The 288,358-nt window shown below is 43.6% G+C and overlaps 2 protein-coding genes, 1 long non-coding RNA gene and 3 other non-coding genes across 9 annotated transcripts in view; 1 reads left to right on the top strand and 5 right to left on the bottom strand.

The window, feature by feature from the left end:
* LOC121002211 (testicular acid phosphatase homolog) overlaps positions 1-51,828 on the top strand; it is a 114,444-nt gene extending 62,616 nt beyond the window's left edge. For 3 of the 4 annotated variants that reach the window (XM_040433572.1, XM_040433585.1, XM_040433594.1), the window contains 10 exons: positions 9,270-9,365; positions 10,226-10,312; positions 28,029-28,181; positions 30,348-30,446; positions 31,033-31,119; positions 33,473-33,605; positions 36,315-36,397; positions 38,318-38,424; positions 40,727-40,899; positions 51,574-51,828. In XM_040433572.1, coding sequence (XP_040289506.1) covers positions 9,270-9,365; positions 10,226-10,312; positions 28,029-28,181; positions 30,348-30,446; positions 31,033-31,119; positions 33,473-33,605; positions 36,315-36,397; positions 38,318-38,424; positions 40,727-40,899; positions 51,574-51,668 — 1,113 coding nt within the window. In that variant the 3' untranslated portion in view covers positions 51,669-51,828. The remainder of the gene's footprint in view (positions 1-9,269; positions 9,366-10,225; positions 10,313-28,028; positions 28,182-30,347; positions 30,447-31,032; positions 31,120-33,472; positions 33,606-36,314; positions 36,398-38,317; positions 38,425-40,726; positions 40,900-51,573) is intronic. The other variant, XM_040433578.1, reaches the window with a different exon arrangement.
* Positions 51,829-52,164: 336 nt separating this feature from the next.
* LOC121002235 lies at positions 52,165-58,486 on the bottom strand. The gene is made up of 5 exons (XR_005779258.1): positions 58,310-58,486; positions 54,600-54,679; positions 54,187-54,242; positions 52,897-52,936; positions 52,165-52,237 (listed from the first exon to the last, which is right to left on the bottom strand). It is a non-coding gene; the product is annotated as an uncharacterized LOC121002235 (long non-coding RNA).
* LOC120987512 lies at positions 52,771-52,860 on the bottom strand. The gene has a single exon (XR_005776108.1). It is a non-coding gene; the product is annotated as a small nucleolar RNA SNORD88 (small nucleolar RNA).
* Positions 53,380-53,469, bottom strand: LOC120987511. Its single transcript, XR_005776107.1, has one exon. It is a non-coding gene; the product is annotated as a small nucleolar RNA SNORD88 (small nucleolar RNA).
* Positions 54,414-54,501, bottom strand: LOC120987510. The gene has a single exon (XR_005776106.1). It is a non-coding gene; the product is annotated as a small nucleolar RNA SNORD88 (small nucleolar RNA).
* Positions 58,487-136,029: 77,543 nt separating the features above from the next.
* LOC120986903 (neurotrophin-4-like) lies at positions 136,030-251,763 on the bottom strand. Its single transcript, XM_040415589.1, has 2 exons — positions 251,552-251,763; positions 136,030-137,296 (listed from the first exon to the last, which is right to left on the bottom strand). The coding sequence occupies exon 2, from the start codon at positions 137,273-137,275 to the stop codon at positions 136,568-136,570; it is 708 nt and encodes a 235-aa protein (XP_040271523.1). The 5' UTR covers positions 137,276-137,296; positions 251,552-251,763; the 3' UTR covers positions 136,030-136,567.
* Between the last annotated feature and the right edge of the window lie 36,595 nt (positions 251,764-288,358).

Below are 288,358 nucleotides of genomic sequence, written 5' to 3'. Positions count from 1 at the left end.
GGAAAAACAGGTTCTCAGCTTCTTGATGTCTCTGGTTAGAAGGTCCCCTCACAAACGGTGCCAAAGCGTCTGATTGCTTTGGGCCTGAACAAAAGGGGACTAGATGCTAATCAGCTGTTATCCTACAGGCTATAACAACTCTGTTGATAACAGTTGGAATTGCATATATGCATATATATATCCACAGATGCTTGAACCGGGGGTATGAATGGGCAGCAATAAGCCCACATACATACTGTCATGCTGACATAAGTGTATATACATAGACACGTGTGCAAATACATACACACATATCTATATATACACACACCCTCGCATATATCTGGGGCATCACATACAGGGGACATATATAAGGGGGCACATATATATACTAATATAAGGGGGATTATAAGGGGGCACAGCTTCCAGGGACCACATATTTCCCACAGGGGCCACCATGAGCCCCTGGGGATCACCATGGGCATCACCCCATGATGCGGTGGTTAATGTATGCATATATATACCATACATGCCCGCACGTGTTTGCAGGCATGCATGGATATATATGCACACGTCTCAACCGTTCCTCAACAAAAACTAAAGTGCTTAAATCAGTATCTGGTGTACTAGAGGTTTTGTATGGAGTCCATCAGGTCAGCTGTAAGCAATCTTTTCCTGAACTGCTTTATGGCCACTGTGGACCTTAGGGATGCATATTACCATGTCCCTATCTGTCAGTATTGGGTCTGTGTACCCACCGCAGGTTGGCAGACCCCCGTCCGCACATCACAGCGACATGGGTCCCAGTGCTGGCTTACCTGGCAGGAGATGCAGGCGCCCATCAGCATACTGCCAGGTGCCATCTGATGCGCTATAGCACGCGCACCTCTCCCTGTCTTATGGGAGTAGGCAGCTGGGTCCTGATTGCCGTTCCCACCCGAAGGCGGTGCCTTGTATATTTAAGGCAGCTTCACTTGGCAGGAAGCGCCTAAGCATGGTTGTATTACCTGTTTACTCCTGCTGAAGCATCCTGCTGTGTTCTGGACTGTTTGTTGGATTTTGACCTCGAATATGTTTATCGCCTGCTTGTTGGATTACCTGGACTATTGACCTCTGCTCTGTTTTGACTACGAATCTGCCTGCCGTCTGCCTGTTGGATCATCTGGATTATCAACCTCTGCACCACCTGACTACGCATCTGCCCATTGCCTCCTGTAAGTCTGCCTGGATTCCTGACCCTGCACTGCCTGACAATGAGACCACCTGATTCTACACTCTGCATTTATCTGAACTGTGTTTACCTTTATTGCAAGTGACTGTTGGTTTCCGTTTATCAGTAAAGCTCTTCTGTTCCGTTAATCTGCCTGTATTGGACTCTGTTCACACTGCTGCGGTTAGCAGCCTTCTGGGTGACTGGTGCAAACACCAGTATCCTGACTCTGAGAGTCAGCAGTCAACAATATAGGGCTAAAATCAGTCCTCTATACGCTGACCCAGAGGATCCACATCCTCTGGTCGTAAAACTATCCATCTCAGCCATCAAAAGTTTCTGAGGGTAGCAGTCCAATCGGAGCAGGAAGTTCTTCATCTTCAATTTCAGGCCTTACCCTTTGGGCTTTCGCAGGCTCCAAGGGTGTTCACGAAAATCGTTTCAGAAATGATGGCCCATGTGAGGGAGAAAGACATAGTCATCATACCTTACCTGGACGACTTTCTTCTCGTGTCCCAATCGTATCGGGCCCTTCAGAGGCAATTTGCCTGGTTGAAGGAAGTTCTAGAAAAGCTAGGATGGGAGATAAATCTAGAAAAGAAGTTTATGTTCAAGCCAGAGGTGCAACTTCCTAGGGAACATTCTAGACTACAGATGCCATGCCGGGGAGTGGGGGAAACCCCCCACCGTGCGATGTCAAAGGGAAAAGGGGATCAGCCTGGCCAAAAAGGAGTAATAAGGGAGCAGGTCACCTCCTACAGCATCCCTAATCCTCTCCCTGACTCCTCACCATATGAGCGGACCCCGATGGTAGGACGACTCATACTCTGGATTCCTATAGACCCTAAGTCGCCCTGGTAATCCCTCACCAAGGAGCAGGGAAGAGACGACCTGTTCATCCCAGTCATGGAGGAACAGGAGTCTCTATCTGAGGCCAGACTGCAAGGAGAGGGGAACACATACAGCATATGGAGATGGCAGGTAAGCAAAACCAATAACACACTTACCTGCCACAAACACACTGGACCCGTGCACAAGTGCTGATGTCCACACCAACATTAAAGGACACAGCACACACCACAAACCACACAGGGACCCAGGACACCAATAGCTGCAATAAATGTGAGACAGGGGAATGTCTTACAAACATGCTGGACATCAAACACCACCAGACATGTAACACCAAAACTAGACATATCAACACCCTGAACATAACCAACTCCATACACATAGGGACAGGAAGGGAAGGAGACACCGGGATAACATTGATGACCACAAGGGTGGCCCTCACTGGACAGATGGTAACAACCAGACAAGGAGCTTAACTCCAGAACACACCAAGGCTGGAGTACCACTGACTCCTGACCTAAAGCCACAGGAATAAGAACCCCAAGTGACCACACCCAGTCAGGGAGTTAACCCTTACAGCACCAGACAGAGGGAGGCTACAACTTAAAGGGGAAGTGCACACACAACTAAACCACGTAACCACCGGCAACAGCATGCGTGGCAACCATGTCACGGCAATCACCCAGAAGGCTGAAACATTGCCACCGCATGCTCTCACAGCAACACGTTGCCGCGGGCAAGTATGGCAACAGTGTCACAGCGCAAACCAAAGGCCGTGACACCAGAGCCCAGAAGTGTCTGTTGCCCCTTCAGAAGGCCTTACAAATCAAGTCCAGGGTCCAACACATTCACTCGCACCCGTCTGTCACCCTAAGAGAGACCATGTTTGTGTTGGGCCTCATTACGGCTGCGATTCCAGGAGTAGAATGGGCCCCAGGGGCGTCGTTAGGTCAAAACATTTGGGGCTGGAGCCCTGGATGTTTTGTCCAGTGCACCGAATGCAGGGCCGGCGGCGCCGCTCTAGCTAATTTATTCACTTCACTTGCCTCTGTGTAATCTCGCACAGTCGCGAGAGGGGATCTGTGGATGACACTTAGGGGGATCTGTGGATGACATTTATGGGGATCTGTGGTGGATGACACTTATGGAGGAACTGTGGTGGATGACACTTATGGGGGATCTGTGGATGACACTGATGGGGATCTGTGGATGACACTTATGAGGGATCTGTGGATGACACTTATGAGGGATCTGTGGATTACACTTATGGGGGATCTGTGGATTACACTTATGGGGGATCTGTGGATGACACTGTTATGGATGATTTGTGGGGTTGCCCAGACGGCTAGGCCCTTCACTGTAGTTATTAACCCCATTCAGCAGTCCCCCATTCACTGAAGGGGGGACTGCTAAAAGGGGTTAATAAACTACTGTGAAGGGCCCCCCCGGTGGTGATGAGGGCGTGGCTTCATGGGGTGGGGGCTTCACGTGGGCTCGTGCCTCGGATCTCTTCAGACTCTAGCATTGCCCCTGATGGGCCCAATATCATTCAAGAATTCTACAACTTCAGATTCTACAGCAATAGGACAGATGTATACTCTCGCCGGACTCAGAGGTATCTCTATCTCCTTGGACTCGAGCTCCTTGAGGTGGTGGATGAATTTAGAGAATCTTCAAAAAGGGGTTCCATGGATCAGAGAATCGGTTCTTCCTTTGACTACAGATGAAAGTCCATCCGGTTGGGGAGCCCATGTGGAATCCCTTCTGTTGCAGGGGAGCTGAGACAGCAGAGCCTTATCCCAGTCTCACAATTTCAGGGAATTAAATGCGATCAAGTTAGCCCTGGAACAGAGTCTTCCAGTTATCAGGGGCAGAAATGTAAAGATCTACTCTGACAACACAACAGCCATAGCCTATATCAATCGGCAGGGAGGTACAAGAGCTTTGGGCCTCATGTCCCTTACCCATCAGATATTCAGTCTTGCAGAGGCTTCTCTATCTTCTCTTTCTGCGGTGCATCTCAATGGCTCTGACAATGTGAAAGCGGACTCCGTCAGTCGTCACCAACTAAACTAAACCAGGGGGAGTGGTCCCTAGATCAGAGGGTTTTCAACCAGGTTACAGCATTATGGGGGATTCCGGAGATAGATCTTTTTGCCACCAGATCAAACAGAAAGGTAGAAGTTTTTCTATTCCCTATCTCCGGGGGAACATCCGAAAGCTGTGGACGCAGTGTCTCAATCTTGGAGACAGGGCTTTCTCTATGCCATTCCCCCCCTAAAAATGTTACCGAGGGTTCTCAAAAAAATCTGAGAGGAGGAGGCCACTGTAATAGTTATAGCCCCCTTCTGGCCGAGAAGAGTTTGGTTCTCCTGGCTCCGCAGGATGTCAATAGCAACCCAGTGGGTGCTTCCGGAGCCTCAGGAGATTCTGTCTCAAGGTCCAGTCTTTCACCCAGAAGTAAAAAAATCTACATCTGACTGCTTGGCTCTTGAGAGGGAGATTTTAAAAAGAAGAGGTCTTTCTGAAGAGGTAGTTAACACTCTGTTGGCCAGTCGGAAGAGGGTTACTTCTGAGATCTACCTTAGAGTTTGGAGGGCGTTTTTTAGATTCACCAATAGACCAGTGGATATGCTAGAGGTTCCTGACATTTCGCTAGTGCTAGAATTCTTGCAGGAAGGTTGGAAGAAAAAACTCAGGCCTAGAGGCCTAGTATTTTAAAAGTCCAGATATCGGCATTTAGTGCCTGGTTTGAGTTTAGACTAGCAGTTCATCCCTGGATCAAGAGGTTTGTTACAGCTCTGTCCAAGTTATCACCAGTCTCTAAGGTCAAAACCCCTCCTTGGGATTTAAACTTGGTCCTTTCTGCGCTCTCTTCTGAACCCTTTGAGCCGATTGATAGTATCTCCCCTAAGATGCTCTCCCTAAAGCTGGCTTTCCTGCTTGCCATTACCTTGGCTAAAAGGGTTAGTGAGATCAGTGCACTCTCTGCTGATCCCCCCTATTTGGTTATCTTGGAGGATCGGGTAGTGATTTCTCCTGATCCTTCTTTTTTTACCAAAACTCTCTTCTCATTTTCACCACTCTCAGGAGATAGTGCTACCTTCCCTTCTGTGACTCCCCTAAGAAAGAAAGAATCAGAGTTCCATTGCCTAGATGTTAGGAGGTGTATTTTACAATATCTGAAGGTTACTCAGCCTTGGAGAGCCTCCTCTCGTCTGCTGCTTTTGTTTCAGGGAGCTAAGAAGGGTTCTGCTGCCTCCTTTCAGACCATTGCTAGGTGAATCAGACAGGCCATTGCCTTAGCTTACTCTTCTAAGGGACTAGTTCCGCCCTCGGGGTTTGGGGCTAACTCTACAAGATCTGCCTCCACATCATGAGAGAGCTTCAGCTTCAATTGAGCAGATTTGTAGAACAGCTACCTGGAGTTCTCATGATTTTTTTAGGCATTATAGGCTACAGCTACCCTAGGCTCAAAGAAAAACGATTTACGGTAAGTGTAATCCAATATTTTTCCCCACAAAGTGAGGAAAAAGTAGCAGTGCATCTTATAGTCCGAATGCTTATTACCGTTTCAATTATGGAAGCGGTCATCAGCAGGCGGGAGCCACAGGGATCAGTGAGGGAAGCGCTGAGTTGGCTGCACTCATCCTCCCTGGTCTTCTTCCGGGCTCCGCTATGCACTAGGTCCTGACGCCGTACAGCGGCAGGATGTTGCGCATGTAGGTGCGCACTATGACTTGATGCTATGCGACATCAGGTCACAGTGCAGTGCGACCCGGAAAAAGACCAGGGAGCAGTGAGTGAGTGGCAGCGCCGTCCTGAGGGGTCTGATCTGAGGGTCTGATTTGGGGGTCTATCTGAGGTCTGATGAAGAATGGGGATCTGATTTGTGGGTCTGATCAGAGGTCTGATGAAAAAAAAAAATCTAAATCCTAGGTGCATGTTATAGTCTGCTCTTATAGTCCGGAAAATACAGTAGTTAAAAACTGCTAGACAAAATTCATGCATGTAAGGACTTTAACTCTTTAAAGATCAAGCCTATTTTGGCAATTTTTTTTTCTATCGATGTAGCCATATGTGGGCTTAATTTGTTTAATATTACAAGTTTAGGGTGTCTATAAATTATTGATTAACTTTTATGATGATTTTAGAAAAGAGGGAGAATGGAAAAAACAACAGCAATTCAAGCTTCATAGGCCTGTTTCACACTGCTGGCTGGAATTCTGGCAGAACAGCCTGCCAGTGCTCTCCGGATCTGGCATTGCCAAATGTTACCGGAATGCCCAACAGCTCACATTTACTATAATGGGGTCTGGCAGAGATCCAGCCGCTACCCAGTGTCTTGGCTGGCATACTGCAGCAGTATTTGAATCCCAGCATATTTTCTGGGTGGTGGCTGGATTTCCGCCAGACCCCATTATAGTCAATAGGGCCGGCAGGCAGTATGGATCCAGAGAACTCCTACTGGCAGTGTGAAAAGCCTTTTCTATAATGTAAGGCTACTTTCACACTTACGGCAAAGTGATCCGGTAAGCAGTTCCGTCGCCGGAACTGCCTGCCAGATCCGTCAATCTGCATGCAAACGGACAGCATTTGTAGACGGATCCGGATGCGGATCCGTCTCACAAATCCAATGCAAGAACATATCTGTCTCTCTGTTTGTCACACGGACAAACGGATCAGTTTAAATTCTTTTCCACATTTTTAAAGGTCTGCGCATGCAGTGTTCTTAATGCCGGATCTGGCACTAATACATTTCAATATAAATTTATGCCAGATCCAGCATTCTGGCAACTGATCCGGAATTTTGGACGGAGATGATACCCAGCATGCTGCGGTATTTCCTCCGTCCAAAATGCTGTTCAGTGACTGAACTGAAGACATCCTTATGCATCCTGAACGGATTTCTCTCCATTCAGAAAGCATTAGGAAAAAACTGATCAGTTCTTTTCCGATATTGAGCCCCTAGGATGGAACTCAGTGCCGGAAAAGAAAAACGCTAGTGTGAAAGTACCCTTAGTTTGTTATATGGGTTGTTCTGGCGATAACATACAGTGTATGTGTATTTTATTTTTTTTCTAAATAAAACCACTTTTTATGATATTATCATATTAAATATTTTTCTTTATTGTGAATACTTTAAAAAAATATATAAACATACCGGTAATTTTTGTACTTCCACTAGGGAATCCACAATAGGATCTTCTGATCACAGATAATAGGCAATCTATCAGGCCATGTCTTTGTGTCCATCACATTCCAAAAATAACTTTTGTTTAATGAAAATTGGCCTGATTTGATTTGAAAAAGGAAAATACTTGACTGTCGTTCAACTTAAAGGGAACCTGTCACCTCCAAAAGTGATATAAAACTGCCAGCATTACTTTATAGCAGCCCCCAGTCTGTAACTGATGATGTGTGTGAGCCAGAAATTCGTTAATCCATACTTCAGAAAAACGCTTTTTTAATCTCACTGAGCGCTCTGTTTGCAGTCAGGCTTGAAGTCAAGGGGGCAGCGGCCTCCTTGCTTCACGTCAAGCAATGTCCGCCTTTTCCCCGTCCCCTCCTGACTATGATTTACATATTAACCATTCCTTGGGATCGTGCCAGTCTGGCGCCTGCACTGTGTGCCGCTTGTGACTGCACGATCCCATCTCGGGCTCCCGCAGTCAGCCGGGCATAATGTTGTAACTGCGCATGCGCCGGCCGGCTCGATTTGGCGTGCACGCTCGCGCCGGCGAGTTATATTCACAGACAAGCCAGTGATCACTCTCGCACTATGAATATAACTCACCGGTGATGCCCAGGGATCAGGGTGGGGCAGTGGCAGCGGCAGCTGGGGAGTGAAAGAGATAGAACAGAGTTGCAGGGAGCAGATAAGCATGCTTCCCTCCATAGTTCTATCAATGTGGAGGTCTGCCCAAAAGACTCCCGAAAGTGAACGACCCCTTAAAGACCCTAGAAAGAATACGGCTTTTATGCTTCTCCAGTAACTTGTGATTGAAAAGAAATTACACTTACATAATCCTTTTCTGAAGCAGAGAGATGTGCCCATGTGTGCTGGATGCTAAGTATTCCATTGCCCTCTCATAAGCTACAAAATGGCAGAGAGAATAGTTGGCATCCCACACACATGGGTGGCACATTGCTGTGAAATAATCATGTCACCTGTGCTGGACCACCAATGTCGGCCTGTTCAGGATCGCCACCATTGCCCAGTGTAAATATGCCATCCATCACACGACAAATGGGAAAACATCTGACAGGTGATTGCAACTTTCATGCATCTCTAAACTCATGTTTGTCGGAAGCACATCGCCTCATGTGAACAGAGATGTGCTGGCGACACATGAAAAATTGTATGGAGAAGAATAATCATATTACCACTCATCCGTACAAAGATAACTGGTAACGGCGGTTGCTGACGGCCGATGTTTCCTTACTCACCACCTCGATCTCCGGCTCTGTGGTAGGGTGAGCATTGTCCTCCTTGGTCGCTTCCATCATTGTCCGTGTGGCAGCATTGCTGGGGGGGGTTGGGTAGCGGCAGTGATCAGCTGCTGGTGTCTTCCCACTCACTGCTGTGGTCCTTCCTAGAATACGCTCCACGGTTTCCTTCTAGCCCTGGACACAGCATGCCTTTCAGCCTGTTCCCTGTAGCACCTCGTTAAGGGCCAGTACCTGTCACGTCCTGTGATTCATGTAACCTGTGTGACCAATTCCAGCCACCCTGCACCTATATAAGTGGTCCAGCCCCCTTCCTAGGTGCCTGAGCATCAACGGTCCTTGTGTCCTGCAAAGTTAGCATTTGTCTGTGCTTGAGTTCCTGTATTCCTGACCCGTTCTTGTCTTCTGGATTCTGCTTCCTGTCTGATCCTTGCCTGCTACGTTTCGATTCTCCTGCTGCTGACCCAGATTGCCTGACCTGTAACTGGGCCGCCTGCCCTGACCCATTGCTTGTACAACTACCCCACTGCCTCATCCTTGGTCCTGCACTGTCAACCCTGGTTACGAGTTGGCCTGTTGACTACATCTGTACCTCTAGTTCCTTACTCTGGTACTCCCTGCTCCACCCGGACCAGCTGTTTTGGTGTCCATGATCGGTCAATGACTTACTGTTTCTGCCAGCAGCTTTGTCTGGGACCAGTACACTGCATTATTTTTTTTACATGGGGCGTGTGCATATTTTCCTGGGTTCTAGTTAATGTTTTTTTTTTTTCCATTGTAGGTCTATCGACATGGGGACCGTTCCCCAATTTATACATACCCCACTGACCCCTACAAAGTTACAGTCTGGGAAAATGGACTGCAACAGCTGACACAGGTACTGTACATTCCAGTAACTACAGCAATTAATTTACAATTTAAATGGGTTATACCATCAGGACAACCAATTTCCCTATGCCAGTTAAGGCCATATAAACATCATAGAAGGAGATTCCCACTTGAGATCCCCCTTATTATTCACAGTAGCCATGTATTATGTGATCACCTATGCATTTGAACGCGTGCTATACAATAAGGCTCCATTCACACGTCCGTAAATGGGTCCGCATCCGTTCCGCAATTTTGAGGAACGGGTGCGGACCCATTCATTTTCTATGGAGACGGAATGGATGCGGACAGCACACTGTGTGCTGTCCGCATCCGCATTTGCGGAGCGCGGCCCCGATCTTCGGGTCCGCAGCTCCGCAAAAGATAGCACATGTCCTATACTTGTCCGCAGCTGCGGACAAGAATAGGCATTTGTATAGGGGTGCCGGGCGGGTGTGTTGCGGATCCGCAATTTGCGGGTCTGCAACACACCACGGACGTGTGAATGGAGCCTAATATATATTCTCGGTGAAGTCACTGGCCACAGGCATTTTCCCTTCCGGTTCCCCAGAAATCCACTGATTGCTGTGGTGGGTTTATTTGGGAGAACTCCTTTGTGTCTTCACTTCCACTCAGCGTACTTTGTATAACTAAGCAGTTGCAGTTTTTACATCCATCCAACTATTGACTGGGCAAGCTGGATAAAGGTTCTTTGGTTTACTAACTCATTACTTTTTCTTCCTCTTTTTTTTCTGAAAAAAAAGAGAAAATGTTGTTGTAAAATTGTACTTTTTGCAGTTACCTGATATGACCTCAGAATAGTGCATATATTACTATGATTCATTAATAGAATAATATTTTCTACTGCAGGTGGGCATCAGACAGCAGTATGAGCTGGGGCAATATCTGAGGATGAGATATAAACATTTTCTCAGCCCATCATATAGAAAAGAAGAGGTAAGTGATACTTTTTGTCTGTTTTAAATAATATGTTATTTTTACAGGGGTTGTCAGTTTTATCTGCTGTATGTATACAGTGATGTTTGAAAGTTTGCAAATTTTTCAAAATAGCTTGTCCTGAACAAGTGGTCCAAAAAGTATGGCTTAATGGGGCACAAGCTTGCCATGTTTATACACACAAACAGAAGTATCGAAAGAAACAGTGACTTGGTCAAAAAATGATGCATTAACGGGGGCAGATGCCTGCCTGCATTTAAAAACACACAGTAATATCGGAAAAAGCAGTAGCTTGTCCAAACAAGCATCTAAATATTTGCCCTTTTATGGGAGCAGCAGTACAGTGCGGATGTGGAAACTCATGGACAAGGCAGGAGATGTGAGGCGGTGCAGGGGTAATAATAGCAGCATAGCATGGTATCTAACACACAAGGCAGTATTAGAGCAAACACCAAGCCATCATGGTGAAAGAACTGCATGTAGAGCCCAGAGACAGGATTGTTTGGAGGCACAGATCTGAAGAAGGGTACAAAAAATTCTGTTGCACTGAAAGTTCCCAAGGGCACATTGGCCCCCATAATTATTAAATGGAAGAAGCTTGGAACAAGCAGGACTCTTACTAGAGCTGACCACCCCACCAAACTGTAATGGGGGGAAAAGGCCCTTGGTAAGAGCGGTGACCAGAAACCCAATGGTCAACCTGGCTGAGCTGCAAAGATCCTGTGTGGAGATGGGAGAAACTTCCAGAAGATGTAACATCATTACAGCACTCTACAAATCTGGGCATTATGGCAAATTGGCCAGAAAGAAGCCTCTCCTTAGAAAAAAAACTACATGAAAGTTTGCACACAAAAAAAGCAAGGACTTTCAGACTGTGAGAAACAATATTCTCTGATGGAACCAAGATTGACCTTTTTGGTCTCATTTCTAAGAGTCATGTCTGGAGGAAACCAGACACTGCTCATTACCTACCCAATACTATCCCTACAGTGAAGCATGGTGGTGGCAGGATCATGCTGTGGGAGTGTTTTTCAGTGGCTGGGACAGGGAGACTGGTCAGAGTTGAGGGAAAGCTGAATGGAGCAGGGATTTTCTCGATGAAAACCTGATCCAGTGTGCTCTGGACCACTGACTGGGCTGAAGGTTCACCTTCTAACAAAACAATGACCCTAAGCACACAGGCAAGACAACACAGGAGTGGCTTACGGACAACTCTGTGAATGTCCTTCAGTGGCACAGCCAGAGCTCTGATTTGAACCCAATCGAACATCTCTGGAGAGATCTGAAAATGGCTATCCACTGATGGTTCCCATCGAGCCCGAAAGAGCTTGAGAGCATCTGCTGAGAAGAATGGGAGAGAATGCCCAAATCCAGGTTTGCAAACCTTGTGACAGCATACCCAAGAAGTCTGGAGGCTGTAATCTCTGCCAAAAGTGCTTCAACTAAGTCCTGAGTAAAAGGTCTGAATACTTATATCAATGCAAGATGTTAGTTTTCCCTTTTCAATAAATTAGCAAAGATTTCAAACATTCTGTTTTCACTTTCTCATTATGGGGTATTGAGTGCAAAATGATGGGGAACATTTTTAACTTATTTTTGCTCCCATGAACTGCTCTATTCTATTAATATATTGGATTAAGGTCAGGACTTTGACTTGGCCTTTCTAAGACTTTACCTTTATTCTTCTTTAGACATTCTTTGGTCGAATGTCTTGTGTGCTTAGGATCGCTGTCTTGCTGCATGACCCACGTTCTGTTGAGATTCAGCTCATAGATGTCCTAACACTTCATTTATTACACAATTCATTGTTCCAAACTGTCCTGGCCCAGATGCAGCAAAACAGGCCCAAACCATGATACTGCCACCACAGTGTTTCATAGGAGATGAGGTTTTTATGCTGGAATGCAGTGTTTTCCTTTCAGACATAACGCTTCTCATGTAACCCTTTAATTACCAAATTTCAATTTTTTTATTTTTTTACTCCCCACCTTCCCAAAGCCATAACTTTTATATTTTTCCACTTAGATAGACATATGAGGGCTTTTTTTACAGGACAAGTTGTGCTAGTGGCACAATATATACAGTTGCATACAATGTAGTGGAAAGTGGGGAAAAAATTTGAAATGGGGTGGAATTATAAAAAAAAACACAATTCCGCCACAGTTTTATGGGTTTTGTTTGTACAGCATTTCCTGTGCAGTAAAACTACGTGTTACTTTCATTCTCCAGGTCACTACGAATACAACAATACTACATATTCATAGTTTTTCTTGTGTTTTAAATTTTTTTTTCTTTGCATCACCAAATTATTACACCCATAACGTTTTTATTTTTATGTTTATAGAGCAGTGTGAGGGCTTATTTTTTGTGGGGCGATCTGTACTGTTCATTGATACCATTTTGGTGTATGACTTTTTGATAATTTGTTATTAAATTTTTTGTGGGATGTGAAGCAACCAAACAACAGCGAATCGCCCAATTAGACATTTTTTTCCCGTTTCGACGTTTGCCGTATATGATTGCCACAGGCAGGTTCTCAACAGGAACTAATGTGTGACAGCCCTGTACCACTCCTGAGTACAGGGGCTGCCGCACACTACATCCGAGTGATGCAGTTGTAGGTCAAATTTCTGCATAAAAATAAATAGTTTTTATATATATATATATATATATATATATATATTATATACACACACACAGGGGAGCACCCAGGAATTTTGTTGATGGGGGGTCCGAAAGACAAAAAATGTGGCACGTGTAGAGCGCTGTGCCAATTCTTTTGCCCGCCCATTTTTCAAAGCCCCCTTCATATTTAAAAATGCGGGGGCTCATAGCATGTTGCGCTGATTCTTTTGCCTGGCCATTTCTAAAAGCTCTGCAGGAGTGGAAAAATGATAAAAATTTAGCGCCACCCTTTATTAAAAGCCCCTCCTATATTTAATAGGCCACTCCCAACAAACACTGTACCGCTGACATCCTATAGTTGAGGCCTGTCTCTACACATCATACAGAGCGGGGGGGCAGGGTGTCCTGGCTGCACTGCCTGCTTCACATTATACAATAAACAGCAGGCTACAGCCAGGAAGCTCCTCCGCTCTCCTCCCTCCCCAGATCCTGCTCAAAGCTTATGGTTCCCCCCACCATCTGCCACCCACCCGTGGCCTGCTGCCCCCTTTGGCCGTCCTCACCCAGGTCTGAATCCTCCTTCTGCAAATAGCAGGGGGGAGGGGGAGCCGGAGCATCTCCTCTCCTACATAGCGCCACATTCCTCTTACATCCAATGATGTCACCTTTGTTGTAGACGTTTTCTTTCCTCATCTTCTCCATTCAGACCAGACCGCCATGATGATTTTTCAACCATCTCCCGTCTCTGCAGAGATTCACAAACAGACATTAGTTTCCCACATTTCCATCATCTTCACATCTTCTGAACACCCTTTCATGCCACCCCCAATACTATACTGCAGAAACAGTCCCCCTGGAAACAATACTACCACACAGATAGTGATCCTTCAACAATTATTGGCACACAGTGCTCAAAAAAATAACTGCGCCCAGACACTAATAGTATAAAGATAATGTCCCCCAAAACTAATTGTGCTAAGCTGATATTATGCCAGGGTGCCCCCAAAGTAACAGTGCTCCCCAAAATCCCACCAATAGAAATAATTCTCTGCCAGAGCACACTTAGTAGTAATAATGCCCCTATAGTGCCCATACTAGTAATCATGTTCCTCATAGCCCCCCAGTAGTAGTAAAGCTCCCCATAATACCCCCTAGTAGTAATAATTCTCCTTATAATATGACAGTACATGAAATACCCCCGCTTAGTGCCCGCAGTTGAGCTAATGTCCCCATAATGTATGCCAGTATAAAATACCCCTATATAGTGCCCCAGTAAATGCCCTCATAGTGCTCCTCTCCCCCTTCCCCATAGTGTCCCCCATAATATGCCAGTAAAAAAATTCCCCTTCTCAGTGCCCCCAGCAGATGCACCTAAAGTGCTCCTCACCCCCATAATGTGCCAGTAAAAAATGCCCCTTCTTAGTGCCACCAGATGCCCCAATAGTGCTCCACTCCCCCATAGTGCCCACAAATAATGCCCCATAGTGCCGCTCTCCCCTATAGTGCCTCCCATAATGTGCCAGTAAAAAATGCCCCCTTAGTGCCACCAGATGCCATAATGCCCCCCATAATGTGCCAATAAGAAAAAAGGCCCCTTTAGAGCCCCCACTTCCCCATAGTGCCCCCAAATAATGCCCCTATAGTGCCACCAGATGCCCTATAGTGCCGCTCTCCCCTATAGTGTCCCCCATAATGTGTCAATAAAAAAAAAGCCCCTTTAGAGCCCCCATAGTGCTATCTATTCAAAGAACAATTGTCTCTTACATGTCTCAGCGATCTCCACCGAGAATCATCTGTTCCGAATACGGAAATTAACATACAAAAGTTTAAAACTTATAATCCTGGGTTTTACCCAATCATGTCTCGAACAGGCAATATAGATATTTTTCAGGATATTATGGAAAGGGAACTGAAAGAAATACATAGTCACTGCCATGACGGCAGCGGACACAACAACTTGTCCATTGGCCATAGAAAAGCATTGCAGGAATTATCTGATAATAAACGTATTGTAATTAAAATGGCTGACAAGGGAGGGTCCGTTGTCATCCTGGACAGTGACATGTATTGCCAACAAATGAGTAACCTCCTTTCGGATTCTACGACATATCGCAGGTTGGATACAGATCCAGTAATGCGGTATAGGATAGAATTCTTAGAAGTCTTACGTATGGGCTTTGAACAAGGTCATATTAACCAAAAACAATTTAACTACTTAAATGTAGAGTCTGTAGTTACTCCTATAATGCACGCCCTCCCTAAAGTCCCCAAGGGTCAATTTCCACCTCCCTTACGTCCTATAGTCAGTGGAATTGGATCTTTAACAGAAAGATTAGGTAACTGGCTAGACTGTATTTTGCAGCCCTTTGTCAAGCGAATCCCGGGTTATGTCAAGGATACCTCGTCAATTCTGAGATCCTTCTTTAATATGACCTGGGTTAATGATTACAGATAGTTGACAGTGGATGTAATTTATTCATATCCTTCGATTCCACATAATGTGGCAATGCTTACACTCAAATTTTACTTGCATAGGTACAGCAGTTTTTCTCATGAGTTCATTTATTATGTTCTTGTTGTGACTCAGTTCCTGATGTCTTACAATTATTTCACCTTCAATTCTATATTATGTCCAAACCTCAGGCGTATCAATGGGTGAGAAATACTCACCCTCATTGGCCAACCTCACAATGTCCTATTGGGAGAAGACATATGTGTAGAGCACTAATAATCCATTCTCGGAGTATATTGTGTATACCACACAACATACTCCGAGAATGTATTATTAGTGCTCTACACATATGTCTTCTCCCAATAGGACATCGTGAGGTTGGCCAATGAGGAATATTTCGTACCCATTGATACGCCTGAGGTTTGGACATAATATAGAATTGAAGGTGAAATAATTGAAAGACATCAGGAAGTGAGTCACAACAAGAACATAATCAGTGAACTCATGAGAAAAACTGCTGTACCTATGCAAGTGAAATTCGAGTGCAAGCATTGCCATCGGTACATCGATGATATGCTCCTTATTTGGAGCGGCGATGTACCTGCCATACAGGATTTCATGCAGTATCTCGAGAATAATCCTTACAACTTACATTTTACCTACACTGAGAATCAATACTGTGTTAACTTTCTGGATCTTAAACTCTCGGGAATACCGGGACACATAATACAGACAGAAACATTTCACAAAGAAGTCATGGGAAATACAATTTTACGTGCGGACAGTCACCACCCAGTCCACACAATTAAATCGATCCCTGTGGGCGAGTTCACATGTGCCCATAGAAATTGCAGCACACTTGCGGCTTTTGAAAGGGAAATCCAGATTGTTAAAATGCGGCTAACATAAACAGCTTACCCTGGGTGGATGATATCTAGAGGTTTGGCAATTGCCAGAATTAAAACTAGAAGGGAACTGCTGTTCCCCTCACAAAGTCTTTCTTCTAAAGACAGGATTACAAATAAAAATAAATATAGATGGGTGAATGATTCTGATGACATCAGCAATAGGAACATAAATAGCTTTAACAAAGATACCGAGTTGATCAATGTGAAACTAAGGAGGATATGCCTACACTTGTCTTAACGTACAGCAAGCAGTATGAAATAATTCAGCAAACAGTTAAAAAATATTTGCCAATATTGTATGATGACGATGCACTTTGCTGTATGTTCAGACAAGGATGTAGGATCGTTTCTAGAAGACCTCGAACTATAGGGAACAACCTATCCCCTTCTTTGTATACACAACAGGTTAAACAGAAGGACGATACATGGCTTACTTACAAAGGTTTGACCAGGTGTGGCAGTTTTCGCTGCCGCACATGCAATTATGTAGTGAATACAAAAACTTTCCACAATGTGAACACTTCTCATATACAGTATATCCAATTAAATCGTATATATTAATTGTAACTCTATTGGGGTTGTATATGTTATTCACTGCACAGCTTGTGAGATGATGTATGTGGGTTGCACTACCAGAAAATTCAAAGTTAGAATTTTGGAGCACCTCAACTACATCAGCAATCCTGCCAGTGTGAACATATCCAATGCGGCTAAAGATTTTATACAGAAACATGAACGTAATGTGAAACACTTTAAAGCTTTTGCGATCGAACAAGTGAAACTACCGAAAAGAGCATGTGATTTAAAGCGCTTAGTTAGATTGAGGGAGGCTTTTTGGATTTTTAAATTAGATACTAGACATCCTAATGGTGTTAATGTGAAAAATGAACTTATGCATTTCTATAGACCATTTTTTCGATAGGTAACAGAAGAATAAGATTTGCCTACAATATATTTGTATATGTATATGCTTATATATTCATGTGTGACAGTTTGTATTATGTTGTATATGTAATTTTTATATGCTGGTTATGGGAATTGTCACTTTATATATAGAGGCATCACATTTAGATGGATGCTATATGCAATTTCATTGCTTGACAATGTGAATAGTGCCTTATACAGGGAATAGAGGGCTCCACCTTTTCCTTCTTTTCCCTTCCCCATCTCTCCAGGTGGGGGTGGAACCACTTATTTCCTTTCCAGTATTTAATCCCTGGAAAACACACTGCTCACAGTTAAGAATAAGAACTCGTCAATGTTGCTACACTAGTGGGTGCATGTCCTGTACATTGTTTCTAAAGTCTGAATAAAGACAAGGATTTTAGCTACCAAAGAAAACGTGAGTGCTGGAACTTTGTTTTATGATTTATGCTACAGAGGCTCACCTGCCTGTTCCGTGCACGCGGGTGATCCAGGTTGATTGAGCGAGCTGGACTTTTTTCTACGTATCTGTAAAGCTGTGTTGTGTTCTGTGCTACCGCATTCTGTGCATGTCACACTGATCTTACAGTTCCTGGCGAAGTGCGATGTTGTAGTGCAGCACCTGAAGCAGATGTTTTTTCCTTTGAGGAATTCTTTGTGGTCCTCTAAAGACTTCTCCCTAAAGGCTATGCATTTTATTAGAGGATGTGGTTTCTTGCGCAGGGGGCATTGTTTGGTAAGATCTTTGAGTTTGTTCTCTTCTTGAGAAGACTTAAACGGCCTGTAAGGAGAACCTGTGGAGGCAACGTTTGTGGACTGCCACTGGTGTTTTATGAGGTTTGACACCAGGGGTAGTGGAAGATGACAATGTAAAGTCAAAACTGGGATCGTTTCTGGTTTTTGCCTGTTGAGTAACAAAGTCTACAAACACCACAAAGAGGGGAAATGGTACATTATAAAAATGTTTATGATCCACTTCTCTTGTAGATTATAAGGGAGTTTTTGGACAATCGGATTGACACATCTGGCGGTGTCCAGGAATACTAGCCCCGGCAGATCTCCTTCTGCCTGAGCAACCTGTACCTCTATCATCAAGTCACTGAGTTCCCTGAGCTTCTGGTAACCCCTACCCACTATTCTGGGAAAATTATAAATTCTCTTATATAAAGCATTTTCTATAGCTTCTATTGACCCATAACACTCATCAAGTCTTTCCCACACCATCTTTAAGCCTTTGCCCGGATAGTTTATGTTAATGTCTTTGATTCTTTTGGCGTGTTCAGCAGACTCGCTTCCGAGCCCCTTTATGTCCCTTATGTCTTTAAGTCCCTTATGGCTTTCTGGAAGGAGGCTCGCCATGCCCTGTAGTTCTCGAGGCGATCAGTGAACTTTATAAGACTTTTGTTAACCAGCTCCAGTTTAGCAAAGAACTTAGCACAGTTCATGGCAGCCTGGTTAGCGCTGATACTAGCGGGTGTGCTGTTGTTATTTTGTGTGTGTGTGGTGTATCACCATACCTTTTAGGGGTTTCTGGCTTAGGAAAGTGTGTATAATATCATTCTAACGCGAAGGTTGTCCCTTTAAATCGAAGCGAAGGTTGTCCCTTTAAATCGAAGCAAACGTTGCAGCTTTCGTTCTGTAGGGCGGTAGTTGTTGCTGGCATCGATTTGTCGCATACCGTCCTGCTTGAGGTATTGCGATTCAAGGTAGGATCTTTGGCACTCTGTATAAGCTGGCTGATATACTGGCTCGTAGTTGTCATCTGTCTTGGGATGCTGATGGACATATTCTGAGATGCGCTGTGCTGGATCTTGTTGATGTAGGTCTGGCCCAAGAACTTTGCTGTGTTTCTCGGATCCGGGGAACTCCATGGCTTCTTGGAACTCTGCTTTGGCTAATGCGACTGCCGCTTCTTTCTCTGTGGTGAGTTTTTCCAGTGACGCTTGCAGGCATGCTGTCTCTTTCTTTAGTTGTATCTCTTGTGCAGCAAAGGAAGACCTTACTTTTGCTGCTTCAGCTTCTGCACAGGCGAGAGCAGTGATTTATTTTATTGAGGACTTGCTAGAACAGCTTGCTCGTGACCTGGTCCTGTATGATAATGCCTGGCTAGCGGACATTGCGTGCCTTTTGCAGGCTGCTTAATGTCTCTGTGCAGACTCAGTCTCGCAGTCTAGGCCAACTACTGTGTGCCCATATTGGCTACAGCGGGCTCTAATCAGGAACACATTGTTTAGTCAGTCTACATTGTTGATGACTGTGCAGCACCAATGGCCATTACCATTGAAGACCAACTAAACAATGTGGTCCTAATTAGTTAATTTAAGCCCAATGCAGCTTGTATGGCCGTCTGGTACTCAGTCTCAACATTACCGCGTTGCAACCTTGGCTAGGCTGCGGTGTGTGGCCGCACCCGTAAGATCCAACATGCCATTCTTCTCAAACAGACACTGGCTGTCGTCATACACATTAAATTGTCATTGACCTCAACTTAAGTCCAGGGGTCTCCACAAACCTTGATACGGCCCTGCAGTTAAATCATGTTATATTCATCTTATGGTGCATAGGTAGATCTTGGGTAACATAGTAACATAGTAACATAGTACATAAGGCCGAAAAAAGACATTTGTCCATCCAGTTCGGCCTGTTATCCTGCAAGTTGATCCAGAGGAAGGCAAAAAACCCTGTGAGGTAGAAGCCAATTTTCTCCACTTTAGGGGAATAAAAAATTTCTTCCCGACTCCAATCAGAATAATTCCCTGGATCAACGACCCCTCTCTAGTAGCTATAGCCTGTAATATTATTACGCTCTAGAAACACATCCAGGCCCCTCTTGAATTCCTTTATTGTACTCACCATCACCACCTCCTCAGGCAGAGAGTTCCATAGTCTCACTGCTCTTACCGTAAAGAATCCTCTTCTATGTTTGTGTACAAACCTTCTTTCCTCCAGACGCAGAGGATGTCCCCTCGTCACAGTCACAGTCCTGGGGATAAATAGCTGATGGGATAGATCTCTGTACTGACCCCTGATATATTTATACATATTAATTAGATCTCCCCTCAGTCGTCTTTTTTCTAAAGTGAATAACCCTAATTTTGATAATCTTTCAGGGTACTGTAGTTGCCCCATTCCAGTTATTACTTTAGTTGCCCTCCTCTGAACCCTCTCTAGCTCTGCTATGTGTGCCTTGTTTACAGGAGCCCAGAACTGTACACAGTACTCCATGTGTGGTCTGACTAGCGATTTGTAAAGTGGTAGGACTATGTTCATATCACGGGAATCTATGCCCCTTTTGATGCAACCCATTATCTTGTTGGCCTTGGCAGCAGCTGCCTGACACTGGTTTTTGCTGTTTAGTTTGCTGTTTATTAAAATTCCTAGATCCTTTTCCATGTCAGTGTTACCGAGTGTTTTACCATTTAGTATGTACGGGTGACTTGCATTTTTCCTTCCCATGTGCATAACCTTACATTTATCAGTGTTAAACCTCATCTGCCACTTATCTGCCCAAGCCTCCAATCTATCCAGATCCCTCTGTAGTAGTATACTGTCCTCTTCAGTGTAAATTACTTTACACAGTTTAGTGTCATCTGTGAAAATTGATACTTTACTATGCAAGCCTTCTACAAGATCATTAATAAATATATTGAAGAGAATAGGGCCCAATACTGACCCCTGAGGTACCCCACTAGTGACAGTGACCCAATCTGAATGTGTACCGTTAATAACCACCCTCTGTTTTCTATCACTCAGCCAGTTACTTACCCACATACAGATGTTTTCTCCCAGTCCGAGCATTCTCATTTTATATACTAACCTTTTATGCGGTACAGTGTCAAATGCTTTGGAGAAGTCATAAACATATACGGTAAGTGGTTTTCGAGGATATGGAATGTTTACTAGTAGTATGAATACAGACAGAGAATTATACTGGGCTGAGAAATGTACCCTGGGGGTTCTCACAGAGAATGTTGTCGCCAACAATCCCCATTGAAGGAGAACATGAGCAGCTTTTCGGACTTCTTTCTAAACCACAGACAGTAAAATAGGAGGCAGACAGAAAGAAGTAGGGCTCTGTACACATCATGCTAGAACTATGATATGTCAGAAGGACACCTTGTGTGTACCTGTGATGTATTTCTACCAAATATTCAACTGAGCTTTCCTATATCGTTAATAGAGGTATGCCTCCGCATACTACCTCAATGGAAGCCAATGGGGACCTATGGCTATGTTCAGCACATGTACTGGGAGCTTTCCTGGCTCATATAGCAAATATGTACACCTAATGCAATGTGAACAAAGAGGGCAGAATCAGATTACAGACATATAGTTGTAGTCTGTAACATTGGAGACACATACATCTGCATAGGAGCTGGATACAGAAAATAGTAAGAGACCAAGAATATTTTCAAAGTTACTTCATTTTCTATTAGGTGCTTTGAGTAATAAAATACAGTCATGGCCTTGGGGTACAATATTTTAAACATACAATGGCCTTTTCTGGGCCTTCGTAAGTTGAAAACAGACTAATCATCAGGCGTGGATTGGCCATAGATCCTACAGGTAAATTTTCTGGTGAGCCGATGCCCACAGGGGACCACCCAAGTCAGGGTACCAGGTACATAATAACCTCTCCACAGTAATTAACGCTGTGAGAATCACCCAGCCAGGAACCACACATGCCCTCCTGAATTCAACTGCTGTGGTCTGCACCTCACCTCCTAAGCCCGCTGCTCCATAGACAACTGGAGGAGGCGGACAGAAGATGGTAGCTATGTATGGCCACCACAGAGGGACAGCCTTTGAGGCAGTAGATTGTGTTACACTGTATTATTTGGTTCTGCTGGGAAGGTATTTTGCACTATGGTATTGTTGATGTTGCCTACTTGTGTTACCCCACCTTCTGTTAATTTGGACCTGCCTACAAAATGGGGCCACTTTAAGTTACTAGTTTGCCCCTGCTCATCATACAATGCCTCAGACTCGAGATCCAACCAATAAACATGGCCATTGCATTGGTAAAACACCTTTACTCGTTGTCTAGTAGCTCCTCTGCACGTCCTACTAAACGTTGTGTACTGCCCCCTGTCTGTTCCGGCTACACGTGTATACTTTGTAAGATTCTGAAGAAGCGCCTGCCCTCACTATAGAAAGAAATTTACAGCTTCCAGGATCTATTCCTGTCTTTTTTTTCATAAGGACTTGCTTTATGTCTTGGTTATCTGCTTTTTTTCCCTCACTTTCTCTTATTCTTGGATAGCATTTTTAAGCTTTGGAACCAATTACTAGTTTTCCATAGATTGATGGACTTGAAGTTTCAATGGTTTCAACCTACAGTGGTCATCCCAGAACCAATTAATATTGTAACTTGAGGGACCACTGCACTGTTTCAAAAGTGATGATATTCTTTTGTAGACAAGATGTCCCATTAGTTTCCATAGGTAGATGGGGCCAGTGGGTGCAGAGTAGGGAAAGGTTAAGATAAACATGACTGCATGCTTGGGGCTGCTGCTTTTAGGAGGCATGGCTTCATTCGATCGCCAGTTGCGCAACAGATAAATGTATAGTGAAGGAGGACATTTTTGATGATTCATTAGTGTCACTGAGCCTCATCTGGGACTGTGTCACAGTGCACTCGCTGACCTGTCGAATACTCAGAAACAGACGTCAGAGAACTCGCTCACCTGACAACCGTCGACAAGTGGAAGAAATGGTTCTGAAAATCTGAAACCACACTTACATTTAGCTTCAGTAAACTGGTTTGGTCAGGTTCAGTCTACAGATGAATAATGTATAATTTCACAAAAGACATTTTCTGAATAGGAAATCTGAGGAATCACATGATTATTTTGGGTAACATGCAACAGGAAATGTGCAGGAGCAGATGCCAAAAAACTAGGACTGGTGAAAGCACTTAGAAAGCATCGTAAGGACTTACTCAAAGGTCAATAAATATGATAATAAGCAGCACCCACGGGCCAAATGACCTATCCGGAATGCAACAGCCAGGCCACGACCCCAGATCCACAGCAGTCCACAGATTAACAATGAAGCAGCAGGCAATGGCAGCATCTCCAGAAGATTCCTTTATTCTTCGTACTCACAGAATAGTGTACAAAAAGAGTAGCAAATGCAACGTTTCGGCCATGAAATAGCCTTTATCAAGCATATCAACAAGTGATAAATCACAAACATATATAGTGCATGTGGCACCTCCCAATGCTTCTAGGAGGCCAATCAGACAAATTACACAACGTCCCAACATTAAAAACCACCAATCCTACAGTGATCCTAATCAAAGACTCATTATTTGCAGTAGTGTTAATTAAAAGGACGTATATTACCTCATGGAGGACGGATGGGTGAGACAACTATGGAAATCAGAGAGAGAATAAACATACACAAAAATACAATCAGGAAGAAAATTTGGACAAACCGGTGGCTAAACACTTTGTGCAATGTGGTCACTCTGTGCATCAATTGAGATTCTGTGTGATTGACTCTGGGTATTTTGAGAAGAGGTGGTGACAGAGAAAATACTGAGGAAGAAAGAACTTAAATGGATCTTTACCATGAGGGCACTACATCCATATGGACTCAATATTGAGTTCAATGTGAGCGGTGTAGACTAGGAACTGTAAGTGAATTTACGATATCTGATTTTTATTGTCCTCAACAGTATTGAGCATCGATTTATCATGTTTTTAATCAATTTTATGTACAGTATTTCTATTTTTCACAGTTGGAGAGCGAGGCAGATCGGTCCGGATTCCTGTTTTCACAATTGACATACCATCGGGGTAGCTTTTATTCTTAAAATTTTTTTTTTTTATCATTGCCCTTCATAGATATAGTATACTGACATGTTAAATAGTGAGTAGCAATATCTGTGAAGGCATGAATATATTATTTTTACATCTATTATGATAGGGCGGAGTCTCCATGGTGATGTAGACGTGCTTCTTTGTTGATGTGTTTTAAGAGGCTGGATTTGGATAACGTGATAGTCAGGGGATGGTCACGTGATTGTAATGAGTGACGAGCGGTTGGGCGCTTGGAGATATATGTGGCACCCTGTGATGACACCTCCGACATGCGCAATAGCATCAGAGGCACGCCGATGGTGAATTGAGGTATTTGGTGGATGCGCTCCCTTGGCTTCCGTCCTTTTAATTAAACACTACTGCAAATAATGAGTCTTTGATTAGGATCACTGTAGGATTGGTGGTTTTTAATGTTGGGACGTTGTGTAATTTGTCTGATTGGCCTCCTAGAAGCATTGGGAGGTGCCACATGCACTATATATGTTTGTGATTTATCACTTGTTGATATGCTTGATAAAGGCTATTTCATGGCCGAAACGTTGCATTTGTTGCTCTTTTTGTACACTATTCTGTGAGTACGAAGAATAAAGGAATCATCTGGAGATGCTGCCATTGCCTGCTGTTTCATTGTTACTCACAGGTCACTGACTCACAGACGTGTGCTGTGTTCTTCACACGCATCCACCAATCTTAATGTGTTTATCCACACATCCTTGTTTTTCCACTGACCGTGGGTGAGCAGAAAAACAGAGACATGCACTGCTTACATCCATGACCCATTCATCTATGGGTCCCTAAAAAACACTGAAAGAACACGGATGACATCTTTGTTGTGTCAGTGGTTTTCACTGACCATTGGTTGGATATGCTCTGGAACAGTTGTCACGTGGAGGGCAAAAAACAGACACCCGGACAAACAATGGAACTTTCAATGGACAAAACACTGACCATTTTTTTTTGACATGTGAACAAGGCCTTAGAAACCTGCTTGTGTGATAGCCACAGAAAGGGTTATAACTGTACAACACATTTCATCTGTAGGACCCCCTATTACCATGACTTCATTCAGAGCTCATTCACACAACCGTATGGCCAAGGAGCCTGCAATACACAGGCACCTGCCGTGTGCACTCTGTGCTGCGGTGTGGACCCATTGACTTGAATTTGTCTGCGATCTGCAACACAGGGCAAAAGATGGGACATGTCCTATCTTTTGCGGTGTGGAGGCACGGATTGGAAGCAAATAGAAACAACTAGGAAGCCCTTCCGTGGGCTTTCGGGTCTGTGCCTCTGCACTGCAAAAGATAGGACATGTCCTATCTTTTGCATATGTTGCAGATCGCAGACACATTCAAGTCCACCGCAGCACGGAGTTCACACGGATCGGATGTAGCCCCATTCATTTCTGTGTGTCCGTTCGGCGTGGACGAGGGCGGCAGCATCTAAATCGCCAGTCTTAATAAAGGTGCCCCTAAATGTTTTTCCTATGAAATGCAGCCCTCTCCACTAAAGTCTAAAGGAGCTACAGCCAGACTGGAACCACAGAACATGGCTCATTCCATGACTTCCATGGACTTTATTGTCTCATTCACATTTCCAGATCTGTTTGACGTCTGTGGAAAATCCGCCTGTGTTTCATCTGTGTAGAAGTCCATAAAGGATCTGTGTTTGGTCCATGTGTCCATTTTCTGCCCTCCTTGTGTCACCCTTATTCCACAGATACTACTCATCTCCTACCAGTGACAGAACATGGATGCCATCTGTGTTGTGTCTGTGATTTTTCACAGACCCTCAAAAATCACTGGACGTATTTGGACCATATCATGGACCAAAGTAGTGTATGTCTCTATGATTTTTCCACTGATCTACGGTCAGTGGAAAATTACTGTGTAATAAAACACATTCAAATCAATGGGTATATGTGCTATCCATGGAGAAAACACAGCACACATTTGTGATTCATAGAAGCGTGAACGAGGCCTATCAGAGAAGCCAATAGATTATTCATTCAGAAAGGATCTTTATTTCCCCCCCAAACAATACTATATATGTTGATGAGTTGTGTCAGGTATTGCATTTTAGACCCATTCACTTGCATGACGAACCTCTGCAATATCAGACACAGCCCATGAACAATGGTGGCGCTTTTCCTAATCCTGGACAACCCCTTTAATAAACCAAATGTCCAATTGTATTTTTAAAAATATATATAAAGCAGATGTTTGCCTGTGAGGTGCTTCCTTTCTCTGCATTTTGCTCATATGTTTTAGCTTTGATCCATAAGGGCACAGCTATGATCGGTGGCTATATATACGTTTCCTGGGATTTTGATTCTGATGACCTATACTCAGGATAGGTCAACTGTATCTGATCAGTGGGGGTCTGACACCCGGGACCCCTGCCGATTGAGAAGGCACCGATGCTCCTGTGAATGTCGAAGCCTTCTCCATGCTTACCAAACACAGCGCCGTACTTGGTATCGCGTTCAACTCCTTTGAAGTGAATGGGGCTGAGCGCGATACCAAGCACAGCCACAATACAATGTACGGCGCTGTGCTTTGTAAGCATGGAGAAGGCTGCGACATTCACAGGAGCACCGATGCCTTCTCAAAAGAGCTGATCAGCGGGAGTCTCGGATCTCATACTGATGACCTATAAGAATCCTGGAATACCCCTTTAACAGACCAATATAAGGGGCGACTTACTTCACTTTAGGGGGCGGTAGATGATACATTGACTTACCCCCTCCTTGGATCATTTATCACCCTCAGGGTATTCTAGTCTTGTAATACAAGTTGAAGACTGTGTTCCAATGGATAGAACCTCAGTGGTCCCTAAACAGTCCTCCAAATGCATTATCGTTCTAAGGTATATTTATTGGATATAACACTTAGTAGGATAAAAAGTCCTTGTAATTCGTTTTGGGGTGTAAAGGACTCCCCCTTTATCAGACATAGACCATCAGTGGCTGTGACTTATCTGTACTGTCTGCTGCAGTTAAAATCCACCTTTTATCCTATCAGTGACGAGTTGCTGCTGTACCATACCCCTTATGTTTTGCACTGCAGATCTGCTAGTTCAGATTGCCTGCTGTACATAACATTGTTAAGGGGTTGTCTCACTTCAGCAAATGGCATTCATCATGTACAGAACGTTAATACAAGGCACTTACGAATGCATTGTATTATCTATATTGCCTCCTTTGCTGGCTACATTCATTTTATCATCACATTATACACTGCACATTTCCAGGGATTATGACCACACTGTAATCCCGCAGGTGTGGCCATGCTTGCGCATTATAGGAAAACGTTCCGGCCTATGCGCACTCCCACGGTCCTGGCCACCAGAGAAGTCAGTGCTTTTGCCTATAATGTGCAAGCACAGCCACTGCTGCTGGATTACAGGGTGGTTATAATCCCTAGAAGCGGGCAGTGCATAATGTGATGATAAAATGGATCAAGCCAACAACGAAGCAATATGGACAATCACAATGCATTAGTAAGTGCCTTGTATTAACTTTGTCTTCATGATAAACACTATTTGCTGAAGTGAGGCAACCCCTTTAAGCCCACCACCACAAGTTTACCTGGAAATCATAAAAAAAAGAGACGTGTAACTATAAGGCCTCATGCATACGACCGTTCAGTTTTTTTTTGCAAAACACGGAAGCCGTCCCCATGTGCCTTCCGAAATTTGCGGAACGGAACAGGTGGCCCATTGTAGAAATGCCTATTTTTGTCCGTGGCGGGACTACGTAACGGAGCAACGGATACGGACAGAACACGGAGTGCTGTCCGCATTTTTGTGGCCCTATTGAAGTAAATGGGTCTGCACCTGAGCCGCAAAAACTGCGGCTCGGATGCGGACCAGAACAACGGTCGTGTGCATGGGGCCTAAATGTAAGACATTCATTGTGGGGTGAATAGTAGAAATCAATGCTGTGAATAATTCGGTTAACCTGTGCTTTTCACATTCAGATCTACGTGCGCAGTACAGACTATGACAGGACCTTGATGAGTGCTCAGGCCATCCTGGCAGGATTGTATCCTCCAGACAGAACCCAGCGGTGGCACCCAGATATTCCATGGCAGCCAATACCAGTGCATACAGTGCCGCTATCCCAGGAAAGAGTAAGAATAGTACATGTGTGCATGAATATGTTTTTATTTCATCATTGATACCTGAAGGACTTTCTGTTTCACTTCTGAAGCCATTATGGAATGACATGCTGAGCAATCACTTGGCACATCCTGGTAGCTGATACTAGGGATAAGCAAATCGACTTCGGATGAAACATAAAACTTTGTACCACTTGGAACCGAACCCGAGTTCGGGAAATGTTTTTTTACAGTACAAATTAATTTATGAAGTTATTGCGCAAAGTCTCGCGTGACTTCGCAAAGCAATAACTTTGGCTCATCGGAGCCAATACATTCTAATACTCTACGGAGCTCCTGCTCCGTACAGTATAAGAACAAAGTTTTATGCGAATCGATTTTGGATATTTACCGCATTTTCTCCTTCCGCAGGTCCCTAACTGTGTAACACATGCATTATATTGTCTGCAAAACGGACAAGGTGTGCTGTCCGCATCTTTTTTGGCCCAATAGAAATGAATGGCTCTGTATCCAATCCTCAAAAAATGCAGATCGGATGCAGATCAAAAATATGGTCATGTGAATGGACCCTTAGGACAGGAGACAAGACTTCCATTCTTGTTATCGGTAGCGGTTAGACCCCAACCAATCAATAGTGGAATGCTGATTTAATTAATATATAAACTTTATAAGATTTTGAGTCTCTTTTTTTTTATTACACTTGGGGTCATTTATCAAACTGGTGTAAAGGAACACTGTCTTACTTGCCCATAGCAACCAATCAGGTTCCTCCTCTCATTTTTCACAGCTCCATTGGAAAATGAAAGGTGGAATCTGATTGGTTGCTATGGGCAAATAAGCCAGTTCTACTTTACACCAGTTTGATAAATGACCCCAATTGTATTAGTTATTTATTCTTACTTACACTTGTCCACAGCTGCTTTCACAAGTCTTACAAGGGCTCCCTACTTCTTTCTATCAACACATTGTAATGAGTGTTTCCAGGCCTGCAGTAAATGTTCAAATATCCAATATACTGTATAAAAAAAATGATTCCTTAAATCCTGTTTGTGCCACGTAGTACCGAACAGTGTACCTGCTCCATTGATGTATCATAAAAAAATACACACCCATGATAAACTGATAAGTGTGGCTCTTGACATTACTAGCTGTATGGATTGCTGAAAATACTATGAGATATGATCTTGTACTGTCAATAACCCCTGCAAACATGGGTGACCTTGCGTTCCTCAGATAAGCACATTTTTTGTTTCAGTGCCTGTAGGCCAGGCCTCGAGCAGAACTTACTTTAATGACAAATCAGTTACTGTACCTTAATGACCTATCCTGAGGATAGGCTATCAATATCCAATTCCCTGATAACCCCTTTAAGGAAACGACTTAACAAAAAACTAAAAAAAGTAAGTGACCCTTCATTTGAATCAGAGGCTCAGTCATCAGTTCGTACTGTCCTCAGAATGGGCACCATAAACCTGCTGACAGATACCCTTTAATGGTGGAAACTACTGTTTGGTACCACCAATATCCTGTGCTAGAGTATGGGAACGTTTAGACACATATCTATATATGGATAAATCCGTCTAGCAGTGATGCAGGGATATTTGCTTGGTGTTAGACAATGAGGACCCACAGCAGAGCCGACCTTCCATTGAGCTGCTAAGGATGTCACATACCAGACTATCAGGTATATTCCTGCTAATCTGACATGTGTCACATGCAGGATTTCCAGATCATTACATGCTGAATAATTGGAGTCAGTGTTTGATCAGTGATTTTGAGTCAAATTCACATATTCCCTAATAAATAATAATTCCTTTTGCATTATGCTTTTCCTCTGTTATTCCTCATGGAAACGTATGAATAAATTAACAACTGGTCATTACTATTCCCCTTGTCAATAGGGTGTGCCCAAACACAGTCTGATGTTGTCAGCACTGATAGGACAGTGTAAGAACATGTCTCATTTACAAGAGAAGTGGTAGCGCCCAGTTTTAAAATGTATGCAGACAATTCCAGGAGGAACAACACAACAGAAAGTTCAAAGAAAAGATACCTTATTACTAATATTACATGGGGAATGCAAGAATTTACTAGACCAGACACATCTAGTCTGTAGAGTTGTAATGTAGAAAATCTTGTGATATATAACAAGTCATGATTGTATCCTTTGCTCCATAGCTACTAAAATTTCCTTTCAAAGATTGTCCCCGATTCTATGAACTATTAAAGGAGACCATTCAGCTGCCAGATTATAAGAACAGGATGAATGCATGGAAGGTAAGATTTACTAAAACCTAGTGCTAGTAGTGCGTCGTGTGGGTGCAGTACTAGAGTGCCAAAAACACAGAATGGCGTACATGTGTTCCCTTATCATAGTCGTTCCTCTTACCATAGCTTAGCTGTATTTTCTAACGGGGGCTAAAACATACCTCACCTCTCATCACAGGTCAATCTCTTGTTCTTTTCCCACTCCATACTTTAAACTGTAGCTCAACATCTTTAAGTTAACTCCAAGCACAAGCCTAACATAAGCTCTCAGGAAATCAGCTCAGTAGTATTTGTATACATCTGTATGCACTGAGCTCCCTCTAGTGGTGTTTGCAGGAAGACAAGATTTTATCATTTAATGTGTGAAGGAAAGCAGAGTATTAAGAGCTGTAACCTATCTCATGTTTTGTACCAAAATGATGGCAGGCGTTAACACAGATAAAAGTACATTTGCCGCAGCTCTCAGTGGTGGGTGGGCCCATTCTAAGTTTTGCTATGGGGCCCTATGATTTCTGTGTATGTCCCTGGAACTTACTAATGAGGTGGGACACCTGTATGGTTTTTCTAGTGATATCCCATAATGTTCTTTATTTAGGATTTCATTGCAAGCATTGCAAGCTACACTGGTTATAGTGTGGATGAAGCAGTCCCTCATCGAATATATGACACGCTCTTCTGTCAGGTATGAAGTTTTAAGGATTTTCTATACACGTTCTACACAGCACTGTCATGTGCCCCCGGTATTGACTGTTGGGGGGTACCAACAAGACAGGATATCTATCTTTGCCCTTAGTGAAAGGAAGAGTAACTACAACTAATCCAAGACTAGTCCATAACTAGTTCCCCCCAATAACGACTTGCCGTGAGTCAGGAGCCTCAAATATACGGAGTTGCAAGTTTCTCAGATGCGAGCCTAACCCTATTAACCCAGCCAAACCTTCAAAACCCATGCCCGCTTATAATCTCATGACAATACTGGCCCAGATTTAAAAAATTGTCTGCACCTAGAATTTGTCGCAGATAAGATTTATACACTTTTTTCCTACTTGCTCGAAAAGGGGGGGGGGGGGGTCACTTCACTAGAAAGGGGCATGGACTAAAATGTGCCAAAATTCTGGCATGAAATTAAGTCTTAAGTAAGCTAACCAATAGTTTGCACAGATTTACACAAATTGTGTCCGGATCTTTTTAGGAGAAACTGATCTGATGGTTTTGCAAGCAAGTGCAATCAGTTTTAATGTGTTTTTCACACGTGTTGAAAAAAAACCCCTGTAGAATTACAAACAACATCTCCTAGCAACCATCAGTAAAGAAACGCTTTGCATCTGGAATGAATCCAGATGCAATGCGTTTTTCACGGAAGCCCCATTCACTTCTATGGGACCAGGGCTGCTTGAAAAACGCAGAATATAGAACGTGCTGCGATTTTCAAATAATGCAGAACTGATGTGGGAAAAACAACGCTCATGTACACAGACCTATAGAAATGAATGGGTCAGGATTTAATGAGGTTGCAATGCGTTTAATTAACGCATTGTACCCTTATGGAAAACTCGCTTGTGTAAAAGGGGCCTAATACTACTGACACTGGCAAATTATATTTGGGACAAGATGCTCTTTCTCAAAATCCAAGCGTCTGAACATGCTGATTTTGACAGGTTTAAGTGACTATATCATGTACGGAGTGTGTCTAACATGACAGATTCTTTATTCCCAGAGTAGGTATGGGGTGTGGTGGGGCTCATACCCCTCTTGGCCAAGTGTATACGTGTATGGGAGGAACAGCTTTCATGATACTTTCACACTAGCGTTTTTACTGAATCCGGCAGGGCTCAACAAAAACGCAAAAACGCTTCCGTTACTGATAATACAACCACCTGCATACGGTATGAATGAATCCGGTTGTATTATCTGTAACATTGCCAAGACGGATCGGTCATGAACTCCATTGAAAGTCAATGGGGGACGGATACGTTTTCTATTCTGTCAGAGAAAACGGCTCCGCCCCTATTGACTTGCATTGGGGGTCATGACGGATCAGTCTTGCTCCGCATCCCAGGACAGAACGCAAATCGCAGCATGCTGCAGTTTGCTCTCCGGTATGGGAACGGAATGCATTTTGGAGCACTCCGTTCTATGCAGTTACGTTTTGTTCGCATTGACAATGAATGGGGACAAAACTGAAGCATTTTTTTTCTGGTATTGAGAACCTATGACGGATCTCAATACCGGAAAATATTAACGCTAGTGTGAAAGTAGCCTCAGCTGTACAATCATATAGATGATGTATGACCACCACAATGAAGGATCCTAACGCTACCTGTAATACCATTGTGTATATGATACTATCTTACCGTGAGATATTTCTAAAGTCTTAAATGCTGCAGTCTCCTCCGTTAGCGATCAGCAGATTGTCAGGAAGGAACGCTTCCCGACCATTAGTTAGGGTGCATTTACACCAACAGATTACAACTATTAAGAAAAAAATGTGGGGGGTTCAGCCAGCACAACCCTGTATGCAGGTGCACATTGCTATGGCGAAATACAGATACAAACGCAAAAACACAAATGCAATCGCACTCTGCAACCTGCCTCTATGCTGGATGTTGAATGAGGCATTGGTGTACATTTTGGCCAAAGCGTAATAAGCCACTCACCACGTCAAGGTCGCCTCTATGGAGTGGTCCCTAACACTAGTTCCTACCTGTTATGGGCCATGACAGCCACACAAAGTCCAGGGAGCGCAGGTACAAATATTGGTCTGATTGGACAGAAATTTGGTCAGATAATCTGTTGGGGTAAATGCACCCTTAGGGGGTCATTTATCAAACTGGTGTAAAGTAGAACTGGCTTAGTTGGCCATAGCAACCAATCAGATTCCACCTTTCATTTTTCCAAAGGAGCTGTCGAAAATGAAAGGAGGAATCTGATTGGTTTCTATGGGCAACTAAGCCAGTTCTACTTTACACCAGGTTATTAAATGACCCCCTTAGTCTCTTGCTATAAAAGGTTATATATAAAGTTCTGGGTTGCAGAAGTCTCACAACTTCAGTCTACCAGCCTGGGCCACACCAGATGTGTTGAAAACATTGGAAGAGATCACCGCTTTTGAAATTAAAGCACACACAACACTCCACAAATCTAAAGAGAAGTCTCGCCTCACTGGAGGTAGGTGCCCTTTAATATCTTATTGACACCTAGTGGTTATCTAGTATATTCATCTTACGAGTAGTGCCTATAATCATGTCTCATACACAGGCAAATCTATAGCTGACCTCTTAATTATACACTTTTTGGGCCTCATTCCCATCTCCGTTAGGGTATCTCACAGGATTTGACTTTGCTGGATCCTCTACTTCACCACCAGACCCCCATTGCATGCAAAGGTTTTTTGTCCGGCTGACATGTGCCGGATCAGGGAACTGGATCTCCTAAACGGACATGTGAACGTAGCCTTAGGCCTCATGCACACAACCGTTGTGTGTTTTGCGGTCCGCAAAACACGGATGGCGTCCGTGTGCGTTACGCAATTTGCGGAACGGCATGGACAGCCATTAATATAACTGCCTATTCTTGTCTGCAAAATGGACAAGAATAGAACAGGTTATATTTTTTTTAGCGGACCACAGAACGGAGCAACAGATCCGGACAGCACACCGGCCCCATTGAAGTGAATGGGTTTGCATGCGAGCCGCAAAAACTGCGGCTCGGATGCGAACCAAAACAACGTTCGTGTGCATGAGGCCTTACTCAGTTTGTTACATCTCAAGGATCAAAAAGCAGCAGAGTAGAAGGCAGAGCAGTGTTCTGCAACCCACAGCTCTTAGGACTAGGGGTGAGCGATTCGAGCTTCAGAAAGATCCATTCATTCCCCAACTTTGATTTAATGCTGTACGGTGACCTGTATGTATGTGCTTCTTCTTCTTCGAGAGAAAATTTAAGTCCGAAGTCATGAGAGACTTCGGTGAATAACTTCGGCCTTCGATTCTACAACTTGAAAAACATTTAAAAACTGGGATCCGAAGTCGGCTTCGGTACCAAGGTACCAGCCGGTACCAAAGCAGACTTCAGATTCCGGTTTTAAACTGAATTTTGCCTTTGCGAAGCACATACATTTAAAGGGTCCATTCACACGTCCGTGGTGTATTGCGGATCCGCAATACACCCGGCCGGCACCCCCCATAGAACTGCCTATTCTTTTTTTTTTCCGGAGCCGCGGCTTGGAAGTTCGGGGCCGCGCTCCGGAAATGGGGATGTGGAGAGCACATAGTGTGCTCTCTGCATCGATTCCTGCCCCATTGAGAATTAATGGGTCCGCACCTATTCCCGATATTGCGGAACGGATGCGGACCCATTTGCAGACGTGTGAATGGACCCTAATGCTGTACGGAGACAGGTTTGATCCGAAACTTGTTTCGCTAACCCCTAGTTATCACACTACAACTCCCAGTATTCTTGACAGTTATCCTCTCCAATGCTGGCTGTTTAACTACTATTTAACTTTAGTCCACTAGAGAACTTGTCTGTAACTGCAGTTTCATAGCTGCTCCGCACTACCATCTCCTGTTTTATTAGGCTGCTGAGCTTTTCATTCTCCGTAATTAACAAAGCTGCTCTGAGGCTAGGCTAGGGCTATATGGCGACATGCGTCGCAGAAAAGTCGCACAACATTTTTTATGATAGTCAATGGTGTTACACTGCAGCATGCTACGACTGCAACGGGACAGTTACACAAAATCCATCCAAGATGGATTTTTGTGCAACTGTCGAGTAGCAGTTGCAGTATATCACAGTGCGACATGACACCATTAACTATCATTATAAAAAATGTTGTGCGACTTTTCTGCAACATAAATGTCGTACAACACGTCACAATGTAGTTGTGCGCGACACATGTCGCCGCGTAGCCCTAGCCTGATTGTTCACAGTGGCTGCTACATAATCAACTAAATTACAAGGGATGAACAAAAGATTACTGTAATACTTATATTAAGCTTGGTTATTGCTTGAAGTGATTATAAGTCCTGCTAGGAAATATTTGGATATTTATCTGGCCCGGCATGATGGGAGGTTTAAAGGGGTTGCCAGGCCTATATTTCTTTTTAAAGGATCAAAATGGCATAATAAAATAATAGAAGTGATACTCTCCTCACCACTCTGACGCATTCTACTCCCTAGAGTCCCTCTCAACACACAGAACAATGGGGGAGTTTTTTTTTATCAAACTGGTATAAAGTAGAACTGCCCATAGCAACCAATCAGATTCCAACTTTAATTTTCCAAAGGAGCTGTAAAAAATGAAAGGTGGAATCTGATTGATTGCTATGGGCAACTAGGCCAGTTCTACTTTACACCAGTTTGATAAATCTTCCCCAATGACTGCTCAGCCAATCTTAGGGTCCATTCACACGTCCGGATCCGCAATACACCTGGCCGGGACTCCCATACAACTGCCTATTCTTGTCCGCAATTGCAGACAAGGATAGGACATGTTCTATTTTTTTCTGGAGCCGCGGACCGGAAGTTCAGGGCCATGGAGAATAAAGTTCCTGCCCCATAGAGAATGAATGGGTCCGCACCCGTTACGGATAATTGCGGAACGGGTGCGGACACATTCTACGGACGTGCTAATGGACCCTTAGGTTATGGCGGGTGATCGCTGTGGTCATGTCCTGTGTCAGGAGGACCAGGAAGTAGAAACCAGGGGGGAGGCAGGAAGCACTGGAATGGGAGCTGTACGGTGGGATATATCAGGAAAGTATGAGATTTTTATGCCATTCTGATCCTTTAAAATAAACACAGACAGACAACCCCTTTAATCCTTATTACAGAAATTGCCCTTTGATTTCATAAATTGTCATTATTCATTTTCTTAAGGGATTCTTGTGGATGCTGTGCTTCAGAATTTCACAGAAGCCATTAAGACATCTCCACCACAAAAAATGGTGATGTACTCAGCGGTAAGTCATAGCAGAACGTACACTACAGATGTCACTAAATAACATCATACTTATAATGTCCCTGCATCGGACATACAGCCAGTGGCATGCCTAAGGTGTTTGGCACCCGGGGCGGGTCCTTTTCACTGACGTTTGTTGTATGGACAGCACATGCACCCATAGATTTTAATGTGTCTGTTCACATAGTATTTTTTTTACTGACCGTAGGTCGGCAAAAAAAATAAAAAAATCACAGTGAAATACACTACTTTGGTCCCTGAAATAGACCAAACAATCCCTTTATAGTCTATGGGTTCGTGAAAAAACACGGACACAAAACACATGGCATCCGTGCTTGGTCCGTATTTCACTGACCACTGATAGGAGATGCTTTGGAAATTAACTTTTAGCTGAGCAGTCTGTCTGTGGAATGTGGATGACATACGGAGGGCAAAAAAAACAATGAAACGCAGATGTAAAAATGTGAACGAGGCCTCATGCAGAAGAAAAGGATCTGATTTCCAGTCATGGAAATTTTCTGCAACACAATCTGCAGATTCACTAATCATTGTCAGGGCATGCTATAGAAAGAAACCGCTACATATGGTCTCATCTAGTGGACACCTAGGACATTTAGTGCTTGCCGATATCATACTATTGGCTGCTGTAAATGTTTGAATGAGTATTCATTGGCCATAACCCCAAGGAATCCTTGGTATGGCATCACTTGTAGCATGCGATATTACAGCAGGGACAGGTCAACATCAGAACATCCCAGCAACATGGAGCGCTTTTAACCTGTAGCGTACTTGGAAAGGATGGGCACCTCCTAGCAAAGATGAGCTGGGTTTACCACCCAGGATTCAAGGGAGTATTTTCTGTTCCTCCCTTTGCACCTTTTTCCTGACCCTTGAGCCAATTTCCCTAGCCCTTGTTTGCCATCAATGCAGTCCTGTACCAGTTCTCATCACCATTGGCAGGAGGGATTGAACCAACCATGTATTGGCCCCTCTCTAAGGCTGTGATGGCTAACCTCCGGCACTCCAGCTGCGATAAAACTATGACTCCCAAGATGCAAGCAGTTCTCATTACTCCATAGAAATGAATGCAGCATGCTGGGAGTCGTAGTTTCACCACAGCTGGTGGTGGAGGTTAACTAAGGGCCCTAGAGCAGCCATGTGGTCTTTCTCTTTAGGTTTTTAGGGGGTTTCCTGCAATTTTTTAAAGGCTCCCTCTTCATGTGATTCAGATTGAAAATATTCCTACTGGGCCAATGCTCAGCTCCCTGGTCTAATTACGTTGTGGGAACTTGCTGGATCACGTGCCGTACATGATCCTAGGCCGGTTACAACCTGCGCCTGGCAGCTTCAGGTGCTGTGAGCAGTCAGTGCCCAATCCTAACTGCGCAGGTGCAACCCGCATAGATCGTGGGGGGTTGTAACCAGGCTAGGATCATGTGCCGATTGTACAGCATGTGATCCAAGAAGTGCCCGCAATCTAATTACAGTGGGGAGCGCAGGGAAGCTGAGCGTTGGTCCGGTAATATTTTCAACCTTAATCAGATGAAGGGAGGGGACATTAACTTTCTTTAGATAAAAAATAAAATATGATATTAAAGGGGTTTTCCGTATTATAAGCTTGGGTATAGACCCAATACTAAAACAAATACAAGTTTTCAGTTTGGATGGGTGCATGATGAAAAGTCATTTATTTGACCACAGTCACCTTTTTAATTGTTGCCTTCTGCAGTCATGTTTCATCCATTAGAAGATAGCAATCGGCCAACGTAGTCAATTAATGCATCACGGATGGCGCTTTATCAAACACCCTTCCAAGCAAGGCATTTAACACACGTTGTGCTAAACCCCTGAAAGAAAAAAAACTGTTGACTGTTGATACTGCTTAGTTCTGGAATACTAATACAAGGACTTTTATTTTAAGCATGACACCACCATCATAGCTCTACAAGTGGCACTGGGCGTTTATACTGGAATTCATCCACCATATGCTTCTTGTCACATATTTGAATTCTACAAGGAAAGTGATGGGTAAGTCGCAAAATGCATCTTATTTTGAAGAAAATGGCAATTAGTACATTTCAACTCGGCCAACATGCAGGGTATGGTCATCTGGGTAAAGACGCAACTGCAGCAATAGAAACATCTACAATACAGGTGCTGTCTCCTACCATTTGCTTTTCATAGTGGCCCTGGTACTACATGAAGTACAAGCATGGGGGGAAATTTATCAAACTGGTGTAAAGTACAACTGGCTTAGTTGCCCATAGCAACCAATCAGATTCCACCTATCATTTTTCACAGCTCCTTAGGAAAATGAAAGGTGGAATCTGATTGGTTGCTATGGGCACCTAAGCCAGTTCTACTTTACACCAGTTTAATAAATCTTTCCCATAAACTTCTTGGGAAAAGGATCACTCTCTGCCCCCCCAAAAAAATCAAAACATCAAACCCTTGTTTACTAGTCTAGTCCTTGACAATCTTGGCTATGAAGCACTTTCTTCTTTTGTTCTACAAGAGATACTTCACAAAATTATGTCACAGTACAAAGATAATCCTCACAATGATGTCACTATACAGGATTATTACACACTGTGATGTCACTGTAGAAGCTTAAAGGGGTTGTCTCACTTCAGCAAATATGATTTATCATGTAGAGAAAGTTAATACAAGGCACTTACTAATGCATTGCGACTATCAATATTGCTTCCTTTGCTGGCTGGATTGATTTTTATATCACATTATACACTGTTCGTTTCCATGGTTGTGACCAGCCTGAAATCCATCAGCGGTGGTCGTGCTTGCACACTGTAGGAAAAAGAGTCGGCCTCTCTGGTGGCCGGGGCTGTGGGAGCACACAGGCTTTAATCTATAGTGTGCAAGCACGGCTTCCGCTGATGGATTGCAGGGTGGTCGTAACAATGGAAACGAGCAATGTGTAATGTGATGGAAAAATGAATCCAGCCAGCAAAGGAGGCAATATTGAGAATCACAATACATTAGTAAGTGGCTTATATTAACTCCCTCTACATAATAAATGCCATTTGCTGAAGTGACACAACCCCTTTAATGAACACCTTGACGACACAGTAGTGGGATAATGTAAACTGTCATGTCACAGTACAGGGATAACAGTCATTTCAGAGCTATAATAATGATCACAATGTCACAATATAGGAATAATGTACACAGTGATGCTGTAGAACAAAGACAAAGTAACATCAATGTCCAATTTTAAAAACAATACACTCATTTCTGTAACAGCATAGAAATAATACACATTGTGATGTCAGAATAGAAAGATAATGCAGAAAGTAATATTATAGTAAAGGCAGAGAGCACACAGTGATGTCACAGTACTTTCATAATGCACATAATGATATCGCTGTAAATGTCTACAACACAAAGTAGTTTAAAGGGGACATTTAACTAATTTGGGCGCCAAGGGAATAATTGCAAAATGTACTCTTCCTTCCCCACACATACCCACCTTTCTTCAGGTCAGCTTTTGTTGTTGTGCTACACAACCCTTAACCCCTTGAGTCCCAGAGGATTTTTCATTTTTACAGGTTTTTTTTTCCTCCCTGCCTTCCTATTTTTCTTGTGTTTTTAATACATATTCTGACCCGCCCCCCCCCCCATAATTTTTTTTTAATAGTTATGTCTACAGATCTGTTTGGGGACACATTTATTGCAGAATGATCTGTAGTTTTTATTGATTTTGGAGCGTGTGCCTTTTTTTTTTTTTTAGATAGATAGGTCATGAAGAAATGGCAAATCTTCTTTTTCTTTTTTTTCCGTTACACTATTCACCATATGTAGTAAATATTTTACTAGTTGAGACATTTTGGTACACAGCAATGCCTATATTTGTTTTTTATTTATTTTAATTCTGGGGAAAGGGAGAGTGATTTAAATTTTTAGATATTTTTTAAACTTGATGCCCTCCTATGGAGCCAGAGTATGCTATTGTCAGCTCGCTTTTAGCTTACATTATAGTTCAATAGAACAACAATGAAAGCTCCATTTGCCATTATCCTATGGAACCTCACAGGTCTCCATAGGAACTACAGCTCTGATACGCTGGGTCTCTTCAGAGAGACCCAGCACATCAGAGCGAAGGAACAGCTTCCCCGATTGCATGCTTCCAGGTTTTCAACATTTAGACATCTAAAGGGTTAACCATAAACGCCAGGTTCCTTTTATCACAAAGGCTGTACACTTATGGCTGGCTTTAGCATGGTCTACTGATAAAGGGTGGGTATGAGTTGAATGTATTCACTGTGATGTGAATTAAGAAAAAAAAAAAGTAACGTACTGTATTTTCTCCTAGCACTTACAGTGTTGGAATGTACTATCGGAACGAGTCAAATACAGATCCATACCAGTTAGTGTTGCCAGGATGTACTTCTCCGTGCCCATTGCAGAACTTCTCTCAGCTTATGGCACCAGTTATCCCACAGGACTGGAGGAAGGAATGCCAAATCCAGAAGGAACAAAAATCAGGTAATTGAATCAAGCTGAACAGATACTTATAAATTTCCAGGAGGAATAACAGAGGACGACACAAAATATCGCCTTCAAACTATTTCAGAATTGCTAGATCTGTTTTAGTATAGCTGAAAGGGCCCCATGAAGTAATCAGTAATAATGTCCCCAACGCTGTCACCACTGATTAGACAACATAAGGGGTCATGCACACGGCCGTTGCATGGGCGTATTGTGACCCCAGCAAACAGCAGGTCCGCAATACACGGGCACCGGCCGTGTGCACTGCGCATCATGGATGCTGACCCATTCACTTGAAAGGGTCAGCAATCCGGGAGATGCAGTGCAGAATGGAGGCACGGATCAGTAGCCCACGGAAGCACTGCGGAGTGCTTCCGTGGGTCTTCTGTCTGTGCCTTCGCACCGCAAAAAAGTAATGCATGCACTACTTTTTTGCAGCGCGGACCCCTTTTAAGTGTATTGGTTCGTGATCCGCATGCGGCAGCCCCGCGGTCAGTGCCTGTGCCGCCACACGGTCATGTGCACGAGCCCTAAGATTGTCAACACACATGCCTTGGTGACAGGAAAATAGTGACACCTGCTGCAAATCCACAAATTTCCAGAAGGAATAAAGTTTAGTATTTAATTCTAGATATAAGTTGCAGACCCCACAGTGAAACCTCACAAAGCACAGTACAATATAAGTGAACAGGGTTTTAAGAAAAATCCCCTACAGATTTTCACAGCATGCCCCATCTGTTCCAGAAATATGATGGATTATCACCCCACATAGTTTTCACTGAAATATAAAAGCTCTACCTCAAGGGTCTTCACACAGATGAATTTTGTCTGAATAACCACTAGCATTTTCTTGTAGTTTTTCCCCTATAGAGATGTGAAAAACACCAAGAGCATGCCGAGTTTTTGAGAAGACAAAAAAAGTGTCCTGAGTTTCATATTTCCCATAGACCTTCAGCTACATCTGGCATATTGAACTCAAAATCACAGAAAACCACCAGCAAAAATGTTTATGCAGAAGCAGCCTAAGGCTAGTGATACTTTTTCTGGCATTTTAGGGGTGTGCGGTTCTTGGGAGCTGGCTTTTGCTGAAGCATTTAGGCAAAAACACCAGCCTCAAATGCTGCATGGAAGGCTGTGGGAAATTAACCCTGGATAAAAGTCTTTTTTAGTAGCATTTTTCAACCTTGAGGTGCATTTTTGGGTCAATGCAGTTTCTTTTGAAATCACAGTATGCGCTAGCATTTTTTTCTGCTGATTTTGCCACATTGACCTCTTTATAGATAAAAATACAAATAAATTGTGCAGCTAAAAAAATAAATAAACATTTTGTAATGAACACCAGAATTAAGCCTCATTCACACACCTATTTTAAATGTGTGTATTCACACATCAGTTTACAACAGTCCATGGGTCTGGTTTTTTTTAGCATGGATGTATGCTCTATTTTGTCCATGTTCATGGATCCATCACACCCATTATAGACCATATACCATCCATGTTTCATGGAACATTAGGGAGAGACACTTTAAAGGGTTAATTACTCTTACGGGCAATTGGTTTTTCCAATAGCCTCCACAACGGCACTTACAGGAGGGTGTCCCCGCGCCCAGGACAGGAAACAACGCAGGAGCACATGATTTAAAAGGCCTCCTCCCCTTACCTATTCAGTCAATAAGAGAGGACACGGAAGTGATGCAAGAATAAATAAATGTATTAAACATCAAATTACATCATTTGACAAAAAACGGAAATAGAAAAAAAGGGAGGGAAAAACCCAGTGCTGTTGTGGAGGCTATTGGAAAAACCAATTACCGGTCAGAGTAATTAACCCTTTTCCCCGGCGCCTCCACAACGGCACTTACAGGAAGATTAACAGAGTAATCAACTCTAGGGAGGGACAACAGCAGAAAGGATTCTACGACTAAAAGACAAGTCCTGGTTCTTAAGAATATCTAGTTTGTAATGATTGAAAAAAGTCATAGGGCTTGCCCACGTAGCTGCTCTACAGATCTGGTCTACAGAAACTGAAGCAGACTCTGCCCAGGAGGATGACACAGCCCTAGTTGAGTAAGCTCTTATTCCGGCAGGGGGATGGAGATTCTTCTGGACACAGGCTAAGGAAATAACATTCCTGATCCATCTTGCTATAGATGACTTGCTGGCCACCATTCCCTTGTTAGGACCTTGGTATTGGAGGAAGAGCTGATCCGCTTGTCTGAAACGGTTTGTGGCATCCAGGTAAAATAACACGCTTCTTCTAACATCCAGGTTGTGGAATTTTATATCTCTTTCAGTAGTTGGAAATGGACAAAAGGAAGGTTCACAATAAAACCTGGAGACAACCTTGGGAAAGAAGGACAATGCCTGAGAATTATACGATCATCCAGGACCGTAAGATATGGAGGCTTGCAGGAAAACGCCTGGATTTCTCCAATCCTTCTTGCAGTTGTTATTGCTACTAGAAAAACAGTTTTGTAGGCGAATAGTTTCAAAGGAATCCGATCCACTGGTTTAAATAAAGGTTCCATCAAGGCTGAGAGGACCAAGTTTGGGTCCCAGGGTGGAATGAATAAACGGATAGTAGGCAACCTTCTCGTAGCCCCCTTTAAAAAACGTTAAATAAGGAGTCTGCCAACTTTCTATCTAGAAAAGCACTTAAAACCGATATCTGTACTTTGAATGTAGCGGGCCTAAGACCTTTATCCAATCCTGCCTGTAAGAAACCAAGAATCTGAGGGATGTCTGGATAAAGGCTATTATTTGAGAAGGATGAAAAAGCGTTCCAAGTTCTTAAAAAGATTTTGGATGTAATAGGCTTGTGACTCAACATTAAAGTGACAATGACATCATCCGACAACCCTTTCTTCTTCAAGGCGAGGCGTTCAGTCGCCAGGCCGTCAGGTTGAGCTGGCTTATCTTTGGATGAAATACCAGACCTTGATGGAGAAGATCCGGGATCGAAGGCCAGGTCCAAAATATTCCCGCAGACAGCTGGAGCAGCAGGGGGAACCAAGACCCTCTTGGCCAAAATGGAGCAATGAAAACTACTTGATCCCCATCCTCCTCTACCTTCATCAGAGCTCTTGGAATCAAACTGAAGGGAGGGAACGCATAAAGGAGCATCTTCGGCCATGGCTGGGATAGAGCATCTACCCATAAAGGCTGATCCTGACGGGAGAGGGAGCAAAATCTCCTGGTCTGTCTGTTGACCCTTGTGGCGAATAGATCTAGGTCTGGTATTCCCCATTTTTCGCAGATCACCTGGAATATTTGAATTTAGGGACCATTCTCCTTCCTTCAAAGTTCTGCGGCTGAGGAAGTCGGCTACTATATTGTCTTCTCCCTTGACATGGACTGCAGTTAAAGATATTAGATTTTTTTCTGCCCAAAGAAAAATGTTGCGAGACACTGACCCCAGAGATTGCCTTCCTGTCCCTCCTGCCTGTTTAGATAAGCAACCGCTGTGGTGTTGTCTGATAACACCTTTATGTGTTTTGGAGATGAGGGCGTGTGAAGGTAAGTAATGACCTTGTAGATGGAAGTGAGTTCTTTTAAATTGGAAGAAGCCTATAACATGTCTGCTCCCCATCTACCTTGGACTATCTTTCCCTTGGCATGACCCCCCCATCCTGAACTGCTGGCGCCTGTGGTTATTATAATTGGTCTCCCCTGTCGCCAATGAACCCCCACTGCAAGTTTTCCCCCATTCTCCACCACATCAGGGACTTCTTTACGGCATTGGGAATGTAAATACGCTTTTCTAGAGCTGAATTTTTTCCGTCCCAGGAGGATAAGAGGAAAGCCTGAAGAACCCTTCTATGACTTTGAGCCCATCTGACCGACGGGATTGCAGCTGTCAGAAGGCCTAAGACAGTCATGATATTCCATCGCTGCTGAGGTGGGACGCAGTAAGACAGTCATTTGGAATTTCTTAAATGATCCTGAGGGTTATGGAACAAAAAAGTCAAGTGGAAGACCCAAAAAGATTTCACCAGCACTGAGCCAGAGGATCCAATTGGCTGTCCGTCAAGACACTGGACGATCCTCGACCCAAATTAAGGCCCTTACTGGTGCTGATTGCAGCCCCATAACGATCAGACGGCATCTGAGACTGTAGGGCTTCAAAAACAAAAAAACGTTGTCTCCTTGAACGCCACAGAACTGCTCATTTGGACTTTGCAAGAGAGCACCAAACATGGGACATTCAAAGGTGGAAGAAAGTTTTATTCTCTGATGAGAAAAAATTTAACCTTGATGGTCCTGATGGTTTACAACGTTACTGGCATGACAAGCAGATCCCACCTGAGATGTTTTCTACATGCCACAGTGGAGGGGGCGCCATAATGGTCTGCGGTGCTTTTTCCTTCAGTGGAACAATGGAGCTTCAGGAAGTGCAGGGGCGTCAAACGGCCGCTGGCTATGTCCCGATGTTGCAGAGAGCATTCCTCATGACTGAGGGCCCTCGTCTGTGTGGTAACGACTGGGTTTTTCAACAGGACAATGCTACAGTACACAATGGCCGCAGGACAAGGGACTTCTTCCAGGAGAATAACATCACTCTTTTGGCCCATCCTGCGTGTTCCCCTGATCTAAATCCAATTGAGAACCTTTGGGGATGGATGGCAAGGGAAGTTTACAAAAATGGACAACAGTTCCAGACAGTAGATGGCTTTCGTGCGGCCGTCTTCACCACTTGGAGAAATGTTCCCACTCACCTCATGGAAATGCTTGCATCAAGCATGCCGAAACGAATTTTAGAAGTGATCAACAATAACGGCGGAGCTACTCATTACTGAGTTCATGTTTAGAAGTTGGATTTCTCTTTTGGGGGGGGTTTCGTTTTTTTTGGAGGTGTGGTCCTAAATTTTCAGTTCATTTGTTGTTTTCATTAAATTTAATGCTCAAAAAATGTTTTGTCTCACTCCCATTTCTTCTTGTTGCATGTTGAAGCTCTACTTGGAACCTTGTTAAGATCCAGCCATGCTAAATATGAATTTTTGCCATTTTTCAAGTGGTCTTAAACTTTTGATCAGGACTGTATTTCTGATTCTAAACATGACTGTCTTTGTTTTTGAGACAGTTTTTTTGTTTATTATAAATTGATCTGGAGGAGGAGATAAAAACTTCCAGTCTTAAACCTTCTTTTAGGGTAGTTAATACCCATGGGGAGGCTCCTATTGGTTCCCAGGCTGAGGTGAAGCCTGTTAACCTGCCTCCTACCTGACCTGTGGAGTCATTGGGTGGGACGGGAGGATCTCTCGGGATTAAATAAGAATCCTCTTCCTCTGCCCCTAGAAGGCGTCCACTTCCTTGATCCTTCTTTCTTCTTTTGACCCAGTCTTGTTCTTTTCTGGTTCTGAAAGGATCGCCTTTGATGAAAATAACGGTTTTCCAAAGGGAATCTTTTTTTCTTATCAGAGGCCTTCTCTAGGATATCATCTAACCCTGAGCCAACAATCTATTTCCCTCACAGAGGATTGAGCACAGATGGCTTTTTGAACTCGCGTCACCCAACCATGACCGAAGCCAGATTGCTCTACGAGCCGCATTAGACAGAGCGGCTGACCTGGCGGAAAATTTTACTAAGTCAGCAGACGCGTCGGCTAAAAAATTTTAAGCTTTTTTTTAACATAGACAAGGAGGCTAAGATTTCTTCCCTTGGGGTACCCCCAGCTATGTGGTCCTCTAACTGATTAAGCCAGACAGACAGTGTTCTGGCTGTACAGGTAGAAGCAATACTAGGGCACAGCATAGCCGTATTTGTCTCCCAGGCTTTTTTTTTATTTTTATAAACTATCTGATTTCTTGTCCATTGGATCTTGTAAGAGCACATAAATCACTGAAAAAAGGTGCACCACAATAATATGCGACTGACCATACTGGCTAGACCAGGCATCCTCAAACTGCGCCCCTCCAGCTGTTGTAAAAATACAACTCCCACAATGCCCTGCTGTAGGCTGATACCTGTAGGCTGTTCGGGCATGCTGGGAGTTGTAGTTGTAGTACAGCTGGAGGGCTGCAGTTTGAGGATGCCTGGGCTGGACCCTCACGCTGATGTTAAAAGCTGAGACTTTAGCCAATATATTCCAGTCATATTGGAGCCCTGCGCACCCAGTCAAGGTAACTCAGTGTGGCATGGGTCCTAGCCCTAAACTACCTATGGTGTGTGAACACAGTCTAATAGGTGCTAAGGACCAACTCACAGCCAAGCTCCTATATGCCTCCATAGTAAGATAACTAATACAATGGGATGGAGGAGGAGGCTGCGAGCCCCACCTATAACAAGCCATGTGACCCAGGCTACCAGATGCACCAGAATGTTACCAATGATGAGCATTAGCACATTCAATACATGTAAAGATGATTGCCATTAGCAAGAGGATATTTTCTTTTAAAGGAGTTTGTTACATCTGTTTTCCTTTAAGGATCTCTCCACTCTTTGGATATCAGAGACTATGTTATTATGGATGGGGAAGACCCTTCTCTCAGACCCTGGAACATCTGATCCTGAATGGAGTGGGCTTCCTTTACATCTTCAATATTCATGGTGGCTCCAATGGTCTATAGAAGACCATCTGTTTCTTGCAGGTGAAACAAAGGTCTACCTGAGCCGTCATCTGAGGAGTCTGGATCAGATAATTCCCCCTCATCCAGATACAATTGTACCTCAGATGTATGGCATCTCAGACGTAGATGGACGTGGGGATTGTGGTGCAATTCTTAAATCCACTGCCACATTAACTTTCTCCTTAACCTCCCTGGCGGTATTCCATTGCGTGACTCGGGGTTAATTTTCGCTGCCAGGAGCGGCAACCCTGAGTCACGCTCGGGGTAACATTGCAGAGTCCCTTCACCTTATGCCCGCGATGTCCTCCGCTGAGAGCGCCGGCCGGCATTTGACTTCTTGGTTCCGTTCCCTGTGAGCAACAGCTGCGCATGGGAGCGGAACTGGGTGGGAAATTCAAATAAATAAACATAAAAAGTGACACACACACATAAAAGAGGTTATACATTGTAATCTAAGAGGATTACACTGTATAACCTCAGATCTGACATTTGATGACTGTACAGAGCCCCTTGCCTGCCATTTTACTGTCATTTGTGCCCATAAAATATTTATAACATGGCATCAAAAAAGCGCAACTTTACTACAAAAGCGCTTTTGGACCAGTTGAGTGACAGCGAGTGACACGGAGGTGCTCGCAGAACTGAGCGATAGGGAGTTGTGGGGAGATTTGTCGTCTGACACTGACACTGATCTGGCAAGTGACCTCAGCCATGTGCGCACTTGGTGCCCTATTGACTGCAATACGGACTAGGTAGCGCCCCCCAAGATTCCTGTTCACTGGATCACCTGGGATGAAGGTAGATGTTGAGCGGGACAACCCTCTGGCATACCTGCAATTATTCCTCACTGAGGAGGTAATTGAAAAAATTGTCACAGAGACAAATCGCTACCAAGATCAGCAATCCGCTACGCTGCCACGTTTTCCAGAAGCAGAAAGTGGGAACTGGTGACCAAAGAGGACATGTGGCAGTTTCTGGGACTCATCATTCATCAGGGGGTGATGGGGAAACTGCTCCAGAAATGGTACTGGCCCACCAATAAGTTACTGGCCACTCCATTTTTTGGCACCGTGATGTCAGAATACCGGTTTTCCCTCGTTATGAAGTATTTCCACTTCACAAACAATGAAGTATTTGATGAGGCCACGCATCCTGCACCCAAACAAAAAAAAAAAATCTGGGAGGTATGGCAAATTGTGACCAATTTCCAGCGGACCTACGTGCCAGAAAGACGTCAGCGTAGATGAGTTTGATGGCCTACAAGGGACACCTAAGCTGTATACAGTACATTGCATCCAAAAGAGCGCGGTTTGGCATCAAATCCTACATGCTCTGAGAGTCATCCACTGGGTACATCTGGAATTCAGTCAGTTACACCGGTAAAGGCACGAAGTTCAACCCCAGGTACAGCGGCTATGGGATGGCCACATCATCTGTCCTTACACTGCGGGAGCAATTGCTGAACCAGGGATATTGTGTGACCACGGACAATTTCTACATGTCTCCGGAACTGTATAAGGTTTTGCTACAAAACAAGACTGATGCATATGGTACCGTTAGGCCTAACCGACGTGACATGCCATCTATGTTTGCCAAGAAAAAACTCAAAACTGGAGAAATGGTTGCCTGGCAGAAGGGTAAGATTGTGGCAATGCGATAGCGAGACAAGGACGTGTCTCTCATGAGTACTGTGCACAATACCTCTACTGCCATGGTCCACACAAAAGGTGGGAAAGATGTGCTGAAGCCACAGTCATGATGGACTATAATACTACCATGGGAGGTGTCAGAGACGATCAGGCAATGACATTTTATCAGGCTATGCGCAAACAGCAAAAAAAAAAAAAATATCATAAGATCTTCAGGAACAATGTCTTTGGAATGCATATATCCTGCAAAGAGTGTCCCGATTGTGACATCGGACTTTGTGTAGTCCCATGTTTCAAAATGTATCCCTCAGGAGGTTTATTGAATTCTGTGTTTGACAAATTATTTTTATTACATTATTAAATAAATTATATTAGCATTCATGATTTTGTGTTTGAAACTTTCACATCTGGGATGTCCACTAAAGTCTTGTTTGGTCAGGTTTAACTAGGTAATTACTAAGAATTGCAGGCCTACAATACAGAACACCAAATTTCATGCAAAAAAAAAAATCATACTGCCAGGGAGGTTAATCATAGCTCTCATGGAATCAAGAAAGGCAACTCCTCTTTAACTACTTTTTCGGTGCACTTCTGACAAGGCTTTTTTAGATTTAGCGGAAAAGGACTTCCTGCTTCCTGAATCTCCACTGGCTGATTCAGGTGCCATGGTCTCATTGCCCTAAGATCTAAAAAAAAAAAAGAAAGTATAGGGCCATGAATATTTTAAAGGGCACCACCTTCACCGGGGTGGAATTTCACTGCCTCCAATACTACCCAGGGAGCTGTGCAGACTAACAGAGAGAACGGAAAGAAATAAGTCTCCCAGGGGAGGAGGCTTACTGGGCTGAGGGATCTCCTGGCTTTCTTGCAGCATCAGTAACCACAGGGGCAAGCATGTCTGCATGAGCACAGGCTTACCACATTTGAATGATTCTGCAGTCGTGCTCTTAACATCCCCGGGAGCTGCCGCATTAACGCAAGATTCTCTTGCCCAAGGAGAATCTCACCTGGTGACTGTCATGGGTCGGGATCCTGCACGATTTCCTCTTACCTGGGAATATTGCGAGCATGGAGATGGATGCACGCAGGGCTTACTCCAAGGAACGGGTAAGGCTACTTTTACACTTGCAGAACTGCTTGCCGGATCCGGCAAAACATGCCAACTGATGGCATTTATAAGACTGATCAGGATCCTGATAGTCTTACAAATGCATTGAAATGCTGAATCAGTCTTTCTGGTGTCACCAGGAAAAACAGTCCAGCATTTATTTATTTTTGGTCAGCGCATGCGCAGATCGTAAGGACGGATCCGGTATTTTGAATGCCGGATCCAGCACTACTACATTCCAATGGAAAAATGCTGGATCCAGCTTTCAGGCAAGTGTTCTTTTTGGCCGGAGATAAAACCATAGAATGCTGCAGTTTTATCTCTGTCCTGATCAGTCAAAAAACTGAACTGAAGACATCCTGATGCATGCTAAATGGATTGCTCTCCATTCAGAATGCATGGGGATATACATATACCTGATCAGTTATTTTCCGGTAAAGAGCCCCTAGGACGGAACTCCGTGCCGGAAAAGAAAAATGCAGGTGTGAAAGTACCCTAAGGGAGGCAGCACATGCCCAGGGTACCCATTCCCTGCACCAGCCTTCCCACCTAGTGTGGGGGAAGAAGCAAGGCTGGGCAAAATGAACATACATTCCTGGCACTGCAGGAGAGGCTGCCACGCATCTCAACAGGAAACGACTGGATAGGTAAGGGGATGAGGCCTTTTAAATAATGCACTCCTGCGTTGTTTCCAGTCCTGTGGACTGGGACACCCTCCGATAAGTGCCATTGTGGATAACCGGGGAAAAAAATAATTATTCAGCGGTGCAGTGTCAGTGAAACACAGGCAGCAAAAACCAGACACACGGACCCAACACTGACAACCTTTTCATGGATTAAAGCAGACAGATGTGTGAATGAGGCTTACCAGTTTTGTTTTACAAGCCAAAAACAGAATTTGGCACATCTAGCTGGTGGGGCTTCTTTTTGGACCCATTGTGCACCAAAATTACATCTCTAAATAAGCCAACCAATATCCAGCATATGGTCAAAGAAAAGTGCATCACTGCACCACATCCATCCTCCAGCCTGACCCACTGAAATCTAGTGCAGGTCTAGACGGCCAGTCTACACATATGTCAGCTACAAGATTGGTAAATCTGGGCCACTGTGGCAGCAACATAGCAGAGGTACAACATGGGTTCTAAGAAAAGCTGCTCCACAAGACAGAAGTGTCCCTCTTCAAAGTCACTGTAGTGGGGTTTCATGATTGGACAATCCCTAGAGGGCCCATTATCTGGGAACAGACATGCCTTGTACTTTAACCTGCAGTGTAATCTTCAATAACCATATTACACCTCATTGCTGTGGCATTTTAATCTTAACACAAGACACTTTTCTTTGCAGACAGAACCATTTTAGCGTTATCCATTGTAGTGGGAATACTCTCCGTTTCACTTCTGTTCATCCTGTTTTGGGCTTTGAAGTCACGACCAGAATAATCCTCATGGCCCCTCATTACATCTGAGCGACGCCAGCCCATGACCACCATCGCCGCCCCTTCTATACGTTTCGGTGGGCTCTTGCTTAGTGGTAATCCGACTACACACCATACAGCCACAACTTGGATGTTTTCCTACACAACGGACAAGTTTGTCGCCTAATGGATGTGGCTGGCCTATCAGCCATAGTCATCCAACTCATGCACATGCTTTCTTGGCACTCTGCAGAAATTTGCTGCCCAACTCCTCTGGCAGCATTGTATCCATCGAAGAACAAAGATAATTGTTATGCATTTTTTTTATTAAAGGGCATCTGTTACAGATTTCTAGAGACCTAGCACTGCTGTTAAATCACTGCACCCCACGTACGGTCTACCTGACCAAGGAATCTCATGTGAAGGCTCATACTTGCCACTTACACCAATCTTACAGATCTGGTGTGATACAGATTTTACATCAGTGCAGTGAATCCAAACTTCATACCAAGAAACAAGCCTTTCAATTCAAATATTTTATTTAAAGACATTCAGATTTACAGTAGCCAAGCTTTACTCACTTCAAAGACGAACCTGCAACAGAAAAATCAAGAAAATCAGATCAGGTAGTGCGGACAAGTGGCAGCAGTATACTACTACATAAAGTCTGTCTAATTTAGTGCAGAGGCAATCAGAAATGGTCAGTTTACTTGCAGCTACAAATTCTCCTTTATGCACTGGATAGAAGATAACTTAGGCCTTTGTATAGTGGGACCCCAATAGTGGGACATACCAATCAGGAGAAAGTGGGTCCCATGCCCTGTTGAACTGCGTGGCAGTCCACTATGCTCTGTTGCTCCACTTCCATTATGTCACTGCCAAAGTTAGAACGTTAGTCCGCTGTCTCTAGCAGTCCCATAGATCTGAGAGAAGTGGCAACACTTGCTTGACCACCACTATGAGAAAGTGGGGTGCAGAACCCCCATTAGTGATTGGAGAGTCAGAAGTCAGACTACCCACAGATCAGATACCCCCCATCCTGTAGATAGAATGACTGGGATGCCCATTTATGTGCCATCTGCACCATTCCTTTAATGCTGCAGGTTATACCACATGAACCAGTATCTGTGTCCCTCAGACCCACTGCATGTCAAGTCACAGCGGGGCACAGTTTCTTTCACCAGTTTCAGAGCCCAGTGCTGCCATCATCGGGACAGGTTACACTTATTCCTAAGAGTAGAGGGCTTGTATACCTGATATGGAGACATTCACAAGATCCTCCACGCCAGTCACCTGAAAAGAGAAAATCCCATTAGAAGGAGTTCTAAAACATTTTGTAATATTCAGTTAGGTCACAATTTTCCTGACACTTCTATGGTACATGTAATTTACATAATGAAGGCATTGGTACATTGCAAACTTGTGATTATGTGATAAAGTTATTGCCATTCAGAGGCATTGTCTCAAAGGGGTATTCCATTAGGTAACGAAACAAAACTCCCCGATGATACTCCCATCGCTCCCTGCTTCTGAGGCAGACAGAGGGGCATGAATAGATGTACCAGACCAGCGCCAACTGTAGCAGGCCCCTGCCGAGGTGCTCACATGCCCCTGTCTGATCACTGGACCAGGAAGCCCATGTACGCGAGCAGTGAGGAGTACTGCTTTTTGTATACACCATTTTCAGAATACCCCTACACAGTAACCACGTTATACCAACTGTCCAATACCACTGCCTGTCCCTCAGACCCACTGCATGTCAAGTCACAGCGGGGCACAGTTTCTTTCACCAGTTTCAGAGCCCAGTGCTGCCATCATTGGGACATGTATTAACGGGGTCTGCCAGGAATTATTAACAGTTTGCTTACAGCCCTAAGTGTGAATCACCTAACAAAAGATTCATACTCCAGGAGCCCGACATTCCCCAGCTTCTTTACTACAGGCCGTGCATGGACATTGCCACGTTCATCTGTGACGTGTCCCCAGGCAGCAGTCACTGCTGGGAGTAAACAAGCTCGGGAACAGGACCAGGCAAGTCGGTACATTAGGTGATCCACGCTAGGGGCCAGAAGTAAACCGTTAAAGGGGTTGTCTCACTTCCGCAAATGGCATTTATCATGCAAGCCACTTACTAATGTATTGTGATTCTCCATATTGCTTTCTTAGTTGGCTTGATTCATTTTATCACATTATACACTGCTCATATCAGGGGTTATGGCCACTGCTGCAGCGCAGATACAAGGTGGCCAGGACAGCAGCTGCGCATGTGTACCTATTGGTGATCACACAACCAGAGAGCAGGGGACTTTTTCCTATTGTGTGCATGCACGACCACCGCCACTGATAGATAGCAGGGTGGTCGTAAACCCCTGTGTGAGTAATGTAAAAATGAATCCAGACAGCAAAGGAGACAATATGGACAATCACAATACATTAGTAAGTGGCTTGTTTTAACTTTCTCTACATGATAAATGTAATTTGCTGAAGTGAGACAACCCCTTTAATTCCTGGAAAGGCCCTTTAAGAATAGGATGATTGTATACCTGAAATATAGACTTCGACAAGTATATGTTCATCTTCTGACCCATTCACTAGTCACCTGGGAAGAGAAAATATAATAACTCAAAAAACCTGTATATTTGGCTGCCAATATATTTCATGGATGGACATGCACGAAGTGTCAGAACAACAACTCCCAGCATTCAGCTTGTTTTATAGACGAGTCATTGAGACTGCACAGCAGCTATGAGGTCTTTGTTTTCAGGCAGTTCTGTCCCTCAGGCCCTCTGCATGTCAGGACAGAGGGGCACCGTATCGTCACATTGATTCAGAGCCCAGTGCTAGCATCACAGGGACAGACTGCACCTCCTCCCACTTAGCAAGTTCTGCACCTGAATTAGGGAAGCTGGCACACAGATTCTGACAAGCTGGCACACCAGGCTAAACGGAAACTTACATTGTACATTAAAGGCGCTGCTTTACACCTCCACAGGAGATCCAAGGTCCATTGGCTGCCCTGGCGTAGTCAAAATGGTCCTAGAGCAGACAACATTAGTTACACGAGAACATTTGTAACAGTGGCACTGGAGAAAAGCAGGATTCAACATTTTTTTAGCTTCCAGGAAAATTGGCGTTTGGCAGTAACCCATCTAAGGGTCCATTCACACATCTGTAGTGCATTGTGGATGCACAACACACCCGGCTGGCACCCCTATAGAAATGCTTATTCTTGTCCGCAATTGCAGACAAGAATAGAACTTGTTCTATTTTTTTCAAGAGCCACGGACGAGAAGATCAGGGGGCGCTCAGGAAACGCGGATTCAGAGAGCACATACTGTGCTCTCCACATCCATTCCGTCCCCATAGAGAACGAATGGGTCCGCACCCGTTTTGCAATTTGCGGCACGGATGCGGACCCATTTTTACAGATGTGTGAATGGAGCCTAAGGGTCCATTCACACGCCCATATGCGTTTTGCGCAAAACACAGACACCAGCAATGTGCTTTCTGCATTTTTCGGACCACACATGGCCAGCAGTCTCCTAGAAAATGCCTTTTCTTGTCCGCAATAGGACATGTTTTCTTTTTTTGCGGAACGGAAGTGCAGATCCGCGGATGCTGACAGCATATTCCAGCCCTATTGAAAATGAATTGGTCCGCACCTGTTCCGCAAAATTGCGGAATAGATGCAGACGTGTGAATGGACCCCCAAGAAATAAGCATGCACACCTGGCTGATCCAAGTTTACTCTGCCTTTACATCACTTACAGATTAAGGCCTCATGCACACAACTAGGGATGAGCGAATAAATTCATAAATTTGTACTGTAAAAAAACATTTCCCGAACTCTGGTTCAGTTCCAAGTGGTACCTTGGAACAGAACCCAAGTTCAGGAAATTTGTTTGTTTTTCACAGTACAAATTTATGAAGTTATTGCGAGAAGTCTCACGAGACTTTGTGAAGCAATAACTTCGCTCATCAGAGCCAATACATTCTAATACTGTACAGAGCTCCTGCACCGTACAGTATTAGAACATTTTTTGTGAATTTACTTCAGATGTTTCATCCGAAGTTGATTCGTTCATCCCCACAGACTGTATTTGGATCACAGTCCCATTGATTTCTATGGAGGCCTTCATAGCACTCCCACAGTTAAGCACCCCTCGAGGGGATCGGTATAATGGTAGGCAACATCTGCTCGATCCATGAGAGTTTAGCCACAAACACCACAGGTCAGAAGAATCTTCTCCTTCAAAAGGTGTTTTCTGAGTGTTTAAAGGGGGTTTCCAAGATTTTACATATTTATGACCTATCTTTTGGATAGGTCATCAGTATGATAGGTAGGAGTCCAACTCAGGCCCCCTGCTGATCAGCTGTTTGAGACATAGCCAGTGCTCCTGGGCTTTTCTAAGCTAACCAAGCACAGTGCTGTACCTTGTATAACAGCTGTGCTTGGTATAGCGCACAGCCCCATGAACGTGTCATCACTGGCCTAGGAAAAGCTGGAGAAAGCTTTGGAACTACTACAAGTCAAATAGCTGACTGTAAGGCCTCTTTCACACAGGCGTTACGGATTGGGGCCGGATACGATGTGGGTGCGTGGTGGGGAAATTGTGCGAGTGAGCACACAATTTCAAAAAACTGAATGTGGTACCCAGACCCAAACTTCAATGAAGTAGTGTAGATTTTATTATTTTCCCTTATAACATGGTTATAAGGGAAAATAGCACTCTAATACAGAATGCTTAGTAGAAGGTCAATTGAGGGTTAAAAAAAAAATAAAAATCCTCCTCCATAGCTGACGATCTCTGCTCTTACTTCAGGACCTGTGGTGACGTCACTGAGCTCATCACATGGTCCATCACCGTGTGTCGTCACTACAGGTCCTTTAGCCGGCAGCTCATGATTAAAGAGATCGACAACTACGTGATCAAGAGGAGGAGTGTTAAAGGGAATCTGTCACTAGCAATTTACCCAAAAAATTTTCTCACGAATCCATGTTTAACAGAGTACCTTTTTTCCATCTGTCTTGTTCTTTTGATTGTGAGTCTTGTCATTTCTTCAAAAAATCGATTCTTATGATTTGTAAATGACGCTGTAAGGAGCCCAGAGGGGCGTTATTCTTTCTCCACGGTGCCCAGGAGCGCCCCTCTGAAGTGCCGTGCCCGGCTAAATTTTAAAACTAATAACGCCTCCAAGTTCATCTAAATTGCCTCCCAGAGGCGCGGCTAAGTGCTCAACACCCCCCCTCCTCAGCGCCACGCTCTGCGGCAAACACCCCGATCCTCCTCTCACAGGCATTCCAAATCCCGCACAGGCGCAGTGCCGTCAGTCATCTTATCATAGCGCGGGCAATCGCCGGCACTGCGCCTGCGCGGGATTTGGGATGCCGGCGAGAGGAGGATCGGGGTGTTTGCCGCAGGGCGCGGCGCTGAGGAGGGGGGGCGGGTGTTGAGAAATGACAAGACTCACAATCAAAAGAACAAGACAGATGGGAAAAAAGTACTGTTAAACATGGATTCACGAAAAAAAAAAAAAAAATTGGTAAATTGCTAGTGACAGATTCCCTTTAATTATTTTTTTTTAATCCCTCAAGCCACATTTTACTTACATTATAATCCACATTTTACTAACATTGTTATAAGGGAAAATAATAATGATCGGGTCCCCATCCCGATCGTCACCTAGCAACCGTGGGGAAAAAATAAATAAAATAAAAACGCACTGCATCCGCACTTGCTTGCGATTTTCACACAGCCCCATTCACTTCTATGGGGCCTGCGTTGCGTGAAAAACACACAAAATAGAGCATGCTGCGATTTATCACCGCTCATGTGCACAGCCCCTTAGAAATGAATGGGTCCGGATTCAGTGCGGGTGCAATGTTCACCTCACGCATTGCACCCGCGTGAAAGAGGCCTAAGGGTCCATGTCATCAATATCTGATCAGTGGAGTCTGACTTCCAGGACCCCTACCGATCAGCTGATTGAGGAGAGCCATAGATGACAACCACAGTTTACCCTTGGCCACTGACATCACTTTCACAGCCTAGGCGCAGCTCAATCCTATTCAAGTGAATGGGTTTGCGCTGCCATACCAAGCACATCCTCTATACAATGGCAGTGCTGTTCTTACCAAGCTGCCAGGAGGCAGTGGCCTCCTCAAACCAGCTGATCAGCAGGGGTCCCAGGTGTCAGACCACCACTAATCAGATACAGATGACTCTGAAAACCCCTTGAAATGGAGTGGCAAGCCATCAAACATGCAATTACTCCAGAGTCTATGGGACTTACAGGACAGCACCGAGCTATGTGCATGTACTATAGACTGGTCGGAGTAACAGTGAACCACAACCGCTGATCTATTCAAAGAGGGCACAAGACCCCCATTCTGATCAGCAGGGGACAGATGAGTAATTTATCAAAACCATACCATCCTCATGTCATAAGACAGAGCGCTCCTGACCTGCTGGTCTGGGAGACAGCCTAGCCTGCAGCCACCTACCCATGTAAGGCTGAGCCTAGTGGAAGTGCAGCCGCCACAGGGGACGTGCAGTCACACAAGGACATGGCTTCATACACCTGCACAGGGAAGCTACAAGCGACGTCTCTGCGGTGCAAATTAATTCCTCAGCAGCACAACAGCTAATAAGAAACAGCCTTTACCTGCGCGCTCTGCAGCGCCCCCGCACGCCTCGTCCTCTACATAGCAAGTCTATTAACAAACAGGCTTCACCCGAGCTCCATATTAATACAACACGGAGAGGCCCGCGCCCCCATCACAGCCCGCAGCCTCCACAGCACCTCATCGTTCCCGACCTGATACAAAAAGGAACTCACATGGCTTCTCAGGCTTTTATATATGAAGGCATCAGGCCCCCGCAGGCTGTCCTCATTGCTGCCAGAAGCAAAGGTATGTAACAGTCTTATGAAGGCGTCAGGCCCCCGCAGGCTGTCCTCATTGCTGCCAGAAGCAAAGGTATGTTACAGTCTTATATATGAAGGCGTCAGGCCCCCGCAGGCTGTCCTCATTGCTGCCAGAAGCAAAGGTATGTAACAGTCTTATGAAGGCGTTAGGCCCCCGCAGGCTGTCCTTATTGCTGCCAGTAGCAGCAAAATGGTAAAGGCTAAATACTATACTCCGTAAGGACCTCCTGACGTCACAATATCACGTGACATCCTTAGGTCACGTCGGCTCGGTACTAGCTGACTGTTTGCAGAGTAGGACGGTTAGGGATGGTTGCTCAGCAGCGTCTGTAGCACTGAGAGGGGAGAGAGTCTGACAGTACTAGAGAGGTGGATATGAATACTGGGGAGAGGCTGAGAATTCTGTGCAGCGGGGGGATTCTGTGTGGGATTATATACTGGGGCAGGGGGCTGATGTGCGAGATAATATACAAGGGGGAGGGGGCTAATGTGCGAGATAATATACCAGGGGGAGGGGGCTGCTGTGCGAGATAATATACAAGGGGGAGGGGGCTGATGTGCGAGATAATATACAGGGGGAGGGGGCTGCTGTGCGAGATTATATACTGGGGGGGTGGATGTGTGGGATTATATGCTGGGATGGGGGGGGTTCTTTGTGAATGTACCCTTACCCATAGTAAATCACACAGCAGCAGCCTCCCCCTCCATACAATCTCACACAGCAGCAGCCTCCCCCTCCATACAATCCCACACAGCAGCAGCCTCCCCTCCATACAATCCCACACGGCAGCCCCCCCTCTATACAATCCCACACGACAGCCCCCCTCCATACAATCCCACATAGCAGCAGCTGCTCTCCATACAATCGCACAGCAGCCCCCCCCCTCCATGCAATCCCACACAGCAGCCCCCGTCTATTCAATCCCACACAGCAGCAGCCTCCCTCCATACAATCCCACACAGCAGCCCCTCCTCCATACAATCCCACACAGCAGCCCCCCCTCTATGCACTTCCACACAGCAGTCCCCCTCCATACAATCCCACACAGCAGCCCCCTCCATACAATCCCACACAGCAGCCCCCACTTCTATACAATCTCACACAGCAGCCCCCCCTCCATACAATCCCACACAGCAGCCCCCCTCTATACAATCCCACACAGCAGCAGCCCCCCCTCCATACAATCCCACACAGCAGCAGCCTCCCCCTCCATACAATCCCACACAGCAGTCCCCTCCATACAATCCCACACAGCAGCCCCCTCCATACAATCCCACACAGCAGCCCCCCCCCCTATACAATCTCACACAGCAGCCCCCCCTCCATACAATCCCACACAGCAGCAGCCTCCCCCTCCATACAATCCCACACGGCAGCCCCCTCCCACCCCCTAAGCATATAATCTTACACAACAGCTCCCCTCCATACAATCTCTCGCAGCCGCCCTCCACCCTCAGAATACAATCCCGATCCCATACAATCCTAGCTATCATGTCTCCCTGTCTGATATCTTCTACTGTACATGTAGAGGAGAAATCTGCCGGTGTAATTGTCCTCAAAAAAACTATTTGATTTATCCAATTTTTTTAAATTAACTTTAACTGAGATTATATACTAGGGGGGTGGATGTGTGGGATTATATGCTGGGATGGGGGGTTCTTTGTGAATGTACCCTTACCCATAGTAAATCCCACACAGCAGCAGCCTCCCCTCCATACAATCTCATACGGCAGCCCCCCCCTCTATACAATCCCACACAGCAGCAGGCCCCCCCTCCATACAATCCCACACGGCAGCCCCCCCTCTATACAATCCCACACGACAGCCCCCCCTTCATACAATCCCACACGGCAGCACCCCTCCATACAATCCCACATAGCAGCAGCTGCTCTCCATACAATCGCACAGCAGCCCCCCCCTCCATGCAATCCCACACAGCAGCCCCCGTCTATTTAATCCCACACAGCAGCAGCCCCCCTCCATACAATCCCACACAGGAGCCCCCTCCATACAATCCCACACAGCAGCCCCCCCCTTCTATACAATCTCACACAGCAGCCCCCCCTCCATACAATCCCACACAGCAGCCCCCCCTCATGCACTCCCACACAGCAGCCCCCCTCCATACAATCCCACACAGCAGCCCCCCCCCTCTATACAATCTCACACAGCAGCCCCCCCTCCATACAATCCCACACAGCATCAGCCTCCCCCTCCATACAATCCCACACAGCAGCCCCCCCCTCTATACAATCTCACACAGCAGCCCCCCTCCATGCACTCCCACACAGCAGCCCCCCCTCCATGCACTCCCACACAGCAGCCCCCTTCCATACAATCCCACACAGCAGCCCCCTCCATACAATCCCACACAGCAGCCCCCCCTCTATACAATCTCACACAGCAGCCCCCCCTCCATACAATCCCACACAGCAGCAGCCTCCCCCCTCCATACAATCCCACACGGCAGCCCCTTCCCACCCCCTAAGCATATAATCTTACACAACAGCTCCCCTCCATACAATCTCTCGCAGCCGCCCTCCACCTTCAGAATCCAATCCCGATCCCCTACAATCCTAGCTATCATGTCTCCTTGTCTGATATCTTCTACTGTACATGTAGAGGAGAAATCTGCCGGTGTAATTGTCCTAAAAAAAAAAAATAGATTAGATTTATCTAATTTTTTTAAAAATTAACTTGTTGTTTTTCCCACTATCCACTGGTGTTCTTCTGTCTGCTCGGAGCTTGTAGCTGTGGATACAGATCGGCACAGACTTCTACAATGACCCCACAGACCTCCACACTAAACCGCCTGCTGACCAGCATTTGCATTGTACAGTGCTTTAACCCCTTCCCGGCCACCCAACGTAAATATACAGTATGTCGGCAGTTTGGTATTTAGAGATGGCGCCTGCTTGTGAGCACCATATCCCCGGGTGCCTGATGTTTTAAACGACAGGCACCCAGACTAATGTATGCAATTGACAATAACATCGATTGCACACATTTAACCCCTCAGATGCTGTGGTCAAATGTGACCATTGCATCTGGGAGCACGTGCTCCCCGCCAAGAGCATTGGCTCCCCCTAGCAAGGATCAGGGGAGCCGGATTGTGTGTGCAGCAACCTCAATCCTCCTGAATAATCTAAGGCTGCCACAGCTATGTTCCTATGAAGACCCTGCCTATGGAGTCTGAGAGACACAGTCTAATGATTGCGGGTTCAGGTTACATGGGGGAACTATTAAAAAGTGTAACAAAAAAAAGTATGTAAATGTCTTTTATATATGGCGGCGTCAGGCCCCCACAGGCTGTCCTTATTGCTGCCGGTAACAAAGGTATGTAAAAGTCTTTTCTATATGGCAGTCTAAGGCCCCCGCGGGCGTTCCTTATGCTGCCCATAACACAAGTATGTCAAGGACCCCCCATAGCAGATAGCTGGGGGGGACACATGGTGGCCTAGTCACTGTCATTGTTAATTGAAAGTGTAATGATTCGTTCAATATGGCTGGTGTTGTGTGTCCCCCCCCCCCTCTTGTGTTTCAATGGTACTTACCGGCCTGGTCATCTTGAGGTCAACTGTGCTTGGCACGAGTGGTCATTTCATGGTCCTGTCTAGTTCTGAGGCAGGAAGATTCTCTGATCTTGATTGGTCCAGGAGGTAAACGGCGGTAAAATTCTCTTTTTATATTGGAGTGCTCCGCTCGGGTTTGTGCCTGTAAGAAGAAAGAAGACCTGGATCAGCGATGGAGAGCTTTACTATGGAAGACCTACTGAGGGAGCTGATTCTAAGAGCTGAAGCTGAGGGCGGTGAGCAGTGGCTGTGGTCGTGTCTGGAGCGCCCTGGTATAGCAGTGGAGGAAAAAGGGGAAGGGGATCAAGCGCAGAAGTCTTGTCCTGTCAGTGGCAGCTGAGGAGGAACGCAGCACGATGCTGGCAAAACTCCCCAGGAGGGCTAGAGAAGTTTATTCTCCTCCTTCAGATGTGGGCAGCAGGAGGAAGAGCAGCGGAGGACGTACGTCGATGTCTGGTGCCAGAGGCCATTCACGTGAGGTGCTTCCCCCCTCCTCCTCCTCCTTCAGCTGCCCATAGGACTGGGTGAAGATTTACCTACCTCTTACAGCCAGAAGTCCTCTTCATCTGCGATCCCCATTCTTGCTAGTATGGTGGGTGAAGAGCCTGCACACTGTTCCTCTGGAAGAAGCCAGGAGGCGACCCCTAGTGGTGAGAACATGAATGTACAGTCTGTTTCTAATTCAGTTTTTGATTTTATAAAAATGTTTTCTGAGTTTGTTAAAATCTGTTAACCCTTCGTCTGCTAGGGTTTGGGCTGGTCCTGGTGGTAGTAACGCTTCAAAGTCCTCCGCTGAGACTAGTTCTGGACAACAGTCAGTTGATGGGTTACCTAGATTTGATAAAGGTGTAGTTGAGACATGTGTTAGGGAAGCAGTTCCTTGTGAGGTTTCTCCGTTAGGTCATCATTTGCCTTCCTGAATTAAAGAGCGCATTTGGAATTTATCGACATTTTGTCGTTATTACCACCCGCCAAAGATTGTTTAAAGATTGATAAGAAGGACGATAATGTTGTAAATAGGAAGCGCAGTGTTCCTAGGTCTATTAATAATTGGTTACAGGGTTATTGCATTTATGCGTCAGTTTTAGGTTAGAGGTTGTAGTAGTAGTTTATTTCAATACCTAGATATTGTGCTGGAGGCATACCGCAACTTTGGCAGGATGGCGTGGTACAACTATGATAAAATATTTCGCCAAAAGTTGGCGGTTCATCCATCATTAAGTTTTGGAGTTAAGGACGTTCGTCTTTGGATACATTTAATGATCCCGCAGAGGAGCACTCATACTAAACCAGCTAATTCTCAAGGTCAGTTAAGAAAATGAGTTTGCTTCGCTTTTAATGAATCTGTCTGCAAATGGCATAGGTATAGGTATGAGTGCTCCTTTTGTGGTGGATCACATTCAATGTCCTGATGTTTCAAAAGGAATAGCCAAAACCCACAGCAGCAGCTCGGTGTGCCGGAGCAGCTTTCAAAAAGCCTTGAGTCCAGTGAAGCTGGAAAGAATGCTCCCATGGTTAGATCTACGGTACCTGTATATCCAAACAGGGTGATGGCTGAGTTCATTTTTTTTAGGGATTTAAATTTGGTTTTGATGTGCCAGCTTTTAAAGGGACGGGCTGTCAGTGGGTGGAGAATCTGAAGTCGGTTCAGCAGTTTAAGGATGTAGTTGTGCAAAAAATCTAAAAGGAGTTAGATGCTGGTAGGATTGCTGGCCCTTTTGATTGCCCTCCTTTTGTTAATTTTTCGTTTATCTTCATTGGGCATTGTTCCCAAAAAGGATTCCGGAGATTTCAGGTTGATCCATCATCTATCATACCCAGATAAGAGTTCCCTTAATGACGAGGTGGACAAATCTGAAGCTTCGATTGAATACGCTTCGTTTAATCAGGCATCGGTTTTATTACGTCAGTTCGGACAGGGTGCTTTATTGGCCAAGGCGGATATTAAATCAGCTTTCAGATTGTTGCCAGTGAATCTTAATGGTTTTAACTCTTTAGGTTTTCAATTTGAAGGTAAGTTTTATTTTGACTGCTGTTTGCCTATGGGTGTCTCAAAATCTTGCAGTTATTTTGAATCATTTACTAGTTTCTTGCATTGGGTTATTGATTTTGAGTCGTCAGAAGGAGGGATTTTATATTATTTGGATGATTTTTTGTTTGTAGGTAGTTCAGGGTCAGATATGTGTTTTAAATTGTTAGTTAAGTTTGAAGAGTTTTCCAGTTTGTTTGGTATTCTAATAGCTTTAGAAAAGACTGCGATTGTTTGGAATTTTTGGGTATAATGATTGATTCTGATAAGATGGAGTTTAGACTGCCTGAAGATAAATTGAATAAGTTACGTACATTGTTAGCGGTTATGTTGGCGAGGAAGAAATCAACTTTGAGAGAGATGCAGTCACTGCTTGGGCAGTTGAATTTCGCTTGGAGGGTGATTCCGAGTCTTTTCTAAAAGACAATTTTCCAACAAGTAGTTTAAAATCACCTTTTTATCACATCAGTTTGACAAAGGAATTGAAAGAAGATTTAGGTGTTTCGCTTGAATTTTTTAGTATGTACAATGGTCATACGTGTTGGCAGTATGTATTTTGTGATAGCCTATTATTATTTGCGGGCGCTGCAGGTGGTTTTGGAGCATTTTATAATAATAAATGGTCAGCAGAGAAGTGGCCTGCAGCTTGGGTGCAAATGGCGTAAAAACATTGTGCTATTAGAATTATTTCCGTTATTAGTTGCTTTGGTTATCTGGGGATCTTTGCTTTATGAACAGGAGAATTCTATTACTGTCAGATAATAAGGGCAAGGTATTTGCGGTCAACTCCCTCTCTTCAAAAAGTGATTAAGTTGTAAAATGACTTAGGCATATAGTTTTGTGCTGTCTGAAATTGAAATGTATGGGTTAAGGCGAGATATATACACTGCGTGCAGAATTATTAGGCAAATGAGTATTTTGACCACATCATCCTCTTTATGCATGTTGTCTTACTCCAAGCTGTATAGGCTCGAAAGCCTACTACCAATTAAGCATATTAGGTGATGTGCATCTCTGTAATGAGAAGGGGTGTGGTCTAATGACATCAACACCCTATATTAGGTGTGCATAATTATTAGGCAACTTCCTTTCCTTTGGCAAATGGGTCAAAAGAAGGACTTGACAGGCTCAGAAAAGTCAAAAATAGTGAGATATCTTGCAGAGGGATGCAGCACTCTTAAAATTGCAAAGCTTCTGAAGCGTGATCATCGAACAATCACGAGTTTCATTCAAAATAGTCAACAGGGTCGCAAGAGCGTGTGGAAAAACCAAGGCGCAAATAACTGCCCATGAACTGAGAAAAGTCAAGCGTGCAGCTGCCAAGATGCCACTTGCACCAGTTTGGCCATATTTCAGAGCTGCAACATCACTGGAGTGCCCAAAAGCACAAGGTGTGCAATATTCAGAGGACATGGCCAAGGTAAGAAAGGCTGAAAGACGACCACCACTGAACAAGACACACAAGCTGAAACGTCAAGACTGGCCAAGAAATATCTCAAGACTGATTTTTCTAAGGTTTTATGGACTGATGAAATGAGAGTGAGTCTTGATGGGCAGATGGATGGGCCCGTGGCTGGATTGGTAAAGGGCAGAGAGCTCCAGTCCGACTCAGACGCCAGCAAGGTGGAGGTGGAGTACTGGTTTGGGCTGGTATCATCAAAGATGAGCTTGTGGGCCTTTTCAGGTTGAGGATGGAGTCAAGCTCAACTCCCAGTCCTACTGCCAGTTTCTGGAAGACACCTTCTTCAAGCAGTGGTACAGGAAGAAGTCTGCATCCTCAAGAAAAACATGATTTTCATGCAGGACAATGCTCCATCACACGCGTCCAAGTACTCCACAGCGTGGCTGGCAAGAAAGGGTATAAAAGAAGAAAATCTAATGACATGGCCTCCTTGTTCACCTGATCTGAACCCCATTGAGAACCCTTGGTCCATCATCAAATGTGAGATTTACAAGGAGGGAAAACAGTACACCTCTCTGAACAGTGTCTGGGAGGCTGTGGTTGCTGCTGCACGCAATGTTGATGGTGAACAGATCAAAACACTGACAGAATCCATGGATGGCAGGCTTTTGAGTGTCCTTGCAAAGAAAGGTGGCTATATTGGTCACTGATTTGTTTTTGTTTTGTTTTTGAATGTCAGAAATGTATATTTGTGAATGTTGAGATGTTATATTGGTTTCACTGGTAAAAATAAATAATTGAAATGGGTATATATTTGTTTTTTGTTAAGTTGCCTAATAATTATGCACAGTAATAGTCACCTGCACACACAGATATCCCGTTAAAATAGCTAAAACTAAAAACTGCTTCCAAAAATATTCAGCTTTGATATTAATGAGTAGGGATGTCCCGATACCGATACCAGTATCGGTATCGGGACCGATACCGGGCATTTGCACGAGTACATGTACTCGTGCAAATGTCCCCGATACCACTGCCGATACCTGTGCGCCGCTTCTATGTGTCTGTGTCCGTCCGCGGCCCCTGCACCTCGCACAGCTAACAGCTTCAGAGGGCAGCCGGAGGCACTGTGTAATAGGAGCCGATAGTGGAAGCTAGCTCCGCCCCGCCCCTCCCCGCCCTCCAACCAATCAGAGACTCACAGCACAGGGAGCGTAGTGCAGGGACTCAGAGAATCGTCTGACAGTTTATTAGTTAAAAGAATCTAATGAGTCACAGACCGTGTCACCGAGTCCCTGCCAGACTTCCTGCTCTGCGGCTCCCTGTAAGTCCGTCCGGGGGAAGGGGGGGGCATTATTAGCATAGCATGTAGTGGAGCTGTGTGTGTACAGGGTGCATGTAGCAGAGCAGGAGGCCTGGCAGGGACTCGGTGACACAGTCTCTGACTCATTAGATTCTTTTAACTAATAAACTCTCAGACGATTCTCTGAGTCCCTGCAATAACTATACATTGTAATTACATCAGTCTGCTCCACTGCATTCACTGCAGCAGAGCTGTGTTTGCCAGGAGCGAGTCCCTCCAAAGGTGATAGTGTCTGTCTTCTATGGCCCTGGTCCCTCCCTTCCTGCCTGCAAGCTGCACATTGATCTCTAAAAGCAGGCATTAGGGCAAGAAGAAATATACATACTGTATGATGGCCACAAGACTATTATACGGAGGAGGGGGGCTTCAAAAATTGTTGTCCTGACTCCTTACAGTAGCGTCTCCTTGTGGCCGTCCCATACAGTATAACGTCTCCTTGTGGCCGCCCCATACAGTGTAACGTCTCCTTGTGGCCGTCCCATACAGTGTAACGTCTCCTTGTGGCCGTCCCATACAGTGTAACGTCTCCTTGTGGCTGCCCCCCATACAGTATAACGTCTCCTTGTGGCCGCCCCCATACAGTATAACGTCTCCTTGTGGCCGCCCCATTCAGTATAACGTCTCCTTGTGGCCGCCCACATACAGTGTAACGTCTCCTTGTGGCCCCCATACAGTATAATAGTGGCTGCCCCCCATACAGTGTAACGTCTCCTTGTGGCTGCCCCCATACAGTATAACGTCTCCTTGTGGCTGCCCCATACAGTATAACATCTCCTTGTGGCTGCCCCATACAGTATAACGTCTCCTTGTGGCTGCCCCATACAGTATAACATCTCTCTTGTGGCCGCCCCATACAGTATAAACGTCTCCTTGTAGCTGCCCCACATACAGTATAACGTCTCCTTGTGGCTGCCCCCCATACAGTATAACCTCTCCTTGTAGCTGCCCCCATACAGTATAACCTCTCCTTGTAGCTGCCCCCATACAGTATAACATCCCCTTGTGGCTGCCCCCCATACAGTATAACCTCTCCTTGTGGCTGCCCCCATACAGTATAACATCCCCTTGTGGCTGCCCCATACAGTATAATGTCTCCTTGTGGCCGCCCCCATACAGTATAACATCTCCTTGTGGCTGCCCCATACAGTATAACGTCTCCTTGTAGCTGCCCCCATACAGTATAACGTCTCCTTGTGGCTGCCCCCATACAGTATAACCTCTCCTTGTGGCTGCCCCCATACAGTATAACATCTCCTTGTGGCTGCCCCATACAGTATAACGTCTCCTTGTAGCTGCCCCATACAGTATAACGTCTCCTTGTGGCTGCCCCCATACAGTGTAACGTCTCCTTGTAGCTGCCCCCCATACAGTATAACATCTCCTTGTGGCTGCCCCCATACAGTATAACCTCTCCTTGTAGCTGCCCCCATACAGTATAACCTCTCCTTGTGGCTGCCCCCATACAGTATAACATCTCCTTGTGGCTGCCCCATACAGTATAACGTCTCTTTGTGGCTGCCCCCATACAGTATAATGTCTCCTTGGAATGTTATAGTTCTGTTTTTGGGCCTTTTGGTTGGTCAGTGGTCAGAAAATACATGTGTGTGTATTTATTGTTAAAATTAGTATCGGTAATTGGTATCGGTGAGTACTTAAATAAAAGTATCGGTACTCGTACTCAGTCTTAAAAAAATGGTATCGGGACATCCCTATTAATGAGTTTTTTGGGTTCATTGAGAACATGGTTGTTGTTCAATAATAAAATTAATCCTCAAAAATACAACTTGCCTAATAATTCTGCACTCCCTGTATATACCTGGAAAATGTAATGACATGGCTGATTCTTTATCACGTTTGCAGTAAGAGAGATTTTGGCACCCAACGCAGAGTCGGAAGGGACGCCATGTCCGGGACATTTTTGGAATGTCATTTGGGACTAATAATTAATAATATTAGGAATTCAGTTGCTGTAAGAACATGGACTAGTTACACGGCCGCATGGAGAGATTGGCAGATTTTCTGAGGTTCAGTCAGTGCGGGTCTGCAAGATGATGACTTTAGTTTAATCCTTCTTTTTGTCTGTGATTTGATTGGAAAAGGTTTAGCAGTCTCCTGTATACACCAGAAATTAGCTGGTATCTCTTTCTTTTTTAATGGGGCCGGTGCCCATGCCCCATGGCACTGTTCAAAATCAAACCCTCCCCTTTCACCTCTCTGGCCCACCCTAGATTCCATCCTCCCGTCATTGACAAATCCGGCGCCTGCGCCGTTCAACATAATCCTCGCGCCTGCGCACTCCATTACCCACTAGGGCAGAGGGAGCAGAGCATTTAATGCGCATGCGCCTGCCCGTGCCTCTCGATCTAGCCGGCGGAAGTAAACTGCCGCAAGATCGGGATGTACGGGCCGGCGCATGCGCATTAAACGCTCTGCTGCCTCTGCCCATAGTGGGTATCGGAGTGCACAGGTGCGAGGATTATGTTGAACGTCGCAGGCGCCGGATTTGTCAATGACGGGAGGATGGAATCTGAAGAACCAAGGGCGGGCCAGAGGGGTGAAAGGGGAGGGGTTTGATTTTAACAGCTACGTGGGGTATGGGCACCGGCCGCATAAACGCCGCCCCTGGGCACCTTTAGAACCTAATTAGCATATGGAATAAAAGCGTTTCTAAGAGAAAATAGGCGATGGACAGCAATATGAAAGGTAAGATTATAATATGGGGAATGTAATGGATATCATGAAGTTTGTGGTGTATAATGGTCATTTTAGGTGAAAGACTCCCTTTAAACTTTTGGGAAAGCAACCAGTGACTAATCAATTTGTTGTCAAGCAAATGTTGAAAGACTATGGTAAGAATTTTGTTAGTGGAGATTTGAGAAGACCTATTTCCATTGACATATTGCAACGTTTGTGGGTTGTGCTCCGCTGTAAGAAGAAAGAAGACCTGGATCAGCGCCCCACCTGCCCTCCCTTAATCTTGTCTGTCGCCATGTTTATAAGTGGGAGTTTGTCGCCCAGCTAATGCTGGGTGGACTGGTGGTTATGGTTTTCTGGAATTGAATTGATGATTTTATTTGGGATGAATTTTAATTAATTTATGCTAATTATTATTTATCATGCTAATTTATTTATTTATTATAAGGTTATCCTTAATAAACATCACGGCCATATATTTCCACTTAGAAAGTGTCTGTGTATTTATTTATTAAGGTTGGTTAATGACAATGTAACTTGGGCCACCATGTAAAAAGTCTTTCATATATGGCAGCGTCAGGCCCCCGCAGGCTGTCCTTATTGCTGCCCGTAAAAAAAAAAAGTATGTGTGAATTGATATCAAGACTGAGTGGTAAATAACATATCATACAGGATTGACAGTCAACTATGGAAAATACATTGGTAATATTGGTCTGCTTGCTGACATGTAAGGACAGTCACTGAAGTGAAAGGCTGAGTAGCCAGAAAAAAGGGAACCGCCTATAACGGGATCAAGCGATGATCTAATTGGCTGTTAAGGATAGCAGTAATACTTGTGGTTGGATGCTGTGGAACTACAATTTACAGCATGCCCATAGGACCTCCTGTGTACAGCTTTTTTAATTGTCTTATGTAAAATCAATACTCCTCAAGGACTCCGTTCTGCGGCGAAATAGCCCACTCCACAGCAGCTATTTCTCATCACTGGGAAGTACCCAAAACGCATGACTTCCGTGTTAAAACCGTTTTTTTTGCAGATCCATTGTAACAATGCCTGCCCTTGTTCGCAAAAATGACCAGAATAGGACATTTCTATTTTCTTTGCGGAACGTCCATGCGGACATACGGAAACGGACTGCCCACTGAGTCATTTCCGCTTTTTTTGCGGACCCATTGAAGGGAATAGTTCCACATACGGGCCACCAAAAAAAACACAGACAACGCGGCACTGCCCTAGTAGGCGGCAGGACCCAGGAGTCAACAGCACCGCTGCTGTCTGACAATGCCACACATGGCACTGGGTCCTACTGACCCACCAGCACAGCACCACAAAAACATAGGCCACCACGCGGTACTGCACCATCTGAACAGTTGTCTAACACAACATGTCCTTTGCTATCAGAGACTGCGGGTCAATTACCACCTTATATGCAAAAATTAAAACCACCTGTGCTGAATGGGAGGAGTGCTGATACCAGTAAGGCTGCTTTCACACTGGCGTTTTGGTTTCCATTTGTGAGAACCATTCAGGGCTCTCACAAGCGGTCCAAAACGGATCAGTTTTGCCCTAATGCATTCTGTATGGATAAGGATCCGATCAGAATGCATCAGTTTGCCTCCGATCCGTCTCCATTCCGCTTTGGTGTCTGTCTAACGAAGCTGAGCCAAACGGATCCGTCTTGGCAATGTACAGATAATACAAACGGATCCGTTCTGAACGGATGCATGGGGTTGTATTATCTGAACGGAAGCGTTTGTGCAGATCCATGACGGATCCGCACCAAACGGGAGTGTGAAAGTAGCCTAATAAAGAAGAAAAGTTAAACATGCATATATCAAGGGGAGAAAAACAGAACTGGATCGCACATCCACAATGCTATGCTTAGATCTAAATAAGCGCAATATTAAGTGCACAACCCCCTATACTGCATGCTGTACAAGAGGCATTATTGTACATTTTGATCAAAAGGCATAAGCCCACTCACCACGTCAAGGTTGCCTCTTAGAGTTGGACCTACTCTTACAAATAGGCGCAGCACAGTGCGGTGATAACGCGGCACTGCCCTAGTAGGCGGCAGGACCCAGGAGTCAAACAGCTACCCTGCTATTGTCAGATCCGCGAAAAATACAGATGATGTCCGCAAAACGGACAAGAATAGGACATGTTCTATCTTTTTTGTGGGGCTACAGAGCAGACTTACGGATGCGGACAGTGTGCTGCCTGCATTTTTTGCGGACCCATTGAAATGAATGGGTCCACATCCTATCCGCAAAAACAGAACATACACAAAATACAATTTTGCGGAACGGGTGATGACCCATTAATTTCAATGGGGCTGCAAAAGATGCGGACAGAACACCGTGCGCTGTGGGCATCCGTAGTTCTGTTCCACTGCTCCACAAATAATATAGAGTATGTTCTCTTCTTGTCCGCAATCGTGGACAAGAATAGGCATTTCTCTATAGCGCTCGCCCTGTGCGTCTCGCAAAATACGGAACGCATGCGACCGTTATCTGCTTTTCGTGGACCGCAAAACATGCCCATCTGAATGATCCCTAGGGGTGCATTCACATGACCCTATGTATTTTGCAGTCCACAAAAAACACGGATGATGTCCATGTTGCAGAGTTTATTTTTTTTATTTTTTGCGGACCTATTGTAACAATTCCTGTTCTTGTCCACAAAACAGACAAGAATAGGACATGTTTTGTTTCTTTTGTGGATATGTCGAATGGACTACAGATGCGGACTGCACACCGTGTGCTGTCTGTATTTTTTGCAGGCCCATTGAAATGAATGGGTCCACATCCTATCCACAAAAAATGCCGATCGGATGCAGACCAAAAATACGGTCGTGTGAATGAGTCCTTAACTCCATACTAGAGATGAGCCAAACAATGAATGTTCCTTTTGTGGGGTCACCCATCCTTTTTCAAGATGTTTCAAGCGGAGCGGACAGGCAAATTTTCAAGCAGTCCTCAATTAAAGAACAGCTTGCAAAAAGCTTGGACTCCAGTGAGATTAAGGCCTCCTGCACACGAACGTATTTTTTTGCGGTCCGCAAAAACGGGTCCCGTTTTTCCGTGATCCGTGACCGTTTTTTCGTCCGTGGGTCTTCCTTGATTTTTGGAGGATCCACGGACATGAAAAAAAAGTCGTTTTGGTGTCCGCCTGGCCATGCGGAGCCAAACGGATCAGTCCTGAATTACAATGCAAGTCAATGGGGACGGATCCGTTTGACGTTGACACAATATGGTGCCATTTCAAACGGATCCGTCCCTATTGACTTTCAATGTAAAGTCAGGAGTCCCTTTTATACCATCGGATCGGAGTTTTCTCCAATCCGATGGTATATTTTAACTTGAAGCGTCCCCATCACCATGGGAACGCCCCTATGTTAGAATATACTGTCGGATATGAGTTAGATCGTGAAACCTCATTTCCGACAGTATATTCTAACACAGAGGCGTTCCCATGGTGATGGGGACGCTTCTAGTTAGAATATACTACAAACTGTGTACATGATTGCCCCCTGCTGCCTAGCAGCATCCGATCTCTTACAGGGGGCCGTGATCAGCACAATTAACCCCTCAAGTGCCGCACCTGAAGGGGTTAATTGTACTATCATATCCCCCTGTAAGAGATCAGGGCTGCCAGGCAGCAGGGGGCAGACCCCCCCCCCCCCCTCCCCAGTTTGAATATCATTGGTGGCCAGTGCGCCCCCCCCCCCCCCCTTCCTCCTCTATTGTAATAATCTTGGTGCACAGTGTGCGCCCCCCCCCTTCCTCCCTCTATTGTAATAAATCGTTGGTGGCACAGTGTGCGCCCCCCCCCCTTCCTCCCTCTATTGTAATAAATCGTTTGTCACTTACCAGTAGGTGGAGCTCCCGGCCGGACACGAACATCGCAGCAGCTGGTAAGTATGAATCTTCAACTATTGTACTATTGCTATGTAACCACGGCAACCAGGACTGTAGTAGCGACCTGGTTGCCATGGCTACCGATCGGAGCCCCAGCGATTAAACTGGGACTCCGATCGGAACTCCGCTGCCACCAATGATGATGGGGGGGGGGAGATGGGAGGCCGCACACTGGCCACCAATGTTGTTAATGCTATAGAGGGAGGGGGGGCCGATGGGGGGCGCACACTGTGCCACCAACGAATAATTACAATAGAGGGGGGGGGGGGCCGCACTGGCCATCAATGATATTCAAACTGGGGAGGGGGGGGTGGTCTGCCCCCTGCTGCCTGGCAGCCCTGATCTCTTACAGGGGGATATGATAGTACAATTAACCCCTTCAGGTGCCGCACCTGAAGGGGTTAATTGTGCTGATCACGGCCCCCTGTAAGAGATCGGGTGCTGCCAGGCAGCAGGGGGCAGTCTTGTACACAGTTTGTAGTGTATTCTAACTAGAAGCGTCCCCATAACCATGGGAACGCTTCTGTGTTAGAATATACTGTCGGTTCTGAGTTTTCACGAAGTGAAAACTCAGCTTTGAAAAAGCTTTATGCAGACGGATCTTCGGATCCGTCTGTATAAAAACTAACCTACGGCCACGGATCACGGACACGGATGCCAATCTTGTGTGCATCCGTGTTCTTTCACGGACCCATTGACTTGAATGGGTCCGTGAACCGTTGGCCGTGAAAAAAATAGGACAGGTCATATTTTTTTCACGGCCATGAAACACGGATCACGGATGCGGCTGCAAAACGGTGCATTTTCCGTTTTTTCCACGGACCCATTGAAAGTCAATGGGTCCGCGAAAAAAACGGAAAACGGCACAACGGCCACGGGTGCACACAACGGTCGTGTGCAGGAGGCCTAACAGAAATGTTGCCATGGCTAAAGCAATATCAAGACCAAGTGAATTATTGATGGTTTTTTGGTACCTGAAATTTGGGGTATTGGTTGGTCAATGGTGGATAATTTAAAAATTGGAATGTTAGATATGCGAATGTATTGTGTACTAAAATTAAGAAAGAATTAGAGGTTGGTAGGATTGTGGGCCCCTTTGATTATCCGCCTTTTGAGAATTTCCGCTTATCTGCTTTAGGCATAGTTCCAAAGAAGGAACCTGGCGAGCTTAGATTATTAAAGGGTTTCTGTCACCCCGCAAAACTCATTTATTTTTTTTTTGGATAGTTAGATTGCTCATAGTGCGATATAGCAGAATATAATGCTCTTACTTACTTTCATGCGGCCGATTCTTTATAAAACAAACTTTTATAATATGTAAATGAGGGCTCTACCAGCAAGTAGGGCGTCTACTTGCTGGTAGCTGCTGCAGAAATCCGCCCCTCGCCGTGTTGATTGACAGGGCCAGCCGGGATCTCCTCCTCCGGCCGGCCCTGTCAGTAATTCAAAAATCGCGCACCTCGCGTCATTCAGCGCAGGCGCTCTGAGATGAGGAGGCTCGTATCCTCAGCACTCCCTCAGTGCGCCTGCGCCGATGACATCACCGAAAGAGAAGACGTCATTGGCGCAGGCGCATGAGGGAAGTGCTGTGGATACGAGCCTCCTCATCTCAGAGCGCCTGCGCCGAATGACGCGAGGCGCGTGATTTTGAATTACTGACAGGGCCGGCCGGAGGAGGAAGATCCCGGCTGGCCCTGTCAATCAACACGGCGAGGGGCGGATTTCTGCAGCAGCTACCAGCAAGTAGACGCCCTACTTGCGGTAGAGTCCTCATTTACATATTATAAAGTTCGTTTTATAAAGAATCAGCCGCATGAAAGTAAGTAAGAGCATTATATTCTCCTATATCGCCCTATAAGGAATCTAACTATCCCAAAAAAAAAAAAATGTGTTTTGCGGGGTGACAGAAACCCTTTAATCACTTGTCTTTTCCAGTTGATCACTCGCTTAACGGTGAAGTTACTATGTCTGATGCTGCAGTGTCTTATGCGTCATTTGATCAAGCAGTGGATTTAGTAAAAAGTTTTGGCCAAGGGGCTTTACTCGTAAAGGCTGACATTGAATTTGGATTTAGGCCAGTTAGACCACAAGGTTTTAATTCTTCAGGTTTTAGGTTTGAGGATAAGTTTTATTTTGATAAGTGTCTCCCCGTGGGTTTTTCTATGTCTTGTTTCTGTTTTGAGTAATTTTCTACATTTTTGCTTTGGGTAGGTCAGGTTAGTATTCCAGAAGGTGGCGTTTTACATTACTTAGATGATTTCCTGTTTGTAGGTTTTTCTGGTTCTCAGTTGTTACAATATTTTATTGATATGTCTAAGCATTTTGGTATCCCTATTGCACAAGATAAAACAGTTTATACTTGCGTTTGTTTAGAATTTTTAGGTATTGTTATTGATAGTGTTAATATGGAGTTTTGTTTATCTAAGGTTTAGTTAAATTCGATTAGATCATTACTAGTGAAGTTATTAGCCAAGAATATATATAATGTTAGTTCATAACCTATTACCCCTTATTCCCTATTCACTTTCATTCCCTCAATGATTCCATATTCCTAGTTACTGCTTGGTGTCAGTAAGGCTGGTTTCACACGGGCGTTGCGGGAAAATGTGCGGGTGCGTTGCGGGAACACCCGCGATTTTTCCGCGCGAGTGCAAAACATTGTAATGCGTTTTGCACGCGCGTGAGAAAAATCGCGCATGTTTGGTACCCAAACCCGAACTTCTTCACAGAAGTTCAGGCTTAGGATCAATGTTCTGTAGATTGTATTATTTTCCCTTATAACATGGTTATAAGGGAAAATAATAGCATTCTGAATACAGAATGCAAAGTAAATAGCGCTGGAGGGGTTAAAAATAAATAAATAATAATTTAACTCACCTTAATCCACTTGCTGGCGCTGCCGGCATCTCGTCTGTCTCCTTCTGTGCTGAACAGGACCTGTGGTGAGCATTCATTCCAGGACCTTTGATGACGTCACTCCGGTCATCACATGATCCATCACCATGGTAAAAGATCATGTGACGTACCATGTGATGACCGGAGTGACGTCATCAAAGGTCCTGTAACTGTACTTAATGCTCACCACAGGTCCTATTCAACGAAGGAGATGCCGGACTACGCGATCAAGTGGACTAAGGTGAGTTAAATATATTTTTTTTAACCCCTCCAGCGCTGTTTTACTATGCATTCTGTATTCAGAATGCTATTATTTTCCCTTATAACCATGTTATAAGGGAAAATAATAATGATCGGGTCTCCATCCCGATTGTCTCCTAGCAACCGTGCGTGAAAATAGCACCGCATCCGCACTTGCTTGGCGGATGCTTGCGATTTTCACGCAAACCCCATTCACTTCTATGGGGCCTGCGTGCGTGAAAATGCAGAATATAGAGCATGCTGCGATTTTCACACAACGCATAAGTGATGCGTGAAAATCACCGCTCATCTGAACAGCCCCATAGAAATGAATGGGTCGGTATTCAGTGCGGGTGCAATGCGTTCACCTCACGCATCTCATCCGCGCGGAATACTCGCCCATGTGAAAGGGGCCTAACTGTCCTGTTTTTTCCATCTCAGTCACAGCTTGCCCTGTGTCTCTGTTTTTCCCCCCCACCCTCAGCTGGTGCTCAGCTGTTCCCACACTTTCACCTCAGCCCTGTCTCTGCATCGCATCATTCTGCTCCTGTCAGCAGACATTTTCCTCAGCTGTGACTCAGCTAACTATCCGGCATCAGATTTTTCTGTGGTGCGCTGGCGCCACCTTTAGCTAGTAATACTAAGGCTACTTTCACACTAGCGTCGGGGCTCCGCTTGTGAGCTCCGTTTGAAGGGTCTCACAAGCGGCCCCGAACGCATCCGTCCAGCTACCAATGCATTCTGAGTGGACGCGGATCCGCTCAGAATGCATCAGTCTGGCAGCGTTCAGCCTCCGCTCAGCAGACGGACCCCCTTAACGCTGCTTGCAGCGTTCGGGTGTCCGCCTGGCCGTGCGGAGGAAAACGGATCCGTCCAGACTTACAATGTAAGTCAATGGGGACAGATCCGTTTGAAGTTGACACAATATGGCTCAATTTTCAAACGGATCCGTCCCCCATTGACTTTCAATGTAAAGTCTGGACGGATCTGTCTGAACAACTTTCAGATTTAGAATTTTTTCTAAACTATAATGCAGACGGATCCATTCTGAACGGATCCAAACGTCTGCATTATAGGAGCGGATCCGTCTGTGCAGACACCAGACGGACCCGCTCTGAACGCAAGTGTGAAAGTAGCCTTACTGTCCTGCTACAGTATCCTATATTAATCTTCCATTGGTTATCCTCTGTCCTTGCCTCCATATCAATTTCATTAATCCCTATGGTAATAACAATTAATTGGTAAATATTATTAGATAAATTAATAATAAATAAATATTTTCATATACATATCTTTATTTTCCTATATATACATTTTTATATATACTTCTCTCATACATGGAGAACAAAGAAGTTACTATAATGTCTGAAACTAAACAAAATTTTTAACTTATTGATAAAAATCTACTGCAATACATGGTAGACCAAACTGTCTTTAAATCTGTGCAGACTGCGGTTCGCTCAGCAATGTCTTCCATTCATGAAGTAATTGAAAAATCAGTTACATCAGCAATAAACCGCTCTACCTCCATTGAATCAACTTTGGGTCCATCCACACCCTCATATTTATTTTGGTCTGCAGAAGACTCAACCTCGCATATGGCGGGAGGTTTAAAACAAGGCAAAGCTAGCCAAAAAAGACGGCATTTAATTACTGGTCCTCCTGTAACCAAACACTAAAAAGAATGGAGTCACAATCAGATAATCAGGTTCATTTGGAAGCTTTATCAAAAAGCACTGGTCAAGAGGTCTCTATGTTACCTCAGAAACCCCTGGCCCCTGAGGAAGCATACTAAAATTGGGCGATTAAGGCCTCTTCTAACAGAAAATCAAACTCCCTCCCTATATCACCAAGTCAATCCTCCTCTATTAAGGGTGATATTTCAGATCCTGATGACAAATCCGAATATGAGGATATATCTGAAGAAGGCGATGATATGTTATGTGATAAACCCTCTGAACATATTATTCTGGATAGCGCGGGGAATCCATACTTTGATCTAGGCCAGATCAAACATCTGCGATCAGGGGCGTGGATTCCTCATCCCCAAGTTTCTAAATTTGTTAGCCCATGGGTGAAAAAATCCCTAGACAAAAATGCAAGAAGTAAATTAAAATCCGAGTGCCCCAGGCCTACCCTTCCCTATAAGTTAGCCACTACTCCGGATTTGGACCCAACATTGGTCAAATATCTGGCCGAGTCTTGTAAGAACCCCAAAAAGGGCGTGGACCGTTCATTCAGATCGGTCAAAGACAAATTCCTAGACCTAATAGGACCCTTAACCAGATTCTGGATTTGACGAAGGAGGCAACCATGTCTGGAGATCCCATAGACTTGCCTACTCTGAGGATGGCATCCGTTAGTCTTTGCCAATTCAGACCGCAATCTCATTCATCTAGAAATCAAGGAACTATGTTCCAAAGGCGCAATTGTTCAAGTCCCTATCAATGCACCAGGTTTCCTGAGCAATCTATTTTTAGTAAAAAAAGAAAGACGATTGGTTGGTCAAGATAGACCTCAAAGACGCCAATCTTACGGTGCCTTTGCACCCTATATCTCAACCATACCTCCAATTTTTATGGGAAGGTCAAAAATGGCAATTTACCAGTTTGCTCAGCTTCCACCCGGCTCTGACGACCAGGAAGTAGGAGGGTCCCTACACTCCAGCTGAAAGACACGTGCAAACTAGAAGGCTATAAATACCCCACCAAAATAACCCATCCCAAGGACTCCAGACTGGTCTTATCATTTGTTTAACCTCTTCACGACTGCAATCTGTATATATACGTGATAGCTGCACATACCCCGTGCAGCTACCACGTGTATAGACGTCAAGCCAGCTCTTTAATCCAAGCGCTGCAAAGCGCTTGGATTAAAGCTTCTGCCCCTGCCCTGGTGCTGTCACGGACAGCATACAGTCTAGTAATGCCAGCAAAGGGCCAATCAGAGTGGCCCCTTGCCGGCAATCGATCCGATTGGTTAGTCTGTGCAGACTAACCATTCGGATCGAGGCAGTGTTAAAATGCCGGTTTCAGGCTCTGATCTGCGCTCTGCAGATCAGAGCCTGAAATCGGTAATGTGTCCTGAAGCCCCCGATCTGTGCCCCCTTCTTGTTCTTGTCCTTCTTACCCTGCCCCCGATGCGGTCCGCCCCCTCCTGCCCCGATCTGTGCCCCCTTCTTGTCCTTCTTCTTATCCTGCCCCCTATGCGGTCCGCCCCCTCCTGCCCCGATCTGTAATAAGTAAAATGCTGTCCCCCCTCCCCCGTTTCCAGCGCTGCCCCCTGCCCCCGATGCGGTCCCCCTTCCTGAGCCGCCGCCGCCATCAGCAGCGTGTGTCAGCTCTATGCTGACACTGCTGTAACCCCATAGATGCCGCAGTAGCGGCATCCATGGGGTTAATAGAGGGAGGGTCTCCCTCTCTCAACCATCAGGGCTGCTGCGATCGCAGCGCCCGATGGTTGCCATGGCAACCGGACGCTTTGCAAAGGCGTCCGGTTGCCATGGCATAGGCGTCCGGTGCTGCCACCTACAGGCATCTGATTGTATTATACTTTGCAATGCAAAAGCATTGCAAAGTATAGTACAACCATCAGCCCCACTGGATCTTCAAGATCCAAGAGGGAACTGATAAAAAAAATTTTTTTGAAAATAATAAAAGTAAAAATAAATAAATAAAAATGTAAAAAAAAAAATCCTTTTCCTATAAAAAAAACAAAAAAAACAAACAAAAACCACACATATTAGGTGTCACCGCGTCCGTAGCAACCATCTCTATAAATATATCACATCATCAACCCCGTCCAATAAACACCATAAAAAATAAAAACGGTGTAAAAAAATAAGCCATTTTTGTCACCTTACATCACAAAAAGTGCAACACCAAGCGATCAAAAAAGGCGTATATACCCCAAAATAGTACCAATCAAACCGTTACCTCATCCCGCAAAAAAAGCCCATATTTAAGACAATCGCCCAAAAAATAAAAAAGCTATGGCTCTCAGACTATGGAGACACTAAAACATAATTTTTTTGGTTTCAGAAATGCTATTATTGTGTAAAACTTAAATAAATAAGAAAAAGTATACATATTGGGTATTGCCACGTCCGTAACGATCTGCTCTATAAAACTGTCACATGACCTAACCCCTCAGATGAACGCTGTAAAAAAAAAAAAAAAACTGTTCCAAAACAGCCAATTTTTTGGCCACCTTGTCCCATAAAGTGTAATAATGAATGATCAAAAAATCCTATGTACCCAAAAATGGTACCAATAAAAACCTCAACTCTTTCTGCAAAAAATGAGCCCCTGCAAAAAAACATATGGCGTTCAGAAAACCAATCCAGCAAAATCTGCCTTCCAAAAACCATACGGTGTTCCTTTCCTTCTGCGCCCTGCCGTGCGCCCTTACATCAGTTTACGACCACATGTGGGGTGTTTCTGTAAACCGCAGAATCAGAGTAATAAATATTGAGTTTTGTTTAGGTGTTAACCCTTAATGTGTTAAAGAAAAAAATGTAATAAAATAGAAAATCTGCTAAAAAAGTGAAATTTAGAAATTTCCTCTCCATTTTCCTTTAATTCTTGTGGAACACCTAAAGGGTTAATAACGTTTGTAAAATTGGTTTTAAGTAACTTGAGGGGTCTAGTTTCTACAATGGGGTCATTCATGGGGGTATCTACTATATAGGCCCCACAAAGTGACTTCAGACCTAAACTAGTCCTTAAAAACTGGGTTTTGGAAATTTTCTTAAAAATTTTAAGAATTGCTTCTAAACTTCTAAGCCTTGTAGCGTCCTAAAAAAATAAAATAACATTTCCAAAATGATGCCAACATAAAGTAGACATATGAGGAATGTTATGTAATAAATATTTTATGAGGTATCACTTTCTGTTTTAGAAGCAGAGAAATTGAAATTTAGAAAATTGCAAATTTTTATTTATTTTTGGTAAATTTGGGATTTTTTCATAAATAAAGGTAATATATATTGACTCAAATTTATGACTGTCATGAAGTACAATGTGTCACGAGAAAACAATCTCAGAATGGCGTGGATAAGTAAAAGTGTTCCAAAGCTATTACCACTTAAAGTGACGCATGTCAGATTTGTAAATTTTGACCTGGACACTGGGGCATCAATGACCTTTGGTCATGAAAGGGTTAAGCACTCCTGAAGAAGAGGGCTTCAGACCCTCGAAACGCGTTGAGCCACGTATTATTAAAATGATTGACCAGAAGCCACTCGTGTAGGCGGCGTTCAATTATTTATATTTCTACATGCGATCCTGGCCGGGGGGGGGGGGGAAATAGTCCCAGGTGTCTTAAATTTATCCTGGTGACTACCCCCCCTGTAAAGTTAGTGCATTTGATTTTATAATCTTAATTTTATAATCTTCATTTGTCAACATCACCATTATAGGGCTTTGTTGCTAGTCCTAAACTCTTAGCTCTTCTACTAGACCCAGGTGAAGGTCTTTTTATTTCCTACACACAAAAAAGAACCAAATATAATCCTCATCACGATCAGTGACTAAGGGATTTGGCGCCTAATACGTGTTTTCTCTTTCTTTTTAACGTGTGCGAAGGGCTCCTCTTTCTTCTTCCTCTCCGCACCGCCTCTATTAATTTACCAGTTTGCCATTCGGACTATCTTCATCCCCTTGATGCTTCACAAAATTACTGAAACCAATAATAGCTATTCTGAGGGCTTGAGGAGTTTGTCTTATAATTTACCTGGACGATATCCTCATCATGTCTGATTCGTTAGCTCTCATTCACCTTCACACTCATTCGACCCTAACATTACTCTCTAATCTCGGATTTTTAATCAACTCCGAGAAGTCAATTCTCACCCCTTCAAAGGAAGTATAATTTTTAGTCTTCCTAGTCAACACTCAATCAGCCATATTGAGTCTTCCTGCCAGGAAACTGAAAATAATTCGGAGGGAAATTTGCTCCTTCTTGAACAAACAATTAGTATCCATACGAGCCATCGCTCGTATTGTGGGATTACTTTCTGCTTCCATTCAAGCAATATTTCCCACACCTCTAAAGGGCACTTCAACGCCTCAAAGCCCAACACTTGAGAGATGGCTTGGGTTACTCAAATGACATATCCCTTACCTCGGACACCAAAGAAGAACTTCTATGGTGGCTTCATCATATTTAATCATGGAATGGAAAAACTAGTTTCAGTTCCTTTCCAGATCTGATCAAAGAATCGGATGCCAGTCGTCTCTGTTGTGGTGCTCGGTGCTTTCCCCTTTCCACAGGAGGGAAATGGTCAGAAGAAGAAACGCTTCTTCATATCAATTGCTTGGAACTTTTGGCGGCTTCTTTTGCTCTCAAGAGTTTTGCCAAAGACAAGTCTCATTGCTGTATTCTATTGCTGATGGACAACATCCCAGCAGTACAATATGTCAATCGACTAGGACAGTGATGGCTAACCTTGGCACTCCAGCTGTAGTGAAACTACGACTCCCAGCATGCTCCATTTATTTCTATAGAGTTTTGAGAGCAACCAAGCAAGGGGGGCATCTTGGGAGTTGTAGTTTTACCACAGCTGGAGTGCCAAGGTTAGCCATCACTGGACTAGGAGGTACCAAATCAAAAATGTTAGCCAATATCGCAAAAGATTTCTGGCATTTTTGCCTAAATCAAGATATCATATTGAAGGTAGAATATCTCCCAGATTGTCCAATTCCATAGCGGACTGGAATTCTCGTTTCCTGATCGACAACAGCGATCGGAATTTAGATCCTCTGGTTTTCAATCAGATTGGCTCTCTCTGGGGCCCTCTCCATCTGGACTTTTTCGCATCCCATCTGAACCATCAACTTCCTCGGTTATTCAGTTGGCCTCACAATCCGAAATCTCTGGGCACGGATGCATTACTTCAAATTTGGCCAATGAAAACCCTTTATGCATTTCCACCGTTTGCCTCAATTCCAAGAATTCTTCTCTTGACCAGATCACAGAAATCGACAATGGTCCTGATAACACCACTCTGGCCGACTCAGTCTTGGTTCCCTCAAATTCTAGGGATGTCTATAGATTTTCCACGCATCCTTCCAACTCATCATTTGATTCTAGTGGATCCATCAGGGAATCATCATCCCCTTGTCTTATCAGGCCTACTATCTCTAGTAGCTTGGTTCATCTCAGGTCAACAGAACCTAATAGTGAACTTTCACAATCAGCTCGAGATATCCTCTCAGATGCATGGGCTCCAGGTGCCAGATCAGCTTACGGATCAGCCTGGAAAATTTGGTCTGATTGGTGCATACAACGGGATTTGGATCCCGCACATGCATCTATAACCCAAGTCATTAATTTCCTCTCCGATTCCTTCGACACAGGTAAGGCTTATCGTACCATTAATGTGTATCCTTCAGCCATATCTTTTTACCATGCACCGGTTCATGCTTTACCATTAAGGAAACATCCTTTAGTTTGTATTTGTAAACTTATGAAAGGTATTAAATATAGGAGACCCCCTTTACCTAAATTCCAATCTACTTGGGATGTCATGGCAATTTTAGATTTAATTAACTCATGGGAAGACAACGATCTTCTCCCATTCAAATTATTATCCTACAAGCTTACAATGCTTTTAAAAGAGATGTTTGAGCTTTAGATATTTCTCAAAGGCATTTTTTTCCTCAGGGAGTTACCTTTTCTATAGTTAAACTATGGACTGGCCCGCCCGTTCCCCAGACCTGAATCCAATTGAGCACATCTGGGACATCATGTCTCGCTCTATCCACCAACGTCACGTTGCACCACAGACTGTCCAGGAGTTGGCAGATGCTTTAGTCCAGGTCTGGGAGGAGATCCCTCAGGAGACCGTCCGCCACCTCATCAGGAGCATGCACAGGCGTTGTAGGGAGGTCATACAGGCACGTGGAGGCCACACACACTACTGAGCCTCATTTTGACTTGTTTTAAGGACATTACATCAAAGTTGGATCAGCCTGTAGTGTGTTTTTCCTATTTAATTTTGAGTGTTACTCCAAATCCAGACCTCCATGGGTTGAAAAATTTCATTGTCAGCACATTCAACTATGTAAAGAACAAAGTATTTCAGAAGAATATTTAATTAATTCGGATCTAGGATGTGTTATTTTTGTGTTCCCTTTATTTTTTTGAGCAGTGTATATAAGCTTTAAACAAGTATAATGTGAGTCTCAGTCTTGTAATAAAATTCGGGATTTTTCTACCCTTGGTGATGGAAAATATGGATTTTATTAAAGACAGGAGATGGACATTATCCCACCCTCATTACCCAACCCTATCTGTTTATACACTGCTCAAAAAAATAAAGGGAACACAAAAATAACACATCCTAGATCTGAATTAATTAAATATTCTTCTGAAATACTTTGTTCTTTACATAGTTAAATGTGCTGACGACAAAATCACACAAAAAAAAAAAATGGAAATCAAATTTTTCAACCCATGGAGGTCTGGATTTGGAGTCACACTCAAAATTAAAGTGGAAAAACACACTACAGGCTGATCCAACTTTGATGTAATGTCCTTAAAACAAGTCAAAATGAGGCTCAGTAGTGTGTGTGGCCTCCACGTGCCTGTATGACCTCCCTACAACGCCTGTGCATGCTCCTGATGAGGTGGCGGACGGTCTCCTGAGGGATCTCCTCCCAGACCTGGACTAAAGCATCTGCCAACTCCTGGACAGTCTGTGGTGCAACGTGACGTTGGTGGATAGAGCAAGACATGATGTCCCAGATGTGCTCAATTGGATTCAGGTCTGGGGAACGGGCGGGCCAGTCCATAGCATCAATGCCTTCATCTTGCAGGAACTGCTGACACACTCCAGCCACATGAGGTCTAGTATTGTCTTGCATTAGGAGGAACCCAGGGCCAACCGCACCAGCATATGGTCTCACAAGGGGTCTGAGGATCTCATCTCGGTACCTAATGGCAGTCAGGCTACCTCTGGCGAGCACATGGAGGGCTGTGCGGCCCTCCAAAGAAATGCCACCCCACACCATTACTGACCCAATGCCAAACCGGTCATGCTGGAGGATGTTGCAGGCAGCAGAACGTTCTCCACGGCTTCTCAAGACTCTGTCACGTCTGTCTCATGTGCTCAGTGTGAACCTGCTTTCATCTGTGAAGAGCACAGGGCGCCAGTGGCGAATTTGCCAATCTTGGTGTTCTCTGGCAAATGCCAAACGTCCTGCACGGTGTTGGGCTGTAAGCACAACCCCCACCTGTGGACGTCGGGCCCTCATATACCCTCATGGAGTCTGTTTCTGACAGTTTGAGCAGACACATGCACATTTGTGGCCTACTGGAGGTCATTTTGCAAGGCTCTGGCAGTGCTCCTCCTGTTCCTCCTTGCACAAAGGCGGAGGTAGCGGTCCTGCTTCTGGGTTGTTGCCCTCCTACAGCCTCCTCCACGTCTCCTGATGTACTGGCCTGTCTCCTGGTAGCGCCTCCATGCTCTGGACACTACGCTGACAGACACAGCAAACCTTCTTGCCACAGCTCGCATTGATGTGCCATCCTGGATAAGCTGCACTACCTGAGCCACTTGTGTGGGTTGTAGACTCCGTCTCATGCTACCACTAGAGTGAAAGCACCGCCAGCATTCAAAAGTGACCAAAACATCAGCCAGGAAGCACAGGAACTGAGAAGTGGTCTGTGGTCCCCACCTGCAGAACCACTCCTTTATTGGGGGTGTCTTGCTAATTGCCTATAATTTCCACCTGTTGTCTATCCCATTTGCACAACATCATGTGAAATTGATTGTCACTCAGTGTTGCTTCCTAAGTAGACAGTTTGATTTCACAGAAGTGTGATTGACTTGGAGTTACATTGTGTTGTTTAAGTGTTCCCTTTATTTTTTTGAGCAGTGTATTTTGTTTTCTTTTACAGTCTAACCAAGTCACGACTCTAGTTTTTCAGTTATTCCTAATCTTGAAATGGATCATCCATCCTTAACCCCTTAAGGACTCAGCCCTATTTCACCTTAAGGACCAGGCCATTTTTTGCAAATCTGACCAGTGTCACTTTAAGTGCTGATAACTTTAAAATGCTTTGACTTATCCAGGCCATTCTGAGATTGTTTTTTCGTCACATATTGTACTTCATGACACTGGTAAAATGAAGTAAAAAAAATTTCTTTTTTATTTATAAAAAAAATACCAAATTTACCAAAAATTTGTAAAAAATTGCAAATTTCCAAGTTTCAATTTCTCTACTTCTATAATACATAGTAATACCTCCAAAAATATTTATTACTTTACATTCCCCATATGTCTACTTCATGTTTGGATCATTTTGGGAATGATATTTTATTTTTTGGGGATGTTACAAGGCTTAGAAGTTTAGAAGCCAATTTTTAGGGACCAGTTCAGGTCTGAAGTCACTTTGCGAGGCTTACATAATAGAAACCACCCAAAAATTACCCCATTCTATAAACTACACCCCTCAAGGTATTCAAAACTGATTTTACAAACTTTGTTAACCCTTTTAGGTGTTCCACAAGAATTAATGGAAAATAGAGATACAATTTCAAAATTTCTCTTTTTTGGCAGATTTTCCATTTTAATAATTTTTTTCCAGTTACAAAGCAAGGGTTAACAGCCAAACCAAACGCAATATTTATGGCCCTGATTCTGTAGTTTACAGAAACACCCCATATGTGGTCGTAAACCGCTGTACGGGCACACGGCAGGTCACAGAAGGAAAGGAATGCCATAAGGTTTTTGGAAGGCAGGTTTTGCTGGACTGTTTTTTTTGACACCATGTCCCATTTGAAGCCCCCCTGATGCAACCCTAGAGTAGAAACTCCATAAAAGTGACCCCATCTAAGAAACTACACCCCTCAAGGTATTCAAAACTGATTTTACAAACGTCGTTAACCCTTTAGGTGTTCCACAAGAGTTATTGGCAAATGGAGATGAAATTTCAGAATTTAAATTTTTTGGCAAATTTTCCATTTTAATCCATTTTTCCCAGTAACAAAGCAAGGGTTAACAGCCAAACCAAACGCAATATTTATGGCCCTGATTCTGTAGTTTACAGAAACACCCCATATGTGGTCGTAAACCGCTGTACGGGCACACGGCAGGTCACAGAAGGAAAGGAATGCCATAAGGTTTTTGGAAGGCAGGTTTTGCTGGACTGTTTTTTTTTACACCATGTCCCATTTGAAGCCCCCCTGATGCACCCCTAGAGTAGAAACTACAAAAAAGTGGCCCCATTTTAGAAACTACGGGATAGGGTGGCAGTATTGTTGGTACTAGTTTAGGGTACATATGATTTTTGGTTGCGCTATATTACACTTTTTGTGAGCCAAGGTAACAAGAAATAGCTGTTTTGACACCGTTTTTATTTTTTGTTATTTACAACATTCATCTGACAGGTTAGATCATGTGATATTTTTATAGACCAGGTTGTCACGGATGCGGCGATACCTAATATGTATACTTTTTTTTTATTTATGTAAGTTTTACACAATGATTTCATTTTTGAAGCCAAAAAAATCATGTTTTAGTGTTTCCATAGTCTGAGAGCCATAATATTTTCAGTTTTTGGGCGATTACCTTGGCTAGGGTATGATTTTTGCGGGATGAGATGACGGTTTTATTGGCACTATTTTGGGTTGCATACGACTTTTTGATCGCTTGCTATTACACTTTTTGTGATGAAAGGTGACAAAAAATGGTTTATTTAGCACAGTTTTTTTTTTTTACGGTGTTCATCTGAGAGGTTAGGTCATGAGATATTTTTATAGAGCCGGTCGATACGAACGCGGCGATACCAAATATGTATACTTTTTTTTTTATTTATGTAAGTTTTACACAATAACAGCTTTTTTTTTTTTTTATGATGTTTTAGTGTCTCCATATTCTGAGCCATAGTTTTTTAATTTTTTGGGCGATTGTCTCAGGTAGGGGCTCATTTTTTGCGGGATGAGGTGACGGTTAGATTGGTACTATTTTGGTGGGCAAACGCCCTTTTGATCGCTTGCTTGTTTATTTAGCACAGTTTTTATTTTTTACGGTGTTCATCTGAGGGGTTAGGTCATGTGATATGTTTATAGAGCCGGTCGATACGGACGCGACGATGCCTTCCATGCCATCGGGTCCCCCCCACAGCCCCATGGGGACCCGATGGCACCGCCGCCGCACAAGGTAAAAGCCGCAAACCGCAGGTCTGAATTGACACGGACCCCCCCCGTGCATTTAGCCAGGTGCCTGCTCAATGATTTGAGCAGGCACCTTGTTCCGATCACCGTCCGCTGGGCGGCGGTGATCGGAACAACACATGACGTACCGGTACGTCATGTCTCCTTAAGGACTCTGGAAACATGCCGTACCAGTACGTCATGTGTCCCTAAGAGGTTAAAGTTGATCTCCACTCAGTTTTCCATACTCAACTGTTTCCAGTTTAGTTGATCCCGATTTCACACGTGTTTCATTAATTTCCTGTGTCTTCATCCTCTACTACTCCACCAAAGAAAGAGGAGGTGTTTTACCTGAGGGGTCATTATATTCACCTGGACTATACCATTATTGTCCAATTACTGAACCATACATGACAAAAATATTTTTTTTTCTTATTAACTGTTGATTAACCTTTTGTTTGCTGCTATCAAATCAGTAAAGAAAGAATAGCATAATGTTCATCTCCTGTCTTTAATAAAATCCATATTTAATATGGGAAATGAAAAAAGACATGGCCCTGTTGAAATGCTAATTTCCGGATGCCACCCAGTTTTTTTTCTGAGATCGTCCCGAGATTAACATGGGCTTCTAAAGATGGTTTGGTTTTCCCAGCCCATATCCTCAAGTTTTTATCTTTTCTATAATCCAATCTCGCGCCGCCTCAACTGTGTCAAAAAAACTGTTTTTATTCTCCCATTCCACTCTCAACTTAGCTGGAAACATCATTGAGTACTTTACATTTTTTGAACGCAGAGGATTTTTTATGTCAATGAATTGACTTCTTTTTCTTTCCGTTTCTTGTGCATAATCAGAGAATAACATTATTACTGTACCCGCGTATTCTAATTTTCCCTTAATTATTGACCTGCGTATTACCTCCTCCTTGTCTCTAACCGATAAAAAGTTAATTATAATTGGACGTGGTCTTGTACCCGGGGGGGGGGGGGGGGGGGGAGCCTTGTCGACAATCTATGGACTCGCTCTATAAAGTTTTTATATTCTGAAATATTCTGACCCAGTTGCTCCCTTAGCCAGGTTTGTACAAAACCACAAGGGTCTCGTCCTTCCACGCCCACCGCAAACCTCAGGCATCTCAGTTTGGACCTCCTAGATCTATTTTCCAAATCCACAAATTTATTTTTAAGTTCTCCATTTTCTTCCTTTAATACACTTTTTTCTTTAACTATTGTCTGTAGCAGGTGCTCAACATCAGATGTTCTCTTTTCTACTTCTACCAGCCTGTCTTTATGTTTTTGTAAGTCTGACCTAAGGAGTCCCACCGTTTCCTTGATATTTCCAGTCTGGAGAGAGAGGTCCTGTATCGCCAAGTTAAATTTTTTTATTTCTTGAACTATATCCTGCAAACTTGGCCCCTGCTCATCCTGGGCAGGGGTAATTCTCTCCACCTCTTTTAACTGTGTGTTACCACTCCCTCCAGACTGGAATTCATCAACCAGTGGGCTCACATTAGATTTCTCTGTAGAGCAAGTAGGTCCCTCCACGGGAATCTGGAGTGTGTCGTCCTTCTTTCTCCTAGGGGGGCTGATCTGTCCACTTGTATTTATCAGTGATTGCTGTTTCATTCTTTCTGCTCTCTTGAACATGGGATAAATTGAAGTATTTAATTCTAGTTGGGTTCTCCCCTTCTTTCCTGTCCCCTGTCTAGACATCTCAAATTTTTTTTTCCTTTTCCCTCTTTTCCCTTCCTTTTTTCTCTTTCCTTCCCTTTCCTTTCCCTTCCCATTCCCCTTTTTTCCTCCCCCCTCTTCTAGTACAATCAACCAATTAGTGCATTTAGTAAAGGACGAGAGAGAACAATTCAGTGTACATAAATAATTAATAATACATACTTGAGGATATGGGCTGGGGCCTAGATGGGAGGGAGTAATAAAAGAGAGAGAGGGCCAGGTTCGGATGATATCCTGGGCCATTCAGGGAGGGTGGGTTAGGGAGGGGTTGGTAACCTGTTGCGGCGTCCACTCCTGGGTAGGAGGTAAAAGGGGAAAGGGATTTTTTTTTTAATCGTGTTTTGGTTGTTCTTGGGCATCTCCACCCTCCTTCCTCTGCTTCCCCTTGTCCCCCCCCCCCCCCCCCCGGGTTCATATTGATAGATGGAATAGACAAATGAGATTGGATGAGACTAATCTCATGGAATATTAGGGTATTAGGCAACTCAGCAGGGGAATCAAGAGAGCTGCGGTTTTTGACTCAATACATAGTACTCTTCCCGCTATAGTTTATTTACAAGAAACACACTTGACAGGTGAGACATTAACGGCGCTGGATAGGCCATTGATACAATGTGCTTTTCACTCGGTTTTTTCATCATATGCGAGAGGAGTGAGTATATTGATCCATCGAAATATAGACATTAAAATAGTAAATACAGCTGTAGATGAGGAAGGTCGATATGTTTTTATAGACTGTATATTGGAAGGCAGAGCATGGATAATAGCTAATGTATATATACCCCCCCTTTTAGATCAGATGTTATATTAAAAATAAATGAGTTTGTGCTTAAAGTGGGTTATAAGCCACTCCTCGTTATGAGAGACTTTAATAATGTAATGGATGGTCAAATGGACAGATGTAGATTAAATTATCCTCAATTAATTAATACCGGGTCAAAACTAAGAGATATTGTAACAGAACTGGGTTGGATCGATATTTGGAGGGCAATGTACCCAAAGTAAAAAAAATACTCTTGTTTTTCCAAAACACATAGGAGTCTATCACGGATTGATTTAGTTTTTACCGACAATAAAGGTGCACAGGATATTGAACAGGTTAAGTATGGTAAACGTGGGATTTTGGATCACAATTCAATTATTATAAATATAAAAACACAAAAAAAAATAGAAGGATTAATATAAGTATAGGATGGATTAATATAATGGGGATTCACAATAAGATAATAAAAGAGATTAGGGAATATTTCAAGATAAACGAGGGGGTCAACTGAAAATAATATGGTATGGGATGCCACAAAGGCCTTTATAAGAGGGATTATCACTAAATACACTATAATATATAGGAAGAATATAAGAAAAAAAATTATTGACTTAGAAAGTGAGGTGGAAAAATCTGAAAAAAAGTATATCGATGACCCTATAGATCAAAATTATAAAGAGTGGACAGACAAAGTGGCCAAATTGGAAATGGATTTGTTCCTAATGGCGGAACAACAGAAAGAGAACTATGTAAGGGATAATTTTATATATGCACATATACCCGGTAAAAAGTTGGCCGCTTTGGTGGCAACGTATGGAAAAAATAATAATAAATACATTAATTGTCTGATAGATAAAGCGGGCCATAAAATTACGGAACAATCGGCCAAAATAGCTCTCCTTAAGGAATACTTCGAAGACATGTATAGCGGTAAGATAAATAAGAGCGGGTGGAATTACAACATTTTTTAGGTAAAATTACTGTTACCATGTTAACTGCTGACCAAAGAGAAAGCTTAGCGGCACCTATAGATTCGGCGGAAGTAGAGGCAATACTGTCAAGGATAACGAAGAATAAGATCACAGGAATAGACGGGATCTCATTTGAAATCTATGCACAATATAAAGAGCTATTAATTCCGAAACTCCTGACAATGTGGACCGCATCGCGGGAATTAGGAAAACTTCCAGACTCGGTAAGAGAAGCCCTGATAACACTCATTCTAAAACCAGGGAAAGACTCAGTACTACCTGATTCATACCACCCTATTTCATTAATAAACACGGATAATAAAATATTAGCAAGGGTCTTAGCAAATAGACTCAGGAGCGTAGTTCCCAGGATTATTCATGAGGATCAGTCGGGTTTTATGTCAGGTAAAACTACAACTGATAATATAATGAGATACTTCATGGGCACCCAGCTGAGACCCACAAACTGCGGAGAACGCATGATTGTAACTATAGACGCATCCAAAGCTTTTGATACGATAGAATGGCCATTTCTATTTGCTACACTGAGGAGAATGGGGTTTGGAGACAACTTTATAGATTGGGTCAAGTTACACTGAAGCCACGGCAAGGGTAATATTGAATGGTGAGTACTCGGATAAAATACATATTGGTAGGGGGGTTAGGCAGGGTTGCCCCCTATCCCCTCTGCTGTTCACCATAGCTATGGAACCCTTAGCTGATTTGATTAGACAAGACAAATAAATTGTGGGTTTCAGGTTTGGGGCCCATGAGGAAAAAAATTCCCTATATGCAGATGACATTATGTTGTTTGTAGGATCGCACGGTTCACTTAGGAAGATTTTTTAAGTATTTGAAGACTATAGTAAATATGCTGGACTTAAAATAAACTGGACTAAATCAGCCTGTATCCCGATTGATCCCTTAAATGTTTTTTTACCGGGACTACTTGAAATTAAAGAGAGCCAGGAACCGGTTAAGTATTTAGGTATACAGATTAGAGTTGTTGCGATACCAATTTTTTTATTCGGTTTCGATACCATGAAAAAGTATTGCGATACTCGATACCATTCGATACCACGTGAAATGGCGGTTCTGGCGTTCACCGCATAGATTTTTTTAATATTTTAATAGTTTGGACTTTTCTGACGTGGCAATATGTAATATGTTTATTATTTATACATTTTATATGTGAAATTGGGAAAAGGGGGTGATTCATACTTCATATGTTGGTGGGGTATTTTTTTCCTTTTTTTTTTACACTTTTTATTTAATAACGATTCCCCCCCCCTAGGGGCCAGAACCTGGGATCTTTTCATCCCTTGTCCTATTCACCCTGATAGAGCTCTATCAGGGTAATTAGGACTTCACACTGTCCCTGCTGCTCTGTGCTCTGTGCACACAGCATCACGGATGTTACCATGGCAGCCAGGGCTTCAGTAGCGTCCTGGCTGCCATGGCAACTGATCGGAGCCCCAGGCTTACACAGCTGGGGCTCCGATCAGAAGCTGCCACTGCACCACCAATGAGGGGGAGGGGAGAGGACCTTGTGGCCACTGCCACCAATGATTTTAATACTGGGGTGGTAGAGAGGGGCCGGCACCAATGATTTTAATGGGATGCGGGGTTGAGGGGGGGGGGGGAGAAGGGGCACACTGCACCACCAATGATAATTACCCCTTAATACAGGAGGCGGGTGTCAGGGGCAGGATGCCGGCAATGCGATTCTGCTACCGGCACCCGCCTCCTGTATTATGGGTTAAAGTCTACTTTTCCTGGGTCCAGACTTTCAGTATTAGGCTACACAGAGCGGCGCCCAGCGATGTCCCAGCACTTACTATTATTCCTGGGCGCCGCTCCGTTCGCCCGCTGTGCCCCATTACTGTCTCCTCTCCTGCTCCACATGCTGATTACTGTCGGAGGGATGGGGAGGAGACATCAGCTTCACTAGTGGGCGTTCCTTCTCCCTGGCTGTAGCGCTGTCCAATCGCAGCGCAGGAAGGAACGCCCACTAGAGAAGCTGATGTCTCCTCCCCATCCCTCCGATAGTAATCAGCATGTGGAGCAGGAGAGGAGACAGTAATGGGGCACAGCGGGCAAACGGAGCGGCGCCCAGGACTAATGGTGAGTGCTGGGACATCGCTGGGCGCGGCTCTGTGTGGGAAAAGTACTATCATTGATGGCGCAGTGCGCCCGCCCCTCCTCCACCCCTCTCTTCTCAATGGTGGCAGCGGCGGCAGCAGCACAGGGGGAGGGAGAGACTGCTTCCTTCTCCCCGTGCTGCTGAGAGAACATGAGCGCGCTGAGAGCAGCGCTCTCATGTTCAGAGATACTAGACTGCGCAGAAGCGCAGCCCAGTATCGAAAAAATGGAAATCCCGGTATCGTATCGATACCGGGACAGAAGTATCGATTGGGTATCGAAATTTCGATACCCGCAACAACCCTAATACAGATAACATCTAACCCTAGGGATTATGTACAGCTGAATGTACTCCCCAAAATACACGAGTTGCGTAAAAGGATAGAGGTCTGGAAAAAGATACATATCTCGATGGCGGGTCGTATTATTTCGCTCGTGAAAATGTGTATATTGCCCTCATTGAATTACATGCTTTGGAACACACCGATAATAATCCCTAAGAGAATTTTTAAAATACTAGCCACTTTAATCACTGATTTGACATGGCGAGGGAAAAAAACGAGAATAAGAGGACAGATACTGTATATTCACGAGAAAGAGGGGAGACCATCAGTCCCCGATCTGGATCTTTATTTCATTGCTGGACAAATTAAAAATATCATAATGTGAAGTAAGTCATATAGCTACAAGAGCATGATAGCAGGGATTGATAAAAACCTGGAAAACTGTAGCATTTTCCAACTATTAGAAGCGGACACTCTGCAACAACAACAAGTTAATAAATTACCCTTAATTAAGTTATGGACTAAATCTTGGAACAGGGTAAAGGAACTGTGGTCACAGAAGGGACTACATTCAGATACGCTGCTATACTAAAATATTCATCTAGGAGAATTAAAATCAATAGAACAAAAAGTCTGGTGGAAATATGGAATCTTAAGACTGGGCCAGATATGGAAAGATGGAGATATAATTACTTACCAAGACCTCAAGAATCTATATTTATTCGGAAATAAGGATTTGAGTTTTTTTTACTTTCAATTAAAACAAGCTGTACGAGCAGAGATAAAAAAAAGGAACGCATATTGTCCCCCTTCTAATACCCTTGGCTAATATCACGAAGCTAGTTGCAGGGAGGAAAGTGGTTTCCAAGATATATGGAGGTTTACTTCATCAGAAGACAAAAAAAAAGAGCTATTACTACTTTAAACTACAGATGGCAAGAAGTACTTAATCTACAACGGGAAGAATTCTGGGAAAAGGCCATACGGTCCAAGAACAGCATCTCAAATAATTTCTCTTATAGAATTACACAATTTAACATACTACAGTCAGGTCCATAAATATTGGGACATCGACACAATTCTAACATTTTTGGCTGTATACACCACCACAATGGATTTGAAATGAAACAAACAAACAAGATGTGCTTTAACTGCAGACTGTCAGCTTTAATTTGAGGGTATTTACATCCAAATCAGGTGAACAGTGTAGGAATTAAAACAGTTTGCATATGTGCCTCCCATTTGTTAAGGAACCAAAAGTAATGGGACAGAATAATAATTATATATCAAACTTTCACTTTTTAATACTTGGTTGCAAATCCTTTGCAGTCAATTACAGTCTGAAGTCTGGAACGTATAGACATCACCAGACTCTGGGTTTCATCCCTGGTGATGCTCTGCCAGGCCTCTACTGCAACTGTCTTCAGTTCCTGCTTGTTCTTGGGGCATTTTCCCTTCAGTTTTGTCTTCAGCAAGTGAAATGCATGCTCAATCAGATTCAGGTCAGGTGATTGACTTGGCCATTGCATAACATTCCAAATCTTTCCCTTAAAAAACTCTTTGGTTGCTTTTTCAGTATGCTTTGGGTCATTGTCCATCTGCACTGTGAAGCACCGTCCAATGAGTTCTGAAGCATTTGGCTGAATATGAGCAGAAAATATTGCCCAAAACACTTCAACACTTTTGTCAGCAGTCACATCATCAATAAATACAAGAGAACCAGTTCCATTGGCAGCCATACATGCCCACGCTGTAACGGTCACATCCACACACACAGAGGGGGAAGGGTAGTGACCACTGCGCTCCACCCTCACCCCTGGCCCTGCCTTCTTGCCTCACGAGTCCTGATGACAGGGGACAACTGGACGGCAGTCCCTAACTTAGGATATGTGCAGGGAAGACAGACAAGACAAAATACGGAACATGAACGGACCGGGTCAGAACCAAGAGAGCTACGCAGTACAACGGATTAAACAAAGAATGGTCAGGAGAAGCCGGGGTCAAATACCAGGCGAAGTACAAGAGGAGTCCTAAGAGAGTAGTCAGGTGAGAGCCGAGGTCACAATACCAGGATGGATGCGCAGTACAGGAGGAGCAGGCAAAGGATCGTCAGGGAACAGGATCAGGTAAGTATTCAGAAGTCCAACAAATAGCCAGGAACCTAGAAATTAACAGGCAACCTGTAGCCAGCTGCCTGTATTTATAGTGGGGAGTGAGGGTCATGTGACGTGGCCAGCGTCACATGACCGACAGACCAACCAGTCGAGCACCGAGTAATCAGCTCGGCGCTCAAGGCAGACTAGGAGCAGGGAACCACCCAGCTAGCAAAGCCGCCCTGGGAATGAGGTCAAGCACAAATCCTCATTCCCAAAGCTAAGCAACAGGTCTGCGGGAAATGGGGGACCGAGTGCACCTTCGGAACCCCGTGACACACGCCATGACACTACCACCACCATGCTTCACTGATGAGGTGGTATGCTTAGGATCATGAGCAGTTCCTTTCCTTCTCCATACTCTTCTCTTCCCATCACTCTGGTACAAGTTGATCTTGGTCTCATCTGTCCATAGGATGTTGTTCCAGAACTGTGAAGGCTTTTTTAGATGTTGTTTGGCAAACTCTAACCTGGCCTTCCTGTTTTTGAGGCTCACCAATGGTTTACATCTTGTGGTGAACCCTCTGTATTCACTCTGGTGAAGTCTTCTCTTGATTGTTGACTTTGACACACATACACCTACCTCTGTTCTTGATCTGGCCAACTGTTGTGAAGGGTGTTTTCTTCACCAGGGAAAGAATTCTTCGGTCTTCCACCACAGTTGTTTTCCGTCGTCTTCTGGGTCTTTTGGTGTTGCTGAGCTCACCGGTGCGTTCCTTCTTTTTAAGAATGTTCCAAACAGTTGTTTTGGCCACGTCTAATGTTTTTGCTATCTCTCTGATGGGTTTGTTTTGTTTTTTCAGCTTAACGCTGGCTTGCTTCACTGATAGTGACAGCTCTTTGGATCTCATCTTGAGAGTTAACAGCAACAGATTCCAAATGCAAATAGCACACTTGAAATGAACTCTGGACCTTTTATCTGCTCATTGTAATTGGGATAATGAGGGAATAACACACACCTGGCCATGGAACAGGTGAGAAGCCAATTGTCCCATTACTTTTGATTCCTTAACAAGTGGGAGGCACACATGCAAACTGTTGTAATTCCTACACCGTTCACCTGATTTGAATGTAAATACCCTCAAATAAAGCTGACAGTCTGCAGTTAAAGCACATCTTGTTCATTTCATTTCAAATCCATTGTGGTGGTGTATAGAGCCAAAAATGTTAGAATTGCATCGATGTCCCAATATTTATGGACCTGACTGTATATCGTCTATACTACTCCCCCAAGATATTAATGAAATGCTATAAAACCAAACAGATTAGCTGTAATAAACGTGGGGAAGAGGGAGTAGATGATGTCCATATACTGTGAACATGTATTAAAACTCAGCAATTCTGGAGGATGGTGAACGAAAAAATAAAGAGGTATCATTTGGTTAAAGTTCCGACCCGCCTTGAGGTTTGTATTTTGGGAGTGATGGATAAAACAGATATTGTTCAAGATCGAGAAGTAGTATCTAAACTTCTATTTTTTGCAAGGAAATGTATTGTAGCACATTGGGGGGTCAGAACAATACCAACAGTTAATGAATGGGAGAATTTGACTAGACTCTCGTTGGCCAGAGAGGAATACCTCTTGATATCAAGTAAAAAAAAAAATACATATTTGCTAAAAAGTGGCAGAAATGGCTGAAATAGCGGGTTCGGCTGATGTGGACTCTGGGAGTGGGGGGATTAGATGCGTGCTGGGGGCAGATGGGGTGAGGACGGGAGAAGCAGGGATGAAATTTTTAAATACAATTTTTTTTTTCTCCTTTTTTTTTTTTTTATTCCCCCGCCTTCACCCCCTTCAGGAGAGGACCAACCAACAGGGAAGGACAATGGGTTATGCAGGAATGTAATTGTGTATGTATGTTGATTGTTAATACTGTACCAAAGAAATAATGACTAATAAAGACTATTTAAAAAAAATAAAGATGGTTTGGTTTTCAGTAAGATTAGAAAGCGCATCAACAGGGCCATGTCAAACTTTTTAGCAGTTTTAGGAGGTTTTAGTTATAGACACATTGATTTGGAAGGCTTTGTTCCAGGGCTATACAGACCTGACAATGTGCACTTGCCAGAGGTGGGTCTGGATATTTTTAACTTGGGTCTTCAGAATGCGATTTAGAAGTGGCAGCATGGTCTTTTAGAAGCCTGGCTTGTGGGATTTTGTCGCCCAGCTAATTCTTTGGTTATTGATGAGATTAATATTATCTATTTATGGTTATTTATTCTTCATCGATTATTTATAAAATATTTATTGGTGCAATTTTATGGGTAACCCCAAAATAAAGCAACACGGCCTTGTTTATCCAATATATAAGTGTCGGTGTTCTCTTATTTATTTAGAGTATTATGTGACTTGTGTCACCATGTATGGGGCCCCCCAGAGCGTTTAGCTTGGGAGACTCATGGGGACACAGTCACTAGGTTTTCTGTGGGGTGCCAAGAGACCCTCTGCCATTGTGACACAGGACCACTATATGCAGGGGCGTAGCTAAAAGCTCATGGGCCCTGGTGCAAGAGTTCAGCTTGGGCCCCCGTCCCTCAGTGCTTGTTGGCAAGGGGCAGGGGAGCACTTAGCCTTCCTGCTGCCTGAGGCAAACATTGAAAGGGCACCCCCTCATGCCAAATTCTTAACCTAACCCCTTCCCTCCAGCCAGAGGTGTAAATTGACCAGCATGCACTTTCTATAATTCCACTGTCTTATGTGGCACAAGGGTCTTTGGGCCCCCTCTGGCTCCTGGGCCCGGTAGCGACTGCTACCTCTGCACCCCCTATAGCTACGCCTCTGACTATATGCAGTGCCTCATCCACTTAAAGGGAACTATGTCACACATCTATGATTGTGGATTTTTACACTGGGCTCATGCAGCAAAGCGTTATCTGTGCTTTGCTGCTTTGCAAGTTAACTCCACCAGCTCTCCCGTATACCAATGTATACAGCGCCTAATTCATGTATAGGTGACTGTGATTTTCGTCTACTTCTGTCCACCTCGTGATTGATATATTATGGGGCATGGCACCTGTACAACAGTATCATCTGATCTTTACCTAGTGGACACGTAAGTAGCCGATTGGTTTATTTTCATTTTGAATAGTTCCCTGTCATTGGGAGAATATACCATATTAGTGAGCTGTATTGACATCTGCTATATTTACTCTTTTTCTATAAACTGGAAATATCCTACTGGTTTACTTTGTGTTTTCAGGTCTAAGTCTTGACCTGATCCTGGTCAGGTATCTACCCAACGGGTCCCCTGATGAGCCTAACTATGTATGGGTGAAACGCGTCGGGAAGATGACGTGATAAACCAACACGGCATGTTTTTGCTATAATATCAATTTTACTGCTATCTATAATCAGGGTCAGTTTACGGTTCGATATACAAACTTTGACTCTATTTATTTCATCAATGCATTATTTTCTGTGTACCGTATATATATACGGTATGTTTTTTATTTTATTTTAATGATATATAATAAAGGCTATGTTTTAGGGGTGGTAGTCTGTGAATGCTGATAATTATATATACCACCAGTCCTGTTTCTCAGATGATTGGTTGGATCCTCTGGCGGCGGGAAACCTGGAATTTAAAAGAAGGGACATCGCCATTAGTTCCTGGCAGTTCAAGAAGACCCAGCACCCCACCCTCCCTCCCCTGTTTTAGTCGTGTTCAGGGCCGTCTTTAATATTGATTGGACCCTGGGCAAAAATTTACTTGGGCCTCCTGGATCCCGCCTTCCCACACCTTAGCAGGCAATCACGCCCTCCACCACAACACACACACAAAAAATCCACACATCTAGAGTACAGTGTATGACTGTAAATACTTCCAGTTCTGAAGACTCCAGCGGCTCAGGATCAGTGCTCTGGGCAGCTGGGCTCAGGCTGGAAGTGGGCACCGCTCTGCAGGAAGGAGACCGGGGCTCGCTCTCACCCTAGTGTTACAGTGCACCCCAGCACCCCACAGTATGCAGTATAGCACCCTATAGTATACAGCAACCCACAGTATGCAGTATAGCACCCTATAGTATACAGCACCCCACAGTATATAGTAGAGCAGTATAGCAGCCCACAGTATACAGCACCCCACAGTATACAACACCTCACAGTATACAGTAGAGCAGTATAGCACCTCACCGTATACAGCACCCCAAACTATACACGATACAGCACCCCACACTATACAGCCCCCCACACTATACAGTACAGCAGTATAGCACTCCACAATATACAGCACCCACAGTATACAGCCCCCACAGTATACAGCCCCCCACAGTATACAGTACAGCAGTATAGCACTCCACAATATACAGCACCCACAGTATGCAGTATACAGCCCCCCACAGTATACAGTACAGCAGTATAGCACTCCACAATATACAGCACCCACAGTATACAGTATACACCCCCCACAGTATATAGCCCCCACACTATACAGTACAGCAGTATAGCACTCCACAATATACAGCACCCACAGTATATGGTATACAGCCCCCCACAGTATACAGCCGTCCACAGTATACAGGCCCCCACACTATACAGCACCCCACTATACAGTAGTTTACAGTATATTAGCATAACAGCCCCTTTCACCTTTTTCTGATGTAATCTTCACAAAAAAAGCTCCACAGTTAAGGCAAACTTCTACAGCAACACTCCTGGTAGAAAGGACCTTGATGACCTCATAGCCATGTGACCAGTAATATTGCTAGGTTACTGGTCACATGGTGATGATTTCATCTATGGTCCTAGAGAATCACAGCTCACAGTACGCTGCCTGGAGTGACGGCAGGCATGGCATGGCAGTACCCCCTGTGTAGCTGACAGCCTGACACCCGGGGCAGTGTCTAGCAGGGCTCAAGAGGCAGCTGCCTTGGGCCCCCCAGGAACAACTGGGCCCGGGGCAGCTGCCCCTTTTGCCCTGGTCATGTTGCCTAATGCTGGGTGGACTTTTGGTCAAGATTTATTGGTTTTTGATGAGATCAATATTATCTATTTATGGATATTTATTCTTTATGGATTATTTAGTAAATATTTATTAGTGCAATTTTATGGGTAACCCCAGAATAAAGCAACACGGCCTTGTTTATCCAAAATATAAGTGTCAGAGTTCTCTTATTTATTTAGAGGATTATGTGACTTGTGTCACCATGGTGGGCAGTTCACACAGAACACACATTAAGGCCCCTTGCAGACGAGCGTGTCCGGATTAAGTCCGGATGCGTCCCGGTGCATTGCGCAAACCCGCACGAGTAGGTACGCAATTGCAGTCAGTTTTGACTGCGATTGCGTTCCGTTGTTCAGTTTTTATCGCGCGGGTGCAATGCGTTTTGCACGCGCTTGATAAAAAACTGAATGTGGTACCCAGACCCGAACTTCTTCACAGAAGTTCAGGTTTGGGTTCAAGGTTGTGTAGATTGTATTATTTTCCCTTATAACATGGTTATAAGGGAAAATAATAGCATTCTGAATACATCCCGATCGTCACCTAGCAACCGTGCGTGAAAATCGCACTGCATCCGCACTTGCTTGCGGATGCTTGCGCTTTTCACGCAACCCCATTCATTTCTATGGGGCCTGCGTTACGTGAAAAACGCACAAAGAGGAGCATGCTGCGATTTTCACGCAACGCACAAGTAATGCGTGAAAATCACCGCTCATGTGCACAGCCCCATAGAAATGAATGGGTCCGGATTCAATGCGGGTGCAATGCGTTCACCTCACGCATTGCATCCGCGCGGAAATCTCGCCCGTGTGAAAGGGGCCTAAAGGGGTTGTGTCATGAATCATATTATTCAGTTTTCAAACCAGCACTTAAATCTGAATACTTTTGTAATTTCATGTAATTAAAAATGTATTATAGCCAGTGAGCTATTCAATAAAATGTATCTATATAGCGCCACCTGCTGTTTATTCCATTTCTTATTTTTTGTCTGTCTCACTGAACTGATCAAACATGCTCAGTTTAAGGGTCCATTCACACGTCCGCAAAATGGGTCCGCATCCGTTCTGCAATTATGCGTAACAGGTGCGGACCCATTAATTTTCAATGGGGCCGGAATGTGCTGTCCGTATTCCGCATTTGCGGATCCGCACTTCCGTTCCGCAAAAAAATAGAACATGTCCTATTCTTCTCTGCAATTGCGGACAAGAAGGCATTTTCTATGAGAGTGCCGGCGATGTGGGGTCCGCAATATGCGGAACGCACATTGCCGGTGTCCGTGTTTTGCGGATCCGCAAAACACATACGGACGTGTGAATGGACCCTGAATCTTGAAACTGCCACCAGCCATATGTTCTGTTAGAAGCTGTGGCAGTTACAGGGAGAGAGCTGCAGCAGAAAGGACACGTCCCCTGAGCTTTCAGGCTGAAGATAATTTAGCAGAGCAGTGGATGTGGATATCTCTGGATCCATGTGCAGTATGGGAAGAGATTGTCATGTGCTATATGATGTCTGATTTTCATTTTTTTTACATCAATCATGATCATCATCATGGCATAACCGATTTAAAAAAAAAAAAGCTGTTACTTACCCTGCCCACTCGCCTCACTGTCTGTGGCCCAGAAGGCCATGTATCAAGTCCCCCAATCACAGAGCCAAGGTCCCACCCGTTCCTCTTTTCACAAGTGCAAACCTCGGCAATACTTGGTGCATCATCACTTCACTGACTGCAGCTCTCTAGCTGTTGCAAAACTACAACTCCCAGCATGCCCATCCTGCCTACAGCTATCAGCCTACAGCAGGGCATGGTGGGAGTTGAAGTTTTTACAAAAGCTGGAGAGCTGCAGGTTGGCCATCCCTGGGACACTAGAGCCATTTTACCCACCAATTTGGAGGAGCTCCATCGTCCTCTGTAAGTAATTAATAAAGAAAGTAGAAAGCAGTAATCCCAGTGAGGGAGGCTGTGTGAGCAGAGGGCGGCCATTTTTACTGACAAGTTGACAAGAGTCTTTACTGTAGGCAGCTGACTGAGGTCTTCAGACAAGATTCATATATCATTCATCTGCCTCAGCCAGCCTGTGTGAAGATGCTGGGTCTCGTAGTCCACTAAGCTTTTAGATGTTGTCTGGGTGGAGGTAATTGTACTATAAAATCCACCCTGTTTTTTCTGCTGGTGTTTCTTTGAAGTCCGAGTTATATAGCCTATATAATAAGATGCGTTACAGAAAGTAGATGATGGGGGTTGTATGAAAATATTACTCAGTTCTGGACGCTGCACGGCAGGGAACACTTTACAGATATCTCTGCGACAGGAATCTATATAGTGTATGTAATTAGTGCCTGAATTGTATAGGGTACAATTAGAGCATGGACTGTACTGACCATTTGCCTCCTTAGGAGAGTCTATTAGTGGAGCCCTTTTCTGGAAGGACCTCTATCTGATTGCTGAAGACACTGGATTTAGTCCACGGCCCGTCTAGTTACCTCCAGTTATATTGCAGGGAATAATAAAGAACTGGAAGACATTGTTGGTAAGTTTTCACCTTGTATCTCTCTTCTCTTTAGTAAATCAAGACTTATAGTATTAGGAAACTATAGTTGTTTTTTTCCCCTTAAAAAACGGTACCACGCCGGTCCATAGGTTGTGTGTGGCATTGCAGTTTAGCCCCATTCACTTAAAGGGAACCTGTCACTGGGATTTTGTGTATAGAGCTGAGGACATGGGTTGCTAGATGGCCGCTAGCACATCCGCAATACCCAGTCCCCATAGCTCTGTGTGCTTTTATTGTGTAAAATAAACGATTTGATACATATGCGAATTAACCTGAGACGAGTCCTGTTCTGGAGATGTCAGGGACAGGACTCATCTCAGGTTAATTTGCATATGTATCAATAATAAAAGCACACAGAGCTATGGGGACTGGGTATTGCGGATGTGCTAGCGGCCATCTAGCAACCCATGTCCTCAGCTCTTCCACAAAGAAAAATCAAATCCAGCTTCCCGTAAAAAAGCTTTATTTCCTTGTAATAAAATCTCCAGACATCAAATACAAAAACTTTGTCTACGCTTTTCAGACCTTAGACATAGCGGTCCTTCATCATGACATGACTCAGCTCTATACACAAAATCCCGGTGACAGGTTCCCTTTAAGGGCTCATGCACACGACCGTATGCCCCCCGAGACATACGGTCCGTGAGCAGGTTATATGTCCCGGAGCGGCATACATTGTGCGCACGGGAGCGCACAGCATCATAGATTACAATGATACTGTGCGCATCAGGCCGCCCACGGGACTATAGTCCTGCACTCATATGATCATATGAGTGCAGGACAGTAGTCCCGCAGGTGGCCTGATGCGCACAGTATCATAGTAACCTATGATGCTGTGCGCTCCCGTGCGCACTACATAGGGTCCCGCTAATAGACTGTATGTCTCGGAGGGCATACGGTCGTGTGCATGAGCCCTAAAAGGGTTTTCCAGGACTTTAATACTGATGACCTATCCTAAAATAAAAAAAAACACTTACCTCTCCTGCTCCTGAACACCGCTGCTCCTCACCTACATCGCGATCCTCTTCATTCTGCTGTCGGCAGACATTTTCTTTTCTTTTTTTTGTTTCGCCATTTGCGGTATGGGATATCTTAATATTTTAATAGTATGGGCATTTTCATACACGGTGATGCCTATGATGTTTATTTTCTAAAATAGTTTTTCTATGTTGATCTTTAATTTTGGGGGAAGGTGGGTAATTTGAATTTTTATATTTTTAAAAACTTTTTTTTTTTTTACACTTTTTAAAAGATTCTATAGGAAACTTGAACAAGCAATCATTTGATTGCTTCTCTCATAGTCCCCATTGCATTAGCATTGGAGTCTATGAGAATTACACTATGGATAGGTCTTCCTAGGAACCTTTCTGCAGCATCCTCTGATCATTCAGAAAGATCGAGGTTGCCGCAGACACCCTATCCAGCTTCCCCAATCTCCGCTAGGGGGAGCCTTGCAGGCCTAGGAGTGCACACTCCCGGGTTTTTTAGCTTCCAGATGCCGTAATCACATTTTAAGTGTGCATATGGTTAATTTTATGTAGTACTATAAGCATTAACCCCTGTGCAGCGGGCGCCATAGCAGACACTCATGGCTAAAGTCCACGACCGGCGGTAATGCCGATCGCAGACTTTTAACGCTTCAGATGCCGTAGTCAAATGTGACCACGCTATCTCAATGCTCTAAACCCGGAAACTCGCACTTCCGTGTTTGCTTTGGTTTCCCTGTTGCAGATCGGGGGAACCAGATGCATTGTGTGGCAGCTTCAGTACTCCGGAATGAACTGAAGCTGCCGCACATTAGTTCCTATGGAGCCCCTGCCTGTGCTAATGCATTGAAGTGTATGAGAGAAGCAATCTAAATATATTGCTTGTTATTAGAGTTGAGCGGACACCTGGATGTTCGGGTTCGGCCGAACTTCACAAAAAAGTTAGAGTTCGGTACCCGAACTTGACCCCGAACCCCATTGAAGTCAATGGGGACCCGAACTTTGGAGCACTAAAATGGCTGTAAAAAAGTAATGGAAAGGGCTAGAGGGCTGCAAATGGCAGCAAAATGTGGTTAAGAGCATGGCAAGTGGATATGGAAATGACTTAAAATAACATCAAATATGTAAAAATAAAAAATAATAATCTTGATCTAAGAGGAGGAGGTCCATATGGTGTAGGAGGTTGAGGAGGCGGTGGATGTGGCGGTCAAGGTGGAAGCGGCGGTGGAGGAGGAGGAGGTAGCCAACACTGGTTTTTGGTTATGTTTTTTATTTTATTTATTTATTTTTGTTTAAATTTGGGTAGACCCCAAAACATTGGGAACTATAACCTGTGATAACCCCCTCCAGCTGTGCTAAACAAACGTTCAGACAATACACTGGCGGCAGGGCAGGCCAGCACCTCCAAGGCGTAAAGGGTAAGCTCAGGCCATGTGCCCAATTTGGAGACCAAGAAGTTGAAGGGGGCAGACCCATCAGTCAGTATGCTCAACCATGTCGCACGTCCCCGTGACGTCCACGATCCAATTGGATATCTTCTCTATCAACTTTCGATGTTCTTTTCTGCGCCTACCATAGTGATCACGGGTAGCAGGGAATCAGGGTTCCAGGCCGGAGAGGTAGCCTGAGAAAGGGATACAACATCCAAGGGAGGTCAATGGATGAAATTAAATGTGATTGAGCGGAAATGTGGGACAAATTATTGAAGCAGAAGCTTCAAAGTAAAGGAGGGGTTGCGCGGCAATTACCCACTCCCGACTCGGGGAGGTAGTGACGATAAATAACAATATAGGACTTTTAAGATGCCCTGTTATTTGAATGATTAATAAAAAATTACAGGGAATGTCACTCGGGGTATTTTGGATTTGGAAACGTTAGACAGGATAGGTCCTGCTGCCGCTTTGTTGACTCTAGATAACTTCTGCCTGATCGCACGTCCCCGTGACGTCCACGATCCAATTGGATATCTTCTCGATCAACTTTCGATGTTCTTTTCTGCGCCTACCATGTTGATCACGGTTAGCGGCGAATCAAGGTTCCACGCCGGAGAGGGAGCGTGAGAAAGGGATACCCCATCCAAGGGAGGTCAATGGCTGCAATGTGTTTGAGCTGAAATGTGGGACAAGTTATTAAAGCGGAAGGATCGAATGAAAGAAGGGGGCGCGCGTCAATTAAAGATGAATTTTAGAAATTTAAGTCCCTGTCAACTATGCAGAGCAGGGGTTTTTCATCTGCAAAAATGGGTTAATGTCACCGACCAATGGAATAGACGATTTTACAAAAATTAGGTCCCTGTCACCTATGCAGAGCAGGGGTTTGCATATGGCAAAATTGGTAAAGTGTCACCTGACAATGTAACAGACGATTTTTTTGAAATTTATGTCCCTGTCACCTATGCAGAGCAGGGGTTTATTCACGGTAAAACTGTGTTCATGTCACCCATCAATTGAACAGACGATTTTACAAAAATTAGGTCCCTGTCACCTATGCAGCGCAGAGGTTTGTATACGGCAAAATTGGTAAAATGTCACCTGACAATGTAACAGACGATTTTTTGAAATTTAGGTCCCTGTCACCTATGCAGAGCAGGGGTTTATTCACGGCAAAAATGGTAAAATGTCACCCAAATGTCACACGTTTTTTCAAGAAGACATAGAAGTTGGATAGTAACGCTGAGAACGGCGTCATCGGCACTGGCCATGTTGGTGGAGTACTGAAAACAGCGCAACAAGGCACACAGGTCTCGCATGGAGGTCCAGCTATTGGTGGTGAAGTGGTGCTGTTCTGCAGAGAGACTCACCCGTGCGTGCTGCAGCTGAAACTCCACTATCGCCTGCTGCTGCTCGCACGGTCTGGCCAGCATGTGCAAGGTGGAGTTCCACCTTTTGGGCACGTCGAATATGAGGCGGTGAGCGGGAAGGCCGAAGTTACACTGCAGCGCTGACAGGCGAGCAGCTGCAGGGTGATAATGCTGAAAGCGCACACAGACGGCCCGCACTTTATGCAGCAGCTCTAAAATATCGGGGTAATTTTTAAGGAATTTCTGCACCACCAAATTCAGCACATGCGCCAGGCAAGGGATGTGCGTCAAACCGGCTAGGCCCAGAGCTGCTACAAGATTTCACCCATTATTGCACACCACCAGGCCGGGCTTGAGGCTCACTGGCACCAACCACTCATCGGTCTGTTGTTCCATGCCTGTCCACAGCTCCTGCGCGGTGTGGGGTTTGTCCCCCAAACAGATACGTTTTAAAACTGCCTGCTGTCATTTAACCCAGGCTGTGCTGAAGTTGGTGGTGAAGGTGTTACGCTGATCGGATGAGGAGGCGGTAGAGGATGAGGAAGCGGAGTAGGAGGAGGAAGCAACAGGAGGCAAAGAGAAGCGCCCTGCAATCCTCGTGGTGGAAGGACATGTGCCAAACTGCTATCCGCCTCAGGCTCAGCCGCCACTGCATTTACCCAGTGTGCTGTTATGGAGATATAACGTCCCTGACCGTGCTTACTAGTCGACGTATCCGTAGTGAGGTGCACCTTGCCACAGATGGCGTTGCGCAGTGCACACCTGATTTTGTCCACCACTTGGTTGTGCAGGGAAGGAATGGCTCGCCTGGAAAAGTAGTGGCGGCTGGGCACGACATACTGTGGGACAGCCACCGCTATAAGGCCTTTAAAACTATCCGTCTCCACCAGACGGAATGACAGCATTTCAAAGGCCAGTAATTTTGAAATGCTGGTATTCAGGGCCAGGGATCGCGGGTGGGTAGGGGGGTACTTCCTCTTTCGCTCCAGTGTTTGGGAGATAGAGAGTTGAATGCTTCCATGGGACATTGTGGAGATGCTTGGGGACCCAGGTGGTGGCGTTGCTGGCAGATCCTCTGTTTGCGGGGTGGCAGGTGCCACTGTCACTCCAGAGGTGGATGAAGAGGCCGAGACTGCAGCAGAAGAGGAAGCAGGAGGAGCCAGAGACCTTTCTTTGTTTTTGAGGTGTCTGAGCTCGTGCTTTGCACTTAGATGCCTGGTCATGCAGGTTGTGCTCAGGTTGAGAACGTTTATGTCTCGCTTCAGGCTCTGATTGAACAGCGTTCAAACCACTCTTGTTTTGTCGTCAGCACATTGTCTGAAGAACTGCCACGCCAGGGAACTCCTTGGAGCTGGCTTTGGTGTGGTCGGGCCCTTGCTGCGGTGGGCAGTAGCAGGCGTACTGTCTAGGGGATGGCCGCTCCGCTTTTGCACCCTACTCCCTCTTCTGCTTCTGCATTTGCATGACCTTGATTCCATGTGGGGTCGAGGACCTCATCGTCCTCCACATCATCTTCCACCCAGTCTTCACCCCTGCCCTCCTTGTTGGTCTGCACACTGCAGAAAGCCACAGCAGTTGGCACCTGTGTTTCGTCATCATCTGAGACGTGCTGCGGTTGTCCTCCCATGTACTCATCCTGAAACATAAGTGGTTGGGGACTTCCTCTTCCACTTCTGGTGCAGGTCTATGTGGATGGCCCTGGGAAACCCTGCTAGCAGAGTCATCAAAAAGCAGAAGAGACTGCTCCATGACTTAGGGCTCAGACTGCTTGGCAGATTTGCAAGGGGGTGAGGTGAAGGACTGATGGACATGGGCTGCAGGTGCCAACTCTGATCTTTCAGCAGGAGACTGGGTGGGAGACAATGTGAAGGAACTGGAGGCACTGTCAGCCATCCAATCTACTATCACCTGTACTTGTTCTGGCCTCACCATTTGTAGAGCCGCATTCGGCCCTACCAAATAACGCTGAAGGTTCTGTCGCCTACTCGCACCTGAGGAAGGTGTTTCACTTGTGCGTGTAGCTGGCACAGATCGACCACGTCCTCTCCCTGCAACAGGCGCTCCACCAGCAGCACCACGACCGGGGCCATGTCCCTTATTTGACGCTCTCCTCATTCTTTGCGTTCACCCACCAAACTAACAGATGGTTTATGTTAAGCGACAATGTAACCGCCAATAGTCAACAATTAAGTTCACTGAGGGTAAGGCAGTGGCAGTGTCATAAAAATGAAAAAATGTTGAGGTCACACAACACTGTGACAGGCAAATTTTATACAATTAATTCACGGTCACAAATTTTTTTAATTTGTCAACCAACAATGTAACTGCAGTATTTAAAGCTTGTATTTCACTGTGACAAATGCAGCAAAGGCCCCAGATGTAGGGTCTTGCAAAAAATGGGTGTTTTTTTAAAACCAGAATATAACAGCAGTATCTAACGCTTGTATTGGACAGTTAGAAATGCAGCAAAGGCCACAAATATATTAACTTGCAAAAAATTGGTGTTTTTTTTTAACCCAGTATATAATTGCAGTATTTAAAGCTTGTATTTCACTGTGACAAATGCAGCAAAGGCCCCAGATGTAGGGTCTTGCAAAAAATTTGTGTTTTTTTAAACATTGAATATAACTGCAGTATTTAAACCTTGTATTTGACTGAACTTGCACAAAATGGCCGCCGACGCCCAACTAAGTAACAGACGGATAGAAGTTATTTTTCTGTGTCACTGGGCTCAGGGCAGGGTAAAAAAAATGGTGCACTGCACCCACAAAACAAAATCGCTGTAGATCGCTGAGTTAACAAGCACTTCTGATAACAGATTTTTTCCTATTCTCTCCCTCACAACAGCAGCATCCTATCCCTACACTAGTAAGAGCAGAGTGACGTGCAGCGCTATGTGACTCCAGCTTATATAGAGGCTGGGTCACATGCTACACTGGCCAATCACAGCCATGCCATTAGTAGGCATGGCTGTGATGGCTTCTAAGGGCACACGAGTTAAACGCTTGTTGATTGGCTGCTCTGCAGCCTTTCAAAAAGCGCCATTAACTCGTCGAACACCGAACTCGAACCCAAACTTTTTCTGAAAAGTTCGGGTCCGGGGTCCAAAAATCCTAAAGTTCGGTACGAACTCGAACTTTACAGTTCGGGTTCGCTCAACCCTACTTGTTATAGTTCCCTATTGGAACTATAAAATAGTGTAAAAAATGTTTTTAAAAATTAAAAAATATTAAAATTCAAATGACCTCCCCTTTCCTCAAAATGTAAATAAAATAAAATTTTAACTATAGAAATACACATCATGGGTATCTCCGCATGTAAGAACACCCATACTATTAAAAAATATAAATATTTTTCCCATACGGCAAACTGGAAAACGTAATAAGTCAAAGTGGCTGATTTGCCTTTTTTGGTCGTTTCACCTCCCACAATTTTTTTTATAAAAAGTCATTAGAAAGTCTTACACACCCCAGAATGGTATCAATGAAAAGTACAGATCGCCCTGCAAAAAAATTAGTCCTCATACAGCTCCGTACACATAACTACAAAAAAGTTATAGGGGTCAGAATATGGTGATGAAAAGAACATTTAAAAAAAAAAGTTTTTTATTTTTCAGTATTAAAATGTAAGAAAAACTATACATATGTGGTATCACTGTAATCGTACTGATCTGGAGATTGAAAGTAACAGTTTTACCATATAGGGAACACTGTAAAAATAAAACCCATAAAACTGTGGCTGAATTATAATAATAAAATGTATTTATGTAGTGCCACCATATTCTGCAGCGCCTTACAAATTCATAGGGTTCATGCACGAAACAAAACTAACTGGCTAATATGCAACTGAAACACTAAGGCCTCTTTCACACGGGCGAGTTTTCCGCGCGGGTGCAATGCGTGAGTTGAACACATTGCACCCGCGCTGAATCAGGACCCATTCATTTCTATGGGGCTGTTCACATGAGCGGTGATTTTCACGCATCACTTGTGCGTTGAGTGAAAATCGCAGCAAGCTCTATTTTGTGTGTTTTTCACGCAACGCAGGCCCCATAGAAGTGAATGGGGCTGCGTGAAAATCGCAAGCAAGTGCGGATGTGGTACGATTTTCACGCACGGTTGCTAGGTGACGATCGGGATGGGGACCCGATCTTTATTATTTTCCCTTATAACATGGTTATAAGGGAAAATAATAGCATTCTGAATACAGAATGCATAGTACAATAGCGCTGGAGGGGTTAAAAAAATAAAAAAAAAATTTAACTCACCTTAATCCACTTGCTCGCGCAGCCCGGCTTCTCTTCTCTTCTGTCTTCTTCTTTGCTGTGTACATGAAAAGGACCTGTGGTGACATCACTCCGGTTATCACATGGTCAATCACATGATCCATCACCATGGTAAAAGATCATGTGATGGACCATGTGATGACCGGAGTGACGTCACCACAGGTCCTTTTCCTGTACACAGCAAAGAAGAGAAGCCGGGCTGCGCGAGCAAGTGGATTAAGGTGAGTTAAATTTTTATTTAATTTTTTTTAACCCCTCCAGCGCTATTGTACTATGCATTCTGTATTCAGAATGCTATTATTTTCCCTTATAACCATGTTATAAGGGAAAATAATACAATCTACAGAACACAGATTCCAAGCCCGAACTTCTGTGAAGAAGTTTGGGTACCAAACATGCCGATTTTTCTCACGCGCATGCAAAACTCATTACAATGTTTTGCACTCGCGTGGAAAAATCGCGCATGTTCCCGCAACGCACCCGCACCTTTTCCCGCAACGCCCGTGTGAAAGAGGCCTAAGAGTCAGTGCCCTGCTCGCAAGAGCTTACAATCTATGAGGAATTGGGGGTGACACATAAGGTAGGTAGGATTGAGCCATTATTGAACTGACAGGAGTGGAATTGTGTTTTTTCCCAATTTCACCCAATTTGGATTTTATTTTCCAGCTCCCTACTACATCATATGCATTGTTAACTGGTGGAATTAGAAAGTGCAACTTGTCCTGCAAAAAGCAACACTTCATATGGCTATGTAAATGGAAAAATAAAAAAAGGTTATCGCCCCAGAAAGGCAAGGAGTGAAAATGAAAAGCAAAAAACCCTTCGGGGTTGAAATTGGTTGAAACAAAAATGTCTTCTAAAAAAATTAGATAACACAAGTTGTAGTTATCATTTCTCATTTATTTCTAAAGCCTATAATTGGGATCGGTTTTACCCTACAAATCTAGTTGAAGAACTAGATGAAAAAAACACACATCCACATAATATACATTTATTTACTGCTGCTAAGCTAAACTTACCGTACTAACATAAACAACAGGTTCTCAGTATACATTTTCATCCAAATGTATAAACCCACTTGCCTCTTCACAGCGACCTCTTTCAAGTGGGTCCCTACACCAACATAATTATCATACTATTAAAATGAGGAAAGTGAGGTAGCTAGCTGGGTAAAAGTTAGAAAGCGGGGTAGAGGGAAGAGTGCCAGGGAGGCTAGCCCTGATCTGACACACCCCAACAAGTTTGCACGTTTGGCAGATGAGGGGGATGTCAGTCCGGGGACGGCACTGCTGCAGCCAGACACTTCCTCTGCCAGTCAGGGGAATGTCAGCTCCAGTAAGCAGGGAACCAGGAGAGCAGGGCAGGCCAGACAGGTGCTGGTAGTGGGAGACTCCATTATTAGGGGAACAGATAGGGAAATCTGTCACAAAGACCGTGATCGCCGAACAGTGTGCTGTCTTCCTGGCGCTAGAGTTCGACACATCGCGGATCGGGTTGACAGATTACTGGGAGGGGCTGGTGACGATCCAGCGGTCATGGTCCATATCGGAACCAATGACAAAGTTAGAGGTAGGTGGAGAGTCCTTAAAAATGATTTCAGGGATTTAGGTCAAAAGCTGAGGGCAAGGACCTCTAAGGTAGTATTTTCCGAAATACTGCCTGTACCACGAGCCACACAAGAAAGGCAATGGGAGATTAGGGAGATTAACAAGTGGCTCAAGAACTGGTGTAGGATGGAGGGGTTTGGGTTCCTGGAGAACTGGGCCGATTTTTCTATCGGCAACAGGCTCTATCGTAGGGACGGGCTGCACCTCAATGGGGAAGGGGCAGCTGTGCTGGGGAGAAAGATGGCTAGAAGGTTGGAGGAGTGTTTAAACTAGGGACTGGGGGGGGAGGGTAATTACGTTATAGGAGGGGAAGATAGTGCAGATAGAGACCGGGGGCAAGGTAATAAGAATGGGGGAGGAATGGAAGGAGGGACTAGAACAATTCAGAAGGAAAGGTGTAGGGTAAAAAATATACATAAACCTCTCAAATGTATGTATACTAATGCCAGAAGCCTGACTAATAAAACTGGTGAACTGGAATTAGTGATGTGTGAGGAGGACTATGACATAGTGGGAATAACTGAGACATGGCTGGATGATAGCTATGACTGGGCAGTTAATGTACAAGGTTACAGTCTGTTTAGAAAGGATCGTCAAAACCGGAGAGGGGGAGGGGTCTGCCTTTATATAAAGTCCTGTCTAAAGCCCACAGTCCGAGAAGATATAAGTGAGGGACATGAACATGTGGAGTCACTATGGGTAGAGATACATGGAGCTAAAAACAACAATAAATTACTAATAGGAGTTTACTATAAACCACCTAATATACCAGAGTCCACAGAAAATCTACTACTAAACGAGATAGACGAGGCGGCAAATCATAATGAGGTGGTTATTATGGGGGACTTCAACTACCCAGATATAGACTGGGAAACTGAAACTTGTATATCTCATAAGGGAAACAGGTTCGTGGCTATAACCAAAGACAATTACCTCTCCCAACTCGTTCAGGACCCGACTAGAGGGACGGCCATACTGGACTTAGTATTAACCAATAGACCTGACAGAACAACAGACGTGCAGGTCGGGGGACACCTGGGAAATAGTGACCATAAAGTAATAACCTTCCAATTATCATTCAAAAGAGCGTTTCTACAGGGAGGAACAAAAATACCAAACTTCAAAAAAGCTAAATTTAGCCAACTAAGAGAGGCCATAGGCCAAACTAACTGGGACAAAGTCCTCACAAATACAGACACAAAATGGGATATCTTTAAAAACATCCTAAAAACTCATTGTCAGAGGTACATACCGTATGGTAATAAAAGGTTAAGGAGCAAAAAGAAAACAATGTGGATAAATAGAACTGTAAAGAAAGCAATAAATGACAAAAAGAAAGCATATAAAACACTAAAACAGGAGGGTTGCACGGAAGCACTGAAAAACTATAAGGAAAAAAATAGAACATGTAAAAAACAAATAAAAGCGGCCAAACTAGAGACCGAGAGATTAATTGCCAAAGAGAGTAAAACCAACCCTAAAATGTTCTTCAATTATATAAATGTTAAAAAGTATAAAGCTGAAGGTGTTGGCCCTTTAAAGAGTAATGAGGGGGGAGTCGCAGAGAGCGACGAGGAGAAAGCAAAGCTGTTAAATATTTTTTTCTCCAATGTATTCACTGAGGAAAATAAATTGTCAGATGACATGCAGAATGCAAAAATAAATTCCCCATTAAAAGTGTCCTGTCTGACCCAGGAAGAAGTACATCAGCGGCTTAAAAAGATTAAAATAGACAAATCGCCAGGACCGGATGGCATACACCCCCGTATCCTAAAGGAATTAAGTAATGTCATAGCCAGACCCTTATTTCTGATATTTGCAGACTCTATACTGACAGGGAATGTCCCACAGGATTGGCGCGTGGCATATGTGGTGCCAATATTCAAAAAGGGGCCAAAAACAGAGCCTGGAAACTATAGGCCGGTAAGTTTAACATCTGTTGTGGGTAAACTGTTTGAAGGTTTTCTGAGAGATGCTATATTAGAGCATCTCAACGGAAATAAGCAAATAACGCCATATCAGCATGGCTTCGTGAGGGATCGGTCATGTCAAACTAATTTAATCAGTTTCTATGAGGAGGTAAGTTCTAGACTTGACAGCGGCGAATCAATGGATGTCGTATATCTGGACTTCTCCAAAGCATTTGACACTGTACCGCATAAAAGGTTAGTATATAAAATGAGAATGCTCGGACTGGGAGAAAACATCTGTATGTGGGTAAGTAACTGGCTGAGTGATAGAAAACAGAGGGTGGTTATTAACGGTACACATTCAGATTGGGTCACTGTCACTAGTGGGGTACCTCAGGGGTCAGTATTGGGCCCTATTCTCTTCAATATATTTATTAATGATCTTGTAGAAGGCTTGCATAGTAAAGTATCAATTTTCGCAGATGACACTAAACTGTGTAAAGTAATTTACACTGAAGAGGACAGTATACTACTACAGAGGGATCTGGATAGATTGGAGGCTTGGGCAGATAAGTGGCAGATGAGGTTTAACACTGATAAATGTAAGGTTATGCACATGGGAAGGAAAAATGCAAGTCACCCGTACATACTAAATGGTAAAACACTCGGTAACACTGACATGGAAAAGGATCTAGGAATTTTAATAAACAGCAAACTAAACAGCAAAAACCAGTGTCAGGCAGCTGCTGCCAAGGCCAACAAGATAATGGGTTGCATCAAAAGGGGCATAGATTCCCGTGATATGAACATAGTCCTACCACTTTACAAATCGCTAGTCAGACCACACATGGAGTACTGTGTACAGTTCTGGGCTCCTGTAAACAAGGCAGACATAGCAGAGCTGGAGAGGGTTCAGAGGAGGGCAACTAAAGTAATAACTGGAATGGGGCAACTACAGTACCCTGAAAGATTATCAAAATTAGGGTTATTCACTTTAGAAAAAAGACGACTGAGGGGAGATCTAATTAATATGTATAAATATATCAGGGGTCAGTACAGAGATCTATCCCATCAGCTATTTATCCCCAGGACTGTGACTGTGACGAGGGGACATCCTCTGCGTCTGGAGGAAAGAAGGTTTCTACACAAACATAGAAGAGGATTCTTTACGGTAAGAGCAGTGAGACTATGGAACTCTCTGCCTGAGGAGGTGGTGATGGTGAGTACAATAAAGGAATTCAAGAGGGGCCTGGATGTGTTTCTAGAGCGTAATAATATTACAGGCTATAGCTACTAGAGAGGGGTCGTTGATCCAGGGAGTTATTCTGATTGGAGTCGGGAAGAAATTTTTTATTCCCCTAAAGTGGAGAAAATTGGCTTCTACCTCACAGGGTTTTTTGCCTTCCTCTGGATCAACTTGCAGGATAACAGGCCGAACTGGATGGACAAATGTCTTTTTTCGGCCTTATGTACTATGTTACTATGTTACTATGTTACCAATTATACTATTGCTTTCTGAATATATTATCAGTATCTATTTTTAATATTATATTATTAGTACTATTTCTAATTATATTTTACTAATATTATATATTCTGTCTCTATTCTTTAAACCTGTTTATCCAGAAGAAGGCAAAAAAAACTGGACACCTTCAGATAATTTGTGCTACAGGGGAAATATTCCTTCTTGACTACGGATAATAGTCATAGAACCCTGGATTAAACCTACCTCCTAATATTATTCTTATTATTCTTATTTTTCCTATGAATATTATTATTACTCCAATAACAATATACAGTATTATTCTAACATTATTCTTGCAAGTCCACTGCATTGAAATAACATTTGATTACTCCCTGTCCTTCAAGCCACACATCTAAGCCCTTACCACCTCCTGCTGCCTCTAACTCAAAAACATTTCTCATATCCGCTCCTTGTTTCAAATTAGTCAACTAAAATGCTAGTGCATACCATCATCATCTTCTGCCTGGAGTACTACGACATCTTCCTTTGTGGCCTCCCTTCTAGCACTCTCACACCCCTCTTATCCATCCTCAACTCTGCTACTGGTTAATCCATCTCTCCCCTCTGTTTTCCTCTGCCAGTCCTCTCACTGGCTCCTCATTGCCCAGGAAAATACAGTTTAAAATACTAACAATACTAACAATAACATATAAGGCTTTCAACAATCTGTCCCTCCTTATATTACTGTCCTACTCTCCTGACACATTCCTACATGTAATCTCTGATCCTCACAAGATCTTCTTTGTTTTCTGTCTAGTTTCACACAATCATCTACAAAATTTCTCCCATGCATCCCCCATACCCTGGAACCCACCATCACAGCACATCAGACTCAAAAATTCAAACGCAAAAGCAACCTAAAAACTCACCTCGTCTGGAAAGCCTACAACCTACAGTAACCCTGCTACCACTACAGAGCAAGATGAGTAGCTTCTACCCTCACCCACTGTCTCCTTCCCTTTTCCTTTGTAGATTGGATATAGTATAAGATATAGTTTTATATTATGTATGTGAACCCCTTTTGATATGTAAAGTCTTTAGAATTAATGATGCTTAAAAATATATAATAATAATAATAAAGCTCTCTGGTGGCCCAACAAGTATTAGAAGCTGTTCCAGTGTTCATTTTGAAGTATCCTTGACCCTTCCCGGATCTTCTTACTATCATCTCCTGGACTGAGCAGTTTCTTCCGAACCTTGATTTTTGTTCGAGCCACAGTGATTGTGACATCATATAGTGAGGCTACAATGGCCTCCTGTATTTTTGAGTGAACGGATGGACAGGGAGCCGTTGGCTCTTTTGCTCTGCCACAGTATTCAATATTCAAGTGTAACGCCATTTTGAGAAAACAGTAGAATGTGCTTCCGCGGTCATGATGGGGCACTAGGCAAAAGATCCAGTATTAGTATTTCAATAGACAAAGAAATAGGTAGCCAATGCCCCAAATGCCTCTTTTTTCCCCAAATCTTGGATCCATCGCATCTACCTAAAAAGTTCCACTTAACACAAGTACAGTATATACAGGGTTGCATGATGCATGCAAAATGTGCACTAGATGTCACTGTTACACAGTTTCCACCAGTGTCCTGCTTATTCATCATGTGCAGAAAGCTCCTACAACTGGAACACAATATATCATCTCCATACCACTCTACTTTCTGGGGGCGAAAATAGAAAATTTATGCATCTCTGTATACATACTGTTTATCACCATTCATTCTGTTCAAATTGAATGCAGTAGGCTCAATAATTCCCCATTCATTCCACATAAAAGAATATTTCTGCAGCTTATTCTGTCAAGCAGTTCAAGATTTTACTCTGGGTAAATGAAAAACAACCTTTGTGGAAGCATCCGGCCAATTCTCTGCATGTTTTCCAGGGTGTAGGATCTCCGCCAGTCGAGTCCCCATTATAGTTAATGGGGCTGGTGGGCATGCAGGCAGCTTCCAGCAATGCTAGATTCAGAGAGCTCCAGCAGGATGTTCCCTGCCAGCCTGACGGATCTCTGGAGACGCTGGTGTGAAACTAGCCTAACATGGGCCTTGCCGGTATAGTGAGTGAAAGATTGTTGTGAGTGGGTTCTGGAGAGTACTGTGAAGTTAACACTATCTCCGGGTAGATAACACTGATCTGCAAAGAGTGAGAGTTCTATTCTGTTCTAGCTATATTCTAGTATACTAGTTTTAGTATATTAGTATTCTAGTATAGTCTAGTAACATTCAATTGGATAGAATTGCTCAATTGGGGCACAGTCTGACGGTGGTGTGGTAGATACTTGGGTCAGTATGCTAGGTTGTATGCCAACTATATGATATTGATGTATGGCAATGTGCGTTGTAATGTCCGTGAGATCCAGGGTCGGAAGTGACTCTGTGACCTCCATACTTTGTGGACAGAACAGCACTTTCTGTATGCACTGCTCCTACTATCCCATATGTATTATTGCACTTGCACTTTTATATGTATGAATTGTAACTACCATACACCCAAAGTCTGAGAAGGATTTTAAATGTTCTTAATTTATGTGAGGCCAGATTTTTGTAACTCCAGTAGTACCTAATAAAATTGATGATTATTTAAATACATTTGTTGATGGAGTTATGATTTGTGATTAGTTTTAATCTATATTGGTTCCATTCAATTGGATAGCACCACCTAGTGTGAACTGCATCCAATGGAATTTCAGGCACTAGTGTGAACTGCATCCGTATTTCAGGCACAGATAGCGCCGCAATCAGTGGCGTAGGGATCGCCATAGCAACCATAGCAGTGGCTATGGGGCCCTACGCCACTAGGGGGCCCGTCCGACCGCATTCAAATTTTTTTTTTTTTTTTTTATTAACACACACAGACACTACACACAGGCAGCCAGGAGGTGGCGTAACTACCGGGGAAGCAGCTGCTTCGGGGCCCGACAGTTTATTTTCAAGTTAGTTAAATATCGATGTCTTACTGTTCAGGGCCCCTTCACAGCAGCGGTCTTAATGTTCCCTCGCTAATGTGCTCTAATCTTACTGTATATACTAAAGTCTCCTGATGTGTCTGGGATTCAAACCCACAACCTCCAATGTATCAGTGTATCAGAGGCAAAGCATTAACCCTCACAGCCATAAAGAAGGCATTGCAACTGACTGAAAAAATTTGACACTTCTACTGTTATAGCTGGCTAAGTGTACATCTATACACATGACAGCTGCCCCAACACACCCAGCACTGCTATATCTCTATATGACAGCTATCCCAGCACACTCAGCTCTGCTATATCTCTATATATGAGCAGCTATGTGTATAGATGTACACTTAGCCAGCTATAACAGTAGAAGTCTCATAATTTTTCAGTCAGCAGCAAGGCAGCTGTTATGGTCTTGAGGTTAGGTGCTCTGCCTCTGATACAGAAGGTCGTGGGTTCGAATCCCAGCAGAAACCTTTTCTGAAATACAAGCAGTGACCCCATATATGGACATACAGGGCGGGACACAATACAGGAAGAGGCTGCATCGCATCGCTGACATGGAGGTAAGTAGAAGTGTTTATTTTATTTTTTTTAATACCCGACTGTTACTGCCATGGGGGGAGCGGGGGGGGGGGCACTTGATACTGGCACATGGGGGGAGGCACTATTTATGGATGTGGATGGCACCATTTAGGGGAGAGGGATCTGTGGATGGCACTATTTAGGGGAGAGGGATCTGTGTATGGCACTGTTTAGGGGAGGGGGATCTGTGGATGGCACTATTTAGGGGAGGGGTGATCTGTTGATGGCACTATTTAGGGGAGGGGGATCTGTGTATGGCACTATTTAGGGGAGGGGGAACTGTGGATGGCACTATTTAGGGGAGGGGGGATCTGTGGATGGCACTATTTAGGGGAGGGGGATCTGTGGATGGCACTATTTAGGGGAGGGGGGATCTGTGGATGGCACTATTTAGGGGAGGGGGGATCTGTGGATGGCACTATTTAGGGGAGGGGGATCTGTGGATGGCACTATTTAGGGGAGGGGGGATCTGTGTATGGCACTATTTAGGGGAGGGGGATCTGTTGATGGCACTATTTAGGGGAGGGGGATCTGTGGATGGCACTATTTAGGGGAGGGGGATCTGTGGATGGCACAGAGGGGGGGGGCCCATAATTTTTTTTTGCTATGGGGCCCATGCATTTCTAGCTACGCCCCTGGCCGCAATGGCTATTTGTGACTTTTCAACCCTCACGCCAGTTCTAAAATTGTAAGCGTGGCCTGTTTTAGGTGTAGGAAAAGGTCTAAATGTAAGACATCTCAGAAGCTGTATTACATTTAGAGCTGGCGCTGGATGCTCCGAAGTTATATAGAGGCCGGCGCTTCTTCATAACTTCTGCGGAACCACCGCCAGCTTAGGGATTTATTAAGACTGGTGTCTAAACCGCCAGTCTTATTAAATGTGCCCAGCTGTGACTTATTAAAAAGACTGTAACTGTCAAGAGTTGTTACATCACTGTTGCATGATAAAGTAAGAACTTATGTTCAATTATTAGGGTCTGTGATAATTTCTTTAAAGGGGAACTCATAATTACCCACCTCTTACACACCTCTTTTAGCCTGAAAGGTCCTTTGAGTGGGGGATGTCCAGCTGGATTGTGTTCTTTAGGGCAATTTCAATAGTGTCTTTTTAACATCCCAATTAGGGATGAGTGAATCTACTTCGGATGGAACATCCGAAGTCGATTCGCATAAAACTTCGTTCTAATACTGTACGGAGCAGTACCACTTGGAACCGAACCCGAGTTCACGAAGCAATAACTCATCGGAGCCAATACATTCTAATACTGTACAGAGCTCCTGCTCCGTACAGTATTAAAACAAAGTGTTATGCGAATCGACTTCGGATATTTCATCTGAAGTCGATTAGCTCATCCCTAATCCCAATAGTGACAAATATCAGAACTATGGTTGAATCAAGTGAAAATGGTACAGTGTATAGCCAGTTGTAGCTAGTAAAGGTATGCTGATCCTTATATCATATGATAATGTAAAAAATGAAAATGATACAATACATGACAACCTCATTCTAACGCAGCCAGAACCAGCCCTGTACCTCAAATGGATCCAGAGAGCTCCACATTCATTGCTCCAATTGCTCTGCTAGATTTATTTCAAGCTGTCATCTTAAGGGGGCATGCACTTTTTGTGTGTGTGTGGGGGGGGGGGGGGGGGGGATTCTGCTGTAGCTGTTGAAGGATGGAACTGAGCATGTGCATCCACCTCAGTCAGGTGGACACAGAAATTAGAAAAATAACAAACAGCAGGTGGCACTATACAGATAGATTTCCTTGAATAACTCAGTGGCTATACTAAATTTTTTAATTACCTGCTGGGTGAAAAACTGTAGAATATTTTTTGTGGGACAACCTGTTTAAAGAGGTTGCCTGATTTGCATTTTTTTTACAAACTGCAAGGAGTCAGTTAAAATAATAAAAAAAAATTAAATGGGTTGTGCCATCTCAGACTTTGATGGTATATTACTTACAGAGACCCGCACACGTCTCCAGAATGGACCCTGAAAGTAATTTCTATTTGAGTTCTCAAAATAGCCGAGTGAGCTCGTTCTGCAATTTTCGGCATATAAATTAATGCGTGGCGGCTATTCACTCACTTCGGGAGTCCCGTTCTAGAAATAGGTGTGGGTCCCATAGGTGGGACCCGCACCTTTCTGACATTGGTGATATATTCTAGCGATATGTTTTCAATGTCTAAGTTGAGACACCCCCTTTAATTCACCTTCTGGAGACCCCTCTGATCTAACGCTGCCACTTCGTTGTCTCATCCGGGCTGCAGCTGTGATGTAATGTTTTTGCTGCAGAGGTGATATTCTGTATACTGCTGGAGCAAACACTGGCATCAGTGGTGTCCAGCACAAGACCACTCAAGTGATTGGCTGCAGTGGACAACTAGACATGACCCATGCTGCCAAAACTTTAAATCAAGTCCTTGATAGGAGGGCATCCAGAAGGCGAGTTTAAGATTTTAAAAAATTGCAACTCTGACAACCCCTTTAAGTCTTTTTGTAGGGCAGTCAAATACAATCTTTTGCTCCCTGTTATCCATAATTTTAGGGGTTTAAGGGGATGAGTATCAGGAAGTCCAGATTTTTGCAGACATTTACAGTACATACAACTGCACTTTTATAAATGTTTTATTCCTTGGTTTGTTACCATTAGCAGTAGTATTGCTATAATATACATTTTGTATTGTCTGAAGCATATGCAGTAGCAGGCACTGCAGCGACAGAATGTGATTTGTGGTTGTAAAATCCACCAGCCAATTTCCAAAGAATTAGTGAAAATACCAGAAATTTTAAAGACTCCAGGTTCCCTCCTCGCTAGGCAGATGGCCACCCACGCTGGCATTGTAAACAGCAAGTGACCAAATCCAGGGTCAAAGAAATAGTAAATAGTAGCAGAGCCATAGGAAATCTGTATCTTAATACGATGACTTAGAGCCGCGCAAAATATGTAGATATCAGACTGTTCCAAGACCAGAATAATTCCTGTGATCCTGGTAATCTTTGCCCCATAAGTCATGCCGTATAACGCCTGGAATGTGAGCAGCGAGTACGGTGGAGCGCACAGCATTGTGCACCTTTGGAAAACCTTGTTCACCAGTATACTTTACACTTACAGAACGCCCGGCTTTGCTTTGCACGAACTATTAAATTGTTAATGACGAAACAACCTGTAAAGTTAGAGAAAGGTGTTGTTTGCCCCGGAGGGTTTCAGTTTTATTGCCACCAGAATATTTGTTGGCACTTGAAACTGAAGCTTTAATCCCAGAGTAAATTATATGGAAATGTGTTCTAACTTCAATGGTTCAGTATGTTTGGTATTTTTTGTAACCTCTTCTTGTAAAAAAACAATTTGCATTATGCTATTAACGTTTTGAAAAATAATGGGTCGTAAAAACGCAGAAATTCTTGGTTCCCGTTCAAGTGGGATATTTGATGACACATGACGGTGAGTTATTTAGTCATTTTTCAACCATAGCTTTGAATATTGACATCTTTAAAAATGCCCAGAGTTAAAACAGAGGGTGCGCTGATTGGAGGAACAGCCCCTGGGCCTGAATGCAAAATCTGTAACAAGGACCTCAATTACCTTGTGTTGTTTATTAGTGTCTTATGTGGCAGAGGGCTGTGGACTCCTTCAGACACCGGGGCCTGGATACAACTGCTGTGTATGCATGGATTAATATATGCACCAAGTTTGTGAACATTTCTATATGGTAAATAGCTGACTGGGGTTTCCAGTAATAAATATTTTTTATTGCCTCTGCTAGGGACCCATACTAATCTGCTTCCCACCCCTCCAGTCCTGCGCAGTGGCTTCCACTTGTCCAACCTCCAGTGTCCATCTTCCTCTCCGGCATGGGTATAATCACCTGCTCTGCTGCAGCATGATGTGTCCACAAGAGAATCGTCACTGTTGAAGCCAGTGGTTAGCTGCAGTGCAGCACTATGGGAAATAAACAAGCAGCGGACCAGAAAATAAACACTCTGGGGCCAGCAGATAGGGTCAGAGAGACGTAGAGCAGATAATTATTCCTGTTTCCCTAGGGGAGGCAGGCTGCAGGCATTAGGGAAAAGTTATTTATTCCTGGGAAAAACCCTTTAAAGTCTCACTGAACTTATCATAGAGACATATCAAAGGTGTTGATCATGGGGGTCTGACTGTTGAGACTCCCACCGATTTCTATAAGAGGAGAAAGAGAAGCAGTCACATAAATGATTCACTAAATAAGTACATCAAATAAATAAATAAATAAATAAATAATGGTGTGTGTAGTACCCCAAAGCGGGCACTACCATTCCTACAACCTGCTACTGTCATAAATGCCTAACCAATGTGTGACACCAGCATGCCTTCTGTTTTTAGGTCTGTTCATTAGGTGCTATGTATTGTATTTCATGCACTGTGCCTGGTTGTCCAGCAGGTGGCAGTGTACGTGGCAGAGATCTTTAGTTAAAATGGAACTTACCATTCCATCCCCCCCCCCCCTTCCCTTTGGGCAGTAGTGGGCTAATTCCACCTCCTACCAAAGGAGAGGTTGCAGGAAGCTGTAGAGAAGGAAGTTGAAAGTTGGAGCAAGAGAGTGAAGCAGCATGGTGTGGTGAGGGAGCATTTTTCCCTCACTGCTGCAGGAGCTTTGGGAAAGTAGCTCAGAGAGCAGCAAACTCCTGATATATAAAAGGACTTATGGGGTCATTTATCAAACTGGTGTAAAGTAGAACTGGCTTAGTTGCCCATGGAATCTGATTGGATGCTAACTTTCTGATCTGATTGGTTGCTGTGGGCAACTAAGCCAGTTCTACTTTACACCAGTTTGATAAACTACCCCCATTAGAAACTCTGAGAGGGAAAACAGTGCCGAAGACGACCTACTTAGCAAAACTGGTCACAGGATACCTCACTCGCTGATAGTAACCAGACTGAAGCCAGAGATTAGCACAGCAGCAGAGAGATCAAGGAAAGTATTCAGGTTTACCTGCCAGTTTACCCTTAGCCTGCTGGAGCCAAGAGAAAGATCAAATATTGTTTGGATGACACAAGTTTATTGCAAGTCTGGACTTTAGTTACTTCACCAACTACAACTCCTTTGTTGCTAGGGAGCCTAAAGGAGCTACAATACCAGGTTGGAGTGTAAGCCGTGTACCTGGGTGGGCTCCCCAGGATACAGTGAAGTCATAAACGAGGAAAGCAACCCCAACACCAGCTTTTGCCAAAATAGAATTCTACTTAAAACGTGGCAATAAACACAACCACAAATGCCGAAAACATACAATAAATTTACATACACCCAGCCCGAAGGCTGAGACCCTTGTACTGCACAGCACAGCGCCCTCCGATGGATGCAGGAGGAAAGTGCGGGAATTTATGTACTGATGGGCACAACTAAACTGCCACACCTTACCTGTGATTACCCTAAAAAACAAGAACAATTGTTTGGGTGTGTGGTGCAGGCTAGCCTGCGGTGAAGCACAACAGCTTACAATCTTGCAATGCTTTACAGGATTCCCACTCCCATAACTGGTCTTGTAGCACTTGTCTGAGTATTCCTCCTGAGCAAAACGCCAGCCTGGCTTGAGTTTGTGGGGAGTTTATCAGCTCTCCAATATGAAATGTCCCTTTAAGTTATGGAGTGCGTGCAATGAACAGTAGCAACACTTGTGGCCTGATGCAAACAGAGACCCTAACTAACTAACTAACTACAGGCCTGGTCTCAGTCTCTAGACGCCAACACTGTAATAAGGTGTGTGCATCCGCTGATGACTCTGAACAGAACAAATGCCTCTCCAACAAGCATGCGGTCCCGCAGAGTATGTTGCTTTGCTCCTCAGCTCTCATTAGCGTTCCTGGAAGCAGTCCTCATTCCTCTGGACAGTATAAGGGTCTTCACTTAGCTGCAGCTCTGGTCACTGAGGTATGCTCCCACACCTAGATGCCGTCGAATCCTCTGCTCACATAGTTCCTCAGTCTCAGCTTCCTCTAAAATTGATGCTCTCTTTCTTCTCCAGGCTCTGAAACTCCACCTCTCATGAATATGGAAAAGGATGCAGTCTGTTAGCTGTGTTTAGGAAACAGCAGCATCTTGTGGCCAAACAGCAGAATGTCAGTCCAGATCATTTAATTTAATCTATACAGTGTTCAGACAATGAGAGCTGATTCCTCATCTCACAGGAGCACCATAACACAAACTATTAAGGCCGCATCACCACTCGGCATTCCTAAACACTGGAACCCGATTGCCCCCGGGGCTTCCCGTTGCATGTGCTTTCTCCTTTCAGCAAATACTCTGCAGCAAGGAGAGAGAGTGCATTATGTAAGAGCTTCATTCTCCTCATTCCAGTAATTAGTGGGGGTCTCAGCAAGCAGATTCACGCCGACACTTCAGTGACACTTTGAAGGGGTTTTCCGAGACTTTTATACTGATGAGCTATCCACGGGATATGTCATCAGTATCTGATCGGTGGGAGTCCGACACCCCGGACCCCCGCCGATCAGCTGGTTCAGAAGGCAGCGGCGATCGTAGTAGCGCCACGGCCTTCTCTCAGCTTTTCCTGGGCCAGTGATGACTGGTACAGCGTTTCTTTAAAAGGACCGCGCTGCACCCGGACAGAGCTGATCACCTATGTGAGCGTCTGTGAGTGCCACAGCCTTCTTCTTTCTCACTTAGCACAGCGCTGTACCAGTCATTGCAAATAAAATATATATGAAATATATAAAATAGCCTTAGGTACGTTGCCTTTCTTTTGGTGCGTCGCGAGTTCCAAAGTGAAGTGGGCAATGTTCACATCTATAGACACGTTTTCTTTAAAAGGACCGCGCTGCACCCGGACAGAGCTGAAAAATCCTCCCTTCCAGATCTTGCAGGAATTTCCTGAATGTGGGTAAGCGATCAGCTCACTTAAGTTCACCTCTCCTCCAGGTAACCTTATGAGAAATCAAGGTGCCACCAATAGTGAAGTACATTCACACGAGGTTCCAACTGCAAGGTTTTTATTATACTTACAAGATGTATAAAATCACATGCGGTGTATACAAATCAATTCACCCGACCCGGGTTTCGCTTTGTGAAGCTTCGTCAGGGGTATCTACTACGCCTACCAAGAGGCGGTCTTTATATACCTGTCACTGATAGGCTACACCTCTTTAAAATCATCATAGCCCAAGGGGCTCAATACAAAAATTAAAACATCCAAAAAATACATCAAATACATTCATTATACAAATATCACATATAGACCTCCTTTGGGTCACCGGATTATTGGTTATAATGTGAATTATAGATTACCAACATATCTGAACTGCTCACATAGCTGATCAGTGGGAGTTCCAGGTATCCTGTGGTGTTTAACCCGTAGGATACCAGCGCCGTACATATACACCGCTGGAAACAGGGTCACAAATCCCAGAGGCGTACAGCTACGGCGCTCTGATGGGACGCCCGCCCGATCAGCTGCAGGGGTCCGGCAGTCACTGATAGCCAGATCCCTGCTGTATGTGTATGGCGGCGCATTAACCCTTGCACTGCCACGGTCAGAACAGACCGCGGCACGTGCAGTTTCCTGCTGGGTGTCCATCGGGTCTCCGCGCTACTGTGACGGGGACTCGATGGCTTGGACGGCAGCCCAATGCCTTCCTTAGGCATCGTGGCTGCCATCCATGTGAACCTGTGAGATCCAGCCCTCTGGATCTCACAGGAAGCAGGCTGAAGCATATTACATTGAGTAATACACTTACAGCCAATGCATTACAACACAGAAGTGGATCAAACCCCCAAAAGTTTAAGTCCCAGAGTGGGACAAAAAATAAAGTTAAAAAAGAAGTAATAAAAATAAAGTTTTACAAAAAATTTAAAGTTTAAAGTAAAAAAAAAATGCGTCCTTTTCCTAAAATAAAGTAAAAAAATTGAGAAAAAAGAGAAAAGTAGACATATTAGGTATAGCCACATCCGTATCGACTGTCTCTCACGTGATCCACCCAGTCAGGTGAATGCCGTAAAAAAATTGAATAAAAAGTGTAATACCAAGTGATCAAATAGGCATATTTAGCCCAAAATGGTACCAATCAAACCATCATCTCATCCCACAAAAAATGAGACCCCACCTAAGACAATCGCCCAAAAAAATAAATAAAAATTTGGCTATCAGAAAATGGCAACACAAAAACAAGATTTTATTCTGTTCAAAAAGGCTTTCACTGTGTAAAACTTAACAAAAATAAAAATGATAAACGTATTAGGCATCTCCGCGTCTATAACAACCTGCTCTATAAAAATATCACATTATATACCCCCTCAGGTGAATGCTGTAAAAAAAAAAAAAAAAACTATGCCAAAACAGCAATTTTTTTTACCTTGCCTCACAAAAAGTGTAGTACCAAGCGATCAAAAGTCTTATGTACCCCAAAATGGTACCAATGGAAACATCACCTCATCCCACCAAAAATGAGCCCCCACATAAGACAATCACTTAAAAAATAAAATCCAATGGTACCCTTAAACCAATACATCAAAATCTGTGCTGCAAAAGCCATATGGCTCTCCTTCCCTTCTGGGTCCTGCCATGTGCCCCCACAGCAGTTTACCACCACATATGGGGTGTTGCTGTATTCAGGAGAAAATGGGTTGCAAATTATGGAGTGCTTTTTCTCCTGGTACCCCTTGTGAAAATGAAAAATTTGGGGCTAAAGCAACATTTTCTTGGAAGAAATAAAACTTTTCATTTTCACAGCCAAGTGTTTCCAAATTCTGTAAAACGCTTAGGGGTCAAAGTGCTCAGTACCCCCCTTAATATAGTCTTTAAGGGTTGTAGTTTCCAAAATGGGGTAACTTTTTGAGGGTTTCCACTGTAGGGGTATATCAGGGTCTTTTCATTTTAGCAAAATATACCTCCAAAATCCTTATGGTGCTCCTTTCCTTCTGACCACTGCCACAAGCCCATAAGGCAGTTTACCGCCACATATGGGATATTTCTGTAAACTGCAGAATCACAGTAATATATATTGAGGTTTTGCTGTTAACCCTTGCTGTGTTGCAAGAAAAAATTGATTAACATATAAAATCTACCAAAAAAGTGAAATTTTGAAATATAACCTCCATTTTCTTTTAATTCTTGTGGAACACCTCAAGGGTAAACAAAGTTTGTAACATCAGTTTTGAATCATTTGAGTGGTGTAGTTTCTAAAATGGGGTCATTTATGGTTGGTTTCCATTTTGTAAGCCCCTCAAAATCACTTTATAACTGAATTGGTGCTTAAAAAAATGGTTTTAGAAATTTTGTTGAAAATTTTTAAAAAATTGCTTCTAAACTTCTAAGCCTTCTAAAGTCCTAAAAAAATGTAATGACATTTACGAAGTGATGCCAACATAAAGAAGACATATGGGGAATGTTAATTGATAACTATTTTATGAGGAATTACGGTACTATCTGTTTTAAAAGTAGAAAAATTTTAATTTAGAAAATTGAGAATTTTTCCACATTTTTGGTACATTTTGGATTATTTTATAAATAAAGGTGAAATATATTGACTCAAGTTTACCACTGTCATGAAGTACAATGTGTCATGAGAAATGGCTTGGATATGTAAAAGTGTTCCAAAGTTATTACCACATAAATTGACACGTCAGATTTGCAAATATCGGCCTGGGATTTAAGGTGAAAAATGGTTTGGTACTGAAGGAGTTAAAGAAATATAAAATTTTCTGAATGTTGAGAGCCTTAAAAGGGCAATGCCCTGGGGACGTAGATATAGGAAGTGCAAAGGTAGCAGCCACACCCATGCCTTGGTATCTGAAGAGGCCTCTGCAAAATAAGAAGGCACCAGTATTATGTGGCACACAGTAGGTGGGGCTCTGTTAGGGTAAGTCCACATATAACATTTTAAAATCACGACAACGTGCAGTCTTGCTGCATGTTGGTGCAGATTTTAAATGTTAATAAGTGCACAGGTTTGTGGCTAAAACTACTGTTTACCTATAAAACCACGCAATTAATTTGTAAACTTTTTGAATTTGCTGTACGACCAGGCTAAATTATAGGGAGGGCACCAGAGCTCGTGTCCCTGGGTCTCCACTACCAGGGGGAAAGAAGAGGCCTCCATCAAATGGGCTCAGCATCTTGATCAGGGATATTATTATTGTGCCAGGATGACACCTTGACAGTGCACTAAAAAGGTCCCCTGCACCCTGCCACTGTCAATTATATCAGCACTCTCATAGGCAATTTCAAGCCTACAGCCAGGGCCGGATTGGAACTGAAATTCATCGGTGGCAATTTAAAACAGGCCCACGCTGTGTGGTAAATATGTGTGAAATATGTTTGTGCGTCCTACCCCCCAATCAACCTTCCCTCCCCAACTTATTGCTAATGGAATCTTTGGATGGACACTACATTTAGCCCTGCCAAAAATACAGTAGTATACAGCACCACATACCTGTTGTATCCTATAACATCTCCTAATGTACACATTCTCTTCTCATCTTCTCCATTAGGAGCAGACCACCATGATGACGTCTTTCAGCCATGTCTCGTCTCTGTAGAGTTTGCCAAACAGACATCTCCCTCACTTTTGCACCCCCCAACAGTGTTATTCTGCTGCTACCCCCAATACTGTGCCAGCTGTGTTTCCCAATGCCCCCAAAGACTATACAGAAGAAATAAGAGTACCATACTGAATGCTAACACATATAACTGGTTTCATTATAATCATATATGGTGCCTGTGAATAAAGCAGTAATATGTATGAGCATAGAAACCCACTCTTCTCAATGTAGTAATGCTATAGAAAGTAGTGTATATGATATGTACATGCTAAGATACAACTCTGCCCTCAGCATGCTGATGTCTAGCCCTGTCCATCAAGGGGAGGGGGAAGTGTGCAGACCACAGGGTTGCTAAAAGTCAGTGCTCCAAGGATTCAGCCCTACTGCCCTGGTGCTCCAACTTTTGCACATGAATAAAAATGAAGATATCTTTGCAGCTGTTTAGCATACAGACAAAGAAAGGTATTTTTTTCAATCAGCATGATGAACCCTACCAAGCAGTATGCCTGGTTTAATAGGGTTGATCATGCTGACAAAGCCTCTTTAAAAGAGTTATTCACCCTTATCTACAGACCCCCACACCCCAGAATGGCCGGACTCGTGGTGGGAATCATACTTGGTGTTCCGCCTCATCGCTCCACCTCAGGTGGAGCAGGCCACTCGTCTTCCTGTGCCAACATCTAGTTTGATGTGGGTCACATTTCTACTGCAACCAATGAGTGCCTGCAGAGGTGATGCGTCACCAATGCATCCCGTGACCCAGTGACATGAGGCATTGGGGAAATATTGACACAGGGAGTCCTGAGACCTGTGGCATTGAGGGGGAGTGATAGAGCCAGAACTCTGCAGTAGGGATCAGGTAAGTATGATTTCCACCGCAGAAAAGGTCTCCACAGGTGAACAACCTCTTTAAGCACCAGACCTGTGTGTGTCTCTGTCACAGCGGTTGTAGGTTTAACAATTAAAGTCAATGGGGAAAAAGGTACAAGCAGAATAACTGAATAAATACTCTAAATTAAAGAACAAACTAAGATCTGATAATACATAAAGGTAAAAAATAAAATACAACTATAGGAAATAAAGTTTTTATTTGGTTTCCATTTCAAAGGAATTTCATAAACAAAAAAACTTATCAGACTATTTGTCATAGAAAATAGTAACACAAATAAGTTATGTATGAAATGTTGAAGAAGTTGAAGGTCAAAAATTCATGTACATATGAAAAAAGAGTAGCAAAAATACCACAAGAGGCTGCATGGTTCATTGAAAGAACAGACTGATCCTGGAGACACAGAGGGAATTCTTTCAGACAGAACATCCTGCATCTATTCGAAATTGAATTGTGTTTGGAAATCCCAACTAATGTCCAATGCCAGCAAGTTATTGGGGGGTTAAAGAGGTATTCTGCTTATAACATATCAGGTTAATGAGGTATTCGCAGCTCAGACATTTATAGTATAGCCAAGAGGATGGCCCCCTGACCCCATCCCACTGTTTGCCTCATCCAGACTGTGAGAGGTGGCAGGGTTTACGGAAAAAGCCAAGCTCACTATTCTATGGTGCTTCCAAAACTCCAACTCACTTCTAGGGGAGTTAATAAAATAGTGTACTTTCTGTAAATACAACCACCTCCCACAGCTGGGATGCGGAGGCCACCAGGACGGATTGAGGTGGGATAGAGTCAGGGGACTAGAGGTGGGATCCACAACCTGCCAGACATTTATGGCATATGCTGTAGACATGGCCATAGTAGAAATAGTCTGCAATTGGAATACCTCTTTAAATAGAACAAGCATGCAAACTGTAAGGGAAAATCATTTAATATCAGGCCTCTGTGATTTCAGGAGTACAAGAAAAAGTGGGTATGCCCTGCTTTGTTTACATGCCCATGTCTGTATAGGCTGTTATAGGGAGATTGTATGTGTATAGGGATCTATACAAGTATCACATACTTATAGCAAATGCCAAAGGGCAAATGCAAACATAAGATCTTCCCCACTACTTGTCATAAGTCATGAAATCACATCTTGGGTAACACATTTTTATCACATTTAGGGTCCATTCACACGTCCGCAATTTTGTTCCGCATTTTGTGTTTACGGAATTGCGGACCCATTCATTTCTATAGGGCCGCACTTCCGGGTCCGCAATTCCGATCCCGAAAAAAATAGAACATGTCCTATTCTTGTCCGCAATAGTAATCTAATAACTGGAGACAGATTTCTGTGCAAATCCTATAGGGGGTGGCTGGTACCCGTTTTTCACAAGTGCCCAGGACTCAGCATCTAGATCAGGGATGGCCACCCTGCGGCTCTCCAGCTGTTGTAAAACTACAACTCCCACCATGCCCTGCTGTAGGCAGTCTGGGAGTTGTAGTTTTGCAACAGCAGGAGAGCCTTGGGTTGGCCATCCCTGATCTAGATACACAGGATGAACCCATAGGGACTCTGTGTGATGCCATACAGTTCCTCCACATGACATTGTACTATGCAGGCATTCTTCCCTAAACTATGTTCCTAGGGTAAGCTCTGTAATATTTTAGTCTGTATAATGTGGCTACTTATAGGGATTTTCCAGGAGTAAAATATTGGTGACCTATCCTGAGGACAGGCCATCAATGTCAGACTCCCTGCACCCCCACTGATCAGCTGTTTGAAGAGGTGCAATACTTCACCGAGGGCCACCGCCTCTTCTAGGTCAGTGAGGTCACGTTCATCGGTTACATGGTCTAATTGCAATTCAGTCCCATTCAAGTGAATGGGCCTGGGCTGCAATACCAAGGACAGCCACTATACAATGTACGGCACTGTGCTTGGTAAGCCGTGAGGAGACCGCAGTGTTCTTCCGCTGATCGGTGGGGGTCCTGGGAGTCGGACCTATACCAATCAGACTTCAGCAGATATTGATAGGTCATCAATATTGTACGCCTGGAAAACACCATTAATATCCAGTTTAGGGAATCACTTTTTAAAAGAAGGACTACAATACATAAAAGATAAGAAAATATGGTTTGTGCTGTAATAAAGGCATGTGCAAAGTAAAAGTGGAGCAGTTGTCAGTAGCAACCAATCAGATACCAACTTTCTTATGTCACATGCCCATTAGCAAATGATTTTGAAATATATCCCCCCAATATTGCATTTGTTTTGTTTTTGCCTATTATTAAGAAGAATTACATAATTGTGACAAATACTGATAAGTGAAACTCCAGTTTGGAATCACGTTAAATAATATATCTGACCATTGCATAAACATCAATTCCATATTGTAATATTGTAATCAAGTATCAATGTTGTCATTGTTAGTATCAAAATTATTCTGATAAACTTTAGGACTGTGGAAATCCACGTTTCACCCCAGGGACCCTTCAGAAGTATACACAGCCCCACAGGTTCGAAGGTACAACTACAATAATAAATGCATTTTATGGAATTGTCAGGTATGCAGTTCCGTAATATATTATGTAATGCTCTTCAAAACCAGTATGTCACGTTTGGTTATACTTTAAACCTTTACCTTGTAATATATTATTGTACTACAGGGTGAATTTACAAATGTATATTTTAGTCCACAAGGGGGCGACAATTCTTTGGTTTTCAGTTTATATAAAGTATAGAGGACATTTAGCCCTGAACAGTTTCATCCATCTGCAACCTGTGACACCCCATGATGAGAGTTGTAACCTCACAAGAGCTGGAGATCCACAAGTTAAATATGGCATACTGGAAGACTTCAGAGGCTGTGACCTGAAAATCCATATATTGTGCCGACCTGTTGTAAAAAATTAATACATTTCTGCAAACATTATAATTGTTCAGCGCTTATAAATGGTGAGTTCTGATTTTACTGTTAGTCCTTTATTGTTCTGTTTACTTTGGCCAAATAAAGCAGATTTAAAGTGTAAGGTTTCCACTAAACTAGCCCCTTGAAAGTGTGACATGAGTGGGTGAGGGTGTGGAATATTGGGGTTATCTGTCCCTATATGTGAATTTTCAAGTTTGGGTGGTGTTAGGCTTTAACCCCATATTTTTGGGATAAAACCCTGAAGTTATGCTCATTAGTAAGCAGTAGTGTAATACCTTCTGCAGCCCATAGGTGTCTCTTTTGTTGCTTACTTCTACTTATGTGACTTTTTATCAAAACAGGGGGTGAAATACAGAAAATTTTGTAATACATCAAATTATTGATACACTCCCAGCATTTGGTAATGGAAACAATGATGACAAAAAGATGAAAGCAAGTAGTCTAATGTCAAGGGGTTGGGAATTATATGATAGGAAAGGGTAATAAATATTGGGTAGAAAAAAAACATGATGTGAAAGAAGCAGAAATAGGAAGTTGTAACATGCAGTCCATAAAAAGGAAATGACAATAAGTTATATTTCTCAATATATATATATACACATATATATATTTATAGATATATAAAATTTACAAATAGAATAACCAATTTATAATAGCTTACAATGTCACCTGCCGGGTACCTGTCGGCAGGACAAAAATAAACACACATTCTCCATTTCTACAAAATTATCATCAAATCCAAATACATTTTTAATTTAAAAACTTCTGCAACTTCAGCATCATCTATGTAATGTCTCCATCATGTAGTCATAGAGGGACACATAGTCCACAGGTCATCTTGCGATAGAATTCAGGATAATTGCTCACTAGACTGTTCAAATTCAGGACAAAAAGGCACTAAATTTAGAAAGCACTGAGAGGTGACATTTTTTGTCCCATCCTATTAGATCCGTATGGTGTCTTTTTGCATCCAGTTTTGTGCTCTTTCTCAACATGGTAAAGTTAAACCACTGCTGATGACAGCTGTAGGTTCGAGACTCCTCCATCCCCCAAATATAGTGTGTTTGTGGCATGACTCCAGGAATGTGTGATGTCGGCCATTATGCCATATTGTAAACAGCTTAAGGAAAACAGGAGCTCTATTTGCTTTCCCTATCCACAGTAAACCACAGAGAGGGATAACCCTCTGCCCTCTCTGATTTTACGTCCTTCCTCTTCTGCTTAGCAGGGTGCAAACACATGCTGTATCGATCCGGATCCAGCGCCAACCCACAAGCTTATCATCCATGGTCAACGCTCTTACATAGGATTGCTTTTGTTTGCATTCTGACAACCATTGTCTTTTATCCACCCCACGACAACCATTAGTAGTACCTCCTTCAGGGTTGCACTTGGTCTCAAAAAAGTATTGCTTGAGTGGTCCTGTAAGAGTCTGAATCTCAGATAGGATAGTGACAGTCTTACCATAAATATCAACAGCTGACCTCTTGTCAGTCACCCAAACATGCATAGTATCACACACAGAAAGCTCTCCTCTTCGAGAAGGGCTGATAGCATCAGATCCCCTTGCCCGTTTTACCCGAGAAGTTCTGTTGGCCTGTTCTGAATGTGAAATAGACTCTTCTGCCAAAAATAAAAGAGGAGGTCCTGAGGGCTCCTGACTAGTGAGGGCCACTCTTGGGGAATATAGGTTCCATTCTTTACCAGCCATATCAGGATATGTGGTTGCTAAATCCGGGAAGAAGCCATCATGTAGTCCCTCAGTGAATTCAAAGAAGTTCTGTGGTTGGTCTGTGGAGTTGGACGAGTTCTCAGGGCCATAATCCAAATCAGTGGTCTGGTTTTGGAAGGGGGCAGCTTTGATGGCACAAAGGTATGAGATCACCATGACATAAAGGCGGAGGAGCATTACTTAATCCACCTCAAACAACTGTGAAGAGAAGAGAGAATACAGTTACATCATGAACTTTATATACCTAGATACAGAAAAAATTAGGGCGGGTTCTACTATGATCACATCTCAATGCGCATGTATGATTAAACATATATGGGGTCATTTATCAAACTGGTGTAAAGTAGAACTGGCTTAGCTGCCCATAGCAACCAATCAGAGTCCACCTTTCACTTTGGAGAGCTCCTTTGGAAAATGAAAGTTGCCATGGGCAACTAAGCCAGTTCTACTTTACACCCGTTAAATAAACGACCCCAATATTGTCATATTCAAAATCATCCAAAACATATCTATAGTTAATGGAAGAAATGCCAAAAATATATGGACAATTTCCTTATTTTGACCATTTGGTTTATCTAGAATTAGGGTCTATTCATCCTGTGTTTGCATTGTACATCGAAGTTATATGTTGGGAGGATTTCCCAGCGTATACTTCCAATAGATGGCTCCAACCTATGTATAGATGTACTGTACATATGCTTCTAGGTTAAGAAAATGTATACCATGTGGCATACATCTTTATGCTGGATCCCTCTTTATGGAACAGTGTAGTTGGCTGAATTTTTCCATACAGATGAAAAAAGTTTACCAATGTACACCACTCTAATGGATATGAACAGGACACTCTTCTGACATCCATCAGGTGAATGGGACCCTATGGATACAGATGGATTATGCCAAATAGTGGCTGCAAGGACAGTGTAAGTGCACAAGAGAAATGCGTCTTATTAAAACTTTCCATAGTGGAAGAAAATAACCTAAACGCAATCAAGACATTATGGATATTCTTCTTTTGTTGAGCTTCATCTGCCTAGCTACATAAAGGTATAAACGACTATAGGTAGTGACGGTGTAGTTCTAGGATATGCCATTAATTCCTCATCTGTGGGGGACCCTCTTGTCAATGTAATAGTATATCCTACATGGTAATACCCCTTCAAGGTAGTCATAAACTAACTAATAATTAGGCCAACTGGTTAAGAGCCTCTTTAATAAAATGGGGTTTTGCCAAGTTTAACAATCAATACTTATTGATTGCTGGGGGCCTGACTGCTGGGACCCCCACCAATCCCAAGAATGGAGCCTTGTTCCCCCAATCTGATGAAGTGGCAGGTCTGGGCCCTGCTCCTCCATTCATTCTCTATGAGACCACCGGAAATAGTCGAGCGCTGTACTCGGCTACACCTAGTGATCCCCTAGAGAATGAATGATGCGGCATGACTAGTGCCCAATCTGCCACTCTGAGGAACAGGAAGACCCTATTCTCTGGTTGTGTGGGGGTCCCAGAGATTGAACCCCCAGCAACCAGTTAGTTATCCCTTATCCTGTAGCTAGGGAGTAACTTCTAAACTTGGTACAACCCTTGCAGTTAGTACAATGAAGCCTGAACCAGAAAATCTAATTGACAGATGATTTATTCATGTGGTGTAAAAAAAAGTGTCCATTACCAGCATATCTTTTGGTCATGGCTAAATTTAAAGAGCTAATAAAATATCATAATAAATACCCAAAAAAGCCCTACTAGTGCATGGGATAATAAAATTACTCTAAAAACGGCTAGATCAAACCCCAAACACCTTCATATCTGTTTGACCATTCATGAGTAAAGCAGGATTTATGTGAAGTTCAACTTTTATTGTGGGCTCTTGGGAGACAGACTCATCTGGTGCCTTGACAAGCAGAGTGTTTTTATCCAGATTGGCATGGGCACACCTAAGTCCAGTGGGCCCTAGTATCTGCCCAGGGTTTTCCCTGGTGCTTAATACTGTTATGATTGTTGGGCAGCATGGTGGCTCAGTGGTTAGCACTGGTGCCTGGCAGCGCTGGAGTCCTAGGTTTGAATCTGACCAAGGACAACATCTGCGTGGAGTTTGTATGTTCTCCCTGTGTTTGTGTGGGTTTCCTCCGGGTACTCCGGTTTCCTCCCACACTCCAAAGACATACTGATAGGGACCTTAGATTGTGAGCCCCATTGGGGACAGCTTGATGCTAATGTGTGTAAAGCGCTGCAGAATATTTCAGAGATATATAAGTGCGTAAAATAATAATAGTTATTTAAAGTGGTTGTCTCACTTCAGCGAATAGCATTTATTATGTAGAGGAAGTTAATACAAGGCATTTACTAATGTATTGTGATTGTCCATATTGCTTCCTTTGCTGTCTGGATTTATTTTCCCATCACATTAAACACTGCTCGTTTCCATAGTTACGACCAGGGATGAAAGATCCAAAGTCGATTCGCATAATACTTTGTTTGAATGTATTGGCTCCTATGAGCCGAAAATATTACTTTATGAACTTTATGAAGTCTCGCGAGACTTTGCAAAGTAATAACTTCGGCTCATAGGAGCCAATACATTCTAATACTGCACGGAGCGCTTGCTCTGTACAGTATTCAAACAAAGTATTATGTGAATCGACTTCGGATGTTTCATCAAGTCGATTCGCTCATCCCTAGTTACGACCACCTTGTAATCCATCAGTGGTGGTCGTGCATTCACATTATTGGAAAAACCACTAGCCTATCTGTGATCCCATGGTTAGGACCACCAAATAAGACTGGTGCTTTTTCCTACAGTGTGCAAACACGACCACCACTGATGGATTGCAGGGCGGTCGTAACCATGGAAATGAACAGAGTATACTGTGATAGAAAAATGAATCCAGACAGCAAAGGAAAGCAATATGGATAATCACAATACATTAGTAAGTGCCTTGTATTAACTTCCTCTACATAATAAATGTTCTTTGCTGATATGAGACAATCCCTTTAAGGGCTCATGCACACGACCGTATATATTTTGTGGTCTGCAAAAAACGGATCCGCAAAAAATACAGATGATGTCCGTATTTTGCGGAACAGAAAAACTGGCCCCTAATCGAACAGTACTATCCTTGTCCGGAATACGGACAATAATAGGACATGTTCTATTTTTTTGCGGAACGGAAACACGGACATATGGAAACGGAATGCACACGGAGTAAATTCGGAACGGAAAATAAGGCCTGATTGCCATTTACCCCTACAGTTCAAATGGAAACTGCAGAAAACCAGAGCCAGTGAAATACCTGTATAATCACATGAATCACAGCAATGCCACAAGTGTTTTCTTAAAATTTCATGAAGTTCCCTTGCAAAACATCTCAAGAATGTGGCAAAGTAATGCAATGTCAATGCCTGTATGATTAAGTTCTACAGCTTCATTTAAAGGGTTGTTCAGATTTGGGACAACATGACTGCTTTCTCCCAAAAACAACTTGGTCCCATTAATTTCAATAAAGCTAAGCTGCAATATCATATGTAACCCGGGACAGGTCTAGAAGTCCACCATCTAGCAGTGTGATGGAGTCTAAAGGAGAAAACCTTCTGCTTGGAAGTTCATCCTACATTGCGCCAAGCAGAGCTGTAGTGGTCTGGGAGTGATTATCTTGTTTTGGGCCTTTTAGATCTAGTAATAGGAACCAATGCCAACTGAGATTTTATAGCAACCATTCTAGGAATGCCCTTTTCAGCATGACTATGCCCTTATGTACAGAGCAAGGTGCATAAATAACATGTATGGCCTGCAGGGATTTGTGACCTTATAGAACAGAGGTACTCAACTACTTTTTGTAAAGGTCTACATAATTAAATCTGCTGTGAGGTGGAGGTCCAGACCAAACATTAAGAGGTGCGGGTACCGCACACTCATTGGGGGCCACTAAATTAATAGTCCTATTTACCTCACATTTCTAGTACCCCACATTTCTAGCATACCACTAGGAGGGCCACTTACCACTCACTAACAGTGGGGGCACTCTGCTGTTATTGATGCCGCCATACAGAGGGAACTCTGACCTCTCACTGACTATGGGGGCACTCTGACTACTCACTGACTATGGGGGCACTCTGGCTAATTTTATGGGGGGCTTTAGTGCTTGTGTTTTAGGGGCATGTGCATCACAGCTCAGACAGGCTCATACAGGTCATACACACAGGGAGATCGTCCACAGTCCTCAGTTCTGCCCACAGATAACACAGTGGAGATGATTGCTGGCAGCACATGTCCAAATGTATTACAAAGGAGGGAAGCCTCCTCCTCCCAGTGCTGGACAGCCGTCCTCTCCCCTGCAGCCCTGACCTGGTGAACACACTGACCTCTCCCCCCAGTGCTGGACAGCCATCCTCTCCCGTACAGCTCTGACCTGGTGAACACACTGACCTCTCCCCCCAGTGCTGGACAGCCATCCTCTCCCGTACAGCTCTGACCTGGTGAACACACTGACCTCTCCCCCCAGTGCTGGACAGCCATCCTCTCCTGTACAGCCCTGACCTGGTGAACACACGGACCTCTCCCCCCAGTGCTGGACAGCCATCCTCTCCCGTACAGCTCTGACCTGGTGAACACACGGACCTCTCCCCCCAGTGCTGGACAGCCATCCTCTCCCGTACAGCCCTGACCTGGTGGACACACTGACCTCTCCTCCCAGTGCTGGACAGCCATCCTCTCCCGTACAGCTCTGACCTGGTGGAGACCTCTCCTCCCAGTGCTGGACAGCCATCCTCTCCCGTACAGCTCTGACCTGGTGAACACACTGACCTCTCCTCCCAGTGCTGGACAGCCATCCTCTCCCGTACAGCCCTGACCTGGTGGACACACTGACCTCTCCTCCCAGTGCTGGACAGCCATCCTCTCCCGTACAGCTCTGACCTGGTGGAGACCTCTCCTCCCAGTGCTGGACAGCCATCCTCTCCCGTACAGCTCTGACCTGGTGAACACACTGACCTCTCCTCCCAGTGCTGGACAGCCATCCTCTCCCGTACAGCTCTGACCTGGTGAACACACTGACCTCTAGGTCATTAATATCAGATTGGCCGGGGTATGACACCCAGCACACCCGCTGATCAGCTGTATGAGGAGACGGCGCTCTCTTCCTGTCTGCTGCTGCTGTCTATGCTCTTTGCCATAGACAGCAGGGTGAACAGGAAGAGAGGAGGGAGATGACACCTGCGCATTGCAGCCGATCAGCGGGGGTGCTGGGTGTCGGACCACCGCTGATCTGATATTAATGACTTATCCTGAGGATAGGTCATCAATATTATAAAGCCCGAACAATCTCTGTAAATTACAGAAGGTCTTGTAACAAATAGTTTTCTGTAATAGGAAGAACTTGAAGGAAGGATTTTGCAAGTTTTACGTTATGAAACATCCACCCCAAATACCTATTGTAGTTTTCTGTGTAGTCTTTACAATGTAATATAGGCAGGATGAAACATAAATCTTCTGTAATGCGCTGCAGCACATAACATCAGGTTGAGTCTGTCAACAAATGGACGACTGGCTCCAATGTTGGACTGGGGTGTTTAGGGCCCACCAGTAAAATACCTCCTGCTCACACAGCGACAGGCAGCAGCAAGATGCTCAAGATGATTGACTAGAGTCCCTGCAGTGTCTTCGAGAAGGCAGGTCCCTAATGAAAGAGGATACTGGCTGACCTGCCCCTGTGCCTAATAGCCTTCTCTGCCACCCGATACATCTATAATATAATGTAATCTATATATCATAATATAATCTATAATATAATAATGGGTAGTCTCTTAAATAATCTACCCAGCTTTTTTTATATGGGCACAAAGGCTGTAAATTGCCTTTTTGTATGTAGTGCAGTCAATCTACTGTGCCATGTACCACTTGTGCAAGGTGTGGAGGACTAGGGGGCCCACCCATGCTCAGGGGCGCACTGGGGGATTCACCTTTTGAAACAAGCCTGGAACACATGATAAGTAATACAATATATTTATAAAGTTACTAAATTTTTAAGAAACATAGAGCAGACATTTTTCTGGACTTTTTGATATCCCATTGAGTAACATTTGAGTCAGCCTCTCCCCAGGATATAAATGGCCGTCAACAGGGAAGAATAGATTGAATTAAACTGCTCCTCAAATGCAAATGAGACACATATTAGCTTTGGGGTTCCTATAAGATTATTCAATACAATGCACCAAAAAAGTCACATCCGAAGATCATAGCCATTTGTGACCAGACACATGACTGCAATCCTTCCTGGGATGTAGAGTCCACCTTCGTAAAACCGATATTTTCTCGGAAGCAGTAAATTGTAAAACCTTAATACTTACAATTTTCTAGTGCTTGGGATATAAAAGCTGACGTTTAGCAAGTTCCATTGTCACCACTCACAGGATCTGAACATGAGAGAAGGGGGAGAAATGCTCCTCAGATTTCTTCTTGACATAGTTGGTTAATTTACACAACAATTAAGTCAAATCCATACTTGACTGGAATTGCTGGGTCTTGACCTGCTATGCAGCTCTATAGTATATATCCCTAAGCTGGTTAATCCTGAGACACAGATGGGGAAAGGCTACGGAGTAAAAAGGGAGGATTTCTGAAATACTCCCTTTATGGCCATAAGCCAAGTAGTAATAGTAATATTTTGCTCCCACATTTTCCTATGTAAGAGGTGCTGCTCCTTAAACAGCTTTTCCCCAAGTCCTTGATACATCTTCTGTTCTCATGATTTAAAACAGAATAATTCTAATTGAATAATTATGTAAATATATTTGATTCTGATGGCCATTCTTACAGTTGTCACCCATCTTACCCAGGCTCCTAGTTATATAATGATACATCCTAGTTCTCATAATGCAGTGTAGGTAACTGGTTGCATTAGAGAATTTTACAAATAAAACTGCAGTAAATGTTATAAAATAAAAAATACCCCAAAGGTTAGTCACCTTTTAAATCCCCCACTGCACCATCACTGATGTTCTGGTGGTCCCACCAGTTTTTGTTACCTTTTCCTGCAACAATGATGCGACATACATCTATGTGGTTGCTGCAGCCAATCACTTCATTCAGCAGTTGCGTGCCATACATGCTAGTGTAGTACCCCAGATCTGGGGGTATCTGCAATTTTGATATATAATTTTATGTCTTATATTGTTATGTATTATTGTATTTTTCATGTTTGGCCATTACTTCCAGTAAGGAATGGATGGCAAGGAAGAGGACTAACCATCCTGTTCCTCACCTCTTGGTAGTCCTTCTTCCTGCCAGGATGGGGAGTTCCAGAGCAGCCTTAAGAAGGAGAGGAGGCACATGTCTGAGCTCTTGCTCCTAAGAAGGATCTTTTAGAGAGAATAACCAAAGACATTCTCAATCAAATACTTTTGAAGAATCAGACAGAAGAGTGACCAGCTGAGATCATCATTAAAAGATAGTACTGTGAGGTGAGGGACTACAGCTAAGACACCCATCAGCCAGAATGCTACAAGGTTACTGGTAACATCCAGATGAACTTTCATTGCAAACTGCTAGCAATTCCTTCATAAAATTCTAGTAAAACTGAAGAGTGGTATAACATGGAGTCATAAGAACAGATGCTTCAGAATTATTACACAGGGAATGCTAGTAGTTACTAAAACAGATATGTTAAGTGAGCCTACAGGTGATCTTTAAGTTTATCAGGCTGTCAGGGCTTGATGGAATTTAGAAAGCAGAGTTGTGTATGTTGTATCACGAGTTCCACTTTAACTGTAAGTTTGTTAAACACAGACATAGCTTGATCTCCTGGGCACCAATGTATAATGTGTAACAGGGCCCTAAAGTATCATGTACCATTTATAATACTGGTGTCTTCTTATGTCACTGAGGGCCTGCTGCAACGGCTACGTCTGCCTCCTCTTTAGCTACTTATTTGTTCTGAAGTATTAATTACAAACTGTAACTCTCCTCTATGTCAGGCAGCTCCTTCTTCATCTCCGCTATGTGCCAGATCACTCTTCACCTAACTTACCTATATGCCAGACCACTTGTTACCTAACTTACCTATATGAAAGACCACTTGTTACCTAACTTACCCATATGCCAGACTACTTGTTACCTAACTTACCTATATGCCAGACCACTTGTTACCTAACTTACCTATATGCCAGACCACTTGTTACCTAACTTACCTATATGCCAGGCCACTTGTTACCTAACTTACCTATATGCCAGCCCACTTGTTACCTAACTTACCTATATGCCAGACCACTTGTTACCTAACTTACCTATATTCCAGACCACTTGTTACCTAACTTACCTATATGCCAGACCACTTGTTACCTAAATTACCTATATGCCAGACCACTTGTTACCTAACTTGCCTATATGCCAGACTACTTGTTACCTAACTTACCTATATGCCAGACCACTTGTTACCTAACTTACCTATATGCCAGACCACTTGTTACCTAACTTACCTGTATGTCATTCTCTATCATCTTGATTACTTTAACTTACTACTAATGGATCTCCCCCACCAAACTCTCCCCCTCTTCAACCTATTCTGAATGCACCCACAAAACTCTCAACAATGCTGAACCCCCCCTACTTCTACGCCCTCCTCTCTGTTTACCACCCTACCTGTGCTCTCCATTCTGTCAGTGCTTTTAAGTGGCCATGTACTTTGGGAAAACTTTTGATAAATCATAGTGACATATCAGAAGTATTGATCATTGGGGGTCCGAGCGCTGAGACCTATGCTGTTCGCTAGAACGAGGTGTGAGAAGCACTCACAATGAGCATTAACTCTCTCCTCACTGCAGGAAATGGAAGTGAGAAGGATTCAATAGAAAGTCTATAGGCTCATCTCGATTCTGTCTCTTGCATCAAAGAGAGAGAGTGTGCTATGTGAGTGCTTCTCTCTCCTTGTTCTAGCGTTCAACAGGGGTCTCAGTGCTTAGACCCCCACCGATCAAAACATTTGATATGTCACTGTCACATATCAAAAGTTTTCCTAACATACAGGGACACTTGAAGACTGAAATGCTCACAATATGCCCCCTCTAAGCAGTACAGTACAGTATATTATAAAAGCAATCAGAAGATCGCCTATCAAAGATCCCCTTCTGCGACTAATAAATAGTTAAAAAAGTAAAATAACGTTTTAGTAATACATATTTGGTATCGCCGCATCAGTAACGGCAATTATTGTGTAATTTATTCTGCATGGTAAACGGAATTGCTTATTCACCATCTAAAAAAACAGAATAAAAAGCGATCAGAAATGATGCCGATGAAAAGTACAAAAAAATCAAGCCCCAAACAGCTCCATAGATAGAAAAATGAAAATGTTTCGGGACTAGGGATATGGTGTTGCAAAAACATTTTATAGGGGTTTTATTGTGCAACAGTAGCAAAACTTATAAAATTCATATAGTTTTTTTTTATCATGGTCTTACATTACAAGAGGAATTGGAATAATTATTACATTAAAACGTAGCTTTTATTACCCTTAGACATGTTTTGAGATGAAACATGTCATGTTGGGACAGTAGTGAGGGACATGCTTAGGGATACGGCCCCCTCTAGGGACAGGTTCCTGACGGGGCCACCCTATCGGGCGGGTGCTCCGTATTTGACAGGCAGGGACTAATAAGGACAATGATGCAGTAGGTACATGCCATCTCTTACATGTCTGATCTGGTAAGAATGTTTTGATTGGCCATCCAGATGTCTGTATCTTCCAATCCTGGTGTATTAATATATTTTTTCTTATTTTTTCTTGTTTAGTTTGGTTTATTTTTCTCAATAATTCTTTAAGCATATTAAACCATAATTTACCTCTACTTATTTTAGTCAAAGGGTAATAAAAGCTATGTTTAATGTAATAACTATTCCAATTCCTCTTGTGATGTAAGATCATTTATGGTAAGAGGCTTATTTGCTGGAACACCATTACTTTTGTGTTCTGGCCTGGATTTATAATCACTGTAATGGTACCAAACCAGAGAATAAAGTTATCATGTTATTTATGCTAAAAAAAAATGAACGCCACTAAATTGAAACATAAAAACTCAGTGGCAGTATTGCTATTTTTTCCCATTCCCCCCCAGAAAGAGTTAATAAAAGTTAATCAGTAAGTTATATGTACCCCAAAATGATGCCATTATAAAAACTACAACTTGTCTCGACCATGAAATAATGAAAAAATTGCTTGGTCACGAAAGCCCAAAACAGGCTGGTCACAAATGGGTTAAAATCCCACATTTATAATATGTTGTCAATAAATATCATGAATGAACTGAACATACATGATGCAATTTAACACCGCCTTGGAAGAATTTCTGAAAAAGTTATTGCAATTGGAAAGGAAATGATGGAAGGAAAAGCAACAAATGTGTTTAAGATAAATGTATTAGTTATTTTCGGGTTTGCTCCTTGCTAACAACAGATATTCAACATAACTATGACCGCAACCCACATGACTCGCACGCAACTGTGTCGTCTTTAGACCTGCTATACTCATCACTTTACAGTCTACTTGATATCTGTGGTAGTAAAGACGGTGGCTGGGTGGTCGCTTCATGCAGCTTTCCTTCCCTCTTTGTATATACAGTACAAGTGGACAAAATTAGCACTTTGCCCCTTTGGTGTTATCCAGAGGTGTAACTTGAAGCTCCTGTCCCAAATGCAAAATCTGTAAAAACATTACACCCTAAATTATTGCATATATGTTGCAGAGAGATTTTTTTGAACCCTCTTACTGTCCCTGTATTTCCTATAATTACACCCCTGGTGTCACCCTAATCATCTCTTTTAGGCCTGATTCACAAGTCCATGTCCATGACATCGTCTGTGACAAGATGGTCAGTGTTTCATCCCTGACAATGTCCATGTTTGGTCTGTGTATCAGTTTTTGCTTCTGTATGTCATCTGCATTCCACTTACATTGCTAGGCTGAAAAAGGTTTTCCAGAGCATCTCCTTCTAAAGGTCATTGAAAACCAATGAAAGAACAGTCGTTTTCATGGACCCATAGACTTCAGTGACCGTGTTTGGTCCCTATAACGGTCAAGGATGTGTGAATTAACACATTAAAATCAATAATTACTTGTGCTGTCCTTAGAGAACATGGACAGCACATGCCCATGATTCACTGACATGTGAATGAGCTCTTGCAAGCTCCTCTTTTTTTCTTACTTTATCAACAGTTGCTTTGTATTTGCTGATGATGTCTAAGTGGGTAAGAGTCATCTTCAAAGTCATGAAGTTGACCATGAACTTCAGGGCAAGGGTCGACAACAAGCTCTGGACATCTAAAGAGTCTCAACACTACATTATCGACACTACATGGTTAGCCATAAAATGTACCTGCTGAAGCACGATCCATGGAGCATTGCAGAAAAGCACTGAAATATTTATAGTACATGAAAAACAAGCACGTGTGGAGATGTATGAACGTTTCGGATGTGCTTTTGATCTGGACATCTCTTGAGTCTAGTGCGTATGTTTCAAATTATCTTCCCTCCTGTGATATGAAGAAACCGATACACACTTGCACATAGACACAGACTCGGAAGAGATCACATTGCTTTCATCCACACCAGCTTGGTCCCTGGCCAAGAACCTGAGCACGCTCCTCCGGCACAGATCAAATAGACTTCTGTAATTCCACCCCAGGCTCAGGTTAATCCTCACATGGGGACTGAAGAACAGATCGGAACCCGCCCGTCTCTATTCTAACGCTGATATTACTGATAAGAACTATGCCACCCAGCTGCTGCCTGGATGGCGTGCTGACTTGGAGTTGCTGCCCCTGGGGACAGGTTCTTCTTGTAGCTGGGCCTCCAGCTGTTTTTACTGGCATGGTTAACCTAGTGTAAGTGAGCTGTCATACCCATCATAGATTAGTTCGTCTAACTATGGCACTATGTCGTTCATATGGCTTGTCTTCTGAATGTTAACTATTTGCTCACTCCATACATTTTTACCCTACAGCAAGCAGCTTCCTGTCTCCTGTAGATATATTGGGTGTTCCTGTATTGCTACAAAAGACTCAGAGATGTTCATAAGCTGGCTTAATACGATGTGAGAATTTGCAAAGTAAAATGGTAAAATATTAAAGGGTACCTGTCACCAGACTCCTGGGGTGGGGTTACTCACATAGAACGCAAACGCCGGTATATGAGCCCTCTTGGGGCTTGTCACTGGTCGAGGGGGTTGACATGAGGGTTCCACAGACTCACCTAGGTTTGAAGAAACAGATTCCCTTCTTGTTTGCAGGAATTTTAGGGCAGGCCCTTTTTTCCCCCCAGAATTTGCAACTTTTTCTTTTTTCGCCAAAGTAGAAAACTGGTGTAAATTACAGCTGGAATCTACACCAGCTCATAGCTGGCAAAGAATTCAGTTTCTGTGTACTGTATGGACGGGTCAAGGATGTTACAAATGTATTAAGAGGTCTGTGCTCTTAGTGAATTTGTTGCATCTTAGTCCAATGAACAATAAGGCCAGCATATGAAACACTAGTCTTAAAGGGGTTGTATGACTCCCCCCCCCAAGAAATCAGTGGGAACTAGGAAACTCCATTCCAGGGCTGAGGCTCTCGTGCTCTCTGCCTCTGGTCCCCAGCAGTCTGGAAGTGGTAATGTCCCGTCAGTGGTCACGTGCAGCACAGAAGCCATTCGCTAGACTCATCGGTGACATGTTTTACAGTTTCCCAGCACTCACTTGCTTTTTGACGGGGCCAAACAACCCCTTTAATAAATTCCTCTTAACAGTTTCAGATGTTCTTGAAATGGAGACCATGACACCAACTGTCAGTCCCTTTTCTTTAATGATTGACAAACACTTTATCTGCATATGCTTCTGATTGGGGAAATAACTTGACCATGTAAGTATACCCTCATGTTCCTAGTAGTTGATCTGAACCTGGACATATCCCCTTCTTCCCCCACTCAGCCCCTCTGACATGAGCATCTGAGCATTTCATGCTCTGATGCTCTCCCTTGCCCTGCGCTGTATTGCACAGAGTAAGGGCTTTTTTGTTTATATTTTTACACTGCTAGGCGGAGACTGACTTCCACCTAGCAGTGTTCCCGGTGACGTCACCTGCACCAATGGGTGGGTGACTCAGCATTTTACTGGATCTGCAGAAAAAGCAGAAGATTCATTAGTTCAATCCCTTACATGTACTCAGATAGTAGGAAGCTGCTTACAGTAGGCTCCCTTACCTTCTGGGCCACTGTGCAGCTGCATTGGTTGCAAAAATGGTATGTCCACCGCTTGCCGCACACTGAGGGGGACAATTAATAAAAAGTAACTAAACTTTTGTATATACTTTATTAAAACCTAGTCTAAATACTATAAAATTTATATTTCTAAAATAGTGCAAAAATAAAAATAAATAAAAATAAAATAAAAATCAAGTTTTCCCCCATCAATCTGCACTCGATACCCCATAATGAGAAAGTAAAAACAGAATTTTAGAAATCTCTGCTAATTTATTAAAAAGGAAAAACGTAAATCTTGCATGGAATTAAGTACGGTAGTCAGACCTTTTGATATGACACTTGAAATTTAGTTCTGGGGGCCTCCCATTTCTCTTCACCATCTTTGAGATCTTTCTACACCATGACTGGAGTCCACATATGGTAAATTCAGTGGATTGAACATGATTTGGAAAGACACAGCCCTGTCTATATAATGTCTCACAGCTGAAAATACATATCAGAGCAAAAAACCAAGCTATGAGGAGGAAACAACTGACTGTAGAGCTCAAAGACAGGATTATATGGAGGCTCAGATCTGGAGAAGGATACAAAAAAAAAAAAATCTGCTACACTGAAAGTTCCCAAGAGAACAGTGGCCTCTATAATATTTAAATAGAAAAAGTTTGGTACAACCAAGACTTTTCCTAAAAGCTGGCTGCTCCACCAAACTAAGTAATTGAGGGCAAACAGACTTGGTAACAGAAGTGACCAAGAACCCAATGGTCACTCTGGCTGATCTCCAAAGATCCTGTGCAGATAGGAGAAACTTCCAGAAGGTCAACCATCTCTGCAGCATTCCACCAATCTGTGCTTTATGGCAAAGTGGCCAGAAAGAAGCCTTTCCTCAGCAAACAGACACATGGAAATTTGCCCAAAAAAAAAAAACACCCAAAGAACTCTCAGACTGTGAGAAACAAAATTATCTGCTCTGATGAAACAAATATTGACCTTTTTAGCCTCGGCCACGTTTAGGATACTAGGAGAAGGAGTTAGGTCTGCCCCTAGTTCCGTGAGTTTTGAGTCTTGCTGAGAAAGAGAAAGGAGCTGCATGTGCTCACTCCTCGGAAGACTAGTCCTGTGCAGTGGCGTGCCTTCAATGGAGAAAGACCACGCAACTCTTATGGGGCCAGGAGGGGAAGGGGGCCCCGATGCTGAACTTCATCCTCTTCACAATGTAAAAACACTGCAGCCGCCACTAGGTGGAGCTGAATGCAAAGATATTATTTCGGATTCCAGTAGATTGTAGCTTCATAAATCCCTGTGCACGGAGCTCCCCCTATTGGTGGCTTTATAATAGAAGGAAAGCAGGAGATTTATCAATGTATTTTGACAGTTGTCTGGTGTAAATACATTGTAAAATATGGTGTTCAGAATGAATTCCATATTTATTAAACAATCGTTCCACTTTTTCCGACATAGTCTAATAAAGTGGGTGAGGTGGAAGGAGACTTTTTTAATTAAAATATCTTCCACTTAATGAATAACCCCTTAAACATACATTTGTGTCAAACCTGAAGCCTAGTACTTTGCATTGGCTGGGGGTGATTGTTGCATGCCTATTGGGAAACTAAGCGGGACAGGGGGATCCATGCTAAGTTTTGCTATGGGGTCATATTAGATCTGAGTCTGACTCTGGGCCTGAGTCACAGAGACTCACCGAGACATTTATATCAAGAAAGCCGTTGCTACATCAAAATACTCAGGAACGAGAGAAGAGAGGATTAGAGGTCCAGAATCTACAAGGCCGTGCACTGGAGTCAGCCAGTAAGGTACTGCGCTCGTTTAGTCTATCAGAGACTTTACTGCTGTGAATGGGGACACTGCTAATGCACACTTCCACATTTTGACATGGCCTGGCATCCATCTCTTAATCTTGTGCCCTTCAGCCTGGGAATTACAGATGTTTTGCAAGGACCTTGATTCTGCAGGGATAAACTTTGGAGAGAGAGAAAGAAAGATAGAACCACCACCGAAGAAGTACCACAACCCCCATCATTGTTGCTATCCATATATTGTTGTTGGGGAAGATTTTTTACTGTTTTTACTGATGTACTATTACGACTACTATCTTGCAGTGGTCTGGTTACTGACTCCAGCACCTACATCTCCTGCCTTGCACCCTTACAAAACTCTTAACACCAAGTGCACCCCAACTACCACCAGGCAGGAGCCCCAACATTAGAGTATGCCCCAAGGGAAGAAAAGGTGCACCAACCTGTCACTGCCCGACCCTAGGGAGCATCGTGTGAGGATTGCTATTGTGATTTGTGTGAGCAATTGTCGTTGCCAGAGACACCACCACTCCAATCCTGCTCTCCGCTCCTCCTGGGCTTGCCGGACATAGCTCCATAGTACAGAACAGCAGGGACTCTATGTGCCCCTGTACAGTCTGTATGCATAACACTGTGCATGAGGCCTAAATTGTAATCATTTATAGTATGAAAGATATGAAAATAGGGGAGGTGAACACATGCCCATCCATCCATCGGTCCACGCAAATCTCTTCAAAGCAAAATGATTGCAATAAATGACTGCACCTAACAAACAAGCCAGGAGGATATGTGAGGATACAGCGTGAACAGCACCATAGCAACCCATATTTAGACCTACTGATAGAGTGCGGCTCTACGGTGCCATACTTCGGGGAATATATCTAAACAAGGCCTGTATTTTGAAGAGTTGCCATTTTGAGACCCCAACGCTTGGCACTGAATACAAATTATAGCTGCAGCAAGTTTTTATGTGCGGCAGAAATCATCCGGAGGGACTCTGTGAATTAAAAAACTACATGATATTACTGCCTTGATCTCTTATAAACAGCCTAAGCCCTGTAAAGCCCGAGTTGGCAGAAAACAGGTTAACTCGTGATGGTTCTGAGATCCTACTATGACTAGAGAGAGCACGTCCAGCAGGAAGCCGGGATCTTGATATAATTACATTGTCTTAAGGCTGCAGCGCTGGCCGGCCTGTGTTTAATGTAAGACATTATTAACGTGAACCATGTGTGCTGCTGAAATCCTAAGGGTTTATATGGCCGAGACCGTTTACCTTTCTCGGTGCATGGAAACATGGGATCACCAAAGAAAGGAAGGAAAGGAGGCATTAGAAATTCATTGACCAAACCCCACTGGGTCTACTGGCGGGAAGGACCATAGAGGGATGCCGCGGCTGCTTAGATCAATAGGTGGAGGACATGCATACTAGGTGATTGGACCCCCCATTAGACCCGTCCTACTGAGAGGTCATAAAACACTGACCCTTTGGATCACATGCTAACGCTGCATATTACACATAGATTTTCATGCTGGAAATCTGCAGCATAATACACTACCAGCTAAGTAGATGAGATTTTCAAAATCTCATGTACACGGTGTGGAAATTTTCCTGGCAGAAATAAACCTGTGATGTGATCCGCAGCATTGTCAAATGTTTGTGTGGATTTTAACTGCAGATTTCAACCTTTTGCAATGTAAAGATCTGGGGAAAATCTGCATCAAAATCCGCAAGTAGCACATGCAGATTTTGGTGCGGAATCGCAGAGAAATCCATATGAAAATCTGCATACACTACATTGCCAGGTGAATGATCCCTAAGGTACCTGCACAGGGTGCCCATTTGTGTGCAGAAAATCCGCATGAAAACTGCGCAAAAAACAAACTTAAATCTGCACTATTTATTGAATTTTTTAATGCGGTTTTGCTGCAGATCTCAACCTTCCATTGAAAAGGGTGAAATCCGCACAAATAAAGGAACATTTGCTGCTGCAGATTTCAAAATTTGCACAGCGGGTCAATTTCCGCACCTAAGGCTACTTTCACATCTGCCTTTTTGCTTGATCCGCCGTTTTGCTTGGATCAGCAAAAACGCTTCATTTATGATAATACAACCGTCTGCATCCGTTATTAACGGATCAGGTTGAATTATCTCTAAAATAGTCATGACGGATCCGTCATGAACACCATTGAAAGTCAATGGGGGACGGATCCGTTTTCTATTGTGTCAGAGGAAACGTCTCCATTGATTTACATTGTGAGTCATGACGGATCGGTCTTGCTCCGCATCCCAGGACGCACTCAAAAACGCTACTTGTTTGCGTCATGGGAACGCAATGAAACAGAACGGAATGTATTCTTGTGCACTCCGTTTCCTTCAGTTCAGTTTTGAAGCTTTTTCCTCCGCTATTGAGATCCGTCATAGGTCTCAATAGTGGAGGTAAACGCTGTTGTGAAAGTAGCTTAAGAAAAAAAGCCAAGTGTACATGAGATTTGTCTAATCTCATACACTTTGCTGGGACTGTATTACACTTCGGTTTTTCCACATGAGATCCGCACTGAAAAACTGGGCGTAATCTGTATTGTGTGCAGACACCCTTAAAGAGGACCTTTCACCGATTCTTACCCTATGAACTAAGTATACAGACATGTGGAGCGGCGCCCGGGGATCTCACTGCACTTACTATTATCCCCGGGCGCCGCTCCGTTCTCCTGCTATGCCCTCCGGTATCTCCGTTCCCTAAGTTATGGTAGGCGGAGTCTGCCCTAGCGCTGGCCAATCGCATTGCAGAGCTCACAGCCTGGGAGAAAATAACCTCCCAGGCTGTGAGCTCTGCGCTGCGATTGGCCAGCGCTAGGGCAGACTCCGCCTACCATAACTTAGGGACTGGTATCTCCGCCTACTATAACTTAGTGAGCGGAGATACCGGAGGGCATAGCAGGAGAACGGAGCGGCGCCCGGGGATAATAGTAAGTGCAGAGAGATCCCCGGGCGCCGCTCCACATGTCTGTATAGTTAGTTCATAGGGTAAGAATCGGTGAAAGGTCCTCTTTAAGCCTCATGGACGTGTTGCGTATTCCGTCCAGATTTGCATGCATTTGCAGTGTTTTATAATTGCCGATTTTGATTGTGGATTTACTCTTTGCAATGCATAAGGTGCAAAGATGTATTTCCCGAGGAAAGAGAACTATCTTGCTAGCGCCACCTTGTGGCAGTGGCTCCCTATGAGTTACAATCTGACTTTATAACAAGCTTTGGGATATGACAAGGAAAAATAGTCAAGCCAAATTTTCATCCTCTTGTCCCTTATCAGTATGGAGTAGGATTCTGGCTGCAATGCCTTGGATGTAGTTTAAGGGTCAATTCAGACGTCCGTAGTGCACACCCCCATAGAACTGCCTATTCTTGTCCGCAATTGGGGACAAGAATAGGACATGTTTTATTTTTTTTCCGAAGCCGCGTACCGGAAGTTCGGGGGCGCGCTCCGGAAATGCAGATGCAGAGAGCAGATAGTGTGCTTTCCACATCCATTCCGTCCCCATAGAGAATGCATTATACGGACGTGTGAATAGAGCCTAAGATGGGAACTGGCTCTCCCTAAAGAGACTAACCCTGTATGGAGACTTACTGGAAGTGCTTCATGGTAGGGAGACTTATTGGCAACGCTCCATGGAAAAACAATATGCAAAGAGGTATCTACCAAGGAAACAGAACCATCTCGCGAGCGCCACCTTGTGGAAGGGGCTTCCTATAAGTCAAAACCCAACTTTTTAACAAGCCTTGGGACACTAATAATGACAATCACTATATATACACGATACAAGAACACATGTGCAAATAGGAGGAGTAAATAAAGGGCCAGTACCTAAAGATGGGAGAATAAAGTACTAAATACGACCTGAACACATGCTGGATGAAGTACAGGCTCCCTTGCATTGCTGCAGGGATCATATCCCACGCGTTTCGCCGCTTGTAGTCTCGTGCGGCTTCTTCAGGGCAGGTGATGTATATATAGTGATTGTCATCTGAAGTAATGATGTGATTTCCCGGCTCACAGCACTTTTTGTCTAGGTTTGATCATACAGGGATTATTTTGGCAGCCTTCAACAACTTTTTTTTGTATTTCTATCTGTATTCTTATATCAGGCATTTATAGTGTTTTTGTTTTTTTATTTTGACTTAATCGTGATTTTTTGCACTTAGCACTTTATTGCTCAGGCCAGACAATTTGTGGGCATTCACCATATTCATTTGACTATTCCGTCCACTACACTTGTTATTATTTTACTGTATACTGCATACTGGATAGATTTTTGAGGTGCCCATTTACAGATGCAATATACTTTGCCTGGTGTGCTGTACCTTTCATATTGTATAGTTATAAATATACTCATGTCACTTTGGGTTGTTCCCTTGCATGGAATTGTTAATTGCTGTATATTTTTTTTTTGGGGGGTAATCCCTTATTGGGATCCCCTGGTTTTTCCTCCCTCATGAGAAGTTTTTAAGTGTTTTTAATCTATTGACCCAATAAAGCTTATTATTTTGGTGTACTTCCTGGAATTTGCATGTCTTTTCTTTCTTTTTCAGTTGACGTGCCTTGTTTAGACATGCTGGAGTGCATCCATAGAACTTATGTGCCCACCCCACCCCCAATTGCTGTAGCGGTATTATTTAGGTACTGTACTTTAGATTTCTATTTACCCCTTTTTTAACTCATTCATTCATCGTTCCACTTGCATAAATTTTTATATCACCAAAACAAAGTTGCGCACAGGATGCCATATATACCCTAAGGCCTGCTCTGTATACACACATTGAACAGAGTTCATTTAGGGCCACACGGCGACACTTATCACGCGACAGCTGTCGTGGCCAGGATCACGAAGTAGAGTTGATCTCATAGAAAGGAATGGGATTGTGGCACGAGTCACAGAAAATCTAACGCTGCTGGATTTCTTGCGACTCGTGCAGTGATCCCATTTAAATTTATGGCATCACCGCTACTCTGCGATCCTGGCCGTGACACATGTCGTGTGGTCAGTGTCACTGTGTAGCCGTACCCTTATTGAAGAGCCCAGCACCACTTCTCCTTAATGTCATGCAGAGAAAAAAAAAACATCACACCAGAATTTGCCACTCCATTTATGAGGTCGATATACCTGGACCCTTTAAACCCCATCCCAACACAACCCACAGGATTATAACAAGTGCTGTACCACCAAACTATAGGAAGATTTGGAAGGATCTTTTTGGTTGAGATGTAAAGATCCCAAAAATAGAACCCGTTCTCCGTGACATAACAGAAGTAAGTGAAGTGCTGAGGAGTGCTGTGACTTTCATCATTTTCATCGTCATGCTCATTCCTGCAATGACTATTAGACCATGACTTTTACAAGAGGTTACAATTCTGTGCACACAGCTTTCCCCTGTTTTGGATTAGCTATCAGGGGGAGGTAATTGCCCGTGTCCAATTGTTTCATTCATTCACCTAGCTCTGCTCACTGAACAGTCAGCTGCAGGACAAGGAAGCCTAGACCTTTGTAACCAATTTACCTCATCACAGGACTCAAATTCTCCAAATTATTATTTTTTGTTTTTTCAGAAAACATTTTCTAGGTACAAATGATTACCTTTTTAAGGAAGCATCATTTCTGCTCATGAAATATTTTGTCATGTCACAGACTGTCTTCGCTTCTATCACAAATCCCAAAACAAGGCGTTTATGAAAAATATTCTACAGTTTTCAACCCAGCACCTGGATCTGAATACATTTGTAATTACAAGTAGTTAAAAATGTTGTGTAGCCAGTGAGTTATTCAATAAAATGTATCTGTATAGCGCCACCTGCTGTTTGTTCTGTTTCTTATTTCTTTGTCCGGCTCACTGAGAAGGCCGCACATGCTCAGTTTCATCCTTCAGCAGCCTCCTGAACTATGATTGGGAGAGCATGGACACGCCCCCTTAGCTGCAGCAGAAAAGACACGCCTTTTGAGCTGTCAGCTTGATATAAATCTAGCAGAGTAAATGGAGCAGTGAATGTGGAGATCCCTGGATCCATCCCTGGATCCATGTACTATATGATGGCTTATTTTTCATTTTTTACATCATGGGATGTCCTGTTACCACAAAATGCTGTGTATTCTCAAGGCAGCATGTTATAGAGCAGGAGGAGCTGAGCAGATATATATAGTGGGAGATTTATCAAAGAAAGTTGGCTAAGTTGCCCATACCAACCAATCAAAGCCCACCTTTTATTTTCCAAATGTACTTTGAAAAATGGAAGGGGGAATCTGATTTGTTGCTAGGGTGTATGGTGTTTTCTGTTACACCAGTTTCAATAAATCTCCCCCATAGTGTTGTGGGGAAAAATTCAGTAAAACTTGTAATGTATACATTTCTATGCATAGTAGTCCAGTGGGCGGTATTATCAGTGATTGACAGTCATGCTGAGATAGCTTTCAGTCATTAAATAGGAACATCCACTGGACTCCTACACATAGAAACAGCACAGATATACAGTTGCAAGAAAATGTATGTGAACCCTTTGGAATGATATGGATTTCTGCACAAATTGGTCAAAAATGTGATCTGATCTTCATCTTAGGCTACTTTCACACTTGCGGCAGGACGGATCCGACAGGCTGTTCACCCTGTCGGATCCGTCCTTCCGCTATTTTGCCGTGCCGCCGGACCGCCGCTCCGTCCCCATTGACTATAATGGGGACAGGGGCGGAGCTCTGGCGCAGCACGGCGGTGCACGGCGAGATCCGCCGGACTAAAAAGTCGAACATGCAGGACTTTTAGTCCGGCGGCCTTTCGCCGTGCACCTCCGTGCTGCGCCGGAGCTCCGCCCCCGTCCCCATTATAGTCAATGGGGACGGAGCGGCGGTCCGGCGGCACGATGAAATAGTGGAAGGACGGATCCGACATGGTGAACAGCCTGTCGGATCCGTCCTGCCGCAAGTGTGAAAGTACCCTAAGTCACAACAATAGACAATCACAGTCTGCTTAAACTAATAACACACAAAGAATTAAATGTTACCATGTTTTTATTGAACACACCATGTTAACATTCACAGTGCAGGTGGAAAAAGTATGTGAACCCCTAGACTAATGACATCTCCAAGAGCTAATTGGAGTGAGGTGTCAGCCAACTGGAGTCCAATCAATGAGATGAGATTGGAGGTGTTGGTTACAGCTGCCCTGCCCTATTAAAAAACACACCAGTTCTGGGTTTGCTTTTCACAAGAAGCATTGCCGGATGTGAATGATGCCTCGCACAAAAGAGCTCTCAGAAGACCTACGATTAAGAACTGTTGACTTGCATAAAGCTGGAAAGGGTTATAAAAGTATCTCCAAAAGCCTTGCTGTTCATCAGTCCACGGTAAGACAAATTGTCTATAAATGGAGAAAGTTCAGCACTGCTGCTACTCTCCCTAGGTAAAGAAGACTGCAAATGAAGGTGAAATCTAATTGGTCACTATGGGCAACTAAGGCAATTTTCCTTTACACAAGTTTTGATAAATCTCCCCCCGTACAATCCAAGTGGTGGTCGAACTATGCATACATTACATTGTAACCCAAAGCATTTTAATTAAAAGATGAAGCAATTTTGCAAAGAACTTGGATTTTAAATATTCCACTGTTTTGTGTATACAGCTACTATGAAAATCGGTGTGTTTCCATGGTTACATATGACCCACACACCCTGCATGCAAGCTGATCTTCCAGTAATATGTTGCTTCACTCTCTCTGTCCCCTGACCATAAGAAAGAAGAAAGGAGGCAGATGGAAGAGAATAAGGACGTACCTAAAAGGCAGACCATGTGGCCCCTATGGAGCCGTTGGAGAGGATGAGCCCTGCCCTGGTTGGTCTCATCTCTTTTGCAGTTGGAGGTATTGTATTAGGGTCCATTCACACGTCCCTTGTTTCTTTCCTGATCTGTTCCGTTTTTTGCTGAACAGATCTGGACCAGATCTGGACCCATTCATTTTCAATGGGTCCTGAAAAAAAATCTGACATTGAGCTGTCCATTTTTTTTCAGGACCCATTGAAAATGAATGGGTCCAGATCTGGTCCAGATCTTTTCAGCAAAAAACGGAACAGATCAGGAAAGAAACAACGGACGTGTGAATGGACCCTTAGAAGGTCAGGGAATATTTTAGAATTACTGCAAAGGTGAATCACATGGGTGCAGGGGCTTAGCTATAGGGGGTGCAGAGGTAGCAGTCGCTACCAGGCCCAGGAGCCTGAAGGGGCCCAAAGACCCTTGTGCTGCATAAGAAGAGACTGGTATTATAGAAAGTACCGGACTGCTGTGTGAAAGACGTGATGGAGAAAGGGGAAGGTTTCCTTCCCTGAATGATCCTTCGCTCTATTGACTCTCCTCTCATTCACTTGTTATCAGGGGCAGCAAATCCCTCTAATAGTAAACTGAGCAAACAGAACTTTGCTTTCATCTCCGCTGCATTAAAAGTTCCTTACAATCTTGAAACAAAATCTGCTGAAAGATCATAGCCAGGCGTGAGACAATAGGAGATTTCTTTATTCTTTTCACTCATTCAGCGGCAGATGCTGTTTAACCCATTCACATAGACAAGAGTTACCTTGCAGGTGCATAGGTCACATGACCTACAGTACATACAGTTGGCCTCCTGACAGCGCGGGGAGGGTCACATGGCTTTACGTCGCACAAAAAGCATGATAAACCATGAGATTGAATGTGCACCTAGTAACGCAAGGAATAAAAGGTAAAAGCAAACGTCTGCCCGATTGAGGCCGCAGGCTGCAGACACACAATTATGGCCCCCTGTATTTTAGAGGCGCCCTCTTCGTGGTTCACCAATGCACCATATGTAAATGACATGAGGTCATATGAGGCCTCTTGGTTCCTTTTAGTGGCTAAGGGAGCTCACATGAAGTCCTCCTTCCAGGAGGTGAGCTCATTCAAGGCTCCTCAGCTAGAACATATCAGGATAGCTGAAGGTTCCATGCCCTGGAGAAGGCATGTGACCCTCCCCTGCTGCCAGGAGGCCAGTTTTTCTGTTGGCATAGTTTGAGCTAAAACTTGCTTTTTTATTTTTCCATTGACAGACCCATGTCAGGGTTTGTTTTTTGCAGGATGAGTTGACTGTTAATTGGTACCATATATACGGTTATTTTTATCGCTGTCTGTTCTTTTTTAGGAGGCAGAATGAACAAACAAAAAAAAAACTACAATTTTAGTATTGTTTTATTAATTTAGATTTGATGGTATTCATTGTATAAATAACATTATAATTTTATAGTTTGGGCCGTTATGAATGTGGCGATTCCAACTATGTTTTTTTTTTTTTTACATTTAGCATTTTTAATGGGGAATGTTTGTTTTTTTTCCCCTTGGCAGCGGCTCCAGAATGCGGTCCCCGGCATCCCCAGAAAACAACTGGTTTTCCCTGCTGCTACAAAGGAAATGTACTGTACTACTACATGGTGGCCATTCAGATGGTTGACTATTCTTGTAATACAAGAACAGATCGAGTCCACCAGAACAAGAGCTGCTCAGATAGTTGGACCCCATCTATGATGTCGATAAAGCCTAATATGATATGTGGACAGCACCTTTAAGAATCCCTGTTATACGATCCATCATATAGCGCCCATAAAAGCAAAGGTGCCGCTATGTGCCTTTAATTCAGAGTGATACTGAGTTTTATTTTTCATAGAACTATACTGCAGAAGATACCTCATGGCAGGACATGAAGTTCCCATGGCTGTGCAGTCGGCGTGAAGCCTTTAGCTGTATTGTTACTTTTTGCAATGGACCATAGCATCATGATGCAACCTACTGTCAACGAAGGTCTATTCAACACCTTGAGGTTTTTAACACTTTTAATCTAAAATTGGGAGCACTTTTAGGAAAATTGTGACAAAAACATTGAATGTCTACAATGTGTGGATAAACCCTTAACCCTTTCCTGCAATAAGACATAACTGTATCTTGAGATTGTAAATGATTGGTCGCATCTTGATGTATAGTTATGTCATGTGCATGCCATCCACAGTGGGTGTCAGCTGCTGCACAAAACTTGTGGTCAGTTGAAATGGTGGGGATCAGAGATAGCTCTGATTCTGGCCATTTAACCCCTTAAAGGGTAACTAAAATTTATTGGAAAAAAATGAAGCTGCCCAGAGCCCTCTGCCCTTCAGCTTTCACTGCCTCTTTGCAGCCTTTCAATCATGAGAAATATGGACCATAGAAAGTAAATGGGATCCATATTCCACGAATGGCGAAGGCGATGAAAGCTGAAGGTGCAGAGAGATCTGGACAGTGTTTCTGCCCCTTTGTTTTTCATCAATGATTTAGTTACCCTTTCAATATCATGATCAATAGTAATCTATGTGGTTAGGTTACTTTCACACTTGCGTTTTTTTTTCCGGCACTGAGTTCCGTCAAAGGGGCTCAATGCCAGAAAAGAACTGATCATTTCATCCCCATGCATTCTGAATGGAGAGAAATCTGTTCAGGATGCATCAGGATGTCTTCAGTTCAGTCACTGTCAGGGGTTTTGGACGGAGGAAATACCGCAGCATGCTGCGGTATTATCTCCGTCCAAAATGCCTGATCAGTTGCCGGAATGCCGGATCCGGCATTAATTTACATTGACATGTATTAGTGCCGGATCAGGCATTAAGAAACACCTGAAGGACCGTGAAAAAAAATACAAGACGGATTCGTCTATCCGCATGACAAGCGGAGAGACGGATCCGTTCTTGCAATGCATTTGTGAGACGAATCCGCATCCAGATCCGTCTCACAAATGCTTTCAGTCACATCCAGATCGGCTGATCCGGCAGGCAGTTCCGACGACGGAACTGCCCGCCGGATCACACTGCCGCAAGTGTGAAAGTAGCTATAATAGGGAGGGGGGCCTTATTTCTCCACACATTAAAATGCTTTATGTAAAAAATGAAATAAAAGGAAACAAAATGCACAAAACTGGTATTGGTAACAAATGAACTATAAAATTATCTCATGATTTATGCTGCAAAAGAAAAAAATTAACAATGCCAGAATTGTTGTATTTGTTAATCCTGTCTCCCAAAAAATAAAGCGATCAAAAAGTCATAGGTACCCCAAAATGGTACCAAGTGAAATGTCAAAGAATAAAGTTAACATGTCAATGATACTGCATGGTGAACGCTACATCACATAAGGCTACATCACAGAAAAAGTAAAAAAAAATAAAATAGCTACTTCATCCTGACAAGACCAAAAATGGCTGAGGCTGAAGGTAAATATATTTATCTTAGGTCCATATGAAAATGATCCAGATCTGAATTTGCAGCCACGCTCGGCTCGGCTCTGGTCATAAACTAACGTTGCACTTGTTTGGCGTTCATTACCGGTCTGGCAAAAAAAAACCTCTTAATGTTTAATCATAAAAAGCGCAGGTGACAGATTTATGTCGGCGCTCACTTCACACTCTGCAGCCGGGTAGAAACACACGCTATGGGAACAGACAAGGCTAAGACAAGTACACTGCTCCTGTCAAGGAAACATGTTTATACTGCAGGTAAGAAAACAAACCAATGACAGATATGATTTAAAGACAATTAAGTGATTTCTACACCCTGGAAGTAATTTAACTTGAGGCTTAAACAGGAAGACTGAATAATGTATGATCGAAACGATACACAGAGATGACGAGCCCCGGTTTCAGGGAACCTCGGGGCAAAACACATAGGGGGAAATTGATCAAAACTGGTCCAAAGGAAAACCCATAGCAACCAATTCGATTGATCCTTTTTATTTTCCAAAGAACCTCTGAAAAATAAAAGGTGGTGATTGGTTGCTATGGACAAGCCAGTTTTGCACCAGTTTTGATTAATCTCCCCCAAAAGTTTCAGAGACAGAGCATTCACCTATGTGCCACCAACAGTAACATTAAATGGGGTTATGTAATGAGGATATCTGAGGGTACCCGCTGACAATTTCCTCCAGTCTTAGCACTTGCTCAAACGGTTTGGATCATGAAGCCACCAAAGCCAATTCAGAGGAAGTCTAATTTCCAAGATACCACCTGTGAGGTGAAAATGTGGCTATAATCTGGGCCAAAACTGAGACAGGTCTACTTTTCACCCCACCGCAAGTTGATTACATTGGTCCCATATATGTCTTGAAGAAAGATTTAAGATATATATAGTGGACACCTTTGAGTGCTGCTCCTTGGAAGAATGTAGCAGAAAAATGTGTATATAAAAGTAGAAGTGTAATAAATAGTATGGAAACAACGTGTTTCGAAAGCAGAACTGGTTGAGTATCTAAGTCTATTGGTTTTGATTGTCTAATATAATACGTGCCCTATGAAGCTCCTTCTGTTTAGTTCATAGATACCTTGGAGGTATTCCATGTCTATTTCCGGCACTGGTTTGATTTTGTATTAGTAATTTGTCCAGTCCAAGCGAGGAGCAGATATATAACCCTTTTAAAGAGTACATTTTTATTTGATATGCTTCCAGCTGAACCTACATAGGATCTATTGCATTCAGCCAGTACAATTTAATAATTTCTAGCAGAACTACTTTTTGATAAACTAAATGGTCTGGACCACCCATCCCTCATGATCTTAGCAGTCAGTTATTGTACTAGCCACTCTAGGACGTTTCTTCCCCTATAAATAAAAATTAATGGGACTTGGGAAATACCTCTAAAAAAGATAATTAGTAGAATATTCATTTTTACAGAGCTAATTCTTGCTATCAATAAAAAGAGGCACCCTTGATGTAATCTGTTCCTTAAACCGATTCAAGAACTGCAGAGAATTTTTCCTAAGCATAGAATCAACGGAGCCTGTTAAGAAGATACCTAGATAAGGAAAACCATCCCCAACTAACATATACGGGAGATTCTTGTTTAGTGTTAGTGATCAAGCACCCGAGCATTAAACCAGGCACCCCCTGCTCTGAAGAGGGGAGGGTGTCTGGTTAACAGGAAAAGGTCAGAAATTGATGGAAACACCACTGAAATGGTTCAGGAACAGCATGGGGAGGATGTCTGGATGCATCTTGGACTCCCAGGTCGCTGATGGGAAGGATGTTGTCCGAGTAGTACGCCACTTTTACAGACAGACAATAATACGCACCAAACCGAAGATAAAATCGATTTTAGAGGAAAAATTGTTAGGAAACATTCTTTCCTGTATATTTACTTGTATATAAAGTGCAAGTGCTGCCAAAAATTACAAGGAAGAGGCACTCCGATACAACCTGTATATCACATAAAGGAGGGCCTCATTCACATTGTGGTACAATTGTTCAGGTAGTGGGACTCCTACACTCATAAAGCCTATGCACTAAGGGAAAGGGCTGCCAAAAATTACAAGGAACCGCAACTCCAATACACCCTTTATTAAACATAAAGGAGGGCATCATACACACCCTTGAAAAATTAATATTGATGGCCTGCTGGTGACCCTCAAAAACATTAGGGGCAAGGGCCTACTGGTGACCCTCTAAAACTTTAGGGGTGAGGGTCTGCTACTGATCTGACCTTCTAAAACATTAGTGGTGAGGGTCTGCTGCTGAGCTGACCATCTAAAACATAAGGAACGAGAGCCTGCTGCTGATATGACCATCTAAAAAATTAGGGGTGAGGGTCTGCTGCTGATCTGACCATCTAAAACATTAGGGGCAAGGGTCTGATGCTGATCTGAACATCTAAAACATTAGGGTTGAGGGTCTGCTGCTGAGCTGAATATCTAAAACATTAGGGGCGAGGGCCTGCTGCTGATCTGACCCTCTAAAACATATGGGGTGAGGGCCTGCTGCTGATCTGACCATCTAAAACATTATGGGTGAGGGCCTGCTGGTGACCCTTTAAAACATTAGGAGCGAGGGCAGCCTAATAAGCATGTTGATATGATGGAGGAGGACGAGAAAAGGAAGATTGAACCATATACCCTTTTTTTGTGGTGGAAGGGGTGCATGGGAATACAGTGTATTCAATACACCATAAAAGCCACATTTAAAGTGCCTTTATGTTCAGCCGCTTTCCTCTGGTGGAGTAGAGAAGTCAGGGGCAAGCCAGGCCTTGTTCATTTTGATAAGAGTCAACCTGTCAGCATTTTCAGCTGACAGGCAGATGCGCTTATCAGTTATTATGCCCTCAGCAGCACTAAATACACGCTCTGACAAAACGCTGGCAGCAGGGCAGGCAAGCACCTCCAAGGCGTAGAGCGCCAGTTCGTGCCATGTGTCCAGCTTGGACACCCAATAGTTGTAAGGCACAGAGGGATCACTGAGGATGCTGACACGGTCTGCTACGTACTCTTTCACCATCTTCCAAAACTTTTTCATCCTTGTGACAGTAGGCTGTGCATCAGGGTGAGGGTGCTGGCAGGGTGTCATGAAACTGTCCCAGGCCATGGAGAGTGTTGCCCTGCCACTGTTGGAACTGCTGTGTGTTCCCCTCGTCTCCCCTGCTCGTTTGCCCAAGGAACTACGTACTCTGCCGCCAGTGTCGTCAGCTGGAAATTTTTGGAGCAATTTTTCCACAAGGACCTTCTGGTATTGCACCATTTTGCTAGTCCTCTCCACCACAGGAATGAGAGATGAGAAGTTCTCTTTGTAGCAGGGATCGAGAAGGGTGAACAACCAGTAATCGGTGTTGGCCAAAATGCGTATAACGCGAGAGTCACGGAAAAGGCAGCATAACATAAAGTCAGACATGTGTGCCAGAGTCCCAACAGACAAGACTTCGCTGTCCTCATCAGGAGGATGACTCTCAATCTCCTCATCCTCTTCCTCCTCTTCGGCCCATCCACACTGAACAGATGGAATAAACCTGCTATGGATACTACCCTCTGTAGCGGAGGCAACCGTTTCCTGCTCCTCATCCCTCCTCCTCAACATCCAATTCGTGGTGAGAAGACGAACGGCGGGTGGTCTGGCTATCAGCCTGTGTACTGTCTTCCCCCATTTCCACCTCTTCCACATACAAAGTGCCCGCCTTCATTGTGAGCAGCGAGCGTTTCAGTAGACACAGAAGTGGGATTGTTACGCTGATAATAGTGGCATCACCGCTCCCCATCTGTGTTGATTCCTCAAAGTTGCATAAAACCTCACAGACCGGCGGCAGCTGTAGATGACTTTTGGAAATAGGCACCTTCACCAGTAACTCAGGCAAATTGGGGTAGGTTTTGAGAAACCGCTGAACCACTAAGTTTAAGACTTGGGCTAGGCATGGTATGTGTGTGAGCTTGCCGAGCTCCAAAGCCGCCACCAAGTTACGGCCATTATCAGACACAACCATGTCTGATTGTAGGTTGAGTGGCAAGAGCCACAGCTCAGTCTGGTCCCTTATACCCTGCGACAGCTCGGCGGTGGTGTGCTGTTTTTTACCGAAGCAAATTTGTTTTAGCGTGGCCTGTTGCCGATTCCCCACTGCAGTGCTACACTGCTTCCAGCTACTGACTGATGGCTGACTGGTGCTGCAAGATGAAAATTCAGAGGTGGAAGTGGAGGAGGAGGTGGAGGAGGAGAAGGGGGGTTGCAGCCACTAATGTAGGTGGTGGCAGAAATCCTGATAGGGCCCGCACTCCTTGGCGTCGGTAGCACCTGTGCCATCCCAGGGTACGACTCGCTCCCGGCCTCCACCCAAGTTCACCCAGTGTGCCGTCAGGGAAACGTAGCGTCCCTGGCCAAAAGCACTTGTCCATGTGTTAGTTATTAAGTAGACCTTCTCAAAAACGGCGTTGGTCAGGGCACGGGTTATGTTACGGGACACATGCTGGTGTAAGGCGGGGACGGCACACCGGGAAAAATAGTGGTGGCTGGGGACTGAGTAACGAGGGACCGCTGCCGCCATCAGGCTGCGGAAAGCCTCAGTGTCCACAAGCCTAAATGGCAACATTTCCAGGGCCAGCAATTTGGAAAGGTGCGCATTTAGTGCTATGGCCTGTGGATGGGTGGCTGGGTATTTGCACTTTCGTTCAAAGGCCTGGGGTATGGACATCTGTACGCTGCGCTGGGACACAAAAATGGATGTGCTAGGTGATGATGCTTGCGAAGGTCCAGGTGCAGGGCAGGAGGCATCCAGGCCTGCGTCTTCGACAGGGGATTGGCCAGCATGTAACACAGGAGAAGAGGAGGCAGTGGTGTGACCCGCAGACACTGATTGTGGACCCAGGCGTTCGGCCCACCTATTAGGGTGCTTTGATGCCATATGGCGGATCATGCTGGTGGTGGTGAGGTCGCTAGTGTTCACGCCCCTGCTCATTTTGGTACGGCACAGGTTGCAAATGACAATTCTTTTATCGTCTGCAAAAAAGCGCCAGACTACAGAACACCTACCCCTTGGCAAGGGAGATTGTCGCAAGGGGGTGCTCCGGGGAACAGTTGTGGGAGTGTTTGGTGTAGTCCGCTTTCTCCCTTTTGCCACCCCACTGCCTTTTCCAGCCTATTGCGGTGCTGTGGATCCCTTCCCCTCTGTACCGCTGTCCTTGTTCGGCTTGCCACCTCCCCAGGTTGGGTCTGTGATTTCATCGTCCACCACCTCCTGTTCCACTTCCTCACTCTGGTCATCCACCTGACTTGTTGACCTAACAAGAACCTCACTTATTGACAACTGTGTATCATCCTCATCATGAACCTTTTGAGATACTAATTGCAGTTGACTTATTGGCAACTGTGTCTCATCATCATCATCCACCTCGTGAAACACTAATTGCCGTTCCCCACCGTCATCTTTTTATGACTGTGGATGCTCAAGAGTTTGGGAATCAGTGCACAAGATCTCCTCATGTCCCTCTTCAAGCGGGCTTGGCGAGAGGGCCAAATCAAGGAATGGCGATGAAAAGAGCCCCTCGGAATATCATGTGTGGGATCACTTGTTTACCAAGACTCTCCATGGTGGGAGGAAGGAGGATCAGGGTGAGCAGTCTGTTGACCAGACTCTTGGCTACTGAGACTGGACTTTGTGGAAGACAGGGTGGTGTCTAACCGACTGGAAGCATAATCTGCTGCAATCCAACCGACCTCCTGGTCACACTGGTGTGACTTTGAGAGCGGTGTCCTGCGCCACACTGCAAACTGTGACATGAATCTAGGTATAATGGATGAGTGTGTTTCTTGTGCTCTGGCAGCAGGCACAGTTTCACCGCGCCCAGGGCCACGGCCTCTGCATGCACCATTAGCAGCACGTCCACTTCCTCATCCCTTACTGCTCGCCTTGAGCATTTTAAATGGTATATATGCTTGCAAGTATGTCACACATACATTAGTGCAGGTTTTGTAAGTGTATGCGCAAATAAATTAAACTGAATGTCACGGATATTTAGGATGTGCAAATGTTATACAGGAGATGTAGCGCAGGTAATGTCGCTGTCACCAGCGGCCAAACAATTGCGCTGAATTTCACAGCGTAAATGTAACACGACAGATGTAGCAGAGGTTGTGTCACTGTCAGCAGCAGCCAAACAATTGCACGCAATTTAGCTCAGGTTGCGCTAATAATATATCTGGCAGCCAGATAAAACAATAGTCCTTAAAAGGACTCTTGGGTCTCTAACACCTTTCACCAATAAACCCTGCCGTAAAAAAAATAAAATTCCTGTCCCTACACTATCTGTCCCTTCTGCTGCAGCTCTCCCTGACTAAGACTGAGCCGAACCACGTGTCATTGGGTGCCATGTAGCACCTGATGACACGTATCGGCCAGCCAATCACTGTAATGCCAGTAACCAACATGGCTATGACATTAGAGTGAGTGTCAGTACCTCTGCTCACGTTTATTGACTGCGTAGGCAGCAGACAACAAACATGCGGCAAAAGACTCGAGCATTGCGCGAGTAAAAAAGTGTTCAGCCGAGCATGCTCGCCAACACTATTTAGTGCATAAGCTAATTCTACATTCAAGTTTATGACCAGCATTTTGCACTTAGCCTCATTCAATTTATAGTAGAATACCATTAAAAATGTATGTATCATTTCTTTTAAGTATTTCAAAGAGAGCAGCGGGTTTTTACAAGTAACATAAATAACATCTGCATACATACCTATCTTACTAATATACCTACCATATTCTATGCCTTGTATCCCTCTATTGGATATTATTGCTTGGCCTGATGGTTCCAGGGCCAGGTTAAAAAACAAGGGGGACAAGGGACAGCCCTGACAGGTTCCATTAGACAACCTAAGCTATCTAAAGCAATAACCCATATTCCATGTGCTTTAGAGCATGTATACAGAACAAGAATCAAGCGTGGCCCTCAGGAACTCCCACTGCACTCGGTCAAAGACATTTTCAGCTTCCAAAGACACTAGCGCAGTGGGGGCACCTGAGGCCTCAGCCACTTGCAGCAGATCAATAAACCTACTAGTAGTTCTAAAACTTTTTTGGGGGTCATTTGGGGTCGTTTTAGACACCGGTCTTAATAACCCTGTGCTTATGTAGAGGCGCCGCCCCCTACATAACTTAGGAGCTGGCTATGCAACCTGCTTAAATCTATGCCAGCTCCCTTGCTGGCATAGATTTAAGTCATTTTCGATGCCATTAACAGGCGTGTTAAATAAGACGATCCCACCACCTTTCCCGCCCACGCCACCTTTGTCCACCAACTCGGAAAACTGGTGTGAGCGGGGAAAAGTTGCAGATTGGGTTGCTAAGGGGATTTCTGCGACAAAAGTGCACTAAAAAGTGGTGTACTTTGCTTAATAAATGACCCCATTTAAATCCCTGCTCTTTCTAGGCTTAGAAGTCATGTGGGTGGTCCTACTCTCTGACAGCCCCCTGTATATCCATACAGAGAAAGCTGACAGTCCCTCATAGGACCGTCTACATGACTCCTAAGTCTAGAAACAGCAGGCATTTAAATGTATAAAATACAACTTTTACTAAATCTTTTCCCATTAAATTATATATCAGGCATCCTCAAACTGCGGCCCTCCAGTTGTTGCAAAACTACAACTCCCAGCATGCCCGAACAGCCTACAGGTATCAGCCTACAGCAGGGCATTGTGGGAGTTGTAGTTTTACAACAGCTGGAGGGCTGCAGTTTGAGGATGCCTGCTATATATCAATCTGCTCATTTCCTCCTATTCTATATTATGGTGCTTGCAGAATGCATTGTATTTTCATGGTTCCTTTAAAGGGGTTTTCTGGGCTACAGATATTGATGACTTAGGGCTCATGCACACGACCGTGCTGGAACGGAACAGGAATGGATGCCGCCTGTGTGCGGAACGGAACAGGAGGCCCATTATAGAGATGCCTATTCCCCCTTTCCCATGAACCTGATTGGAGGTGGGGTCCCATATGTGTGTCCAGACCCATACAGCTTACAGATCATGACTAAGAGCCGGCTGGCTCGAACCATGTCGGTCTGACCAGGGACATGGAGGAACCGTGTGTATGTTCTGAATATCCAATAAAGAACATGCAAGATTTTATCTCCTTCGTGCTGGAAATCTGCTTATCTGAATGATGCCTATTCTTGTCCGCAAAACGGACAAGAATAGGACATGTCTCATAATTTTTGCGGGGTCACGGAACGGAGCAACGGATGCGGACAGCACATAGAGTGCTGTCTGCTTCTTTTGCGGACCCATTGAAATGAATGGTTCAGTATACGGACCGTATATGGAATAAAAAAACGGTCTGTATACGAAAAGCAAAAAACGCTTGTGTGCATGAGCCCTTATACTCAGGATAGCTCATCAATATCAGATAAGTGGGGGTCTGACAACGGGCAACCCCACAGATCAGCTATTGCATGCAGCCGCAGAGCCGGAAACCATACAGTATATGGAGCGGAAGCAGAAGGATTCATACACTGTGTAGTTTCCGGCATCAGCATACTGCAGTGCAGCTTCCATTCACCGTGTATGGCGCTGTGCTTCATACGCATAGTTTCTGGCAAATGGGGATACCGGGTGTCAGACCACCACCGATCTGATAGCGATGAACTATCCTGAGGATAGGTTGTCGATATCTGTAGCCAGGACAAACCCTTGTCCGCCCTCAAAAGAGTGAGAGTGGTGAGAGTGACGTAAAATTCCAAAAAGTTGTAACATATTGCTCATAATTGGCAGGTGTGCAAATTTGCAGCTTGTTTTGTGTCAGAAAACCTCGATAAATCAAATGATAAATTACTTCCATGCTATTTAATCAGCAATGAAAATTCAATATATGTTATAGCTGATGGACCAAATGGATCAGAAGCAAAGACTTCTGTAACAAATAATAAACCTGTAATTTCCTATAGTAAATTATCATTTTTCTCTGCACAAAATTCACGAGGAACAGAAAGCACAATTCTCATCTTCTCGTTTAATCAGCACTTCTTAGGGTCTTGACATCTCCAAAATATGTAGATGGTTCACTAATTCAGTATGTATGTAGCTCACATACACAACCAGGGTGTCATGAAGTCTGGAAATAGGAGGCTCTGATTATTTGTCTAAGGGTAAAGGCCTTTGATCTTTAATACTTCACATGTACTTGGTCACTTTGAGGTCTATACCCTAAAGATGTAAGGCAGACTCCTTGAAGAGAAGTGTCTGAAGTAATCTGTGACTGATCTGTCGCCCCAGCTGCAAACGTTTTCTGCGGTTAATTTCATAATCTTGTTCAATTTCCCTTTTATATACAATCAAAGAGATGTTACAGGCGGGGGGATCAATAATCCCTCCGCATGTGATCATAATGCAAACTTGAAACGCGTTTCACGCATGGAAAAGGCTGGCTCTGGACTTGATTATACGTCCGGAGGTCAATTAAGGGGGCACTGCAAGGTTGCAGGATCGTGTGCTGCTGACCCGCTGCCTGGCTTACATGTTAATTCACATTGAGCTGCATTACCCACTGAATGACCTATGTAGAAGTACCAAGCGCTGGCGCAGGATGACATCACCGTGCCGAAAATATAATCATATTTGTCATAGTTCTTAACTCTGTTATGGAATATTAGTACCAGCGGAAAGGCAGATGTTTGCCACGGATGCCCGATGACAGGAATATGATTGATTAGCTTTTTACGTTTCAAATCTGCTTAGCTGAATATCAAAAATGAAAAAAAAAATTGCCTTTATTCTTTTTTTTATATAATAACCTTTGAAGCTGATGCTGAGAATTTACTGTAAGCCATTAATGGCTTCTCGCCAAGTCCTCTTAACTGCCAGGCTCTCCGTGCTGCCTCCAGTCGTACACAGCTAGTCCCTATGCAGCTGTTGGATATCTCAGCCTGGAGTATGATTGGACTTGTAGTTCTCTTCCATACATATAGGGAACAATTCCTATAGAACAACGTAAGGCAGCATGCAAGGACTCTAAGGTGACTTATGTTACCAGCACCTGTAATCAGGGGTGGATTGGCCATAGACCCTATAGGGAAATTTCCAGGTGGACCAATACTTCAGGGGGCTGCCAACACCCTCCTCTCTGCCGCTGGCCAGGTACATAATGAGCTCTCAGTGGTAATTAATGAATCATAATGACTAAGAACAGAAGTGTTTGAAACGCGTAAATCGGGGAAGAGTGGCAACAAGTGCCACTGTATTTGTATATTTCAAAAATTTGGTGAATAAAGACCGGGAACGAAAAACTTTTTAAACTGGTGCTGGATCCTTTTCTTTTTTTACGTGGATGTTCATCAGGACTTGCTTGGGTCTGTGCCATGCACCTGTCTACAGGATTGATGTGGGTGAGCTGGTTTTTACAATTTCTTTACCTTCAATTTAAACAATGTCATTTTCTGATGACACATTTGTATATTTTGTAAATTTGGTGAATAAAGACCGGGAACGAAAAACTTTTAAAACTGGTGCTGGATCCTTTTCTTTTTTTACGTGATTGTTTAAATTGCATTTTTATGTTTAACAGATTTTTAAAGAATTTTTGATGATCTTATCATTTTACCATGTCAATATCTATATTTAAGCAAAAACCATAAAATGCTGCAGTTTTCGTACTGTGCACTAAGGGCTCATTCAGATGACCGTATCTGGATACCAGTCGTGTGCATTCTGCATTTTGCAGGACGGAACGGCCAGCCCTATGATAGAAAAGCCTATTCTTGTCTGCAATTGCATGTTCTATCTTTTTTGCGGGGCCATGGAACGGAAGTATGGATGTGGACAACACACGGTGTACTGTCTGCATGTTTTGCGGCCCTATTGAAATGAATGTGTCCGCTTCAGTTCTGCAAAATTGCGGAAGACATGCGGACCTAGAAATATGGTGGTGTGAATGTACCCTTAGAACAGGGGTGGGGAACCTCCGGCCCGAGGGCCGTATGCGGCCCACGGTATCATTTCATGTGGCCCCCGGCCCCCTGCCAGAACATAATGTGAAAATGCTTATGACCCCTTCCATTATGGAAGCGGTCATTAGCATACGGGAGGCACAGGAAGGTGAGAACAGCACTGCACTGGCTGTCCTCACCTTCCCTGGTCTTCTTTCAGCCCCACACTGTGTCCTGACACATCCAGCGTCAGGACGCAGTGCACGTAGACGTGCACTATGACCTGACGCTGTGCGGTGTGAGGTGACAATATAGTGCGGCAGGAAGAAGAACAGGGAGGGTAAGTGAATCTGCCAAGAGGCAGCGCCGTACGGAGCTGGAGAGGTAAGTTTATTTGTTTATCTTAAATACAGTATCTGATCTGATGTCTGATTGGGGCTGATCTGAGGCTAAAGGAGGGTGGGGAGGGTCTGATGGGGGTCTGATCTGAGGCTTGGGAGGGTCTGATCTGAGGCTGGGGGTGTCTGATCTGAGGCTGGGGTTTGATAGGGGTCTGATCTGAGACTAGGGGGGCTGATGGGGGCTGATCTGAGGCCTGGGGAGGGTCTGATGGGGGCTGATCTGAGGCTAGGGAGGGTATTATGAAGGTCTGATCTGAGGCTGGGGGGTCTTATAGGGGCTGATCTGACCCTGGGGGGTCTGATGGGGGCTGATCTGAGGCTGGGCGTCTGATCCGGGTCTGGTCTGAGGCTGGGGGTCTGATGGGAGTCTGATCTGAAGCTAGGAAGGGTCTGATTGGGGTCTAATCTGAGGCTTAGAGGTCTGATGGGAGTCTGATCTGAGGCTGATGTAGGCCTGGGGGGTCTGATAGGAGGCTGATTTCAGGCTGATGGAGGTGGGGGCAGATATTTTGCTGAGAAAGGGACAAAGGCAAGGACAGTTGCGAAGAAAGAGGCAGGGAGAGTGAAAGCTGGGTGAACCCCTCTCTGGACCCCCTGGGTTTAGCTTCCTGCCATTAATGTCAAATAAGTAACATTCTGAACTTAAAAATTAGACTGCTATGTGTGGTCAATATGGCGCCTGTATTGTATGTAATATACTGTATATATATAGTGCAGGCGCTATTTTGTGCTGCAAAAATACAGCCCTCTAGATTATTTTAATTGAAGTGCAATTTCTGTAACTTATCCCTAAGTCAATTATATGTTTGACCAAATACAGCAGTAAAAAAATTTTATTGAGAATTTTGTATGGCCCCCGAATGATGTTACAAATATCCAAATGGCCCTTGGCAGCAAAATGGTTCCCCACCGCTGCCTTAGAATAATAATAGGTGCCACTTCTTGGTCTGTACAGATCGCTTTATTGCAGTTACCTGCTTATCTATACACAGAGGTGATATCATTACAGGCAGGATGAGAAAGCCAGATAAGACAGGATCCACCATTCACAATAGGTGATTGTCAAATCTTATCTATTCTTTCCTTGTACAATGACCTCTGCACAGGTCACAGAACATGCCTAGAAATCTCTCCCATAGAAGTCAGTGAGGTCCCCTCCTGAACATTGTGTCTATGGCTCATGGGGCTGCCGTAAAGCAATTTTTAATGATGTGTAAATGCTGTTTAGAACAGCTCGGGTAAGATGGCCGCCCCCCATATTCATGTTCAGAAAATATTTTGTACAAATTTACAAATACAAATTGGCTTTAAAAATACTGTTAGGAATAGGTCAGACAAGATGGCTGCCCCAATAATCAGATTCATGTTCAGGAATAAAAAAAAATCTGTAATAAAAAGAGATTAGAAAAAAGTTACTAACTGGTTTTAACTGGCAGATAATTTAGGTGACACATTTCCTTTAAAGACTTTCTTTTCTATAAAAAAAAAATGTATTAAACATTTTATTGCCAATTTTTTAAATATACGGTAATACAGTCATCGAACATCATCAAACAAAAGGAGGACGCAGCTTCCCGTTGTGGTTAGAGCAATACAAATTAGCAGGTAAGGTCAAGTCCATGTTCAATTTAATAAGTGCAGTTGCAACCTGCAGACCTTTTTCACTTCTGTTCATTAAAGAAAAAAATAAAAGAAAAATAATAATAATATTATATATATATTTTGCATAAATGAAAAATAAACAAGACATTTAAGAAGCAAACAAGGAACTTTCTAACATTCAAGGTCTATCAGGTTACGGTTATAGAGATCGTATAGATAAATCTGACCGAATAAGGGTACTTTCACACTAGCGTTATTCTTTTCCGGCATAGAGTTCCGTCCTAGGGGCTCAATACCGGAAAAGAACTGATCAGTTTCATCCCCATGCATTCTGAATGGAGAGCAATCCGTTCAGGATGCATCAGGATGTCTTCAGTTCCATCTCTTTGACTTTTCAGAACGGAGATAATACCGCAGCATGCTGCAGTTTTATCTCATTCCAAAATTCCGGAACACTTACCTAAATGCTGGATCCGGCTGACAAATGCCATCAGTTTGCATGAGTTTTGACGGATCCGGCAGGCAGTTCCTGACGGTATCCTCTGCCGCGAGTGTGAAAGTACCCTAAGTAACAGGGTATTAGCCCATATTGGAATGCAAATTAAGAATAAGTGTACTGTATTTGTTTTATATAGATCACACTTTTCCCCCTAGTCTATATCATATGAATGACTAGTCCTATTAAGCCAGGCGATAAAGGGGTGTGGGGATAATAAACATGTCTGCTCTGTTGGAGATAGTAGCATGCTTATGACCTGATCCCACTTACGTTTAAAGAGATTGGTTCTCTTTCCTCCCTGCCTTTTTAATTCATCCTTATCCATCAATAGGTAATATTTAATTTGTTCCACAACTTCTTCCACCACAGGAATGTGTTAATATACATCGTTTTGCCACCAATAGGGTAATATGAGCAATGGCGGGCTGGGCCATGGTCTTCTATCTTTAACCGAATGGAAGAGTACAGGGATATTTATGGACCATTTTTACTTAATCATTGTCACTGCAGTTGCCCAGAATTTTTGTATGAGTGGACAATTCCACATCCCATGGGCTAAGGCCTCATGCACACAACCGTTTTTTCCGGCTCGGGTGCGGACCCATTCACTTCAATGGGGCCGCAAAGGATGCGGACAGCACTCCGTGTGATGTCCGCATCCGTTGCTCCGTTCCGTGGCCCCGCAAAAGAAATATAACATGTCCTATTCTTGTCTGTTTTGCGGAAAAGAATAGGCATTCCTACAATGGGCCGCCTGTTCCGTTTCAAATTACGGAAGGCACACGGGCGGCTTCCGTGTTTTGCGGACTGCAAAAAACGGAACGGTTATGTGCATGAGGCCTAAGTTTGCTTTTGGTAGAAAGCATTTAGGGCATGCCACTTAAGCTACTTTCACACTAGCTTTTCTATTTTCCGATATTGAGATCCGTCATAGGGTCTCAATACCGGAAAAAAAGACTTCCGTTTTGTGCCCATTCATTGTCAATGGGGACAAAACGTAACTGAACAGAACAGAATGCTCCAAAATGCATTCCGTTCCATTTGGTTGTGTTCCCATACTGGAGAGCATCCGTTATGGGATGTGGAGCAATGCAAGTCAATGGGGACGGATCCATTTTCTCTGACAATGTTAAAGATAATACATTCATAACGGATGCAGATGGTTGTATTATCAGTAACGGAAGCAATTTTGCTGCCGGATCAAGCTAGTGTGAAAGTAGCATTAGAGGTCCAGGTAATCTGGATGTGGCGGTAAGTTAAACCCTAGTATAGCAGCGTGCATGAGTTTATAATATGTCTCCCTCCGCCATTTATTTATAATAACTCTTTTTATAGTGGACCAACCCATGAGGAGTTTCTCAGGGATATCAGGGTCATCCAACTCCCTTGCCCAAAAATTATGTTTCAGAAGTGCTTTTGGCAGGGGAATATGTGTCCTCAATATGGCATAGACCTGAGATAAAGACAGTCGTTTGCTGGTGTCTTGGATGAGAGAATCCAAAACATTTGTTGAACATTCACTAGATAAATCCTATAATCATGGTGTGAGAAAATGCATCGGTTGATTGTATGGTAGAAAATGGTGAGCACTCAATTGGAATTTCTCTTGAATTCAAGCCATGTAATATCGCTACTTCGAGAATTTGCGAAGATTTCGAATATAGTGCTATATATTCGTATTCGCAAATATTCATCAGTAACCTCCCTTCTTGCTTGTGGGCCAATGAGAAGGCTGCAATATCTTTGTCTGAGCTTAGCAACAGTGATGGCCAGTTCGCATTGTTCGCCCGCGAACACATGCGGGCTGCATTCTTTTCTCACAAGTCCGGCGAGGCACAGGTAAGCCCTTACCTGTGCCTGTGCGCAAGCCGGTCTGAAATCAAATGCGGTCACGGGGAGCAGGCAGTTCCGAGAACAGCCGCCGGGGGCCTTCATTGGGCTGTTCTCGGAGCTGCCTGCTCCCGCTGACCGCATTTGTTTCAGACCGGCTCGCGGCACAGGTAAGGGCTTACCTGTGCCTCGCCGGACTTGTGAGAAAAGATTACAGCCCGCATGTGTTCACGGGCGAACAATGCGAACTGGCCATCACTGCTTAGCAACATCCCTAGCAACCAATAGGAAAGTTGCCTACCCCTTACTATATATACTACCCCTTACTCCCCAGCAGCCATTTTCTGTAGTTTTTTGCAGTTCTGAGAGAGACAGCAGTGTCATTGCTGTGCTCTGTGCTTTGCTGTGTAATTACATTAGATAGTTAGCTTATATACAGTACAGACCAAAAGTTTGGACACACCTTCTCATTCAAAGAGTTTTCTTTATTTTCATGTCTATGAAAATTGTAGATTCACACTGAAGGCATCAAAACTATGAATTAACACATGTGGCATTATATACATTAAAAACAAGTGTGAAACAACTGAAAATATGTCATATTCTAGGTTCTTCAAAGTAGCCACCTTTTGCTTTGCACACTCTTGGCATTCTCTTGATGAGCTTCAAGAGGTAGTCCCCTGAAATGGTTTTCACTTCACAGGTATGCCCTGTCAGGTTTAATAAGTGGGATTTCTTGCCTTATAAATGGGGTTGGGACCATCAGTGGCGTTGAGGAGAAGTCAGGTGGATACACAGCTGATAGTCCTACTGAATAGACTGTTAGAATATGTATTATGGCAAGAAAAAAGCAGCTAAGTAAAGAAAAACGAGTGGCCATTATCACTTTAAGAAATTAAGGTCAGTCAGTCAGCCGAAAAATTGGGAAAACTTTGAAAGGAAGGGCTATTTGACCATGAAGGAGAGTGATGGGGTGCTGCGCCAGATGACCTGGCCTCACAGTCACCGGACCTGAACCCAATCGAGATGGTTTGGGGTGAGCTGGACTGCAGAGTGAAGGCAAAAGGGCCAACAAGTGCAAAGCATCTCTGGGAACTCCTTCAAGACTGTTGGAAGACCATTTCAGGGGACTACCTCTTGAAGCTCATCAAGAGAATGCCAAGAGTGTGCAAAGCAGTAATCAAAGCAAAAGGTGGCTACTTTGAAGAACCTAGAATATGACATATTTTCTGTTGTTTCACACTTGTTTGTTATGTATATAATTCCACATGTGTTAATTCATAGTTTTGATGCCTTCATAGTCAAGAAAATAAAGAAAACTCTTTGAATGAGAAGGTGTGTCCAAACTTTTGGTCTGTACTGTATATAAAAGATAGTGGGAGATAGTCAGTGTAGGTTATATCCTAATATAGTGTAGCTGGTAGGTTCCAGTGCAGTAACATGTAGTCAGACCTGCTAAAATGTGAAGTTGCACGTATTGCGCCAAAATATGCGCATCATTAATTGCCGATTTGCGCAATTGCGAATATATTGGAGCACTCTATATGCATATAAAGCTATTGTAATGTTCTGCCGTGCCAACCATTTTCTCCAGTCTCAGGAAACTTCTAGCACCTTGAACAATGTAGCAAAAGTGACCCACGCCTGTATTGCGCGCGCAATACACTCATATTACATTGCCGTTTTTCGCAATCAAGAAAATAATGGCGAATTCTCAAATTCGCAAATTTATTTCAAATATTCGCCCAAATATTCGCAAAATATCGCGAATTCGAATATTGCCACTGCTGCTCATCACTAGGGTATATGCAGTGTGTAGTAGCGCTACTGGCGACCATGGAGAAGCTAGTTGCGTCTCTAAGTCATAGTTCGAGTAGAAATCTGAGCACTGAATCCAGTGAGTACAGTGACGCATTAAACTGGCTAGAATATACACTGCGTGCAGAATTATTAGGCAAATGAGTATTTTGACCACATCATCCTCTTTATGCATGTTGTCTTACTCCAAGCTGTATAGGCTCGAAAGCCTACTACCAATTAAGCATATTAGGTGATGTGCATCTCTGTAATGACAAGGGGTGTGGTCTAATGACATCAACACCCTATATTAGGTGTGCATAATTATTAGGAAACTTCCTTTCCTTTGGCAAAATGGGTCAAAAGAAGGACTTGACAGGCTCAGAAAAGTCAAAAATAGTGAGATATCTTGCAGAGGGATGCAGCACTCTTAAAATTGCAAAGCTTCTGAAGCGTGATCATCGAACAATCAAGCGTTTCATTCAAAATAGTCAACAGGGTCGCAAGAAGCGTGTGGAAAAACCAAGGCGCAAAATAACTGCCCATGAACTGAGAAAAGTCAAGCGTGCAGCTGCCAAGATGCCACTTGCCACCAGTTTGGCCATATTTCAGAGCTGCAACATCACTGGAGTGCCCAAAAGCACAAGGTGTGCAATACTCAGAGACATGGCCAAGGTAAGAAAGGCTGAAAGACGACCACCACTGAACAAGACACACAAGCTGAAACGTCAAGACTGGGCCAAGAAATATCTCAAGACTGATTTTTCTAAGGTTTTATGGACTGATGAAATGAGAGTGAGTCTTGATGGGCCAGATGGATGGGCCCGTGGCTGGATTGGTAAAGGGCAGAGAGCTCCAGTCCGACTCAGACGCCAGCAAGGTGGAGGTGGAGTACTGGTTTGGGCTGGTATCATCAAAGATGAGCTTGTGGGGCCTTTTCGGGTTGAGGATGGAGTCAAGCTCAACTCCCAGTCCTACTGCCAGTTTCTGGAAGACACCTTCTTCAAGCAGTGTTACAGGAAGAAGTCTGCATCCTTCAAGAAAAACATGATTTTCATGCAGGACAATGCTCCATCACACGCGTCCAAGTACTCCACAGCGTGGCTGGCAAGAAAGGGTATAAAAGAAGAAAATCTAATGACATGGCCTCCTTGTTCACCTGATCTGAACCCCATTGAGAACCTGTGGTCCATCATCAAATGTGAGATTTACAAGGAGGGAAAACAGTACACCGCTCTGAACAGTGTCTGGGAGGCTGTGGTTGCTGCTGCACGCAATGTTGATGGTGAACAGATCAAAACACTGACAGAATCCATGGATGGCAGGCTTTAGAGTGTCCTTGCAAAGAAAGGTGGCTATATTGGTCACTGATTTGTTTTTGTTTTGTTTTTGAATGTCAGAAATGTATATTTGTGAATGTTGAGATGTTATATTGGTTTCACTGGTAAAAATAAATAATTGAAATGGGTATATATTTCTTTTTTGTTAAGTTGCCTAATAATTATGCACAGTAATAGTCACCTGCACACACAGATATCCCCCTAAAATAGCTAAAACTAAAAACAAACTAAAAACTACTTCCAAAAATATTCAGCTTTGATATTAATGAGTTTTTTGGGTTCATTGAGAACATGGTTGTTGTTCAATAATAAAATTAATCCTCAAAAATACAACTTGCCTAATAATTCTGCACTCCCTGTATGTCCTTAAATCTAGGATGTTTAGACCCCCTTTGTTAGGAGGGAGCTGCTAAGCTGTGATATCACCTATCGTGAATGGTGGATTCTGTGTTATCTATACAGGGTGTTACTTGTCATTGTAATTCTGCCCGTGGGGATAATGATGATGTTTACTAAAAAAAAGTTACCTGCACAGAACAGGAGATCATGACCTATTATTAAGTCTAGTGGTCAGGGTGAACATTGCAGGATTATTTATATATATATATATATATATATATATATATATATATATATATATATACAAACACACCGTATTTTTCGCTTTATAAGACGCACCTAGGTTTTTGAGGAGGAAAATAAGAAAAAAAATATTTTGAACCAAAAGGTGTGCTTTTGGTGGGTTTTGAACTAATGGTGGTCTGTGGAGGACACTATTATGGGGGATCTGTGGATGACACTGTCATGGAGGGGATCTGTGGATGACGCACTGTTATGGGGGCATCTGTGGATGACGCATTGCTATGGGGGATCTGTGGATGACACTGTTATAGGGATCTGTGGATGATGCACTGTTATGGGGGCATCTGTGGATGATACACTGTTATGGGGGTCTGTGGATGACACTGTTATGGGGAATCTGTAGATGATGGACTGTTATTGGGGCATCTGTTGATGACACACTGTTATGGTGGATCTGTGGATAACAGTGTTATGGGGATCTGTGGGTGACACTGTTATGAGGATCTGTGGGTGACACTGTTATGGAGATCTGTGGGTGACACACTGTTATGGGTTCATCTGTGGATGACGCATTGTTATGGGGGCATCTGTGGATGACACTGTTATGGGGAGATCTGTGGATGACACTGTTATAGGGGATCTATGGATGACACATATATAGCATCTCATGCTATATATGTGTCATCCACAGATCCCTCCCATAACAGTGTCCCTGTGTATATAATGACCCCCAATACACCTGGCCCCGCTCACAGCAGTCTTCATATCTAAACTGTAGTCATGTAATCCTTAACCTCTTGGTTAGCTTTGTTAAAGTAGTACTCACTATCAAACTACCTTAGCAGGCAGGCCGGCAGCGTAACGTCACTCATTCTGTCCCACGCCTGCTCCTCCCACTTTATTAATGAAGCAGGCGGAGCAGGCGCGTGATGGAGTGAGTGACGTTACACTGTCGGCCGGCCTGCTACGGTAGTTTGATAGTGAGTACTACTACAGAGGATTGCACTACTTTAACAGAGCTAACCCACTGGTAAGATAAGATAAGATAAGATGCCTTTATTGTCACTGTACAATACAATGTACAATACAATGAAATGTTGTTTGGAGCAATCCTAGATGCCATGGACAGAGGAACAAGAACTGACATTTAAACTAAAGTATTTCACTAGAAAAAAAAAAAAAAACATTGCACTAGAAAGCATTACTATTCACAGTTCACAGCATATATATAGCAAGAGCAAAGTAGGAAGTGTTTATGAGTATATATACACACTGATCAGACACCACTGCAGACAAGAGATCATCATGGGGTCATGAATGCAGCAGTCACTTTCAGTCTCTGGTAGTTTCTATCCTAGGAAGGGGCAATAGTCTCTGAGCATTTAGGAGACTGATTGCTTTGGGGTAAAAGCTGTTCTTCAGCCTAGTGGTGCGGGCATGTAGGGCTCTAAGACGCCTACCAGAGGGTAGGGGAATGAAAAGGCTGTGGCCGGGGTAAGTTGGATTAAAGTATTAAATGACTACACTTTACATATGAAGACTACTGTGCGCGGGGCCCAGTGTAATAGAGTACAGTGACTGCACTGGGCCCCGCCGCAATCGCAACATCAGTTGCCGGCCTCCAGCCCCTCCTCCCTCTCTGCTGATACATCGCAGGCCGCGCTGTGCAGCATAGCGGCCGGCGATGTATCAGTGTCAGCGCACCTTTCGCTTTATAAGACGCACTGCCATTTCCCCCCCACACTTTTGGGGGGGAAAGTGCGTCTTATAAAGCGAAAAATATAGTATGTATGTATATATATATATATATATATTATTTTATATCTATATATATATTTATATATATATTTTTTTTTTTTATTATAGAAAATGGACAAAATAGGACGTAGGCAGTGTAAATAGAACCATAGGCTGAAAATGGCCGTGTGGTGTGAATGTACCCTTACATTTAATAAATAGGTACTTGGGGTTTTATTATAGCAATGTATTCTGTGTCACATAATTATAGTTACATTTATTTTATGTTTACAATTAGAGATGAGCGAAGCAAGCGTCGTATGTTACATCCGAAGTCGCTTCGTTCAAAACTTCGGATTAAAACTGTACAGAGATCCGTTTCTATACAGCATTAAAATGTATGGGCTCCGATGAGCCGAAGTCAGTTCTTTGCAAAGTCGCGCAAGACTTTGTTGAATAACTTCGGTTCTGAGGCACCAGTTGGAACCGAAGTCGCGTTCGGTTCCACGTTGTGGTTTCCACTTTAAAAATCAACTACCGAAGTTATTCAATGAAGTTTCGCGCGACTTCGCAAATAACTGACTTCGGCTCATCGGAGCCCATACATTTTAATGCTGTACGGAGACGGATCTCCGTACAGTATTAATCCAAAGTTTTGAATGAAGCAACTTCGAATGTAACATCCAAAGCTCTCATCACTATTGTCAATCATCACCCCATAGCTTGTGTGCTCAGGTAAACCAGTGTTCTAAGGGTACTTTCACATTTGCGGCAGAGGATTCCGGCAGGCAGTTCCGTCGCCGGAACTGCCTGCCGGATCCGGCAATCCGGACGCAAACTGATGGCATTTGTCAGATGGATCCGGATCCGTCTGACAAATGCATTGCAATACCGGTTCCGTCTCTCCGGAAAAATGGATCCGGTATTAATTTTTTTTTGCATTTTTAAAGGTCTGCGCATGCGCAGACCGAAAAGCCGGATCCATTTTGCCGGAACAACTAAATGCCGGACCCGGCACTAATACACTTCAATGTAAATTAATTCCAGCAAGTGTTCAGTATTTTTGGCCGGAGATAAAACTGCAGCATGCTGCGGTAATTTCTCCGTCCAAAAAACATCAAAGGGATGGAACTGAAGACATCTTGATGCATCCTGAACGGAATGCTCTCTATTCTCTCTATTCAGAATGCATTAGGATAAAACTGATTAGTTTTTTTCCGATATTGAGCTCCTGTGACGGAACTCAATACCGGAAAACAAAAACGCTAGTGTGAAAGTACCCTAACAGGACCCCAGTTCAACATGTTCTGTGTGCTCCAAATCACCACTGCTTACTAAAAAAGAAAGGGATATGCAAATAGTGTAATTAATGTAAGCAATACAGGAGACAGTCCGGATCTTGCTGCAATTCTATCTTCTGCTTTTCTTCAACTGACCAAGTTCTTAAACATATCATTATATCAAAGACTGATGAGAGACTGCAATACTGAAAAGCTGCATACATTATGCTAAAACACAGCCATGTGTGCATGGTCACATGGGCATTGACATGAACAACTGCCAATATATTTTTTTAAATTGTTTTTTCTAGATGTTTTTGTGCTAATTCCGATTTCTACTATTTAAAGGGGATGCCACCTAAAGTCATCTTCTGACATGCTATAAAGGGTGTTATCAGCAGGTCACAAGAATAGGCACAGGGTCAATACTTATTCCCAAAACAAAGGTGCTGCCTTTTTGCATCTGTTTTCACATCTCTTCAATCCAAACGCATGTGGTTTTCCAGGACCAATCAACACACCTTAATTAATCATATTATGCCTTCAGAAGAAGGTTTCCAATATATTAAAGGGGTTGTCTCATCATAGACAATAGGGGCATATCGCTAGGATATGCCCCTATTGTCTTATAGGTGCAGGAATGGAGCCCTGCAAGGTGGTGGCTGGAGGACTCAGGTCCAGCCACCACCAAGACGGCTCCCCAAAGAAGTTGGGAGCACACCGCACATGACTGGCCACCGCTCCCATTCACTTCTAAGGGCTTGACGGAACTAGCCGAGCCAAGCTATTTTCACCGGCCCCATAGAAAATGAATGGAGGCCGGCTGCGCATGCACAGTGCGCCCTCCTTTACTTTTGGAGCTCTGTTCTCTATATAGGTGCGGGTCCCAGCGGTGGGACCCACACCTATAAGACAATGGGGGCATATCCTAGCGATATGCCCCCATTGTCTATGATGAGACAACCCCTTTAAGCATCTCAAAGTTGCATGGATTGGCCACTTTAGAAACTGTTCATGTGACATGCCTGTCTACAAGAATATCTGGTGATGTCACTTCCTTCAGCCAACGTCATGTCCTTCAGTCTGAATACCAGGTTTCTGGTCTAGTCCATGGATGGGCACGTCACTTCCACAGACCAGAATGGGGGAGGTGCTGTGGACAGGCCAGAACTATCTGTCTTCCTTACGCAGATGAGGTGGATTCATGAGTTTGCACATGCGTCAGAGAAACAAATAGTTCTGGCCTCATCCACAGCAACTATCCCATCCTGGGCTGTGGAAGTGACGTGCCCATCCATGGACCAGACCAGAACCCTGGTATTCAGTAGTAATGAGCGGCAGGTGCCATATTCGATTTCGACGAAATTCGCGAATATTCGTTTCATATTCGTCTAAATCGAATATTCGTCATTATTCTAGTTATCGCGATTAATATGCGATTTAAATAATCGCGCATTGCGATTTTAACTTAAAGGGATTCTGTCACCAGGTTTCACCCCCTCCAGATAAATATATGGTTATGTTCAGGGAGCTTTCACGATTCCTAATGTGGTCTTATAAATGTAATCTGTAGGCTCATTTTGCTAAAAAAACGCTATTACTAACCTGTCATTCAACAAAATAAGGTGCCCAGGGGGGTGTAAATGGATCCAAGCTGCCGCCCGCACCCGCCGCCGTTCGTGCCCAGCTCCGCCTTTCCCAACCTCAGCGCCGCCTCATAATCCTGTGTGACGCCTCAGGCTCTCCCTCCCTCCCCCCTCCTTCTGCTCTAACATCTCGCGCGTGCGCACAGGGCTCTGCCTGACGCGCCAGTGCGGACTTCTCTGGTCGGCTTCATAGAGCAAAGTGCGCATGCGCCGGCACTTCGCTCAACCTCTCGATGACCTGCACACTGGCAGAGCCCTGTGCGCATGCGCGAGATGTTAGAGCAGAAGGAGGGGGGAGGGAGAGCCGGAGGCGTCACACAGGATTATGAGGCGACGCTGAGGTCGGGAAAGGCGGAGCTGGGCACGAACGGCGGCGGGTGCGGGCGGCAGCTTGGATCCATTTACATCCCCTTGGGCACCTTATTTTGTTGAATGACAGGTTAGTAATAGCGTTTTTTTAGCAAAATGAGCCTACAGATTACATTTATGAGCCTACAGATTACATTTATAAGACCACATTAGGAATCGTGAAAGCTCCCTGAACATAACCATATTTTTATCTGGAGGGGGTGAAACCTGGTGACAGAATCCCTTTAAGGCTATTTTCCTATTGGTTTCATATCTAGAATTAGCGAAGATGATGAATATGATGAATGTATTCGTCATATTCCTCAAAACGAAGATAACGAAGTATTCTCCATCTTCGTTTTAGCTACCTATTCGTCAACTTCGCTAATTCTAGCAATCAAATAGGAAAGTTGACTATAGAGACAGCTAAGTTTAATTCGCTATGCGATTATATTACTTAGCTTTTTTTTTTATTGAATAGTTAAATACTTGATTATTATAATGATTCTATTTATAAAAAAAAAAAGCAAAGTAATATAATCTCATAGCGAATTAAACTTAGCTGTCTCTATAGTCAACCTTCCTATTTGATTGCTAGAATTAGCGAAGTTGACGAATAGGTAGCTAAAACGAAGATGGAGAATACTTCGTTATCTTCGTTTTGAGGAATATGACGAATACATTCGTCATATTCGCTAATTCTACCAAGCCAACCATAGTAAACCAGGTCCAAGTTGAAATAGCAATTCCATTAATTCAAGTTATAATAATCGAATTGCGATTTCATCTTAGCACCGCTATATTCCATATTAGGCTAGAATTAACGAATATGGACTATAGCAGTGCTAAGTTGAAATCGCAATTCGATTATTATAACTTGAATTAATCGCATTGCTATTTCAACTTGGACCTGGTTTACGATGGTTGGCTTGGTAGAATTAGCGAATATGACGAATGTATTCGTCATATTCCTCAAAACGAAGATAACGAAGTATTCTCCATCTTCGTTTTAGCTACCTATTCGTAAACTTCGCTAATTCTAGCAATCAAATAGGAAGGTTGACTATAGAGACAGCTGTGTTTAATTCGCTATGCGATTATATTACTTTGCTTTTTTTTTTTTTATAAATAGAATCATTATAATAATCAAGTATTATACTATTCAATTTTTTTTTTTAAAAAAAGCTAAGTAATATAATCGCATAGCGAATTAAACTTAGCTGTCTCTATAGTCAACTTTCCTATTTGATTGCTAGAATTAGCGAAGTTGACGAATATGGAGCTAAAACGAAGATGGAGAATACTTCGTTATCTTCGTTTTGAGGAATATGACGAATACATTCGTCATATTCGCTAATTCTACCAAGCCAACCATAGTAAACCAGGTCCAAGTTGAAATAGCAATGCGATTAATTCAAGTTATAATAATCGAATTGCGATTTCAACTTAGCACTGCTATATTCCATATTCATTAATTCTAGCCTAATATGGAATATAGCAGTGCTAAGTTGAAATCGCAATTCGATTATTATAACTTGAATTAATCGAATTGCGATTTCAACGTAATTCTCAAATCCGACAGTACATTCTAGTATGGAGGCGTTCCCATGGTGATGGGGACGCTCCATGAGCACGGAAGTCGTCAGAAGCGGCAACGGGCACTGACTGGAGCAGCCAGGAAGCCAGGAATCCTAAGGACAGGTAAGAACTACTTTTGGGAAGTGGGAAAGAAAAAAATATAACAAAAAAAACTAAAAAAACAAAACAATATTCGAAATATCGAATTTATAGCACTATATTCGAAATATTCGCGAATTAGCGAAGTGCCGGTATTCGCAAAAAAAATTTGATATTTGAATATTCGCACTCAACACTAGTATTCAGACTGAAGGACATGACGTTCGTGAATGTAGGATTTTTGAAGAGGCGTGCATCACATGAGATTGGTGCATGTGGGTACGGCCACACGGTCAGGTTTCTGCAAGCAATTTTGGAAGCCAAAATCAGAAGTTTATCATAAGAGGAGAGAACGTATACAGGAGAGACACAACTCTTTTTTTTAATTCACTCCTGGTTTTGGCTTCCAAAACTGCGCCAGGAAACCTGACTATGTGGTTGTACTCTGATATATCTAAGTGTAAGTGGCCTGTACTGTATGTGGTATATATCTATTGTGTGAGTGGCAAGTATGTGGCATGCATATAACGTGTGAGTGGTGTGTATGTGGAATGTATGCATCATGTGTCTAATACAGTCCTGATCAAAAGTTTAACACCACTTGAAAAATGGCAAAAAATCATATTTAGCATTGCTGGATCTTAACAAGGTTCCAAGTAGAGCTTCAACATGCAACAAGAAGAAATGGGAATGAGACAAAACATTTTTTGAGCATTCAATTTAATGAAAACAACAAATAAACTGAAACAGGCTGTTTTTCAGCTGATCAAAAGTTTAGGACCACACCTCCAAAAAAAAACTAAACCCCCCCAAAACAGAAATCCGACTTCCAAACATGAACTCGGTAATGAGTAGCTCCGCCGTTATTGTTGATCACTTCAAAAATTCGTTTCGGCATGCTTGATGCAAGCGTTTCCATGAGATGAGTGGGAACATTTCTCCAAGTGGTGAAGACGGCCGCACGAAGGCCATCTACTGTCTGGAACTGTTGTCCATTTTTGTAAACTTCCCTTGCCATCCATCCCCAAAGGTTCTCAATTGGATTTAGATCAGGGGATCACGCAGGATGGGCCAAAAGAGAAATGTTATTCTCCTGGAAGAAGTCCCTTGTCCTGCGGGCATTGTGTACTGTAGCGTTGTCCTGTTAAAAAACCCAGTCGTTACCACACAGACGAGGGCCCTCAGTCATGAGGAATGCTCTCTGCAACATCTGGACATAGCCAGCGGCCTTTGACGCCCCTGCACTTCCTGAAGCTCCATTGTTCCACTGAAGTAAAAAGCACCCCAGACCATTATGGCACCCCCTCCACTGTGGCATGTAGAAAACATCTCAGGTGGGATCTGCTTGTCATGCCAGTAACGTTGGAAACCATCAGGACCATCAAGGTAAAAAAATTCTCATCAGAGAATAAAACTTTCTTCCACCTTTGAATGTTCCATGTTTGGTGCTCTCTTGCAAAGTCCAAACGAGCAGTTCTGTGGCGTTCAAGGAGACGAGGTCTTTGAAGACGTTTTTTGTTTTTGAAGCCCTTCAGTCTCAGATGCCGTCTGATGGTTATGGGGCTGCAGTCATCACCAATAAGGGCCTTAATTTGGGTCGAGGATTGTCCAGTGTCTTGACGGACAGCCAATTGGATCCTCCGGCTCAGTGCTGGTGAAATTTTTTTGGGTCTTCCACTTGACTTTTTTGTTCCATAACCCTCAGGATCATTTAAGAAATTCCAAATGACTGTCTTACTGCATCCCACCTCAGCAGCGATGGCGCTCTGTGAGAGACCCTGCTTATGCAGTTCAACAACCCGACCATGTTCAAAAAAGGAGAGTTTTTTTGCCTTTGCCATCACAACGTGTGACTACCTGACAGAAAATGACAATGAATCCACATCTTTGCACAGATTTGGCCTTTTAAAGGCATGTGGTCCTAAAAATTTTGATCACCTGAAAAACAGCCTGTTTCAGTTTAATCGTTATTTTTTAATTAATTGAATGCTCAAAAAATGTTTTGTCTCACTCTCATTTCTTCTTGTTGCATGTTGAAGCTCTACTTGGAACCTTGTTAAGATCCAACAATGTAAAATAAGATTTTTTGCCATTTTTCAAGTGGTCTTCTTAAACTTTTGATCAGGACTGTATGTAAGTGGCATATATGTAGTGTGCGATTGACAGATATAAAGCATGTCTAAGTGGCATACTGGCATGTACTGTATATGGGCTGGTGGGGTTTATAAGCTGCTTTTCAGTCCCAGTCTGGCACTGGTTCCCAGCAGTGGGGCCTTTAGCGATCAGATATTTATCAAGTGATAGATGTTAAATGTAGTACAACTCCCTTAAGTAGAGCACAGTATTGGAGCAGAAAGTTTAGGTAACCAGGGAACTATTTCATAATTATTGACTATATGAGTTAGAAATGTTGGTGGAGATTGATCAAAACTGGTGTAAAGGAAAACTGGCTTAGTTTGCCATAGCAACCAATCAGATTCCACCTTTTATTTTCTAAAGGAGTCATGAAAAATTAAAGGTGGATTCTGATTGGTTGCTATGGGCAGCTAAGCCAGTTTTCCTTTACACCAGTTTTGATAGCTGAGCTACAGTCCAATGTTGAATAAAACCTGGTTTCAGTAAAGATTATTTTGAAAAACAGCATATAATCAGTCTGTTTGCTGTCAGTATTGGTGGAGTTGCTCTTCGCCCAGTTTTGTGATTTCTATGACCTCTGTCATATTATCACAAAATGTATACCCAGACAGTGCTGTAGTGCCCCCATCAGAAAAACCTTCCATTGAATAGTATTCACACTTATAGATGCATTCTAAAGGCTGTATTACACCAGCATATAATAGTGTAGATCAGGGATGCTCGACCTGCGGCCCTCGGGTTGTTGCAAAACTACAACTCCCAGCATGCCCAGACAGCCTACTGCTGTCAGCCTACATCAAGGCATGGTGGGAGTTGTAGTTTTACAACAGCTGGAGGGCCGTAGGTTGGACATCCCTGGTGTAGATCATCACTAACAAGTGTTCGTAGGAACGATGATCTACTTGTATAATAGTGGATGAATGAGCTTAACTTTTGGTGCAGGCCAAATGCCTTTTTGTTGGGCATGCATCAGAAGAATCTATTTATGCAGAAGAATTTCTCAAAAATTCCAGTGCCAGAGAAGATATGGGAATCTACAACTAGCAGAGCTAAGGGAATCTCTACTTTAAACAATCTCTAGATCAGGGATGCCCAACCTACGGCTCTCCAGCTGTTGCAAAACTACAACTCCCAGCATGCCCTTATAGCTGTAGGCTGTCCGGGCATACCGGGAGTTGTAGTTTTGCAACAGCTGGAGGGCCGCAGGTTGGGCATCCCTGCTATAGATGTTTGAAAAGTCCCTTGACAATAATCTTATCACAAAGTGTCCTCCTCTTGTGACCACCAGCAATCAACTGTAATTTGTGGGGAAATCAGGCAGTATGTGTTCAATTTTCCTGCAGTGCCATCACAGGGAAAATTTTGTATTAAACAAAGAGTCCTTTCAAATTAGTAGGTTGTCTGTATAATGCAGGACAGGATCTGCATAGCAAAAAATGCTCTTTATAACCTCAGTTCCCTCTGGCCAAGAGATGAGGATTTTGACATGAAGACCACCTTCACCTATCTAAATCTACTTGCCTCCTAGATCTCACAAACACTTTACATTATCTTATTAGCCCAAGTTCCAAATAAATTACCCAAGATACAGGTTTGTTATACATATGCATAATCATTGGTAAGCTCCTACAGCTCTAAAAATATCATAACTCGTAAACATTTTTAAAAACATTCCATTCAACTTGCAACATCTAGGAACATCTTAAAATAATTCTTAGCAGACACACAGTTGATTTGTAACTATGTTACAGGACCCATCCTAATAATCCTCTTTCAAATAGAAGTGAAAACTATTACTGCAGGAAGCAAACGTTTGTGCCAAGAACTCTTGCCAGGCTACTTGACATGGGCCAATTGCTTGTTTGAGACCCAGACAGACACACAAAGTTAATGGGAAGGCCTATTATACCCCAAGAGGAAATCAGACTATAATATCAAACTGTTTAACGTTTCCTTTTCTAAATGATAGTATACTTCAAAAAGGGTAATTACTATCAGAAAGAGTTGATGAAATGTCAGCGGACAATTATCAACAAAGCGCACTCTCTCCTATGGTATTTTGGTTTCGGGATATTTTGCAGGAGGAATCAGACACCCTGCATGTGATGGGTAATACAATAGCCTCTCTTGACAGGTTGTATAATCGCCGACAATACCTCCTGGTGTAAGGGGCCATAATGCATTCTGTCACATCTTGTCACTGGCGGCACTGTCTTTAATACTCCTGGAAATTAGAGGGAACCCTTAAAGCAGGTTGAAAATACAAAGTCCTCTTTCACGTCTAATGGTGTTAGCTGGAATTTCTATCAAGTCCTTGAGGCAAAACATACACAGTAATGCCCACTATTACTCCAACCCCTGAAGGGTTTAAAGAGGACCTGTCACCAAAAAATACAATGCAATCTGTAAGCACCATGTTATAGAGCAGGAGGAGCTGAGCAGATTGATATAGTTTTGTAGGAAAAGATTCAGTAAAACTTGTCATTTATACATTAATTTTTCAGCTTTTTCTACCTCCTGTGAACAGTGATCGGTACAGGGGGGAGGTGTTATCAGTGATTGATAGCACTGTGTGTATAAGTGAGCATATAAGAAAGCTGTCAGTCATTGATAACTCCTCCCTCCTGTACCGATAGCTGTTCACAGGAATTGGAAAAAGCTAAGATATAAATGTATAAATTACAGGTTTTACTGAATCTTTTCCCACAAAACTATATATTAATCTGCTCAGCTCCTCCTGCTCTATACCATGGTCCTTTAAACTGCATTGCATTTTGTGTTGACAGGTCCTCTTCAACGCTGAGTTATTTTCTGACATATCACACTGGTTGGTTATCATAATTAAGTGGTGCTAGGAGTTAGCACACAGCAGACCACTTTGGTCCTGAATGGCCTCTCAGTTGGCTACATCCATAGCTTGGATAAGTTCCTGCACTTGGCTATCCAGCTAGGGCAGTAACTATCAGTAATTATCGGAGAAGCCATTTCAGTGTCACAAGGTTGTTATGGCGAACAGGGGACATTGGCCTCGGACCTAACAGTGATATCTTCCAATGTAGTGGAGAATGCTGTGATTCTAGTATTTTTTTTAAAACTTAGAATGCCAGCTTTCAAACAAGACCCATATATCTAGCTGCTACCAATCCAGAGATAAGCAGCTAAAGCATCCACTCTCCCCCCCCCTTCAGTACGGAGGGGGGGGGGGGGGGCAGTTGGAGAGCTAAGAGGAAAGAAAAAAAATATACCGGTATATAAATTTGCCATTATTATCATTGTATTGAACCACAAACAATTAAAAATGTTAAAAAAACGTACAACACATCCCGCAAAAAAAATAAAAAATTTGAAGAAAAAATGAAAAAGTTACAATGCTCCTAGAGGCTCATTTGCATATATTAAAACATAATTTTTCTCAGCAATGTAGGCACATATGAACGTGGGACCAACACAGATGCCTTCAGCTGCCAAGAGCACATGTAACAGGTCAGCCAGTCTCATAGGTACAAATCTGCTGACAGATGCCCTTTAAGGCTAAAATGAGTTATGTCACTAAGGAGTAAAAAACGTAATTGTGTCCCCTGAGTTGTGTGCCAAGATTTACTGCAGACACATACTAAAAATCTAGAATACAATTTTAATATGATGTTAGGAAGTTGAAAGATGTTGATGCAAACCAGAACACCCCTTTAATTCTATTTCACCCATGATAAATTAGTGCATATTGTTCAGGTATTGTTCAGGCATAGTAACATAAAGCGTCTTATCAATTAACCCTGGGTGTTTTATAACATCAAATGGAGAACCTTTTGCTTACACTCTGTGTTTTGCTTGAATATTTTACTGATTAAATCTCCACCATCAGAATGCTATTATGAGCTCTAACATCTGACCACGATCATGATGGCATGAGTACTGTGCCCATGAGATTACTGCTCAGTGTAGGGATCCATCTAAGTGAGGTCGTGGTGGCAGGTGGGTTACACAATTTGATCAAAATGTGCGCAAGAAATTCAAATTTCTAAGTATAAACCAATATAATTATTACATGCATATATGTTAGCACCCTCAGGGTACTGCTGCATTTTAGTGTTTGCTTGTACAATGAAATCTCAGCAGATTTGCACCTGCCGATCTATCTTACTTTGTTAGGAGGTACATTTACATTGATATAGAGAAAGTAATTCTGAATCTCAGTGTATGAGAAGGGGTCTTAGACTCCCCAAATTTCAAGAATAGAAAGGCTTGTCAGTCTAAATGTCTGTAAGAGTCAAGGCAATACACTTTTACTAAGACTGTCTAAAAGCAACCTTATGTTAAAGGGTTATACCCATCTCAGACATCTAGGATATGCTGTCAATGTCGATAGGTGCGGGTCCCACCTCATGTGCAGCGTGATTTCCATTCACTTCTGTGGTAGTTCCAAAAATAGCAAGCATGCTTGGCAATTTTTTGGAAGTCCCATAGCTGTGAATGGAGGGCATACTGTGCATGCACGGCCACCACTCCATCCATATGACTGCAAGAAATAGCCAACCAGTGCTCAGCAACTCCCATAGCAGTGAAAGTAGGGTGACCGCACTTGCGCAGTGTGCTATCCTTGACTGGGGGGGGGGGGTCCTTTCTCGAGATAGGAGCAGGTCCGAGAGGTGGGACCAACACCTATCTGCCATGGATGACATATTTTAGTAATATGCCATCAATGTCTGAGATGGGAATACCTCTTTAAAAGGGTTATCCAGGAAAACCAGGAAAATATATTTTATGACTTATCCACAGCATTGGTCATCAGTATCAGATCTGCAGGGGTGCGACACACGGGACGCCCCTTGAGCGCCACAGCCTCTTCCTAGGCCAGTGACATCACTGTACATTGGTCACATGACCTGAGCTGCAATACGAAGCCCAGTACGTCACTGGCACACAGCAAACAGAGTCTTGCGCTGCACAATGCAGCGTGGCAAGGAAATGCTCCGATGCTCCACTCACATGTTGTCAGGGAATAAAAAAAAGTTTATATCCAGGTTCAGCCCTGAACCCGGAGAAGCCCTTTAATTTATATTGCAAAGCATGTATGCCAGAATTCTGGTACAATTTGATTAGTAAATCTCCCCTAATAGATATGGTTTTTTGATATACAAGTGGAGCATGACTGTTTTCCCAAATGACATTTAAAACTAATCTGGGTTTACACAGGGCAATTGTTGGGCTGATTATTTTAGTACGAACGTTTGTTCCCAATAATCGGCCCATGTAAAAGTGCCACAGATCACCCAATGAGCAAACAAAGTGCTCGCTGATCGCACACACACAAATCTGCAGAGTTTCCATCCTGTATGTACATAAATTTATAGGGGTTTAATACTTATGGCCTTGAGATAAGCCATCAGTATCTGATAGGTGGTGGTTTGACATCCTGCACCCCCCATTGACTGGCTGTTTCAGAGTAGTCCAAGTGCTGTATAATAATAGCAAAGACAGGTGCACTCTGCAGACTTACTAAGCCCTCAAACTGATGATAAAAATTAGAGATCAGCCAACATATCCTACTAGGAGGACATGTCTGAGCCCGAGCACTGCGCCAAGGTTTCTCAAGTAGCTCGGGTCCTACCACTCACCTACCTGAGCCATATGGGCAATACCAGGAGCCAGTGGGCAAATTACAGGATCATAAAGGTCCGACTCACAGACAACTCACCAGTTACCTCCAGCAACTGGTGAGTTGTCTGTTGTGAGTCGGACCTTTACGCTCCTGTAATTTGCCCACTGGCTTCTGGTATTGCCAATACGGCTCAGGTAGGTGAGTGTTAGGACCTGAGCTACTTGAGAAACCTTGGCGCGGTGCTCAGGCTCAGACATGTCCTCCTAGTAGGATATGTTGGCTAATCTCTCAATTTTTATTATCAGTTTGAGGGCTTAGTAAGTCTGCAGAGTGCACCTGTCTTTGCTATTATTATATTGTTATATTGATTATCACATCCACATAATTGCTATCTTGTGTAGGATGTCTATTGTGGTACTTGCGGTCCACCGCAGGCATCCTCCGCTGTATGCATTTTTGCTGGGGATCGCCATTAGCAACAGGCCACAAGTGCAGGATTTGGTCCCCTGTATATATGCACAACTGCATATGGGTTTAAGCACTTCCTGCCTGTTTAACACCACACCATTTTTTTCATTTGTTTGCATATAGTCCAAGTGCTGGAAGTCATCACCAGAACTACACATCGTCATCTGTTGTGTAGTGGACAGAGTTAGTTACTGCTTACTTAGTTCGCTGCTTACTTTGAAGTGAATGGGAGCAGCGTTACAGTAACCAGCTCCATCCGCTACACGCTAGACGGAGGTGTGTATTTCTGGCCAGCTTCTAACATCAGAACCACTTGGACCGACACTGATCAGATATTGATGGCCTATCCCAAAGATAAGCCATCAATATTAAACATCTAAGATTAACCTTTTAAGAATAAAAATTGGAATGGCCAATATCAGATTTCATGTGTCCAGCTCTTGATTTCTATATTACGAGTCCATTCCTCTTCTCACACTACCTATATGTAAGTGATAAAGCCCACACCATAAAAGCAAATATAACTTCTATACATAATCCTACTGACATAAACCTGCAATCAACAGACCAATGCTTCTTCTCATCATGTTTTCATACTAGTCTATGATGCTGTCATCTACAAAACATGAATAGCATGCAAGGGCCATATAGGTTCTCAGAAGAAATAGCTATTAAATGGACTTGTCACTAAGCCAACATTACTCTAGGCCTTGTGTGCTTATTTTTTTAAAAACCTTTGAGCTTCTTACATAAACTATTTGGTGCAACTGCACTCATTGGATGGCTTCTCAAAGTGTCCACCGGGTAACTAAAAATACTTTGCCGCATATAGCCTTTCCTCTATGAGCCATCTTAGAAGTGTCACATGACACATTTATTTTGGGATTTATTTCCCATAGAGACATTTTCAAAAGAAAGCAATTATATGTTTTTGAATGTGGCTGGACATGCTATCCCAGAAGCCATTGAGTTTCCAACTACCTTTCCACAGATACCAATCTGATAAGTCAACCAGACGTTCCATTGCAGAGAAATCTTGCACATGCATCACTGACATTACAATCAGCACATGCGCAGTTCAAATATCAGAACAGGGAAGCTGAACAGAATCAGCTACACATGCTCCTACTGTAATCTTGTTGGTACATGCACAATATTTCAGGGCAAGGCATTGGAGCAGTGAAGATGTCTGGCCCTGTCAATCAATGCTGAGGGTGAGTGGTGACGGGGAAGAGCAGGAGCTGAATCTGTGCTCTGAGGAGCTAGGCCAGCCCCTTGGTGCTCCCAATACCTCATTATAATATTAATAAAACATAGGATTTCTCTGGGCGGAGAATCCAGTCGCAAAAAGGAAGGTAGCATTGACCTCAACATGACCAACCCTATAATTTAGTATGTGCGGTTTAAGAGGGTGGATCACACTTACAGAGACAATGGTCGATTTGATTTCAAAGTAGGATTGGTCATGTTGAGTATGCATCACACACCAGCCTTTTTGCGTTTTCTATTATACAACATCTTGAGGTTTCTACACAAACCATTACTGAAGGTGGAGCCCCTGAGATTCCTATGAACATGTCACGGTGGGGAGTGGGGGGAAACTCCACACTGTACAATTTAGGTTCGCGGGAAATGCCACTAGGGAGGGAGCAGGTCACCTTCTAACACATCCCTAAATCCTAGCCCTGACCTCCTAACTGTATGAGCGAACCCTAATGGTGGGAGGGCTCATACCTGGAACCTCGGGCCCTACTAACCCTGTAGATCCCTGGTAATAATATCCACGACACGGATGAACCGGAGTCTCCAGCAGGCCTAACAACAAGGAAAGGGACGGACAGATTGGCAGGTAAGCACCCAGCGCAAACAACACACACTGGAACAACAGCACTTACCTGCCACAACAACTGGAGGATACATAATGTATGACATTCTATGTCCAACAAGGTGGCCCTCAAACTGGACAGATGGTAAGGTCCAGGATGGCAGCATAACTGCAGCTCCACAAGAAGCTGAAGTCCCACTAACCTCAGGTTCCAAGCCCAAGTACTATAACATCCCACACCCAGCTCCACCTTGCTCACACTTAAACCCCATACCCACCAGAATGGGAAGGGACAATAACCTTAAAGGGAAAGTGTGTAAGCATGCTAAAAACGGCACGTTGCCACCGGCAACAAGCATACACGGCTAAAGTGTCACGGTCCATTACCACTAGACCATGACACAGCCGTGACAGATCATCATCCAGGATATTTAACCATACCTTGTGGCTTCATACCTTTAGCAGAGTTATGTCTGGTGTTGTACAACGTGAGCACAAGCCCTATGGGGGTGGGTTATTCAAATCTTTCTTTGCTATTTTTGAGAGTTTTTTTGGTGAGCAGTCTCTACAAGCAAAAGAATGGTGACCACTACTGTCTCATAACCTTTAGAAATCCATAAGCTGACTAAAACAGCAAGTAGACTATAATATTATATTATGTCATGCAAAAGAAGAATTCTTGGACTCCTTATTTTTGTGATTTTTTTGCCGAAATTCTTTGTTAGGATTCCATAAGCAGCATAAATAACATGTTAATACTCTCATTCCCTTTCCTGTAAATATCCTATTAGTGTATGTGAAAGAAAGCATGCCAGTGGGTTTTTAGCGAAAAGATTCCTTTGCTAATAGCTTCTACAAATAAGATAAGAATTTTCTGCTTTCCGCATAATTACCCCAGGAGATAGCATCATAGTCAAGAGAAAAGCATGTACCTGGAAGGGATTTCAGACTAAGGTTCATGACCTTTCCAGAAAAACCAATAGAGTTACAGAAACAATGACCTTAATATTAACCTTAATTTTAAATGCTATTTATTTCAAATAGATTCTCATGAGAAAGTGTAGCAAAGTCTCAACCACAGTACTTTGTGTGAAACTGAATAGGGAAATCAAAAAGGCCAAATGTTATGGACCAGTAGCATGAACCTACTGTGCCAACTAACCAGTATGGCTTTGGGCTGAACCCTAAGGGGTTTAAGAGGCCAGAAGTAAGCGTGCTCCCTAAGGGTACATCAGGCAGGAGCATGGAGGCAGCAGCATGGAGAGGACATTTGTGGCCAAAAGGCCAGATGACATGGTAAGTGGCACTGCATCCGCGCCCACAGGGGTCAGCAGGAGGGAGGCGGGCTCAGACCTCAGACCTAACACTGAAATTCATAGATGTTATAAATGATTCATTGGATTCAGAAAATTTCAACAGACTCTGGCGACGATCCTATATATCTGTGGGTCTGGCAGAAAGTCCTCTCAATTTTGCCTTTGTGTGGAAGTAAAAATCTGTCAAACTGATCCTTTACTGCAAGGATGTGTAGTTGGTAGGCCACACTCCAACTGTTATCACAGTTTTTTGTTTTTTTTTATAAGTAGGGGCTTTCGTTTTGATAGAACATAACATATATTTGTATGATTAAAATTTCTAAACTTTCTTAAATTCCTCGGTAAGTAAATATGAAACAATCTATGAATTTATTTATTTTTATTTTAATTTTGAAGCTGGAGTTAAAGTCAGTACATCTCTACCAACTCCAACTCCACTCAGAACTGATTCCAACTCCACCACTCCTTGCTTAAAAGGAACCTGTCACATAAAAAATGCAGTGCAATCTGTAGGCAGCAGGGGGAGCTGAGCAGATTGATGTATAATTTTAGGGGGAAATTTTCAAAATAAATTATATTTTATTGCTTTGAATAGTACCACCCACTGGACTCAGAAGCCCAGAATTAGATGTGTCACTGCATTTCTGGGGGAACTGTGATGGTTGCCATATTGACCTCCCCCAGCTTGAGTTGGGTGACTTGAATGGAGTTTTTCTTTTTTTTTGAGGATTTTTTAGAGGAAACTGTCTTTAAATCAAATGTTTATTATAATGAATGATTCCTCAAGTGCAGTTGCTCCACAGAAGTAAAAAATGCAGGGTTTAAGAAAAAATATGTCACCTTTTGAACCACCGTCCCTTCTGACGTATGGTATGCACATAATGGTATTTTCAGCAAGTTTAACCACATAGGCTAGTTCAGCAGGGATCATATACAAAGGCATATTTTTCATGTGTTGCTGTAATATGAGTCTATTGTCACACTCGCGTTTTGGCTTTCCGTTTATGAGATCCGTTCAGGGCTCTCACAAGCGGTCCAAAACGGATCAGTTTGCAGTCTAATGCATTCTGAATGGAAAAGGATCCGCTCAGAATGCAGAAGTTTGCCTCAGTTCAGTCTCCATTCCGCTTCGGTGTCCGTCTGATGAAACTGAGCCAAACGTTTTCACTGACACAATCTGGCACAATAGAAAACGGATCCGTCCTCCATTGACTTTCAATGGTGTTCAAGACGGATCTGTCTTGGCTATGTTAAAGATAATACAAACGGATCCGTTCTGAACGGATGCAGACGGTTGTATTATCTGAACGGATCCGTCAATGACGGATCCGCACAAAACGCGAGTGTGAAAGTAACACTGCTGCACCTTAAGGTTAGGGAAACCCAACTCCACAAGTGTACTGTCAGGTGTATATAAGGGGTCAAGAGGAGATTTCCACCCAATACCTTAGATTCACATTTTTGTCTCACAGAGCAAGCTTTACTGAGAAGAAACAGGGCTCGCCAAGAAGGAATAAATCAAGACAATGAGTTTGCGAATATGTCAGAAACCGCACAAGGTGATGAAGTGGCAAAATACCTTCTGGATAAAGTCAAACAACAGAACAGAGGTCTTTGTGTAAGACACAGAGAAGCTGTGTGTTGCCAAACTAAAGACAAAAAATGCAAAAGCAACATTCTTATTATTAGTTTTTTCTTATGCTATTATCATATCTGTCTTTAATTTAACACATCAAAGCAACTTCTAATGTTAAAGAAAAAATGTAATAAATAGAATAGTAATCGAATATCTATAGTCATGAGAAAAAGTGTACACTTGTTGAATTCTATAGTTTTACATATCAGGACATAGTAAAAATAATATCTGGTCCCTACAGGGTCTGAAAATTAGTTAAATACAACCTCAGATCAACAACAACACATGACAAATTACACAGTGTCCTTATATATCAAAATGCAGAAACTGTGTGTGAAAAATGAAGGACAACCTGTCACATTGAAGATCGTGTCTGAGCTAAAGGCAGCATGTTATAGAGCAGGAGGAGATGAGCATCTTGATATATAGTTTTATGGGAAAAATATTCTGTGTTATTCTTTTGTATTCTTCCTCTTTCTAAGCGTTGAAGTCAAGGAGGCGGTCCTATCAGTGATTGACAGCCTTCTCTCTATGGCCCCTTTCACACGGGCGAGATTTCCGTGCGGATGCGATGCGTGAGTTGAACGCATTGCACCCGCATTGAATACTGACCCATTCATTTCTATGGGGCAGTTCACATGAGCGGTGATTTTCACGCATCACTTGTGCGTTGCGTGAAAATCGCAGCATGTTCTATATTCTGCGTTTTTCACGCAACGCAGGCCCCATAGAAGTGAATGGGGTTGCGTGAAAATCGCAAGCATCCGCAAGCAAGTGCGGATGCGGTGCGAATTTCACTCACGGTTGCTAGGAGACGATCGGGATGGAGACCCGATCATTATTATTTTCCCTTATAACATGGTTATAAGGGAAAATAATAGCATTCCGAATACAGAATGCATAGTAAAACATCGCTGGAGGGGTTAAAAAAAAATATAATAATTTAACTCACCTTAATCCACTTGATCGCGCAGCCGGCATCGCTTCTGTCTTCTTTCTTTGCTGTGTGCAGGGAAAGGACCTGTGGTGACGTCACTTCGGTCATCACATGATCCATCACATGATCTTTTACCATGGTGATGGATCATGTGATGACCGGAATGACGTCCCCACAGGTCCTGTTGCTGCACAGAGATCAGATGAAGACAGAAGGAGATGCCGGGCTACGCGATCAAGTGGACTAAGGTGAGTTAAATTATTATTTTTTTTTTTAACCCCTCCAGCGATGTTTTACTATGCATTCTGTATCCAGAATGCTATTATTTTCCCTTATAACCATGTTATAAGGGAAAATAATACAATCTACAGAACACCGATCCCAAGCCCGAACTTCTGTGAAGAAGTTCGGGTTTGGGTACCAAGCATACGCGATTTTTCTCATGCGAGTGCAAAACGCATTACAATGTTTTGCACTCGCGCGGAAAAATCGCGGGTGTTCCCGTAACGCACCCGCACATTTTCCCGCAACGCCCGTCTGAAAGAGGCCTATAATTTGTGTATACGGAGGTAACTCTAAGGCCTCCTGCACACGACCGTTGTGTGCACCCGTGGCCGTTGTGCCGTTTTCCGTTTTTTTTCGCGGACCCATTGACTTTCAATGGGTCCGTGGAAAAAACGGAAAATGCACCGTTTTGCAGCCGCATCCGTGATCCGTGTTTCCTGGCCGTGAAAAAAATAGGACCTGTCCTATTTTTTTCACGGCCAACGGTTCACGGACCCATTCAAGTCAATGGGTCTGTGAAGGAACACGGATGCACACAAGATTGGCATCCGTGTCCGTGGTCCGTGGCCGTAGGTTAGTTTTTATACAGACGGATCCGAAGATCCGTCTGCATAAAAGCTTTTTCAAAGCTGAGTTTTCACTTCGTGAAAACTCAGAACCGACAGTATATTCTAACACAGAAGCGTTCCCATGGTGATGGGGACGCTTCTAGTTAGAATACACTACAAACTGTGTACAAGACTGCCCCCTGCTGCCTGGCAGCCCTGATCTCTTACAGGGGGCCGTGATCAGCACAATTAACCCCTTTAGGTGCGGCACCTGAAGGGGTTAATTGTGCTGATCACGGCCCCCTGTAAGAGATCAGGGCTGCCAGGCAGCAGGGGGCAGACCCTCCCTCCCCTCCCCAGTTTGAATATCATTGGTGGCCAGTGCGGCCCCCCCCCCTCTATTGTAATAATAGGTTGGTGGCCAGTGCGGGCCCCCCCCCCCCTCTATTGTAAAAATTCGTTGGTGGCACAGTGTGCGCCCCCCCCTCCCTCCCTCTATTGTAATAATTCGTTGGTGGCACAGTGTGCGCCCCCCATCAGCCCCCCCTCCCTCTATAGCATTAACAACATTGGTGGTCAGTGTGCGGCCTCCCATCTCCCCCCCCCCCCATCATTGGTGGCAGCGGAGTTCCGATCGGAGTCCCAGTTTAATCGCTGGGGCTCCGATCGGTAACCATGGCAACCAGGACGCTACTACAGTCCTGGTTGCCATGGTTACTTAGCAATAGTACAATAGTAGAAGATTCATACTTACCGGCTGCTGCGATGTTCGTGTCCGGCCGGGAGCTCCACCTACTGGTAAGTGACAGGTCTATGCGGCGCATTGCTAAATGAACTGTCACTTCCCAGTAGGAGGAGCTCCCGGCCGGACACGAACATCGCAGCTCCCAGGTAAGTATGAATCTTTTACTATTGTACTATTGCTAGTAACCCGCTGCCACCAATGATCGGGGGGGGGGGGGGGTAGATGGGAGGCCGCACACTGGCCACCAATGTTGTTAATGCTATAGAGGGAGGGGGGGGCCAATGGGGGGCGCACACTGTGCCACCAACGATTTATTACAATAGAGGGAGGAAGGGGGGGCGGGGGGGGGGCACACTGTGCCACCAACAAATTATTACAATAGAGGGAGGAAGGGGGGGGGGCGCACACTGTGCCACCAACGATTTATTACAATAGAGGGAGGAAGGGGGGGGGGCCGCACTGGCCACCAATGATATTCAAACTGGGGAGGGGGGTGGGGTCTGCCCCCTGCTGCCTGGCAGCCCTGATCTCTTACAGGGGGATATGATAGTACAATTAACCCCTTCAGGTGCGGCACCTGAGGGGTTAATTGTGCTGATCACGGCCCCCTGTAAGAGATCGGATGCTGCTAGGCAGCAGGGGGCAGTCATGTACACAGTTTGTAGTATATTCTAACTAGAAGCGTCCCCATCACCATGGGAACGCCTCTGTGTTAGAATATACTGTCGGAAATGAGGTTTCACGATCTAACTCATATCCGACAGTATATTCTAACATAGAGGCGTTCCCATGGTGATGGGGACGCTTCAAGTTAAAATATACCATCGGATTGGAGAAAACTCTGATCCGATGGTATAAAAGGGACTCCAGACTTTACATTGAAAGTCAATGGGGACGGATCCGTTTGAAATGGCACCATATTGTGTCAACGTCAAACGGATCCGTCCCCATTGACTTGCATTGTAATTCAGGACGGATCCGTTTGGCTCCGCACGGCCAGGCGGACACCAAAACGACTTTTTTTTCATGTCCGTGGATCCTCCAAAAATCAAGGAAGACCCACGGACGAAAAAACGGTCACGGATCACGGAAAAACGGGACCCGTTTTTGCGGACTGCAAAAAAATACGTTCGTGTGCAGGAGGCCTTAATTAGAGGCCCAGTGGCTGACTGTTCAATTTCTCACTTTTCTTCTTTCAAAAAAGGAGCCTTTAATTGACCTTGATACCTTTTATTTTTGTATCTGCCTGTACAGATACACTATTTTCCATGTAAAGTATAGACATTGACATGAACCTACAGCAAACAGAATTTAGGTTCTAATCTTATAATATTGGGGAATTACCAGACAGTGTTAACAATTTTTGAAGTCAGTATGGATTTTCTCGCAGTGAGATAAATGGTAACATAGAAAGTGTTTTTCCCCCTCAACTTGTGGAATGTGTTTTAATCATACAGAGAGGAAGTTCTCTGTCCACCGTGTATGATTTAACTGTCAGAAGGTGTTTAGATCAATCAAACCTCCCTACTAGAAGACGTCAAGACCTCTTCAGATGGACCACATATAAAGTTTATTTGCGTATTCATGTACGCAACACTTTCACTCAAAATGTAGGACAGCTGTTCCATTAATATGGTGCAGTAAAAAAAAAAATTCTGGGCTTTCATACAACATAGGTTATGAAGCAGTTATAAGGGCATACAAATATTAATCAGTTTAAGCCAGTTTTGGCATAAACTGAGCCCCAAACAGTGGAAATTTGAGCAAACAATTTGCTAAAAGTTTCAAATTGCCCAAAACGTGTACCTTTTCAAGAAAGCGAGGAGATGTTGCTCACAGCAGGCATGCATATCATTTTCTGACTTTGGACAGTACCTTCAATACTTTTTAGCACATATGCTATGTATTTTTTTTAAATAAAACCGGGTGGATGGTTTTCTGCATATGTTTTTTTTTTTACATTAGTTCCATGTATTCTACTTCCTGTCCTGACTCTTTAACTTCCTCCTCTGTTTGGACTTTTAGCAAAGCAAACAGTCTCGCTTCACTTTCTCACTCAAAGGGAAAGATGGGAGAATGCTGCGGAATGCTTCTCAAACAGATGATCGACGGGACCCCGAATGTCAGACCCCCAACGATCAGATACTGATGACCAGATGATAGGTCATCAGTATTTAAGTCTTGGAAAACCCCTTTAATAAGGTTTTCGAAAGTCAGAAAAAAAATCTAGATATTGGGTTGCACAAAAAATCTGTCACTTTCCGTCTTTCTGTCAACTCAAAAGATCTGTGTAAAAACAGTAGGCCCACTACACAGTGACCAGGTCCATGTCTACAACTTCTGGTGAGCACAGTGTATAAAATTTGATTTTTACAAAATTTTGGTGCACACGATGATGGTGACAATTTTTGCCACAGTTTATGCTAAGAATGCCACAAGTACCCTAATAAATGTGGACCATAATCCAACAACAGGGGATCCAGATATATTCACATACATATAAATGAGAAAGGCAGATATTTTATAAACTCCAACCTCAGCTTTGGTGCCCATTATAAAATCTGATTAATAGTACAGGCTGAGGTGGAGTCTGGCATGACTTGAATTTAGTCTGGCTTCTTCATTGGTACAGGATCTTTTTCTAAGCACTAGAATATGATACATTACAGAAGAGCCTGGTGTTCTTAAAAGCCAAACCCGGATAAGGGCTTCGCTGACACTTCTATGATCATTTTTTAAAAAATCTGAAAAACAGGATCTACTGCAACTGTTTGTAAATGAAATCCATTAAAGTGATCTCAGAAGTGTATATGTTAAAAAAAAATTCTGAATGAGTAACAAATAAAAACTAATTATCAATCACCTCACCATTCAGCTGCTGCTGCTCTCCAATTCCTGGTCCTGGGCTTGACACACAGGAATGGCTTGGACTGCCCATTTAGCCAACCAGAGGCCGTAGCTGTGACCTGCCACTGCCAGTGATTGGCTGAGTAGGCAGTCCAAGCAATTTCCTGTGTGTTAAGCCCAGGACCGGAAAGTGCTGAGCAGCGGGGACTGGATCTAGGGGCAGACTGGGAACTTAAAGAAGCCTAAAATTGGCCCCATGTTATAGGTGGATCAAAATTGACAGAAGTCAAAGCAACACAAAAAGGGAGGGACAACAGAAGTAGGTAGTGCCAGCAGTACCTTAGTGCAGCCCAAAATACTGTCCCAGCAGAACCAAATACCACAGTGAAGCACAAAATACTGCTGCCTGCACTGTCCTGAAGATAGTGATACAGTTGAATTTAGGAGGGCACCTGTGAACACCGAACAGGTGCATAAGTACCTGATACTCCTAGCATTAATTAATTCTAAGAGCATCAGATCCTTAGCTACCTAGCCGGCGGCCATGAGGAGTACTTGGGCGGACCCCTGAGCATCAGCCCACTGGGAAATTTCCCTGTAGGGTCTATGGCCAGTCCACCCCTGACTGGAGCAGTGTTGGAATGGCAGCAGGATTGGTGAGGTATGTAAGATTTATTTTTTTAGCCTTTTTTAAAATATTTCTGTTGTAAACCCCTCGAAAAGATTTCAGCTACTCTTTGTCAATCCTTATGAACAAAATCAATAGGTTCACCTTTACATAGGGCAGTCGCTGGCTATTTTGGACTATCATAGCAGCTTTCAGCATAGACCCCATTATCTTGATTGGTAGGTGATCCATAGGTGGGACTTAAACTTGCTTTATAATGGGTTTTAAATAGACGTCCTGTGTCCATTAATAAGTGTCTGGGGTTAGAACGCGCCTTTAATTTTTTCAGGAAGGAAATTCCACAGGGATGTGCAGATACAATATCCAAATGTTTCACCATTTCACAATATACGGTATTTATGTTTTTGACCACATTAGTCTGTTGAACGTTTTTGGATTAAAAATTATCTAAATGTCTGACATGAAATAACAGATACAATATATAAGTATTATTTACCACCAACACGGGGTTCAGACCCCCGAGTTACTCATGAACACCTTCTACAACTGCTGCCTAGCAACAGGCAAATGTGACCACACTGGACCTGCACCTGTCACCGTGTCACTGTGGTCACCTCCTATTCTACAGAAAGCAGTTTCAACCCTCTTGCACACTCCTTATAAAGAAAAGCCAATAGATAGTTTTTAAACCCACATCATGGCACCATATCATAGCAAAATAGTTACTCCCTTATATAACCAAAACAATGCCGCCATATGGTTCCCACATTATGAAGCAATTTAAAGGATAACTGTCATGTTTTTTTTATTTGCTAGTTTATTAGAGCTAGGCATGTATACCTGAGTTAGTCTGCCAATGATTGCCAAAAGATCTGTAATTACCTTATAATTTCATTAATGTCTCCTGTTCCTTTCCACTGCTCCCTTAGAAGACCGTTGCTATGGCTCATCTGTGTCTGGCTAGGAAGACAGAGGGGCGGTCCTTCACACTGCATGCCTGCATTAGGCTTCAGAGTGAGGAGGCGTGTCTCTCAGTAATCCAATCTGATTGGCTGGTAGGAAGCTTCTGGCTACAGCAAGTTTGTATGTGACCTGAAGGAATGCAGTTTTGGCCTCAGAGAACTGGCAGAGGAGCCATCTTGAGAAGATCCTCATAATGTAGGATTTAAAACAGCCGTAACTAAGGGGAAAACTCAAGGAAAACAGTGGTAAGTGAAGAAACTAAAGATTGCTTTATGCATAATGCTGCTGCAGCAGTAACATATGCTCAAATAGATTTTTTTAAATGAAAATATGACAGTTATCCTTTAATTCACAAATAATACCATCATATTCCTCCAAAAATACTGGGTAGTTTGGTTTACTGCTGTGGACACCATTCTTCAGAGGCTCCTTAATAAATGGGGCCCTGGGTAATTGCCCAGTTTGCCATCTCCTAAAATCATCTCCTTGACTGCTAGATTGAAGGACTATCTTTAGGACAGGCCATCAATGTATGAATAGAGAGGGTCCGACCTCACCAACTGCACTATAAAAGGGGCATTAGCTCTCAGTGAATTAGTGTGACCCCTTTATTACAATACGAACAGAGCAGCATCCAAAGAGTGTGGCTATGCCTGGTACTCGAGTGAGCAGGGATGATAAGCTTCAGGAGAGTGGCAGGCACTGGCAACAACACGCAGTGCTCCTCTTGTGTGTCCATTTGCTTAGGAGCTTCATAACTGCCATAGACTTGAATTGAGAAAGCAGCAACATGAGCTCCCGCCTTTCCATTCAATCTCTGGCTGAATGTGGTGACCAGCTTCCTCATCTGGGTCCCATCCTCCTGGGTCATGTTCTCCCAGTATGTAGGGGTTAGAGAGGTGGCATAGCATCAGACACTTTGGGTATTTGCTGTGACCCTTTTATTGCATAAAAATTAATGCAAGAGCTTACTTGAATACTTGAAGGGTGTAATGAGATACATAGGTTAGGACTGGAATATAGGTTAAGCAATAATAAGGTCCATAAATTGCTAATACCCTGCTTGCTGACTGTTTCAATCCAGCAACAGTTTTTGAAAACAAAACAGATTAGATAAAATATATTGCAAATGTTTTGTTTACCACATGGGGCTAAGCTGCTTCTCTAAAATCAGATGACACTGAGGGTCAGAATTAATCTAACAATTAATGCTGTATAACTGATCAGAGGAAAGTTGATCTAGATGGATGTCTTTTTTAAAACTTTGTAATTATATGGCATAAATTAACATTGGGCAAATAGTTAGGGCTCATTCACACAATAGTGGTGTCTGTTTTTCTAATGGCCCTCTCACGGACTATTTCAGAACCAATTAAAATCTGTGGGGCTATTCATATGGCCATTTATTTAATGGTCAATGAATAATGACCGGCAAAAAATAGGAGGTGTCCTATTTTTGGCAGTTTTCATGACCAGACAGACCCCATTGAAATCAATGGACCTTTTTTTAACGGCCGTTTAGGAGTGCACCTGTCTAATCAAGACGGTTAAAAATGGATACTGTGAGGGACATTTACTAAAAGCACTATTGTGGCATAAAAAAGTTGCAAAGCACATGCCTTATGTGCACCATAATTTTTAACTTTTTAAACTCCTTAACACTTTTCCGAAGTGGCCAAGAAAAGGGGGCCAGGCTTAGCGGAAGGGGGCAGGGCTTTGCACCACCCACCAGATTTACTATGACTTAGGCCAGAGAGTGAAGCAAGTTATAGCGGAAGTCTATGCCCTAGCTGGCGTAGACTTTAGTTTCTGAAGTACGGCAGGGCAGAGATGCAGCTAATTTATTAAAAGGGCATCTGCCTCTAAATAAATTAGGTGCATCTAACACCAGTGCAGCATTATGATGTCACATCAGGTGAGTAAATTTTTTTTGTCTTCATCGTGGGTGGGGGGCTTAGGGGGGAATTTATAATACTGGGGGCACAAAGGGGCCATTATCTATACTGAGAGGCACAAATGATGCTATTATATATTATTATGTATAATGGGGGCACTATAGGGGGCATTATCTATACTGGGAGACTATGGGGGCATTATCTATACTGGGAGACTATGGGGGCATTATATATACTGAGGGCACTGCAGGGGTTGGGATTTAAAAACAAACCTATGAAATTCACCGGTTTTTATATCTGTTTTTAATGGCCATTGGATGTACACAATGATGCAAAATAGCCATGAAAAACTGATAGTGTATCAGTTTTGAACGGAGCTGTAACAGGGCACCAAAGGCGCACTCGGTCTCCCATCAGCCGCAGACCTGCTGCTTAGATTTGGGAGCGAGGATCTGTGTTCGGCCCCGTTCCCAGGGCGGCTTTGCTAGCTGGGAGGCTCCCTGCTCCTAGGTCTGCCTTGAGCGCTGAGCTGATCACTCGGTGCTCGACTTGCCTGTCTGTCGGTCATGTCACATGACCCTCACTTCCCACTATAAATACAGGCAACCTGCTGGCTACAGGTTGCCTGTGATTTTGGTCCCTGTGTATTATTATTTAGCTTACCTTTGGATTTGACTCTTGATCTGCTTCCTGACACCTCTTCTGCCTGCTCCCTGAACCTTGACGCTACCTCTCGGATTTTGACCTCGGCTTGCTTTTGGATTTAGTCTTTGCCTCTTCTCTTGTACTGACGTGACCTCCCGTATTTTGACCTCGGCCCGCTCTCGGATCTGTCTCTGTCTCCTCCCTCGTACTGACGTGACCTCCTGGACTGACCCCGGCTAGTTGACCCGCCTCGCCCTTCTGTTTTTGGTGGTACCTTGCTAGTTCCACCTCTCTGTCCGCTCTAGTGCTACCTCTCATTGGCTGTCCGCTTCCCTGCTGTCTCTATCTCTCTGCTTGCACTTACTCAGGTCAGGGACTGTTGCCCAGTTGCACCCCGTCATGCGCCCCGTCACCTAGGGCGGGTGGTGCAAGTAGGCAGGGACAGGGGACCGGGTGGCAGCTCAGGGGGTGCACCTCTGCTCTATCTTTATACCCGTGATGCTACCCCGTGACAGGAGCCTTAGCAAATGTAAGGTCTAGCAGGGGGACTTTTCGTTTTTCTAAACTTTGCCATTATAAATACGCTAACTTACCAATATGTACATATGTTGATGTTGGGGGAGGGGGGGGGGGCATTGATTTTGACATCACCAGAAGTTCAGACACTGGACACTACAATGTTCACTCAAGTCACAATATAGTTTTGAGTAATTGTAGTCTTTGCTGCACTGCAGACATCCGCATTTACACTGTTGATCCTAGCCTACAAGATGCTTTGCTAGAGGAGGTTTTCTAGGCATGTTGATATTGGGTACATGCTGTTTTATGTGCATCTTAAAAACAGATGCCACCATTTTATTACCTCCTATATATCACAATCAGCAAACCTCCCGTACACACCACACTAGGAGAAAAGTGGATACAACACACACAAATAAGTTTATATGCTCCTGTCCCGCTCAACATTTGGCATATGAATTCCGACAAAACCATGGCTAGTGTATTATTTCAGGTTACAGATCTCAAACTGACTGATGAATTGTACTATAATTATGGCTATTTATCATTAGCTCTCAAGGCTATCATTTCAGTGCAGACCTCCCTCTGGATCAGTCAGCTCAAATTACTTTTACAGAAACAAGCCTTTAATACTAACTTACTAAGACATCCTCTTCAAGCCCTGAGAGCAGTCATCACTGAATATCTAGTAGCCTGAGGAATTGCAGAAAATTTTCATAAAGGGACCAAAAGCTGTAATTATTATTATGAAGCAATATTTGGGGAAGAATACTGACAAAGCCAATGTCTTGTCCAAGTGATGAGTTATTACAGTTACTGTCGTCAAGATGGATTTACCTTTACTGCAAGCCTGGGTGAAAATCTGTCGTGGAACAGAAGCAACTAATCAAAGAAGCAAAAATAATAATAAAAAAAAAAGAAACAAGAAGAAAACAAAATACAAAATAGATATATATTGTTAATGAATGTGTACTATATAAAGCTATCAAACTAAGACGGCCGCCATGATTGAGTGAACTATTCTTCAGTTTAGTGGTGACTAGGTACAATTGACATTGCATACCCATGGGCCAGATGCTAGTCAAAGACATGTTAATGGGGGTTTCCAGGCTATCCTCAGGATAGGTCTTTAATATTGAATCGATGAGCGTCTGTCATTCCCTAACCCCACCGATCAGCTGTTCCCTGAACTTTGAATGGAACAGGAAGCACAGTGCACTCTGTTGAAAGTGCAGTGGCCGTGCTGGGTTACTGCAGCTCAGCTATCATTGAAGTGAATGGGAAGTGTGCTTCCTGTTCTGTTCAAAGTGCTAGTTCCTGCTCTGGAGGATGCAGGAGACAGATGATTGGTGGGAGTGCAGGGTGTCGGACCCTACTGATCAGATATTAATGACCTATTGTGAGGATCCTGGGAAATCTCTTCAGGTGTATGTGATTGCTGGAGACTGGTTATTGATCTAGGGATTTATTCTAGTCTGGAAGATTTTTCCCCCATTATACAGTGTGAGGCAAATGAAAACTCCTAGGGCTTTTGTCTTCTTCTGGATCAACATGACACAATAATACTTTGAACTTGATGGGTTTGTTATATTTGTCTTCAATTTATGTCTTTTTAACATATGCGCCAATATTTATATTATCTTTAAGTAAATACGGTGGCAGGGAAGCCAAGTAATAAACCCAAGCAACAAGCTAATCAAAGTTTTTCAATACAACTGGTACCAGCAGGGGTTAACCATTACAAGCAATGGTCAGAAGTAAGTCCTTGTCATCACAGAAATCTGAAATTGTTTCAGATTTACCTTGGCAGATACGGGTGTTGAATCTGCAACATGGATGCTAAAAAATGTCTGCATTCACTGAAGACCACTACTTTAAAACATAACCTTTAATATATAGTTTAAAACCAATGACCCAAATATATATGAGGTAGGGAAAAGAGAAAAAAATATAGAAATAATATTCAAAAATGAAACAAAAATGATCAACCTATTCCGTTTTCATATGGTTGTAGGTGGGTCTAATAGACCAACAGTTGTATAGGGTGTGGGGCGATGTCCCTATTTATGTCCCTATACTTAAGGCCCTACCTACAAACGGAATAGCGGCCACGATAGGGGCGATCCCGTATCTCGTGCCTCCTAGTGACCCTAGGATGGCCCTGACATTGGGATAAGTTCCAACATAATAAGTTGGTGGCCTGAATATCAGTGTTCCTATGCTAATATAAGAAACAGAAAAAAATAAACAATATTAGTGCCCCAATGAGTATAAAGTAATATGAGATAATATAGACAGAAAAAAGAGTATAGAGAAGTCTATAGCAATAAAAAATTACAAAGTGTCCTTTACCCGTTCCAATGCGTTTCGCCTGATTGATTTGGGGCTCATCAGGGGACAAAATTCCATATACCAGAAAAGAAAAGCCTATCACCTCAGGATATGACAAAACATGAAAAAAGTCAATAGTTGCAGATACTAGGAGCACAGTTATAATTATCAAAGTGATATCAATTGCAGACAGGTATATGTCTAAAATATTAACACAAATCCCATTTATAACCTGAACTAGGGTAACAGTTAGTATAATAAAAGTACCCTATATGTAATGTGTCACATATCGTACCTGTTCATCAAATGGGAAATAAGGTCAAAGTCAATTTGATACAAATGCCCTATATATCATAAATAACCTCACATTCAAGCATGTAAAGACAGATCAATTGAATGGATCATAATGGTATATGATAAAAATCACAAATGCAGAAAGTGTGTGGGGCTAAACCTAGTGCTAGATGCACCCGGGTTATCACTATACTTGCGTGCCCCTTGCTAATAAGAGTCCCACGGTGGAGGGTACAGGAGCTAATACAGGCGTCCGCAGATAGATAGCCGACATAAATAGGGACATCGCCCCACACCCTATACAAACTGTTGGTCTATTAGACCCATCTACAACCATATGAAAATGGAATAGGTTGATAATTTTTGTTTCATTTTTGAATATTATTTCTATATTTTTTTCTCTTTTCCCTACCTCATATATATTTGGGTCATTGGTTTTAAACTATATATTAAAGGTTATGTTTTAAAGTAGTGGTCTGTTTCAGTGATTCTCATATTTGTATACCACTATCCATACTTGCACCCCCTGACGGGTTACGGTCTGTTCTGTGAAGTTTAATGAACTGTATTAGAGGCCAACACACATGCACTACCATTGTTTGTTTGGAGTAACTTTTCAATGGGTTGACCCGGGTGCCTTGGGCCCACCAGAGGAAATTCTTTGGGCCCAGCCTTGATATCATAAATTAAGTCTAATAGGTTTTGATTTAAAAAAATAGACCCTAGTGGCAAGTTCTTGACTCCAAAGGCAGCCAAATATTTTTTCCTGCAGCCTAAGCCCACCAGAGGATCCTTTGGTGATTTAGCGGGCCAGTCTGGTGCTGGATTGACCTACCAGGTTCAGAACCTCATTTGGATGACATACCTGAGCAACAGATATCTTGTAAGGGTTCTTACATCTACCAGGAGGTGTCCTACTGATCCACACATTAGTTCCCCTCGACACAGGAAAATTACACAATATGCATCGTGGATACAACACATTCCTTCCTTGGGACAGTTTAATTGTATCATAAACCACAAAATGTCCTTTTCTTTTAATTTTGGAAAAACGTTTAATGATGGACTCTTAGTGTGCGGCCCTCAGGGAGGTGCTGTACACAAGATGTAATTGTAGACTCAGCCTCAGTTTCTGGCCACAGCACCAAAGCACATAAGAAGTAATTAGGCATTCCAAGAACATCACTGTGAAAAACATCATTATAAATTCCAGACATGTCCTCCACAGAAGATGCACACCAAAAATATGCAATGCAAGAATGTGCAATGGCATGCTGAGCCTAGATGAATGATGACGTGTTCTGTTGGATCTCAATGGTGATTCCTATAGGAGATCCTGATGGCTCCCTTTTAGTAGCCTTATATTTTGCATCAAGAAAAAAGCTGATAAATATTACCAAATAAACAATATCCCTGCTTAGTTTTGATGGAATCCAATAGATACTTGGCGCAAAAAATCGGACTCCCACATATAGCAGTTTATTATTATCTAGTAACATCACTACTTGTGATGCGCCTATTCCCTAGTGAACTGGATGGATGCCTAAGTAATTGCCTCCCCAAAGTACAGATCTTCTTTCTTCTCTGTTGACACAAGAGAGAAGTCTGGAGGAAAAATATCTAGGCTTTTGGTGGCAGGGATGGAAAAAACTTACATCAGCCCAATAACAGGACTATCATGTAGTTGCATTGTAGGAAAATATATGAAAAAGACTTGTGGATATTGATGCATAAACTTAAAGGTGTTGTCCATGTTATTTTCATTGCTGACCTAGCCTCAGGATAGGTCATCAATATCAGATCGGCAGGGGTCTGACACCTGGCACCCCTGTCGGTCAGCTGTTTGAAGAGAAGGCTCGCTCCGTGCTAGCGCTTTTCAACCTTACTAACTATCACACAGTGTAACTACTATGATCACTGGGATTTCCACTGATGAGCCACCCATATTTTGTTATCTGTGCAGGAATTGTGCAGCATGTGTTTAATTCTCCTACAGTGCCACTACAGGAAAAATGAAGCATTATACAGGTGCCACTGAAATCAGTGTGTTGTCCATGTATACATAGATATGCTTATTCCTCCACAGCGAGAGAAGCTAATTGTGGCTGCCCACCAGCCAATAAATGAGGGTCCTGAATGGTGGACCCTCCTCTATTAATTCTGAATTTCTGAAAAATGTTTGACCCGGGTGCCTTGGGCCCACCAGAGGAAATTTTTTGGGCCCAGCCTTGATTTCATGAAGTCTAATAGGTTTTGATTAAAATAAATAGACCCTAGTGGCAAGTTCTTGACTCCAAAGGCAGCCAAATATTTTTTCCCGCACCTTTGGGGCCTACTATGGTGTTAAGAGCCTAAGCCCAACAGAGGATCCTTTGGTGCTTCTATTCTCTTGTGGGGATTGCTGATCAAGACCCGGCATTATGTATCTTGCTTAATTGGAGAATGCTACACTTTATGGAGAATAGTTTTGTTAACTAAATACATTTTTATTTGCATAGATGATACAAAAAAAACTTTTTTATTGAGTGGTTGTTCCTGATTCTTTAAACAGATTCTACAATATGCTGGTCCAGGAAAGGACTACAGTGTCTTTTTGGTTTACAATACAAAGTAACTGACTGAACTTCTAACCAGTCACTTGTGGCCAAACAAAAAATTTATTCATTGTACCGAATAATCAAATAAAACCATCTAACCTCATCCTTGCCAGTGATGTCACTAATGCCATTGTTGTGAAATGCAGATAGGGTGTTAAATGCTTTCAAGCATATTGTGTTCATCTTAGCTGTAATGTAGGACCCTTTAATAGCTCTAAGCATCAAGGAGAAGGGTGGGAGTCCTGGTGTTGTAATATGGTATGTGCAGCTTAACTCTGGGACAGGCTCTGACCTGCATCTTCCACTGCAGGGCAAGTATCACTGCTTACAGGAAATTCCATGAACACCAGAACCTTTTATATTGCCATTTATGTCGTTTATTAGAAATCAACAACAGTTCTTGGTCCTGGACATTGCAAAGCAGCTAAAACCCGCATCATAATAAAGAAATAAATTAATATAAAAAAATACAATACTATTACGATGCAAAAAAATACAAGCAAAAACTAATATTAAAAACAAACTCAAAAACATGATATGGAAAACATAAAATAATAATGCAGTTTGCTGCTGAAAAAGAAAGGGAACCGAGACAATGGGAGCCCGATACAAATGTACACATGGAAAGTATGATAAGGAACCATTTTTTGGCACAGAATATCAGCGGTATGTGGGAAGTAGACAAGCCAAAGAGGTGAAAAGAAGAATCTAGACAAAAAACAGAAGAAAAATGAAGTATGAGAGCAGACAATTAAAGCAGATGGCGAGTGATGGAATCAAGCCTGTATGCAGTGCTCAGGGCAGTGGATAACAGAGATATATGAAATGTTCCCTACAGATAAAAAGGCAAATACAGCAGTTATTTGAGCCTTAGTCCACTGGCCTTATCTTATAAGAGTCCTTTTTTACCCCAAAAAGGTCTGATCTGGGAGTAAATTCCAGAGGAACGTGCACATATTTCAGCTGCTTCTCTCCATAATCAGAAATGAATCAGTGAAGGTTGTATCCATAATTATGTCAACATGTCCACCATCCGAGCCAAGTGACTGAAGCTGATAGGAATGAAAAGGCTTCCTCCCCTACAATAGACTTGTCTGATGTTATCAGGTATTGTCTTGTACTAATTTATACCAAGAAGTGTCACTGATGTTAATGAAGACAGAGGCTACATCCCACATCCCAAAATCAAGATAGTCAACAAGAGTATATGCTCATCGTGGTTTCTAAGTATTAGGTATGTAGACCTTTGCAAGCTCTTTTTCAATTGGTGTAGGGCAGCACGGTGGCTAGCGCTGGGGTCCTAGGTTCGAATACGACCAAGGACAACATCTGCATGGAGTTTGTATGTTCTCCCCGTGTTTGCGTGGGATTCCTCCGGAAACCCACACTCCAAGGACATACTGATAGGGTGAGCCCCATTGGAGACAGCTTGATGCTAATTCCTGTAAAGTGCTGTGGAATATAGTAGCGCTGTATACGGTAAGTGCATAAAATAAATAAATTGGTCCAGTATATGTAAAATAAAAGATGAAGCAACGGTGCAAATGGGATTAATTAAACATGTAAACAGCTCCTATGCAGTGGACTTGAGCAGATGAAAGTTAGTAAGACATGTCTTCTGCCGAACCAGACAACACACAGGGTCCGCGGTATACACAATACTGTCGGGATTCATCTTTTTACAAACTCTTCTTCAGTGGAGTTGTGATGGTGAACAATGGATTTAGGATTATGAGGGCTCCAGTAATGGACCCCTAGCAATCGAACATTTATCTCCTGTACTTTCGCTAAGATATGCATGTTTATTGTTAGAAAACCCCACAAACGCGGTATACTGGGTCAAATAACAATTGTCAATCGCTTCAGCAATGATGGCTGAAGACCTCTGTGACTCCTAGTGATGGCACCTAGTAATACAATAAAGTCTACATGCAATGCTTCCCATCTGCTCTGTATATATGTTACAAACGTGTCTGTCTGTGATATATGTTATATATTTTGGCAGCACAACATTATACACAAAAATGGCAGCTTTACAAATTTTAAAAATGGTGTCATGATAGCCAAGAGGGTGACATCAAAGGAGAACAGCAAGTCCCTGAAGGTGTTTGTTGCTTGGAGCGGTTTACAACATTTCCCTGTCATAGAATATTCTTTATGACTTGTCCTCTGCTGTTTCATTTGTTTAATTCTGAGAAAATGGCAAACTACAGTTGCAGTGCAGTATTTTTTCATGTGATAACTTTCACCTTCACAAGCAAAAATCTTCAACATATTCTGTTTGACATAGGAAACACAAACGTAGTCCTTGCCAACTTTGGCCTTGGTCGCTCAATAGAACAAAAAAAAAAAGCTTATTTTTGTAGGGTAACTTAACAGCAAATGCTCCATTACCCTGGAGCGCCACCATGGTTGAAATGTTGCATTACGATTTTCCAATGTGCCAAATCCTCAAGACTGTAAGATGCTCTTTGTAACCACTCTTTGAACAGTTTTTGGTGGAGAGTCATGACCTCTCTTCGACTAACAAAGAATTCCCTTATAGAATACTTGAAATAGGTTTTCTACCTTGAAAATGGATTTTCAGGGGGAAATTGAACTAAAGTAGTAAAGTACAATATGAGCTTTAGTCCATGTTCACATCAATGTTAGCAATTTCTGTTGTTCTGCTTCATCAGAGGAACAGAACAAGGTAAATAACGGAAGTGCTGAAACTGGCATATAACTGAAATGAACAAGGTGGGTGTCCACTTTTTTAGTGGGGAAAAAAATGGTGTCTGTCTTTTTGGCAGAGGTACAGATGTGAACAAGCTCTCCATTTTCTCCATTTGTTTCTCCATATGTCAAACTGGCTCCTGGAGTAGTCTAAGTAACTTCTAAAGTCTACATGGAACATTTGTTATCTTTGTAATACATCTTCATTTCCCCTTTTTGCTGTTTTTACCTGTGTTTTGTGGAAACATTCTTTTGTTAACTGGAAACTGTCAACAAGTTGGCTAGCTGCTGCTGACAGACTTTACTATGGTTTAACTTTTATTTCCATTATTGTTGGTGTGAAAAAACTGGGTAACTTAACATAAATATATACAGTCAGGTCCATAAATATTGGGACATCGACACAATTCTAAAATCTTTGGCTCTGTACACCACCACAATGGATTTGAAATGAAAAGAACAAGATGTGCTTTAACTGCAGACTGTAAGCTTTAATTTGAGGATATCTACATCCAAATCAGGTGAACGGTGTTGGAATTACAACAGTTTGCATATGTGCCACCCACTTGTTAAGGGACCAAAAGTAATGGGACAATTGGCTTCTCAGCTGTTCCATGGCCAGGTGTGTGTTATTCCCTCATTATCCCAATTACAATGAGCAGATAAAAGGTCCAGAGTTTATTTCAAGTGTGCTATTTGCATTTGGAATCTGTTGCTGCCAACTCTCAAGATGAGATCCAAAGAGCTGTCACTATCAGTGAAGCAAGCCATCATTAGGCTGAAAAAAACATAACAAACCCATCAGATAAATAGCAAAAACATTAGGCGTGGCCAAAACAACTGTTTGGAACATTCCTAAAAAGAAGGTGAGCTCAGAAACACCAAAAGACCCGGAAGACCACAGAAAACAACTGTGGTGGATGACCGAAGAATTCTTTCCCTGGTGAAGAAAACACTCTTCACAACAGTTGGCCAGATCAAGAACACTCTCCAGGAGGTAGGTGTATGTGTGTTAAAGTCAACAATCAAGAGAAGACTTCACCTACATTTCTGAATATATACAGTACTAAAAAGATGCATATCAAACAATAACAGATCTGTCTACAGCAGCTTGTTGGAGGTTTCCAGGCAGCAATTGGAGGATGTGCTTAAGGTCTTTTGCACATGACCATATGCCCTCCGAGCAGGGGCGTAGCTATAGGGGGTGCAGAGGTAGCAGTCGCTACCGGGCCCAGAAGCCTGAGGGGGCCCAAAGACCCTTGTGCCACATAAGAAGACACCAGTATTATAGCAAATGCAGATGCAGATGGTCAAGTTGGCGGCTGGAGGAAAGGGGTTATGTCAGAAATTTGGCATGGGGTGGAGGGAGGTACCGTTTCAATTTTTGCCTCAGGCAGCATGAAGGCTATGTTCTTCCCTGCCCCTGGCCACAAAGCACTGAGGGAAGGGGGGCCCAAGCTGAACTCTTGCACCAAGGCCCATGAACCTTTAGCTACGCCCCTGCCTCCGAGACATACAGTCCGTGAGCGGGCCATATGTCCCCGAGCGGCATTGATCATGCGCACGGGAGCCCACAGCATCATAGATTACAATGATGCTGTGCACGTCTGGCGGCCCGCGGGACTATTGTCCTGCACTCATATGATCTTATGAGTCAAGAAGTTCCTCTAAGGGACATAATTTTTAGTTTTGCTATAGGACCCATCCTCTATGTATGCCGCTTTATATCACATAAAGCTAAATACAGAATGCATATAGAAAAGTGTTGGATCGGGCTGTGTCAGGTAAAATGTGTGATGGACTACTCCACCTTGTAACGTGCTGTCACCTCCGATGTAGATAAAGGCATTACAAGACTGGATGTAACCTTACTATGCAGCTCAAATCCCTAAGTGACAGGCAGATTAAGGAGGATATGAAATGATATTGCTATGTTCTCAGAAAACACAAGTTGGTCTTAACCAGCGCTACCTCCTATGTTCTATCTCTGTCAATCGGGTTTTTACATAGTATCAAAGAACAACCTGTCCCTGCCAGTCTATGGCAGCAGACACCAGCTGCTGACCAGATGTCCCCCCCCCCTCCTCCCCACAGCTGCCGCCTTGGTAGCAATCAGACATGGAAAATCATATGGGAAATCACAGCTACAAAACTGTAAGTGCAGTAAATGCCTCCAAGGCCTGGGCCGCCCCCTGCTGGGGTGGGAGGGGGGGGGGGATAGATTGCTTTTCTCTCTGCAGGAAAACAGGACGGTGTAACCAGGGGAGCCTCAAAGTGTTTCCACTTTCACACCTCATTAGGCAAAGCAAATATACATGACAGATTATGGTTTCAGAGACAGGATCTTGCTGGTACTGATATACAGGGATGCTAAAAAATGTATCTCACCTCAGCAGATGGCTAACATCACCCTCATCTTACACATTGATGGAAACGCCTTTAAACCAAGAAGCATTGGAAACCTGAACATGAACATGAAAACTGAGTGCACTGATGTTTGCCCTTGTAAAGCTGGATGCACTTCAGTGTTTATACCCTTTACAGCTCGCGGCTTAACTTCTCTATTTCATGACCTATACCATAACATGACAAGAGCAGCATCTCCAAATCCTGCCCCACCTGCACAAAGCCTTGACCTTTCCAAGTAAAAGTAACACAAGTGGTGAAAAACAGCTGCAGCATTTATTGGAAAACACATTTTTAAAAAGTTATTTGATATAAAAATTATTTTTTGCATTTTGTTGTATATTTTTTGGCTTGGCCCTTTGGGCTCTAGGCAATGGAATGATGCACCTCAACAGAAACTTAAAGTTTACCTGCACTTTGAAAAAGCATTTTATTTGTCATACTGACGTATCAAAGGTTTTGATAGGTGGGCACGTCTCGTCATAAATTTGGTGCATCCTCCGGCAGTCTGTGCACCAAGACTGAAAACTATGGCAGCTTATAGCTTCCGTGAATTTCAGTCTTCATTTACACCAGAAAACTGGCGTAAAAGAGAATAACTATCCCAGGCCCGCTGGCCCCTCTCCATGCCCCTTTTTCGGGAAAGTGGTGAGGGCTGTATAGAAATACCACTTGCACCTAGATCTCAGCATAGTGGTGGTTAAAAAGTCGCAATCAAGAGGGCCTTCTCAAACCGCTGATCAGCGGGGGTCCCAGGTGTGGGACTCCCACCAATCAGATGCAGTAAAAAGTAGTTGGATAACCCCTTTAATTTATATCATGACTATAATACTTGAGAAGAAAGGTTCCCATTTGCATCCTTTTGTGTCTCTCGCCATTAGCTGGGGTCTGGCCCCGCTTGGAGCTCTATGTTTAACATTTGAAGACTCATGACCATTTTAACTCAATCACTTAAAGGGGTTATCCAGTAAAAAAATAATGATGACTTATCTTCAGGATAGGTCATCATTATCACATCAGCAGGGGTCCAAGTTCCAACATCCCAGCCGATCAGCTGTGTCAGGGATGCGCTGCGCTCACTGAAGCTCTGGTAAGCGATACAGACTCCCGGCAGCTTTCCAAGGACAGCGCCATACATTGTATAGTGGCAGTGATTGGTATTGAATGGGGCTGAGCTGCAACTAGGCCACGTAACTGATGTACAGTGATGTCACTGGCCTAGGAAGAGGCTGCAGCATTCAAGGCTGGATCTAACAGCTAATCGGCAAGGGCCCCGGGTGTTGCACCCCCGCAGATCTGATACTGATGACCTATCCTGAGGATAAGTCATAAAATATCTTTTTTCTGGATAACCCCTTAAGTAAGATCAGACTTTCAAATTACCAGCCCAATCTCTTTAGGGTACGGCCACTCAATCAGGTTTTCTGAGTATAAATACAGATGGTGAACACAAAGGGGTTAACAAACTATGACCATTAAAACAGATCTTGAGGATGCCCCTCACTGAGCCTCATTTGTTTCAGTATATGTTTGTCACTTTAGTTGGCTGTATTCATAGTTTCTAGAGATGAGCGAATCGAAGCTGACGAAGTGGAATTCGATCTGAATTTTATAAAAAATTTGATTCGCACCGAGCCGAATTTCCTTGCGATTCATGGTAACGAATCACATTTTTTCCTAAAATGGCTGCTGCACGTGTGAGGACATGGAGCAAGGAACTCTGGGAAGGCGGGATCACCCATAATGCCATGCATGCAGCCAATCAGCAGCCAGCCAGCCCTGTGATGTCATAGCCCTATATATAGCCTCAGCCATCTTAGAGTCTGCCATTTACCTGTGTACTTAGTGCAGGGAGAGACAGCAGCAGGCGCTAGGGACAGTGCTAGAAAAAACTTAATTGTGCTCAAAAAAACTATTTACAATTGCAGGGAAAGATTATTCAAGGTGTAGGGACAGGGTTCAGTAGGGGAGGTTACAGCCTGGGTAATAGGAACATTCCTATTACACCTTGCTGCATTGACTGGGGATCCAAATTGCCATTATACAGTTCTGTAATTCCAGCAAACCGTTCTTATTAGGGATAAAAGTGCTGTTTGATACCGCCATTAACAGGGTTTATTACAAGGAAATATTTCTACGTCTTATTTGCTGTAGTGTGGTGCAGTTATATGTTCTAAAGCATTTTTGGTTTGTATTAGTGGGAAAAAAAGGGCTTATTAGTCGTTGTGTGGTGAAGTGCTAAAATTACCGCCCTTTTTGTTGTGTATTAATTGAAAAAGAAAATATATATTTGCCGCTCAGCGGTGCAGTTATATGTTCTAAAGTCCTTTTTCGCGTGTATTAGTGCCACAAAAAAAGGATTTGCCGTTGTGTAGTGAAGTGATAAAATTACAGCCCTTTTTGCCGTCTATTAGTGGAAAACAAAAAGGGCTTAATAGCCGTTGTGTGGTGAAGTGAGAAAATTACAGACTTTTTTGGGATGTTTTGACCCCTTAATGACACCCATTTTTCACCTTAAAGGGAGTCTGTCACCACAATTTGCCCTTATAGACCACTTACATAGCACTATAGCATAACTATAGATCAGTCAAATGGTACCTTTGTCTTTTTGTTTAGATGTTCACCAGGGGCAAAAACAGAGTTTTATTCATATGTAAATGAGGGCTCGCAAGTGCCCAGGGGCAGCGTTCGGGCTGTAAGTGCCCAGGCCGCTCTGCCTTCTTCTCACATAACCCCTCCTCAGCCTGTTGCTTGGCCCGCCCTGTAAGCCTCTTACATCATCCAGTGTACTGGCCAATATCCCGCCCGCGCATGCGCACTGCATGGAATGATGCTGCTGCCCACAATGGTCATCGCAGTGCGCATGCGTCGGCGGGATATCGGCCAGTACACTGGATGACGTAGGAGGCTTACAGGGCGGGCCAAGCAACAGGCTGGGGAGGGGTTATGTGAGAAGAAGGAAGAGCGGCCTCGGCACTTACAGCCCGAACGCCGCCCCTGGGCACTTGCGAGCCCTCATTTACATATGAATAAAACTCTGTTTTTGCCCCTGGTGAACATCCAAACAAAAAGACAAAGGTACCATTTGACGGATCTATAGTTATGCTATAGTGCTATGTAAGTGGTCTATAAGGGCAAAATGTGGTGACAGAATCCCTTTAAGGACCAGGCCATTTTTTGCAAATCTGATAACTTTAAAACGCTTTTACTTATCCAGGCCATTCTGAGACTTTTTTTCTCGCCACATATTGTACTTCATGACACTGGTAAATTTGAGTCAAAATATTTCATTTTTATTTTTAAAAAAAAAGCAAATTTACCACAAATTTTGAAAATTTTGCAAAATTTCTATTTCTCTGCTTTTAAAACAGATAGTGATACCTCCTAAAATAGTTATTACTTTACATTTCCCATATGTCTACTTTATGTTTGGGTCATTTTGTAAATTACATTTTCTTTTTTTGGAACGTTAGAAGGCTTAGAAGTTTAGAAGCAAATCTTAAAATTTTCAAGAAAATTTCAAAAACCCAATTTTTAAGGACCAATTCAGTTCCGAAGTCACTTTGTGAGGCTTAATTAATAGAAACCAACCATAAATGGCCCTATTTTAGAAACTACACCCCTCAAGGTATTCAAAACTGATTTTACAAACATTGTTAACCCTTTAAGTGTTCCACAAGAATTAAAGGAAAATGGAGATAAAATTTCAGAATTTAGAAACATAGAAACATAGAAACATAGAATGTGTCGGCAGATAAGAACCATTTGGCCCATCTAGTCTGCCCAATATACTGAATACTATGGATAGCCCCCGGCCCTATCTTATATGAAGGATGGCCTTATGCCTATCCCATGCCTGCTTAAACCCCTTCACTGTATTTGCAGCTACCACTTCTGCAGGAAGGCTATTCCATGCATCCACTACTCTCTCAGTAAAGTAATACTTCCTGATATTACTTTTAAACCTTTGCCCCTCTAATTTAAAACTGTGTCCTCTTGTGGTAGTTTTTCTTCTTTTAAATATGCTCTCCTCCTTTACCGAGTTGATTCCCTTTATGTATTTAAAAGTTTCTATCAATTTCACTTTTTTGGGCAGATTTTCCATTTTAATCAATTTCCATTTGAAATAATGAAGGCATTGCCCACACCTGCCCATAAAACAGCTTTTGAATCAATTGTCCAATTACTTTTGGTCCCTTTAAAAACATGTAAAAAAGCTGAAACTCCTAAACCCTTCATCCAATTTTAATGTCCATGTGCATTATATAACTATAACTTGAATATGTTTTAGTAAACAGGTAATAAAAAGAAAATTTGTGTCAATGTCCAAATATATATGGACGTAACTGTATACATAACAATACATTTTAGAAGATTCTGATCCTCACAGTCATGGACTGTGGGGTTCAGAACCTTTCAGCTGGCATTAGAATCCTCTGATTGGCTAGTCTGTACACACTAGCGATCGCCGGCCCGGGACTGCCCTCATTGGCCCCCGGCTGGTTAACTGAGATCCCTGGCTGTGTGTAACAGTGCTGTCACCATGTCTGCAGGCATGGTGACAGTTTAATGGCATGACGTGTATACTCGTCATGGAGCGCCAAGTAGCAGTGCTCCATGACGAGTATACACTTCAAATAGCACTAAGGGGTTAATTTCTTTTTTATTTATTTATCTGATCTAACAGTATGTCAGACAGAGAAGTGACAGCCCTGCATAGGGGAGGGGCAGAGGCCTAAATGTTTCTGGCGCAGGCACAGGTCGCAGCACAGTAAGGGGGCGTGGCAGCAGGAGTCGCAGCGAGAGGCCTAAGCTCCCGGTGTCATATAGCGGTCGTGTCTTGACCAACAACCCAGCAGTTCTTGAATGGTTGGCTCAGTTATCTCTGTTTTGGATCCACTCCAGTTTTTTGGGCATTAGAAATACTGATGGATTACTGACCAAATGCTGACCGAGTGAAGGCAGAAGCTCCACAGACTAGATCCGTTTTTTGGGGGTTATTGTTCTGACAGATCAGAGAAAGGGCAAAATAATCAGTCACATCAACACAAACTTACTGCTGACACTCTCTCCACTCTGTCGGGGGGGGGGGGGGGGGGGGGGCTCTACTTGTATAAGTGTTTAATAGAACAGGTTCTGTAGACATCTATGTGGAATCAGCTGATGAGGGTGTAAAAGGAGTGCGCTTCTTCTTGGCGCTAACATCGACCTGTAAGGCTGAGTTCATACTTGAGTTATTTCATCAGTTTTGGCCCCGTGACTGCCCCTATGCGTATTACTGCAAGGCACAGTGTTCTACACCACTATAAAGGCTCTCTGCAGCCAGGAAATAGCAGTTTTTTTAACCAAATTCACTGCGAATAAATTTGGATCAAACCGATTTTTTCCAAAAAATTGGCGAACCGGCGAATCAAACTTTTTTCAAAATTCGCTCATCTCCAATAGTTTCCTCTTTAATGCCACCTTTTAAAACCAGTTCTCCATGCAATGACATGGTGGGCTTGTGCTTAAACTCAGCAGCCAATCTGAACAAGCAGAGCTTCAGTGTAAAAGATGATAAGACTACATCAGAATCATATAAGAAAATGCATGTAAGCAAGAACCAGAGAGTATAAAAAATGATACTGAAGACAATAAACAGCAAGGAAAAAATGTTGAAGCCCACAAATGGACACCCACTTTAAAGGGAACCTTTCACCATGAAAATGTATTGTTATCTACTAGCATATTTACCATATTTAAATTCCTGCTCATTCTGGGCTGTGAAGTCTAGGAGGCGGTCCTATTAGTGATTGACAGTTATCTCTGTATACACAGTCATAGAGGGAAGACTGTTATCACTGATAGGACCGCCTCCTAGACTTCAAAGCCCAAAATAAGCAGGAACTTAAAAGTATAAATTACAAGTTATACTGAATCTTTTCTCTTTAAACTATAGAGTTTCATGTTGGAGATACCTGAGCATGATAAAGTTAACAGGCCATCAATATCTGTGGTGGAACTCTGTCTGCTGTCATCCTGCTGATCAGCTGAAATAAGGGGCAGCTCAAAGAGGCTCAGTCAAAATTGAGTGAATCAATGCTGCACTAGAATTTGACAGCTGTAGTACCAAGCATGGTCACAACCAAATTGCTGCAGCCCCTTCATCAACATTATGATCCCAGAACATTCCCATAGCATAAAGCAAAAAATGAAAACAGCAATTCAGATCCAAACCTGACACTCTTAGATATCCTATCTGGATCTGGTCATTATTCACACAGTTAACATTGTTCACTACTGTACCTGGTCCCTTATGGATATGTATGTCCTTCACATTAATACCTGCATAGCGAATACCGTGATATTCATACCTCACCTCTCCATTCTCTATGATGATGAGGACCTCCCTATCTGTGTCAGACCTATAGCAGATGGTTTACTTTGGCTGCAAGCAATTGTGCGTTTATACAAAACTATAAAACAGGATGATAATGTAGAGAACCAAAGGAGCCAATTACCTAATGAGTCTAAAAGAATAGCATCTGAAGGGCCTACAGAACAGATGGTCCTACTGCCAGATCTAAGCCAATGGGTAAGATTCAGCTTGCTTAATTGTGGCTTAAAGTGTTTGGTTGGCCTGTAGTTGTTAGAGGGAGTCTGCTAGCACTTGTGACTACTCAAATCTGCTGACAGTGATACATAGATGAAGGTAGAGAAGTTTAAAGAGTACCTGTCACCTCTCCCGACATGTCTATTTAAGAAACTACTTGCATTTTTCATGTACTAACAATCAGAGTATCTAGTCTTATGACTCTGTTGTGCCATTTCTTTATTATGCCTTCTAGAAGCTTATGAACGAATTGCCAACAGTCGGCAATAAAGGTCCATCTGGGTGTTACCAGACAGGAGTGTTTCCCTGCACAGTCTGACACTGGCAACACTAATTGGATAGTGTCAGTCTTCGCAAAGACACACTCCTAACGGGTAACATCCAGATGGACCTTTATTATAGATGGATTCCAATCCATTTATAAACTTCTTGGAGGATTAAGAGGATGGGGGGGGGGGGGGGGGGGTTCTTTTCATGTGCAGTTCTCTACCTAAACCTCTACCTAAGCAGGGTCAGGACACTGTTAGGGATGTTGTGTGCCAATAGACTACCACTGGCATCCTTTTGGCATATATTTGGCCAGTATACCTTTCCAAGTAAACTGTTATCAAAAAAGATTTTTACTGAGCGGTATACCCTGGGAGCCACTCAATGACCGAATAATAATAATCTTTATTTATATAGCGCCAACATATTCTGCAGATATAACATAGCAATAGACAAGTCAATAATAACAAAAGAAGATATAATAACTCCTCATTATGGCACAGTCCGGCTCATTCCCAATATTTGGGACCACATTCTCACCTTGAATTTTGCCAAACTACTTGCAGCCCAGTCGTTTGTTGCCATCTAGTAATTTGGCTATAGGATTACCTATTTGTATTAGGCATTGGCCGGAGCCCACAGTTTTGCCCCCACCTTAGATGGCCGCCGGCACATGGTACTGTTTCTGCACATGCGCACCTATGTGACGTTCTTGTCACAGATCAGATCAACACTTGCATTCTGGGAGCGCTCCTCCTACCTCCCATACCCTCTGCGCATACATATTTACGCCGTACATCCTAACAGCACTCATGTCCTGGAAGTGCTTTTTCTGCGTTCCACGCCTCACTCTGGGGCACTCCCGCCCACATAGTTAGGCACGTGACCCACGGCCACCAATCAGGTACTCCCTGCCTGTATTTATCATGGCGCCTTGCACTACAGTTCAGCGCCGGCTGTGTCCTATATGTGGTCACATTATTGGTAAGTTTGAGCTTCACTGCATCCAGCTTTTTCCCTATGGGACATGTTTTTTCCCTATCCGCTACTCTACATTTACCTTATACCTTATATCCTCACTATTGTCCTTTGTTGTCTCTCCCTTTGCCTGTTTAGGGTATCATGTTTTCAGCCTGCCTTCAGTCACACTGTGCCTAGTATTTAGCTCGGATCACATTCCTGATGACTTTTTATAGTTATCATGGATTAGATTTGACCATATATGGTGTATATGTATCTCTTTCTTACTTACCCCCACCATTGTTGGGGTGTTGTCAATCACTTACTATCAACTTCAGCCCTATATTTAGTATGTCGTCCATGTACAATCATGTTGAAAAGAGTTATGTTGTCATGTTCAAAGAATCATGTTTTTTTCACAAAAAATCATGTTTTTTTCATAAAAAATCATGTTTTAAAAAAAAAAATCATGTTTTAAAAAAAAAAATCATGTTCCAAAAAATCATGTTTATGTATTGCTTTTTATACACTAATCATGTAGATCTGTAATCTCTTTGTGTATGAAAAACTAGTGCACTTGTTATAGATATGTTTTTTCATTAAATTTTTTATCAGCCTGATGAAGGGCTTATGTTAGCCCGAAACGTTGCTGCTTGTGTACCACTGTGCCCGGCTGAAATGAAATGAAATAAAATAAAATTCACTGAGCATAATAAGTATCGTTGGAGTGCTGTCTAAATTTATATGACATATACAGTTCTTGAGGTGGAGCTAAGAACAAAACCCGGATGTGCACCCAGTTTTGCCAGGTTAAGGAAGAGTGCTGTGGTCAAGCATATTTGAAACAAAAGAAGTGAGGGCCCTGCTCGCAAGAGATTACAATCTATGAAGGTCCCACTCAATGATCAAAAGCAGTTTAAACTAAGCCTAATAGAAGCAAAGGATATGTTCACGCTGTTAACAGTACAATACTTCTGCCATATATGCAGAACAAGTGTAAAGATTTCTGTGCCCTTTGATGTACATCTGGCTGGTAGGTATAGGCATACATTTGATTGTACTGAAAGTCATAGAGCCCTACAGTGGCTGGGGGGCAATCGGGGGAGCCCCCTTCCTTATATCCATATGCCCTAATAAGTAATATGGTTAGGGTATACAGTCGTGGCCAAAAGTTTTGAGAATTACATAAATATTGGAAATTGGAAAAGTTGCTGCTTAAGTTTTTATAATAGCAATTTGCATATACTCCAGAATGTTATGAAGAGTGATCAGATGAATTGCATAGTCCTTCTTTGCCATGAAAATTAACTTAATCCCAAAAAAAACTTTCCACTGCATTTCATTGCTGTCATTAAAGGACCTGCTGAGATCATTTCAGTAATCGTCTTGTTAACTCAGGTGAGAATGTTGATGAGCACAAGGCTGGAGATCATTATGTCAGGCTGATTGGGTTAAAATGGCAGACTTGACATGTTAAAAGGAGGGTGATGCTTGAAATCATTGTTCTTCCATTGTTAACCATGGTGACCTGCAAAGAAACGCATGCAGCCATCATTGCGTTGCATAAAAATGGCTTCACAGGCAAGGTTATTGTGGCTACTAAGATTACACCTCAATTAACAATTTATAGGATCATCAAGAACTTCAAGGAAAGAGGTTCAATTCTTAAGAAGGCTTCAGTGAGTCCCAGAAAGTCCAGCAAGCGCCAGGACAGTCTCCTAAGGAGGATTCAGCTGCAGGATCGGAGTGCCACCAGTGCAGAGCTTGCTCAGGAATGGCAGCAGGCAGGTGTGAGCGTATCTGCATGCACAGTGAGGCGAAGACTTTTGGAAGATGGCCTGGTGTCAAGAAGGGCAGCAAAGAAGCCACTTCTCTCCAAAAAAAACATCAGGGACAGATTGATGTTCTGCAGAAAGTTTGGTGAATGGACTGCTGAGGACTGGGGCAAAGTCATATTCTCCGATGAAGCCTCTTTCCGATTGTTTGGGGCATCTGGAAAAAGGCTTGTCCGGAGAAGAAAAGGTGAGCGCTACCATCAGTCCTGTGTCATGCCAACAGTAAAGCATCCTGAGACCATTCATGTGTGGGGTTGCTTCTCATCCAAGGGAGTGGGCTCACTCAAAATTTTGCCCAAAAACACAGCTATGAATAAAGAATGGTACCAAAACACCCTCCAACAGCAACTTCTTCCAACAATCCAACAACAGTTTGGTGAAGAACAATGCATTTTCCAGCACGATGGAGCACCGTGCCATAAGGCAAAAGTGATAACTAAGTGGCTCGGGGACCAAAACGTTGACATTTTGGGTCCATGGCCTGGAAACTCCCCAGATCTTAATCCCATTGAGAACTTGTGGTCAATCCTCAAGAGGCGGGTGGACAAACAAAAACACACTAATTCTGACAAACTCCAAGAAGTGATTATGAAAGAATGGGTTGCTATCAGTCAGGAATTGGCCCAGAAGTTGATTGAGAGCATGCCCAGTCGAATTGCAGAGGTCCTGAAAAAGAAGGGCCAACACTGCAAATACTGACTCTTTGCATAATTGTCATGTAATTGTCGATAAAAGCCTTTGAAACGTATGAAGTGCGTGTAATTATATTTTACTACATCACAGAAACAACTGAAACAAAGATCTAAAAGCAGTTTAGCAGCAAACTTTGTGAAAACTAAAATTTGTGTCAATCTCAAAAACTTTTGGCCACGACTGTACACAGTGGACAGATTGCCTCTATAGAACATTTTTTCCTATAGTGTACAAGCACGGCCACCTCTTCTGGATTGCCAGGTGGTCGTAACCATGGAAACGAGCAGTGAATAATGAGATGGAAAAATGAATCAATATGGACAATCACAATACATTAGTAAGTGGCTTGTATTAACTTTTTCTACATGATAAATGCCATTTGCTGAAGTGAGACAACCCCTTTAAGGTTCAATAATAGAGTTAATTAATGGGAGTGAGGGAGAAGTACTGCTGAAAAATGCAAAGTGGTGGATTTTTCACATTTACTGTATTTGTGAGCGGTGAGCTTGAGGATTCATCTGTTTTAATCACGAGGATGTATTAGTTATGGCTTTGTGTGGACAGGCTTTGTAATGCCACTTTTGTCTCAGATAAAATTCCTTAAATTTCAATTTGCACAGGGATCAAGCGTTCCTGAACAAAAAGACACGCTGATGAATTAATTGCTGTAACCCAGCCGCAATCAGTTAAAAGGAGAAGATAACAAGGGCTTTGGACTGAACAATCTTGGCACCCGCAGCCAAGTTCCCCAGTGAATCAGGCGCCTGTGTTCATAAGGCATCTCGGAGCATTTGTGCCTTGTGCAAATACGGACACCTAGTCCTAGACATGCAACCCCCCCCTTCTGCGGAAGACTTTAATACAGTTCTTCTCTCATCTCCTTGCAGCTGTTATTAATTTAACAAAAACTGAATGTTACCATCTGAGGAAGAACAAAAAAAAAAAAAAAAAACAACCTTGCAGGTTTACAGATAGGATGGAGACCATAAAGGGGCCATGTTTAGACATGGTTGTTTTATGTCAATTTTGGGATATTTCCTCAGAAATGTCTCATAATAAATTACAAATATGTAGCAACCAGTAAACAGCCATTGAATATGTTGCATCAGAAAAAGGATCTGTTTTCATTATTAATGGCGTGTAGCGGGTATAGCAGGTCATCCCCACCAGACAGACCATCGATAGGGCTGGGGCTATAAGTCGTTCTTGGCTGCGACACTGTCTGTAACTCCAGAATTGCAAATAAATCCAGCAGTGTTGGATTTTTTTTTGTCATTCTGAGGTCATGGTAACTTGCAAGTCACGCTATGACCCCATTCAGTTTGATGGCTGCACTGCAACACAGCAATCTTTGGTAGTGTGATGGGTGTCACTGCTAAGATCGCCATGAGTCCTGTATTTATAACCTCAGGTAACCTTTTTAATCATGCCTGGGATAACCCCTTTAAGAAAACCCTTTTATTTGCGGTTCCTCAGTGATAAGCTAAGGTGATCAGCTGTTATAACCAGGGAATGCTGCACCCATATACTGGCAAGTCAATGATTACCTCCAGATCAAGGGGCACCATGCTCTGGCTAATAAAGGAGGGTCCTGAGCAAGGAACACTCTGCACAGCATGTACCTGTATATAGCTCTTTAGGATATATGGATATAGGCTATGAAAAGAAGGACAATAAAGTATAGGCAAAAATTATTGCAAAAATCCTCAAGTCAAGTAAAAGTAGTATAGTATGCCGATGATAAAATAGGACAAAGTCTAAATTTTAAATACAAATTTTTGTGACTTCTTAAAATGTCACTAATGTGTACATTGCAGAAAAGAACGCACACTATGTAACCGTGTCTGCTGTTCAGGTTGCATCCCTTAAAGGGAACCTGTCACCAGGATTTTGTGCATAGAGCTGGGGACATGGGCTGCTAGATGGCCGCTAGCACATCCGCAATATCCAGTCGCCATAGCTCTGTGTGCTTTTATTGTGTAAAAAAACCGCTTTGATCCATATGCAAATGAACCTGATATGAGTCCTGTGTCCGGAGATAAGTCCAGCGGAAAGGAGCCCAGCACCGCCCCGTGTCCTCCGAATCTCCTCCTTGCTGGCTGACGTCACAGAGCTGGAGCGCCGAAATCTTGCGATGCGCGAGCTAGCGCATGCGCAGTGTCAGCATCATGTTCATTCCCTGTGCTGGCATCAGCACAGGGAATGAACTACGCATGCGCTAGCTCGCGCATTGTGAGATTTCGGTGCTCCAGCTCTGTGACTTCAGCCAGCAAAAAGGAGATTCGGAGGACGCGGGGCGGTGCTGGGCTCCTTTCCGCTGGACTCCTCTCCGGACACAGGACTCATATCAGGTTCATTTGCATATGGATCAAAACGGTTTTTTAACACAATAAAAACACACAGAGCTATGGGGACTGGGTATTGCGGATGTGCTAGCGGCCATCTAGCAGCCCATGTCCCCAGCTCTGTGCACAAAATCCTGGTGACAGGTTCCCTTTAAAGACATCACATGTGACTAACTATGCCCTATTCACCAAAAGACAAAAATATAAAAACTAATGGTAGGTTGTCCAAAAAACAGCACACTTTGTTCATAAGTATTATAAATGTGCCCCCGACAGGATATTCCACTTTCACTTTTTTCAGCAAGTGGTTGATAATTGCTCCATTATTTAGAAGATTCCATATTGGCCGAAACAGGCGATGGACGAAAGATCTTTCTGGGAATGTTCTTTCAAAAAAAGAATTGTCCACAAATGATATTTCTTTGAACCAAACAATTTTTGCCCGACTATTGGATGAAAATATTAACCCCTTAGTGACCAGCCTGTTTTGGGCCTTATTGACCAAGCATTTTTCTTTGCCTTCCAAGAGCTATAACTTTTTAAATTGTCCCTCCATGTACCTGTATGAAGACTTATTTTTTGCGGGACAAGTTGTAATTTGTAATGGTGCCATTTTGGGGTACATGTAACTTTTGATTTTGATTAACTTTTATTAACTCTTTCTTGGAGGGAGATGGCAAAAAACAGCAATACTGCCACTGAGTTTTTACGTTATAAATTTAGCGGCATTCATTTTTCAGCATAAATATCTTTATTCTCTGGGTCAGTATGATTACAGCGGTCCCAAATACATATAGCTGCACATTTATTAAGATTGGTGTTTTAGACGCCGGTCTTAATAAAGCCCTGCACTTGCAGTGGATCCGCCGCAGTTATGTAAAGGCGACGGTCTCTACATAACTTCGGCAGATCCGCCAGCACTTATAAATGTAAGACAGCTTTCTAGCTGTCTTACATTTAGACCATTTTCTACACCTAAATCAGGCGGCCCATTCCCTTCCCCACCCACACCACGCCCACTTTTATACCTGGGAGAAGTCGCAGATTGCGGCACAAAGGACCTTTGCGCCACAATCTGTGCTAGAAATATGCCTAATATAGGCATATTTATGTTTAATAAATGACCCCCATAGTTTTATTTTTACCTTTTACTATTTTTGCTCAATAAAACCCCTTTTTTTTAAAAAAAGAAGAAAATCTTTTTGCATCGCAGCATCCCAAGGGCCATAACTTTTTTATTTTTTATTAACTTTTATTAACTCTTTCTTGGAGGGAGATGGCAAAAACCAGCAATATTGCCACTGAGTTTTTACGTTATATAAAAAAAAGTTACTCCATATTGGAAGTTGGCTGATGGTTGAACAAACAAGCATCTGGTGAAAGTTCATTTCGTAGACACGGTCATATGCATTTTATTCCATATTGGCTGAAACAGACGATAGACGAAAGATCTTTCTGGGAATGTTCTTTCAAAAAAAGAATTGTCCACAAATGATCTTTCTTTGAACCAAACAATTTTTGCCTGACTATTGGATGAAAATATTAACCCCTTAGTGACCAGCCTGTTTTGGGCCTTATTGACCAAATATTTTTCTTTGCCTTCCAAGAGCTATAACTTTTTACATTTTCCCTGTATGAGGACTTATTTTTTGCGGGACAAGTTGTAATTTGTAATGGCGCCATTTTGGGGTACACGTAACTTTTTGATTAACTTTTATTAACTCTTTCTTGGAGGGAGATGGCAAAAAACAGCAATACTGCCACTGAGTTTTTACGTTACCGTATTTTCTGGCGTATAAGACGACTGGGCGTATAAGACGACCCCCAACTTTTCCAGTTAAAATATAGGGTTTGGGCTATGCTCGCCGTATAAGACTACCCCTCCAACGCTATTTACTTTGGCATCAAGATCTTCAGGTAATTGTTGTGCAATTTTCGTCTTTTGCCTCAGTACCATATTATGCTTTTCCAAGAATCTAGTACACCAGGATACAGTGGCCTTAAATCTGTTGCTGTGATCTGGGTTAGGCCTCTTTCACACTTGCGTTGTCCGGATCCGGCGTGTACTCCACTTGCCGGAATTACACTCCGGATCCGGAAAAACGCAAGTGTACTGAAAGCATTTGAAGACGGAACCGTCTTCCAAATGCTTTCAGTGTTACTATGGCACCCAGGACGCTATTAAAGTCCTGGTTGCCATAGTAGGAGCGGGGAGCGGGGGAGCGGTATACTTACAGTCCGTGCGGCTCCCGGGGCGCTCCAGAATGACGTCAGAGCGCCCCATGCGCATGGATGACGTGATCCATGCGATCACGTGATCCATGCGCTTGGGGCGCCCTGACGTCACTCTGGAGCGCCCGGGGAGCCGCACGGACGGTAAGTACACTGCTCCCCCGCTCCCCGCTACACTTACCATGGCTGTCAGGACTTTAGCGTCCCGGCAGCCATGGTAACCACTCTGAAAAAGCTAAATGTCGGCTCCGGCAATGCGCCGAAACGACGTTTAGCTTAAGGCCGGATCCGGATCAATGCCTTCCAATGGGCATTAATTCCGGATCCGGCCTTGCGGCAAGTGTTCCGGATTTTTGGCCGGAGCAAAAAGCGCAGCATGCTGCGGTATTTTCTCCGGCCAACAAACGTTCCGTACCGGAACTGAAGACATCCTGATGCATCCTGAACGGATTACTCTCCATTCAGAATGCATTAGGATAATCCTGATCAGGATTCTTCCGGCATAGAGCCCCGACGACGGAACTCTATGCCGGAAGACAATAACGCAGGTGTGAAAGAGCCCTTAGATTTGGCCCACTGAAGTGCAAACAAACGTATTTTATTTTGTGTCACTACATAACCGTTTTGGTGATGCTTATTCACCATGTCTGCTACATGTTTTTCGAGTTCTGGCCAATGTGGGGTGCCTTTTCTTAATGCACACTTACCCCTTGGCATACTCTTTAATTCTTTTTCATTTGCTTTCCAGTCCCGAACCATCTTTTCTGTTACTCCATATTGTCTTGCAGCAGCGCAGTTATTATGTTCCATGGCAAAGTTTACAACTTTAAGTTTGAAACTGGCTTCATATTTCTTTCTTCTTGCTGGTAGAGCCATGATGGGGTCTTGACTGTTAGCCATTTGTATACTGTATTGTATGTACTGGTGCTGTACTGTATGAACCGGTACAGATACTGGTGCTGTACTGTATGTACAGATACTGGTGCTGTACTGTATTCATCACCACATGTATCTGCTCCCCAGATAGATTCTGTTTTTTCACCACAGATAAGATGCACACCAAACTTCATTAGAGATCCGCCGTTCCAACATTAGAATTGGCTGAAGTGCAGATGCTCCTGCTTCCCCCTGTCTTCCCTCAGAATCGCCAATCCAAACCAGTATACAACAACCAACCAATCACAGCAAGCGATGTACCCGTATTTTCTGTGCACACTACATACAAAGCCTGCTTGGATTGGGTGGGTCAGCTCTCTGCCTGCCCAGCTCTCCCTGTCTTCAAGACGATCTGAGCGGTAGTACGCAATGCGATACTGCCGGCATGAGAATACCACTGAGAGCAGGGAGACGGGGCTGCTTCAGGAGCGGCTGGCTGGGATGCAGCGCAGGGTGGCTCAGCTAGCCTCCAGTCCGGCTAGGAAGTAAGTTTCAGCACGCCGTATACCAGCATATAAGACGACACCCGGCGTATAAGACGACCCCCGACTTTTGAGAAGATTTTCATGTGTTAAAAAGTAGTCTTATATGCAGGAAAATACAGTATATAAAAAAACCGTTATATAAAAAAAAAATCTTATAATACACATATTAAAACCTACACATATTGGTCTGTAAGCTATAGGAACCTGCCATTTAAATGTAAATGAGGCCTTTTTCAACAAGAGAACAGGCTGATCTATGATCCAAGCCTCAATGCAGAGTCTCCATTGTGCCTAAAGAAAAGAACAGGTGCACACCTAGAATAATTATGGATGAAGAACAAGGGAAGTTAGCATTCATAACCCTGCATGAACGTGCCCTAATGTTTGCAGTATATGAATGTCACTATCACCCACAAAGAAGCACACGTTACACACTAAACAACTGCAAACACTCCATACACAACGCAGGACAATGCCAGGGCTTTTACTCATGATGACAATACCTTCAATTTCAGCTTGGAGTTTATGAAGGCTCTCTCGTTTCCCTGGTTCGAAGTTCTCCTTGTGGATGCATCCCACCAGATGTAACACGACAAATAGGATGGTTCTCTCCTCTTTGTTAATATAGTTTCAGGTTCGAGAATACTTCAAAACATTTTGTAATAGAGGCAACGTATGGCAGTAACATCAACCTCTGATCTTGAGGCTTTCAGAGGACAGCAGGATAGCTTTAAATCCCTCACCCTTCAAGAGCTATACCTGTAGGCTGCTTCGCCAACTTCAAACTGAAGTATAGGATGAATAGAGATTTTTTTTCTCCTCTATCTTTCTTTCTCTCTCGCCTATTTTGCTATCAGCAAAGAGTAAAATAGCGGGCGTTTCATCTTTCACATGAAAACTTAATAACGTTTTAACAGGAGGGAGATCGCCTTTCCTACTGCTATTCAAACACAAGGGGGACGTGAGGGGAATAAGGACAGAAGTAAAATAGTTTACTATGTAGCAAGGCAGAAGAAGAAGGCACTTTACGCACTTTTGTCCTTTGATGTCAAATTTGTGAAATATCAGAGAAACGCCGACAAAAAAAGAAGAAAAAAGAAAAATAAATGACTGTACGGCAGATCGTATAACATAGCACCTCATCACAAGTCTTTCAGTAATACAATCTATAGATAAAGAACCTCTAGAGTTACTTGGGCATACAGACTTTAGCTCTGCTCTTTCTCGACAAGCCTGGGCTGCTTGTTTTATATCATCTAATAGCTTGGTTTACACTGTTTGAAGATGTAAAAGGACGGGAAAGTCTTGATCATCTCTTGTATGGTGGTGAGGAATTAAAGATGTATACAAAAGTGGCGTACATTAGCTGGAGTTTAGGTTACGGCATTCTAAGCCCTCAACTGGCCACAAAATCCAAGTGAATAGATGTTTGTAAAGGACATGCTAAAGTCAGATTCTTTGCCCCATTTAAGACATGAAATGGGCTTTTGTAATGCAAGAGCACAAAACTGTAGAATCCAACCCAAAATAAACCCCTGTAGGTTTTTTGAACTGGAGATATGTGACTTAAGCTGGCCATACACATTAGACAGAAGTTGGCTGATGGTTGAACAAACAAACATCTGGTAAAAGTTCATTTTGTAGACACGGTCATATGCATTTTACTCCATATTGGCCGAAACAGGCGATGGACGAAAGATCTTTCTGGGAATGTTCTTTCAAAAAAAGAATTGTGCACAAATGATCTTTCTTTGAACCAAACAATTTTTGCCCGACTATTGGACGGAAATATTAACCCCTTAGTGACCAGCCTGTTTTGGGCCTTATTGACCAAGAATTTTTCTTTGCCTTCCAAGAGCTATAACTTTTTAAATTGTCCCTTTATTTACCTGTATGAGGACTTATTTTTTGCGGGACAAGTTGTAATTTGTAATGGCGCCATTTTGTGGTACGCATAATCAGCGATGGCCAGTTCGCCGTGTTCACCTGCGAACATATGCGAGCTGCCATCTTAACTGACAAGTCCGGCGAGGCACAGGTAAGTTCTTACCTGTGCCTGTGCGCAAGCTGGTCTGAAATGAAATGCAGTTCCAAGAACAGCCCGATGAAGGCCCCCGGAGGCTGTTCTCGGAACTGCCTGCTCCCGGTAACCGCATTTCATTTCAGACCGGCTTGCGCACAGGCACAGGTAAGGACTTACCTGTGCCTCACCGGACTTGTCAGTTAAGATGGCAGCCTTCATATGTTCGCGGGCGAACACGGCGAACTGGCCATCACTGCACGTAACTTTTTGATTAACTTTTATTAACTCTTTCTTGGAGGGAGATGGCAAAAAACAGCAATACTGCCACTGAGTTTCTACTTTATAAATTTAATGGCATTCATTTTTCAGCATAAATATCTTTATTCTCTGGGTCAGTATGATTACAGCGGTCCAAAATACATATAGCTGCACATTTATTAAGATTGGTGTTTTAGACGCCGGTCTTAATAAAGCCCTGCACTTGCAGTGGATCCGCCGCAGTTATTTAAAGGCGATGGCCTCTACATAACTTCGGCAGATCCGCCAGCACTTATAAATGTAAGACAGCTTTCTAGCTGTCTTACATTTTGACCATTTTCTACACCTAAACCAGGCAGCCCATCCCCTTCCCCGCCCACGCCACGCCCACTTTTTTAGACCTGGGAGAAGTCGCAGATTGCGGCACAAAGGACCTTTGCGCCACAATGTGTGCTAGAAATATATAATATAGGCATATTTCTGTTTAATAAATGACCCCCATAGTTTTATTTTTACCTTTTACAATTTTTGTTCAATAAAACCCCTTTTTAAAAAAAATAAGAAAATCTTTTTGCATCGCCGCATCCCAAGGGCCATAACTTTTTTATTTTTCTTTGTATAGAGTTGTGTGAAGATCAATGCTTTCATTGTTATCATTTCTGGGTAAATAACACTCCTTCCGGTCCAGGCTGTTATAGCAGGAGCGCGGCTCTCATATGAGCCAGCTGAGCCCCCTCTCTCCCCGGCATGGGGGACCCATGCAGCGCTTAGACTGGGCCTCCATGAAAAGGCCATGAAAAGGCGGAGGCCCAGTCTAAGGCCACTTAGTGACTGCCGTAAAAAGGCATATGGGTGGTCACTAAGGGGTTAAACATGGCCAACTTCTTTTCAAACGATTATGGTCTGTCATCGATCGGCTAAAACGATTGTTGATTGTTCAAATTCAACCAATGAATGTTTGTTTTGGTTGAAATCATCCACTCTAATCAACTTTAGACTAATGTATATGATATTTTATTCTATCTAGACCATAGAAGAACACCACAATCCACTAGTCTATGGCCTCCTAGAAATATCTTTTAAATGAAAAACGTGTGGTTGGAATTTCAAAAACCATGGATTGTATAAATGTACGTGGTAATTTTAATCATATGTGAAATAGGCAGAAAATGTATGAAGATAAGTTTTGCGTTCATCCAAATTTCTGGCTTATAGCAACCTCATATTTATAATGTAGTCTGTGCTATATCTGTTCATTTCACGTGTGCCCTCCAACCTGACATGTCATTTCATGGGCTGAGGAAATACTTATCGTATAATGTATTTGGAGAAAGGAAATTCATCCAAAATATGCACAACATATGTATTTCTAATGTGCTGGAACGTATTTTTTCATTCAGTTCATGATGAATCTCAGATGTCACTTTAGACTAATCTATTGAGCGTTACACACACCAATGTCATCTGATACTGATATGGGGAAATTAGAATATATTTTATTATTGAAACCTTGGTCAGCATAGATGGTTACTTAAAGGGGTTATGCCATTATGACATCATATAGTTCATGACAGTCTATTTCTAAAAGTTAGAACCAGATCCAGATCCAGAGATCTCTCCATTCATTGCTTTAATTGCACTACTAGATATATTTCAAGCTGGCATCCCAGGGGAAGTGTCCTTTCTCAGTAGGTGTATCCTTTCTCAGGGGTATACCCTTTCTGCTGCAGCTCTCTCACTGTACCTGTCACAGCCAATAGTAACTATCGTTGATGGCAGTTGAAGGATGGAACTGAGCATGTGTGACCACTTCAGTAGGTGGTCGTGCACAATACTATACAGATTAAACACGAGGGGGAGTCCTTATAATGTAATGTAATAAGTAAAAGGATTATCTAACATTTTTGTAACAAAAAGTAAATTACAAAAGTATCTATTTTTCATGCTGATTTAGATTAAAATAACATTTATTAAAATAACATTTGGGGTCCATTGGTCACTGTTTTGATCCATAGTATCAAAGATTCAAAACAGCATTATGGCTTCCATTATAATCGGACACAGGGTGAAAAGAACCTAATGCAGTCATTTAAATTCCATGTATGAAAATTAGATTGTCAGCTGCTTGAGACAGAAAGAAGCATCATGGAAGGTATGAATACACAAAATACTTCAATATCCCTTCTACATCAGTGGATAAAAGGAGACCATGTTTATTCTTGGGAAGAGTAAGGCCAATGGAATGGAATGAGATTACTTGACGTCTCTGTATTTAATTTGATAAACACACGGCTTAGGCAGCGAAAGGTCATTCACATCTTCAGCTTCTCACATTTGTGCTGCATTTCTTTTCTTATCTGATGCATATTGTGCGAAAATGGTCACAATTTTTTATCCAGGTAAATCCCAGGTCACAATACATTATCTACCAAAACAATGGAGACCAAAATGCGGCCGAACTAGACCCAAATGCTGAAGACTGATCATGATTCTTCTTGATTGACATAGTGACATACTCGTGTATACCTTGTACCGCTGCCTGCATGCCGCTGAAGATTAACAAGACTGGCAACACTTAGAGGGAAATTTATCAAACTGGTGTAAAGTAGAACTGGCTTAGTTGTCCATAGCAACCTCCTTTCATTTTTCACAGCTCCTTTGTAAAATAAAAGGTGGCATCTGATTGGTTGCCATGGACAACTAAGCCAGTTCTTAAATCTCCCCCTTAGTGTCCACTACTAGGAAGGCTAAATAAACTTATCTAAAGGACAACCTTTATAGCCAGAGTGTTGCGCTGATACAAAAAGCAACTCTCACATTGGATGACCTTACTCATTCATGTATTATATGGATAGTCCTTTGATATGAACACTAGCTGGTCATTTTCTTTGGCAACATCAGCTGATCTTGAGGAGTCCTGACTGCAAGCCCCCTACAGTCAGTTTATTTTCAGGGAAACTTTTAGATAAACACAATAAGACAACCCTTTTAAGAAAAACGGTATGTGGACTGTTGACACCTCTATTCCATGTGTTGTATTTTAATATAGAAAACTAACAGAGAGGCCTCCTATCAGTACTCCCCTCTATTAGTCAGGGCAGATCTTTCATTGGACTCCCCTCCCTGTGCTGTCAGCTGATTATCATGAGACCCGCTTACAGGGGTTCTCCACACTCCTGAGGATAGGTCATCAGTATCAGATTGGTGGGAGTCCAACACCTGCCATCCCCACCCACCAGCTGTTTCAGGCTGCCACGTTGCCGGAAACCATCAGTGTACAGAGCATTAGCAGAAGGTCCTGTACACTGTGTAGTTTCTGGTGCCAGTATACTGAAGCTTAGCTCCCCGCAACGGCCATTTCACAGTGTACAGAGTTGTCTGCCTCCAGTTCTGTACACTGTATAGTCCCCGGAACCAAGGCAGCCTAAAACAGCTGATCAGCGGGGGTGTTGGGTGTCAGACCCTCACTGATCTCATACTGATGACCTATCCTGAGGATAGGTTTCACTTAGGACAGAAGTTGTCAAACCCCTTTGTCTTGTTTTTTTTTTTTAAGAAAAGCTTAGTTGAAGCTAGGGCGGGGGGGGGGGGGGACAGTTGTGGATATTATATTTTTTGACTTTGCAGAGGCATTTGACACATGTCCTTCTAAGGCTACTTTCACACTAGCGTTCGGGGCTCCGCTTGTGAGCTCCGTTTGAAGGCTCTCACAAGCGACCCCGAAAGGATCTGTCCAGTCCTAATGCATTCTGAGTGGATGCGGATCCGCTCAGAATTCATCAGTCTGGCACCGTTTGTCCTCTGCTCCGCTCAGCAGGCAGACACCTGAACGCAGCTTGCAGCGTTCGGGTGTCCGCCTGGCCGTGCGGAGGCAAACGGATCCGTCCAGACTTACAATGTAAGTCAATGGGGACGGATCCGTTTGAAGATGACACAGTATGGCTCAATTTTCAAACGGATCCGTCCTTCATTGACTTTCAATGTAAAGTCAAAACGGATCAGTTTGCATTATCATGAACAAAAAAAAATTTTTTTTTTTTTTTTTCATGGTAATGCAAACGGATCCGTTCTGAACGGATCTAAGCGTTTGCATTATAGGAGCGGATCCGTCTGTGCAGACACCAGACGCATCCGCTCCTAACGCAGGTGTGAAAGTAGCCTTAGACATGTAATAGGTAAAATAATGTGTATAGGCATAGAAAGCATAGCTTGTAACTGGATTGAAAACTGTCTGAAGGACCGTGTGCAGAGAGTTGTGGTCAATGATTTCTATTCAGAATGGTCCCAGTTATAGGTGGTGTACCCCAAGGTTCAGTGCTGGGTCCTTTATTGTTTAATGTATTCATTACTGGTGTAGAGAATGGGATTATTAGCACCATTTCTATTTTTCCAGATGACACCAAGCTATGTAGTACTGTGCAGTCTATGGTAGATGTCCAAAAACTACAAGCTGACTTGCACACTCGCTTGGCAAATGAGGTTCAATCTGGATAAATGTGAAGGTATGCATCTGAGTACAAATAATTTACATGCCTCATATGTCCTAGTGTGAGTGACAATGGAACAGTAGGGAAGGATTTAAGGGTACTTGTAGATTATTAGTTATACTTGTAGAGTACTTGTAGATCACAACTAAACTAATAAGGGACACAGGGGGTCTTAGTTATGGGGAAAGATTAAAAAAAATTGATTTATTTAGTCCTGAGAAGAGGCAACTATATAACTACATCACTTGTCCGTGCAAAAAATATGGTGAAAAGCTGGTCTGTGTAAAAACTCCTCAAAAGACAAGGGGCCACAGCCTCAGCCAAAAAAAAAAAAAAACAATGTTCAGATTTCTTCACCATAAGAGATGTCAGTCTGTGGGAGGATAATCTACTTGAGGAGCTGTTGATGGCTTCAAGGAAGGTTTTGATGATGTCAAACATTGATCCAGTCTGATTGCCACTTGGGATCAGGTGGGCCATTTTTACCTTTTGGAACAGATTGCTCATGTCTTATGGTGCTGGGAAGGGGTTATTTATCCTCCCCTGGATCAATAGGTGGGGGACGACGACGACAAAGTTTTAACGTTTACCCGGCTCCCTTCCCTTCATCCATGTCATTTTCAATCCTTTGGTTGAACTTGATGGACATATGTCTTTTTTCAACTGTACTATGTAAGTCCTGGCAGGCTGCGAGCTATAAAAGCCTCTGTCATTCCACTAGTAATGAGCCCTTAAAACCTAGAGCACTAGACAAATGTATGAGTGACCTAAGGAAACAGGGGGGAAAAAACAAAAACAGATGGCTGGTTATAAAGAAGACGCAGCAAATTTTCCCTTGTGTTGGCTTCTAAAGGAGGTTTTATAAACATACAATGAAAAATGGCAAGATTTATATAACGTTAAGCACCGTCTTATCCCCCATGTAATGGTTTTTACAGGCAGAATAACACCGCAAATCCACGAAAGGGATGGAAAGAATGTTTTGCTAAAATGGGCCAGTAGGCTGAATTATTGATATAGAAATTCTGAAGCCATTTTTTTTATTATAAAGCCCGATTCACATTACCGTAAGATTCACTATTTCAGGCCTCTTTCACACTACAGTTTTTTTCTTCCGTTTTGCGGTCCGTTTTTTGCGGTCCGTATAAGGTCCGTATACGGAACCATTCATTTCAATGGGTCCGCAAAAAAACGGAATGTGTTCCGTATGCATTCCGTTTCCGTATTTCCGTTTTTCCGTTCCGTGGAAAGATAGAACATGTCCTATGTTTGTCCGCAAATCACGGTCCGTGGCTCCATTAAAGTCAATGGGTCCGCAAAAAAACGGAATGCATACGGAAGGCATCCGTATGTCATCTGTATGTCATCCGTTTTTTGCGGATCCATCATTAACAAATGCTAGGCCCAGCCCACTGTGGCCATGTGTTTCTTGTTGCCAAACTTTGGCTGAGCACAAATACAGGTGGCTTCCGTTTTTGATCCGTGAAAAACGGACCGTATACGGGAACCATACGGAAACCATACTGAAAGGTTTTTGCGGACATACTGAACGGAAACGGAGACACAACGGAACCCAAAAACGGGACAACGGATCCGTGAAAAACGGAACGCAAAACACTGAAATGGACATACTGTAGTGTGAAAGAGGCCTCAATGTGATGAAATGGGAGAAAACATGGATTTTTAGCAGCAGTTATGCCCTCGGGCATCCAAAAAGGATAATGTAAAAAATACCAGAACCATTTTAGTCCAATATTTATGACAAGGACATTCACACTGCATGCTTGGAAAAAAACTGGCATAAAAACTGCAGTAGTGCTAGAATTTTTACATTTTGCTGAATGAGGAACAGGAGGTAGAGCTGATATGGAATTAGCAGAGGCATAACTATAGGACTGCAGAGGTTGCTGTCAAACCTGGGACCTGGAGCATGAGAGTTCCCATAGGGTCCTTCTGCTTCATATGAGCACACTGGTACTATAAGGTCAAATGCACACAGCAGAGATGTGTGTACTAAGTGTGTATATCAGTACAAAGAGGCTGTGCAGATACCTTATAGTCTCCAGGCACTATTGCTCAGGCTCCATCGGGTACCATACGTCCACGCTGCCTTTTTTTTTTAACATGCAAATTGAATTGGAGGCATTAGGAGGTACCATATAGACATCATGCACTTGAATGGGAGCCCTATTATAGCTCCACAAAAAATGAATCCCAACTGATATATAATTGGGGGACTCAACAGATTTTTTTTTGGATATAGGAGCTTACATTTGCACCTCTGCCCTGGGTCTTTTAACCTCAAAGGCTATATACATCTTTGGGGGCATTTTTTTCTATTATTGCATTGTATTCATTTTGAGCTAAAAATTTGTGATGAGCGGCAGGGGCTATATTCAAATTCGCGATATTTCACAAATATTTTGTAGAATATCCGTCATATATTCGCAAATTTCGAGAATTCGAGATTATTTTATTGAATGCGATAAATCGGCAATGTAAAAATCACGTAATATGAATTCGTAAAGCGAAATACAGGCGTGGGTCACTTTGGCAAAATTTTTCACGGCAGAGCATTAGAATAGCTTTATATGCAGATAGAGTCAAGTGCTCCAATATATTTGCGATTGCGCTAATCGGCAGTGATTAGAATATTTTATCGCACTACGTGCAGCTTCACATTTTAGCAGGTCTCACTACAGATTACTGATTGTTGCACTAAGTATTGTTGTGAACTTGACATTACTTCCTTCTCATTGGCCCACAAGCAAGAAGCAGAGAGGAATCGTGTTCAGATGGAAAAAAAATGCGGAATATTCGATATAACGAATATATAATACTATATTCTAAATATTCGCGAATTCTCAAAGTGGCGATATTTGCGCTAAAAATTTGCTATTCGAATATTCGTGCTCAGCGCTACTAAAAACCTTTTTTTCAATTGATTTTTATAAAAAAAAATTGAACCACTGTATTTGTGCAGCCTGGAGTTTCTCTAGTAGCAGGATCTGAATTTTCACTCTGTTCCGTCAGACAGCTCAGCTGATGGCTCCTTATCTCTGACCTTATAAACACTCATTATAGCTCAATTCTTATCTTGCTGATAAGAATGTCGCTTAAGTGTTTATGGCCTTTTAGTAATTTAGATACAAGGTTTAGTAGATGACCAGCACAAAGTGAAAGTAAAAAGTACGATTCACACAGCTAGAAAAACAGTTAACCCTTTATGACAGAACGGCTTAATATTAGCCCAAAATGAGTAAAATGCGATCATAAAAATTTTTGCCCTAGAAGGTGTACATAGCCTTTAATTTGTCCAGTAGTCTTATGGGGGAAAACCTTCCACAATGCTTCTAGTGATTCCTCATTGCTGTTCCAGGTCGGTGCCTCTGCACAGTCTAATAATCTGCAGGATCGCTCCGGAGTCCGGACTATGTGAAATGCAAAACAGCTGGCACGGAAAATATAAAGGAAGGCTTGCTGTAGACTAATCACACGCTTTTCTTGCCTGGTTGTCGAGATGGTTTTATGAAATAAATAAAAGCAAAGGGACAAAGCTGAAAGCAATTTCAAATGGAATTACACTGCTCGCAAAGTAACCTTATTGTACCCCCTTCACAGAACACCAAACCTTCTGGTTATATTCGCTGTTCATTTGGTACACTGTGCACTGAAGGTTGAAATGTTTTGGTCCAATATAACATCAGCTGGACATTTACTAATGGGAAGGGAATGAATGATAAATGCATGTCTTGCTTTGATGTGTGCTAACTAGACAGGTGTGAACAGTAGGGGTACAACCACTTGACCACTGCTGATTCCAAGAATGGGAAGTCTGGTCCCCGTTCCTGGCAGTGCTTGCTTATTCGCCTCTGAAATCAGTGATAGGTTTGGAAACAGGAGCTTTATTGCTGTCTCTTTATCTGCCATTGACATGAATATAACGGCCGGATAGTCTTCTCACGCATAATGAGAGTCCCAGTGCTCGAAACCCCAATGGTCACTCTTTTATCGCATGTCTAATCGATATTATTCATAGGAAAAGCTTTTTCAGAAAAATGGATGAATAATAATTCCATAATACAGCATATTATTATGATTATTATTATTATAAAGAGATGTTGCTTGCCCTGGGGGACAAATATTACACAGGCAGTTAAAGGGGTTGTCCGAGTGTATAAAATTCAGGACGTATCCTCAGGATAGGTCATCAATATCTGATTTGTGGGGATTTGACTCCCGAGACCTCCAAGGATCAGCTGTTTGAAGAGGTTTTGGCTCTCCGGTGAGCAACGCAGCATCTTCCTTGGCTATTGATTTCACTTTCATTGGTCATGGGGCCTAGGTGCAGCTCAGTCTTATTCAAGTGAAAGGGGCTAAGCTGCAATACCAAGCACAGACTCTCTCCGATGGACGGCGCTGTGCTTGGTAAGCTGCGAGGAGGCCACGGCGCCATCCAGAGCATGGCAGCTTCCTCAAACAGCTGATGGTCGTGTTGGGTGTCAGACCCCCACAGCTCACATATTGATTGACCCATCCTGAGGTTAGGTCATCAATTATAAAAGGTGTTTACCCCTTTAATTTCTAAATGAACTGTGTAATCTTTTGATTTTTTCATGCAGAGGTTCTTTTACATTTGGGTTCCCCCACAGGTATCGCAACAGCTTATCACTATTGGTCTGAGCAGGTGGGAAACCTTTGGTTCACTTGTTTTTGTGGGCCCTTCTTAGAAAGATGGACCACCCCTTTAAATTAATCAGATACATTTCTGGACAGAAGTTTTTGTATCCCAATTGTTTTCAGTACCCAAGTGCTCATTCTTATGACCTTTAGTAATAGGAAGAAACAAGCTGTGTCTAAATTATGTTTAATGGCTTACAATTAGTGAATTTACAAACTCATGGTCTAGCCTTCTGCTTGGATAGGCACGAACACCAATGGGAACCACCAGCAAGTCCTTATGCGGTTTCTTATGCAATTTTTGCTATGTAGTGAGCTTATACAGTATAAAGGAATATATAGTATATTACACTAAGGAATCTCGCTACGACATGTGCACCTCCTGCCGCCATTCATAGTCAGCGCTGCCTTCCTGTGCTGCATTGCCTCATATAACCTCTCTTACAACTGTATTTACATAACTCAGTAACATCAAGTCATATAGGCAATAGGCAGGATTAGATCTGACACCAAGAGACATTTGTCTTGGATTTACAAGGAAAAAATAACATCAGCCAACTCATAACCAATAAATCTCTTTAATTTCTCTGCATTCTATCGTTTGATACAGAACAGGTTATTTTTCAAAGGGTCCAAAAATAGAACCAGTGTTTAGCGTATCCTTTCCAAAAACGACGTGACTTCTAAGACTTTTTGCGGTCCCTTCCGAGCATCATAATTTTCTCAGATTTCTATAGAATTAATTGATTTTAACTTAGAAGACTTATAAATAATAATCATCTGATTTCCAGATCAGCCTCTAATTTACTGTATTGCACACTGGATAATAAGACCTAACATCTGGTTGGGGTGCTATAATACTGCAGAGGCTGAATCGCAGCGGTATGGTAGGTGTGAACGTTCCCTTATGATTTCATGTCAGATAGGAAGACAGACAATTTCATACAAGCAAGAAAACTGCCACATCAGATTGACGTCACAAGTGCCTATATGCAATAAAAGATCAATGAAAAGTTTAGATGTCTCAAAGGATTTGGATAGTTTCAATGTATATCAGTATGAAGTCTCACTACTGTTCGCTTTATATCAAAAATGACTCAAGCCAGTGTCACAAATCCTCCCAGGACATGAAACGCACATTGTATCCTCTGTTGCCAAAATGACGTGCTAGATTTTACAAGCATGACTATATATTTGGTCAGGGACGAAAACACCAACAGCGCCACACGGAGATTAATTCAGCAAGCAGGAATTAATCTGATAACCACATTACATTCGATTCCATTCACTCTGGTCAAGTACTGGATTTCTAGCAAAGATATGCAAGCTTACCTTCCTCCAGCAGTAAGTTCTTCAGTCTCCCAGGCACACATGTGATCAAGGACATACAAGCTACAGCTTTCTTATCTGTGCCTCCTCTGTCACTCAAAAAAAAAAAACTAAACATATGAGAATGCAGAATATAAGGGAGATAAAAGGGCACCCCTGCCCTGGTCCTTTGTGAACCCTGCTCCCTCTCAGGACACTTTAGTGCCAAAACTTTCAGAAAGAACTTGTGTCCAAAGCAGGAAGAGAACAGTCATTCTTGCAGGCTGGAGGGGAGTGTTTCTTAGGCTCCTTGCACTGAAGTATATGAGGCTGGAAAGTAACAAGCACAGGCTGGATTACAGCACCCTCCCCAGCTCCTTGTGCAAGTCTAGTGTGCACTGTGCCTAGCACATTGCAAAGGTCCACCGTCTTCTTTAGAAGTCCACTTCCCAGCTCCTTGCAGAAGTCTACTATGCACCTTTTTATCAGCTACTTATACTCCACTGTGCATCTTTGAAGAAGTTCACTGAACACCTTCTCCAAAGTCCTCTGAACACCTTCTCCAGACTCTTGAGAAGTCCACTGTGGACCCTTGTAGAAGTCTTATAAGCACTCTTCCAAGCTCCTTGTAGAAGTCCACTGGGCGCCCTCCCTAGTTCATTGTACAAACACACTGAGAACCCTCTTAAGTCCCTAGTACAAGTCCTTTGATCACCTTCCTTGCTCCCATATAGGACTTGTATGATCAGTCCCAGTGAGCTCCTCCTGCCTAGTGGTGGCCCTGGTTCTTATTTATATATAACCTGATCCCTGCTGCTTCCACTCTGCCACATGTGAGGTGAAATTCCCAGCAGGAGGTGAAACAGACTTTACTCATGCTCAAATTCTCATTTTTTTTCAGTCTTTACTAGAGATGACGTGTCTTTCCACTCCCCTCCTAGATAATTTCACCCTGATAATAACACCCAGGCCACTGGGCAAAATACCTTGGTGGATCTGCCTTTTACTTGCACAGTAGTACTGTCTCACTCTCTACGTAGCATGTTCATGAAGCGCTACCTGCTGTCAAGTGCTATTATGGTTATGCTAGTGCTATAAAAATGCTATAATATACAATATAATATAAACATTATAAATATACAGTGGATTTAAAAAGTCTACACACCTCTGTTAAAATGTCTGGTTTCTGTGATGTAAAAAAAATGAGACAAAGATAAATCATTTCAGAACTTTTTCCACCTTTAATGTGACCTATAAACTGTACAACTCAATTGAAAAACAAACTGAAATCATTTAGGTAGAGGGAAGAAAAAATATAAAAATAAAATAATATGGTTGCATAAGAGTGCACACCCTTAAAATAATACTTTGTGTAAGCACCTTTTGATTTTATTACAGCACTCAGTCTTTTTGGGTATGAGTCTATCAGCATGGCACATTTTGACTTGGCAAGATTTGCCCACTCTTCTTTGCAAAAACACTCCAAATCTGTCAGGTTGCGAGGGCATCTCCTGTGCACAGCCCTCTTCAGATCACCCCACAGATTTTCAATAGGATTCAGGTCTGGGCTCTGGCTGGGCCATTCCAAAACTTTAATCTTCTTCTGGTGAAGCCATTCCTTTGTTGATTTTGATGTATGCTTTGGGTCGTTGTCATGCTGAAAGATGAAGTTCCGCTTCATGTTCAGTTTTCTAGCAGAAGCCTGAAGGTTTTGTGCCAATATTGACTGGTATTTGGAACTGTTCATAATTCCCTCTAGCTTAACTAAGGCCCCAGTTCCAGCTTCTGGGAGACTTTAGATGTGTTTTTGCAAAATGTAGCCTGGCTTGGATGTTTTTCTTCGTAGGAAAAGGCTTTCGTCTTGCCACTTTACCCCATAGCCCAGACATATGAAGAATACGGGAGATTGTTGTCACATGTACCACACAGCCAGATCTTGCCAGATATTCCTGCAGCTCCTTTAATGTTGCTGTAGGCCTCTTGGTAGCCTCCCAGACCAGTTTTCTTCTCGTCTTTTCATCAATTTTGGAGGGACGTCCAGTTCTTGGTAATGTCACTGTTGTGCCATATTTTCTCCACTTGATGATGACTGTCTTCACTGTGTTCCATGGTATATCTAATGCCTTGGGAATTTTTTTGTACCCTTCTCCTGACTGATACCTTTTAACAATGAGATCCCTCTGATGCTTTGGAAGCTCTCTTTGGATCATGGCTTCTGCTGTGGGATGCGACTAAGAAAATTTCAGGAAAGACCAACTAGAGCAGCTGAACTTTATTTGGGGTTAATCAGAGGCACATTACATGATGGCAGGTGCATGCTGACTCCTATTTAACATGATTTTGAATGTTTGATTGCTAAATTCTGAACACAGCTACATCCCCAGTTATAAGAGGGTGTGCACACTTATGCAACCACATTATTTTAGTTTTTTTTTGTTTTCTTCCCTCCACCTAAAAGATTTCAGTTTGTTTCTCAATTGAGTGGTACAGTTTATAGGTCACATTAAAGGTGGAAAAAGTTCTGAAATGAATTATCTTTGTCTAATATTTTTTACAGCACAGAAATCTGACATTTTAACAGGTAGTGTAGACTTTTTATATCCACTGTATACTGTCATAAACCAATCTATTTCCACCTTTCATTTTCCAAAGGAGCTGTGAAAAATGAAAGTTGAAATGTGATTGGTGGCTTTGGGCAACTAAGGCTACTTTCACATCTGCAACAGGGTGATCCGACTGTCAGTTCCGGCAGAGAATGCCGGGAATTGGCCGGATACAAACCTCAGTGTGCAGTGGTTTCTGTCTGGCCGATTCTTAGCATATTTGCCGGATTGCAGCCAGATATCTATTGGACCTTATTATAGTTAATGGGGCTGGCGGGCATTCTGGTTGCATCCGGCAGTTCTGGATCTGGAGAATTCCGGTAGGTTGTTCTCTGCCGAAATTGCTGCCGGAGATGTGAAACTAGCCTAAGGCCGCATGCACATGACCGTGGTGTGTTTTGCGGTCTGAAAATTGCGGATCCGCAAAACACGGATGGCGTCCGTGCGCGTTCTGCAATTTGCGGAACGGCACGGACAGCCTTTAATATAACTGCCTATTCTTGTCCGCAAAGCACGGACAAGAATAGGACATGTTATATTTTTTTTTGCGGGGCCACAGAACGGAACAACGGATGCGGACAGCACACTGAGTGCTGTCCGCATCTTTTGCGGCCCCATTGAAGTAAATGGGTCTGCACCCGAGCCGCCAAAACGGCGGCTCGGTTGCGGACCAAAACAACGGCCGTGTGCATGAGGCCTAAGCCAGTTTCTTTTACAGCAGTTTGATAAATCTCCACCATTATGCTTAAAGAATTACATATGATCGATTAGAATTTTTAGGATCATGTATCTACCATATCCTGGTCATAGATATAGGGTAATGACCTACATCATGATCAATACGTGATCTCAACATTATACTGTTAGGGTACGGCCACATGGTCAGGTTTCTGCATGCAGTTTTGGAATCCAAAAACAGGAGTGGATCATAAAAGGAGAGAACGTATACAGGAGAGATACAACTTCTCTTCTTTGTTGAATTCACTCCTGGTTTTAGCTTCCAAAACTGCATCAGGAAACCTGACCGTGTGGCCGTAGCCCTAGGCCTTTAGTGTCAGTTCGCTGCCGTAGCCCTGTAATTAAGTAGTCTGACCAAAGCCACCTGATCCCAGCACTTGGGGTACATACATTGCCAGAACTCCCCCTCCTCTCTATTACTACTCTACAAGGGAGGGGGTATTTATTAAAATATTCTTATGATTAAATAAATTAATAAATTAAGAATCTGGATGGGTCATAGTTTTTTGACGTGCGTGGCCTCCCAGGACTGCATGCGTTCCTAGGACCTCTCATCTCAGTGATAGCTTATTTATATATTGGATATAGAAATATAATTTTACATGAAATCATTAGAAGATCCTATTAATAATTATATTGCTCATTTATCTGCCCACTTTCACTTTAGGGCATCTGTAAGACATCCTATTAAAGTGGGTTTCTCCTTTTTATGTAATTGTATAAAGAAATCCTCTACAAATCTCTGATATACTTTGGGTTTCCATTGTTAAGATCTCTGCATGCTGTAAATGAATGGAAACATGTTTGCTTACACACAGAGCATCAGACTTAGGCCCCTTACAGATGAGTGGGTGTCACGCTGAGGACTCGCAATCCTAAACTTCCTGCACTGAACGGGGTGCACCGCATTATATTGATTTATGATGCTATGAAAACCTTAGGCCTCTTTCACACAGGTGTTGCGGGTGACGTGTGGGAATAGATGCGGATGCGTTGTGGGAAAATGCAGGATTTTTTCAGAGCGAGTGCAACGCGTTTTAATGCGTTTTGCATGCTCGTGAGAAAAATCGGCATGTTAATAGCTAGTGACTGGTCAGCACTTATTACAACTATATACAGTTGCAAGAAAAAGTATGTGAACCCTTTGGAATGATATGGATTTCTGCACAAATTGGTCATAAAACGTGATCTGATCTTCATCTAAGTCACAACAATAGACAATCACAGTCTGCTTAAACTAATAACACACAAAGAAATAAATGTTACCATGTTTCTATTGAACACACCATGTAAACATTCACAGTGCAGGTGGAAAAAGTATGTGAACCCCTAGACTAATGACATCTCCAAGAGCTAATTAGAGTGAGGTGTCAGCCAACTGGAGTCCAATCAATGAGATGAGATTGGAGGTGTTGGTTACAGCTGCCCTGCCCTATAAAAAAACACACACCAGTTCGGGGTTTGCTTTTTACAAGAAGCATTGCCTGATGTGAATGATGCCTCGCACAAAAGAGCTCTCAGAAGACCTATGATTAAGAATTGTTGACTTGCATAAAGCTGGAAAGGGTTATAAAAGTATCTCCAAAAGCCTTGCTGTTCATTCGTCCACGGTAAGACAAATTGTCTATAAATGGAGAAAGTTCAGCACTGCTGCTACTCTCATTAGGAGTGGTTGTCCTGTAAAGATGACTGCAACAGCACAGCGCAGACTGCTCAATGAGGCGAAGAAGAACCCTAGAGTGTCAGCTAAAGACTTACAAAAGTCTCTGGCATATGCCAACATCCCTGTTAGCGAATCTACGATACGTAAAACACTAAACAAGAATGGATTTCATGGGAGGATACCACAGAGGAAGCCACTGCTGTCCAAAAAAACATTGCTGCATGTTTACAGTTTGCACAAGAGCACCTGGTTCTTCCACAGCAGTACTGGCAAAATATTCTGTGGACAGAAGAAACCAAAGTTGAGTTGTTTGGAAGAAACACACAACACTATGTGTGGAGAAAAAGAGGCACAGCACACCAACATCAAAACCTCATCCCAACTGTGACGTATGGTGGTGGGGGCATCATGGTTTGGGGCTGCTTTGCTGCGTCAGGGCCTCGACGGATTGCAATCATCGAAGGAAAAATGAATTCCCAAGTTTATTAAGACATTTTGCAGGAGAACATAAGGCCATCTGTCCACCAGCTGAAGCTCAACAGAAGATGGGTGTTGCAACAGGACAACGACCCAAAGCATAGAAGTAAATCAACAACAGAATGCCTTAAACAGAAGAAAATACGCCTTCTGGAGTGGCCCAGTCAGTGTCCTGACCTCAACCCGATTGAGATGCTGTGGCATGACCTCAAGAAAGCGATTCACATCCCAAGAATATTGCTGAACTGAAACAGTTCTGTAAAGAGGAATGGTCAAGAATTACTCCTGACCGTTGTGCACGTCTGATCTGCAACTACAGGAAACGTTTGGTTGAAGTTATTGCTGCCAAAGGAGGCTCAACCAGTTATTAAATCCAAGGGTTCAAATACGTTTTCCACCTGCACTGTGAATGTTTACATGGTGTGTTCAATAAAAACATGGTAACATTTAATTCTTTGTGTGTTATTAGTTTAAGCAGACTGTGATTGTCTATTGTTGTGACTTAGATGAAGATCAGATCACATTTTATGACCAACTTGTGCAGAAATCCATATCATTTCAAAGGGTTCACATACTTTTTCTTGCAACTGTATAAGGCTGAGCATGCTCAAAAGAGTAAGAAATCATAAAAATGAAATTCCACCTTTGAAACTGTTGCAAATACCTGCAGAAGTCCTGAAAGGGGGCATGTCACCTCTCCTGACATGACTGTTTTAATAACTACTTGCATTTCACCTGCAATAACAATTCTGGAGTAACTTTTCTTATAACTGTGCATTGTGCTTTTCCTCTATTATTCCTACAACAAATATATGAATGGATTACCAACTGGGTGTTGCCTTGTTAAAAGAGTGTTTCCCTGCACAGTCAGCCACTGACAGCACTGATTGGACTGTGTCAGACTGTGCAGGGACACATCAGATGGATCTATACTGAAGACTGCTGGTAACTTATTCATAAACTGCTAGTAAAATTAATGGAGAAACGGCAAAGCATAGAGTCATAAGAAAAGATGCTCCAGATATGCTATTTCATGGAAAATTCAAGTATTTACTAAGCTATACATGTCAGAGGAGGTGACAGGTCTTCTTTAAAGGAATTTTCCCATTTGTCTCATAGGTAGGGATGAGGAGAATGATGACTCATGGATTCCCGTTTTGCAAGGCAAAATCATTCAAGTCTATGGGAGTAAGGGAAGGTCCCAAGCTTGCTTGTCTCAGCTCTCCATTCAGTCTGAGGCAGGATAGTCCCAGGAAATCTTTCTAGCAGGTGGAGGTTTATGTCAACGTGTTTTCTGTTAGTAGACATAGGTTCTTTTACAACATGCGTTTGCAAGTCTGCCTACAGATTACAGGCTGCTGTAAAAAGTTCTGCAGGACAAGCACAAGGTACCTAACATTGCCTACAATTCATTATCGGATCCATCCTGCCTTTTCCACTAAGGGAAAGTATTTGTACTAATCCCTAATAAATTCCTTAATATACTGTTATGAGGGATGTCATATAGCTGATTACTAGGGGTTCCCCTGCTGTAACATAGTGTGATTAGCCTTAGGGGGGATGATGTTGGCAGGCAGGTATATAAACGGAGGGAGACTGGAGCTCAGGGACCATTTGATGAGGAATGAGTGGAGATATACAGGTGAAACTCGAAAAATTAGAATATCGTGCAAAAGTCCATTTATTTCAGTAATGAAAATTAAAAGGAATTGCATTAATGCAGCTTAAAATTAGAATTTTGTGAAAAGGTTCAATATTCTAGGCTCAAAGTGTCACACTCTAGTCAGCTAATTAATCCATACCCCCTGAGCAAAGGGTACCTGAGATTGTGACTTTGGGGTTTCATAAACTGTAAGCCATAATCATCCAAATTATAACAAATAAAGGCTTGAAATATCTCGCTTTGCATATAATGAGTCTATCTCATATGTTAGTTTCACCTTTTAAGTTGCATGACTGAAATAAATGAACTTTGCACGATAGTCCAATTTTTCGAGTTTCACCTGTATGTATCTAAGTAGCGTCAATTTTGACGTAAATTTGTTTTCCCTTAGTCCTAACAGCAGCACAAGTGGGGTATTTGCCCCTGTGAAGCTGGTCAGGACAGGCGGAATTTTTAATGAACACAAAAATTTCTGCCTAAGTATCCTAATTAATCAATTAAGCCTCTACCCCATATAACCCGGCCCCTAACTGGACGGGGTTGCTTTATAACAAGTAAATGATAATAATCACACAAGGGGAGGGAAATTTGTGTGCTGCTGTTAGGACTAAGGGAAAACAAATTTACGTCAAAATTGACGCTTCCCTTTCGTCCTAACCAGCAGCACAAGTGGGGAAGTAGCAAGAAACCTCACCCAAATTGGGAGGGCTCCCTACTCCCCTCTCAGGAGAGGGCGGCACTTAAAACGGATTGTCCAAGGCCATTCCCTCCGCCTGTCTAGCCTCTAGACGATAATGCGAGATGAAGGTGTTCAGAGAACTCCAAGAAGCGGCTGCACAAATCTGATCCAGGGGGATCAGTTTCTTCTCCGCATAAGAGGTGGATACAGCCCTGGTAGAATGGGCGGAGACAAAAGAAGGAGGTGTCAAATCTTGGGACAGAAAGGCCAGACGGATTGCTTCTTTAATCCACCTGCTCAGAGTGGGTTTGGAGGCTTTCAGACCCCTGTTCTTCCCTGAATAGGTCAGAAGGAGGTTTTCCGACCTTCTGAATTCACTTGTTCTGTCCAAATATATCCTAAGACCTCTTGAGATGTCCAATGTACGGAGCTTTTCCTCCTCGGGAGAAGTCGCAGCCGGTGAAAAAGTGGGCAGACATATCGTCTGATTGATATTAGAGAAAGTAGGAACCTTTGGTAAAAAGGTTGGCAAAAACCTTAACAGGACCTTGTCCTGAAGGAATTTTAAATAGGGCTCAGAAGCCCCCAGAGCCTGAAGTTCCCCAACTCTCTTAGCTGATGTGATAGCTAGTAAGAAGGTGATCTTTAGGGATAGGAACCTCAAGTCTACCTCATTCAAAGGCTCAAAGGGGGAAACACATAACCCTTTTAGAACCACTGTTAAGTCCCACTGTGGGACTGGTCTCAGGATTCTGGGTTTAAGCCTCTCGGCTCCCTTCAGGAACCTTTTGATTAGGGGGTCCTGAGAAATCGGTCTGCTAAGGCATGCCGATAAGGCAGAGACGTGAGCTCTGAGTGTAGATGGGCTTAGACCCTTGTCTAGACCATCCTGGAGGAATTGTAGAATAGCGGAGAGAGGAGGGTCTGAGGCAACTACCTCTCTGACATTACACCATTGCAGGAATATTCTGTAGATTCTAGAATACTTCTTGCTTGTAGATTCCGCTCTGGAGTGAGAAATTGTTCTCAGGACCTCCACAGATAACCCTCTAGCTTCTAGAAGGGACCTGTCAATCTCCAGGCTGTCAGATTGAGCCTCCTCAGATCTAGACAGGGACCTGTGTCCTGATACACAAGGTCCTGTATTAGGGGAAGTCTCCAATAATTGCCCTGACTCATCTGCATGAGCTGGGTGAACCAAGACCTCTTTGGCCAGAATGGCATGATGGCGATCACCGAGGTCTGGTCTTGCTTGATCTTCATCAATACCCTTGGTATCATGGAAATTGGAGGGAAGATGTATGCCAGCCTGAACCTCCAAGTTATGGACAGAGCGTCTATTGCTACTGGGTTGTCCTCCCTGTAAAGGGAACAGAACTTGCTCACCTTGGCATTCAATCGGGTAGCCATCAGGTCGATTTCCGGGGTGCCCCACCGCTGGACAATCGTGGAGAAGATACTCTTGTTCAGGGACCACTCCCCTGGAACTGGTAGACCCCGACTCAGGCGATCTGCGACCACATTGAGATCCCCTTTGATATGGACTGCCATTAGGTGGGACAGGTTGACCTCTGCCCAAGAGAGAATAGAACCCACCTCCCTCAGGAGGGTCTGGGATTTCGTCCCTCCCTGTCTGTTCAGGTAAGCGACCACAGTTGTGTTGTCTGTCCGGACTCTCACCGCCTGACTGCGAATGAGAGGAGCAAAATGAAGGAGGGCTAGTTTGACCGCTCTCAGCTCTCTCCAATTGGATGAGAGGATTTTCTCCTGGGGATTCCAAGTACCTCGTACTAGGTTGTCCTCCAGATGGGCCCCCCAGCCCAGCAGTGAAGCGTCCGTGGTCAACGTGACCCAACGGGGTTGGATCAGAGACCTCCCATCTTTTAGGTTCTTCCACCACTTGAGCGAAGAACGGACTTCTACCGACAGGGAGTGCATTCTGTCTAGGTCTTTGGGCTTGCGACTCCAAGCTGCTAAGACCTCCTCCTGAAGAGGGCGTAAGTGCCATAAGGCCCAAGGAACTGCCTCTGCAGATGCTGACATGTGGCCTAACATCCTCATCAGAACCCTTATGGAGACTCGTTTGGGCGGTATAAGAGACTGTGCGGCTTTTATTACTCTGTCCCTCCTCTGTGGGGACAGGTACAGGGTCATCAGTTGTGAATCGATCACAAACCCCAAGAACGTTCTCGTGGTTGAGGGGACTAAGTGCGACTTGTCCCAATTTATCAACCAACCCAGACCGTGGAGAATCTGGAGAGCTTGTTGAAGCTGACTCTGCAGGACGTCTGCGTTTGCGGCTTTTAAAAGCCAATCGTCCAAGTACGGTACGACCTCTAGCCCAAGAAGTCTTAAATGGGCGACCACAGGAGCCACTACCTTTGCGAAGGTGTGCGGAGCTGAGGATATGCCGAAGGGCAATACAGCAAACTGGTAGTGCTTCACTACCCCTTGCAAGGCCACAGCAACTCTGAGATATTTCCTGTGTGCTGGGCAGATGGGAACATGAAGGTAGGCATCCTTCAGGTCTATAGTTACCATCACATCTCCTGGGTTCAGGATGTTTATTACAGAGCGGATGGTTTCCATCCGGAAACGCTTCTTCCAGATGAAACGATTTAGGTAACGTAAATCGATGATCATCCGCCAGTCTCCTGATGGTTTTGGTACCAGAAAAATGGGGGAATAAACCCCCTGCCGCCACTCGCGAGGAGGAACCTCCTCTAATGCTCCTTTCTGTATATACTGGAGAACCGAGTCTTCCAGGATTAATTGTTTGTCGGGGTGCTAAAGTCCTTGTTAGGACGAACTTGTCCCGAGGAAGGGAAATTAAATCTATTGTGTACCCTGATGCTATCACTTGTAGCACCCAAGGGTCTGGAATTTTTTGCATCCAAAAATTTTTGAATAGCCTCAAACGTCCACCGACTGGGGGACTGAAAACTGGTCCTTCTTCTGGGACCCCGGGGGGTGGGGAAGGGGAATTGACGGGCTGTAGAGAGTCATAGGTCAGCCCTGCGGTTCCCACGACCGCGACCCCTACCTCTCTTACTACCTTCAGAACGCCTCTGGGTTCTATCTCCCTCTTGAAATCTTCCTCCTCCTCCTCCTCTACCTCTTCCTCGACCCCGAAAGGACTGCTGGGGGAGGGATTTACCTTTTTTGTCTGCTAGGTTCTCCATGAGAGAATCTAACTCAGAACCGAACAATCTACCCGGTTCATAAGGAAGGGAGCAAAGGTTAAATTTGGACGTGTTGTCCGCCGCCCATGGTTTTAACCAGAGTGGGCGTCTGCTGGCTGAGGAGAGCGCCATAGACTTGGCCGCTAATTTTAATTGCTGTTGGGAGGAATCTGATAGGAAATCAATGCCCAGTAGGAGAGTTTTAAATTGGTCCAGGATGTCGTCCCGGCCAACCCCAGAATCCAAGTCTGATTGGATTCTGAGAGTGCGTGCACGGATGAACTCTGATACCTCAGAGCACGCTATAGCAACCGAGGCAGAGGCGGAGGCAGCCGAGTAGTTGCGTCTAAGCGTGCACTCTGCTCGTCTGTCTAGGGGATCCTTTAGGTTGCTGCCATCGTCAGAGGGGACTAGAGTCCTTCTAGAGAGCTTTGATATGGCCATATCCACCTTTGGAGGTGGAACCCAAACTAAGGAATCCGCATCCTGTAGAGGGAACATTAGTTTAAATCTTTTTGTTAATACTGGCCCCTTCTCCGGGTGTTTCCACTCGGTCGCCATTAACTTCTTTAAAGACTCGTCCACTTTAAAGGCCCTTGGCCCCCTAGAGGTGGACTGTGGAGCTTCCCCTTGCTCAACAGCATGGTCCCTCGACCTGATGGAGCGTAACAGTCTTTGAGTTTTTTCGGCCGGAAAAAGGAAGGCCGAACTCTCTTCCTCAGAGGAAGAATTATCCTCAATGGAGACGATGTCTTCAGACATAGGTACAGGAGCCGGAGAAGCCTGTCTGGGCCTCTTGCTAGAGACTGCTCCCTTGATCTCGGCAATGGACGTATCCATGAACTGTTTCATCCATGAAAACATATCCACCACCGTTGGTTCTGGGTCTGCTGGTCTGGGACGGCAGCCTGGGCATCGGTGGAATTCGTACGAATCCGGCAATGGGGTGCTGCAGCTGGAGCAGGCGAGATGTTTCTGCTTCTGGGCAGATTTGCCTAAAACACAGACAACAGAATAAGAATTTGGACCCAAAATGGTACAAAAAGGGAGAGCAGTACCTTACCGTGAGGTGGCGATGACATCTTAGAAGAAAGCAAGGTGACTTCAAGGAAAACTTCCAGAGCGCAGGAGTAATCAACAGCAGAAGTCAGTTGAGCTCAGAAAACTGAGAGCAACATTGACCTGCCTCACACAGGTGCCTTAAATAGAGCAAGGGGGAGGAGATTGTAATCACTCCCCCACCCAGGGGGTGGATTCCCGGTCAAAAGGTACAATTTTAATAAATATAACATAACCTTCCTAATTCCCCCGTTAGGTGCCCCAGCAAAACTGAGGCACAAACTTAAGATGTATTTTTAACAGGGGAAGCGCTGAGCACAGCGCTGGAGGTCGGAGCCGCGGACCGGAAGTGACGACAATGACGCACTTCCGGTACTCGCGAGACGCCGGAGGAGCGAAGCAACCGCTTCAGCGGCACATGAGGTGAGAGGCAGGAGCCAAACCGCCGCCATCACCCCCCTGCATCTGATACACACAGATGGGCTCCGAAGTGATCCACCGGAGGCACGCTCCCACAGAGGTAGGAGAGGGCAGGTCCAGGATACCTAGAAAAAACAAAAAAGGCAGAATTAAAGATTATAATAACCATATAATAACACTATGGATAACAATGGGAGACTCCAGAAAGGAGTCAAGCCTGTCCTGGAGTCCACAGGACAATAAAAAAGCAACCCCGTCCAGTTAGGGGCCGGGTTATATGGGGTAGAGGCTTAATTGATTAATTAGGATACTTAGGCAGAAATTTTTGTGTTCATTAAAAATTCCGCCTGTCCTGACCAGCTTCACAGGGGCAAATACCCCACTTGTGCTGCTGGTTAGGACGAAAGGGAACAATGTTTCCCCATCTCAGACCTCATGCGCACAACTATATCTGTTTTGGTGTCTGCAAATACGGACACCGGCCATGTGCGCCCTGCACTTTCCCTTTCCGTACGTCCCGCAGTATTGTATAAATGCCTATTCTTGACCACAATATGGACAAGAGTAGGACATGTTCTATCTTTTTTTTGCGGAGCCACGTAACGGACCTATGGATGCGGACAGCACATGATGTGCATTCCGCATCACCTGATGCCCCATAAAAATGAATGGGTCCGCATCCAATCTGCAAAATATGCGGCCAAAAATACAGTCGTGTGCATGGGGCCTTATAGTAATAGCATATTGCTAGGAAATGTTTCTAGGAAATCACTTTATGACATTTGGAAGTCCAACCTCTGGGACTTCAACAAACAAAGAAATTCTTTAAATCAAAAATGTACTTAGCAAATGATTTTTTTGTTTTTGTCTCAGGAAAAGCTTTGTGACAACCAGTATGGCTACAATTATAGCCTCCTTTGGGTTGTCAGCCAGCCTTCCTATATGGCAGATTGGTGATTTAGGCTACTTTCACACTAGCGTTCGGAGCGGATTCGTCTGATGTTTCATCAGACGGATCCGCTCCGATAATGCAGACGTTCGCATCCGTTCAGAACGGATCCGTCTGCATTAAAACTTAGAAAATTTTCTAAGTATGAAAATAGCCTGAGCGGATCCGTTCAGACTTTACATTGAAAGTCAATGGGGGACGGATCCGTTTGAAGATTGAGCCATATGGTGTCATCTTCAAGCGGATCCGTCCCCATTGACTTACATTGTAAGTCTGGACGGATCCGCTCGCCTCCGCACGGCCAGACGGACACCCGAACGCTGCAAGCAGCGTTCAGGTGTCCGCTCACTGAGCGGAGCGGAGGCTGAGCGCTGGCAGGCGGATGCATTCTCAGCGGATCCGCCTCCATTGAGAATGCATTGCGGCCAGACGGGTGCGTTCAGGACCGCTCGTGAGCCCCTTCAAACGGAGCGCACGAGCGGACACCCGAACGCTAGTGTGAAAGTAGCCTTAGAAAGGCTGAATATTCATCGGAAAAGAAAAGCAACAACTTGACAGATGAGAACAATGATTCCAATTCACCAGAGATCTGATCCCAATTACTGTAAGTCAGTGTCTTCCCTAGGATCAGGCAATTTATTTTTGTAGCTAGTTGATGAGCAGAAAGAGGCTGACCTGCAGGAGGTCAAAAAAGCTGACATGAAGCGTCTGTTCCTGGACACGCAGCAGTCATAGCAGCACATGGGTGCTTCATCACTGTCAGTGGCGGCATATGGCTTTACCATCAGCTTTACATTACAAGGTGCCAAAATCTCTCCCTGACATCCATATGGACTCCATCATCTCCTGTTCTGACTGTCCAAGGCAATTATCTCTACAAGTCATCCACTTTCCTGTAGAGAATAAAACAATATTTCTGGTTCTTCTACTGCTGATGACAGTGCAGATTTTTTAGGATGTCACCATATGAAAAGTGCTGATCTACTTGGTTGCACAGCAGGGTGTTGGTAGACTGAAGATACCTGGTGCGCTGGAGGATGAGGAGAAGGCAGATACTATTGAATGTGATGACCACTAGTGATGAGCAGCAGGGGCAATATTCGAATTTGTGATATTTTGCGAATATTTAGTAGAATATTCGTCATATATTTGTGAATTCGAGAATTCGCCATTATTTTCTTGATTGCGAAAATCGGCAATGTAATATTTGCGTAATGCGCGCAAAATACAGGCGTGGGTCACTTTTGCTACATTTTTAAAGCTGCTAGAAGTTTCCTGAGACTGGAGAAAATGGTTGGCACGGCAGAACATTACAATAGCTTTATATACAGATACAGTGCTCCAATATATTTGCGATTGCTCAAACCGGCAATTAACAAATCTTTGCGCAATACGTGCAACTTCACATTTTAGCAGGTCTGACTACATATTACTGACTGGTGCACTAAGTATTGTTGTGACATCACAGCACTATGTCTGTAGCATATATGTATGGACAGCAGAGCCTATCAGCTACACTATATCAGGGTATAACCGACACTGACTATCTCCCACTAACTATCTGTATTATATATATAAGCTATCTAACTATCTATCTAATGTAATGAGTGGAAAGCACAGAGCACAGCAATGACACTGCTGTCTCTCTCAGAACTGCAAAAAAATACAGAAAATGACTGCTGGGGAGGTTCTTATAAAGTAAGGGGTAGGCAACTTTCCTATTGGTTGCTAGGGATGTTGCTAAGTTCAGACAAAGACATTGCAGCCTTCTCATTGGCCCACAAGCAATAAGCAGGGAGGGATCATGGGTTCAGATGAAAAAAAATCTAGAATATTAGAAAATATGAATATATATCATTATATTCTAAATATTTGCGAATTCTCGAAGTGCCGATATTCGCGATTAATATTCTCGATATTCGCGCCCAACACTAATGACCACTGGTAGGAGACTCTGGACACTAGGTACACGACCTGGAGCTTATGAACCTGGTGCCAGTTGCCACCAATAGCCCTATTGGCTAGTTATTTTCTGGAACCTCAAAATAAAAGTATGTCAGTATGTTTCCCCCACAGTGAGAAGGGGTGAGTACTACCCTCCTTCAAAAGTATAGGAAGGAATAGGCTGGGGATAAAAGACATGACAGGAATAAAAAGAGGGTGGGGGTGAGGGGTGAAGGGGGTTGCTGGTTGGTTAAGTGGTGACATATATAGCTATGGGTAACGAGATTGTAGCTGGGGGGAACAAAACAGCCTGTTTATAACACATTGGACTATCAGATTTTGTAAAATTACAAAACAGTCCAAAAATTATCGCTTTTGGTGCAGATGCCTTCTTCTTTGTCTTCTGATCTGTAAAATGATGGCTGCTATCTGTGCGAGACAGATCACAAGAGTCTAAGGATTTGCAGAAATTACAATCTTTTGAGAAATTTATAACGAACTCGATACATGGAAAATTAATTCGCTCATCTCTAGTCTTCAGAGTTACTATATTTTAGAGAAATTATCTTGCCCATCCATTATTTTCCATTGACATTATATCAATCAGAGCAGTTCTCGACAAGGGTTGGTGATTCACACTGTTGGGTTATAGTATGCATGGTGGCCAGAAAGAAAGGAGTAAATTAACCTGCCAGAGACTCTAGTACAGAGGGGTAAGTTGAAGCTCCTGGGACAGGGCCTAGTGCAAAATAGGGTAATAGGGATTTCCTTTTACCATATTGGTGACTGGACATCTCTACCTTCCAGTCCAAATTTGTTCACAAATTAGGTTTTCTATAAACTATGACATAAATGAGGTTGTGTATCCTACTTGACCTCACCACCCTAAACATCTAAACCCCAAGCCCTTCCCCGAAATAAAGACTTGGACACTAGGTTGGATTGAATCGTCCACAGCAGCTGTTTATTTAAACAATTTAAATATCAAAAAATAAACCAATAACCCATATGCAACAGCATATGAAAACACACATAATACCAATATGCATGACATATAAATAATGCCGAGGGAGGTCCTCGAAACCCCAAATAGTTCTGGAACCCCATACGGGGTACTCCATCTTCCCTCCAGCTGATGAGTTCCAGCTCCGAGACACCACTGAGTGACACCTAAAATCCCAACCATAGGAGTCCAGGCCCAAACATGGAGCCCTCCCGTCCTCCACAACCTGCGATTTAACCAACTTCGAGGACCTCCCACCGCCACGACAAAAACACAGCCCATGCCCAAACTGTGACCTAAAAATCCAACCAATCACAAACCTAGGAAATAAAAACAACAACAGACTACCAACAACAGGGAGAGTGGGCAGGAGCTGTTCACTCCCCACACCTAGAGGCCTCGGTCACCTCTTTCTGCCTTCCTTAAAACCCCTATATCCCTCCCCTTCATTCAAAACTCACCAATCTCATGCCCCTGCCCCCAATCCCTGGTCTTGCTCCACCAAAGCTCTTGTTATGGCGGCCTCCCCTCAAGCTACGTCCCCAGTGAGCTTTACTGGATCCAGAGCCTTTTGTGACATGGTCCATAATATATTTGTGAAGGTCCTATGTCAGTGCAGCAAGTAAACAGTTGCATGTGTGTATTTGTGGTGGAGGAGGTGGTGTGTGTGTGTGGGGGGGAAGGGGGTCGGAGGGGTGTGTGTGGAAATTTGTGTGGGGGACACTACTGTGTGGGGGCATCGTGGGGGGCAGTGTGGGGGACACTACTGTGTGGGGGCAGCGTGGGGGACACTACTGTGTGGGGGCAGCGTGGGGGACACTACTGTGTGGGGGGCCCTACTGTATGGGGGCAGTTTGGGGGACACTATTGTGTGGGGGCAGTGTGGGGGACACTACTGTGTGGGGGCAGAGTGGGGGACACTACTGTGTGGGGGACACTACTGTATGGGGGCAGTGTGGGGGACACTACTATGTGTGGGACACTACTGTATGGGTTGCAGTGTGGGGGACACTACTGTGTGGGTTGCAGTGTAGGGGACACTACTGTGGGGGGCAGTGTGAGGGACACTACTGTGTGGGGGGAAGCATGGGGGACACTACTGTGTGGGGGGCACTACTGTATGGGGCAGTGTGGGGGGCACTACTGTGTGGGCCAGTGTGGGGGACACTACTGTGTGGGGGCAATGTGGGGGACACTACTGTATGGGGGCAGTGTGGGGGCACTGCTATGAGGGGCAGCGTGGGGCACACTACTGTGTGGGGGGCAGTGTGGGGAAAACTACTGTCTGGGGGCAGCATGGGGGACACTACTGTTTGGGGGCAGTGTGGGGGACACTACTGTGTGGGTTGCAGTGTGGGGGACACTAGTGTGTGGGGGCAGCGTAGGAGGCAGTGTGGGGGGCAGCGTGGGGGACACTACTGTGTGGGGGGCTGCGTGGGGGACACTACTGTGTGGGGGCAATACTGTATGGGGCAGTGTGGGGGACACTACTGTGTGGGGGCAGTGTGGAGGACACTACTGTGTGGGGGCAGTGTGGGGGACACTACTGTGTGGGGGCTGCGTGGGGGACACTACTGTTTGGGGGGCAGTGTGGGGGACACTACTGTGTGGGTTGCAGTGTGGGGGACACTACTGTGTGGGGACAGCGTGGGGGGCAGTGTGGGGGACACTACTGTGTGGGGGCACTACTGTATGGGGGCAGTGTGGGGGGCACTACTGTGTGGGGGCAGCGTGAGGGACACTAATGTGTGGGGGGCAGCGTGGGGGACACTACTGTGTGGGGGCACTACTGTATGGGGGCAGTGTGGGGGGCACTACTGTGTGGGGGCAGCGTGGGGGACACTAATGTGTGGGGGGCAGTGTGGGGGACATTACTGTGTGGGGGCAGTGTGGGGGACACTACTGTGTGGGGAGACACTACTGTATGGGGGCAGTGTGGGGGGCACTACTGTGGGGGGCAGTGTGGGGGGCACTAGTGTGGGGGGCAGTGTGGGGGACACTACTGTGTGGGGGCAGTGTGGGGGACACTACTGTGTGGGGGCAGCGTGGGGGACACTACTGTGTGGGGGCAGTATGGGGGACACTACTGTGTGGGGGCAGCGTGGGTGACACTACTGTGTGGTGGTACTACTGTGTGGGCGGAAGTGTGGGGCACACTACTGTGTGAGGGCAGTGTGGGGGACACTACTGTGTGGGGGGGCAGTGTGGGGGACACTACTATGTGTACTATGTGGGGAACACTACTGTATGTGGGCAGTGTGGGGGGCACTACTGTGTGGGGGCAGCCTGGGGGACACTAATGTGTGGGGGGCAGTGTGGGGGACACTACTGTGTGGGGGCAGCGTGGAGGACACTACTGTGTGGGGGACAGCGTGGGGACACTACTGTGTGGGGGTGCAGCGTGGGGAACACTACTCTGTGGGGGGCACTACTGTATGGGGGCAGTGTGGGGGGCACTACTGTGTGGGGGGCAGTGTGGGGGACACTACTGTGTGGGGGCAGTGTGGGGGACACTACTGTGTGGGGGACACTACTGTATGGGGCAGTGTGGGGGACACTACTGTATGGGGCAGTGTGGGGGACACTACTGTATGGGGGCAGTGTGGGGTACACTACTGTGTGGGGGGCAGTGTGGGGGAAATTACTGTGAGGGGGCAGTGTGGGGGAAATTACTGTGTGGGGGGCAGCATGGGGGCCTTTCTATTGGGGAGGCACTGTAGGGGCCATTCTACTATATCTGGGGACACTATACAGGGATTATTACCTGGAGCACAATATAGGGTGTTATTATTACTGGGGGCACTCTAGAGGACATTATAACTGCTGTGGACACTATAGGGACATTTGGGATAATTTATCAAACTGGTGTAAAGTAGAACTGGCTTAGTTGCCCATAGCAGCCAATCAGATTCCACCTTTCATATTTGACAACTCTTTTGGAAATCCAGTTCTACTTTACACCAGTTTGATAAATGACCCCAATTATGTCTATTAAGGTCACTACTTTTTCAGCAGTATAGTACCTGGGACATTGGGGAGCACAACAGGCACAGTATTGGGAGTGGCAGCAGGATGACACTGTGGGGACACCAGGATGGGGGGGGGGGGGGGTTGATGGAAATCTAATGTGTCTGTGTTACAAACTCTGTAGAGACGAGATGCGGCTGAAAGAATTTCTCATGGCGGTCTAACGGAGGAGAAGAGGAAAGAGAAGGTCTACATGACAGGAGATGTCCTTGGATGTAAGAGGTATGTGATCAAGTATTGGGGGGAAGGGGGTGCCAGAGAAATGACCCGCCCCGGGTGCCAAACACCCTGGGCATGCCACTGAGTGGGAGGAAGCACATGTACACCCTCTTCTGGCAAAATCCAATGTCTAATCAGACCACATCTGTAATCATTTACACATCTGAGACATAACTGTATGCCGAGTTTTGCAGCAATCTGATATTTTTTATCTGGGTGCATTATTTTTTTTTGTCAATGAGTATAAATATTTTCTGCATTCTAAGTGCCGAACCCACGCTGAGTGTGTAGTTTGGATAAATCCATAGTGGATAATGAAATACTTTTAAAGGCTATGTACACCTTTGGGGACAATTTTTTTTTTATTGCATTGTACTCATTATTATTTAAAAATAATTTTTTAAATTGGTCTTTATTAAAAATATAGAGTCCTTATCTCTGTACAGGGCTGAATCAGAATTTTCTCTCTGTTTCATCAGGCAAGGTGCTGACGGGCTCCTTATCTCTGCTCTCTGACCTTATAAACACTCATCTTACTGATAAGAATGTGGCTTAAATAAGTGTTTATGACCTCTTAGTAATTTAGAGATAAGGGCTATTAGATGGTCGGCACAAAGTGAAAGTAGGATACACATAGCTAGAAAAACTGTTAACCATTTATAAGAGAACGGCTCAATATTTTTAATACAGACCAATTGAAAAATAGATTTTTAGCCCAAAGTAAAATGCAATCATAAAAAAATTGCCCCGAAGGTGTACATAGCTTTTAATCAGTCCCCATCAAAATGCAAACCTTCATCAGAATCCACATTGCGAGATTGCCAGGGAAACCTGTGATGTCATGATAATGTCATGGGAATTTGGATATCAGGGCAGGGAAAGTGCATGGAACTCAATATCCAATCCTGTATTTCCCTATTTATAAGTGACTGGTAAGGGTGATGTAATGGACAGCTGCCCTTAGTTCACCGCTAGTGGTAGTGAACTAGTGATCTATGAATAGGGAGCAGCATGCATGGAAGGGAAGGTCCTTATCAATGCATAAATCAAGGAAAAAATATGAATATATGTATATAAAAGTGTGTCTTCTACAGAGGGAGAAATTCAGCTTTGTGCTCTAGTAAAGCCGTCTGTTAGGTAATTACTAGATTAGGCTCTTTGAGACATTTTGATTATACTTTCGAGATGATGCAACATGTGAGGACTAGTCTCCTTATTAGGATACAATGTAGATTGTTCAGCTACTTGATTCATGTTGTCTTAAATAGACTTTAGTGCTGAAGAGAAACATGCGTATCAATAAAGGATGGCTGAGTGTTGAGCGCCTCAAACCGACACCGTGTCCTTAAAAGCAATGTTCTAAGTGATCCAGATGTACATTTATATGTCAAAGAATTCCTAATAAAGATCACGTCAGACTGAAGGACAATTAAAACCAATGGTAAAGTCATAAACAGAACAGTGAACAGTATGTGTATCTGCAGAGCGAAAAGTCAAGGCATAATTCTATTTTTTAGATATTTAAAGTGAATGTCCACCTTTCATCACCACATTGCTTTTAGATTCAATGTTCAGTGTTAAATTAGTTTCTTAATAATTCTTTATGTAGGGGTAAGAGCTCAATTTTTCTGATACAGTGTAAATAGTAATGCAATCCTGCCTACAATATGTCACCATGGCTGAGTAGCCTGACAGGAACTTGGATCCTGCTCCCCATTCCTTTCAGGCTGCTCAGTCATGATGACATATGGTAGGCAGGATGGCATCATTACCATCTATACACAGTTCCTGCTCTACAATAGTACTCCTGTATGCCAATATGATGTCATGATATGACAAACAAGATGAGAATCAAATATAAACTGTATAGCTGGCACTCACAATATCTGACAATAGAATGTAATATTGTGATGAGGTTTTATAGTCGGTAGATTGTGAGGATCAAGTGAAATAAGTTGACTCTTGATATACCCCCCTGCTTTATAGAGGAGGAATTTGATACTATCCCTTATCCTTTTAAGTATAAAAGATTTATTACAATCTATAATAAAACATTAAAAACATCATAAGGGATAATAACTAACAAGTAACTTCTATCCGTGGGGCCCTCATTGCAATGGGCCTAGTATGATTCTGTAGATAATACAAAGGCCTTTTACAGAGAAAACTGAAAAAGAATATATTAATTAAGAATATATTATTAATAATAATAATAAAAATAAAATAATAATAATACAAAATATAAAAAAATATTAAATTGTCTGAATACGAGGAGGAGCAGTATAAAGAACAGCTGGGTGGTTGCAATTGATCCTTAAAGCATATGTCTGATTGTGGGATGAGTATAGGGGCTCCATGCATCCATAAAGTATTAATTATACACTGTAGTTGTAGGGAGCATGGTGGTATATATCCTTTCTTTCTGAAGGCTGATGTTAAGCTGTAGGTTATAGGGGGAGTAGCAATGGAGGAGATGCCGCGCTGTCGAATATCTTGTCCAATCGTGCACTGTATTTTCTTTGCTGCGCCATCTGCGGACACGGACCTATTCACTTGAATGGGGTCCGCGATCCGCATCCGACGGTCCACACCACAAAAAAGTAGTGCATGCACTACTTTTTTGCAGTCTGGAGGCACGGACAGAAAACCCACAAAAGCACTCCAAAGTGCTTCCATGGGCTTCCGATCCGTACCTCCGTTCTGCATCGCAAGATATCTCAAATGGATGGGTCTGCATCCATGATACAGTGCGCACACGGCCGATGCCTGTATATTGCGGAAAAGCTGTTTGCGGGCTGCAGTACGGGCACGGCCGGCACACGGTTGTGTGCATGAGCCCTTAGATAGAGAATGTTTATCGTATCCTGTTTTGACATGATGAACATGTACGAGAAGTCCTGCCAATATAATGTTCAGCACATGGGCACCGTATAAGATAAATGACATTCTCGGAGCTTCAGGAATTTTCCAAATGAACCCATTTGTTGTAGATTGTACAATTTCACTTTTTCTTGGAAATTTGGTTGGTTTACAATTATCATAGATCCCACATCTAAAAAAGCCTTTGATCTTTAACCAAGATGATAAATTATTTTTGGCTTTATTGTTAGGACATTTGATGGATGCTTTTATATACGTAATCTGTATTGAAGGCGCTGCAGTGTACCCCCATTTACAACACTTCCGAGGCAGGTAATTGTGGCCACCACACGTGATCATCAAGCTGAAGTAGCATATGTCTGTTCATGGCTTTCTGAGAGGCCACACTTGCCTCCACCTGAGTCAAACGTGAGTCCAGAGAGGTAGAGAGACTCTCCTGGGAGGACAGTTTGGTAGAAATGGCGCAGATATCAGCTTTGACTGAGGCAATTGCCTTGTCTTGTTTAGATTCAAGCTTCGATAACATCGCCTCTAAGACCATTTTAGTGGGCAAAGTACTGAGCAGCGACCAAATATCACGCAGCTTGGGTCTTTTAGCGCGTTTGTCAGGCGAGGAGGAGGTTGAGGACGTCGAGTCAGAGGCCTCTGACACTGATTGCGGATGGAAAATGGCAGGGGTACCTGGTAAGTCCTGCTGTGACACCAAAGGATTCCCCCCTACGGTGGGGACCCCTGCAGGGGCGACATTAAGCACGGTCTGCGAAGCGGCCGCAGGGGGAGACCCCGTAACGATAGACTGCCATGTCTGCAGTTGCGGTCCTGCTACCTCAGACGCCCATGCTTCAAAAGGATTTACCCCCAGAGTCTGAGCCCTGTGAGGGCGCCGCGGAAACCTGCGGTCGGCGGATCTCCTGACAGGGGGAGTCGGGCGGCAGTCTCACCTCAGCTCTAGTGGATGCAGGCACCGGTGTAGAAGGCAGGGAGGCCGCTTGCAGTGAGGGCCAGGAGCCGGAGGTAAAAGTGAAGGTGGCCTTTGCAGTCATCAACTGTGTACCCTCTGAGCTCCGGTCTGTAGCAATCGGGGATCCGGAGAGCAAGGTAGCTGGGGCTGGGGACAGTAGCGGACTCTGCCGTTCAGTCACGTCCGGCCCTGTCGCTTCAATTGGCGCCATCTTGGGGGAGCCGCTCAGAGGCATTGCCGGCGGCTGCTGCGCGAAATACCGGGCAATCTGCGGTTCAGCCGGCATGAAGCGGGTCCCTCGGCGACCAGAGCGTCTCACCATACCCCCTGGAGAAGAAAAGGGCCACAAGGAGTCTAGTTTAAGGTATAAACGAGGGCCCAGGGACCGGGAGCTCTGAGGGTAAGCTGCTCACACGTCCATGCTCAGGCCTGTATATATTTTTTTCAACTTTCTCTATAAGAGGCCTATGTACAGTTGTGTTCAAAATAATAGCAGTTAGACTTCACTAACCTGATCAATCACTGTTTTTGGTAGAAATTATATTTCTAAATGGCAAATAATTTACTAGCAGGTGTAATAGAGTAATAAAAACCCAACAGACCCAACAATCATGACATGCATGCTGCTGATTCTCTGTAATTCAATCACTTATTGAAAGGGGCATGTTCAAATTAATAGCAGTGTGGAGTTCAATGAGTGAGGTCATTCATTCTTTGAAAAACAAGTGGCAAATATTGCCCTTATTTAAGGAAGGAAGGCAGCAAATGTTGTACTTGCTGGTTACAGTGCATTTCTCTCTGAAATTCTGAGGAAAATAGGTTGTTCCACACATTGTTCAGAAGAACAGCGTGCCTTGATTAAACAGTTGATTGAAGAGAGGAAAACATATAAAGAAGTGCAGAAAATGATAGGCTGCTCAGCTAAAATGATCACAAATGCTTTAAAATGGCAACCAAAACCTGAAAGACGTGGAAGAAAGAGAAAAACTACCATTCGAATACATAGAAGAATAGCCAAAATGCAAAGGACTCTGCCAACCATCAGCTCCAGGAAGATCAAAGAAGGTCTAACATTACCTGTGAGAACTGTTACAATTAGAAGATGCCTATGTGAAGCCAAGCTATCTGCAAGAAGCCCTCGCAAAGTCCCACTGTTGAAAAAAAGACATGTGCTGAAGAGGTTACAATTTGCCAAAGAGCACATTGACTGGCCTAAAGAGACATTTTGTGGACTGATGAAAGTAAGATTGTTCTTTTTGGGTCTAGTGGCCGGAGACAGTTTGTCAGATGACCCCCAAACACTGAATTCAAGCCACAGTACACTGAAGACAGTGAAGCATGGTGGCGCAAGCATCATGATATGGGGATGTTTCTCATACTACAGTGTTGGGCCTATTTATCGCATACCAGGAATCATGGATCAGTTTGAATACATCAATACTTGAAGAGGTCATGCTGCCTTATGCTGAAGAGGAAATGCCATTGAAATGGGTGTTCCAACAAGACAATAACCCCAAACACACCAGTAAACGTGCAGCATCTTGGTTCCAGACCAACAAGATTAACGTTATGGAGTGGCCAGCCCATCAAAAATGCAGTTTCTGAGGCAAAACCAAGAAATAGAGAAGAACTGTGGAATGTAGTCCAATTATCCTGGGCTGGAATACCTGTTCACAGGTGCCAGAAGTTGGTTGACTCCATGCAACACAGATGTACAGTGGTTATACAACTAAATATTAGTTAAGTGATTCAAAGGAAAGCAAAACCTTCAAACATTTTTCAGTTTATATAGTGAATTATTTTTAGAGGAACAACACACATTTGATATATTTCTCTTCATGTTTTGATTTGGAATAGAATGTGTAGTGTTCCCAATGCATTTGTGTGTATGGAAATAAAAGCTATTAGAAGGATTTTGAGCTTTATCTCACTTTTTTAAACACACTGCTATTATTTTGAACACAACTGTATTTACTATATACAGAATCATACTAGACCCATTACAATGAGGACCCCACATGTAGAAGGGAAGATTCTTGTTATTATCATTTATTATGTATGTGATGTTTTATTATAGGTTGTAAATCCGTAATACATCTTTTATACTTAACTGAATGAGTGACAGTATCAAATTCCTCCTCTATAAAGCAGGGGGATATATCAAGACTATGTGGAACCTATTACATGTGATCCTCACAATCTACCGGCTATACAACCTCATCACAATATTACATCCTACTGTCAGATGAGTGCTAGGTATACAGTTTATATTTGATTCTCATCTTTTTTTGCTGTCTTGACAGATAGCCAGCCCCCAGCTAGAGCACCCACGTAGTCCTGGTTTTAATCCCTGGGAAGTTGCAAATCGTTCTACATTTTTTAATACATGAAAAATAAGACCCCTACCCCCACTTCTCCCCACATGCCTCGGTAGCTGGAGGCAACCTATCCTATTCACATTTTAGGACAGGTTGCTAACGGCCTAAAGTGGTTCCCAGATAACGTCTTTAATGATTAAACTGGATGCAGTAAACTCCTGAGCTCTCTCTGTTGGAGGCTGCATGAATCTAGAATTTTAGCTCTTAAAGGGGTTGTTCAGGATGCTAAAACTGTAGATAAGAGCAGCAAGACATGATAAAATATAAAAAATAAAATAAATAAGACTTAGCCGGTTCAAACCCCCACTACCCAAGCACAGCCATTTTGATGGTCCTTGTTGGTCTTTGTTTACTGCCCTGCAGCAATGACATGCCATACATGCACATGACTACTGCAACCAGTCACTGGCCTCAGTGGTGATACTTACATGTACAATGTACGACACAATACTGATTAGGCAGTGGCATGCATGGTTCACCAGAGGGGTGGTGGTGAGAGGTGAGGGGTTTGGACAGGTGAGTGAGTATTCTCTTTTGCTTCCTTTTATCCTGCTCTATACCAACATTTTTATAATCCCAGCCAAAACCTTTAACTCTGTAGGGCAGATTTACTAATTTTGTCCAATGTTTAGACAGTGAAAAAATCTGCCAGATTTATCACAGTGGCTGATGCTGTATGATAAATATGGCATCCAGCCTAAGGGGGGAATTTTTCAAGCCCTTGCAACAGTTTTCTTTATCAAAAAGATGTAATTTTTTGCACAAACCCATATTTCAGAAAAATGTTTTGACATAGTTTTTTTTCCAGCAGCTTACAACACTTTTCAAAAATGTGGGTTACCATAATTATATAGTTATTATATAATTATCACAGCGATATAATTAAATGATAATTTATCACAATTATAGCTGAAATCTGCGCCAGCACATAGCTGGATGACTACATAAATTCCTATGCACTGAGCTCCCCCTTGTGGTGGCAGCAGGCAGGCAGTTTTACAATATACTGTGTGATAGGAAGCAGAAGACACCAATACATTTATGTCAGTTGTCTGATGTAAACACATTAAGGCCCCTTTCACATGGGCAAGAATTCCGCGCGGGTGCAATGCGTGAGGTGAACGCATTGCACCCGCACTGAATCCGGACCCATTCACTTCAATGGGGCTGTGTACATGAGCAGTGATTTTCATGCATCACTTGTGCGTTGCGTGAAAATAGCAGCAAGCTCTATATTGTGCGTTTTTCACACAATGCAGACCCCATAGAAGTGAATGGGGCTGCGTGAAAATCGCAAGCATCCACAAGAAAGTGCGGATGCGGTGCGATTTTCACGCATGGGTGCTAGGAGACGATCGGGAAGGGGACTCGATCTTTATTATTTTCCCTTATAACATGGTTATAAGGGAAAATAATAGCATTCTTAATACAGAATGCTTAGTAAAATGTCCCTTGAGGGGTTAAAAATAATAAACAAATTTAACTCACCCCATCCACTTGATCGCGTAGCGGATCTCCTCTTCTTTCTACTTTCTTCAGGACCTGGCTAAAGGACCTTTGATGATGTCACTGCGCTCATCACATGGCCCATAACATGAAGAAGTCCGAGTTTGGGTCTGGGTACCAAACATGCCGATTTTTCTCACGTGCGTGCAAAACGCGATAAAACGCTTTGAACTTGCGCCAAAAAATCGCACATTTTCCAGCAACGCACCCGCATCTTGTCCGGCCCTCACACGCGACACCCGTGTAAAAGAGACCTAAGTGTTAATAAATACTGGGAGAGATTTATCAAAACTGTTGCAAAGGCAAGCTGATTTAGTTACCCATAACAACCAAATATTCCAGATTCCAACTTTGATTTTTCAGAGATTATTTGGAATCAAAGGATCAATCTGATGGGTTGCTATGGGCAACTAAGTCACTTTTCCCTTGCAACAGTTTTGATAAATCTCCCCGATTGTGTTCAGAAAAAGCACCACTTTTCTGTGAATAGGATAGGTTGCCTCCACTTTTTCTGTCTTAGAAGTCAAATAAAGTGGGTAAGGCTGAGGTAAAAATTGTTTTCCTATTACAATTATTTTTATTATAAAGTTTTTTTACTTAATAAAAGAAATTGATGAAGAAATTTACTGACAAAACTTTTGGCACGCCTCTATCTATGACATATCAAAAGTTTTCTGAAAAATCTGTGACCCTTTAAAGGGTGATTTTCAAGATGGTAGAGGGGTACATGTAAGACATAGGGGTAAAATGAGGGGAATGCAGAGGAAACAAAGCATCCACCCTGTAATCTGGTGGAATCAAGCACCCACTTTGAAGTTGGCAGCACATGCGGTTGGTACCAACACCTTTAGTCCTGACTGCCAGGGAGATGAATATAGAGAACAGGCCTAAGTGCTGGATGAACTTCTTGCCGATGATAGAGAAACTGACAGGGGACATATTAAAATTTTTCTAAAAGTAGCATAAATCATCATCTTTACATGGTTCTTGATTTTCGGGTGCTACAGGATTAGAAAAATTGATCTGCTATTTTCCCAGAAACAGGAACACTTTTGTCTTCATATTAGGAAAAGCTAATATTAATAACCATGGAAATTGCAATATCGCCAATATCCACCTTCCTTCTGTTCTGTGCCCTTCCTGTATGTACGTTGTAGATTATACCAGGCACCAATACTAGATTTTTCTCATTACCATCTGATCTAAAAAGTCAGCATAATCCTAATATGCAGTACCTCTCATGTAAAGAGATGCAGCATTTTCCCCAAATGCTTGATAATTGGGTCTCTAGGACCGAGTTAAAATAATAAATTTGGAATACCTCCCTCATTAATAGGTATAACTTTAGACACAGCAAAGTTATGGGCCCATAGGCTAAAAGGTTTGTGGGGTGTGATTATCCCAAACATTTGGTGGTTGTCTAAGCACTTTACTACACATACAAATATTATTACATGCGAAGACATTATTACAATCAGTACAGAATATGATCAAACTTAGAAAAGTCACTGGTTACTTACCGATGCCAACAAGTCTGTGGGTTCTAGACAACCATAGGTCAGCGGTTGTAATCTGGGGTTTGGTAGAGACTGCAGCTTTGGTGACGTACAGGATAGTGATGAACGAACATCGGCTGGGACGTTTCGCAAATGTTCGCGAACTGGGCGTTCGCGGCGGGCCCCATTTACTTTAATGGCAGGAGAACCTGAAAAACCTTCAGGTCATATTTGCAGCCACCAAATACTTGCTAGAAGTGCAAAAATAGTCCCACAACATGGACAGTGACATACCAGAGGGGGATCAATGGCAAAAATTCCCACAAAAAATATGTATTTTAATCAGGGCCCATTTTTATGCATCTTAAAGGGAAACTCTCACAAATGTGCCCTGCTGCAGCCTAGAAATTTTTTATTTTAGGCCACGGGAGTACGGGCCCCAAAAATTAGGCATTCACCTGACAGAAAAGAACTAGTGAATATGTGTCTGGAGGTACATTAGGCAGTCAAAATTTTACTGTAGGCCACTGGAATAGAGGCCCCAAAAATTAGGTATTCTCCTGACAGAAATGGCCTTTTATGCCGCTGTATATACATAAGACAAGGACCATTCTTTGTTCTGTGTGGTGGCGAATATGTGTGGGCTGGCATGAAGAAATTCAATTACATGTGGTTGTCACAGATGTTGAATTCCTCAGAGATCCATGCCTCATTCATTTTTAGAAATGTGAGGTAGTCCACACTGTCGCGAGCTAGGTGAGTGTGCTTATCGGTCACGATCACCCCTGCTGCACTGAACGTCCTTTTGGACAGGACACTCGACGAGGGACAAGCCAAGAGTTCCATGGCAAATTGTGCCAGCTCTGGCCACAGGTCAAGCCTGCACACCCAGTAGTCCAGAGGTTCCTCCCTTCTCAGAGTGTCCACATCAGCCGTTAACTCGATGTAGTCGGACACCTGTCGGTCTAGGAGATCCCTGAGGCTGGATCCGGAGGGCGGCTCTCGGGTTGGCTGCAAGAATGATCTCACATCCAAAGTGACCAACACATCTTCAAACCGCCTTCTTCTTGCAGGCGCGTTAGGATTGGTACCCGCACCTGTTTCGCTGTGGGTGGAAATTCCTCTGCCAGCGCCGGCAACAGCAGTATGCAGCGTCTCTCGCAGCAAGGCCTGGAAATGCTGCATTCTGACAGCCCTCTGTGATGTTGGTAACATGTCCGCCATTTTGTGTTTGCACCAGGGGTCTAAGTACGTTGCCACCCAGTACTGTTCCTTGCCCTTTATGCTTTTTATACGGGGGTCCCTCTTCAAACACTGGAGCATGAAGACGCCCATTTTCACTAAATTGGAAGCGGTGGAGAGCCCTGGCTCCTGCTCATCGCCCAGGAGAATGTCGTTCTCTGTCTCCTCCCCCCAGCCACGGACAACTCCAGATCTAGCAAACACAGGTAGGGAAGGTACATAACTTTTACTGCCCACTGGTGAACCTTCTGACGGCCGTCAAGCATGTAACCCGTGGCACCTGTGTGGATTTGGTGTTACCGCCATGGATTGCATGCAGGCCTGCCTCTTCTTCTCCTCCTCCTCCATTCTCCGTCTCCTCCTCGACTGACTCCTCCTTTTCCACTGCTACCGCCTCTTCCGCTGCACCCCCAAGCTACCCAGAACCTATTCTACGTGCCAGGTGAAACGTTGCTATGCTATGCTGCGGCTGTTGTGCCTGGAACCCAAGAGTTACACCGGTCCTGCACTGTTTTCAGCTCTGCGGTCACAGGCCGATCAGTGGCTAACCCCGCTCAATTTGACAGTTGGTAAAGTGGTGTGCGACAATGGTGCCAATCTGCAGAGTGCGCTGAAACAGGGCAAAATGACACACGTGCTGTGCATGGCACACGTCCTGAACTTAGTCGTGCAGCGATTCGTTGCCAAATACCCCGGGGTCCAGGATGTCTTGCGGCAGGCCAGGAAAATCTCTAGCTATTTTAGAAGATCTTACACGGCCATTGCTTACCTTGCTGACGTTCAGCGTCGAAACCACCTGACCGTCAGACGTCTGATTTGTGACAGCCCGACGCACTGGAACTCCACCTTGTATATGCTTGATAGGCTGCTCCAGCAGCAACGTGCAATTAACAACTACCTGTACGAACCTGGAGAAGGAGAAGAGGCAGGATGTGGAGCGCCGGGAGTGTGGCTTTGTGGGTTTTGATGGCGTTGCTCCCACTGGGCTTGGTGATGGGAGGCCAGGTGCCTTCTTAAGGCGGTCGTCCCTAGGTGAGTGTTGGGCTTACCGCAACTTATGCAGTGACAGCACAGGCTGCAGATGGCAACACTATTGTCAGCAGCTGACACGTTAAAAAAAAGCCCACACTGTGGAGCCATGTGCTGGCGTCCTGAGAGCGCAAGATGTGACCGTGCATGGTGGATGGCTCGCTCATGATACATTTGCAGTCTGCTTTTTGCCTCCTGTGCACTGCGAGTTCTGCCTGCTTCTCCTCCCTTTCTGCTTCTCCGTCTCTGCCTCTGTACGCCCCTCCTCTTCCTCTCCTCTTCACCATCACTGACATTAGAGATCTCGGAGTAGGCAGCAACAGCGTGGAACACCCTCCTTGGGCTGATTGCCATTGCCATTGCTACCTCCTCATCCTCATCCGATGCCAAGAATGGCTGCGCATCGGTAAGGTCTGGGAATGGATGGGAAAATAATTCCTCTCACTCGAGTGAAGGGGCTATGGTGGTGGAGGTGTCTTTGGGGGTGCACACAACAGAGAGTGAGGAGGGTGCAGATACAGAGGATGAGGAGGGTGCAGAAGCGGAAGGCTGAGTGAGCCACTCAACCAACTCTGGTGTGTCCTTTGACGTAATCGAACGCACCTTCGCTAACTTCCCACTTAGGCTCCGGCCTGGTGCACCTGTCTGATCCCTACCACCCCTGCGGAACAGCCTGCCTTTTCCTGTGCCTGTCATTTTCAAAATGACCCTGTGCCAAAGTCCCTAGAGAAGAACAGAATTTGTGAAAGCAGGTATATTGCAGGCCTCAATCAGTATTTGGTGGAAGCCGGTATATCGCACCCCTCAATCAGTATTTTGTGGAAGCAGATATATAGAACCCCTTAATCTGTATTTTGTAGTAGCAGGTATATTGCACCCCTCAATCTGTATTTGTGGAAGCCGGTGAATCGCAGGCCTCAATCAATATTTGGTGGAAGCAGGTATATCGCACCCCACAATCAGTATTTTGTGGAAGCAGGTATATAGAATCCCTTAATCAGTATTTTGTACAAGCAGGTATATCGCACTCCTCAATCAGTATTTTGTGGACACAGGTATATAGAACACCTGAATCAATTTTTGGTGGAACCAGGCATATCGCACCCCTCAATCTGAATTTTGTGGAAGCAGTTATATCAAACCCCTTAATCAGTGATTTGTGGAAGTAGCTATATCACACCCCTCCATCAGTATTTTGTGGAAGCAGGTATATCGCACCCCTCCATCAGTATTTTGTGGAAGCAGGTATATAGAACCCTTTAATCAGTATTTTGTAGAAGCAGGTATATCAAACCCCTCAATCAATATTTTGTGGAAACAGGTATGTAGAACAGCTGAATCAATATTTGGTGCTAGCAGGTATATCGCATCCCTCAATCTGTATTTGTGGAAGCAGGTATATAGAACCCCTGAATCAATATTTGTTGGAAGCAGGTATATCGCACCCCTCAATCAGTATTTTGTGGAAACCGGTGTATCGCAGGTCTCAATCAATATTTGGTGGAAGCAGGTATATCACACCCTTCAATCAGTATTTTGTGGACGCCAGTGTTTTGCAGGCCTCAATCAATATTTGGTGGAAACAGGTATATCGCACCCCTGTCACACCTTGCCCTGTGAATGTGCGGAGATCTGCCAGGCTGGCTGCACATGTTTGACTCGTCTCTTTGTTTTGGTTTGAGTTGAGCTGGATCCACCTTCCCTCAGGTGTACTGGGTTGATTGTTAGCAAGGCTATTTATTCCTTCTTCTCCCAGTGGCCTGTGCGGGTTATAGTTCATTCCTGTGGGCTTTGGATGTGTTGTGGATGGTCTGCTCCAGCTCAGCTCAAGATAAGTCCTCTCTGTTTCTTCCCTTGTTGTCTTTTGTCTAGGCCTCTAGGGAGATGCTTGCTTCCTTGTGCTTGAGGAAGCAGGTCGCCTCTTCCCCTTTCCCTTCTGCTCAGGGTTGTCCCAGGGAATATAGACGTAGGCACGAGGGCATGTGCATATCCACCATAAGTGTATGCACATGTGCACAGCAGTATAGGGAAAGCTTCAGGGATCGCTAGGAGGTGACCCACTCTCCCTAGCTTTTAGGCCTAGTCTATTGTTCCGTTTGTTTTCCCTGTGTTTGGTTATTTCCCTGCTGATATACCTTCCGTGACATTATAACCAGCCATAAAACTGTCATATCCCTGCTGTTTGCGAAATGGAGGCTTTAGATGCCTTGGTTGATTGCATGCAGGGATTATTGCTGAAGGTTGCTGATCTCCGCAGTTCTGTTGCACGGTTTCAGAATGCTCTGGGGTCTGGCGCCATTGGAGGAAAACAGGTCTATTTAGAGCCTAAAGTCGCTCTCCCTGATAGGTTCTCAGGGGGTGGTGATGACTTAATTTGGTTCAGGGAGTCCTGCAGGTTGTATTTTCGTCTGCGGCCGATGTCATCTGGTGACGAGAATCAAAGAGTGGGGATCATTATATCTCTGCTCAAAGGGGACGCGCAGTCCTGGGCTTTTTCTCTGCCGACCGGTTCACCATCCCTCCGGTCGGTGGATGAATTTTTTAGAGCCTTGGGCTTGATTTATGATGACCCAGACCGCGTCTCTATGGCTGAATCGAAGCTGCGCAGTTTGTTACAGGGAGAATGTACTGCGGAATTTAGAAGATGGGCAACTGACTCACGGGTGGAATTATCCTGCACTCCGGAGTCAGTTTTGTCAGGGGCTATCTGAGAGGTTGAAAGATGCCCTTGCTTTTCATGAGTATCCCGATTCATTGGAGATAGCCATGTCTTTGGCAGTGCGGCTTGATAGATGTCTTAGGGAAAGGTATAAGATTCCTGTCAAGTGTGGGGTCCCGTCTGTAAGTGGATCCGTCCCACCTAGTCCCCGGAGTGATATGACTTTTGAATCTGGGGCAGGAGAGGAGCCTATGCAGTTGAAAATCTACGGAGGTATTCACATAAAGAGAAAGAAAAAACCTCCCTGACTCTTGGTAGTGTGAATGGGGAGTCTGAGCAAGCTAATATGCATTCTCCCTGCAATACCCGTTTTCTCCTGCTGCCATGGTGGCGCTATACTCAGGAAATTTTGATTTTGAGGTATTTGTTGACAGTGGTGCGGGGGTAAACCTTATTGACTTTCATTTTCTCCAAAATTTGGGTTTTAGAACTAGCGCATTAGAAAAGGTAATACCAGTGTTTGCTATTGATTCCTCCCCTCTCTCACAAAAGAGTCTTACTAATATTGTTCATGACATTAAGTTAAGGATGGGTGATTCACATGTTGAGTCCATTTCTTGTTTTGTTATGAGGGGCTTGCCTGCTCTGATAGTTCTAGGTTTACCATGGTTGGTAAAGCATAACCCTACTATTGACTGGCGAACAAGACAAATCAGTAGCTGGAGTGAATTTTGTACGGACAACTGTCTCTGTGCTTCTATCTCAGGGGTGTCAACTACGGTCCTACCTCAGTTTCTCTGTGATTTTCCGGACGTATTCTCGGAGGGTGGAGCTCAGGAGCTGCCCCCCCATCGAGAATATGATTGTCCGGTCAATCTCATCCCTGGAGCTAAACTGCCAAAGTTTCGGCTATACAACCTTTCCCAACCCGAAAGAGAGGCTAGGCGGAAGTATATTGCCGAGAGTTTGGCAAAGGGACATATTAGGCCATCAGAGTCCCCTGTGGCCGCCGGATTCTTTTTCGTAAAAAAGAAAGACGGATCACTTAGACCGTGTTTGGATTTCCGGGAATTTAATCTTATTACGGTCCGTGATCCGTATCCCCTTCCTTTGATTTCTGATCTATTTGATCAAATTGTCAGAACCAATGTGTTTTCCAAGTTGGATTTAAGAGGAACCTATAATTTGATCAGAATAAAGGAAGAAGATGAGTGGAAAACGGCCTTCAATACACCCGAAGGTCATTTCGAGAATCTTGTCATGCCCTTTGGTTTAACTAATGCGCCAGCGGTCTTTCAGCCATTTGTCAATGATATTTTCCATCATTTAGTGGGAAGGCTTGTTGTTATTTATCTTGATGACATACTAATTTACTCACCCGATTTGGAGACCCATCAGGATCACGTGAGACAGGTGTTGTCGATCCTTCGGGAGAATAAATTGTATGCAAAATTGGAAAAATGTGTATTTGCTGTCCAGGAGCTACCGTTTTTGGGATACCTGCTTTCTGACTCTGGTTTTCGTATGGACCCCGAAAAGGTCCGGGCGGTACTGGAATGGGACCGGCCTGAGAATCAGAAAGCTCTGATGCGGTTTTTGGGTTTTACTACAGAAAATTCATCTTGAATTATTCCACCATTGTAAAACCTTTGACAGATATGACTAAAAAAGGCACCAACCTCTCTGTCTGGTCGGATGGGGCATTACAGGCCTTTTCTGCTATTAAGACATGTTTTGCGTCTGCTCCCATTCTGATGCAACCTGATGTGTCTCAACTAGAGCTGAGCGGACACCTGGATGTTCGGGTTCGACGGGTTCGGCCGAACTTCAGAAAAAAGTTCGAGTTCGGGACCTGAACTTGACCTGAACTTGACCCCGAACCCGAACCCCATTGAAGTCAATGGGGACCCGAACTTTTGAGCACTAAAATGGCTGTAAAAATGTCATGGAAAGGGCTAGAGGGCTGCAAATGGCATCAAAATGTGGTTAAGAGAAATGACTTTAAATAACATAAAATAGGTAAAAATAAAAATAATAATCTTGATCTAGGAGGACGAGGTCCATATGGAGTACTAGATTGAGGAGGCAGTGGATGTGGCGGTGTAGGTGGAAGCGGCAGTGGAGGAGGTAGCCTACACTGCTTTTTGATTTAAAATTTTATTTTTAAAGTTAGGGTACACCCCAAAACATTTGGAAATACAACCTGTGATAACCCCCTCCAGTCATGCTAAACACACGTTCAGACAATACACTGGCTGCAGGGCAGGCCAGCACCTCCAAGGGGTAAAGGGCAAGCTCAGGCCATGTGCCCAATTTGGAGACCCAGAAGTTGCAGGGGCTGACCCCTGTCAGTCAATTCGTGTAGGCGTGTGCACACTTACCTCACCATGTCGCACGTCCCCGTGATGTTCACGATCCAATTTGATATCTGCTCTATCAACTTTCAATGTTCTTTTATGCGCCTACCATGGTGATCACGGGTGGCGGGGAATCAGGGTTCCAGGCCAGAGAGGGAGCATGAGAAAGAGACCACATCCAAGGGAGGATTCATTTTTTCAAATTTAAAATTATAGAGTTGAGATATGGGAGAAATTATTAAAGCGTAAAAGTGTGACAACTTTCCAAAGTTTAAGCATTGAATGAAAGGATGTGGCGCGCATTAATTACTGAATAATATATAAAATTTTATTCCCTGTCACCTATGCATAGCAGGTGTTCATTCACGTCTTAAATTGTATAATGTCAACCCAAGAATGAAATTATTGAAATTTATTAAGCTGTCAACTAGGTAGAGGAGGGGTATATTACACAAAAAAATTTGTGAATTTCACCCAAAAATGTAACTGACAATTTTTTTTTTTAAACCTGTCTACTAGGTATAGATAGCAGTGGTACATCACACCCAAAAATTGGTGAATTTCACCAGAAAATGTAACTGACAAATTTATTTTTTTAACCTGTCTACTAGGTATAGCAGTGGTACTATACACCCAAAAATTTGTTAATTTCAGCAGAAAATTTTACTGACAATTTTTTTTTTTTTTTTACCGGTCT

The sequence above is a fragment of the Bufo bufo genome, chromosome 1 (assembly GCF_905171765.1).
Source record: "Bufo bufo chromosome 1, aBufBuf1.1, whole genome shotgun sequence".
In the NCBI taxonomy this organism is placed as follows: Eukaryota; Metazoa; Chordata; class Amphibia; order Anura; family Bufonidae; genus Bufo; species Bufo bufo.
The sequence above is the reverse complement of the archived record's forward strand: the minus strand, read 5'-3'. Positions and strand labels throughout refer to the sequence as shown.

What these genes read in the sequence shown, in the direction of transcription:
- LOC120986903 (XM_040415589.1), bottom strand. Translation starts at nt 137,275, where the DNA reads ATGCTCCTCCGCCTTTATGTCATGGTGATCTCATACCTTTGTGCCATC.